Source organism: Antedon mediterranea, chromosome 5 (genome assembly GCF_964355755.1).
Source record: "Antedon mediterranea chromosome 5, ecAntMedi1.1, whole genome shotgun sequence".
Taxonomy (NCBI): domain Eukaryota; kingdom Metazoa; phylum Echinodermata; class Crinoidea; order Comatulida; family Antedonidae; genus Antedon; species Antedon mediterranea.
Genome location: NC_092674.1, coordinates 24,211,300 through 24,499,657, shown reverse-complemented (window position 1 = coordinate 24,499,657; position 288,358 = coordinate 24,211,300). Strand labels below are relative to the sequence as shown.

At 34.2% G+C, this 288,358-nt stretch overlaps 19 protein-coding genes and 2 long non-coding RNA genes across 26 annotated transcripts; 12 read left to right on the top strand and 9 right to left on the bottom strand.

The window, feature by feature from the left end:
- Positions 1–8,579: 8,579 nt before the first annotated feature.
- LOC140050007 (divergent protein kinase domain 2A-like) lies at positions 8,580–30,208 on the bottom strand. The gene is made up of 6 exons (XM_072094988.1): positions 30,082–30,208; positions 24,428–25,058; positions 22,745–22,885; positions 16,960–17,119; positions 12,251–12,388; positions 8,580–11,611 (listed from the first exon to the last, which is right to left on the bottom strand). Exons 2-6 carry the CDS (start codon positions 25,049–25,051, stop codon positions 11,424–11,426), a joined length of 1,251 nt encoding a protein of 416 aa, XP_071951089.1. The 5' UTR covers positions 25,052–25,058; positions 30,082–30,208; the 3' UTR covers positions 8,580–11,423.
- Positions 30,209–30,422: 214 nt separating this feature from the next.
- On the top strand, positions 30,423–37,398 carry LOC140050006 (uncharacterized). Its single transcript, XM_072094987.1, has 11 exons — positions 30,423–30,551; positions 30,918–31,069; positions 31,328–31,449; positions 31,938–32,051; positions 32,478–32,546; positions 33,884–33,952; positions 34,292–34,439; positions 34,976–35,227; positions 35,484–35,663; positions 35,771–36,328; positions 36,620–37,398. Exons 2-11 carry the CDS (start codon positions 30,928–30,930, stop codon positions 36,712–36,714), a joined length of 1,749 nt encoding a protein of 582 aa, XP_071951088.1. The 5' UTR covers positions 30,423–30,551; positions 30,918–30,927; the 3' UTR covers positions 36,715–37,398.
- Positions 37,399–50,683: 13,285 nt separating this feature from the next.
- LOC140049617 (uncharacterized) lies at positions 50,684–53,215 on the top strand. Its single transcript, XR_011845321.1, has 4 exons — positions 50,684–50,787; positions 51,141–51,278; positions 51,654–51,979; positions 52,874–53,215. It is a non-coding gene; the product is annotated as an uncharacterized lncRNA (long non-coding RNA).
- A 4,714-nt stretch (positions 53,216–57,929) lies between these two features.
- LOC140049839 (uncharacterized) lies at positions 57,930–63,519 on the top strand. The gene is made up of 9 exons (XM_072094787.1): positions 57,930–58,026; positions 58,511–58,624; positions 59,107–59,181; positions 60,025–60,093; positions 60,484–60,625; positions 61,039–61,152; positions 61,840–61,992; positions 62,308–62,469; positions 62,990–63,519. Exons 1-9 carry the CDS (start codon positions 57,994–57,996, stop codon positions 63,517–63,519), a joined length of 1,392 nt encoding a protein of 463 aa, XP_071950888.1. The 5' UTR covers positions 57,930–57,993.
- Positions 63,520–64,984: 1,465 nt separating this feature from the next.
- On the top strand, positions 64,985–66,862 carry LOC140050001 (ankyrin repeat domain-containing protein 61-like). The gene has a single exon (XM_072094984.1). The coding sequence runs from the start codon at positions 65,450–65,452 to the stop codon at positions 66,767–66,769; it is 1,320 nt and encodes a 439-aa protein (XP_071951085.1). The 5' UTR covers positions 64,985–65,449; the 3' UTR covers positions 66,770–66,862.
- Positions 66,863–66,884: 22 nt separating this feature from the next.
- On the bottom strand, positions 66,885–70,207 carry LOC140050002 (palmitoyltransferase ZDHHC17-like). The gene is made up of 4 exons (XM_072094985.1): positions 70,127–70,207; positions 69,458–69,689; positions 68,745–68,951; positions 66,885–68,059 (listed from the first exon to the last, which is right to left on the bottom strand). Exons 2-4 carry the CDS (start codon positions 69,668–69,670, stop codon positions 67,916–67,918), a joined length of 564 nt encoding a protein of 187 aa, XP_071951086.1. The 5' UTR covers positions 69,671–69,689; positions 70,127–70,207; the 3' UTR covers positions 66,885–67,915.
- A 431-nt stretch (positions 70,208–70,638) lies between these two features.
- LOC140050000 (uncharacterized) lies at positions 70,639–88,340 on the bottom strand. The gene is made up of 8 exons (XM_072094983.1): positions 88,180–88,340; positions 84,899–84,992; positions 83,312–83,587; positions 81,078–81,216; positions 79,200–79,478; positions 76,832–77,584; positions 76,166–76,593; positions 70,639–75,733 (listed from the first exon to the last, which is right to left on the bottom strand). Exons 1-8 carry the CDS (start codon positions 88,338–88,340, stop codon positions 75,665–75,667), a joined length of 2,199 nt encoding a protein of 732 aa, XP_071951084.1. The 3' UTR covers positions 70,639–75,664.
- Positions 88,341–88,590: 250 nt separating this feature from the next.
- Positions 88,591–99,872, top strand: LOC140049996 (cation channel sperm-associated auxiliary subunit delta-like). Of its 2 annotated transcripts, none has more exons than XM_072094977.1 (20): positions 88,591–88,699; positions 89,305–89,426; positions 89,813–89,888; positions 90,146–90,331; positions 91,900–92,019; positions 92,807–93,053; positions 93,176–93,262; positions 93,687–93,772; positions 94,283–94,459; positions 94,983–95,096; positions 95,680–95,772; positions 95,891–95,931; positions 96,161–96,245; positions 96,470–96,522; positions 96,867–96,917; positions 97,016–97,150; positions 97,853–97,952; positions 98,664–98,750; positions 98,997–99,151; positions 99,404–99,872. In XM_072094977.1, exons 1-20 carry the CDS (start codon positions 88,664–88,666, stop codon positions 99,579–99,581), a joined length of 2,229 nt encoding a protein of 742 aa, XP_071951078.1. In that variant the 5' UTR covers positions 88,591–88,663; the 3' UTR covers positions 99,582–99,872. The 2 variants fall into 2 exon arrangements, with proteins under 2 accessions (XP_071951078.1, XP_071951077.1); XM_072094976.1 differs by having other exon boundaries at positions 88,622–88,699; positions 89,286–89,426.
- Positions 99,873–101,099: 1,227 nt separating this feature from the next.
- On the bottom strand, positions 101,100–102,530 carry LOC140049838 (uncharacterized). The gene has a single exon (XM_072094786.1). The coding sequence runs from the start codon at positions 102,528–102,530 to the stop codon at positions 101,100–101,102; it is 1,431 nt and encodes a 476-aa protein (XP_071950887.1).
- An 85-nt stretch (positions 102,531–102,615) lies between these two features.
- LOC140049837 (uncharacterized) lies at positions 102,616–105,042 on the bottom strand. Its single transcript, XM_072094785.1, has one exon. It carries the CDS (start codon positions 105,040–105,042, stop codon positions 102,616–102,618), a length of 2,427 nt encoding a protein of 808 aa, XP_071950886.1.
- A 9,648-nt stretch (positions 105,043–114,690) lies between these two features.
- On the top strand, positions 114,691–119,800 carry LOC140049007 (uncharacterized). The gene is made up of 7 exons (XM_072093817.1): positions 114,691–114,788; positions 114,996–115,164; positions 115,480–115,665; positions 116,728–116,978; positions 117,591–117,809; positions 118,082–118,262; positions 118,521–119,800. The coding sequence occupies exons 1-7, from the start codon at positions 114,701–114,703 to the stop codon at positions 118,678–118,680; spliced, it is 1,254 nt and encodes a 417-aa protein (XP_071949918.1). The 5' UTR covers positions 114,691–114,700; the 3' UTR covers positions 118,681–119,800.
- A 1,201-nt stretch (positions 119,801–121,001) lies between these two features.
- Positions 121,002–163,771, top strand: LOC140049995 (bone morphogenetic protein 1 homolog). 2 transcript variants are annotated; one of them, XM_072094974.1, is made up of 16 exons: positions 121,002–121,759; positions 140,280–140,462; positions 143,799–143,913; positions 144,214–144,427; positions 144,904–145,090; positions 145,420–145,572; positions 146,320–146,523; positions 147,213–147,380; positions 147,939–148,142; positions 148,550–148,675; positions 148,922–149,044; positions 157,828–157,950; positions 158,747–158,879; positions 159,383–159,636; positions 161,151–161,340; positions 161,882–163,771. In XM_072094974.1, the coding sequence occupies exons 1-16, from the start codon at positions 121,612–121,614 to the stop codon at positions 162,003–162,005; spliced, it is 2,649 nt and encodes an 882-aa protein (XP_071951075.1). In that variant the 5' UTR covers positions 121,002–121,611; the 3' UTR covers positions 162,006–163,771. The 2 variants fall into 2 exon arrangements, with proteins under 2 accessions (XP_071951075.1, XP_071951076.1); XM_072094975.1 differs by having other exon boundaries at positions 121,003–121,759; positions 147,213–147,362.
- On the bottom strand, positions 142,142–188,813 carry LOC140049997 (medium-chain acyl-CoA ligase ACSF2, mitochondrial-like). 4 transcript variants are annotated; one of them, XM_072094980.1, is made up of 20 exons: positions 188,740–188,802; positions 188,067–188,162; positions 187,321–187,497; positions 186,869–186,997; positions 186,016–186,069; positions 185,396–185,508; positions 185,222–185,269; positions 184,268–184,376; positions 183,734–183,826; positions 182,511–182,659; positions 180,792–180,883; positions 180,008–180,081; positions 178,808–178,909; positions 178,272–178,420; positions 177,606–177,660; positions 176,684–176,770; positions 176,086–176,138; positions 175,531–175,588; positions 174,650–174,721; positions 142,142–142,193 (listed from the first exon to the last, which is right to left on the bottom strand). In XM_072094980.1, the coding sequence occupies exons 1-20, from the start codon at positions 188,740–188,742 to the stop codon at positions 142,182–142,184; spliced, it is 1,725 nt and encodes a 574-aa protein (XP_071951081.1). In that variant the 5' UTR covers positions 188,743–188,802; the 3' UTR covers positions 142,142–142,181. The 4 variants fall into 4 exon arrangements, with proteins under 4 accessions (XP_071951081.1, XP_071951079.1, XP_071951082.1 ...); XM_072094978.1 differs by lacking the exon at positions 142,142–142,193 and adding an exon at positions 155,006–155,922; XM_072094979.1 differs by lacking the exon at positions 142,142–142,193 and adding an exon at positions 172,619–173,211.
- Positions 164,856–167,614, bottom strand: LOC140049000 (sialidase-1-like). The gene is made up of 3 exons (XM_072093812.1): positions 166,853–167,614; positions 166,243–166,337; positions 164,856–165,661 (listed from the first exon to the last, which is right to left on the bottom strand). Exons 1-3 carry the CDS (start codon positions 167,481–167,483, stop codon positions 165,260–165,262), a joined length of 1,128 nt encoding a protein of 375 aa, XP_071949913.1. The 5' UTR covers positions 167,484–167,614; the 3' UTR covers positions 164,856–165,259.
- Positions 168,111–172,550, top strand: LOC140049999 (sialidase-1-like). Its single transcript, XM_072094982.1, has 3 exons — positions 168,111–168,800; positions 168,975–169,069; positions 170,131–172,550. Exons 1-3 carry the CDS (start codon positions 168,173–168,175, stop codon positions 170,545–170,547), a joined length of 1,140 nt encoding a protein of 379 aa, XP_071951083.1. The 5' UTR covers positions 168,111–168,172; the 3' UTR covers positions 170,548–172,550.
- Positions 188,814–188,891: 78 nt separating the features above from the next.
- LOC140049988 (transmembrane protein 185A-like) lies at positions 188,892–197,646 on the top strand. Its single transcript, XM_072094964.1, has 7 exons — positions 188,892–189,141; positions 189,594–189,770; positions 193,439–193,646; positions 194,801–194,884; positions 195,316–195,483; positions 195,845–195,968; positions 196,323–197,646. The coding sequence occupies exons 1-7, from the start codon at positions 189,104–189,106 to the stop codon at positions 196,544–196,546; spliced, it is 1,023 nt and encodes a 340-aa protein (XP_071951065.1). The 5' UTR covers positions 188,892–189,103; the 3' UTR covers positions 196,547–197,646.
- Positions 197,647–198,508: 862 nt separating this feature from the next.
- On the bottom strand, positions 198,509–206,698 carry LOC140048997 (diphthamide biosynthesis protein 3-like). Its single transcript, XM_072093806.1, has 3 exons — positions 206,526–206,698; positions 205,989–206,063; positions 198,509–200,589 (listed from the first exon to the last, which is right to left on the bottom strand). The coding sequence occupies exons 1-3, from the start codon at positions 206,631–206,633 to the stop codon at positions 200,524–200,526; spliced, it is 249 nt and encodes an 82-aa protein (XP_071949907.1). The 5' UTR covers positions 206,634–206,698; the 3' UTR covers positions 198,509–200,523.
- Positions 206,699–214,566: 7,868 nt separating this feature from the next.
- LOC140049172 (uncharacterized) lies at positions 214,567–215,824 on the top strand. Its single transcript, XR_011845208.1, has 3 exons — positions 214,567–214,645; positions 215,093–215,152; positions 215,736–215,824. It is a non-coding gene; the product is annotated as an uncharacterized lncRNA (long non-coding RNA).
- A 121-nt stretch (positions 215,825–215,945) lies between these two features.
- LOC140049987 (uncharacterized) lies at positions 215,946–257,566 on the top strand. Its single transcript, XM_072094963.1, has 16 exons — positions 215,946–216,225; positions 225,228–225,343; positions 228,713–228,872; positions 236,270–236,303; positions 241,549–241,696; positions 242,333–243,121; positions 244,135–244,313; positions 245,727–245,829; positions 246,132–246,217; positions 246,379–246,479; positions 246,739–246,809; positions 247,374–247,481; positions 248,561–248,631; positions 250,017–250,137; positions 250,589–250,753; positions 251,802–257,566. Exons 1-16 carry the CDS (start codon positions 216,027–216,029, stop codon positions 255,888–255,890), a joined length of 6,540 nt encoding a protein of 2,179 aa, XP_071951064.1. The 5' UTR covers positions 215,946–216,026; the 3' UTR covers positions 255,891–257,566.
- Positions 257,567–258,543: 977 nt separating this feature from the next.
- On the top strand, positions 258,544–261,291 carry LOC140048989 (short-chain collagen C4-like). The gene is made up of 4 exons (XM_072093796.1): positions 258,544–258,674; positions 259,167–259,245; positions 259,770–259,889; positions 260,019–261,291. Exons 1-4 carry the CDS (start codon positions 258,612–258,614, stop codon positions 260,492–260,494), a joined length of 738 nt encoding a protein of 245 aa, XP_071949897.1. The 5' UTR covers positions 258,544–258,611; the 3' UTR covers positions 260,495–261,291.
- Positions 261,292–261,997: 706 nt separating this feature from the next.
- LOC140048988 (uncharacterized) lies at positions 261,998–280,615 on the bottom strand. Its single transcript, XM_072093795.1, has 4 exons — positions 280,607–280,615; positions 265,546–265,648; positions 264,340–264,474; positions 261,998–262,927 (listed from the first exon to the last, which is right to left on the bottom strand). Exons 1-4 carry the CDS (start codon positions 280,607–280,609, stop codon positions 262,449–262,451), a joined length of 720 nt encoding a protein of 239 aa, XP_071949896.1. The 5' UTR covers positions 280,610–280,615; the 3' UTR covers positions 261,998–262,448.
- Positions 280,616–288,358: the final 7,743 nt, after the last annotated feature.

Here is a 288,358-nt window from a genome sequence, read left to right as displayed (position 1 = left end):
ACACTAGCGTATCACACGCGAGGTCTTAAGGATAAAGGATTACTATATTAAAGACAATCATACTTCAGCCTATTGAGCACCTTGACCTTGGTTTTAATTTTTGATCACTTCGAATATTTTTAAATCTTATTGCATAACACCACTAAGTCGACGCGCGCGTAAACATCTCTGGTATTACCAACATTTGCGCGCGTGTATAAAGTGATATGGCTACGATTATGCGTCTTTTGTGTTTCAAAAAATATGTGTTACAATTTATTTTAGGCCTAAATACATTAATATTCGATTTTCAAAAACCATCAGTTACGCAAATTATATTTTCAAAATCACATCTTGACGGCATACTATATAGGCCTAGCCTATAAATAGGCCTAAGTTATGTATTTTAAATGTGTTGTTGAATGGATGCTAAATGAATAAATGAAATAAATTTAAATAAAATGATTGAGTTTACACTGGCCAACAAATTATAATTGAAATATTTCCAAAATAAAAGAAATTGAATAATTAAAAGTCAGAATATAAGAATTCGTTAACACCTCCATTGAAATGGAATCGTCTTGTGTTACCAAATCACTTTATGTAAACTTTAAGAACTTGGTTTACACAACATAATACAATATACACCAACATTTTTGTCGCAGTTAGATCGTATCCAGGACAACGCGCAATTGTTCTTATAAAAAGAGTGCAAACGCTTTGGGGATGATTGAACTTTCTCGCCTGTCAAGACCTGTAAACCACACTCACTGGCTACTATATAGCATGCAGTAAATAAGAACATCAAAACATAAAACAACCCTTTTCAACATTATTTCTATCGATTGGATCGATGACACAGTGCATCGACATTAATTATACGTGCCACTAAAACGTTGCGGTTTTTTAATGAAAACTATCATTTTTTTTACGCGTCACGCACAACTTTTGATGTTATCGTAGTAATACTTAGATTCGTTGTACTGTATGTTACTGTATATTACAATATAATGTGGAACACCTCTATTAAGGGGACACTTACCTGCAAAACGAACGAGGAGAAGTATTATAACTTTAATGCGTTCCTCTATCTATTTCTGGAAGCATCTTTAAATAAATAATAATAATAATAAATCCACCTAATTACTGGTTAGAAAGAGTCAAATGATAGAAGTTCAGTTAATCTTGTTAGCGCTTTCAGTCGCATTTTTCCCCCACCCCCCCCCCCTTTTTTTGCCTTACACGATAAATATTCAACATTTTATAGCTTCAAATTGTGTTAAAATGTTTTTTAAAGGGTTTATTTCTAATTTTGCAACTGAGATGAGGTGGGTCTATCAGATAAGCTTTTTAAATACCCGTAGGCATAGGCATTAAATACCCGTAGGCATAGGCATTAAATACCCGTAGGCATAGGCATTAAATACCCGTAGTCATAGGCATTAAATACCCGTAGGCATAGGCATTAAATTATGCTAGGCCTACTTGGTTTTCTTTGATACCGTACTTAAAAAGCCATTCTACTGTATTTTGATAAAAAAAATTTTTATGGAATATTCACCTTTAATTCAATTTTTTTTAATTGTGCAATTCATTAGGCATCATATTATGCTATTTAGTTTTTTTTATAACGTACTCAAAACGTCATTTTCTGATGTTAAGTCATTATTGTTGTAATAAATGGTTTTCATTGATATCGTACTTAAAAAGTCATTTTATTGTTGTTAAATCATTATTGTTGAAAATTCACCTTTAATTCATATTTTAAAAATGTGTAATCGATTAAAAGTGTAATAGCGTTTTCGGGCGATGCATTCTCACTAATATTTACAAAGATAGTAATTGCAGAGAAATCAGAATTGTTTTGGTAATTATCAAGGTACTTTGGATTGATATCTACGCATACATCACCTTCTCGTCCACAAGACAAAAATATAATTGTATCGTATTACAAGTCGCTAGACGTAACGCAAGGACGTAACGCAACGCAAGTGAATTGACCAATCACAATTCGCTTGTGATTGCTAACTGTCTATAACTTCGCTTGTCATTGGTTAAAACGCTTGCGTTGCGTTTACGTCCTTGTGTTACGTTCTAGTGGGAAACAAGCTTTAGTAAGGCCATAAGCGCAACGCAAGCGATTTGACCAATGACAAGCGATAGATTTATTCAAACTGTTGCGTGTCATTGGTCGCTTGCGTTGCGTCACGTCACGTCCTTGCGTTGCGTCTCTGTGTGAACCACGCTTTAAACTTTGTTGTCACCATAGGTAAGGCCATAAGCGCAACGCAAGCGATTTGTCCAATGGGAAGAGACAATCTGGATAATCCATCGCTTGTGATTTGTAAAATTACTTGCCGTTTCGCTAATACGTTGTTGCGTTACCTCCTAGTGGGAACCAAGGCATGGTTCAAAACTTAGTTCGTGCAGTAGTCCGCGATGTGTAAATGTTTATTTCTTGTTCAAGTATTCTATGTGTGTATTTATCATCTTAGTAACTAGCGGCAACGAATATTATTTGGTATACAAAAAGTACAACATGCTTACCTAATAATAATGCCTTCGGTTATCTGAAATAGAAATAAATTAACGGATTTAAAGTGCGATTTCCCAAAGCATCAACCTAAACTAGGGCTGGACCTAGAGTAGGCCTAACTAGATGGAAACGTACGGCGATAATAATTGTGAACAGACACTATGCCTGAAGTGTAGGCCTACTTTCTATATTTAAAACAAGGATATCAATGACAAAAATTAAACGGAAACGTGCCCATTGATAAAAAAAAAAATCAATGTTGATGAAATAAGCGTCATATTTTTTGTTTTGACCGAAATTCGCACTTTGAAACCTGGGTTGAGAAAATGAAATGATGAACTAATATGTATTTGTATTTGATCATGAATGGTTTTAGGAGAGGGGCGGTATTAGGGTGCGGCGTTTATTTGGAGAAGGCGATTATTTTTTGGGTGTCATATGGTAATAAATAGATACCCCCTAGATATGAAAAAATACAACACAATGATATCGAAAAGAAATAAAATGTACAGCATCAGAATTCTTGGTCAATTGTAGATCATGTCAATCAATGAATATTCACAAATACAATACTGTATTGTGTATATAGGCCTAATCAATGTGGCGGGGAGTTTATTCGACCAAATAAAGACGCCCGAGAGTTTATTCGAGAGGGCGTTTATTCAAAATAGAAACGTAATAGGCAAGACGTTATTAATCCCAGTATAGCTCGAATTCAAAATCACGGTCAACAAGGGTAACCACCTGCTGAAAAATGACGTCATTTACCATCATGATGTACTTATAACTCGTTTACAAATTCGATATTGTAATGCATGGGGCGTGAGCAGAGCACAGATGAATGAGGTTGTCTAATAAGATTAGGCAATTTAATCACGTCTCGACGACTGTGACCGAGGATGACATCACTCAAGATGATACTGTCAAATAATATTAAAATATTCGTCTACCTTCTGTGTGCTACGGCCAGATTATATTAATCATAAAGTTATTATTCATTATAGAAAGACAGAAACCGAGAGAGATTATTCAAAAAGAGGGCGCATTCAATTAAGTTTCCATAATCATAATGTGATTGTGTTACAGATGAACCGTAGTAAGCTAACACGAGTGGCAGAGTTTCATAGTGGGTTATTTTTTATTTAATTAAGTGGCCGAACGGTTAAGCCTAAAGCTCGGTTCCCACTAGTACGTAACGCAGCGACGTAAAGCTTGGTTCCCACTAGGACATAACGCGAAGACGTAACGCAACGGAAAGTGATTTGCCCAATCACAAGCGGTAGATTATTCGGTCGCGTGTGATTGTTCAACTCGCTTGCCTTGCGTCTACGTCCTTGCGTTGCGTCCTAGTGGAAACTAAGCTTTAGCAATTTAACCAACCACAAGCGATGGATATCCGAAAGTGTGCTTGTGATTGGTCAACTGGCTTCAGTTGCGCTTACGTCCTTGCGTTGCGTCCTAGTGGGAATCAAGCTGTAGGCAGGGGTGCCACAAACTGTGGCAACAAAATCGGAAAAGGTTGAGGTCGAGGGTACAGGTTGTAGGACCTACATATCTAGCTCGTGTGTATTTGGAATAGGGAGTTACCCGGTGTAGCCTACTGCTGGTCAGGTCCACCATCTTTTTCTGACTTATGCAAACTCTTTAACTTCTTGAGATAAACCAATTTAACGTAAAGTTTACAAGTCGTTAAAACAAAGTCAATTACAAATTTGATTGTAAAGGAGCGAACGTTTCGTAATTTTCATTGTCCACATTTCCAATAGCCTATAAAGTTATTGGAGCTATAATTAAGCTATAATTAAGAGCTATAATTAAGAGTTCGAAGTTTTACAGAGTGCAACTAACAGTACAAGCAGAATATGACAAACAAATGTGTTAAAGCGCCACCTGTGTATATAAAATACTGCATAAGCTCCCGATATTGTCACTTTTCTAGTTGTAAACGCGATAAATGCAGCCCTAAATAGCTTATACAATACCGGCTAATTTAAAATACGGCATTAGCTCCCGATATTGTCACTTTTCTATAGTTATAAATGCGATAAATGCAGCCCTCAATAGCTTATACAATAGGCCTACCGGCTAATTTAAAATACTGCATTAGCTCCCGATATTGTCACTTTTCTATAGTTATAAACGCGATAAATGCAGCCCTCAATAGCTTATACAATAGGCCTACCGGCTAATTTAAAATACGGCATTAGCTCCCGATATTGTCACTTTTCTAGTTGTAAACGCGATAAATGCAGCCCTCAATAGCTTATACAATAGCTCCCGATATTGTCACTTTTCTAGTTACAAAAGCGATAAATGCAGCCCTCAATAACTTATACAATACCAGCTAATTTAAAATACTGCTAGCTCCCGATATTGTCACTTTTCTAGTTGTAAACGCGGAAAATACAGCCCTCAATAGCTTATACAATACCGGCTAATTTAAAATACTGCATAGGCTCCCGATATTGTCACTTTTCTAGTTGTAAACGCGATAAATGCAGCCCTCAATAGCTTATACAATAGGCCTACCGGCTAATTTAAAATACTGCTAGCTCCCGATATTGTCACTTTTCTAGTTGTAAACGCGATAAATGCAGCCCTCAATAGCTTATACAATACCGGCTAATTTAAAATACTGCATAAGCTCCCGATATTGTCACTTTTCTAGTTACAAAAGCGATAAATGCAGCCCTCAATAACTTATACAATACCAGCTAATTTAAAATACTGCATAAGCTCCCGATATTGTCACTTTTCTAGTTGTAAACGCGATAAATGCACCCCTCAATAGCTTATACAATACCGGCTAATTTAAAATACTGCATAAGCTTCCGATATTGTCACTTTTCTAGTTGTAAACGCGATAAATGCAGCCCTCAATAGCTTATACAATAGGCCTACCGGCTAATTTAAAATACTGCTAGCTCCCGATATTGTCACTGTTCTAGTTGTAAACGCGATAAATGCAGCCCTCAATAGCTTATACAATACCGGCTAATTTAAAATACTGCATTATCTCCCGATATTGTCACTTTTCTAGTTATAAACGCGATAAATGCAGCCCTCAATAGCTTATACAATACCGGATAATTTAAAATACTGCATAAGCTTCCGATATTGTCACTTTTCTAGTTGTAAACGCGATAAATGCAGCCCTCAATAGCTTATACAATACCGGCTAATTTAAAATACGGCATTAGCTCCCGATATTGTCACTTTTCTAGTTACAAACGCGATAAATGCAGCCCTCAATAGCTTCTACAATAGGCCTACCGGCTAATTTAAAATACTGCTAGCTCCCGATATTGTCACTTTTCTAGTTGTAAACGCGGAAAATGCAGTCCTCAATAGCTTATACAATACCGGCTAATTTAAAATACTGCATAAGCTCCCGATATTGTCACTTTTCTAGTTGTAAACGCGATAAATGCAGCCCTCAATAGCTTATACAATACCGGCTAATTTAAAATACTGCATTATCTCCCGATATTGTCACTTTTCTAGTTGTAAACGCGATAAATGCAGCCCTCAATAGCTTATACAATACCGGCTAATTTAAAATACTGCATTATCTCCCGATATTGTCACTTTTCTAGTTATAGGCCTAAACGTGGAAAATGCAGCCCTCAAATAGCTTATACAATACCAGTACAGTATTAGCATTAGCTCCCGATATTGTCACTTTTCTAGTTGTAAACGCGGAAAATGCAGCCCTCAATAGCTTATACAATAGGCCTACCGGCTAATTTAAAATACTGCATAAGCTCCCGATATTGTCACTTTTCTAGTTGTAAACGCGATAAATGCAGCCCTCAATAGCTTATACAATACCAGCTAATTTAAAATACTGCTAGCTCCCGATATTGTCACTTTTCTAGTTATAAACGTGGAAAATGCAGCCCTCAAATAGCTTATACAATAGGCCTACCGGGTAATTTAAAATACTGCTAGCTCCCGACATTGTCACTTTTCTAGTTGTAAACGTGGAAAATGCAGCCCTCAATAGCTAATTTAATACTCTTCCAATTCTTATATTTATTTGCTCAATTCATTATCTTTCGAAATTGTCATCTTCGAGTTTATTTTGATAATTCCATCATACAAAAAATTAGAACATGATTGTGTCCCGTAATTTCACATATGCTATACTGTATATAGATATACATTATATACTGTACATATTGTATATGGCATATAATAGGCACAACTCAGCACACTATAAGCGTATAATAGGATGGCATACATCAACATTTTCTGATCGTATGTTAACGTACGTGCATGTAAACAAAAATGATAAAAATGATCACCTATAATTCGTCAAAGTGACGAATTAAATTCTAGTTTGATTTAAAATTGTTATACAACAATTATGATTTGGAATAAAGTGAAGTGAAAACTTCAGCTAAGTAATAAAGTAAAGTTATCTAATCATTATAATTGCAATAATAATATTATAGTGTACTGAAAAAACACAACTAGGCCTAAGCATGGAGAAATAATTAAGTAAACATCTAAATTTATGTCCCGACTAATTAAACACGGACACTTCTAAGCACGTCGCTTGTTTGCTCATTTACGATATAAGAATCCATATTATATGAATGCTTTTAATACTGTTTAATATCATATTAATTGGTGCATGAAATAAATAGATGTCTATTTTATGGATTTAAAAGCGTTGGAAGTAGGTCTACAACATAGCAAACACACGCTTAAGTATACAGTAGATCGTGCCAATGCATTTTGTAATGTCGGCAGAAGATTACGTACCTCCATGGATTTTTATTTTTTTATTTCTTTAGAAAATAACTAAAATATTACATTATTAATAACATCACATTATTAAAGGTGTATTGTTTGCCTGAAATGTTTTGTTGTTGAATATGCCATTTTAATGTCACATTATTAGCTACCGTATCTATTGACCAAAAATTGGATCGGAAAAAAAAAATTGATTTACCTTAAAAAACTGTAATTTAAAGGCAAAAATTGTCAAATTGGCTGCCAATGGGATTTTGGTTGAATTTAACTATTTATTTTGTCATTTTATAAGTGAAAACATTATATTTTTCCGTTTTTTTTCCCACAAAAGTGATTTAACTTTATTAACACTACAAAACAACCTCATTTTTCATGTTTTTGGGGGACAATTCATATTATTTATTTAATATTAGTCTTTAATTTATTGGCTATATTATATATATATATATATATAAATCCAAAGGCAAATTACTGAAAAAAATGACAATGCTGTGGGTATCAGTGGCTGGATCTCAATGGAGATACAAAAATAAAAAGCGAAAAGCTAAATCAAAACGATAAAGTAAACAGCCAGAAAAGTTATATGTATATTTATGAAATGTATTATTTAAAATTATATGTGCAAAAATATTTATATTTTCACTAATAATAAGACAAAACTCCGTCTGGAGCCCAGACTACACATGTTATAAATAGGCCCTATTTATAATACTGCAGTCATAATATAAAAAAAAAAAAAACTATTTTCCTAATTAGTATTCCGACAAAACTACTAATTGTTTGATAAATAGTTCATAATATAAAAGAGAAGCTATCTTTAGATGTATTACCGAGAACTTATTTTATATCTTGATAAACTATACACATTTAATATTTCTATATTAAAAAAACATCAGCTAACATAGCCATATGTATAATAACAAAAATATGATAGGAGGGAAATTTTAGTATGGTTACTACTAGCACAAAGAATACTATGATGAGGCATTATTATATCATTATTTGTGAAATGAGTTTATCACTAGTAAACAAAAAATAATAAATTATAAACACCCCGAGTTGTAGCCATATAATGAATAATTTTAAAAAGTTATATATGATACAGAGTGCAATATTGTTTTATTAGTGAACAGACAGTATGGTTACTAGCACACACAGAATAATTATATTAATATATGATAGAAGGTGAGTGAACTACAGTAAGTATGTTAACAGTACACAAAAATAATAATGGAACAAAAACACCCTGAGCTGTCTATAATTATTTATTTATAACTTTGTATTTATTATTAAATTATTATTTTATTATTACTTCATATCTATTATGTAAAATGTGTATTATTTCAACTTACTGGACATTATATCAAATAAAAACAAGCACATTTATTTTACACAAAAATACAGGTATTTAGGTAAATTAATTTGTTATTTAGTTATATAATATGGTACAATTCACTCTATATAGCACGTGTATATGGCAAATTCTGACAACTGTAATGTCAGGGTTAGTATGATACAGGCATTCCATGTGATAGATGTGACACTGTAACACAGAATTTGTACTAATTATAGATACAGTATCGGAAATCGGTGTACTTCCTACAAAATTTGCATCACATAAGCAGTTGTTATTTCTTTAAAAAACCATGTACGAAAATATAGATAACAGTTATACAAAAAAAAGTTTTAAAAAAGTTTTTAAAAAAACAACATTTTAAAATAAAATGCCCAATTTTTATAATACTGTATTGCACGCACACAAACACACTATACAAATTCATTGATAGTATATAAATGAAAAGAAATTGTATGCTGTACTACTTTTAAAATTGTATAAATTGTACACTGTATATTTTATTAGCATTTGCCGAATACCAAATATCTGGTAATTCTGAATAGGATTGTGTTTTTTTCTACATTTTTTACAGGCAGAAGAATTAATGCAAAAGACGGTTAGTAGATACCGTACTGAGTGAGTGTGGCTGAGCGGTGAAGACAGTGGAACCGAAATTCATAGCCATAACATTGGCAAGGGTTCGAGGATCACTCGCTCCATGGTTCTGGTGGTAGAACAAGTCTTCTCGGATAAGGACTATAAACCGTAGGTCCAGTGTACATGTGGCTCATGTGCACTTTAAAGAACCTAGTACAGTGTACATCTTTCGAGACGAGTAGGGGGTTACCCCGGTGTACTAGTTCATTTATATACACACACTGTTGTGGACAGACGTATTGGCGCCGTAGTTGGCTGTGCCGATGTCACAATGGGACCCTTAGTGGAGCAGTAGCTTTGCTCCTTATAGAAGAAGAAGAAGTACTGCAAACGCAACGTAAGCGTGTTGACCAATGACAATCGACAGTTTGAATAATTAATCACTTGCAATTGGTCAACTCACTTACGTTACCTCTACGTCCTTGCATTGCGTCCTAGTGGGAACTAACTAAGCTTAATAAAACCATGCAACATACAGCAACTAATAATGGTAGTGAACCAATAAATAATAATTAAATTGCGCCAAATGGGGTTAAATAAATTAAGGATGGTTGGGTGTTTCAAACAATTTTACTACAATAAGAGTATAAAAAAAACTTAATTCACTTAAACCTAATATTCAAATAAATAATTAAATTGGAAATAATTATGCGGCAAATGGGGTTAAATAAATCAAGGACGGTTGGTGTTTTATTAATTATTGGTGTTTAATTAAATTATTAATTTCAATCAATTTTACTATAATAACACAGTATAAAAAAACACTTAATTCACTATAACCTAATATTCAAATAAATAATTCAATTGAAAATAATTATGGGTAAATAAATTAAGGATAATGGCTGTTTTATTAAACTAATTAATACATAATTACAGTAGTCATAAAAACCAATATGTACATTAACCTATAAATAAAAGTTAAATAAATTATTATTGAAAACAAAATGAGGGTAAATTCATTTGTGTCCTAATTTCCAGCTTTTCTAGTTCTATTTCTAGTTGCCCCATGACCTAGCATGACGGGCTGGCAGGGTTTTATGGCTGTCCAGAAACAACGCCCTTGTAGTTGGTTTTTGTTTTTAGTACTAACTGGGTGGCCGGTGTACCCACACCATGCTCCTAAAGAAAGTTAATGTGGGTACAGGTTTAGTCACTGATGTGTGGACTAGTACACTGAGGCAATTCCTCCTACTTGTCTTGAAAGATGTAAAATGTATTAAATAGTAAAAAAAATGTAACTGTACCTATAAATAATATTAAAGATGTATCCCCCTGAAATATAATTTTTTGTTGAATATGCCATTAAATGTTGCATAATAGTTATCCACTTTGACCAAAAATTGGATTGGAAAAAAAAAATATTTATCTGAAAAAACTGTAATTTAAAGCAAAAAATAGTCAAATTGGCTGCCAGCCAATGGGTTTTTGGTTGAATTTAACCATTTATTTTGTCATTTTATAAGTGAAAATATTTTTTTTTTTCTACGGAAGTAATTAACTTTGTTAAAACTACAAAATTTGATTTTAATAATCTTCATGTGTTATGTTTTTAGGGGACAATAAAGTAAATTATAAATTAATAATAAATAACAAAATCTTTAAAAGGAATAATTTAATTGAATAAATTATGGGTAAATGAGGTTAACTGCAAAGGATGTGTTGAGTGTTCCTTTCCCAGCTCTAAAATGAATTACTAAAATTGTCGCATTTATTCAAATATATTATATAAAAAAGATTCACTTAACGAGCCTAATGCTTTTAAAAGGCACTTAAACAATAAAGAAAAATTGATTTACCGATCACTTGGTTAACTTCAGCAAAACAGTTAATGTATTGCTTAAATAAAGAAAAATAACCCGTTGATTTCTAAGCCTGAGGCCCCAATCTCATTTCGCTTGAACCTGAAAATGCCGCAAGATAGAGCAAGAACAGGCTTGAATAGAGAGAGCTTTTTACATTGTGAATGCCAGTTTTAATCAATATTACTATATTGAACCTCATCAATATTTTTATTGGTTCGCGCAAGAAACGACTTTCACAATGACATAAATATCTGATCATATCACCCTGATCACCTTTGACCCTGTTCTGTCAATTCCTTAACAAGTACTCCAAATGAATATTAGAAACGGCCAAGACTTAAAACAGTTTTCGTTACCGGCCTTGTTCTGCTAATTTCTTTAGAAGTGCCGAGAGGGCAGGGAAAGCTTTAAAACGACCGAGGTGGTTTTTTGGTTTTTGGCACTCAATTATTAGATCCAACAACTGTTGTTTTTCAGGAAGCGTGAAGGGAATGTCGTGTAATAAACCTCCTTTCACAATTGGGAACTGAGTTTCTGGACCTATAAAAAACAAAGAAATTTTCAAATATATACAGGTATCTACATTATTCAACATAAGAATAAAGTTATTTTTTATTTATCAAATATTTTAAGCTTGACAAAAAGGACACTTTGTCATGAAACGAACGAAGGAAAATGATGTATGAAAAAAAATAAATTTTTTTATAAAATAATGGTTAATCCATATTCAGGGGAACCATATCAGACCTATTATTATTTTTGCATTAGAAAAAAGAAATACATTCTTTAAAAGGGACACCTTCTGACCAAACAAATATTTCCCCTTATTTGGGTTAATTAAGGAGTGACCCTTTAATTGGAGTGTCACAAAAGAGGGTTCTACATGCCAATTATAGGATGGGTAAATATATCGTGCTTATAAAATAAATTTAATTTGAGGTTTAGAGAAACAAATATACAACCCTGGCACAAAGTTAGGAGAACCCTGGCACAAAGTTAGGAGAACCCTGGCACAAAGTTAGGAGAACCCTGGCACAAAGTTAGGAGAAACCTGGCACAAAGTTAGGAGAACCCTGGCACAAAGTTAGGAGAACCATGGCACTAGGTTAGGATTGAACCCTGGATCTTGAATTGGCACGTTAACCATGAATCTACAGCTCTACATCATGCAACACAAACCTAAAATGGAATGGCACATAGCATAGTAGTTATGGTCAGTCTGTAACCGTGTGCACAACAGGTCAGCAAAAAATGACAGACATCCTACACAATCATCATGATCGGATTCAAATGGTACGTCCCAGTTTTCTGGTTTATCTAAACAAAGATATAACATTTTAAACATCATTAACAGAAATTAAGTGTTTAATATTGTGTTTAGATTTAGTGTTTTTACATTAACATTCAATTTATGGACATAAGGGTCATAATATAAAGGTGTCCACATTTGGTATGCAGATTGGTTGGCGACAGGGTGATTTAGATTTGTTTGGCTTTTTAGGTGGCTTCCACTAATGCTGCCATTAATCCATAAGTTTGTAGGTCCTAAGATTACTTTCATTACCGCAAATATGGTTATTAATTTAACAAGAAATAACCCTTTATAATGATATGAAAAATTATTAATATACAACTACAGTTTAAAGGCCAATTTACACAGACTAGCAGTAACGGTAAGCGGAAAACCGTGTAGCAAATACCGCCCATCCGCTCCGCGTTGTGTGTAAATGGTAATATAAAATGAATAACATAGATTTTATATTGTTATTACACTCCTCTATAGTATTTAAATCTTAAGGGGACACCTTCAGGGATGTCCTCTGAATAATTTATGGCCAGTGTTACTTCTTGTTCATTTCACATGAATCTGTTTTCTTATTGAAGGTGTACCCTGAATAGGGGTGTCCTAAAGGAGGAGTTTCACTATAGTATAAACTTAAAGAAAACTCTAATATAGTAAAGCTCTGTCCACACTATCAAATTTCATGTGACAAAAATATGTGATGTGTCCATATATATCAATACCATATTTGGGTATATCCCTACCATACTTGGGTATATCACTACCATATTTGGGCACATTTTTTTTTTTCAAACTAGTTTGATATTGTATACAGAGCTTAAGTCCCTAACAAGGAAAGGCAACTTGATATACTTTTATGCTTTCCCTTTATAATAAAGGGAAGTAATTGTACTATTCAGAAATGCCAAATCATTTTGGATTTTGAATAATTTATTGTATATTAGCAGAGTAGTAAATATTACTGTAAATCAGGAATCAATTAACACAGATATTGGCTCCACATAGACTACTGTACATATACTAGCCAGAAGCTATTTATGAATTTACCTTGGTAAATTTACAAGTAAAGTTGTTGTTCACTGCAAATTAATCAATAGACACACTGCATCCGCATAGTGTAAAATAGTATAGTTTGGTTTGAATAGTCATACTTGAAAAGTAGATATGATGAACATGAGGAATGATCCATCCGGGTGCAAAGTATCAATTCTATCCATTGTAGGTTTCAAAGCCATTTATTACAGTATGTTTTTGCAGACTCCAAATTATTTAATTTCACAAGGTAAATACTTCCCCCCCCCCCCCCCCAAAGTCCCATACCGGTCAGATAAAATGTTTATAAAAATAGAACAATTAGATCGAACTTCTGCCACTAAAAATTATCCAATCAAATAGAAGAATCCACTTAGTTTAGACTTGCCCCAAGTCTGTAGTAATTGTCTTACGTTAGTCCACCTGAGTCTGTGTTTCAATTTTTGTCTGAATGACCAAAATTAAATCGAAACACGGTCTAGAGCTGAGATTACACTCAGTTATGTATTGAAGTCAACTCTCCCAATACTGGACTCTCTGAAAACCGGAAACTCTCCCAAAACCAGACTTTTCTTGAGGTCATAAGGTCCAAAATTCATTTTGACCATTAGAATACACTAGGCCAGTCATAAAAGAGTTGACTGTATAAAAATTAATATTTGACACACAACGTTCTCATTGTCTCTGTATAAATAAGATTCTGTAGACTATAGAACCTGTGAAATAGAACAGTTACATTCTCTCATTCTTGTCACTTTGTCACCCAACCGGTGACAAGAAATATGAAGAATGTGATGGATGACAGACAGAAAATCATTAAAATTAATGAAAAATGAATAAATAATAGAAAATTGAATGACATGTAGTAATTAATAAATGAATAAAATGTTAACAGTTGATGAATTGAAGAAAAACAAATAATAAAACGCTTCTGCTTTTGTTTTCTAACTTTTGCAGTATTAGATGTAACAAATTATTGTTATTATTTTGTGTTAAAGGGTGTTTATAGTTATAAATGTTTATAGATTTGCCATAAAAAAATCAAATTAAAACAGCAGACGTATTATTTCAATTCAAATGAGGAAGTACATTGAAATTAAAAAATATTTATTTAATTTGTTTATGGTACAGAAATCAGACATATGGAGAACAAAAAAAGAACTATAAATGATTAATTTTATAGGGGTATCCTATAGTATAACAAGGGGTTGGTCATAAAGTGCTACAGTATTTTACAGTAGACCCCTATTACAGTAAGGGGACACCTTCATGACCAAAGTGTAACATTATTAGGGTGTCTCCTTAATAGGGATTGGCTGTGTTAAAGCACATATTTACAATCAGAATTTTTAACTTTTATACAATCAGAATTTTTAACTTTTATACAATCAGAATTTTTAACTTTTATACAATCAGAATTTTTAACTTTTATACAATCAGAATTGTTAACCTTTATACAATCAGAATTTTTAACTTTTATACAATCAGAATTTTTAACTTTTACACAATCAGATTGTTCAGATAGCAATTGCATTTTTATAACACTTTTGTTAACATTTTATTATACCATATTTTTCTATGTATTTTTCTAAATTTGTTAAATGTCGGTGTTATTGTATCGTTCAAGTTGACAGGGGCTGGTCAAGCACATCACAAGATGACAGTTTTATACTTTTGCTTTTCCGCTACTCCCCTGTTATACTTATATGTTTGTTTTTTTTTGCTATGTAGAAAGATTGAAAATAAATAAATAAATAAATATTGCCTTAATTCGTTTTATAGGCAGGAGTCCCTTAATGGGGGCATACCAAAGAAGGAATGAATAAAAAATGAAAAATTAAAATGTATGTCCTTTGAATCGGAGTGACAATTTGAGATCCTACTAAAAAACCAAACCTTTAGATTGTTGTTTTCATTTACGTATTATGTTTTTTTTTATAAATAATTCAAATATTTTTTGTTAATGGGCATCTTTTAGGAAAAACAAGTAAAGGAATATTTGTAAGGACACAAAAATAACAAACCATCCTGCTCTAAACAGACAAATGTTACAGTATAACAAAATAACAAACCATCCTGCTCTAAACAGACAAATGTACTACAGTATAACAAAATAACAAACCATCCTGCTCTAAACAGACAAATGTACTACAGTATAACAAAATAACAAACCATCCTGCTCTAAACAGACAAATGTACTACAGTATAACAAAATAACAAACCATCCTGCTCTAAACAGACAAATGTACTACAGTATAACAAAATAACAAACCATCCTGCTCTAAACAGACAAATGTGAAAAGCGTACAGTAATTTCGGAAGAAAGAATGAATGAACGAATTATAGTTCGATCAAGACAGAATTGTGTAATTTATTTAGTGCTACGCGATGTAAAAGCAAATCACGCAAGGATCGATCATAAAATATTTGACATTTAGAGTCAGCAACGCTCAGCCATAATGAATCGTAACATCTAAGCATATCAATCAACTTCATCGTCAAAAATCGGAAGAAAAAATCAAATTACAGAAAACAGAACTTCCTTAATGCAAAAATTTAGATGTAATTGTAGAGTAAAAATACACTCTGATGAAATGGATAGCATAATTGAAAAGCATTTCCATTTCCACTTCAAACAGTTGGTTTGTATGACTGAGAGTGCTCAATGAATTTTTAGTTGCATATGTGAAAGAGAATTTTTTTTTTTAATTTCCTTAATTCAAAAAATGGACAAAATAATAACAAAATATTTTAATTACTTAAATTCAACATCAATGAAAATGATAAAAATAGTAATGTTCAATTTATATAGAGCAAAATGCAGAGCGCTGAACAATCAACAGAAAATGAAAAAAGCACAAAATTAATTAATGTTTAAAAGTGCAAATTAAAAAGGTGGGATTTAAGGAGTTGTTGTAAATGTGGCGAGTGAAAGAATTATTTGATTCATTAATTAGATTTAATTAGATTGATCAGATTAAAAGAAGTTATTTTTTAAAGTTTTAATTAGCATTTTTCACATGGAAATCTTGGGATATTTCTACAGTTGGAATTTCTTTAATTATAAAGGTCTATAATTTTCCATTAAGGAAGTAAAATTGTACTGGTATTATTGTGAATTGTAATGTCAGAGTTAAACATTACCAAATCTCACACCATTCTTAGCCTGACTGACAAAACATGCAGTATGAAACATAAGAGTCAATAAACATCAAAGGTGTGCCCTCTGGTTATGAATACAGTAGACTTTATACCTTTTATTAGGGATCATGGTAAAATTAATAATTGCATTTACTGCATGAGTAAACTACATTTGTTTGCTCTTTAAACCTGTTTATGCAATTAGGTAGAAAGCTTGAGATGGAAACCATACACACTGTTTATTGCAGTCAATGCCTCAGAATAAAACATTAAAACAAACTAAAAGTCCATTATTGCAATAGTAACTGCAGAAACTGCAGTAAAATAATTTAAACTTGATCCCTATTAAAACACTACCACTGTTTTCTATATGCCATTGTAAAGCTATGATAAATATTAAGTTAAAAAATACCCTTTCTAATCTGTTGTTTATCCACAACAATGATATTCTCAGCATCTACAATGTACACTGATCCATCCGGCGCCACGGCAAAATTGTCGGAGGACACATCTGTTAAATATAAAACGTAGTCATCTTCGTTGTTTGTCAGACGTTCAAAAAGTTGAGTTAACTGCAAAGAAAATATAATTCATTGAATTTTTTAGGAATTGTTTTTTCTAAGAGCATGTGACACAGTGTGATGGTGGGTTCGAATCATGTGCTCATCACATAGGTCGGTTTCCTCTTCCAATCCTTTTGTATTCAATATCGAAATTATTATCATTTCAAGAAATAAAAAAAAAACACCTCTTTTTTTTCTTCAATTTTAATATCACCTCCTTCTCAGCGTAAGTAATGATTTGATTTTAAAAAGTACAGATGTTTTGAAAAGTTCGATCTTTAAAATAGAATAAATATGAAATTGTCAAAATGAATAATTTTACAGCAACTTTGTACAGTACATCTGTTAAAATAAATATAGGCCACATCTATCACACACGATTGACTTCGTTTGGCATTTGCTATCATCATATCAAGTCAAAGGTAAAAATAAAACAGTATTTATCAGTGTATAAATTGGAACTAGTCAGTGATAATGTCAAAATTATGATTTAACTTGGTGTTTTAAATTAACTTTCCCATTTTACACATTGCTATTAAGAACAAACAAACACATGATATACCCATTGTGGCATTGTTTCCGCTCGGGGCATAATAGATTTCGTCGGCTTGCTTTTAAATGAAAATAGCCTCAAGGATATAGCAATGCATTAATAAACATGTACTGTAAATATTACAATACAATTCATTCATAATAAACTTCTTTGCAACACTCGTGCCATCTGTCTTCCACAGAAAATCATGTTACACGATTATTGGGTTAATTCTTTCATCTAAACAGCTGAGAAACCCAAGAATTGTGTTACTGTTACCTAATATAAAATAAATGTTGTTGAATAAATAGTTCTATGTTTCCTATTTAATTAATCAATATTTTGAGTTTGTTTTCTAACATAAGATGATTGAACTCATCACATTAGGAAGTGCGAAATGTTTTTTCAGAAATTATTGCCTGAAATGAAATTTTTTTTTAATGTATAGTTCTATTTAAAGAAATGCTGCAAGTTTCTTGGTAATTCTCCATTAGGGAGTTGTGGCCCATTTTTAGAAAGCTTTGCTTTGCTTTTTCAAACCAAAATAATGATGCAAAGTACCCATAACCCATAAACAAGAACACTCAGTGGAAAGCGGAGAGTTTTTTTTTCTTGTCAAAGGTTCTTAATATAATTCATAAAAGGTTTGGGTTTATTCAGAGACTATGAGTTGCATTCTAACTTGGTGGGTTGGTGCAGCTCGGTATAAGAAATAACGAGTTCGCATTAAATATTGTAGGTCGTCAAGGTCAAATCTAAAAATTAATTCATGTGGGTACACAGGTAGACCTACAGTACTCTTGTTGCCATTGTCATTGGTTGTTTCAATATTATAAGTTCCTATGAACTACTTTACCTACAGTACAGTAAATACTGATCTCGATACTAAACTAAAATCTCCATCACATCTGTGTAAATAACAAGTCAAGTAGACACACACACATTATATTTAAATAATGCTTGACCCATGTAGTTGGTATTAGATAACAAAACAAATTAACATTGTTAATTGACAAATCTACTGTACTGTACTACTATAGAATCATGGATAAATCAATTATTCAAATGCATCAAGTACTATAATGCCTTCTCAAAAACTTTGTGCCCAAATGCGCTTGTACTTCACAAGTTATGTTTTGTTCCAGTATGTTGCTTTGCTTTAATACAGTATCAGCATTATTGTTAAACTCATTGGACAACAGCGATTCTTTGGGAAAAGTGTATACTTTCTATTATGAATAATACCTGACCTATGACCTACTCAGAGTATTATAAACCCTTTAACGGTGCCTAGCAAACTCCAGAGTTTACACACACCAGGGTGCATGCCATGCAATAACACAGGGCTGGTGTGTGGTAATGGTATATTTGGTAGGCAAGGTGAAAGGGGAAATACAAAGACGAATTAATACAGTTAATTGATACTACTAAGGAATCTTTAAACATGGTATCAAATATTTTGTGCCTTAAATGCGAAAATAATGTTTCAGTGTGGTGCTTTTGGGCTTTATTAAATTGTACTTTCATAATTAATCTTTTGCTCTTCTTTAACATTTCTTCTGTTGATTGTCCCCTGCATTTTGCGCTATTGAACATTATTATAATCTATCTAATAATTCTGCTTTTACATTAGAGGTTTTAATTTGGTGGAGATGTATGATGAACACTTTCACACGCTATGGCACTTTAAATGATCACGGTACTTAGCTGAAAACGCCACGCTTGGAATGGGACATTACCATCCAAGGAGCTTATAAGATTACACTGTATTTAATATGACAATTTTACATAATAATCATAATCTTTTTGTACTTTTTCCTTCATCAAAGGTTATTACAGAACGATAGAGTACAGTAGATTGGATTTACATCAGCTAATATCAGGAATTAAATTGATGTGCAATAAATGCATTATGTTGCAATGTGAAAATTCTGACTTAATTTTATTTTAAAAGCTATAGTTACAAAGAAGTGAAACTGTATGCATTAATGGTATACATATTGTGTAGTCATAAATCTAACTGTGTAATTATAGTAAAATGAAATTAGTTTATTTTTAGAGTATTTCTTTGGAAAAGATGGCAAATTTAGAATATTGAATACAAAGATCTGAAGAAAAAAAATCCAAAAAAGCACTTCTTGGGGAAAAAAGAATGAATGTTTTGTCAAGCACTGATCCAGAGAAAAGATAATTTCTCTTTACACTATGAACACAAGATTTAATTTAAAGATTTAAAGTTAAAGATTATTTTCCTGAAGATACTAATTAGGTGACAGCAAATGTATGTGTTGATTGATCCAACATGCCCTTTGCTATCATAAAATCTTGTTAACTTTGAATGTTTATAAGCAGAAAAATTATTTTTTCTTAAAAATAAACTTTCTTTTAAAATTTGCAGTGTACAGAATCTTTAACATTTGACATTGTTTTGAATTCTATCTTCGTTTTTTTTTGTATTACAATCTTATCAATTTAACAATCCACCTCAGCATTGTTAACATTCATAGTTGTACAGTAAAGCCATCTGAATTTTGTGTGAAACATACAACAATGATTTTCCATCTCAATGTCAGGTTATGTAAGATAACTGCCATCTTCTTGTTCTCTGTCAATGTATCTCTAATATTTTCCATCTCAATGTCAGGTTATGTGAGATAACTGCCATCTTCTTGTTCTCTGTCAATTTATCTCTAATATAAACTCTACATGACACATTCATCACGAATCATTGAAGCAATCAAATAGTTGTCATTTTCCCTTATTAACCTCTGATCAGATCACATTTCATTAAAATCAACATTGATTACAGTTTAAGTAGAGTCACTGAATTGACTACAAGATTATTTCACTGAACCATTTGCAAAAATGCAACTGACTTACAGTAGTTACATTTCTTATAGTAAAATAGGAGAGTTAGTTTGGTAGTTTCTATTAATAGTTTTAAACATGATTGGTTTCCAATCCCAATAAGGCGTGATTGGTTTGGGGCAGGGTGTGTGCCACCATTCTCTCCGAAGGTCCCCATCATGAGCTGCTTAAGTCTGTTCCTATGTTGATTTTGTATATTAGTTATTACCATTGAGTTTTTATACTGATTTTTGTTATGTTTTGTTATTGTTATATATTTGTATTAATATACAGTATCTTCTACAGTATTTTTATATGATTTTATATTAATTTTTTTTTAAATATTATATAATGTTGACATGCAATTTAGCAATTGGGCCACTATTTAGTATTTTTAATATGCAATAAAGTTAATAGTTAAAAATGGTGCCATGGTTGAAAAAGAATCAAGGTGATGACAATTGACAGAACATACAGACTCGGTTTCAGTAATACAGTAGTAGTAGAAAGTTACTGGTTTTCTACATCTGCAGCCCAAAAAAAAATTCTCAGAAACCTTACTTCAAGAGTTCATTGCACTGAAATTGTCAGAGAATTCTCAAGTAAATTTGATCGTACGATGAACGAAATGATTTAAGTATTTCTTAACAAAAAAATGAAATATCAAACAATTTCTGGCTGTAATTCTACACTTGGTCATAATAATTCTAACTATTTGATGTCAACTCCATTAAGAATCAAACGAGATTGATTCCTATAAATATTTCATCTCATTTCGTAAAAGAATCTGAGTGGTAAAAGCAGACTATATATATTTTATGTGCATTGATTTAACAGTGTACATATTTATGCTGGTTCATATTAAAGCTATTCTTGTACCTTACAGTACCCACTTTAAACCTTTACTCCATCTGTTCTTGCAAAAGTTTGAATGAAAAACAAATATAATATCTAGAAAATAGAACTTTCCCAATACAGTACTAAAAGATGCAATTTTTAAAAAATTATAAAATTTAAGAAAATTAATATATTTCTTTATTTTTACGATCAGAAACACAGGCAACACATAAAATAAAATTTGAAATCTAGTAATTAATACTAAATGTATTCTATGATTACCGACACCTTAGGCTGTGCTACTTTACATTCAAATCATCTTTACTTGCCTGCGCCTAGAAGTAGGTTATAGCAAAACAACCGACACGTTGATTTCAATATCTTTTGGTGTACCGCAAACCTAATTTTATACTAAGCTTTCAAATCGCCATGCAAACCTTTATACAATAACATTATTCTTAAAATTACATTTTCTAAATAATTATACATGACGATCACATAAAAGCAAACTCGAACTCGAAGAATCTGTTTCAGCAAGACATAAATTTGACAACTCAGTACGTCTGACTCAAGTTAATCAATAAACACTGATAACATAGACACCGTGGCATCTAAAGTCTAATTAAAATCAAGTGTACTAACAAAACATCACACTGATGTGCTTCATTAGGACTTTTATTTAGTTAAACGTTGAGTCAATATTAATTTGTTTGACAGGAAAATTATTGACATTCTATTGTTAATTATTAATAATATTGGTATTATTATTATTACTGTATATTAGTATGGATCTAAAGATAAAAGAACTGAGAGAGGAAAGATTTTATGGAATTTATACTACTGTACATTGCCAACTCAAATAGAATACACCAAGCTTAATACTGTACAGTATGTTTCCATCTAATATGGCTGCCACAAATTGACCAGGACACAAAGTTCAATCACTTATGGCTTACAATGTTTCAAATTATCTAATGATACCGTACTATGGTCGATAGTCTCTGGGGGCCTCCGTATAGAATGTGGTCTTTTGTCTGAATTTAGTTTGAGGCGCTGGGATTATACTTGAGTAGGATTTAAGAATATAATTAACATGATTTTTTTTTTTAATAACCAAATATCGATTATTACTTCAAGTATTAGTCTGTCTTCGGGCAAGAAACCGCAATTCTTAGCTTGATAGCCAGGACTTTTAAAGGGGGTTCTTTTGTAGAGAAAATAACCCTTTTAAAAGGCACTTTTTGCAATACAAAGGGAAAAAACCGACATGTTAGGCTAGTTTTAAGCATGTATCACTTTGCTGGTCTTCAGTTTGAAATGGGCACTTTGGCAGAAAGGGGGGTTCACTCATACCTACAAACTCCCTAGCTACAGGCTTGTATTCACCTTATTTTTTGGGTCCAAGCTTAGAATCGTACCTGATATGCAATCTTCACACGGTCTTCCCACGGATGGTTATAGAACGAACGCAATGATGGGCCGATATTTTCCTCAACGATGAAGCGTCCGCAGGCACCCTCATATCCCGGAAATGGCCAGCCATCTTTTTTTGGAAACGTCTGGAAATAAAAGTAAAACAAATTTTCTTTTCTCTTTCTCGATGTAAAAAACAGTAAAAACACAAATGAACACACTGCATCTATCCGACGCCAATAGAATTTGAAATTGTGCAAGTCCATAAACCGTTTGTAAGCGTTTATGTTTACAGTTTGTTATATATTTATTTATACTAAGTGTGAAAGTCGTACTTAAGTTTATTTTCTCAATTTGAAATCTATAATAATTTCAATTTACTTTAGCTGAATGGAAACAAATTTCATAACGTCAAAACTAAATATCATCACGAAAATGGTCGATAATAAAATAACAGAGAAATTCATTACGAACACATTGTCTTCTTTTTTCTTTTCTTATAGTTCATATCGGTTCCTTTTGTTCAATGTGTGGAAAATAAATAAATGAAACAAACAAACAAACAAACAAACAAACAACAACTGTAAATTTAAATAAGCAAGAATGCATTGGATATTTATAGAAAAACATTATTTTCAACAAAATTTTTAATTTCTATGCAAAACTAACTGTAAAGATGCAACCATACAGTTAGTATATATTTTTTGTATCAACAGGTTTCAAATCTTATGTTCTTAGGCAAATTTCTAATAAAATATTTTAGAAATTAATAAATTAATCAGAATAAGTTACAGTATCCCAAAACCACCACCACAACCAAAAAAAACCCAAATTTATTTAAATTTTATTTAGGAAAACTCTGACAGTAGTTTATTTCTGACCTATTTTTTTTTTTTTTTTATAGGTTATGATATTAATAATATTGTATGATAATACAATTTTGTGTTCAGCTTGACTTGACTCTACTGTAGACATAAATGATGAGATATGTAACGAGAATTATTTGGATTTCAAATTTAAGTTTACTTAAACCCAAATGTGTCAAGTGTTAAATAAGCAATTACGTTTAAATGGTCTTTAACACATGGGTTGCATGTTCAGTCTCAGAGGTGCATTTTATTAAAACATTAATTGCCTTTTAATGTACAGTATTAGATTGCAAGTTGAAGTCCTAAAAGATGACTTCATTGCCACAGATTAACAAGATAGACAACATACAGAACTTGGTAGTAATTTATTTCATTTTATTTTATTTTATTCAGTTGTCAACCAACAGAGATGAAACCGCCACTAACAGGTTGAATAATGATAATAATGATTCTCTTTAGAAGGTTTTGGAAGAGATCTTGAACAAATTTGGAAATGGTACCTTTCAATGTAACTATGAATCATATATATTGATATAAAACCAAAAGGCAAAATTGGTTCAGTGGCTAAATCTCAAGGGAGGTACAAATAAAAAATAGCAAAATGCAGACCTTTCGGAAAACACTAATTCTTCTTCATGTAATGTAAGTGATATTGAGAAGATTGATAACGATCTCTGATAGAGATCAAAACATATACTGTAGCACAGTTTACAGATTTTATCATCATATATTACTTTATTTTTTAAATATTAGAATATTGTTTTCATCTGATAAATGTGATGATCGTCATGCAGAAATTTATTTCAAAAATATTATTACCTGTAATAAAATAGGTTCTGGGTTAAAGAATAATGTTGTTACAAGATTGAGTTGTTGATGTTGCTTTACGCCACCGATCCACGAGCGTTCATCGTACCGAGACCAAATTCTATCAAGCAAACGCTGCGAAGGACACCTAACAAGATCTGACATTCTCTTGACACCATCAACCATCAGTTTTCCATCTTCCATGGCTTTGATCAAGTCACTTTGGAAAATAACGCGAGACACATCACAACCAGTAGCATCTTTGCCTTGCTCACATATCTTCGCATCTAATTGGTTAAGTTCGTCCGTATGTCCGAGTTTCTTAAAAACGACAGGTTTCTCCTGGTGGCGACCAAAGAACACGTTCTTAACATTAACAACATCCAGCATTCGGAATTTGTAAAATAATTCAAGAGCGAGTTCACCTCGCTGGAAACTTCCACAGAGGCTTGTGCCGTAACAAGCCGGACATTTACGTGCTTCGAGAAAGTCAAAGTCTTTTAATTCGTTCTTTAAGAACACAAAATATATTTTTATGTAGACGATTGAAGAGAAAAATAGCGTAAGAATAATTAATAATTTTCTTTTCTTGAGTATACTTAATGGTCTGTCTAACCTTTGGGTCCAGATTTTCATTATATCACTATCAAAATAGAAAAGAATACAGTTCATAAAAATATCACATATTTATCATAAAATTACAAATGCTGTACAAACTACTGTAACATAAAAATCTTTAACATTTTTTAATACTGACTACTATACTGACTTTATGTTTCTAGGCATACTGTACAATGTTCATACAGTAGTTTTCTAGTTATTATTAAATCAACAATAGCTAATGTTTGCTGGTTTACATATCTGAAAAATTACAATTTACAGTTCTTTACTTTTTAGTCTGATTGCCAAATTAGTGCAAACTCAACTTTTTGTAGAAGAATAAAAAAATGTATATTATTCAACAAATTAAAAATCATCATCATCATCATCATCACATTTAACCTTTGTTCTTACAGTACATCCACAGATCATTCCAACTGTCACTTGTGATTGTACAATATTACATTCTAACAAAATATATTTTAAAGTTTACTTTTTTAGATGCAAAAATATTTAAAAAACTCTAAATATTGTAGGGGTTGTCAAAGATGCTAACATTTCAAATTTGTCAATGCATAATTTCAAGAATATAATTTGCTATACTTGACAGTATTACAATTATTATTCCCTACTGAACAAATACAAGCCTATAAACAATGGCCAATTAAAAATTCATTAATTTTTGCTTTAATTATCCTAATGGTAAATTCAAGGTTTAATTCCATTCATTTGCTGACTGCAGCCTGCTCATAGAAAAGCATCAATTATTGTACAGTACAAAGTACTCAAATAATGTCACAAATATTTTGAGAAATACTGCATTTTTTTTACTAAAATATCTTATCAACATTAGAAAAACATTTTCTACTACATATAATTTAAAATTAAGCTATATGATTTGAGGATTTTTTTAGGCTAACTGTCAGTAGAAACACTGATGAGAAAACTAAGCATTGACAGAACCAGAAATACCACTAAGTATTCATATTTAAAATGAAACAGGCTCAGTTGGCAGATACAAATACAATTAATGTTCACTAGACATTTAAAATCTGAAATAGCAAACAATATTGAATCTTTGAAATAGAAGTTCTTCCATATTTGTTAATACAACAATTGTACACTGGTATAAACACAAAATATGCAGTAAACAAAATCATACCTGTAGTACAGCAATTATATTCCAAAACAATACTGTACCGTAGACACTACAACGTGAGAGAAATTACCACTTGAGAGCATGCGATAAAAACATTTAACACAGCTCATACCTGAGTATAACGATGATACGCAAATTCCCAGAAAGCATAAAACAGAACGTAAAATCACACGATGTACTGTAATAAGTTAGCATGCATGATTGTCATACACACAACTGAATACATTAACTGTGTTGTGTGACAAGCTTAATTTGAAAGAACCTCGGCTTCCAATCAGATTGCATTATAATATTGGGCAGCGATTAATGAACAGAATTGATAGTGTTTCAGCACCGAATAGGCCCCAAGGGATGTTGACAATTTCTCTGTTGTTGTACTGTATATTTACGATCAATTTGTCTGTGTACATAAACTGTAGAACAATACAATAAAGTATTTATGAATGAAATCAAATAGTGTTACATTCTCAATCAAGGTGCAAAATTCCATGTCTTTTGAACAATTTCAATACATGAAAAGTTCAGATAATTATCATACAGTAGTTTATCGGTATACACTATCTGTAAGGTGTGACCAGATCAAAATAATTGTACTGTATGGTGGTAAAATACACCAAATTTTCTTCATTTATTTTGCATAATGTTTTCTTTGACTTTCTAGATATTAAATTTCCATGAATCTCTATATGCATGGAAAATATTTTGTACTAAATAATAACTAATTTTTTACAGGTTTTCATCCTTGAATCTATTAATTAGATCTTTCACAATATAACAGCAGATCATAGGAGTGCTCAACTGCATTATTATATACAATTAATAAACAAATTGGGCTTTTCCTTTCCAAGGGAAGGAAGGGGTAGGAAAAGAGGAAGGGAAGGAAGGGATGAGGAGAAAAAGAATGAAGGAAGAAGTGGGAAGATAGAGAAGAGGAAGGCATGGGAAGATAGAGTAGAGGAAGGCATGGGAAGATAGAGAAGAGGAAGGCATGGACAGATGGAGAAGAGGAAGGATGGGAAGATAGGAATAAAGGCTGGAAAGAGATAGGGCAAGGAATGAAGGGGTGGGAAGAGAGAGGGAATGAAGGATGAGAAGAGAGAGGAGAGGAAGGATGGGAAAATATAGGGAAGGAAGGGTAGAAAGAGAGGTGAGGAAGGGTGGGAAGAGAGAAGGAGGAAGGTGTGTGAAGAAAGAGGGAGGAAGGGATGGGAAGAGAGAGGGAGGAAGGGGCAGGAAGAGAGAGTGTTAAGGATAGGAAGAGAGAAGGGAGGAAGGTGGAAAGAGGGAGGAAATGAAGATTTGGAAGGAGAAAGAGGTGGGAAGAGAGAGGAAAAGTGAGAAAAGATAGGAAAGGAAGGAGTGGGAAAAGAGAGGGAATGAAGGGTGGGAAGAGAAAGGGGGACAGGAGAGAAGGCAGGAAGAGTGAGAAGAGATATGGAAGAAAGAGGTGGGAAAAGAGAGGGAGAGAGGGAATGAAGGGTGGGACGAGAGAAGGGAGGAAGGTATGGGAAGAAAGAGAAGTGAGGAAGGGTGAAAAGAGAGAGAGAATGAAGGGTGGGAAGAGAGGGGAAAAGAGGGAGGGGAGGGAGGGTAGAGAGAGCAGGAAGGATGATAAGAGAGAGGGGCAGAAGGAGTAGGGGAGAGAGGGAGTAAAAGAACGAGTTTGATTTTAATTTATTTGCATCTTATTTTTAAAATACCTGTAATACTGTATGGATAATAAAATAAACAAAATAGCAAAAAGAACATTAAAATGTAAATGAAATAAATAAACCAAAATAAGCTAAAAATATAGGGAAGAGGAGGAAGAGAGGAGGGTTCTAGGACACCTACCCCCTAGACAGTTACCCCCCGGATGTTTACCACCCGGACAACTATCCCCTTAGGACAACTACCCCCCGGACAACTACCCCCCGGACAACTACCCCCCGGACAACTACCCCTTTAGGACAACTACCCCTTTAGGACAGTAACCCCCCGGACAACCACCCCCTTAGGACAACCACCCCCTTAGGACAACTACCCCCCGGTCAACTACCCCCCGGTCAACTACCCCCCGGTCAACTACCCCCCGGTCAACTACCCCCCGGTTTTTAACGGGTGTTTCGAAACAAGAGACCCGAGACCAGAGACCTGACACGAGACCCAATACGAAAAGGGAGACCTATATTTGGGTCTCCCTTTTCGTATATTAGGGTCTCCCTTTTCGTATAGTGTGGTCTCCCTTTTCTTATAGTGGGTCTCCCTTTTCGTATATTTGGGTCTCCCATTTCATATATTTGGGTCTCCTTTTTCGTATATTTGGTCTCCCTTTTCGTATATTTAGGTCTCCCTTTTCGTATAGTGGAGTCTCCCTTTTCGTATAGTGGGGTCTCTCTTTTCGTATATTTAGGTCTCCCTTTTCGTATTGGGTCTCGGGTCTCTGGTCTCTGGTCTCGGGTCTCTAGTTTCGAAACACCCGTTTTTAACCGATTATTCTGTTTAACAGCACGCTAGACCCTAGATGTGCTAGATTTAAAGTACCGTATTTATTGAAAAAAACGGCCTGGGCTGTTTATTGTTTAGGTGGTTTTTAGGTGGACATTTATTGGAAGAAAGTTGTTTATTCAATGGGAGGGAGTATAATCTAATGAAAATAGACGCCGATTATTCCATATGATGTGTCATGGGAGTTACATGGTCACCGTTTATTTGAGGGGAATTTATTTAAAGATCGCCGTTTATTCGGTGAGTGAACATTGAGGTCAAATATCAAAAGTGATATTATTCTTCAAGTGTACAAAAATACAAAATGACAAATTTGAGACAAAAATTAATTCTTTTAAGACCAGTGGTTATCGAAGCATTGTCCTGACGCAAAAATTATTATTATTATTAGCGAACCCAGTTTTTACAGTAAATACAGGGAGTACTATATAATACGTTCGACTATCCTATGATCATGTGTGACAATCTTCAGTTTATACCACCAGGCTATATTTATGTTCAATCTTTTACTTTTGTTTACAATAATGAATAGTAATTCGTCAAAGTAACGAATTAAAATATAGTTATTAATTAATAGTTGCAGAGTCAGGTTGTTGAATGGTCTGGGTGGTTAGGGTGTTCTAAAGGGATAGTTTTCTGGGTGGTAATTGTCCGGGGGGTAATTGTCCGGGGGTAATTGTCCGGGGGGTAATTGTTCCTAGGGGGTAATTGTCCGGGGGGTAGTTGTCCAGGGGGTAGTTGTCCTAAGGGGGTTGTTGTCCTAAGGGGGTAGTTGTCCGGGGGGTATTTGTCCGGGGGTTAGTTGTCCTAAAGGGGTAGTTGTCCTAAGGGGGTAGTGGTCCAGGTGGTGGTTGTCCGGGGGGTAGTTGTCCGGGGGGTAAATGTCCAGGGGGTGAATATCCGGATACGAGAGAGGAGGGAAGGAAGAGAGAAGGGGAGGAAGAGAGGATGGAAGGAAGGGAGGAGGGGAAGAGGGGAGGCAGAGAGAAGGGGAGGAAGAGAGGAGGGGAGGAAGGGAGGAGGGGAGGAAGGGAGGAGGGGAGGAAGGGAGGAGGGGAGGAAGGGAGGAAGAGAGGAGGGGAGGAGGGGAGGAGGGGAGGAAGAGAGAAAGGGAGGAAGAGAGGAAGAGAGAAGGGGAGGAAGAGAGGAGGAGAGGAAGAGAGGAGGGGAGGAGGAGAGGAAGAGAGGAGGAGAGGAAGAGAGGAGGGGAGGAAGAGAGGAGGGGAGGAAGAGAGGAGGGGAGGAAGAGAAGAGGGGAGGAAGAGAAGAGGGGAGGAAGAGAAGGGATTAACATAATCCCGTTCAGAAATATTTTGTTATATTAATTATTAATAATTTAATTAACTAGGCCCAAGTGTACAATTTACAAAACTACAACAGGAGGTATATTTTGTACCTCTCAAACATGATTAACGTTTACCTTTTTAATACCCAACAGTATATACGCGGTGTCTTTGAATCTTAGCCTCTCTGTGTTTACATTTCAGTTCAAAATGAAGCCGAATCCAGCTCGATATAGCCGCTTCCAAAAACAAAACATGACGGGTAACAAGCTGAACACGGCTAGCTTACGTATTTATCATGCTAACAACAAACAGAACTCGGCTATTGGCAAACAGTGAGTAAATATAGAATCTCTATATTTAAACGAAACACAAGAAATACAATTTCTTCATTGTTGGGACATTGTTTACCTATAAAAGGCTAAAATACAATACGTCATCTATGTATTGTTGTGAGATCCCTTGTTGTTTCGGTACCAGCTTATCCACGCTTCGACAAGCAAGTTCACGGAAGTGCATTCGCAGGTCTGTGATGCAGTGTACGTTTGATAGGCCGCTACTTTCTTAGTTTATCGAAGAAATATTCAGAAAACAACAACCAAAACAGGTAGTGTTTTGTATTTATACATAATTTAATCATATCTAAACACAATGTATTTCTTTATATATAGTTTGTTTGGCTAAAACAGCGTACGAAGACATAGTGTCAGCTGGATGTTGGTTGAGTGACAGGTAGCTCAGTTTGAGCACCCATCGTACACCCAGTATAGGACCATATCGCAGAGAACCCAATTACGTCCTCAGCTCATGTGTAGCATAGCCTACATTACTTTTACTTTTCAAATTTCGAATTTTCTTTTTTGCTTGACCTTTTTATTATCGTTAAACAAATACTCCGTATATTTACTGTGTTTATAATTTTAGAAGCAGCTAAATATATTTTATGTATTTATATAGTACACATTCTTTACAGTGAAAATCCTATGATGACGTCGAGTAAAGTCGGAAGAAACTTTCAAAAGTTAATGATTAAGTTCACCAATGCACCAGTTCTTGATGAAGTCCTATTCCTACAGAAAACATTGATAGAATCTGTTGCTAAATTTCAAAAAGCTATAATAGAATGTAAGACTTCATTTATTTCTACAAGGAAGTAATGGCACTTTCACAAGTTTGTTTTTTAGCAGTCTTCCTTTATGTTAAACATAATAAGCCTATCAAATGTCATATTATGTACTGTATACTTTTTTTTATTGTGTTTTTGTGTAAAATTAATGTTCAAACTATTGTCTGCCTATAATAATGCATTTAAAAATTAACTATAAGTATTGCTACTTATTTCTGATAATTTAAAATTAATTGTTTAATATATTTTCTATTTAGCATCAAGAGCAGTAATGCGATGGGGTCAAGCGGAAACTAATTTCACTTTTAGTGACGTTTTAACTAATTGGTTTGATTTGGATAATGCGCTGTGGTTATTGTTACAAGAATTACATGGTGAAGTATGTGTACAATTGTTATATTAAAGAAGATGTTCCTGCCTTTGGAGTGGAGTTGTGGCTTGGTGGTTATGATGCTGGGCTACCAATTCAATAGTCCTGGGTTCAAATCCTGTCACATGTTAGGATTTTTTCTAAGGACAAAATTACAACTCCACTCCCAAAGACTTGTAATAAGACTTTGTTGATGTAGAGCATCTTGTGTATATGTTTGTCTTGTGAACCTATGGGGGTCCCTAATAATCAGCAATTGCTGGATGGATCACCCTCATAAATATATTAAAAAAAATAGGGAGAAACATCCTGAGCGACTGGATCAATCAAATTGTAAATTTTTTTAAACATAGAAAAAAAATTGTGAAAAGCACAAGATTTTAGATGGTTGGCTTGTGAGCTCAAAAAGTGTAATTTACATTATGCTGATGTCAAATTTTGTCATAATTTTCTTGCTTTTTTTTTTAATATAACATTTTTGAAATTTATTTTTCCAGTTTGCAAACTATCGGCAAGTGTTCAAAGGAATAAAAGAAGAAGAAAGAATAATGTGTGAGCTTATGAAAAAGAAGGAATCAAAAGCAAATGAAGTGTATAAATTAAAATTAAAGGTAACATAATAATGCAAAAGAACCTATATTAATGGGACACATTCAGAACCCAGCAAATTGTCGCCTTAATAAAGGTTTTCCTTGAGTAGGGGTTGCGAGCAGTGCATGTTGAAACATAATATATTGGTCATCATTTCACAGGAAAGAGATTACCCAAGTAGGCTACTTTATTGTTTTTAAGAACCTCTTTCTGGACATCTTCGGGTGGACATCTTCAGGTAGACATCTTCGGGTGGACATCTTTGGGACCTAGCATCTCCTAAATAAGGTTGGCCATGTGACTTGCCTCTTGTTCGTTTCACAGGATGTATGTCTCCTGGATAGAGGTTTCCCGAAGTTAAGGTTCTACTTTGTACACTACTGTAACTGACGAACAGATATTCTGCCCTCATCATTACTACTAATTTATTTCTATTATATTTAAAGGTGAATGCACTTAAGAAGGCTAGCAAGAAACCAGAGCGTCTTGATACTTTGGAGTCTGAATTGATGTTGGTAAGTTTGGCTGTCTAATGAAATAATTGACCATTCCTGATATTTGATTCTACCTCAATATTAGTTTGTAAACGAAAAAAGCTACATATAAATAGTCCTGCCATTTTCATGCCAAAGCTTTCATAACTCTAGAATGAACTGTTCCAGCTGACCAATACTCTCGATCACCTTATCTATAATACCCTTTTTACACTATCGACTGAGAGAGGAACACGAGTTGAACTCGGAGGCAATTTCCATTTACACTAGCCAAAAAAACTGCGAGATGAACTCGAGTTGCGCCCATTTACACTACATCTATCACCCCGGTGCTGTCAATCAAATCAGTATTGCAAGCGCACACGTGGAACTTAACTGACTATGGTTTAAAACGTTTAAACACTGGAACATATCGACAAATCTCATATAAAAACATAATAATCCGAATTTACACACAATTTATTTAATTTTGAATGTAGTCCAGTGTTATATTTTCTTTGTGGCTATTAAGGTTATCATTTATTATTTTAAAAATTAGGGCCTAACAATTATTTTTCTTTTTAAAATGACTGCATTTCCGCCTTGTAGACTGTACGTACATTAAATAGGCCTTAAATTGTTAGGTTGGCGTAAAAATAGGGTAGGTACGGTAAGTATTTAAAATAAAAAATGTATTTCTTAATAAGCATAACAATGTATCAATGAAGGAACATTATTATGGTACTTTTTCAGTTCCTAAAAAAGATATCATTTTTCATCCATTGAGACGTCAGTATTATATATTTTCCCTTTTTCTATAATTAGGCCTACATAGAATCGGCCAGGGTAGAGTTACACCAATATCAAATTATTTTAGGCTTTCTGGTAAATGCACACGAACAATTTCAATATTTTCAGCAGAAAAGAAAAGTCACAAATGTGTTTGTGCCTTTAAAAGAAAATAACGAACAGCACATATCGTACAATTATTGTTCTAAGCAAAAAAGGGGTGTATATTTTAAGCAAAAAAACTATTTTGTTTGCATAATATATTGTATTTCTGTGACAAAATATTACATTTTCACGTCAATGACCTTTAACAGCTCGGTTTTGAACCACAAAAACCGTTTACACCTTGTGTCTCTGGTGTAGATTCGACTACACCGGAGAAGGTACACCGGAATACATTCAGCTTCGTTTTACCCCGGGGAGAGCACACCGGGGTGGTTGGATTTTCCCATTTACACCAGTCAATATAAACCACAACACCGGCGTTTAACGGCCCGGTGTACTAACAACTGCGGGGTTACACCGCTGTTACGGTGATAGTGTAAATAGGGTATAAATGGAAAACTCTTAAATTTTTCCCATTATTGCAGGCTGAACAAGAAGATAAAAGAATGGCTGAAGAGCTCAATGCATTTGTAGAGGAGTTTGAAAAGACAAAGGTAGGTTTTACTATCATTGAAATAAACTATTTATTAAATTATTTGGTAAAAAAACACTAGCTGGCCTAACGTAATAAGTTTGCGGTACTCTATGTAAAGTACTGTATGTAAAATTGAGGAAAATACTGTACAGTATAAAAACTATTAGTATAAAGGCAGTACCATCTATTATAATATGTACAGATAGACTATATATATATAATAAACCCTCTCCTATAGTAGACAATTTTAGCTGTAGTTTACTGTATGGTAACATTGGTCTAGGCAAGAGAAAGGAGAGTAAATTGAGCCAAACTCTTGTTAATACTACTGAACAAGTGTAATGTTATTTTTTCTTAGGCGAGAACAATTAAGAATGCTCTAGAAGTGTACAGCAAAGGCTGGTTAACCTTTGCTCAGACCTCTTCGGAAATATTTACAGCTCAGTCTCAAATAGCAGAGGAAATGCCATCAAAGCCAGTCATATTTGAAGATCAAGTCACTGATGGTTAATATTTATACCAATACTTCTAAGAACAACATTTAGTTTAATACCTGATTTAGTACAAAAATCTTACAAATGAATATTTGAAAATTCTAAACATATCTCAGAAGATGAGAATTTAAAGCATGCGCTTCTCAACTGAATCCCATTGAGAAGTAGGAACTTTAATCATGAGTGAGCCAAGACTGAACCCAAAATCTGGCATTGTGAGACAAGAATGGGCTTGTGGTTTACTGTACTAATACTAAGGTCCTGTTTAGTCTGTTGCGAAATATAACTGGTTAATAACGGTGAATAACAGCAACAGGACAAATTTTCAATAACCGGTTAAATGGCAGCCTAAAAATAATGATTTAAAACACCTAATTGATTGGTGTTAGAACACCATTTAACCGGTTATAGCAGGCGGTGCAACTTTTAGCTGAAACCCAAAATATCGGTTTATTTGATTGACAAATGACAGGGGTGTTAAACAGTTTATTCGGCACTATGCAGCAGAAACAGACCGTAAAAGTTTTTTTTTGCATTTTTTTTTTCAGCAAATGAAATGTTGGTTCGTAAAACATTCCATAAACTAAATTTACAAAAGCCTGAACAACAACCAAAGCCAGCAGAGTCAACCAAAAGCAGCAGACCATTCCAAGAACGGGAAACAAAAGCAGAAATTTCACCACAGCCCCGAAAAACATCTGCAGATTTCCTACAACATCACACAGAAGACCACCACAAATCTAGTATATTCAGCTCTTTTGGAACAAAATTGCCAAAGTTCTCTCATAAAACCTCAAAAGGTATGCTTTAATATTAAATATTATCATAAAAAAAATTGATAAACTAAAGCAACAGTAAGCTAACTAAACTTTGCAAAAATAACCCAGATCTGCACACTGTCTCGCAACTGCTGTCAGTAGGCCTAATATAAATTTCCTCAATTTGTAGTTAAATTTGAGGACAATTAATAAATATCTTTACCTCATTTTGGTATATTCATACAAAATTAGCAGCCAATTCAAGAATGATTATTAAAAGAAAGTTTTACTCTGCCAGAGTGTCTTGTGGAAGAGCCTTCAACCAGTATTTCAAGACCGCTTCCTCAAGTTCCACCAGAAGAACTAGATGAAGATGAATTTGACGACGATCCAAGTGATGATGATGAATATACAGTATTGAACAATGACAACCTCGATGAAGAGAATTATGTGGTACCAGAAATTCACAATGGAAATGGTAATAACAGATAAAATAAAATTGTCTTTAATAATAGAGCCTTAAAAAAATAAATGATAAATCTCTTTAAAATAGCCAATTCAGCTCACTATATTTACATTTTACAGGTGGCAGTCAGTATACATTCTTGGTGCAAGACATGGACCAGCCTAGATATCCACCTGGTATTAAAATTCCAACCAAAGCATCACCAATTACAAGTTCACGAATGGAAAAACCAAGATTTTCACCTGCTATGAAACCTCCAACCAAACCACCACCGAGTACAAGTCCACGATTCGACCAGCCAAAATACCCTTCTGGGTTTTTACAAGACATAGGAAAACAGAGATTGTCTACAGATATATCTTACCCATCAGCTGATACAGAGACAGAGTTCGACTTTTCTGATGATACATCGTATCTCGCTGTCATGGCAGATGGACCTGGTGAAGATATGCGAGATAGTGACTTGATATATGAAGATTTAAATCCTTCTCTGCCTCCTCCCAGGCCACCTAAGAAAAGTTCTTTGGAAACAACAATCCCATTAACCGTACCTGATGAATATAGTGGAAGTGCAAACGTCTTTGTGCCTCCACCAGTTCCACAAAAGAAAACCTCGCCTAATCTAGCCAGAAAACTACAATTGTTTAATCCACCAGATGTACCCGACTCTCAGAAAGGTATGAGTATCAGATAATTAGTGATGACTATGGTTGGCTTGTGATGGTTAATGATAGTTGAAATACACATCAATTGAAAGAGTTTAGAAAATTTAAACATGTGAAAGCATTTGATCTTGCTTTTAAAAAGTGATACAAAAGTACAAGATAAACTTAATTTATTTTTGAGAGCTTAAATTACCTCATGTGGGTATGATTTAGTTGGGTCTTTATTTTGTAATGTTGTTTCCTTTTAATATTCATATGAGAATACACAATTATTTTCATTACATTTGTTTTTGCTTTTTGTAGTATCTCCTAAACCACAACCACGGCCACGACCAAGAAGAGCACCACCGACTTTACCACCACCCGTACCACCACCAGAATTGCCACCAAAGCATTAAGGAGTTTCTTCAGCACATTAGTGTTACTGTATATAAACATAGGAATATTTTTGTAGAGAATTTTAAAACGAAAAATGCCATATATAAAATGTCTTTGCCTCGATTTTAGTTTTAAAAGTTGTAATATAAATTAAAAATACAATCATATAACTATAAATATGAAAATAATATTTAGTGTAATATTGTTCATATTATTATTAATGATATCAATTACAATTGCCGATATATATATATTTTGTCTTCGATGTTTTTTTGCATATAATTAATATTTATTGTACTGTAATTAATTAAAAGTCTATACAAAATTTCAAACAGGTTTGAACTTTTTAAGATTTTTTTGAATTTGTTTTATTATTGAATGACAATGTGTCGAATAATATAGGTTTTCGTATCAAACAAAAGATTGGCCCCCTAGAGTCGCAACGCAGGGACATAACAAACAGTTCTAAAGCTTGGTTCCCACTAGAACGTAACGCAAGGACGTAATCGTAACGCAAGGACGTAAACGTAACGCAAGCGTGTTAACCAATGACAAGCAACAGCGACAGACAGAATAATCCATCGTTTGTGATTGGTTGATTCACTTAAGTTGTATTACGTCATTGTGTAGCGTTTATAGTTTTAATTCATCATAAATTGCTGTATTTTTCTAAAGAAGGAAATAAAAATTAATGTTATTTTTAACTGATTGATATAACTTTCAAAGTGTTTGCACTATGTATTTTAATTCTTAGCCTATGTTTCGTCTTATAGAAGATAATAACAAAAAATGATTTACAGGATTGGAACGCATTTTAGATATAACATTTGGTAAAAATGTGTATGAAATAAAAAAAAAAACAGATTTCCTCATCATAACGATTCAAATTAATTAATACATTTTCAGTATATCACCCGGTGGTTTAGAATTGTTCTGTGCCTGTGGTGTTTATATATATATATAAATTGAAAATGTTTGACTAAAATGACGAATGAATTTCTCTTGAAATGGTAAATTACAGAAAAATGGTTAATTTGAACGCCCTACCTACCTACCCCATTGATGAAAAGGTTCTTTTTAAATCGGGTACAAAAACAAAATCACACAAAAAATAAAACAATAAGAAAAATAAAATAAACAGAGTTTTTATTCGTTAGTTGTGCGTAATAAAGCATGTCCATGTAAAGTAAAACAAATGCATACATACTGCTATATTAATGACATCAATTAATAACAATTACCGATACTCGTAATGACTGACACCGCTTCTTTGCGTTTGTTTCTGGTTTTGGTTTTCTGCAATAAGTTTCAATGATTCATTTTGAGATGTTCGAAACTAACGAAAGTTTATATCCAACAGTAATATTTATTTTAATGGCAAACTGGAAATAACCGTACCAAGTCTATGTAAGTAGAGTATCTTTTTAACATTAATTTTTAAAATTTTTGTTTTTGTGAACTTAATAAGGGGGCGGGAGAATAAACAGGTACTTTTGTGGCACATTTAACCGTCTCACAGTATGCATAAGCAAGCTTCAATATTGGCCTTTAAAACACCAAACAAGTTAGGCCTACATTTCTATTGAACGAGGAAGTAAATTCTCAAATAAGTGTATGTATCATAATGAATACATGATTAAGTTAAAGTTTATCTGAAATAGACACGACAAATAATCAATTATTTTATATCTACTTTGATTAAAATAACTTCACACATCAAAAGAATAAATCAAAACAAAGCAAAACATCTGAAAAAAAAAATGTTTCCCCTCTAAAAAGGGCAAAGAATGTCAAAATCTTGAATAGTGACTGCGTAAATATAATCATCCTTATCTAAACTTAACAGCCATGTTTAGAATTATTGTAGACTACTACATTATACAACATTTATAGAAAATATAACAGCAAAGCTCTGTCTACACTATTAAACTTTATGTGACGAAAAAAATATGTGATGTGCCCATATAAACACAATGATGTCATCACTACCATATTTGGGAACATCACACTTTTTTTGACAAACTAATTTTATAGTGTAGGCAAATTTACTAACGACACATTTCCTTTCAGGACATCTCGTTTTCTTAAATTAATTTTTTAATAAATTATTATAATATGATGCTCTAAGCTAAAATAGCCTCATAATGTGTTAACATTAATTTGAACTAATTTCACTTGTAGTTATTGCATAATATTTTAAATATTATTTTGAAAAAATGGCATTCAAAGATCTAATTTTCTCCTTTATATAAATATATTATTTTATCCAAGAGGTTGCAAACACAAGTGTCCACATGTCTTGTTATGTATTGCACCTTTGTCTTGTCTTTATGTTGTCTGTAATGTCACTGCACTAACGGGTGACCGGCTAACGAGCTTCGCTCTTACGGTTATCCATCCATATAAGTTGTTCTTATGTTCATAAATTGAAATGGAAAATAAACTGAAACTGAAGAAACTGAAACTGAAGATGACTGTGTTATGTATAAACAATATATTTATCTGCATTTTAAATTATAGCTATTATTAGAGATACAGGATTTATCAAAGGATTGCTATCACTTGAAACCTTCATTGTGCAAATTGCTGAATAAATAGCAACTAGCAATAATACTGGGGTTTTTTCTTTGAGATTCATTCACTTTTCAGAGTTTAATTTTTAGTTTCAGTTTCGAAATATTGTTTTTTATTTCATATTAATACGTTATTAAGCTTTTTATTTTGTTAAAACAAACTTTTGATTGAATCCATCATTTTTTTAATAAACACAACAGATTACAAACAAATTATCAAAGTTTGAACATTTTTGCTTTCAATTTTGTAATATATTGTGTTTCCAGAAAATAAACTAACATGGCGAATAGGACAATTGGAAGTAGAGATGTCCATAGGTTGAAGAAGATGGCTGGATTACCTATCATAAACGATGTTTTGTTTTACCAAAACACACTTATGGATTCCATAGGACAACTAATAACCAATATCAAAAATTGTAAGAATTAAAAATGTTTGCTTAAAGTTTCTTTCTAAATGTCCTGTACGTATTTTGCAGTTTCGTAAGATTTATGTCATCGGTCAGCGACCCTTATTTAAACTTGTGAAAACCATGCAACCGAGTTAACACAAAAATGGTAACTTAAAAATCATAAAATCATAGAAAAGTTTGTTTTAAAATAATAAATAAACAATCTTATATTATTTATTTAGTATCAAGAGCACTGTTGGAATGGTCACAAGGAGAGAGTAACCAAACATTTCATGGCGTTTTCACCAACTGGTTTAACTTAGACGAAGCAGGCTGCTTCCTACTACAGGATGTACTAAAACAGGTAATGTCAATCGTCTACTCCATAAAAAATACACAGTGAACAATTTTATACTAGAACAATAACGATCGACGATAACTAGTATATATGATATTGATTACATAATACAAATTTGAAAAGTGTTCATACTAATATAGGATAATTATTTATGCTGCCTTTGAAAAAAATAATTATTTTAACACGTTCAATCACATTACGTCATGATGATAGTAATAGCAATAATATCGTGATTATACAATGATTATAATGTTCTTATTGCTTATGACGTCATTTGGATTGTTTTGTTTTATTATCAAAGAGAGCATGGTTATCTTAGTTTTAGGGTGAAAACGTTTAAGAGAAATTATGCTTATTTATCGTCGATCATTATCGTTATCCTATTCCTAGACCTATAATTTCCTTTTGTTTTTTGTAAGAAAAACGTATATTTATCTATCGTCAATCATCGTCCTTTGAGTATGTTTTAGAAGACATGTAAGAAGTATTTAATGTAGTTGATAACTAATAAATTAGTTGTTTTTTTTTCATACGCTAGTGCAACGAATTCAGAAAGACTTTTAAGATCATTAAAATGAAACACGAGTGTATTGATGTGCTGAGAAAGAAAAAGAAAGACAAACAAACGGATATAGCTAGAATTCGAACGAAGGTAAGTATTATAGGCCTACAGCTTCTTCTTCCATAGAAGCGTGGTTCCCACTATAGAGACGCAACGCAACAACGTGACGCAACTCAGGCGAGTTGACCAATCAGAACCGTTATTAGGGCTCTACTGTATCTAAATTGTTTTTTTTTTTTGTAAAAAAAATAAGATTATAATAAACACAGCAGCAAAGTTAACAATAATTTGCTTTCATATAAAGAAGTTTCAAGCCATAACCAAACTATTTACGAATTAATAATTAAAAGACGCAATTTATCTTTTCTAGATTAGCACAATGAAACGAGTCGGTGTCAAATGGTCTGAATTCAATGACAAATTTAAATTTGAGCTACACAAGGTATTATTAAACCATGCTGGTGGAGAACAATAACATTATATTTCATTTCATGGATTATACGGTATACTTTAGCTTTTAGGCCTTAATGTATAATTACTCCGGTCATTGATACTATTTTAATACTTTTACAGGGACTTGAGGAACTGTATGAAATTAACGATCTACTGGAAACAGAAATAGTTCGTTTCGAAAAGGAAAAAGTAAGTATTAAAATATATCAAACTTCCATTCACAAATACCGAAACCAAAACGTATGCAGAGAAAGTGAATGTCTATTGCGGGCGCGGAGACAGAACAAACATGCATGGTCACGCCCTCTATAGTTTCTTCCTTAACCTAATATGAAAAAAATAATGCGTACCGCTACGTTAGCAGTCAGACAGCAAATGGTCTGACAGTGTTCTGAAAATGAAAAAAATAATATTCTTACAATTATTTACTTAGGCTAAAATGGTAAAAGAGGCATTGGTGGCAAACAGCGATTGTTGGTTAAAATGCTCAACTGACAGTCAACTGATATTTAAGGCCCAATCACAAATTGCATTGAATATGAATGACAACCCAGACACATTGACTTTTACAGACGGTAATTTTGTTGTTGTATTCAATTACATTTTATAATTGTTATTGAACTAATGGAAATTAATTTCCGTTTAGCCTAATAAAATGATGATAATAATAATAATAATAATAATAATAATAATAGAATTGGAATAAACATTCAAAACACAATCACTTTTAATTGCAGAAAAATTGAAGAAATCTGATTCTTTCCGGAGTTTACCATCTCTTCCACCAACGATCAGACGTTCGAATTCAATGCAGATAAATACTTCAACATCAGAAACGTCATTGTACAATGTCACTGAATCTAATATCTGCCAAACTACAGGTAGACATAAATATTATTGATCAGTTAGATCAAGGCAATCTAACAATAGAACACTGTTATCGCCTTGCCAAGATATGAAAATTTAACAGTACTTTGATCTTATTATCTTGCTGCGACAAATACCAACAGTACTGTACTATATGTAAATTTCTTTTTCTAAACCTATCGTGTAACAGATAAACCCTTTGATCAGTACGTTCAGTGAATTGAGGATTTGGTATTGTTTTGGGTTTTCATAAAAAAACAAACACAATAAACCCTGCTAAACAATTTTTAAAAGGTAACCTTTTTTAATTTTTTAGATAATTATAATGATGATGAAATCTTTTTTTTTTAGAGGATAACGAACCGACTAATCCCATTTACAAAGATCAGGCGAGTGATCTTGAAAGTAATAGTAATGACGATATTGCAGATGCTGATACCTCAATATATCAATCGATAACTTTGTCTGGCGACAAGTTGGAGAGTGTTAGTGACTATGGAGATGTTGGCCAAAGTAGCTGCAAATATAACGGTGAGTGGCTTCTGGGAAATGTCTTAATCTTCCCGCCTGCGCATAATGATTTAACATCACGTATTTTGGATCTAACCAATCGAAAGCTCCCTATTATTAATCAACGATATTTCGCTAACTTGATGTTTTACACATTTTTCTGTTAACCACTCAATTACACTTGTCATCCAAATCACTTCTACCCCTGCTCCTCTTTCCTTCTATCTTTTCAGTCAATGATAGGTTATCCAAGCCATCTGTCCTGACTATATGACCGATATAATTTACTAAATTTGTATTTACTAATGTTTTCATTCGATGTAAATTGTTTACAGAAAGTCAAGCTGTTGTTAGAAATGTTTTACAGAAGCTGAAGTTGAGTTTAATTTCTCAAGTACGGTCAGAAAGTCCAACACAAGGTAAATCAGAAATCTGAAACGGAACTTCTAATCACATTTGTATCGATTAAAATGAAAATAATCTCTAAGTATAGTTTATACACCCACAATTTTGTTTACAAATCTGCAGCGTGCTGAAGTTTAAGTAGTGTAGACTTATGACTTATGCAACCTTGTTTTCTGAAGTTTCCGAAGTTTGTCAACTGTCCTACACTATAATAGCAAACTTTGGAAACTTTTTTTACAAACTCGGAAGTATGCCAGTGGAGACTTAACTTTTCTCATTTTACAGAAAAATCGAAGAAAACGGATTTTTTCCGGAGTTTACCCGCTATTCCTACTAGCAAATGGGGTTCCCGCTTGTCAAAGATTGCAAAATACGGGAAATCAACTTCAGACACAAAACAAGGCAATACCAATGCATCAAGTATCTATGGAACCACAGGTAATACTACGACAAACGGTAAACATCACATCCATATTAGAAAGTACTAATAACACAATAAATAAACAGTCTGTTACTACAAACTCACCATATATATTTCAGTTAAATATAGTTTAAATCCTGGAAGGGTAATGAACTCTATATAGAGAATAAGACCTTTTTTATCAAGTATATTATTGAGGCTGTATATAACGTTTAAGGAGTTGGGTAGTCCAGTGGTTAGGGCATACAGAGAGAGCTGGGTTCAATTTCTCTACTCAGCTAGCTGTAAATGCGTACCTGGTTAAAAACACTCTAGGGAGGATAAGGCGGCGTACGATGGAAAGGAACTGGCCACCCTACCAATGCCGAGGCTTAGTAAAATGAGCTCCTAACAGCTTATTACCCTATGTTCAGATTTGAATACCTTCACCTTCATATGAAGTGTTTGTTGTATATTATTGAAGTTCCTCTTTACTCGAAAGATGATAGATACATACGAATAATAGATGATGATGACATATATCAAGATATAGCAGAAATGAATGTTCAGTTGGACGTCAGTTCACACGATCCAGTCGACAAAGAATTACCAATTACGTCATCACCTTCTATTGACGTAGACCGTGATCGATATCAAACCATGTCACCGATTTCTTCAAAGGTACGCCAACTTCAAAATGTTGTTACTGAAGCAGATGATTCAGATTATCAAGATATGTCAACAAGCTCAAATCAGATCATCGAAGATGAATATGAAGTTCCTGTAATAATTGAACCCATGTCAGGTAAGCATAATACATTTTTTGGCTATTTTGTTGGAGTGATTTGGCGACTAATTGGTGATAAAAACGGTTGTCTCAAGAACAAGAACGGTATACAAGTACAGTCGCTTGTTTGTTGCTGCTATAGTTATTAAACAGGGCATGTTTTATGTTTATAACCATGTTTCTACAAAACGTAATTTTTTGTAGTTTGTTTTAATTTTTGTAGATTGCAGTTCGGTATACGCCCTTTACGAGAAAGCTTGCAATAGCGTGAAATACCATAACGTTCAAAAAGTGTCGCGACATCTTGGAGAGCATTCTGAAAGTGAACCTTCTCCACCAAGCATCTCCACAAACGTTTTGAATCGTTGTATGTCGGTACCTTCAATACATCCAAACGATGACAACAACACCTCAACGGTTTCGAAACTTCTTGAAGCGCCTTCTGACGGTGAACCTACTCTATCAAAAATCTCAACCAAAATTGAATACTTCAGCTCCTTGCAGCGTCCAAATAACGACCAGAACACCCCAAAAGTTCATGGACCGCCTTCTATCATAGAACCTCCTCTTTCGAAAATCTCCGTCGATGTATTGGATCTTTGTACCTCCGTAGCCTTAATAGACCTACATCATCCAAGCGACCACCACAACATGCCAAACGTATCGAAACTTCTTGGGCCGCCTCAGAAGGCTTCTGGTAGTGAACCTACACTATCTATCTCCACCAATATTAAGGGACCGAAGATCCAAAGTCTACAATTTTCAAAGAGCCAAGAGGACTTAAAATACACAACCTATTCGCAAAAAAAGTGAATGAGATTAAAATGACACCTGTTCAAAATTACAAGTTACTGTAAACTAATGTGATTGTAAGTTGTTTAGTCAATACAATATTATGTTTACTGCGAAAATAAAATTAATGCAATTAGTTAAATGTTATGTTTAAACAATCAAATTGTTGAATTATCTTTGTTACTCTAATTTTTCAGAATGATATTATCAAAATGTATTATACCAATACCAGTAAGAGCAACAAGCACTACACAAAGATTTTCTCATATTTGTATAATTTGTAATATATTTATGTGTGCAAACTGCTTTTTCCTACAATCTTTTCACATCGAACAAGAATCACAGGATTGTTATAAATGAATATTATATTAAAATGCAAAATCTGAGTTATTGCTTTTGTATCTGTGTTTGTGATTGAAAATCGATATATTTATGGCGTCAGAAATACCTCGAGTTACCTGTATCTTTGCTATGGGCAAAATATAAATACCACGCCCTCTGTTGTTCTCTGCAATTTTAGAACAAACAATTTATGAAAAGAAATCCACTCCATTACCGGAACAATGTATGTATTATTGCAATATAAAATTTACAGTGCAAGGAAACCAGCTTTTTCAATCATTGTTCCCACATGCAGGAACAATATTTGAGCAACTTCGCAAACTCTTGCTTGAATCTCGAGTTATCGGTTTCTTCAACATGGGACGAAATATAACATAGCGCGCTATCTGTAGTTGCAAAGTTATTTTTAACCAGACCAGACAATGTAAACGATTAATGGAAACTTTAAGATAGAAAGAGATACAGTATCGCAACAGACGACTTAATGTTTTAATAGACCATTTTATGCTAATTATTATTTTCGATAGTCTCATACCATACCTTTAAAACTAAGACATTATTTCCGTGTGTAAATTTATAATTTTTATAGCAACTTGAGAACAACTCCCTACGGCGTACCCGGTCTTCTTAACTTCAGGGTAAGTGGTGTATTCTCTTTTACATGACAAGTTTTTTTTTTTGGAGGATGGAATAGGGGAAGGCAAGTATTTACAGGTGTCATGGTATCATTAATAGTCCAATTCAGGTGAGTCATAACATTTGTAAGCCTAGATCAGTGTTTTCCTAATATAGAAGTCAATCCAGCAAATTTAGCGAAAACGGAATAAATGATATGCTACAAAGATCTGTGTCTACACTATCAAACTTTATGTGACAAAAACAGTGTAATGTGCCCAAATATGGTAGTGATATGACATCATCGGATCCATATATGGGCACGTCACATTGTTTTTGTTAAATTAAGTTTGATAGTGTAGATAGATCTCTAAAGACAAAAAGTCAAATAATAATTACTGTATTGTACTTTGTCTATCAATTGAGAAAATATAGGGCCTAGACTGTGGTTGCTCTTTGTCTATGTTTTATTGGCTAGGCTTAACCTACTGTACCACTACTTTATTTCATGTACACTATTCTTACTACACTTTTTTGGTCGAGTTAATTTTAATTACAAATAATTGTAAATATAATTAGGAATTCAGGCTACGGCCTGCCATGTATTATATTTTTGATTTTTTAAATAAATACAACTATATGAGTGAACGAACACATAAGTTTGAACTTGGAGGAAGTAAATGCTCAAACAATAAGGTAGTATAATGCAATTAACTTAAGATAAATATTTAGATAAGTATTGAAAAACATTTAAAAAAAACAGTTCGGCTTCATTTATGAGATCTTTTTTCTGAAAAACCAAACATTTTCATTGTCATTTAATATTCATCCTCTCCCCACTGGTCATTTCGAAATGAAGCAGATAAAACCTAAAACGGGTCCGATTGTGTGTTTTTTACTATACGTTTTAACCATGTACACATTGAACAAAGTCTGAAATGTTGTTGTCCTAAGCAAACATTGCCGGTTGACGCAAAAATGATATCTGGTAATATTGTAGTGTTATATATACGGTTCGGTTGACGTAAATGTTGACATCGGTTGACGCAAAATACGACATAGTTCATAGTTCATTTTATTTGTCCATACGGAAATTCATGTGATATACAATTGCTCAAAGGAGCTAATCGTGTGTTCTGTTATACGTTTCGGTTGACGCAACACGTCAACATGATATCTGTTAATAGTGTAGTGTTCTGTTATACGTTTCGGTTGACGCACATGTTGACGTCAACATGACATCTGTTAATATTGTAGTGTTCTGTCATACGTTTCGGTTGACGTAAATGTCGACATCGGTTGACGCGAAATACGACATCTGCTAATCTTGTAGTGTTCTGCTATACGTTTCGGTTGACGCAAATGTTGACATTGGTTGACGCAAATACTACACCTTGTTATTATTGTCGGTAGACGAAAATGTTGACATCTGTATTTTTTGTCGTGTGTTTTTTTGTTTATTTTCAGGAACTCCACAATAATGGCAAATATCGGGAAGAATATTCATAGGATGATGAAGACGACTAGTGTACGTAACATATACGATGTTTTGTTTTATCAACACGCAGTTAAGGATTCCGTAACAACACTATCAAGAAATATTAAAAACTGTAAGAATTGTGTTTATCTCTTTCCAAAGCACATATCATCACTTATATGTATTGAAGTTTCAGTCCTTGACTGTCGTTTTGTAATATATTTTTATATACCGAATAAATAAATAAATAAATAAAAAAAGTTTAACTTTTTGAAAGGTAATGTCAAAATAACCCAGTCAATCAATAGAATGTACAATCTAAACATTTCCAATCCTGATTCATTAATATAATGTGCATCGAAATACAAATAAAATTGCATATTATGATTTTTATTTGATTTGAATTTATTAGAAAAATAAAAATAAAAAATACATACAAAGTGATAACATAAATTACTGACATTACAAATAAATCCATTTATAAAAGGTTTTCCATGATAGCCCAAAAAGCTTACCGGTATTGGCTTGTTTCCATTGCTGGGATCCTTTTGCTGAGAGGTTTCCTATTTATATTATTCTATACATTAGTATCAAGTGCACTGTTGGAATGGTCTAAAAATGAGAGTAACCCGGCTTTTTATGAGGTTTTCTCCAACTGGGTTACCTTGGATGATGCAATGTGCTCCATACTACAGGATATACGAAAACAGGTAATATAAATTGTCTACTTCTGACGTAATGGTAATAAATAACATTTAAATTAGCGATAGGATCTTCGGGAAAACAATCTCCACCCAGCTGACCCGACTCTGCCACAGTGACCGTACCCTAGTATCCAAAATTGTTTTTTTTTTTTGGTGAATAAGACCAAATAAATAATGAAATGAAATCAGACAATGGTCGCTACAGAGTGTTAATCTAAATTCAAACGGGGCACACACAGATAAAGCAGTTATTATATATATTATTGCTGAAAGACAGAAAATATGAGAACTAAACAATGAAACCAAAACAATTATTTAATAGGCCGAATATATTGCTATTGTCCGTCTACAATAGTCAAGAAAACATACACAATCTCATATTTCCTATAGTACAACGGCTTCAGAACGACTTTCAAGATCATTGAACAGAAACATGAACGTATTGATTTGTTGAGGAAGAAACGGAATAGTAAAGAGACGGAACTATCTCGAATACGAACTAAGGTAAAGAAGGAAACAATTGTATTATTATTTTCTTTATTACATTATATATAGCTAAAGATTAAAATATTAGCGAATTCATTCACAGTCCTCCCCAAAGGTGTCAATCCGCGAGAAAAATAATACGCATGATGCTTTGACAGTGGAGTTCTAATACTACTTATACACTACAACAAAATAACTGTAGTTTTTTTGTAGTGAAAATCTTGAAGGGATTTGAACCCGGCTCCATGGATTCGGCCGGATACGAAGCCGATAATCTTAACCACCAAGCTGCATCTCTATTCCTCCCAAGTTTTTTTACTATTTTGATACCTTATATTTTTAATTGTTATAATGATTTGTGATTTATAATAATCATCTTAGAAAACCCAAGATTCTATCCAACGTATTTCTAACATTTAATTATGCCATTTTATAATGTTTACAGATTAACACAGTGAAACTAGTTGGCGGAAAACGGTTTGCGGAATTCAATGACAAACTGCAAGTGGAGTTAAATAAGGTATTTCTTATATATAATATTATTAATTAATAATTTGTTTTCAAACTGTAATAATCAATAGTCATTGGCAAAGTTAAAGATGACTTTTGTTTGGGTATTAAGCACGTTGATCAATCTGAACAACATTGATTTAAGCTCTGTCTACACTATCAAACTTGATGTGACAAAAAAACTCTATGCTTATTTCATTATTACATTATTCAGGGCCTTGAAGACCTTTATGAATTGAATGAAAAACTGACACGAAAAACATTCTGTTTTGAAAAGGAACAGGTGAGTTGTTACTATACAAAAAAAAATATTTATTAAAAATTTGTCATTCACTAAAACTTTTATGTAAGAAGCAAGGCAGCACAGGAAATCACATGACATTGCGAGGAAAAATAGAGAAATAAATAAAAATTTAATTGTTAAATGTTACAAAAAAAACAGCATTAATGTTGATACAAGTAAAGACGAGACATGGGCAACACAACAAAGATGAAAACAAAAACTATCCATGAATAACAAACTCATTAATGCACAGAAGTAAAAGCACTCTGAGAGATGTGGAAGGTAGGAAATCATGCGATAGAAGAGTATTTGAGAGCATCGTAAACAAAAAGAAATGGCACTAGGAGATGATGCGTAGAGTCCGGACAATTTACAAGAATTTCTTAATTGTCACAAATATCTCCTTATATATAACCTCCATTGGCTACCTATTGACTCCCTTATAAAACATAAGATCCTTTTACTAACATTAAAATGCGCGACTACTTAAACAACCTACTTATCTACTTGATCTTCTTCCCTCTTAAACCCCTCTTGCTCGTCTTCGTTCGGCTGATCAAAATATACTGGTTGTTCCTAGAATAAACACCAAATCCTATGGACAAAGGTCTTTTTTTGTTCTCTGCTGCAAAAAACCTAACATACTAATAATTTATTGTCAGATGATTAAAAAAATTCAAATTGCTTCCATAGGCTAAAATGGTCAGAGATGTACTAGTGGCCAACAGCGAGTGTTGGTTAAAATGCTCAACAGACATCCGACTGATATTCAAGGCTCAGTCAAAAATCGCTCTAAATATAAAAGACAGCTCAGAGCCATCATCTTCTTCTACAGATGGTGATTATTCAATTTCTATTATTTAATACTATAGTAGTACCTTTCTCGGTTGGTAATTTATGTTATGTTGCGATGATAACATATTATTTAACTTTATCTATTTAATATTTAAAACACCCCATTATTTGGAATAATTACTATCCAAATCTTGTTTGACATTGGCTCAACAACAACCAAAACTCAATATGTATAATTAATCACGATGTGCAATGTAATATACGTAATTAGTAAGCAAGTAAAATTAACATTACTAATAACTATAATATTCAATGGTATTATTTAAACATTATACAGTATTCCTAATATTGAGTGACTATTATGAAGGCATTCCTTCTGTACGAGTAATGAAGAATCTTTTGGACCTATTACCACTGACAAAATTATGTACCTAATTAGGCCTACATAGTGATAAATGTTTTTTTTTTCACAGAAAATCAGACAATTGTTACAAATACCTTACATCAGTTAAAGTTACGTAATCCAGAAGAACATTCATACAAGTTACGTAATCCAGAAGAACGTTTAGACAAGTTACGTAGTCCAGAAGAACGTTTAGACAAGTTACGTAATCCAGAAGAACGTTCAGACAAGTTACGTAATCCACAAGAACGTTCAGACAAGTTACGTAATCCAGAAGAACATTCAGACAAGTTACGTAATCTAGAAGAACATTCAGACAAGTTACGTAATCCAGAAGTAGGCCTACGTTCAGATAATCCACGTAGTGAAACATCACAAGGTAATTAAAATAAGAATACGAAAAAAAAACGATACGAAAATCGGTAAACTAAATCGATTTCTCGACTAATGTTACTTATGGTTTCATTACATAGTAAAATGTCAAAAACTATTGTTGTTTGTGTTATAATTATCATTTAGAAAATTAATATATTTGTGACGTCACAAAATTCAAATATCATCATGGCTGACATAGTGCGCTCTTTATCGTTACTAAACATTTTCCTCAGTTTCTGGGGTTTACTTCAGTATTCATTGAACGTGTCTCCGTTAAACTTAGGATCTTGTGTTAACATATACCAGTTTCAGTCTTGGTTGAATGAAATAATCTTAAACTCTATTTTGGATTTACAGATAAAGCCAAGAAATCTGATTTTAATTGGCGTTTGCCATCTTTTACGAAAAGTAAAAGTTCCCGGCGAACAAAGACAAACATACCGACCAATGACACGGTAAACAGCGATGGTAATTCATCGAATATTGCCAAAACAGGTGAAACTAAAATATAATAATATAATATATTACATTGACTGGTGGTTAGTTATCATTCATTGTCACTGTGTAATTTCGTATTGATTGTTTCTGTAGTACGCAGATATGTAGTTGAAATAAAATTTAAAAGAAAATATACTCTTAGTTCATCAAATCCTACAATCAGATTCCATTAATAATGTTACTGTTGGTTAAGTTTTACTTGATTATCCTTGTAAAGTGTGGCAAGCAAATTGGGGCAGCTCAATAACAATTTTGAAAGTAATAATAATTTAAAAAAACCTTTATTAATATGAATAGGCCTATTTAAGATGTCAAAATTCAGTTAAATTTGTTTCGATATATTGTGATACATTGATGCTGTTTATGTTTTAGATATTGGCGACCACAGCATTCCACAAGTATCAAGGCATCTTGGAGCAACTTCCGGCGGCGGTGAACCTTCATCAAATATCTATACAAGTGTTTTGCATACTTCCGCGTCTTTCAGACATAATCCAAGCGATAATATCTCAGCAGTTTCAAGACTTCTTCGATCGTCTTCTGACAGAAAGCCTGCTCCATCGAGATATCACACAAACGACGACCATAATATTCGAACATTTTCGGAACTTGTTGGAACCCCTTTTAGAAGTAAACCAACTCCATCGAACATCTCCACATCTCTTTGTCCTTCAAATGACCAGTGACCCGAAAACAGGGTTAGATAATACATTGCTTTAGCATACACAATTAATGAATTCTTTTATCTTTTAAAGATGTATTGTCCCCCTGAAAAAAATAATTCTTAAAACAATTTTTTGGGAATATTCCATTTTAATGTAACATAATGTTATCCACTTTGACCAAAAATCGGATCAAAAAAAAATGTATACCTGAAAAAATGTAGTTTAAAGCAAACAATAACATATTCAAAGTCTGATTTAATTAATCTTCATATTTTATGTTTTTGGGGGACAATACATCTTTAATGAGCTAATTTTGTTCCACTTCCAACTTGTTACTGACTTCCACCATTTCTCTACTCCGTCTTGCACAATATGTTCACCAAAAGCGACGTTTCTTCTTCCATTCTTTACCATATCTTTACACGTCACATTTGGCCTCCTCTTCTACAACTTTTGGATGCCAACCTCTCTTTACTAGTTCATATTTATCTTTTCACAAGTTCGATTCTTCTCATAATAACTTTTACGACTTTTTTCCGCTGAACGATGCGTTCCACGAGCTGCTCATACGTGATGTGTTTCTTTTGGTTTAACACCACACACCTTTAAATTTAAACATACTATTGTCCATCTAAAAATTCCTTCTCAGATGTCCCATATTTCGGTGTCATAGCATCGCCAATCTAGCACACGTTTTGTAGATATTTATGTTGATTCACAGTGTGAATTTTCTGCCACAAAGTATGTCTTGCAAAGCTCGTTGAACTTGCAGCCTAACCGGCCAAACCTGGTCCTCCTTTCCGGCCAAAGTTCCACAACCGCATCCGTATGTATCGCAAAGATAGCCAAAATGGTCAACTTTTCCAATCTCTTCAAATTGCTATTTAAACCACATGTTATAATACATGTATGTGTACTTTTTTACAGAACAATAAACTTCAAGTTCCTTCAAGACCTCGACTGAAAAGGTCAACTTTACCACCACCAGGATTTCCGCAATTTTTATAATAAAATGTGAATTAACTTCAGTGCTGTTGGCTATTAAAACAAAACTTTATACATAAATAATTAGGAATACAATCATATATAATATGGAAACTATATTAATATTATAATATGGGAGCTCAATATTATCACTTCTAAAAATGTGGTTTTTATGACATTAACATCAATTGTAAATTTTAAATTTCTTATAGTACTTTTATACATTTTATAAGAGTAAACTTCCCGAAGAATGTATTTTTAGAAGAACAATGCATGTTAAGATTTAGACTTATATAATAATATAATATGCATGTTAAGATTTAGACTTATATAATAATATAATATGAGTGTTCAGTGATTTGCTGTACGTGATGAGAACATCACATTCATTAATAATCCAGCTTTTAGTAACTTTTTTCATTATATTTTTGGGCTAGATTTGGCAGCATAAATAGAAGAGTCAAATCGTGTTAAAAAGGGCTACAAAGTAAAAAGGTCACAGAAAAATAAAGATACCAAAATTTTGACTGCTGCTGCTGACCTTTTTGGACAAAACTGCATGATTTGTGAACTACTGCATTTAGCATTTAATACAGTAGTACATAAATCACGAAGTTTTGTCCAAAGAGGTCAGCAGCGGTCATGTAGCAAAACCAAAGAAACTAGCAAATCAATATTATTAATAAATAAATAAATAAATACCAGGAGGATATGAATTATGACGTATTACCTCTGACTGACCAGTAAAAAGTTTTAAAAAGTAATTTTAAACATAACTGGTTATTACAGTACTTATAATCATGTACCAAATTTGGCGTTGACGTGCGCAATAATACTAATGTATTATGCTTCCGCCGGTATCAGTTTCCGAGGTCTGTGAAGTTAGTTTCTATACTCCTTTCGACACGTTAATCTATTAGAAACCAAATGAACGATTTCCGTATATCAGTACTATTGTTTTTACAGCAAATTGGAAATAACACGTAACGTATCGTCTGTTTGGGTAAGTAGAATAGCCTTGTTTTGGGCAAATCACTTTTTTTGCTACATTTTTTGGTTACATTAAACGTAGTAAGCCGCAACCCATTTTAACTGCATGTATAAAATAATAGGCTTACAATGTTTAACAATGAAGGAAGTGATGTTTGACTTAGGCTTCCATTATTATGGGAATGTATTTTGTTTATACCGGATAAATACAAAAAAAATACGTGTAAGGTGGAGGAACTCTATAATCTACTTATTAGGTTTAATTTATTATTATTATGCATGAACAATAATTATGCATATTTAATTTAAATCATTACAGTTACAACAGTAACAATAAATAACTTTAGGTTTAGCATATTATGTCATATAGACAAAATACAATAAATGGAAATAATACTGTATAGGCCTAAACGTGGGGATTCTTTATGGGATAATATATGAATCCGGCTGTATTACCTTGAGTTGACAGTCAACAGCGTTTATATCAATGCAAATGCACATGATGTACCAGTGTCGCAAAAAAAAAAAGAAAAAAAAGGGCCCACCCGGGTCGTCGACGAAAACACTATGATTTGCAATACACTCGTTTCTACTCATGTTCATAAACCTATATTATTGTTTAGGATCCCCTCTCCCCGCATTGTCATAAAACACTAGGCCTATTGTAAAGTTAAGAAAATAACTTATGTTCATGACACCTACATTACTGTTTAGGATCCCCTCTCCCCGCATTGTCATAAAACACTATTGTATAGTTAGGAAAATAACTCATGCGCATGACACCTACAGTACTGTTTAGGATCCCTTCACCGCATTGCCATAATGCACTATTGTAAAGTTCGGAAAATTACATATTATTAGATTTGATTATTATGATTTACGAACATCAGTCATTCCAAGAAATTAATGGTTGTTTCAGTTCGAACCGGAAGAAGAAATCACAAACTGTTCCGGTTGTTGTTAGATAAAACGATTCTTATTTGACAGAGAAGTTGATCACGGGATCATTAGCAATATCGCATCGCCAGTGGTGTCGTTTGACAAAAAAAGTGTGATATGCCCAAATATGGTAGAAATGTGCCTATGACATCATCATGTCCATAATAGGCACATCACATTTTTTTCACATAAAGTTTGATAGTGTAGACAAGGCCTTACTGTATCATGTCTACCAACCACGCATACGATAATTCTTACTTTTCTACTATCAGCCAAGCAAAAAAACACCCCCCAAATATTTTTCTTTCACAACCTCTAACACATACCATACTATGCACATTGATTGAATAAATCCAGTATGCATTGCATTGATTTTATTTCTAGTGCTTAAAATTTATAGTAAATTATACGTGGTTGACTTTTGACCCCAATACATTTCTTTTGTTTTTATAGAATAACTAATATATTTACAACATAGTAACAATCTACCGTGGGAGAATTAGTTTACAGTTGCGGTTAAAGCATGAAGAATTCTTTAACTGAAACTATTAAAGTTATACAGTGGAAAAAAGTGGTTGAAAATGCCATTCTAATGCCACATATGTATTATCTTTGAGCAAAAATTGGATGGGAAAACAATTATTTACCTAAAAACTGCAATTTAAAGCAAATAATAATAAAATAGTCTCTCAACACAAGACAACTTTGGTTACCGTTTTGCGTCTTTTATAAGTAAAATCAAGTTTTCCCTTTTTTCTACGGAAATAAATAATTTTATTAAACTGTAATGATTGTATTCAATTCAATTTTCCTGTTTTTACTACTACTACGCCAATTAAATTTGCTGCGTAGGTAGACTTGTATAAATAAATACGGCGTCGAGCAAAAATCTGTCTGGAATTAAATATTTATTGCATTACTTGCGATCATAGTGTAAGGTACGGTCATAGAACTCCAACTTGATGGTTATTTTACTGAACAACATAGGCCTACTATACATCAATGGAACAAGCAGAAGTGTTGTATTTGGGTCGATTAAATGCTGCTCTTCCTTGGTTATACTTCATCGTTGAGTCTGTGGCGAGCGTATGCAATTTAATTTAATTGGTGACGTTGGCACAAAAGTTCTTTTAATTTTACGTACACAAGAAAATACAGACAATTAATTTGTCATTTCATTTTTTCAATTCCTTTTTTACAGCTATACATTAAAATGTATTTATTTAAAAAAGTTTGCAAATTTTTTTTTCAGGAACTAAACTAAAATGGCAAACAAGACAATGGGAAGAAATGTTCACAAGATGATGAAAATAACCGGTCTAAGTATCATATACGATGTTTTCTTTTATCAAAATGCACTCAAGGATTCCATAGGAAACCTATCAAGAAATATAAAAAAATGTAAGAATCTTGAAAAGCACCGATATTATCGTATGATTGGTGGGTGTCACGAAACCTAAGACCACGAAAGCTAAGACCCCCTAAGACCTAAGATCACGAAAGCTAAGACCCAAGACCTAAGATTACAAATATTTATCTTTCGCACCTGCCTTGTATTTTACCTCCCAACATTTATTCTGAATACCACACCTTAGAATTGGCACTTTTATGAAAAAGAATCACATAAAAAGTAACAAATACAATTTTAAATTGATGATTTTACAGACGTTTTTCTCGCACACAAACTGTTTGCAAATTTCGCATGAATTATAGCCTACAGTACAGTAGGCCTACCCCTGTTCAATGTTTTTGTTTCTATGGAACGTCAAAAGAGCAAAAATTATATAGAGGGCTGAAAACTCTGTGGAGTCCATCTACAGTGTGGATGGAACAATGTAAAATTAAAATTGTAATGATAATAGTATAATCATGCAAGTACGAAGAAATAAATACTGGCAAATACATTTTAATTTAAAAATCATGATAATAAGTTTTTTTGTTTCGTTTTCTTTCTGTTTTTATACTTGTACTATTATTGTTGCTATTTTGGCGCTTCATAGAAACAAAAACATTGAGCATGGGGGGAACTCGAGGAGTCACAGGTATAGTAGAGATATTATAATAGTTCACTATAATATCTCTATGAGTATACAAAGAAACATGTCTGTAAAATCATCAATTTAAAGGATTTATTTATTTGTTTTTATGTGTTTCTCCTTCTGAAAGTACTTTTAAATCCTAATTTTAAAGTGTGGTATTCAGGATAGAGTTAGTCAACAAATTTGGAGTCAAAATACAAGAATTTAGAAAGGCAGGTGCGTAAGAAAAACATCCTCTGAACCAACACAATGGAGTAAATATATACTAACAAACAACCCGTCAAGTTTGCTCAACGGGCGAAATAATGTGAGTTTATCTATGTTTTGCAGTAGTATTTAATTATATTTATGGTAATAAATGAAACCTACTGTGTTTAAAATTATGTATGGATAAACAAGTATTGTTTTTAAGCTGTAATATATCTTAGAATTTGTAATCTTAGGTCTTGGGTCTTAGCTTTCGTGATCTTAGGTCTTAGGGGGTCTTAGCTTTCGTGGTTTTAGGTTTCGTGACACCCTATGATTGGTTCCCACTAGAGACGCAACACAAGGACGTAACAGGAATTGACCAATCACAAGCAATTGATTATTCGAACTCTCGCTGGTCATTGGTCAACACGCTTGCGTTGCATTTACGTCGCGTTGCGTCCTAGTGGGAACCAAGCTTAAACGTCATAAAGGGTAGATGTTGAACAGTAGGTTCGGGGAAAAGGAAGAATTGACATTAGGAAAGAATTTGGAACGACGTTAAGGAGAAAAATTCAAGATTTTTCAGTAGGCTAAGTAACTTGACTAATCGCAGGCAGGCGATGGCTCATCGGAATTCTTGCTTGCCATTGTTCAACTTGTTTTTGCGTTGTGGCTAGGGAACCTAGTGTGGAAATTCGTAGCTAAACGCATTTCTTGCTGAATATTTACGATGTAAATTAATAGTCCGATTATTCCTCTTGCTGAATATTTACGGTGTAAATTAATAGTCCGATTATTTATATACATTACTATATAGTATCAAGTGCACTGTTGGAATGGTCTAAAAATGAAAGTAACCCGGCTTTTTATGAGGTTTTCTCCAACTGGGTTAACTTGGATGACGCAATGTGCTCCATACTACAGGACATACTGGAACAGGTATTGTATAACAATTTGCCGGATTAGTCCATTATTATATAGGGATATTATATTTTTTTTTTTGCTCTTTGAACGAGAGAGCGCATGCTTGGTTTATTCAGGTAAGCGAGAAATTAGAAATGGTTTCGTCTATTGATGTAACGGTGGGTCCCATGAATACCACCAAAAGTAGAATATGGTTTAGATTGTTATAATGAAAAAAGTACGAAACGGGAGAACACTCGTTCTCACGGTAGAGCAAAGCACTCTCAAACGCTCAGTCAAATACTGTTATATAGGCCTAAATATAATGTAATAACAGCAGATATGACAATACATTAAAGACAATGAGTCAATAAAAATCATATGATAAAACCGATTTAGATCACATTTCTAATCTCGGAAGTTTTCATCTACACGGAAGAGCATTTAAAATATTACTTATTTTACTGGTGTTAATTTAACTATTGACATCTGAGTGATCACGAATCACTTTTTTGTTTAGTGCAACCAATTTGGAAATGTATTTAAGATCATTGAAAAAAAACATGAAGGTATTGATGTATTGAGGAAGAAAAGGAAGGAAAAACAATCGGAAATATCTAGACTCCGAACTAAGGTAAAAATCGTAAAAAAATTACTAAGAATTTGTAAAAAAGGTTTTTCATAAAACACGCCTCTTTATTGTTTATCCTAGAATAATAATCGAATTTCAATTAAATTTACGGGATTTGATTATAAATGTTCGCCTGTTTTTAAGTACATGGTATCTTTTTATATATTTATATTTGTAATTTTTATATGTATTTTTGTATGTGTACGCCATTTGGAAAATGACTTTCCAACATATTTTATGATGGACCAATAAATATTATATTATCTTATCTATAATATATAGACTATAGACTATATGACACCATTTTTTTCTAAATTTCAAATTATTGATCTATTTGATTTAAATACCATTTTCAAAGTTTCAATCATGTTTTGGGCAACAGCGACATTTATATCATTCTCTTTACATAAAAGATACCAAAAATATTTCAAACAAATAAATGACCGATCAAATATTCAAGTAATGTAATTTCATAAATGTTGCAGATTAACACACTGAAAAGAGTTGTTGGTGGCAAACGGTTGGAATTCAAAGACAAAATGGAAGTTGATTTAAATAAGGTAATTTTTATGTTTTATGCTTATGTTGATTATTACTTCCTGATTTTGAAAAATACGTCTAACTTTATTTTGAAAGAAGAATTATATTTTTAAAATATGAATTATACTTCTAGAGAAAGTTTGTTTTAAATCACAATTTCCAATCCTTCATGAAGAGTTAATTTATGCATTAACTAACCAGTTGCTGATGGGGGTCAAAGGTTCACATTTTTTTATTAACTAAATTAAGAAGACACAAACAGGTTTGCATGTTTTCAAAACAAATTGCAATATGCCATTATTTTTTCATGCCGAAACAAAAATGTCTTACTTTTTCCAGTAAAAAAAGTTATAAACAAAATGGCCGCCATTTCAATACGAAGTAAAAACTGAAGTGTCAACAAGGCCTAATGGATTCCGTGTCTGAATTACATGTGTTTAGACACCAATATTGTGTATTTATCTTATTTAGATCTTATGTTATGCACATTTTATATACAATTAGCGCCATTTTGAAAAATGGCCGCCATTTCAAGACAAGGTTAAAATTAAGTGTCAACAGAGCTTAGAGTGATCAGAAGGGATTAATTAGGATATCTGGCTATGTTGACAGCCTCTAACATTCCACTCCCCCTAACTCATTTTTTTTTCCAGATTTTTTGCCTAGACTAAAATAGATTCACAAACACAGTGTGGAACTTTACAGAGATATTCATTCATATATCAGTAATAATCAAAAATTGAAAATTGCTGCCAAGTGGTTCACCAAAATGGAAAGTGCAAAAGGATTAGATATACAATTAGGCCTAATTAATATTATAGTTGGTCATTATCATTGTTGATTATTATCATTTCTATATCCAGGGACTTGAAGACCTTCATGAACTCAATGATTCACTGATAAAAGAAATAGTCTATTTCGAAAAGGAAAAGGTAAGTTATTACTATAAACACAACAAAGATGTAAGAATAATGTGGCATCGTGAAACAATAAAAAAACCATTATTTCACGAAAGAAAATTAAAATTAAGTTGAAAAACATTAGGTCAACAATGATGATCTGCTTGCAAGTACAGTATAATGTTATACATTACGTAACCATTCCTTATCTAACAAACAGTCAGCAGAGTAACTGTTTGTGTACCGCTAACACATTATGATAACAAGATCATTTTGAATATTATGTTAATTATACAAAATGATAGCTGGTTTATATACTTGAGAACTGTCAATAACTGGAAAATCTGGTAATGTTTTCAAACAACAAACAAACAAACATAAACATTCAAACAATAACTTCTTTGTCTGAATTATTTCACTTAGGCTAAAATGGTAAAAGAAGCATTAGTGGATAACAGTCAATTTTGGTTAAAATGCACGACTGATAGCCAATTGATTTTCAAGGCTCAATCACAAATCGCTTCAAGTATGAAAGAGAGTCCTGAACCATTTTTTTTTACAGACGGTAATAGCTCTATATTTTTTCATACATAGGCCTATGCTATTTTGTTAACATTATTTATGAATCTTGTTATCTGTAGGCCTAATCCGTTTAATAAAATAAACATGCAGAAGATACGACAATATAGGAACATAAACTTCATAAAACGTGAAAGTTTCATAAAGTGAAAAATAATAAAGTGTAACACCTTGATAATATAATAAGATAACTGGCAATTACATAACTAGCACTGTGTCGTTTGTCAGGCGACAGGAACATTATGATAAAACGCCATTGAAGAACGTAGAAGAAAAATGCCCCTTCTTAGCATATTGGCAACAGATATACAAACTCATGAATGTGGAGCCAACTGGTATATGAAGTAATCCACTTACATCGAATATGCCTGTAAAATCATGTCAATGTTTTCTTCTCAGAAAATCAAACAATTGTTAGAAATGTGTTAGAACAGTTGAAGTTAAGCAATACAGAAGTACGTTCAGAAGGTTCCCCAGGTTCCTCACCAGTACTAAGTGGTGATAAGTCACAAGGTAAGTAGCCATTCTGAAATCTTGGCATCTGGACTTGCCCCAAGTCGGTAGTTATTGTCTTTTTTATGCAAGTCCACCGATCGACGTTCGAATTTTTGTCTGAGTACTACGAAATTGTGAGCTCAAGTATCACACACATAAACGCTTTATGTGTCAAAATAAATTTGTTACTATTTCGGTCAGAACGTAGGCTACATGACATCGTCTATAGTAAGTTTATTTGAAACGGTAATGGTAAATTAAACCCCAGATTAAAAAAAAGAAACTAGAGAAACATTAAACGGCTCGTTGTAATACCACAAATTGACAGAATTCAAATGATGTCCAGAAAGGACTGAATTTGAATTGTTTTTTACTTCAAAAGCTCTTTTAATATCTGTTTTTAGGTAAAGGCACTTTGCTAAAAGTGCCATAGAATTATCTTCTGAGTTAAAATCTCTCGATTGGGGTTTTGCCGTTTCACATTACTCTATGTACCTAATGTACTATGGAGAAAAAAAGATGATTTATCTATGTAACAGTTAGGTTTGTTAAATTAATGAGTTGATCAACCTATGTGCATAGGCACACAGACTAATCTGTTCGACAGACATAACATGTTCCCACAGAATAAAAGCCGAATCAATACCTCATTCGTGTATATCGAGTTCGCTCGAGTTACAACAACAAATAATACATTTTTTACAGAAAAATCTAAGAAATCGGATTTGTTCCGGCGTTTACCAGCACTTCCTCCGGCCTGGGGCAGCTACAGACGAACGAAGACTCCCAAGTACGGGAAATCAAACTCAGACACGAATCTTTCCAAAATCACTGAATCAAATACTTGTCAAAACAAAGGTAAAGATAAAGATTATAATGATCGGTAACGTACCTTGTTTCATGATTAATTCTTTATAAATATAATCCGTAAATCCCCAGCAATTTCTTTTTGAGCTATTATGTGATTATTATCAGACCAGTTATTGTAGGCCTACTTTGTTGTAGTAACAATTTAGCATCATTGACATTGTTTTGTTTAGAATACACAGGTGTAAATCCACATACCTGTTGCGCCCTCATGAACAAAAAAAAGTGTTACGGTACGTTTATTTTTCTTTTTGTTTTGTTTCCTGCATACTTTGTCTGTAATATGTAATTTTGTTGTATTTTCAGAGGGTGAAAAAAAATCGACTAATCCAGTTCAAAGAGCTAAAACGATCAGTAATTTTGAATATGATACCAAAGCCACTACAATATTGTCTGATGAAGAAGAAGTAGTGATGGAGAGTGGAAGTGAAGAAGATTACGTTGTTCCAAATTACTACAATGAAAAGGGTAAAGGAAACTTGTTTTAGAACACTCAGAAATCGTACCGGTATTTCCATGCGTGATAGAACGCTTAAAGCTTGGCCGGTCCCCACTAGGACGTTAGCCGCATTGCAAGCGAATTGACTAATCACAGGCGACATTTGGACTTAACCATCGCTTGCAATTGGTCAATCGCTTGGGTTGCGGCTTACGTCCTTGCGTTGCGTCCTAGAGGGAACCAAGCTTAACTTTACTAATAAACGTTTCGCTCCCGTAAATAGCCAACCTGCTAGAGACTCAGTCCACACTGAATCACGTTGACTAATGTGACTCTTTTGACAAAAAAAGTGTGATGTGTTCAAATAATGGTAGTGACATGCCCAAATAATGGTAGTGATACGACATCATCATGTCCATAATAATATGGGCACATCACATTTTTTGTTACATAAAGTTTGGTAGTGTAAAAAGAGCTTTAGCATAAAAGGAAACGCTTCTTGTTTAGGGAACACTGTTTAATCATCATGTTTTCTTTCTCCTACTGTAGCCATTGAGGGTAAAACACCAAGAATATCTCTTGGGAAGCTTAAAAGTATAAAAGTTGCAGTTTCGTCAATAGATGATGCGTACATACAGCTAGAAGATAATGATGCCATATATCACGATATACCACCTACGCCGTCAGACGACGATGATCAGATCCCGCTAGGTGTCTGTCCTCTACGCAGAAAAGTTGATAGAGTCTACCAAGAAATACCAACGACGACGTCATCACCTTTGAGACAATTGCGTCCTGGCGTCGTCAACCGAACTTGTAACCTAACTGCTGGCGATGGATATCAAACCATGTCATCGATTTTTCCAATAGTATGTCCACGTCAGAACTCGGACGATTCAGATTATCAAGATATGTCTAATAGGTCAAGCCAGGTCATCGAAGATACATATTCTATACCTTTAATGAATGAATCAGAGACAGGTAAAAATATGTACTGTGGTAATTTAATCTTAAGTTTGTTCTTCTTTGAAACGTTGTTGCGCTTCATAACCAATGTTCCCGTAATAGGGAGTCCCTGAACACACGTTTGCCATAGTGTTAACACATAGGACAATATTGCTCCTTGTACGAATCACGGACAAAAGAAGGTCTCCTTAATAGGCTTCTTTTGGAGGCAATTGTAGACAGAAACTGCAAAACAGTAAAAGGTGCATGTTTTAAAAGTGGGTCCAAAACCTAACTTTACAATAGCACCTATAAACATAATAGATTATGATATATTATTATTAATTATTCTACTGTACGTTAATTTTGTTTTGACCCCTTTAGTAGACTTCGATTCAGTGTATGCGGTTTGTCTGTCAGAGGATGGTGACGAACAATGCAGTACATTAAGTCAATCCGCACCTTCTGGAAATTACCAAAGAGACGACCATACCACCCCAGAAGGTTTAGGACAATTCGGAGCGCCTTCTGAGCCTATTCTATCACACATCCACCACGTCAATGATAATAGTACCTTAAGTGACCAAGAACCAAAACCCAGAATCAGGAGTGAGGCCATATCAAGTCTTAAGATAAAGCGACCAACGATACGACGAAATCTAAAACTCGCAAATAGCCAAGCAGATTTACATGAATACATTAACTTTTGTACAATAGATGAAGGAGGTCACATTGATCATGACACCACTTGTAAAACACATCCGGGTAGGTGCATAGAATTAAGCTTTGTTCCCACTAGGACGCAATGCAAAGACGTAGACGCAACGTAAACGATTTGACCAATGACAAGCGACAGTTGAATAAATACATTGCTTGTGATTGGTCAAATCCCTTACATTGCGTAACGACGTTGTGTTGCGTCTCTAGTGGGAACCAAGCATTAAGTATGTACGTACGTACATTTAGTTTTGGACAAATAGGATGACTGTCATAAATGAAAAATACTGTTACTGTTGCTTACTGTTATGAAAATACTGATATGCAATTATCAAACTTTATTCCAACACTTCTTAAATTTATTTTCCATTCAAATAAAATACATTCTTGAAGAAGATTCTAAGAATTCTTGGTCATCTCAATGATTCAGTTATTAAAGTTAATTTGTTTGCTTTTTTTTTTCTCCTCATACGTGAAAAATCAGTCGATAAGCCTCCGGTAAAGAAAAAACCAAACTTCTTACAGAGCCGTCCAAAGAAGAAACTAAAAGAAGTGAGGAAAGATGACGGCTAGGCTAGCAGTCAGTAGGAGTACATGTGGACATGTGGGGTTGCGGCATCGGCGCTTGATACTTAGTTTATAATCCCGAGTATTCAATTATGCTGTGTACACAGTAGCAGAGTTCGATGGTTGAATTAGGTCTTTGGACGGTCTGTCCTAAGAAAAGTCTAAGAAAAAGACTTCTCTTGAGTCTGTTAAAACGGATTGGCCTTCTTCCTCAACAATAAATTGTGATTCAGTATTAATATTATATTAATCTAGATAAAGTACTCTTAACTTAATATGAATCTGAATATGAAGTGTCCTCTATTTTGGGGACACTTTCCCATATAAATCGAACGAGAAGCATTATGTTTTAAGACCCAAGAAATCTTTATATTCAGAAGACGTCTCGGTATCCCATCTACTGTATTTGGTTACTTTTTTCATTTCCCTTGTGGTGTTAAGCTCTGTCTGTGTTGTGCCCATATGGACATGATGATGTCATAACTACCGTATTTGGTCATATCACTACCATATCATTATAGTGTAGACAGAGTTATTATTTTCAGAACAATTTCTAGTTTCACGCGATCATAAAAATGCGCGTAAAATCGTATCTATCGCAACGGTTGCCATGGGCGTACTGTTTGGGCTTATTCATTCTAAAGAGTACACGATTTAAAATTAAATGCTACGCGGAGGTGGTCTTTCTGAAAATAATAGGCATTTCTACTCTACCTAGCCTAGGGCCTAGTTTGTTAAAAACCATCTTAAAGTTGCTAATTAATGTACATTATTTAAATAATGGGTAACAAAGGATCACGGCACCGTTCACAACTTCCATCGTTCGAAGAGGACCCATTAAAATTTACAACAAGTTGCATACTTCAGAGACGCTACAAAACTCTACGGAAAAAATTGAAGAAGGCAGAAGAAATAAACTGGACAGAGTTGATTGACAAACGACTTAAAGAACATTGCGAAGGGCCTCTTGCTGGTCTGCCCATACCACGTGGCTTGGATTCAAAGGAACTTCCACTGCATTCTATTTTTTCAATGTTCACTGTAGGAAAATACAACAGAACGCATCTGAGATTTGTAAAATTACTTGTAAAAACTGGATACGATCCTAATATTAAAGATTTACAGGGTCTAACGGCATTGCATCATGCCATCCAAAGGCTTCTTGCGTTTGACATCAACAATGAGTTAAGTAGAAAAGTAGCAGACGCGTACTGGTACGCATATAAGATCGTTGACACGTTATGCAGCCATGGAGCAGACGTCAACTTGCCACATCCGTACACAAAGCACAACGCATTGCACTTGGCGGCTAAAGCTGGACTCTACGAAGCAATAACCACTTTGATTGCGAATGGTTGCAAAGTTGAAGCTCTTGATTACAGAAAACGAACTCCAATTGTTGTAGCCGTTGAAAATTCTTCTGCAATGTGCGTGAAACATTTGCTGAAATACGGTTTTGCTAACGCGGGTGTCGTAACACCAGATGGCCATACACTTTTGCACTGTGCTATGATTGATTCTGGATGGTCAATGTCTATTGTGCAGTTACTCGTTCCATTGTCTGACATTGACATCAACGCGAAAAATAACAGAGGTGACACGGCGTTGCACATTGCAGCGCGACGCCATCTAGATCACTTAATTATCGAACTCATAAAACACGGCGCAGATCCCGATATAAAGAATAACAGAGGTAGAATACCGCTATTCGAATTTCTCGACAACTTATCTATGCTTTCAAATCCCCAAGTCGCCAGAGTAGGAGTTGGTAAAAAATTGAAAAGCTCCCGTTCGTTTCGAGCGTTGGTCGAACACACCGCGAACCCGAGTTGGGCAATTTATGCCGACCGAATAGGAAACGAACCGAATCTTCTCTCGGATGAATACCTGAGTGAACTGATTTTTGTCAAACTTAATCTACATCAACCACCCGATTTAAAACATTTCTGTCGCCTAAAAATAAGGAGTTGCCTGGGAATAGTAAACATTTTGAACGACAAAAAACTCATACATAGTATTGGAATACCTCGTGAACTTGAAAAATACATTTGCTCTGAAAAGTACAAGAGCGTGATGCATACCACAAACGCCTGGAAATAATAATTTTTTTCCCCAAAACTATTTCTAATCATGCTAGACAAATTTCAATCATTTTTTTTACCTTTGGACTGATGAATTATGAATAAAATAAAATTTCTGGAAAGTTACCATAGTTCCGGTTTATTGATTGATTTTTTTCTCTCTCTTTTGTGGCATAAACACCACTTTTATTCACATTAATATCATCTTTCATGTCATCACCATAATATTATATTATTTTCATTATTATCACATTTCGTTAATTTTATCAACTTCATCAGTAACATTTTAAATCTTGTAAATTCACTTTGTATTCTATATTAATTTTTAGTAATCTAATGTTTTACAATATCCACCCTCCATTTATCTAGTAGCTACAAAATGGTATAGTTTGTTGTCAAATCAGGGGCCAGATTTAAAACTTGCTTAGCGATTTGATAAATAATCTTAAGTTATTTGCTTAAGCAAAAATAGATAAATGCCAATCCTGAGACTCATCATTAAATGATCATTATCAGCATTTTATATGCCCGAAATGTTGGGTCATCTTTCCAGCAGCTCCACCTGGTAAATGTGCAATTTCTCTAGATTCTTTTGAAAAATGATGGGGAAAAAACATCCCAATATTAAATACATATTATTGACTACAGGCTGTAGCTTGCTTGCTAACTAAGCAAAAATAATGCTATGCAATTTAGTATGTCTACTCTACGATTCTTTAAATAGCGCCTTCTATGGTTTGATTATTTGAAACGAATTATAGCACCCTCTTCGGCTGTATAATATCTCTATGCATAAGGCTGTCTACACTATATAAAAAAAAATGCGATGTGCCCAAATGGTAGTGTTATGACATCAGCGTCTCAGCATCACATTTTTGTTATCACATAAAGTTTGATTGTGTAGACAGAGCTTAAAACATACATGACTGGCCTGTTTTGAGGAGATGTAGCTTCTCAGACTCTTCTTTATAACTCAACCAATGTGAGTAGACCTTTTCAGAGAAGTTTAAGGAGCCAGATATTTACTCTTTCCAACTTGGGACCACGGCATAACGTATCATACATTACAGTATGTATGTACAGTAATAGATATTCCTGTACATATAGGCAAACCTCTGGCTGAATATATAGGATCATACTTATGTGATGTGTTAGGCCTACAGCTTCACTTTTCTTGGAGAAAGTCTTGAAGGACGGGATCACTTGCATAGTGCCACGCTTGCTTTCCACGTTTATCTGTTACTGCCTTCAGAGATGGTTTAATCTGTAATAGAATTTCACAAATATTTCTGTGGCCTCCTTCTGCTGCCTAGAAAAAAAAAATAAATATGACACAGAGATAAATTACTTATGTTAACTTTATTGTGTAATTGGTGGAATTGGTAGAAAAGTGATATTCAATGGTTCTATTCAACGGTCAGCTCAGTGTCACAAGTTTGATATTTGTGTACCAATAGTAAATAAAAAACACTCTATAGAGTGTGTTGTCTACAATTTCTTTGCTCTGTGTTTTTCATTTGTGTGTCCTAGCTTTTGATTTTCAATTCAGTATTTTGTGTTGACTAAAGTTAAAATAATTAATTGAATAGAAGTCATGTTTTTGCTCTATTCCTCTGGTCAAGGGGGGAATTTAATAAGAGAGGCCCTTGACCAATAATAGGACCAACCAAGGTGCTTTAAACAGTCATAGATTGATTGACACAACAGAGGTTTGCCATAAAAATAATTACTGTATATCCCCGGGTATAATCCCACTTCGGATCTAATCCCACCCCTACTTTAAGTCTGATTCCACAAACAGTCCTCAAGTATAGTCCCAGTATTGACTTTTGGTCTGGATGTCTGCCTCTTCACTAGCCAGTTGTTCAGATGACTTTTTACAATGCTTTCCTGAACCATGGTTTCCTTGGCTTATAGTCTCACCCACCAAAGGCCCAATTTTGTGTTCTAGTAGGGTGGGATTAAACCAGAAGATATACGGTATAACTATTTACTTTGTGAAGAGGAGTTCTTCCGTCTTCATCAATGTTTGAAGGATCCGCTTTAAACTTCAATAATTCCTTAACAACATCTAGATGGCCACGGTATGCAGATCTATGCAGTGATGTCGATCCACCCGCTCTAGTTTTGGCATTTACATCTGCTCCACTGTCCAGTAGCAGAGAGCATACAGTTAGAAACCCAGAACGGCTGGCATAATGCTAATTATCAAATAAAAATAATAAATAAAAGTTTATGTAAATTATCATTTTCCTATACTGTGCAGAACCTTATTTGAGTATAGTTGCTATGGGTTGCTCACATAATGCAGCTGGGCTTCCTAATTTTCCTTAAATTTTGTGTTCCACACGTTTTATATTATTATCATACAGCATTACATTATTAATTTTTATTTACCTCTATTTAAGGGACATTTTAACTCTAAACTTTAGCGAGGAGCAATAGTTGCTATTGTTAACGCCCCTATACAGGGAACACTTTATTGAGTTCCAAATTTGTCCCATTACCAAAAGGTGCTACTGTACAATGAACTGATGAAAAAATTATTTTTGTCAATGGTGATACAAAGCAGGAAATTCGCACCATTGAGATTTTCTTTACTTCAATGTTAGGTTCAGATTTAACTGATTAGCATGGTCATTACCTGAATTTAACCCTACAATAATCTCAGTAGGCCTAGCAAGGTGCCAAAATACATTGTCCTTACCAATGCAGTGTAGCCTGTAGTATCTAGCTCATTGACCGATGTTGTTTTCAGCAACTTTTTAACCCTCTCATATTCACCATTTAGGGCAGCTGACCAAATTCCACGCTCAAAGCTCAATTCATCCAAAGACTGCGAAACTCCAAAACTGTCCTGGCAAGTACATAGACCATCATTATGACTATGATGATGAGGAGGATGATCTGTTGATGACATTGATAACCAGACTGTAAGACTAATTAAAAAGTACACTAATTTAATTAATAAGTTTTTAAATAAACAAAAATAATATTATCAATTTATATTGTTTAAAGTGTAAAGTAGGAACATTTATAGCAGGGAGGTGTCAAACACAACCCTAATTAAAAAAGCCAAATATAGTATCATATGGCTTAGACCTACCCAGACCTAGAAAGCTAGCACTCTACCTCTCTAGAGTACCGGCTAGACTAGATAGAAGCCTGCGCCCTAGTCTCTAGCTAGCCTAGGCCTGCCTAGGCTCACTCAGCAGGCGAGCTAGTCTTTAGCTAGCCTCCACTCCAGTGTAGTAGGGCCTAATTCTAGGTATGCTAGGCTAGGCCTAAAAAACTCTCTCTAAACTAGGGTAACTATCACTCAGATGTATTATTGTAACATTTAATCGATGATTTGTAAATCTAGGCCTAGGCTTACCTTCGTTTCTTCTGGGCCCTCTAAGGCTACTAGGTAGGATCCTAGCCCGGCCTGCAAAGTTGTTGTTATGGTCACGCAACAATGCACACACATCATGTCGATATTTTACTGCATGCGCCCTCTACCCTAGAGTATTTTTCATGAAAAAGTTTTTGATATCTTCAATAATCAAATCAATAAACTTAAAATTATTATATATATATATATATATGTAAAAACGTTCATAATCTAACTCTTGTCTTTAAGAAAAAGTACACCAATTAAATATATAAAGGATCTCTTTTTCATTTTTATATTTTATGTCATGAGCCACCGGGGAAAAAGAAATTTTGGAACAATTTCCAAATTGTGATCGTTTTAATTTATTTTTAAATGGCATGTTCAGAATCACATAATAATAATAATGTGGCCTACACATTTTTCAAAATAATACCTGTACTATAGTACAGGAAAATCTTCGAAAAATAGAAACATGTTGATCCTTTTATTTTTTGAAAAAATGGCATGCGCAGAATCACATAATGTTACCTCAATATATATTTTAAACATTCAATATTTTGACTATAGTAAAGTATAGTATATATATGGCAAAATTTTGCCACTTTTAAATTAGTTGATATAAATGACTACTAGGGCTCTATAAGAGGGTGTTGATAAGATCATATGCGCATATGGCATTATTATCGGATAATACAGTAAAAATTTATATAGAAAAATGTCGACCCTTTTATTTTTTTAACACCATAATATGCTCACATTGTTTTGTAAAAATTATCCATGTGCATTTCAATACATGTTTATAATACAAATACAAATGATGCTGAGTTCTTCACCCACTGTAGTGTAATAATTCAGAGTTTGTACAACAGAATCAAAAGCCCTGCCATCTTATTAATGCTTGGTTCCCAATCAAGACGCAACACTAGGACGTAATGCAATGTAAGTTAGTTGACCAATCACAAGTGATGAATATTCGAAATGTTGCTTGACATTGGTCAACACGCTTGCATTTACGTCCTTGCATTTTGTCCTAGTGGGAATCAAGCTTTAGAAATAGAATATAATTATTGTATAATATGGCAAGCACATAAATTCATTTTTCTTTGTTTCAAATTAAATGTTATGGCAAAAATAAGGTGTATGTTATCAAATTGGACAGTGATTTACAAGCAGACCTACAACGCAAATTTTTTTTTTCTTATTCTCATTACTAGACCTTATTTGTACTAAAAAGCAGCTCAGTGCGAACATAGCTTTAGTTTCGTAACTTAAAGGACTTTTCTTGGTGCAAACTAGTCGTTGGTTACATAACAAAGCCCTTTCCGTACAAGCAGCCCAGTGTGAATGAGGCTTTAGGTCGATAGCAATACAACAATAGTATAAACTCTCCCAAAAAGCTCTACCCAGTTTTCTTATCATATGACCTTATATGGCAGTAAGTGATAAGGATGTACGCAATAAATAAACGTAATCAATCATATTGTTTCAAGATAATTCTTAAAAGTAAAAAATAATAATAATTGTTGCAGTATATTTGATTACAAGCACCGTATTATTAATCATAATTATTGTGAAATAACAAAAAACAAAAACAGAAATCGTGAAATACCCAGAATTTACAATATGGACATTTATATAGATTCTGAAAATCGACACGAAAAATGACATCATTATTCTATGACGTCATTATTCTATGATGTCATTATTATATGACATCATTCCTCATACACATTTTTCTACATATGAAGAGCAATGTGTTTACAGTTATACCATTGACAAAAAGGCTTATATGTATACCAGTTACTGTAGTGATCATCTCAAAATTATTCTACTCCAGCTACTGCAGTAACTATATTTCTAAGTTTAGGAATTTTTTTTTTTTAATAATCATACATACATCTTTCACACAAACTAAAATCATACTTTTATTGCAATTACTGCAGTAGAATATTTTGACATGATTCCTTTATACAAGCAGTGGTGTAACGCAGAGGCCTGAGGCCCCTGGTTTAGGAACCGTAAGTGGCCCTCCAACATTGGAGGCCTCGGGCGTTTTTAGCCTTTTTCGACATATTTTAAGGTCTTTTTTCCTCTGGGCACTGCTCAGCGGCCCTCGTCAAGCTCCGGGGCCTGGGTTTAGCCAGTGAGCGCTTCATAGCCGTTACAACACTGTATACAAGGCAAGACAAAAGCCAAGGGGAAAGTGCTGTTCTCTTTCAAACTGAATAACCCAAAACACCAACACTGAACCGTAGCTATTTTGCCACCTGAACCAAATTTCTAACATAAATCATCCCTCAGTCAAAATACAGTTGAAGTTGATCAATTTTTATATATTACACAATGTACTAATAATAATTCTTATCTACCTGAAATACTGGAATTAAGTTGTACACACATAAATTCATTGATCATTATACCTAAAGTGCTAACTTCAAAAGAAACATATACATTACCAATTATTTATTTACATATAAAAAATACTTTTCACAGTCCCCCATAGTATGTCTTTAAATTTGATTTGTTTGGGTATTTTTGCACATCGCATTTTTCTATACAATCTTGTAAACTATGTTGAATACATTTTGTAATTTAATCTGTGTTGTAACCTACTGTACGTTCACATTGAGGCCACATATTTCAGCACTTTTAGCCTTTGAAGAAAACTTTGGGCTACATTACACCAATGTTATATCCTACCATTGCATTAAAATCTGTGCTCAATGTGAATGCAGCTTCAGTGGAATGATGAAGTGTTGTATTCGCATCAATGAATCGGAAATCTGAGAATCCTTACAAACCAACTAGTGTGGTCAATCATAGAAGCTATCCTAACACTGAGTGAGTTAGGAGTTTGTGAGTATACTCAGATCCTGGTGGTGAAAACAATACACTAGAACCCAGGCCTTGTCTTTTGAAAATTATAGGTGTGCTACAAATTGCACTTCTCAATACATTCAGGGGTGCTGTAGGTGTGCTGTTTGTATTTTGGTGCGTAGAAGTTTGCCAAATTTAAGCACGTTGTAAATCGCACTCCTCAAGGGCAGTTTAGGAGTGTGTTAGGTGAGTGATCGCACTCGCTCGCTTTAAAAGACAAGGCCTGAGAATCCCTTTTTTGGGAACACTTTGACGATCCCGAAGGAGGGATTCTACTGTACTCCTAAAAGCAAGTTTCAAAAACAGTACACCGATTAATTATCAACTAAATACCGTACTATGAAAACTATTCACAATTTTCTCACAACGGAGAAACTTTTGTTTCTGTTTAAAGATCATTTTCCACTAGGTGAATTTATCATGCTAACTCAAAACGTTGGGTTATGCACTTGAAGCGTATTCATATATCCATTTCTTTCTATGCAACTAAAAAATCAAATCCGTGTTTATAGCGAATAAATTCATCTAGTGGAAAACAGGCTTAATATTCAGTAATGATTTTCAGAGAATTTCAGTGACTTTTCGAAATTTAAATATATATGCAATCTTTTATCAGAAATTTGGGATTCTTATAGACTGAATACAAGTTTAAGAATACCCACAGTTTATAAATAAATCAACAGAAATTTTAAATTTCAGTTAACTTTTTGGAATAACTTTTTACACTTAATTTCTAAATATTTCAATAATTTCATTTCTTAACAAAAAAATTAAACATATACGAAATAAAATTGATTTTATATGTAATATATAACTTTCTGATAAATTCTAAAAGAACGTAATAATAATAATATCAATAATATAATATAAACATTATTTGGTCACAAACAAATCTAAATCAACTTGGTATTGCAGGTATAGTAGAACTGCTTTGAGACACCACTATTTAGGGGACACTTGGATTCAGATGGTGTCCCCTTAATAGGTGTTCCACTGATTATATAATTATAACTAGCAGTGAAAATATAATATTCTTGACAATTAAATTTTTTAAGTATCCAAAAAATCTTGAGATTAGATTAGTGTTTGGGCATCAAAATAGACAAATACCAACTGTTGGTTTTCTATGATTTTAACACTTTCTATTGGAATTTGAATTATTTTTTGATTAATATACTATCATATTTTATTTTTCCAAGTTGATTCTTCTATTAACCAGCAATTTAATTACTGTTCAAATTTTTGTAGGGACTATATTGTAAAACATATTCACATTTGATAGTTTAACCAATCCACCGTTTTACTTTAAATTTTCCCTAATTTAAATATTATTGTTTTTTTGTGTAATACAGTTTTTTGTTGTGCTGAAACAAATTTGTCTTCTGTTAATATTGTCTGTACATAAGTTTAGTATTTTCATCCATGTTTTATACCATTAAACATTTTATACAATAAACTGGAACTAGATTTAATACATATTTTAGAGTGCATTATATAAATTATTTACAAACAAACATCAATCACATACTGTGATGTTTTTTCAGACTTGGCAAAGTTGGAAAAGAACGGGCATCTCCTTTTACACACGCTATTTCAAAAACAGTTATTACACCTTCTGGATTTGACTTAAAAAATGTTATAAAACCGTTTGGTTGTGGTATGTATTTAAAATACTGTATACGTTGGGCCATGTGTTTTTGATATAAATTTTATTATAAAATATTTTATAATTAAAGATGAGGATGTTGTCAATTTTGCTGTCAGATTTTTCTTTTCTAAGTAAAAAATTTTTATACTGGGTATAATTATTGAAAACTGCTTTATAATGGATATTTGCTTTTCATTTAATGAAAGTTTAAAATATTTGCACTTGATTTATTTTACTATAGGTAGGTTATTAGTTACAATAATTAAAATAGTATTTATCGGAAAAATACATTGTCGCAGATCCCAAATTCGTGGGTGAAAAATTATACGACCTTGCATCATTAAGTATAACACCATGGGTGTATCAACTCTGATGGCACCGCTATTCATGGCACACTCAAGTTTCTGAAAATTATGAATCTTTTGAGGATTGAGATTGCAATACAGTAGAACCTCTATTAAGGGGACAACCTTGACCCAACAAAATGTCCCTAAGATAGGGGTGTTCCCTGAAAAAGAGTTGGTCATAGTGTTAAAGCATATATAATCTCTTTTTCAATTCACAGGAAATTGTCCCTTTAATAAGTGTCCCCTGAATAGGGTGTCCCCTGAATAGGGTGTCCCCTTAATATGGGTGTCCCAAAGGTTCTACTGTACTCTGACAATCCCATACTAAAAAAAAAAATAAGAAAGTTTTATTTCATTTGAAACTTCCAATGATCAGGGATTAGGGTATCATACAGTAGCCCCCTTTCTAATTTTCATGATGAACCATGCTACGCAGCTGTTGAGTATAAAAGTCATTCGGTGAACACTCATAATGTTTTAATAATGATACGATAGTGTGTTGTGAATGGTCAGTGGGAATCCTCAAGTTTCTGGATAGTAGACCCCATCATTTTGTCAATGCCCTATTTATAGGAGTACACAGTAGTATTCTGTCAGAATATATTGGCAAATTATATTCTGTGCTTTACTTGTTATGGTTCTTTTCTACCTGCGATCAATAACTGGCTACAGGAATGGATTATTTGAACTTCCTTGAGGCTTTGGGGCAGCAGATTGTGCCATAAAAGCACCACCCTAAAAATGAAAAATAAAGAGAAAATGTAATTAGTTAGTTAATTCAAAATGCATAAATATAAATTCAAAAATACCTGCCTGCAATTGTAGAGCCTTTTCTGTGGTTCAGATGAACTGAAAATAGTTTTTAGTAATTTAGTAAATTTAATTTAAACACAAATTTAATCTATTGCAGTAACTATGTTTTGTTTATTATTTAACAAGCGATTATTTCAAGCTTTGTTGTTTTGATAATTAACAAACAATACTACAGTGATGTCTTGGAAATTGCTACATTGACAGTAAATCTTGAAAAATGTTGTTACTGTAGTAACTGCATTAGTATATTAATTTTGACATGATTCTCTGATCAATTACTAAAACAATTGCTGAGGATCGAACTATTTGGCTGGTAGGTAGGTTCTATGGTACATGAAGAACAGTACAACTTACCATGAATGGATTACTTGCTGCTGCTGTGTTTTGTGAATTGTTGTTCCAAGATGGAAATCCTGCTCCGGCTGCTACACCACTTCCTTGTGGAGCGCCAAACGCCTGCTGCTGACCGAACCCTGTAGCCTGTGCTGGTTTACCAAATTGGTTGGCAGCCATTGCTGTCATGCCAGCCGTACCAAAACTCATTGTATGTGGGTTCTGTTGCGGCACCTGGCCAAATGAACCGTTTACTTGTGCGGGCATACCAAACTGAGCAGGTTGCCCAAATTGTCCAAAGCCTTGTTGTGCTCCAGGAGCTGCACCGGCCCCGCCAGCACCATACATGCCATTTGATTGTGACATTTGAGTACCAGGCGCCACTCCTAAAAATGGGTTACTTGCAGTTGTCTGTGTTGGCCCTCCGACACCGGCAAATGGATTATTTACTGATAAAATATATAATAAAGACAAGAAAGTTATTATTAAAAACTGACAAAAAAAGTCATTAAGTCAAGCAACCTAGAATTGAGTGAAATACAGAGACTGACAGAGGATGCGCTATTTAAATATTTCGGCCATTATTACTATTATTGTCATATAAAATTTGACAATAAAAATATTTTTTTACTATTCAACAATCAACAAGAACAGGAAATAAATGAAAACTATTGAGTTCAAACTCACCAGCTGTTTGTCCAAATGCGTTTGGTTTTTGTACTCCAAACTGGTTATTATTTGGCGCTCCACCAAACGCATTGTTTGCGGGTGTAGCTCCAAAATTTGACATCTGTGCAGTACTAAAAGCGTTGTTAGCTTGTGATACTCCAAACGCATTTGACGTTGGTGGTGCTCCAAATGTATTTGACGTTGGTGGCGCTCCAAATGCATTTGACGTTGGTGGTGCTCCAAATGTGTTCCCAGATGGCATACCGAATGCATTAGTCTGTTGCGCCGCGAATGCATTAGGCTGTTGTCCTGCGAAAGCGTTCACGCCTTGATTCCCAAATGACGCTGAACCCTGAGCACCAAAAGCGTTTGATGATGGTGGCGTCCCAAAAGCAGTATTAAAATTGTTTCCTTGTGCAGCGCCACCAAACTTTGACGCCTGTGGACCTGGCAAGCCAACCATAGTTGGTTGACTGCCTTTTGAAGAACCTAATGAAGTACTACTAGATGAACTACCAGTTATGCCCCAGTCGATCGATCCACTCGATGAGGTGGCGCCACCGCCTCCCCAATTGATGTTGGGTTCTGCAGGCTGATTTGAATCTAGTAAATTTGATAATGCTGCATACTTGTCTCCTGCAGGTTGTGATATGTTAAGGTTTTGTAGATTCTGATTGGTCTGGTTGACATTTGATTGTGCGGATGATGTGGGTGGGAATGACGCAAAACCACCTTGGTTGTTGGTCACGCCTTGGCTTTGCTGCATGAAAGCTAGAAAAACAACGCATGTTTAAACATTAGTTTACACACTTCAATCGAGTTACACAAAGCAACTGTGGCGCTTACCTAGATAAACCGACAATAACCTATACTCTCCTAAGGGAGAGCTATGACATGAAAAAAAAATTGCATTCAATATCCCTCTATAATAATGGACTAATCAACCTATCATGCCTTAAAGTGGACATGCCCAAAGGTATGAGTATTCGCATATATATCGTTCCATCGGAATTACATTTTGACTCAACAGCAGTATGATACAGCTATTGAGTCGAAAAGTCATTATGTGCACTCATATCACAAATACCATTTGTATGTAAATAGTACATATGAGTGACACATCGTTAACAAATTGATATTATCAGTATAACTATAGAGAAAGAATAAAGAGAAAACAAATTTTAAAAAGCAGTTGCAGTCAAGACAAAGAAAATCTATAGTAATATTTCAAAATAGACTAAACAGAATTAAATTAGCACAGTATGACCCAGTAGATAAGTAATATGTTCAATTAAAATGGACCTGAAATAGATTTTCTTTTTTTAAATTTTAGAATGATGTTTTGGGGGCTATTAGGTGTTGCTAGAATGTATATTGTTACAAAATATAAATTCGCCATTTTGGGGAAAGCCCCATTTGAAAATCAAAAAAATTCGCGGGTGACGTCACTTTGCGAATATATTCCTATCCCTCCAATGGACAATTTGCAGTTTTTTGGCTATAACTCTTGAAATCTATAGAGTATTTTCTAAAAAATGCTTGTGCTTTTGCAGAAACGTATTTAGATTTTTTTTAGATAAAATTATTACCGTATAAACGGTTATTCATCGAGTAAATGACGTTCTAAAATCTCCAAATCAACCTTTTTTTCTGGCAATACCGACGTTAGCCTGGCAACGTTGTCTGGGATACAGCGCTGTGTGCAATGATCCGTATCCATATTTTCCGTTCATGTATTTTGTATCGTTCGTAATTTATACTGCTAAAATGTGTTAGTTTCTTTAGTTTTTAGTTTAGAATTAAATTAGTAATATGAGATGATAATTTATTTGTCACGAATCAGGCAGTTCAAAAACGAATTTGATTCATATTTTACTTTGGCTTGACAATGAGCAGCAAGTTGTTGATATCGCTTTGGATGAACATGAAACGGAGCCTCGCATGGGTGGGTGGTGGATTGACTCCGCGCGCTGGGGCTCTAAATTCAGGTTTTAGAACAAAGTACATTTTAGGGCACTATATTTCAACAACATTATATATTGAATAAATTAGTATTAGTGTCAAAACTTCGCGTATCTTTCCAGGCCGTCGATCATTCACGGACGTCTATAGGGCGGCATACACGCTCTTAATATCGTCGAGTGTATATGTGACGTCGTGAATATAGATGCCCCCGACGGCCTTCGAAATAGAATATGAGTAATTTTCGCTAATTTACCAAGGTATCTTAAAATTTCGGTTTTTTTCCAAAATACTATACATTTTGTTTTTATTTGTATGGGCTTGTGTTAATTTGATACATTTAAATAACATGTGTGAATTTCTTGAAAATCTAAAGTCCATTTCAGATCCATTTTAACCAATAAAGTCTAAACGAAAAAGTTACCTGCAATCGCAGCATTTTGTTGAACAGGTTGACCGAAACCAGCACTTGTTTGTTGATTTGTAGGTGCACCAAATGGCTGTTGTGCTCCGCCACCAAATGGTTGTTGCGCTCCACCACCAAATGGTTGTTGCGCTCCACCACCAAATGGTTGTTGCGCTCCACCACCAAATGGTTGTTGCGCTCCACCACCAAAAGGCTGTTGTGCTCCACCACCAAATGGTTGTTGCGCTCCACCGAAAGCTGAACCAAAATCAGCAAATCCTCCAGCATTCCCACCAGCTAAAAAAACACAAACATTTTTACTTGACGAGTTTACAATTCACAGAAAAAAAAAATTATTATAGATTTTTTGGTTGTATGTATTTTGTACCTTGAGATTGAGGAACATACTTAAACTTCTCCTACAGAAATATTTTAATACAGTAGCAACGTTTTGATTTATTCATCTTATACAATTTCCAAAAAAAAAAATTATGCATAACATTTCCTATAGTCTATTTTTTATTTCACATAATTTACTTACTGTCACAAATAATGTTACCTAAATGAAAATAAATGTTGTTTGACATACAATCAGTAATGTGTATTAAATATATTAGGCTCTGTCTTAATACACTATCAAACTTTATGTGATCAAGAAATGTAATGTGCCCATATATAGACACAATGTCATCACTACCATATTTAAAGCATTATCACTACCATATTTAAAGCATTATCACTACCATATTTAAAGCATTATCACTACCATATTTAAAGCATTATCACTACCATATTTAAAGCATTATCACTACCATATTTAAAGCATTATCACTACCATATTTGGGCACTCACTCTTTTGTTGTCAAACTAGTTTGATAGTGTAGACAGAGCCTTACAGTATAACATTACATTACACCAGCCCATTTCCTTTTTACTGTGAAACATCCCTAGGCCCAGTGTTTGCTATTGCACAGTAATAGTTTATACTTCCTGAATGAGCCTATATTATGGCTGATGACAACACCACAGCTGGTAGATTTACTTTATATACAATAGCAACATATGGCAATTCTAGTAATAAACGTTTAAGTTAACATTTTTATTGGATTTTATACATGGCTATTTGGTTGACAAAAATAAACAACACTCGACACTGCATGATAGAATATGGTTTGAGAGGGACGGTACAGTACTTACGAGATGCATTGACTACTATATGCATTTGGTTATAATGTACGATATAATAACTTGGATATGCACCGTTCACCACAATTGAATGTAACTAATTAGCAGGATCCATGTGTCAATGTTGCCGTAGCAGCATGCCAAATGCGAAACAATTCCACCTTATTGTTACGCATTTATCAAATGGTGTATTAATGCAATTCAAACCTATTTCCCCTCCAAATTCAGATTAATCAGCAATTGGCTAAACACAATTGTAAAAGACCCATTCCCTACAATTTGTGATGTTTAGGCCTAGCCTGACGTTGTATAGTTGCTGCATTAATTATCTTTCTGTTTTTGCCAGACTCCGTTGATACAAATTTGGAGAAACCCAGTATTTTTGCTGAAAAGTTAGGAGTCTCCCTTTTGTTATGGCCTCACTCGAAAAGTGGGTGAATTACAGAAGAAAAACAAAAATATCAATCTGCGCGCAATGCATGTTGGGATTTATAGCGGGCCGCTAAAATTATTAGAATCGCCTTATTTGCCACATTTTTAACCATTAAAGACAAAAAAAGTTATCTCAATAGGACCATATAGTATTTATTTTTACATTACAATGTAGATTGTGACCTTAAATTACAGTAGATCTAAACAACGTAGAGAATGGGACTTTAAATGAAAATGTCACCTGAGGATGTATGTTAATTTCTATTTAAATAACCTCACCTGCAGGAGCTCCACCAAAGGGATCACCTCCGAGGTCTGCCAGCAGATCTGTCGATGGTTTCACTTCTACCGATGCCTGGGTTTGAGTCGGCGTTGGTAGTGATGCTATACTAGCTAACGGTTTTCTATTTGGTGATGACTATAAAAGGAAAAAAAAAAATATTTATTTAGTTTTTACCAGCAATGTAAAGTTTAAATGACAATTAAACGGTGTAATGCATACATACAGAAAGGTGTACATCATAAAATATTATTTGTAATAACTTCTTACTAGCTCAGTTTTCAATGTAGGCATTATGTATGTCTGTTTTTGGTCATTTCTATCATCAATCACAATTTTGCAACAAATCCAACATAACTATCATTCACGAAATCTCAAGAACTTGGTGAAGCTATGGCAAATATATATTCTTTGTATTTCTTTATTTATTAAATAAAACGATGGGATATTCAACAATCTACTTGAAAATTATCAAATTCAGTAGATCATTAATATCATTTTTAAAACTGGATAACCTCTTCAGTCAAAGACCGTGTTTATGATGAGTGTGATAGTGGCTGAGTGTGAACTAGTACACCAGGGTAACCCTTACTCGTCTCGAAAGATAGTGCACATGAGCCAGATGTGTACACTGGACCTACGGCTTATATAGTCCTTAACCGAGAAGACTCGTTCTACAACAAGAACCATGGAGCAAATTCTTGCCAATATTACTGTCATAACTGCTCCGCCACCCATTCTTATTTTTTGTGTCTCTTATACTTGGAATACAATCGTTTTAATTTATCTGGTTACAGTTATTCAGTTATTACTATTTTCCTGGTGTTAATAAATTATCATTTATACATTCCTAGTAAAGATCTAGTGTCATAAAAATCAATGTTAACAGAAAACATCATGAACATTTCCGGTCTTTGTCATTGATTTTATAGGCTGCTTTTTCTTAAATTTCTATTATAATTATCATAATTACAGTACTTGAGATAGTCCAAAATTAAGGATATTTTCAATGAAATCTCACACAAATAAACACTAAACTCTGTGAATGACGTAATGCGTACAAACTCAAGCTGTTTGCATAATAAATGCAACGCTACTCGACGTAGTATAGTAATTATTATAGTCAATAGGTAGAATAAACTATTGTAACACATCATTAACACATGGAGACATTAGTTGATTAAAAACACAATATCAAATGTAGGGGAAGTATCATATTCAGTTTAGAATCAATATGACAACTTCACAACACTGTTTTAATAAATACTCTAAACTGGCTTTGAGCTTGAAAAACAAGTGAGAAATGTACAAAGAGTCAATTATGGAAAATTCTCTATAGTCTTGTGGATCTAGTAAGAGGAGAGAACAAAGATATTCTGATGAAACTAGATACCCACCACCTCAGGGAAACACTAGACAATAGACTTACAGCAGCCATGAAAAATATAACAATTAGTAGAAATTGTGATAATTGTTTTTTTTTGTACTGTACATAGTACAGTAAATAAAGCATGATCTATCCAGTGGTAGTAGTACAGTAAAGGCCCCATATTTTAACTTTTAAGCAAGCAATAAAGAATTTAAATTTAAAACTGAACCATTTTAAAGAGAATTTTGTGTCACTCCAGTTATATAGGGGCTTCTGTAAACTGTTTTCATTTATGAATTTATTTGGTAACAAAGTGCATAATAACATATTACCCAATGCGTGCAAATTGACACTTATCCCATTAAAGGAGAATTCATTACTTGACTATAGTTATTAATAAATATAGCATATTCAGCAGCCATAAAACATCAAATGTATGTTCATGAAGACAATTAAATATTTTTGTTACATCTCATCATATTGTCAGAGTGGATTTGATTTTGTCGAGAACACATAGAGGCACCACTGTAGCAGAATTGGTACCCTGATTGGAAGGTACAGTACAGTAACAAGCAAAACACATATACAACATACAAACAAGATGATCTACAGTATATATGAAATTCTGTCTACGATATCAAACTAGTTTGACAAAAAAATGTGGTGTGGCTATGAAATATGGACAAGATAGATGACATATCACTACCTTGTTTGGACATATCACTACCTTATCTGGGCATATCACTACCTTATTTGGGATATCACTACCTTTTTCTGTCACACTATAATAGTTATGATAGTGTAGACAGAGCTTGACACAAACTTATATTCTTAATAGATGATCCCTCTATTTAAATACAGTACCTTATTCTGTCTGCCAACTACCAGCTTTGGTGGTTCCGAGATAAGAGATTTCAACGGCTTTGGTTCTGGAAAACTATTAGTCTTTGCCACCGCTTCTTTCTGCTTGCGTTCTCGTTCCTTTTGACTCGCTACAGCTGCTGCTTGACTAGGCTCCACGTACCAGCGTTTACGTTCATATTTCTGAGCCATAAAGTCCTTGACTTTCTGTTCCTCTTTTGATTCCGGTTCAGCTCTTGACTTTGAGTCGTACAAACCTAACCATATTTGACGACATACCTGGATACACCAAAGAGGAAATAATATACAAAATATTGAATGTTTATATGAGTTGAAAAATTGACTGCTCTATTCAACGAGGTGGAATACAAAACATTAATTATTTGTTTTATCACATACTTTTAATCAACTTATCCATCGTAAATCTTGACGAATGCTAGGCCGGGAAGCTAGGCTCTTAAAAATGGCAATGCTCCAACTTTAGACGCAGGGTAGATTAGTTGCAGACAACAAGTTGATTTCCAAACGCAATCAGTAAACAAAGTCACATGGCAAATATTCTCAAAATGTTTATAGAAACTTGAAAGGTGAACGTGCATTAGAACCATTCATTGTCACCATTAATTAAGATATCGCTTTTTCATTAGATACTGTAGGGCTAATTCCAAATTACAAGAATACAGTCAGGTGTGTTATAAAACTATATAATGAATGAATATAAAATATTAAGTTGTTCAAACAATAAATTAATATTTTGCATGGTGAAGAAAGGGCCTGTTTCTGCTGAGCAGAAGAATACGGATTTAAATACAACATTTTGAGTAGTACAGTATTTTCTTCCCAGCATATATATTAAAAATATGCTTTTCTAAAATCTTCAATTGATTTTGGTCTCAATTGTCAAATACCGGTTTTTAAAATCATTTCATGGAGAATGTTTGAAATTGTTGTGGTACAGTATGAAAGAAAGAACAAATTTTAAGAGACAACTTTAAGAAACACCAAAGAATGACATCAAATATACAGTACTGTTTAATAAAAGGAAATGTATTTAATTAATTAAATCACTAATAAGAGGAAAAGGAGCTATTTTATGAGATGAGATGTACTGTATGAGGAAAACAATAATAGTAATAATTAGTAATTAATTAACTTTGGAGTGATTTGTTAAAAGTTCCAATGTTAACCATGAGCTAGTTAACTGACTGGTACTAGGGGTACAGTATTAAAAAAAAATGCAAAAGTCATCAGTATTACAATTAAAATCCTACAATACAAGTATTGACTCGAGTGGTATCATAAAATATGAAGGCATATTTTTTGTTTGAGTGCAATGGTAATTATGAAAAATAATGGGCCTCAATTTTTATACATTAATATTCCAAATTAAGTTAAAAATGCACATCAGTATTACAATTCAATTGAATTGAAATTTTTTTATTATACTTGCCGACCTTTCCAGACTGGTCTCCCAGAGGGCCCAGTTACTGTATGATCAGTTGCTATGATGTACTAGTAACCCCCTACTCACTCACTTTTTTTTTTATTCTGTCTAGCTTACAAAAGTTATAATCATACAGTAGAGTTTACCTCATTTCCATGATTTTGTAGAAATTCAATTTCTTCTGGTGTATAACTTGCCATTGATATTGATTTAACACGATGTGGCGGATTAATTCCTCGTCTGAAAAAGAAAACAAATCAAATTTATCAAACTACATTAAACCATGGAGCATTTCATCCATGATAAAACACTGACACTAAACAGTCTACTCAATGAAACATGTTTAAAACTTTCTATTTACATAACAGAAATGAATGGTTCCCTTAAAAAATATACTATACACTAATGCTTGAATGTACAGTGTGTGCTGTTTCTATTTTGCAATTCAACCTATTCTACAGTAAGGCTTTCCACTCTGCTTGATTTCATTCAACCCAGGGGTCACACTCTTGAAAACATATTAAGTAAAAGTAGAAAAGAATTATTATTATTAAGCAATACTTTTAATGATTTTACCACTGGCAAACTTTTTGGCACCATGATCCTTTTTTAAGATTTTTGTAAACAAATGTGCCATTTAGTTACAAATACAGTACAACATAGTTGAATATGTAATGCGCTTTAAAGCTCAGGTACAGGCATGAATTTTAAATATAATATCTGGTTAATTGTACATAAATTAAATATTTGTAACAGAAATCAAGATGAAAAACCATGAATTTCCCCTAATATGGTCAAATACAGAATTTGGCAAAATTCTGCCAAAAAAACCAGGAAGACTTTTTTTTAGTAGTTAGGTAGTTAACATAATGTAATAACATGTCTGGTGACTCCCTAGAAGGTGAAAAAAGATGGTGGATATACGGTGGATAATTTTTGCTATAGCATGAAAATAAAATTCGGAAGTTGAATAAAAATACCAGAAATGTAAAATTCAAGTTATATTACCTATATTTAGTCATCTGATAACATTTTTTACAACACCGTTTATTTTTCATAGCTTTTTAAAATGTCTCTCTATTTTCAAAATTTGTGTACAAAAGAATAGAGATTTTACTGTGTAATTTGAACTATCTGAACTGATATGAAAGTGCTAATTTTCAAAAAGCTCCTGTAACACAAATAAAATCCCAAAAATTATGAAACATGGGGAAACTATAGATCGATAATTATTGGAATGTATATGATCAATAGAAATTTTTTGCCCGCACCTGGCCTTTAACATTTTTTTGATAAGGCGCTTGAATATAAATTGTTTATGTGCATGTATGTATACAGTACATTGTTCATGAATACCAAAAGAAACATTTTAATATCAATATTATTTGTCCAAGTAAAGTTTATTTTGATTGATACTAATTAAAGGTACAGTACAGTATACAGTAATGTCAAATTAGTCAAACAATTTTACAAGAAATCAAGTCTGGCAAATTAGACTTTGATTTCTCTTGGTCTATCATTTTAATGGGTAGGCCTAACCTACCACTACTACTAGATAAGTGTTTATTTTATGTATAGGTCCAAAACCATTCTTAATACCAGTTGGAGGAGCCAATTCAGTCCGGTAAATCTTACTGGCAAAACCTGCTTCAGGAGAAAACACTGTCAAACATGGCACACTGTACATCTTGATAAAACTTATATATGATTTGTTTAACTAATTGTTATAAAGTGTCCTTTATCTACAAATTGCTGTATTAAATGCCTCACTACTGGCTGATAAAACCATGTTTACTGTATAGTAGAACAGTACTAAATTGTGTATAATCACTTTACTGTATATATTGCATACAGTACTTGTCGTGACAGTCAGTGACTAAACAAACTGACTGCATCATCCCATATACTGTAGTGTACTGTAGAAAACATTAAAACTTAGAGGGATTCTCTGGATCGAAATTGGGTCACATGGTGTCCTATCTGGTGAATAACTTTATTGGTCAATATTTGAATCAGAACAAAATCACTGATGTGTGACCTATTGGATAATCTACCATCATAAAACAAAAATTGAGAATGGAATTAGCTGGTAATATACATATATAAGTTATAATGTAATAATTAAACAATTTCACTATAAGCCTGTCCAAATACAGAAGATCAGGCCTTGTCTTTTAAGGTGAGCGTGTGCGACCACTCACCTAAACACACTCCTAAACTGCCCTTGAGGAGTGCGATTTACAACACGCTTAAATTTTGTAAATTTCTACACAGCAAAATACAAACAGCACACCTACAGCATCCCTGAAAGTAAGAGGAGTGCAATGTGTAGCACACCTATCATTTTAAAAAGACAAGGCCTGGAAGATACTAATCTTACTACACCCTTTGCTATTTAAACAATTTAATTTGTATTTACTGAACCTGCTGTAGATAGTCTGCTTTGTTGTGCTATTGATTTTGTGGTGATGTAGCTAATGCAGTTACTGTATGCCATTAACAACTGTAGGCCATGTTCATTAGGATTAATTAAATTTGGTCAGCATTTTAAATTCAAATTGAATAATGTTGAAGTCAATCTATCCTGATAAAAAAGGTTTTTTTTTTCAAACAATTGGATGAATAGACAACATAAACTAGTCTCTAGACTAGAGTAATGTGGTGCAGCATGTCAGTAAGAATTCTCTATCTATTCTATGCATCTTACTTTGTGTTCAGTGAACTTGAGAACGATTTAATTTAGATATAGGTAATAATATAATTGTACATTCCACAATCACTGATTGCTCATTGACTGAATTAGGTACAGTTGAATGGTGATTTTACTATCCAGTACAGTATCTGTTTTTTAATCATACCTAAATAAATAAAACTCAGTGAGAATGTGATATACAGTAACTGATAATATACTGTAAATAACAATATTGTAATAGGCTACTGTAGGCCTTGTCCTTGGCCTAGTTATATAGTAATTCTGATTGAGGAACCACTTCACAACACAACAAATCACTAAAGCCTAGCCTACCACTAGGCATACAATATAATAGTTGCAATCACACATTCACAACAGACATACTGCACACAAATAAACTATTGATGTTGTATGTAGATTATTATGTCAAACATATAATAATCAACCACTTTCATACGAACGAAAAAAGGTGTGAAAATGAAGTATGATGTAAATTAATTGTCAATATTGTGTAACACTAACACATCATAATATTAGCGTCATTTATTTTCACTATGCCTAGTTATATTATTATTTTTCGAAGAGTAAACTAAACGCAATACACATTAACCACATGGAAGTAGGCGTTGCGAAATGATGGGAGTGGTCGTGACCCCCACTCATCCGTACATTCCGTCTAGAAATATCGTACGGACACATCGCTGATTGGGCTAAGATTTAATACTTGTTACTTACAAGATTCCACTACACGATGTACAAACAAACGATCCTATTTTCATATTTACATATGTTGGCCCCCTCTGATGACAATCAAAACATGTTTTATTGTGCTCCTTGGCCACCATTTCCCGTAGAATTTTGAGGTGTTTATCATCTTGCTTCCGTTTGGACGCCATTTTGATGAAATGTTGTTTGGCCTCGGTCTATGTGAGTTTATTATAACTTCCGAATAGTAACGTTTTTAATATTTTTAGTTATTTCATGTTACAGTAAAATTATATTGTAAAAACTTAAATTAATATTTTTCTGTTAGCATAAGAATGAATCAAAATGAATGGAAAATTAGATTTATAGAAACGTATAATATTGGTAAAGATAGAGCGCCACCTATAAAATAAATTTTTCAAACTTTTTTGCGCGAAAAAAATGCGATTGTAGTTCCAGTTGTTTTGGATTGGGATTATTTTTGTAAGATGTATCTCTGTTATATAATAATAACATGCATATGTTTGAACAGAACAACTATGGTTACTGGGTAAGCAATCTAGTTTGAGATATTCCTGTGATTAAAAAGCATTTATTAGGCTACTGTACACCAGGCCCCTCATGATCTAATAAAACATACACCGTCCGTCGTGCCCCACCAGGCTGCAGCCAGGAATCATCAGGATGCACCTGGCTGGCCTGGTGGTGGTGGCGCGGGCGGACGCGTTAAAACCTACCCTGTTGTGCTTTTGATTGGTTAGACCTAAGAAGTGTATGGGAAATATTAAGTCTATTGTTTCTTGAAAAATCATGAGCTCTCATCAATGAGATTGAGAAACAGATGATTCTTTAAAGACTCCTGGCAAGTCGATCAGTTATTTTTATCAGATATCCTACATAAAATAAACCTAACTAGGCTAGTAGGCCTAGGCCTCTCTAGGCTAGCCTATCTAAAAGTCCTAACATAAAACAACTCGGTGCCGCCAGAAGAGGTTAGACCGACAGGGATAGCCTATGTCCATCGACAATATTATTATTATGCTTCTCTCTAGCATAGACATGTCTATCTCTAGCTAGGCTATATTATCATTAATAATGACACTTTGTTTAATCTAAATAAAAATCTATTTTTCCAGAGATGCTCTTGTTTTCCAGCCATTACCAAGCAAACAAGTTCACCCGTCTTCTATGAATGGATCAGTGATACTGAACTCAAACATGACAATAACATCATTAATCCAGCACCCTTGTGACCTGAAAGTGTCTGTGATACTGAGGTACATTACTGTACCAATATATAGTATATGTATAATAATTCCACCCACTATTTTGGGATAAATTTGGAGAGAAAAGAAAAACTGCATTTTGTTAATGCAATATCTGAGTATAATCTCACCCCTAATTCTTACCACATTACACACATGCTCCCCTGGAACTATAATACTCAGTCATATGTGGTAAATGTAGAGTACACACTTTCCGAATATTAGACATTCTTGAAAACCAGACATATTTGGCCAGCCCAAAGATGTCTGATATTGAGAGAGTTGACTGTATTTACTACAAGTTACAGAGAGGCCTACTTTTATAAATGAAATATTTTAAAAACTAAATGTCGTCATGAGATAAATAATGAAACAAACAATCTGATTTACCTTTTCAGTAACTATCTGTACGTAACAAAGGATGCATTTCAGACACCTGTATTTCCACTTTCTGTTCCAATTAACATACTTCAGGTGAGCCAGATGATCAAGATTTGAATCAGCGATTTTTATCATGTATGAATTGAAGAACTTAGTATATATTAAATTATTGGAGCTTTAAAGCTCTGTCTACACTATCAAAGACAGTGTGTTTTGCGTCTATATATCACTTTTTTTGTCACATGAAGTCGGATAGTAGATAGTAAATAGTATAATATTACAATAAACTAATATATTTTATTTATGTAATATAGCAGAATTAACATCGATATATTAATACATTTTTACAGTCAGATGATAGCTATGTCACATGCGTAGCGTTTATTAAAGATACATTGTTACTGGCTGTTAGTGGTGAGGTTCTGGTGGTGAATTTGCATACTATGAATGCAACCAGGGGTCATGGAATATCAGAATATATTAACTGGATTGTTACCTCCCCTTGCTGCTATACAGAGGACACCTCCTGGTGTGTGGTCAGTAATAATTACATTTTTGATTGATTTTGATTACATTGTTGATTAGCATGCAAAATGTGTTGTAATCAAATCAAAGGTATTTTGAAGTACAATAGGTCCCTCCTTTGAGGAAACCTGATTCAGGTGACACAATTATTAAGGGGACACTTTCTCATGAAACATTAAGTGGGATATAAAGTATATTTTACCACTACAATCAACCTCTTTCCAGGGTACACACTACATTAAGGGGACAATTTGTTGGTTCTTAAAGGTGTCCCCTTAATAGGGGTGCTACTACTAATATAACACAGTACCCTTCCTTTAAGACATCACAATTATTAAGGGGACATTTTGTTGGGTTTTAAAGGTGTCCCCATAATAGGGGTTCAACTATTATCAAAACACATTAGAACCCTTTCTTTAAGACATCACAATTATAAAAGGGACACTTTGTTGGTCCCGAAGGTGTCCCCTTAATAGGGGTGCTACTATTAATATAACACAGTACCCTTCCTTTAAGACATCACAATTATTAAGGGGACATTTTGTTGGGTTTTAAAGGTGTCCCCTTAATAGGGGTGCTACTATTAATATAACACAGTACCCTTCCTTTAAGACATCACAATTATTAAGGGGACATTTTGTTGGATTTTAAAGGTGTCCCCATAATAGGGGTGCTACTATTAATATAACACAGTACCCTTCCTTTAAGACATCACAATTATTAAGGGGACATTTTGTTGGGTTTTAAAGGTGTCCCCATAATAGGGGTGCTACTATTAATATAACACAGTACCCTTCCTTTAAGACATCACAATTATTAAGGGGACATTTTGTTGGGTTTTAAAGGTGTCCCCATAATAGGGGTGCTACTATTAATATAACACAGTACCCTTCCTTTAAGACATCACAATTATTAAGGGGACATTTTGTTGGGTTTTAAAGGTGTCCCCTTAATAGGGGTTCAACTATTATCAAAACACATTAGAACCCTTTCTTTAAGACATCACAATTATAAAAGGGACACTTTGTTGGGTCCCGAAGGTGTCCCCTTAATAGGGGTGCTACTATTAATATAACACAGTACCCTTCCTTTAAGACATCACAATTATTAAGGGGACATTTTGTTGGGTTTTAAAGGTGTCCCCTTAATAGGGGTGCTACTATTAATATAACACAGTACCCTTCTTTTAAGACATCACAATTATTAAGGGGACATTTTGTTGGGTTTTAAAGGTGTCCCCATAATAGGGGTTCAACTATTATCAAAACACATTAGAACCCTTCCTTTAAGACATCACAATTATTAAGGGGACATTTTGTTGGGTTTTAAAGGTGTCCCCATAATAGGGGTGCAACTATTATCAAAACACATTAGAACCCTTTCTTTAAGACATCACAATTATTAAGGGGACATTTTGTTGGGTTTAAAGGTGTCCCCATAATAGGGGTGCAACTATTATCAAAACACATTAGAACCCTTTCTTTAAGACATCACAATTATAAAAGGGACACTTTGTTGGGTCCCGAAGGTGTCCCCTTAATAGGAGTTTAACTGTATGATGTTATTGGTTTTCTTTTAGGGTCAAAATTCTATAGTATTTGCATTTAATTCAGAAATAATCACTGATGATCCCTTGGTCTGGTGGTCCAACGATGGAGGACATTTGTTTCAACAAGTTACAGTTTCACATAATTACCAGGTTTGAAAAAAAAAAGTCAATTTAAATAATATTTCTAGCATTTTATATTTTTATTATTTTATTATTTATTCATTAAATATTAATATCATATTATTAGGTTTTAATATAACCACTGCATCAGTTATACATTTTGCTGTAGTTATTTATTATAATACAATATTACAATAATAAAATAATAACTAGAATTTAATTCGTCACTTTGACGAATTATAGGTGATCATTTTTATCATTTTAATAAAATTAACATTTTTTAAACATGCATGTACGTTAACATACGATCGTTAAAAGTTGATGTACGCCATCCTATGACATGATGCATATACACTTATAGTGCTGAGTTGTGCCTATTATGTGTCATATACAATATGTACAGTATATACTGTATATCTATATACAGTGTAGCATAGGTGAAATTACGGGACTCATATCGTGTTCTAATTATTTGGTATGATGGAATTTTCAAAATAAACTCGAAGATGAATTTCGAAAGATAATGAATTGAATAATAAAATAATAATAATACATTTACAAGCCATATGAAATACATAAGAAAATAAAAGTACATCAATAATCATCATAAGACATCAATTAAAAGGACAAGAAATCGATATATATAAGTCCGGAGAAGAACCACACAGTTTAATTGTGGCTTCGAAAATTTGTAACTGAAATGTTAAAATGTAATAAATACCTGACAAAGGTGATTATGGATAATTTGATTTTTCTATACAAGTAAAATAGTATTTATTGACATCTAGCATTTTACCTACATTTTATTTCCTATCAGGGACCATTTTTAATATCGGGAGTATTCCTACACCCATTGAAACATAAAGCAACCCTACTCATGCAAGTGGACTATTCCTATACTGTGATGAAAAACTTCAACTACTTAGCAAGCCAGGTTCAAGATGGGTCGGAGACTATTCCATTTCCAACCAAAGGGGTGTATATGCCTGCGACTCAACTCAACTACAGATCAGAGAGTTTTATCTTTTTAAATGAATCCACAATTTATTACAGTCCTGTGTCTGGTAAATATTTTTTAATAAATCCAATATGTCTCCAATCAATACAAAGTAAAAGAGACACATTTTAAAAACTGAAATTAAAAATTACCAAACCAATGTTTGAAACATTATTATTTTTTCATAAGGTGCTGCTATGCGTCCAGTAAAATTGAATGGGCTAAAGAATAAGACACACTTAAACCCTGGTGAAGACATTGTAATTATAAATTCAGGTAAGAAACAGATTGAACATTTTATTTATTTAATTTTATTTCAACGATATTTAAAGATATATTGTCCTCCCTTTGGAAGACACTTTGAAACAGTGGCACACTTCTTGAATGAAGGAGCATCCAGAGTAAGTAAAATAAAAGGTGTTAAAAAATGACAATAGGCCTTTTACAAGGAAACTTAAACTAAATTATGTACAAAATATTAAAAAAAACAGGATTTTAAAAAAAAGCACTAAGCATTTTCATTGCGGATTTTTTATGTTATTGTTTAAAGTCTAACTTTCACATTCCATAGGTTGATTTCATGTAATATGCCATGCATTATTTTGTTGCCATTTTAATGATTGAAAGTGCTATTGCATGGTCAGCATTTTAAGTATATAAAATGAAATTGTGAAATGGTAGTCCTATATTTTGTTTTCAGGCTACAAAGACTATTTTCTTTTGGTAACAAATCAGCACAGGGTGTTTCTAGGTAGGGAGGAAGGAATGAAAGCAGAGGTCACAGAGGTTAGCAAAACTGATACCATTTTAATTATAAACATCTAGTTTTATTAATATAAATAAAATGCACAATTTAAATACACATAGTTTCTATCCATAAAAACATACATATATCATAACGGTCTGATACTCAACTAAAAAAACATTAATTATTTGTTCAACAATGGCATTATACAGTATAATATAGGTGTGTACATAAATGAAAACATGGTAATAAGCCATCATTTGGGGTCTTCTCTAGAAGAAATCAAGTTTCTTGTCTCGAGAAAGACCCCAGAAACAATACACATACATTTAAACTAATACAATTTACTACTTAAAATAATAAATAAAAACAAAAACATGTAGAAATACTCTACACATAGAGTATTTATTGTGCAACAAGAGATTTTGTTTCCATATGCCTGTACACTAAAGTACCTGTATGCTATGCCATGTGTGCCAAAATGTACCCCATTTAAACTGAACATAAACTATATAGCACATCAAACCAACCCAGCATTTCTTTTGTTACAGATATTACAAAACGTTTACCATTCTGGTGTAGGCCTTGCATTTGGTGATCACAACAACATTCATCTGTACACCGCTTGGAATCGAGAGAATGCATCCAGTATTCATGCTGTGGAATTTCATAAGAAAACTTATAAAATACATAATCTTGTAGACTTACAGAATTCTGCTCCCTGTAAGGTAAAACGTTTTTGTTACATTGGGCGCGCACTCCCTATTTTTGACAGCTAAAATAAAATTATGAATTACTATTTCATTCTATTTTTGACAGACTATTATTTTCATTTTTTCATTTCATTTATTTCGTCTCACATATTATAACAAAAAATAACAAAGAGAGACAGGATTCCCAAAACCGAACTAAATCAAACCGTCAAGTGGGTCTCCAAATGTTACAAGCGAGTGAGGTGGCCGAGTGGTTAAAACCGTGGGACCGTAATTATGTAGCAATAACATCGGCAAGAGTTTGAGGGTTACGCGCCCCATGGTTCTGGTGATATAACGAGTATTCTCGGATAAGGACTTAAACCGTAGCTCCAGTGTACACATCTAGTTCATGTGCAGTGGTACTTTATTCGAGACGAGTAGGGAATCACCCCGGTGTACTAGTACATCACAGCAAGTGATCATAACTGGGTCCTCTGTGAGACAAGTCTTTGACTGAAGAGGTCACCCAGTATAAATACAATTTTTTAAATTTCAGTATCAAGCTATTTTAAATAATTATGAAGATCACATTTTTTACTTGGATATTGCCATGGAGATGAACCTGTCAATCACAATGTACTCGGAGCCGTGGCAACAAACACATTTCATTGTAAGTTATAATATGAATAATTTTAACCTACACAATTCAATGTTAATAGAGCTTGGCTACATAAGGAATTAACTGGGTAAAGATCTAGGGGTGAATATGGTGGCTAGCCACCTCCCTTAATTCTCCAAATAAACAATGATGCAACCAACCTGTGACCATCGCTTGTGGGAATCAATGCACAGTGTCTATGCTATCAAACTAGTTTGATAAAGAAAAGTGTGATGTGCCCAAATATAGAATAGCGATATGCCCAAATATGGTATCAGGTATCATGTCCACATATGAGCACATCACATTTTGTTGTCACATGATGTTTGATAGTGTAGACAGAGATTCTCTGAAATACAAATAAGCAATAGAGAATACAAAATAATGTTGCAAAACAGAAACACTGCCCTCGGTCGTGTATTTTTAGCATTAAGTAAGTTTAAAGCTCTGTCGCCACTATCAAACTTTCTGTGACCAAAAAAATGTGATATGCCCATATGGACACGATGATGTCATACCACTACATCAAACTTTTTTGACAAACTAGTTTGATAGTGTAGACAGAGCTTAATGATGTGTTTTTTTTACCTTAAAGGTATTTGTTTCTAACCCAGACCTGTTGCAGTTCTCTTCTGAAGTAACACCGATGTGGCACAGTACTACCAGAGGAGTAACAACAAATTCCATGGTATTATAATACATTACATCATGATAAATAGCATAATTAATTTAAGAATGTTTGTCACTTTTTGTAGTACAGGGTATTTCTTCTTTATCCCCTCTTTTCTTTTCTTTCTTTCTTACAGACAACTCTCATTTCTCTCAGAGTTGACAAAGTTTCAGAAAGGTAAATTGATAAATATAGGAAATTTTAAAACAGATTAAACATTTTACTTCAAAATAAAAATGTAAATGTGGGGAATAACCTGTGTCATGCAGCCTTATTATACCTATAAGGTCCCTCCAAGTGCTGCCATCAAATGTCGCTCATTTGTCTGTCCACTTTATCCTGCACACTCTGTTTTTTAAAATAAAAGAAAAAGTTAGTTTGATGTTGTTTTGATCTGTTCTCTCAGCACAGTTGATGGTGTTGAAGGTATGGGCATTTTAAAGATGGGGTCATTGGAGGGCAGCCTCACATGCCTGCAAGACCAGTATAAAGTAAGTACCGTAGTGATACAGAATGGTATCAGAAATACTTTTTCTGGAGAATGTATTACCGGACTTAAAACATTCGTTTAATTTCTCATCTCAATTGAAAAAAAAAAACCTAGAAAGAATCTGAAACGTATACAACCTTGATTATACATACACATATTATAGTATTACTATATTAGACATACAGTACCTTACTTTTTTTCTTTTTATTTAAATATATGGATTAGGAGTCATTAGTAATTGGAGGTTGTCCACCAGGGCGGCAGATCCGTGTAAAAAAGTAAGTTAATTAAAAGCCAATATTTTGTTTGGCTTCCATTTGCTTTTATTTATTTAAATACAAATATATTTTATACAATTCGATATTATTAAAACTAGAAAAATTATTCATGTATGCAATACTGTAGATTACTATATCTACTGTAGATTACTATATCAACTGCGTGGTAATTTTGTAACTAATTCAAAGTAGCTTTGCGTTAGGGAGCTAAAATTTGATTGGTTAGATCTTTTCGCTACTCTGACATACATTGTACTTTTTGCTAAATACATACACTTAAGAAAGTACAGAGTAGGGCAAACATTTATTTATATAAAATAATAAATTATCTTATTAATTTGAAGGCGGGATACTGCATGTGAAAACTGGAGGGGTGCGTCTTATACAATCAGAAAGTAAGTTTATTTAGGTAATTACATTGCAGCTTTAAAAACAGACCCAGAATATTAAATAATTTAACTTACCGAACTTAGTATCTTGTGTAAATTTACAGAGATCTTTATGATCCAACATTTCTACTTGGCCGCACCACCGGTACTCAAGACAGGACACTAACCTATGACCTTGAACAAGTAGGATGTCCATTTTTGGTGCACATAGCCGACCCATTTAAACCAATTATTGAACTGTAAGTATAGATAAATGTCATTAATAGAGTAGACATCTTCTTTGGGGCAGTCTTATTCAGGGGACACATTTCCCGTAGAATGAGGGGAATACCTCTATGTACATTTGTTTGGCCCAGAATGTGTCCCCTTAATAGGGGCTCTTCTGTATATAACTACAATAAAATAAAAAGATGAATAGAGACGAAGGCGCGCACCAACTATCTCACATTTACGATCAGCTTCTGACGACGACTGATCCCCTAGGCTACACAACAAAAACATCTAGTGGCTGGAAAGGAGACCAGTCGGCGTCATAACGCATCATAGCAACTGAAGAAGTTGAGCTGACAGCTAGACGAAACTGTCTTGCCAACGTAAGTTTTATTTGTTTACTATCACTTATATCATTATACGAATCGAAACCAGAAGAAATGTTTTCATTAATCCTAATTAGCATATGCATAATGCGTACTCGTGGTTTGAAATCTTTGTTTACTTTCGCTCGCGACGATTTTCCAGACGAAATGTAATCAAACTAATTTACCTGTTAATTACGTAAACTTGTTGCTTTTGGCTTGAATTTTCGACTTAAAGTGAATAACTTTAATATTACTTTGATATGGCCAATTTAAATTTAGAATATTTTGACCTTCATTTTTGTGTGTTTCAAGGGACAATACATCTTTAAATAAAAAGTTGGTTTTTTTTCCTGTTCTGGACAGGTTTGATGGAGATAAATTTGTTGAAGAGGTGCTGGTAAACTTTGTAGTTTATGACATCAATGGACGTTTCACATTCACTTATACTATGACCATGGCAGAGGTAAACTCATCTGTGTTAAGCTCTGTCTACTTTATGTGACAAAAAATGTGATGTGCCCATATGGACATGATGATGTCATAGCACTACCATATTTGGGCACATCGCACTTTCTAGTTTGATAGCTTTACTTTATACAAAAGCGGACACGTATAACACAGAATCATGACAGCAATACATATAATACACTGTTGTAAATAACAAAGTTGATCCTGTATGCAAGAAAAGCTCCTTGCACGAAAGCTCCTTGCACAAGAGCTTAATTTCTCAACCAACGGATGCTAATATTTGTAAAGAGAAAAGAGAGAATGTGGACAAGTGGATAATGATGTCTGGCAAACAAACTGACAATTGCGGAGGAGAAATTGATTATGGCCTATAGAATACATAAATAAGATGATGGTGCCTTTTCAAAGTCTGATTCCTTAAGGCCAACTCAGACAGCGTCGTACAACATGGCCGCGAGTTGTCCTGGGAGAAAATTAAACATTTTTGAAGTTCTCCCGACAACCTAAAAACCATGCCCGAAGCTATCTCAATATGACTCGTCTCAGACAGCACCGACGAGTCAAGACGTTTTATGATATATTTCTGTCTGAATTGGTCTTTATGACATGATTGTGCTCTGAAACAAATTGTGTTTGATTTGAAAGTAAAACAAAATTAGAAATACTTTTTTAGTAATGTGAATACCAGTAATTTTGTCTTTACCAGGCCCTATGTGTATCACAGGCTCAAGATAGGCTCACCATGTTACAAGCACAGAGTCTGGCTAACCCACACACAGCATGGACTAACAAGGTACACAAGCACACATTATTAGGTTTTAAAAAAGTTAGGAATGTGGTCAGATGTTTTCACTTTGCTAGCATACACAGTGTAGGTTCAACCATCTGATCAGTTAATCTCCCCGACGTAAAACTCCTTCTCAGCAGTGGCATAGCCACAGAGGGGTAGGCACTCCATGATGCATTACGCCTGCTACTCGGTGGTTAAATAATTATGACCTACAAGGGATTTGTCTATAACTTTCTTTCTTGTTTGTAGAACTTTTTAAGTTGTTATGATGATTCTGGTAGTCCTTTGGTGCATTCTGAGAAACCGTATGAGATCATGAACAGCAGTAGCAGTAACAAGATCAAATGGTTACCATACAGTGGATTATACATATTTAATGTTACTGTGGTGGATCCAAACTACAGGTATACGAGTTAATGCCAAGCTTTTCAAATGTGGTCAATTGTTTATTTATTCATTGTAAACTTTATGTAAACGATTTAGTTTGACAAAAAAAAAGTGTGATGTGCCCAAATATGATAGTGGTGACATCATCATGTCCATAAATGGGCACATCACATTTTTTTTTTCACATAAAGTTTGATAGTGTAGACAGAGCTTTAGACCTATAAAAGTGTAATATTGAATAATTGATTATCTTCTTCTTCTGTTTTCAGTTTTTGTACTTTGACTGCCCTGTTTGCTGTTGAAGTGTACGGAGCTCTTCCAGAAGCCCCATTCCCTCAGATGCACATCATGCTTGGAATATGTGGGTTTGGCGTACTGTCTCTCTGGTTCATGTACGGCACTTACAGCATCATGACTAAACCAGAAGAACAGAACAAAACAGAGTAGCTTATCAGACGTTTAGTAAAAATAAACTAAAACTTTAAAATGCTCTTTTTCACTTTTTACTTTCATTTCAAGAACATTTATTAATTTAAAAAATGGAAAAATAAAATAAATAATTGATATAATTTTAAAAACTATTTACAATAGAACCCTTATTATGAACACACTTTCAGGGCCTTACAAAGTGTCCTCTTAGGAAGGATGTTCCTTGAATAGGGACTGGCCATAATGAAACATAAACGGCACAGCATGATGATAAAACCATAATAACAAAACAGAGTTGATTAAAGGCCAATTTACACAGACGAACCGTCAGTAACGGTAAGAGGAAATCTGTGTATTGCTTGTGTTGTGGAATCGGTGAGAAATAATGAGGTGAACACGTTGTTGCAATATGTTGTCTTTATTAGATTTATTATTATTCAACAACTGTGTTGGGTTGTCTATAAGAACAAACAAAATACACTAAGTAGATAGTTCTGTAGTCAACAAATACTTCGAAACATATGATAATAAAGAATAGTACGACTACCCCCTCTATAGTAATAGAAAGATGTAGACACTCGTACGCCGACTCGACTTAAACGAGGAGATAACGTCAAGCGAGGCCTAGATATATGAACTTTAACAACAATAAAAAATATAATTTTTAAAGGTATACACAACTCAAAGACTGCCCCTGCAGACTCCTGTCTAAACATATTAATAAACGATTCTAATTAAAACTCACCCAAAGGGTTTCAAATAACAAATAAAGATGATTACACTGCATGAATATCTCACACGATACCAAATGTATGATTTCGTTCAGCCTGCGTATTGTACGCGCACTGGCACGCAACTCACAAATTGAAAACAAATGACGTCATGACATCCCAGCCCCCTAAAAAGTGACGGATAGTCACAACTAGTAACAAAGTCTACAACTTTAAATGTAACAATGAAAAGTTCATAAATGTCAATTACACTTTAAATCATCAATCACAGTGGTCAAGGAACATCATCTGATCCACATATCACTACATGTCTGAACGTTCGGTGCTCTTCATTAGCATGATCAACTTAGTAACCGGTTTCTTAGCATTGATACCATCTGCAAATTTTATGTCAACAACCCTAACAAGGTCATCTTTCCCTGGATAAACTTTACTGACTTCTGCCATTTTCCAACTACCACGTTTCTTGTTCTCACCAATGACAAGTACTATGTCACCTTCCATTACATTCTCCATTGATTTCTGCCATTTAAGTCTTGGTGAGAGCTTATGGATACACTCCATCCATCGGTGCCAGAAACCATTCACCATAGAGTTACAAATTTCTCTCCGTTTTCTCAAATTTCCATGGAATTCTTCACACGGTACTTCCGGACACTGTAAAGCACCTCTTCCAATCAGGAAATGATTAGGAGTTAATGGCGGGTGATCCAGGGGCGATGATGACTTGGCTGTCAAAGGTCGACTATTGATAAGACCAGATATCTGACAGAACACCGTCTCCCATTCAACAAATGTTAGTCTATCAGCTTTCACCAACTGAAGTTAACTTCTTTAACCATTGGTTCTTTGGTAACTGCTTTAAGGACACAACTCTTGCTGTGACCATCTTAAGTTTTGGCCAACTAGAAAACTTGGTGGGATCAAGTATTCTTTCAAATTCAGGGATAGCCTTTATTTTGAGTGTTAGTGTCTTAGCATTACGGACATGGAATTTCTTTTGTTCTCCATCTTCAGGAGCTACTTGAACATTTGTCAGAGTTTTAGGCCAAGAGATTGGTGGTGATCGTAGGAACCCTGGTCCATCGATGACTTTCTTCATATCGTCAATGTTTCCTCCTCTTGAAACAATATCTATAGTGTTCTGGTCTGATGGTACAAAGGCGATATCTTTGATCGGGTCAAATTCAGAAGTGATCTCACCTACACGGTATGCAACATACGATCGGAAAGATTTAGATTGACCTCTCAGCCAACTGATGGCAGTCATACTGTCTGTCCAAATCTTTGAAAAAACTATGTCAAACCTCAAAGCATTCTTTACAGTGAGCATCAGCCTTGAAAGCAGCAGAATTGCTTGAAGTTCTTTCCTGGGGATGCTTGATTGTTTAAGTGGTGTGAGTCTGGCTCGGGCGCACACAAACGACAAATAAGCTTCAGTTGACTCTTCATGTGACCACCTTAGCCAAACTCCGATACCCATAGCATCTTCTGAAGCATCACTTGCACCATGCAGAGATACTTTTGGTAATGGTCTTTTTCCTCTAAATGGCTCTGGAATAAGACATCTTGGAATTTCTATGTCACTTGCTTTTTCAAGGTCTTTATTGATTTCACTGAGAATAGCACAAAGTTCACCTCTCTGGTTAAGTGGTGTATCCCAATCAATGTTTAGTTGCCACAGTTTTTGTAACAGTGTTTTCGGTCGGACAAGGATACCGGAAAGCATACCGAATACGTCATAGTAAGAAGCGGTTTGTTTCAGAATGCTACGTTTAGTTGGGATTAGACCTTGAATTAGTTTAACCTCTTTGACCTTTAGAGTGTCGTTCACAAGGTCCCACTTTGTTCCCAAAGCTGTTGCAGCAGTGGCGTCTTCTGATTCATCACACATATTCCTAACGTTGGATTGCCATTTCCTGATATTGAAGTTTCCTTTCATCAGAGTCTCAATGAGTTTAGACTTTAAGTTGTCGGCCTCATTAGCATCAGTAACAGATTCATTCAAATCATCCATGTAAAACTGGTCAGTAACAATTCTTTCTAATTGTTTATCACCGGGTGCATGCTCAGATACTATATGCCTCAAAGTCACAATAGCCGCAGTTGGTGATGGCTTGTCACCAAATGTAACAGTCGTCAACTCGTACACTTGAATTGGATGGTTAGGATTCTCTCTGAACACAAATCGATGAAAGCGGGCATCATCAGAACTGATTTTAATAGCCTGGAACATCTTACTAATGTCGGCAATTATACCAACTTCGTTTTCTCGGAATCGTAGGGCAACATCAAAAAGATCTGTATTAACATTTTCTCCTTTATATAAATATATAATCATTAAGAGAATGGCCTTGAAATCTTGCCTTCCCATCATATACCACTCTCACAGGTGTTGTTTTGGATTCTTTGGTTACGGCAAAGTGTGGTAAAAACCACATCTTCCTTCCAGCCTCTCTATCTCTTTTTAGGTCTGCTTCTGTCACTCGACGAGAGACACCTCTTTTCAGTTGATCTCTCATTTGTTCGCAATACACTTCCCATTCTATGCTTCTATTCTCAAATTGCTTTTCTAGGCTCTTCAGTCTCTTCACAGCATACCCATAGTTATCTGGAAGGTCATTTGGTGCCCTTTTCCAAGGCAATCTAATTTCATAAGTTCCATTTGGCAGTTGTTTCACACTCTGATCAATTGCTTCCGTTGCCTTGCGGTTTGTAAGATGTTCGGAGCATTTGCACTTCTTTGGTTCTAAACCCATTGTCTCAATGCCAAGAAAATCTTCCATTGGTCCAACTGCAGACACATTAACATAGTTGAAGAGTGCTGATGTGGTGAGTTGTCCTCCTTGGATAAACCATCCAAAAGGACATTTCACGGCTACAGGTTCATTGATACATTCACCTCGGAGGTACTCTTCCCAAATCATTAAGTGTGTGTTATCGACACCAAGCAGTACATCAATAGTTGGGTATGGAGCAACTTGTAAATCAATTTCATTTAGATGACTGTATTGTTTAAGCTGTTCTTTGTATACTATAGGAGCATCTCCGCAGGGTTCGTCTATTTCTGTGACGGTGAGTGGACAAGACCATGTACCATTTACGTCTTCAATGTAGCAATTCAGCAATCGTAGTTTCTTAGTAATTTTCTTACCACCAACCAGACTCAGATCGTGTTTTTGATAAACATCTTGATTAGTAAGTGGAATGAGTCCCGATCTCAGAAGTGTCGCTTGGCTTCCACCATCCAATAAGATACGCACTGGACGGCGGGTTTTGCCACATCTCAGGTACCCCATAACAGTAGGTAAAGTCACTTGTAATTTACTTTCTCCATTGTGGGTGACCATGCCTGCCTGCTTAACAACTGTGGTTGGATCCGCTGGTTGAAATGGTTGAGCATTGCAATTAAGATTGGGTTGATCCTTTCTTTCATACAAGACAGGACAAACAGCCGGAAAGTGAAGGTTACTTCCACAAGATGGAGTTCCACAAGGTGCGGCAAATTGACAGGAATTCTTATCATATGGAGGTTTACCAGCAGAGCAATTGTTGTGACCACATCTAAAACAGATTCTGTTCTTTTTCATCACTTCATATTTCTCCTTTTGAGACAAACTTCGAAACTTGTTACAACTCTTTAAGAAATGAGTATTCGCAGTTGGATGCAGTGCACACTTGGGATTTCTATTGTAGTCTGACTTGTATCCTTCTGCAGATGACACTACAGCAGCATTTGAAGCCTTCTTTGACGATGAAGATGATTCAGTTTCAGTCATGGGCATAGCTTTCTCAAGTAACAATAATTGGCTGTACAGCCATTTAACCAAGCCAGTAAGAGAATGACCTGTGTCGTTGTCCCTAACGCTTTTATAGTAAGCTATTCTGTGTTCTTCTGGTAACTTCTGTTTTATTTGGCTCAGCATGATTTTGCTGTTCAATTCTCCAGATAAACCAATGGTTTCCGCTCTGGTTTCAAACGTTTGAAGGGTTTGGACAAAACGACTCATGGCTGGAATGTTGATCTTGTCCTTACTTTCATAGGACTTTAAATTCTCTAGATCCTTCAACAGACTATCAACCACTCTGTCTTTGTCTCCGTAGCGTTCATCTAACACTTCCCAAGCTCTAGCCACATCGATACATCCTTTAACCATGCTTCTTTCTTTGCTGTTAATCATAGATTCAGTTAGCTGGTAGAAACATTCAATCTCAGTTAGATTAGTTGCACAATGTGTAAATAATTCTTTAAATCTTTTGTAATCCCGGATGTTGCCATTAAATGTAGGATACTTCATCTTTGCCATGGTAGGCGTTGACCTTGCCATAGCAGGTCGAGGTGTAGGTGAACTGAATGCAGGCGGCGAGGCAACCGTACCAGCAGGCTGCGTTGAGGCTGATGTTTGAAGAGGAGTTGTTGGAGTTGAGAATGGTACATCGACTGTAGATTGTGAGTGGCGCAGGGTAATCTCCCGTTTTGCACATACCAACTTTTGAAGGAAATCCATCTCACATTCTGACATCCATTTCTCTTCCGTTTCAAATTCTCCCTGGTCTTCAATTACATCAATCAGTTCAGAGTGTTTTAACTCAACTTTTCTGAACTGTTCCTCCGCCTTGATAATGTAAGTTTTTAAAACATCTGGTTCGCAATTTTCTTTAAGTAGTGATTCTATCATGGACAGAGTCCTTGTTAACTGACCTTTGCTGTTCCGTCTGGTAAGCTTCAGTTTGTTTAAGTCTGCCATTGTAATTATTTCACTAGTTGTTGAAGCTGTTGTGGAATCGGTGAGAAATAATGAGGTGAACACGTTGTTGCAATATGTTGTCTTTATTAGATTTATTATTATTCAACAACTGTGTTGGGTTGTCTATAAGAACAAACAAAATACACTATGTAGATAGTTCTGTAGTCAACAAATACTTCGAAACATATGATAATAAAGAATAGTACGACTACCCCCTCTATAGTAATAGAAAGATGTAGACACTCGTACGCCGACTCGACTTAAACGAGGAGATAACGTCAAGCGAGGCCTATTTATATGAACTTTAACAACAATAAAAAATATAATTTTTAAAGGTATACACAACTCAAAGACTGCCCCTGCAGACTCCTGTCTTAAACATATTAATAAACGATTCTAATTAAAACTCACCCAAAGGGTTTCAAATAACAAATAAAGATGATTACACTGCATGAATATCTCACACGATACCAAATGTATGATTTCGTTCAGCCTGCGTATTGTACGCGCACTGGCACGCAACTCACAAATTGAAAACAAATGACGTCATGACAGCTTGTCTAATGTAGAATCTGTATTTATCCCAAGTGCTTTTCGGCACATCGACCTCCCGTGTTTGGTGTAGGGATCAAAAGAAATAACATAAATTCTATGTTCGTTTTCCACTTCAATTTCACCTGTTTAAATTGGCCATAAGTAGTTTTAGTAAAACCAAAGAACTTATAACACAAGAATCTCCTGTTCTTCAATTTGCATTCAAAACACAGTATCGGAAGTACAGGGTTAAAAGGTCAAACTGGGCGACGCCATTTCACAACATGGAGAAGCGCCCCCTCCAAACTAGGAAGTCAATTACTCTACCCCCTAGAGTATTAGCAGAACCCCCTATGATTTTGACTTTCTAATTTGATGCGGGCGCCCTACTCCTCAGTCAATTACTCTATCCCCTCTAGAGCATTAGCAGATCCCCTCTATGATTTTGACTTTCTAATTTGAAGCGGGCGCCCTACTCCATGGCTCACAATGGCGGCACCCATATCTTTATTCTATCCCACAATGCCTTTCAAAATTGTTACGCGCTTCGCTTTCACAGAAAAGGTTCCCCTGAATCTATTAACTTCAAACTGAATAGTGGTATCCCAAAAGACGTTTCACTGTAGGCTTTCTTAAGTTTTTTAGCAGCAGAAATGTTCCAGTATGCAAAGCAAAGCTTGAAAGGGAGACATAGACCTACATGTTTCTTTCATATATTTTAAAAATTGAAAATGAATACTGTATAATTATGCAACACTAAGCACATTGATCAGTGTTTGGATCTCTTTTGGTTCTGATGTAAGTTCTGGTGTGACAAAGACATATGCAAGAACTTCTCCAACGATTTAGATTAGATTGGCCAGAAGTGCTGAAGATTAAAGTGGCTAGTGCTGAAATCCAGTTGAAATACATAAACTATATACCACTCTTTGAACACAAAAGGTGTAATAGGCCTACCTACTATACTGCAGTATCCAATATTTAGAAAATGTCCGAGGTGCCTTTAATTCTTCTTGTTGGAAACTGGATGACATCTGACCAATCATAATGTGCCAAGGTTTCCACGACGTCAACGAATGTCTATAGTATATCAAACTTTATTGCGCATCATGATTTCATAATGTACAGGTTGTAAAATAAAGTTTCAAGTTTAATCAAATATTATTGCAACATATTTTCGTTTTGCTGAATCATCTTGTGTCTAAGAATTCAATTTTTTTTGTAAACACTTGGCTAAAAGAAATTACTATACCGTTGAAAAACAACAAATCACAAGTAACAAAAGTTAGAGGTACTAAACTCAGGTCCCCTTCTTTGGAAAATTGGATAGACACTCGATAACTGTATAACAACTATAATACTGTAAAATGTTTGTTTTCTTTATACTGGATTCTTTTCAGTATACAATCTTATACTGAAGAGTAAAGTCGCATCAGTAGGCCTACAAATAATTACATAAACAAACTAGAAAGCCACTCTTGAGAGTGCATACCTCCGCCTACTGAAAAATATATTGGTGTGTGTTTGTGTCTTAATGCTGTGTGTGATTAAGTTAATTTCACTTCAAGCATGTGTATGCGAGTTTGGTGTAATGGTTATGTAACAAGCCTATCAATTAACAATAGCTTTAGTTTACTAACAATAGGACATGAACGGCAAAAACGTTTTGAAAAGAAATATTTTTTTTTTTTTTTAAACTACTTTATCAAAAACCCTGTATATTAAATTAAATTAAATTAAATTTTAGAATTACAAATCACAAATTAAAACTCTTTGTCTCTTGTAGAAAATGAAGTTTTTTTGGACACGAAGTTCTCGAGAAAATGCAATGCCGGCTTTTAAAAATGCTGTCTATCTTTAAGGTCTGAAGATAATACTAAAAAGTGGTCCAGAATTGGGACCGTGGTCCGGATTGCCTCTAAAATTTAATGGAGTGATCCTTGACCACATATCTATATTTTCATTTTGGTAAAGATCTTGCAATAACTTTTTGTGTAAACCTGCTAACAAAAAGACAGACACCCGCGATCGATTATATATACCTCCTTGGTAGAGGTAAACAAGGCCATATACATGGCTGCAGTCGTGTGCTCAAGTTAGTGTTTACCGACCAACCGACCGACATAGTGAGCTGTAGAGTCGCGTTGCACGAGACTAAAAACACAGCACAATATTGTATTTGCTTATTCCAAGATAAAAGGGTAAAACCCTTCAACTAGATAATGTAATAGATTTATTGAGTAATTAGCTTTTATAGCCCGTTGAGTGATATAATAATATACCCATAAAATAAGTTTATTCTTGAAATAAAACAACTCCTAAACATTTGTGAACAATTACTCATAGAAATCACACTCATTGTTTTAAAATTGAGGAGGCCTTAAAAAGGTAGTAATTAATAGTATTTTTATTGGAAAACGTAAAAAACAAAAACCCACGATTTATATTTTCGTAGTGTTATTTTCTACTGACTAGATTCCGAAATAAAGATTGAATGCATGAAATGAATTTACAAAAACTTGCACCGGGTATTCAAATAGTCATGCATTGCATTACTCACGACAGTAACTACAACTGCAAGCGTCAAAATAAAATGAGAATATTAGGCCCTACTTTAAATAAAACAAGTAGTGTTATTTATCAAAATGTATCTCAGTACTCCATACCAACTATATAATAATTATGAGTGTCTTAATCCAATAAAGCATCTATAAAAAACAAAACAAAAATCTAATTTAAGAATAGGCCTTAATAATTACACGTTATGGGTTTGGCCCTCAATGCTGTACGTTTCTGTAATAAATAAAACGTATGGAAAAAACCCATCCCATCAACTTTGCCGACAACCAGTATATATTCCACGAAAGTCGTAAATCATTAATATATCACGTCATTTTTCTTTAATTAAAATTAGCGGTAACATGCACATATGATAGTCTGAAGTGCTCTGATTATTTTAATACTTCGGGATGTTAAAAAATGGCGATATCTCAATTGGATCTTTATCTACAGGCTCTGAATCTATGAAGTGTTCAATGGACAGTGGGAATTCTATGGACAATGGTGAAACTCAATGTTTGTTGGAAAGGGAAGAGACGGCAGGCCTACAAGTAAGTAGGCTTCAATGTATTCAATCTAAATGGGCTAACAATTCCACTCTCAATAAGAACAAATTAACGTTAAAAACACTATTTTGGAGCTAACGTTTTTATTTCGCAATTGTTCATAAATACATGTTCGTTTTCGTAAATACCTACCTGAAATGAAACGGGCCTACCAACCAATCCTTTAAAATTGGTCCATAATATCTCGTACAAACATTCGGTTCAGCAACTTCACTGTATATTATTGTACGCCTGGGAATGACTCGGGGCCTTCTAAGCATATTATGCAAATGACAAATAATGATGATTTCCACTGATAAATGAAATCAGTATACATTATATCAAATACGATTTTCAGTATTATTATTTTAAAACAAAACCTGTACAAAGAACAGAACGTTACAGGGGGAATTCTGATCTTCCTACTTATCATTGCCAACTATTGTATGATAATTAACTAACTGTTAATAATTACAGCATACACATTTAAAAAATCTATACTCTCTGTGTTCTTCCATGCTGGCCACAAACCAAGGAGTTAAAACTCCTTGACCAAATTGACGTTGGTATCGGGATCATGAGGACACGAGGCTTCGAATTGAGCACATTTATATTTTGATCCGTTTTACATACTTATTTTTCCATGGTTTACGAAACGGAAAAGGCGCTAAAAATTGTATAATTGTTGAATGGCGCCGTCTGAATGTAGCTCTAACCTTTCGGGCCTAATTTAAAATTGTTGTATTATACTAGAATGATAAGGCATGGTAGTAGGGTAGGAAGGAGGGGTTACCGTGCACCCCCATGATGTATTTTTTTAATGTACATTTTTGTAATCCTGAATATATGTAATTAACATTTTTTGATGTTCCCAAGACGAAATATTGTCCCATGGGGTTTTTTGGGGGCCATTTTGGTGGCCATCTTGGATTTATCAAAATCATAAATATAGACGGTACTTGACGAAGACTGATCATAGAGGTCTGATTTTGGTCTTAAATTGTTCAGAATATGCACATTTCTATGTACTATAATGAAAAGTTTTTGTTAAAAATGGCCGTAAATGCCACTTTTGACCTTTGACCTTGTTTTTACATAACGGTCATATCTTGGTAACCCCTGGTCATAAAGATTTTATTTTTGTCTTAAATTGTTCAGAATATCCATATTTATATTCGCTTTAATGGAACATATTTTTGAAATTTGAAGGGAAATATCATTTTTGACCTTTGACATTATTGCATAACGATTTTCGCAATAATTTAGGTTATTTTTGTATTCGACCTATATCTTGACAACGAGTGATCATAGAGGTTTGATTTTGGTCTTATATTGTTCAGAATATGCACTTTCCTATGTACTATAATAAAACATTTTCATACAAAATGACCGGAAATACGACTTTTGACCTTCGACCTCGTTTTTACATAAGGGTCATATCTCGGTAACAAATGGTCATAACGATTTTATTTTTGTTTTAAATTGTTCGGAGTATCCATATTTATATTAGCTTTAATGAAACATATTTTTGAAATTTGATGGAAAATATCACTTTTGACCTTTGACATTATTTCCACCCGAGGGTCATATCTCGGTAACCCCTGGTCGTAAAGACTTTATTTTTGTCATAAATTGTTCAGAATATCCATATTTATATAAGATTTAATGAAACATATTTTTGAAATTTGATGGAAAATATCACTTTTGACCTTTGACATTATTTCCACCCGAGGGTCATATCTCGGTAACCCCTGGTCATAAAGACTTTATTTTTTTGTCATAAATTGTTCAGAATATCCATATTTATATAAGATTTAATGAAACATATTTTTGAAAGTTGGCAGGAAATAAAACTTTTGACCTTTTACCTTGTTTCCACCCGAGGGTCATATCTCGGTAACCCCTGGTCATAAAGACTTTATTTTTGTCATAAATTGTTTAGAATATCCATATTTATATAACATTTAATGAAATACAACTTTTGACCTTGTTTTCACGTGAGGGCCATATCTCGGTAACAAATATTTTTTGTCTAAGATTGTTCAAAACATACATATTTCTATCCACTCTAATGAATATTTATTTAAAACAATGATTATAAATGTTACTATCAATTGTCACATTTAACACCTTCCACAGAATTCTCATACAGTAAGAATTTTTTCTGTTTTAAAGTAAAAATAAATTTAAAAGATGTAAATAAAATAACAACATGCTGAGAAAAAGGGAAAATTACAGACTTTATAAAAAACTTTTGAATATACATGCTATCCACTCTAATGAGGATTTATCCTCAAAAACCGACAATAAATGTCATTTTTTACCTTTGACCCCTATTTAAATATAATTTACATATAATGCGAGAATTCTTAACAATTCTCAAATTAGAAAAAAGTATCTGATAAATAATTAAAAAAAAGTGTCTGATAACACGTTTCATTACATAATTATTCATAATTAAAGGTGGCTACTTTTAGGTCTGCAAACAACTTTTATCCAATAGAATGTGTTTATTGTCCAATTGGAAGAGACAATAACAAAATTAATGTCAACATCATCATAATCTTAATTTATTTTGGAAACAGTACTGATAGACGGCTACAAAAATACATTCTAATCAAATTCTATTCTTCATTAAATAATGGAAAATTTAGGGAAAGAAAAGGGGATAATTGTATTTTACAGGTGGATGGTATTCTTGACATAACACTCGATCTGAGGACAGGTACCTTCCACCCATATACACCAAACCAAACAATACGCCATTATATGTACATCGTGAAAGTAATCATCGGCCACCAATTACGCAATATACCACTAGCAATAAATAAACGACTCTCAAACATCTCATCCGATGAAAATTTGTTTAATGCAGCAATACCTCAGTACCAAGAAGCACTTAGAAATAATGGATATGAACATGAGCTACACCTGAACAAGCAAACAAAAAGAAAACCCGAAACAGAAACATCATTTGGTTCACAGCAAGAACGTAAAGACCAATATCGGACCCAAATTTTTATATTTAGTGAATGAGTGTTTCTCACAAGGCCATAATCTCCGAAAGACTTTTAATGTTGGCATTGATTGCTGGTGATATCTACAATATCTAAGCTAGGCTAGTTGGGAGAAGGGGGTCGTTAGTCGAACTTTAGAGGGGTCTGCCAGGGCCAAGGCAGTGTACAGATAGTCTGTAATAGGTCATTTGGTATTTCTTACTATGTGCTAAATCATATAACATTGGCTACTGGTGGTATCTACAATATCTAATCTAGGCCATTTTTGGGAAGGGGGGTCTCTAGTTGAACTTTAGAGGGGTCTGCCAGGGCCAAGGCAGTGTACAGATAGTCTGTAATAGGTCATTTGGTATTTCTTACAATGTGCTAAATCATATAACATTGGCTGCTGGTGGTATCTACAATATCTAATCTAGGCCATTTGTGGGAAGGGGGTTCTCTAGTCGAACTTTAGGGTGTCTGGCACTTGCGGTGCAGCAGACAATTAGTCTGGCGTTACCCATTTAGTATTGTATGAACACAACTTGTTCATTTGGCATTAATTTTGAGTGGTACCTCACTCAGCTATGCTATCACCATTTGTAGGCCCTCCCTCGGGGTGGGGGGAGGGTCTGGTGGGCCTATTGCAGAGGACAAAATGTTTGGTGATATGATATTGGTATATAGGATGCAAATGGGCATCCCATAGTGGTGAAATTAGGTGGTATCTATCTCATCTAATTGGTGCCGATTTGTTAGCACCTTTTGTGTCCCCCGGTATAGACGCAGCAGGGGGTACCCGGCAGACTTCCATTTACATTGACTTCAAGTGACCTCCAATTAACACACTTAAATAGTCAGATATTGGTACCTAGCTCATCTAACCAAATGTATCTGGGCTGCCTGTCTACAGCCATTTACTACAGCCATTCCAACAGTCATTGCTCATGGGGTGCTACCAAAAATATCAGAAAATGTGAGTTTTGAGTAGTGGCTTAAAGGTGCTCAATAATGATGTTTGTTTAATGTTCAAAGATATGTGGTTCCAGAACCTACTGTAGGTCCAGCAATACTGAAAGTCCGGTCTCCCCAACTATGTTTGCGCCTCTGAATGTCCAGTGGCACCTGATGACTAGATCTTAGTTCTCGCTTTCTCTTATTGATTGTCGATCATTCTGAGAGGTATTTGAGAGCGCAACTATTTATGCATCGGAGCACCAGCAGGATCTTAAATTGAACACGCAAATCCACTCCAAATACGATTGCCTCGGTCTTTTCATTAAGCTTGAGGAAGTTTAAGCCCCTCCATGTCCTAATCTCAGCAGTGCATGCTTCTAAACGTTTTACGGCGGTCAGAATCTCAGTCTGACGGGGCTTGACAGAAACATAAATTTGTATATCATGAAGTTGATCAGGAATATGTCCTCTATACATTTGACCTTAGAGGGTTAGATGAAGGCACTTCCTCTTATTTGGAAATGTCCTGATGTAGGGCGTGCCAAACTGTCATTTAATCATTAAAACAAGATATCACACTAGTATGAATGAACTACAAGGGCATGGTGACAGGACAGTCTGGTCATGCAGTCCTATTCTTTCAGCCCATCTTATTGATCTAGTTGAGAAAACGACCATGGAGTTGAAAGAGTATGAAGATGATGAACAAGAAATTGAATTTGAGGTGGACGATGACTGAACATCTATTGCAGTAACTTGATAAATGGGTTTTGAATGAGTAGTTATGTAGACCTACATATACATAGTTTTATTTTGAAAACAGAAACATTCTTACTATATAAGAATTCTGTGAAAATTGAGGTCCTCACTCCTGGATATTCTGAACAATTTATGACAAAAATAAAGTCTTTATTACCAGGGGTTACCGAGATATGACCCTCGGGTGGAAACAAGGTAAAAGGTCAAAAGTTGTATTTCCTGCCAACTTTCAAAAATATGTTTCATTAAATCTTATATAAATATGGATATTCTGAACAATTTATGACAAAAATAAAGTCTTTACGAACAGGGGTTACCGAGATATGACCCTCGGGTGGAAATAATGTCAAAGGTCAAAAGTGATATTTTCCATCAAATTTCAAAAATATGTTTCATTAAATTTTATATAAATATGGATATTCTGAACCATTTATGACAAAAATAAAGTCTTTACGACCAGGGGTTACCGAGATATGACCCTCGGGTGGAAATAATGTCAAAGGTCAAAAGTGATATTTTCCATCAAATTTCAAAAATATGTTTCATTAAAGCTAATATAAATATGGATACTCCGAACAATTTAAAACAAAAATAAAATCGTTATGACCATTGGTCACCGAGATATGACCCTTATGTAAAAACGAGGTCAAAGGTCAAAAGTCGTATTTCCGGTCATTTTGTATGAAAATGTTTTATTATAGTACATAGGAAAGTGCATATTCTGAACAATATAAGACCAAAATCAAACCTCTATGATTACTCGTTGTCAAGATATAGGTCGAATACAAAAATAACCTAAATTATTGCGAAAATCGTTATGCAATAATGTCAAAGGTCAAAAATTATATTTCCCTTCAAATTTCAAAAATATGTTCCATTAAAGCGAATATAAATATGGATATTCTGAACAATTTAAGACAAAAATAAAATCTTTATGACCAGGGGTTACCAAGATATGACCCTTATGTAAAAACAAGGTCAAAGGTCAAAAGTGGCATTTACGGCCATTTTGAACAAAAACTTTTCATTATAGTACATAGAAATGTGCATATTCTGAACTATTTAAGACCAAAATCAGACCTCTATGATCAGTCTTTGTCAAGTACCGTCTATATTTATGATTTTGATAAATCCAAGATGGCCACCAAAATGGCCCCCAAAAAACCCCATGGGACAATATTTCGTCTTGGGAACATCAAAAAATGTTAATTACATATATTCAGGATTACAAAAATGTACATTAAAAAAATACATCATGGGGGTGCACGGTAACCCCTCCTTCCTACTAGACTATGGAACAAGGATGGTATGAGTATAACAATAACCACTATCTATGTGGTAGGATTTGTAGCCGGATCCGGAATGATTGCTTTACCCAAAGTGATATTTGCATCAGGTAGGCCTAATATATTATTAGGATCCGAATCGGTTCCGGTTTTGCTCTGTTCACTTATGTTGGTTCCAGTTACTGATGCAACACGGTTTGTTATATTGCATGTAGGCCTATTACATGTTGGAAAAGGGGTTAACAAATGCAGTGAAGATTGTAAAGGATACAATATTCAGCACTTATAATAAAAACAACAACAATTATTTCTTTCAGGCTGGTACGGAATTATATCTCTGCCGGTGTTGGTATTAACTGGTTATTTCACTGCATTGACACTGTCAAAATGCTGGATGATCATTCACAAGAAGTATCCGGAATACCGACAACAGGTTCGGCATCCATACGTGGTTATTGGTTACGTCACATTCGGCAAAAACGGAGAGCAAGTATTGTTAAATTGTTTTTTAGAATACCAATTATACCTATTTACTATGACGTCGGTCAATAACCTTCTGCCGAGAAGTACGACAATCAGTATAGAGTCACTCGTACTTTACTTACAACATACCGTACAGTATACAATAGCACGTATTTACTGGACTTCCGTAACTCGCATTGGACCCCGAGTACGAATCTTCTACCCAATCATATATCTATGCCCGTTTTATGTATTACGTCATTCGTTAATAATCAAGCATAACGGATTGTAACTATCGCCATCACCTTACTAATAATATACATAATTGTATTTTTTTAGACGAGTGATGCATGTCCTTTGTATAGTAATGTACTTTGCCGTTTCATTGGTAACATTTCTTTTGATATGTGATAATGTTCGGTTGATCACGGTTCAGTGGTTTGACGTCAGCTTCTGCAGTTGGGTTCCCATAGTGGCGTTGATTTTGTTTCCCATAGTACTTCTTAAGACACCAGTTGAAACACAGTATGTATATGCTTTTACTGTACAATATCTCTACATGGAATACAATCTAACGTCTGAGGGATTGTGTTGTAAAAAAAAAAAGACTCATGCTTGCACAATAGGCCTATATAATGTTATATGAACCTCGGGTCCCGCAGAGATCTGATTTTCAATTTTGCTCTACACAGATAAGCTATAGTATGTCACTACATTCGATATCGGTACGAACCTCGCGGTGTCCAAAAGCCCCCCGAGTTGGAAAAGACGCCTCTTTCTAGAGAAAAAGACCCTTGTAAATGAATCAGACCTAGATTAAGCCGAATCAAATCAAAATGGTGCACATGTTACGGATTATTATCTACAGATGCAGTTTTCGTGACAATTAAATAATTGATTTGGGGCTTTCTGTACATAAATATTTAGCATGTACTTATTTTTTATTATGCTTGTATACTATTTGGACGCAACGTAGGAGCGTACTTGCAATGCAAGTGAGTTGACCAATCGCAAGCGACAGCTGTTCGGATGATCCAACGCTTGTGATCGGTCAAATCAAGGCAATACTTGCGTTGCGTTTTACGTTATTGCATGGAGTGGGAACCAAGCTCGTTGTATGTTAGACATACAATCCGTAGACGTACTACCCTGCCGTGTATTTTGAACTATTAATATTACACGCATAGTCATTATAGAGAACCAAACGGTAACATAGGGATTGTGTACTGGAAACAAAATAATGGGAAGGTAGGCCTACTTCGTAAACTTTTTTACAAAGTGCGGCATAGCTAGGTATAGATCAATCGTATATTGTTATTACATAAAAATCATACTTTTAAATTATTGAAACAGTGCTCATATTCGGAATATGATCTCATAATCATGTTATTACATGTTGGTTTTGGGTGGAACAGGTATGGCGTTGGTCACCGTGCCAATGTAAAGGTATTATAGCCCAATTCTACTTCAACTTTACTGTATAGAAACACATATTTAAAAACAAGTCACTGCGGGTCCCGAGGTTCAAAATCATCGCATTGTAAGCCCGTGTATATGAGTTTAACCAAATCGTGTTTTCTACTATAGATTCTGTGCTGTAGTATCTTTCTCAACATCATTAGTCATGTTCAGTTTATTAATGACTCAAATCATCCGAGATGGCCGAACGGTCGATGATAGTTTACGAAAGGAACAACCCGTCGTGACATTTTCTAGCTTAACAATTGCATGGGCCACCATCGGTTTTAGCACTTCTGGTCACGCTTGCTACCCGCTGTATCAAAACTGCATGAGGCAGCCAGCCAAGTTCAACTACAGCTTAACCATCGCCTTTCTTGGTAAGATGAGTAACCTACCCTAATAGTAATTGTTACGGATGGAACAGTGAATGTAAATCCGCTTCACTCAATATAGCTTGTTTCCATTATAGATGTTATAACGCAACGAGGTAGAAGCAACGCAAGTGAGTGGACCATTATTGTGATTGGCCAAGAGTCACTCACGTTGCGCTTTTATTGTGTCGTTGTGTCTCTAGTGAGAACCAAGCATAAGGAAGGGTTAAGCTGGGACTTGACGCGTGCCGTGTCTGACAAATGGTAACTAAACAAAACCGAAAGAAATATTTTTTGTCCAGAAAATTAATAAAATTTGTTTTTTTCCAATATCTTAAAGCACATTATTTTTAACTTTAAACACCTGGCCTCTCTATGGCCCACAGAAAAAATTATTAAAATAATATTGTGTATTTATGAAGCAACGTCTTGATACCTCACACGCATAGTCACCACCCAGTTTCCGTCGTGTTTCGTAAAGTATCTAAGCTCTGTCTACACTACAGTATCACACTTTATGATGTACCCATAATATGAACTTGATGATATATCAATACGATATTCGGGCACATCACACTTAGTGTGATAGTGTAAACAGAGCTTAATGTTATATTTCAGGTATACTTGTTTTGCTGTGTTCACCAGTATATTCTAGCTATTATTTTCTCGGAGGCGCTGTCTACACTCCAGATTCGGACAACTTGCTACTTGTATTATCAGACGGACCAATCAAAAGTATAGCCGGTATAGGGCTTGCAGTTCATTTTATGATGTCATATATATTTACACTGAATCCACTTTGTCAGCAAATTGAAGAGCTAGCTGGTATACCCAAGAGTAAGTTATTTTAAAGGGTAGCTCCGGTTATAAATTTAGAAATAAGATAATTGAGAACATTTTTCGACAGTGGTAACGTAGAACAAACATCGTAAAATAGGCACCTGGGAAAAAGTGTAGTAGACAAGTAACAACTTGAACGAAAACTCGACCAAATGAGAAACAATAAAGACAAACTTTCTAGAGAAAAATTACCTAAAACTAAGTACGTTTGTGACGGTTAGAAAGAAGTCCTGAGAGTTCCCTGGTAAAACATATATTTTTTGTTACAGGATTTTCATGGCAACTTGTGGTTATACGCAGCAGCATTTTGGCGGGACATGTGTTTCTTGCTGAGTCTGTTCCACAATTTGGACCATTGCTGTCTCTTGTTAGTGCTTGCCTGTGGATACCAAGTGCTTTTATAGCGCCCTCTGTTTTCTTCTTATGCCTGAAACATCTTATGAACAAACGGTACGTAGCCCTCACAGCAAGGCAATCTAACAACACGACACTGAGCTCGCCTTGCCAAGATAGGAAGCCGTAATAATCCTTTAATCTTATGAATGGCTGCGACAAATACCAGTACAGAGTACCCTGTACTATGTACATTCTACGCGGCGCGCGGTGTCTGTTAAGGGGTGTGGAACTGATCGTCGCAGCCACAGATAAACCCTTTGATTACAATCTATGAAATAAAATTTGATTTATGTATGATATTTTCGCTTTCAGCAATTACGTCACGGATTCGACAGCATTGCATCTTCTAGTTATTGTACTGGCTGTAATACTTGTCTGCTGTTGTACGTACTCGTCACTCGTTGAGTTAATAACGGCACAATCCACGTTTACGGTTCCATGTTACGTCAACAGTACAGCCGCACATATTTAGGAATTGTTGATATATTTTTTTACTTTAATGTATACAGGAATGTAGTCGCTAGATTTCATTATTATAATATAAACACGGTTTAATTTGTCTCAAATTGTTTCCGAGAAAGATTTGCAAATTGATTGAAATTGAAGTTTTGTTTGGCGGTGGTTTGTTTGACGACACACAGCAAGGTAATTGGAATAAATACATGGTAATAAAGAACTTTAATTTAAAATATGGGTCACACTTTTATGAAATTCTTATATCAGTTTTGGCCTCCTGATAATAATAAATGAATGTTAAATAAAGGTATGGGTTTTGTCTAAAATAATGATATTTGTAATCATTATGGTCTGAGGTGGTACCGATTTCTGAAGTCGGTTATAGCGGAACATTGAAACATTTTCAACTTTTACTTACTTTTGTTTGTCACACGGTATACCGCAAATGTAGGCCTACTTGTGTTTATGTGTCATGCAAAACAATAATATACTTTATTTTATTTTAACAAATAAATACACATAAAGTAAAAACACTTTTTACAATAAGGAAGTTGTATTAATTCACAGCTATAGGCCTACACCCCCGCCTCTCCCAACGCCAACGGACTCTGTTGCTCGTTTGTTTTCTTATTTTGCTCTTAGGCCTATTTCTGTAAATTATTATTCAAATATAAGGATAAGGGCGCTATCATATTAACAGAAAACAATTAACCTTCTAATCCGACTGTATGTCTACTAAACTCATCAGATGGCGTAGGTTTTCCCACGCTATTACATACATCACATTAAACGTGTTTGTTTTAGGGATTTGTCGTGAATATGACCACACGCATTTAGTTATTAATGTTAGTTTACCTCGAGGACACCAGCATGGCAAGCCTATAAACAATGTGTATGTGTTTGCCAATTGGAGGTTATCTAACGTTTTGTATTAAAAACATTTTCATCTTAAATTAGATTTCATTAAATTAATTAAAAACGGAAATAACTGATAAAAACTGAATGTCGAATCAATAATGTTGATTAATAATTTTGAATTTTTATTTATCGTTTCCAATTAATTGACCATGTTTTAGACCGAATAAATCAAATAGTTAGCTAGCGACATAATGCCCTGGTTCACCTCATACTCTACACATTGACAGTCAATCTGATATTCCACCTACATAACGCGTGGCCAACGAGTACAATATTGTGTAGACCAGGGAACCGGTGTAGACCAGGTACCCTGGTGTAGACCAGGTACCCTGGTGTAGACCAGGTACCCTGGTGTAGACCAGGTACCCTGGTGTAGACCAGGGAACCGGTGTAGACCAGGTACCCTGGTGTAGACCAGGTACCCTGGTGTAGACCAGGTACCCTGGTGTAGACCAGGGACCATGGTGTAGACCAGGTACCCTGGTGTACACCATCAGGAACCCTGGTGTAGACCAGGTACCCTGGTGTAGACCAGGGACCATGGTGTAGACCAGGTACCCTGGTGTAGACCAGGGAACCGGTGTAGACCAGGTACCCTGGTGTAGACCAGGGACCATGGTATAGACCAGCTACCCTGGTGTAGACCAGGGACCCTGGTGTAGACCAGGGACCATGGTATAGACCAGGTACCCTGGTGTAGACCAGGGACCATGGTATAGACCAGCTACCCTGGTGTAGACCAGGGACCCTGATGGTCTACACCAGGGTTCCTGGTCTACACCAGGGTTCCTGATGGTGTACACCAGGGTACCTGGTCTACACCAGGGACCATGGTGTAGACCAGGGACCATGGTGTAAACCAAAGTTTATCTATAAATGGTGACAAATTATGAATTTTCTAGAGAGATGGGTTAACAATGTGTCCAAATACAGTGGACCTGAAGTTCCGGGTAATGATGACACAAATTAATGTGGAAACAGTGGTGGACCTTGACAAAACAAATAAACATTATTGTTTGTTTACTCCAAGGGCGTGGTAAGGACCCTGGAACCTCTATTCATCAGGCTGCCATACATTTCACTGTAGGCGAACCTGTGTAGTTTGTTTTGATAATTGAAATTTTTTTTAAATAAGCCTATTAGGTTTGGCAATTTATTTTAATGAGTGCGAACATCGAACGTGAAAGGTAAATTATTATGTATACGTGATGATCGTAAGGCACAGTTCGTAACGCCAAACTGGAATTTTATCCTCCGGCGCTGAAGAAACACATACCGGGGATGGTAATGTAATAGTTTTAGCTTATTATTTGTTTCCTTATATTAATAAGTTAGGCCTGTCTGTTTAAACAGGTTTTAAATGTAGGCCTAAATTTAATTCAAGGAAACAAATAATAAAGCTTAAACTATTGCATTACATTTCCCTGTGTGTTTAAGCCGGGGATAACGTTCTATTTATGCTTGGTTAGCCTAAGTCTAGATCAAATATTAATTTAACGAAAGGCGGTGCCCTATTGAGAACAAAATCAGTGCGTGGAAAATTTACCTGTTTTAAATTAACCAATAAAAGTTAATTCTTAGCCTCAGGGTCTTTGTTTTATTGATTAGATGTGTTATTTTATTTATTAACTGGTTAACATACTAGTTTTAATATACCTAAATTAATTTTCTGTCACAGTATTATTAAATATGACATTTGCTGGGTTGACAAAGTTCATTCCTCCAGCCAGAATACGAAAGATGTATTAATTGCGTTTCCTGCGCAACACCCATTCCGACATATCTTGTTCTCGACGGTAGCACACCGCCAATTAGGTCGGCTAGATTGTGTATAGCTCCACCCAGGGGCCTGAGTATTTGCATACTTCCAGCGAACGAACCGCATTGTGTTGCGTTACTGTTCAGCATGCAGTGAAGCGGCCTATATACTGCGCAGTGGCTGTAAACCTGGCACGGTCTCAAGGAAAAGCCCAACATCAAACCATTCATCATTAGGTTCTCGAGTGCGGCACAGTGCCAAATATTCACAATGCGCACCCCATCTGTTCTGCTTGCGGGTCCTATCGTTTTTTTGTTTTGGTGCTTTACCCGGATCTGCGCAGACATTGGAATTGATAACAGCAGAATCGCTTATGATGAATCGGAACAGGCAACCACTGTGTCTTGTGTTGGTAGAGGTAAGCTTTATTTTTTTTATATTCAATATTCCTATATAATATTCCTATACTATAACATTTATTTATTGAAGCATATTCATCAAGTTAATATAACTAGCTAGGTGTGTATTACTAACTAAGTTATATCTAAGTATAGGTTAGGCCTATCGATTATAGGCCCTTAGAAAATGCCGAAAGAAAGTCGACTGAATTAAAGCAAGGCAATTTAATTGAAGTACAGTATTAGGAATAACTATAAAAATGCAGTCGATAAAAAGGGACAATAAAATAATATTTGTCACGTATAATAGCAAAAATTTCGTAACCACGTATTACAACATGATGAAATAATAGGCTATTACTTATACGGTTTTTGTTGTTTTACATGAAATTACACAATTAAATATATACCGGTACTATTAATTATTATGATTACTTTAATTTCAATCCTGCATGTGACATTCAAGTGAAGAGAAATTGACTTTTAGTGTATTTAAAGATGTATTTTCCCTCTTGAAAAATAATTTTTTTCCTTTTTTGTTGTTGAATATGCCATTTTAATGACACATAATAGATATCCACTTTGACCAAAAATTGGATCTAAAATAATGTATTTACCTGAAAACTGTAATTTTAAGCAAAAAAATGGTCAGTTTGGCTGGATTTTTGGATGAATTTAACCCTGTATTATGTTATTTTATAAGTGAAAACATTACTTTTTCCCCGTTTTTTTCTACGGAAGTGATCAACATTATTAAAACTACAAAATAACCTATTTAAAGTATGACTTAATTAATCTTCATTTTTCATGTTTTGGGGGACAATACATCTTTAAGTATTGATAAAAAATCATTATACTATAAAAGTAAACATGTTTATCTCATCCGTTATATCCTGGATTGCATATAATGTATTCGGGAGTAAAACAATTCCTTAGTTCAAGTATCACGCTGATACCAAGCTAGTTGTAGCATGCATCACCTTTGCCTAATTTTAATTGAATGAATTTTGTACTGTTTCGCATGGGGTGAATTTAAACAACGCTTCTACTGTAATACCAGTAATAATTCGTTGTAGCCTAAACGTGAAAAGGGCAGATACAACGATAAGTACTTTTACTATTAACAATTCGAGCTGTTAAAATACCGGTACATTTTATAAGACTTTAAAAAAAGCTGAATTTTAAAATAATAACACACTGAAGCTAGAATCACCTTTTTACTTAATTACGATTTTGGATTGACAACGACTTTATTAATTTTAGCTTCGCAAAATCACAGGTCACCCGAAGAACAGTATATTTTTTTAAAGCTATGTTTCCATGTAAAACCATTTTTTTTTGTAAGAGGGGCGATAAAACAGTGTGAAAATACAAACATCTTAGTCAGCCAAAGTAAACAAACTGATCCTGATCCCATAGGCCCAAACATAACCCATAAACTAGAATAAAATACGGGCTTTGTATACATTATAACAAAAATAACCATAAACACCTCTTTAAGCTTGGTTCCCACTAGAACGTAACGCAAGGACGTAAACGCAACGCAAGCGTTTTAACCAATGACAAGCGAAGTTATAGACAGTTAGCAATCACAAGCGAATAAGCCATCGCTTGTGATTGGTCAATTCACTTGCGTTGCTTTACGTCCTTGTGTTGCGTCGCTAGTGGGAACCACGCTTTTACAATACATCAACGTTAAACAGAAGCTTGGTGTCTCCACCACCACCATGCTTCGGAAGTAGAAATATACTCAGACGAAAACGTAAATAAATGAATCATATATGGAAGATCTTCGCCGCATACTTGCCCCTTAATAGGCCCTCCTATTTATGTGTACTATATGGGCTGGGCCTACATTTACAGCACGAGTACTCCATGATTACAGTATAGGTTTCACTTATGAAAGCGAGCATTGGAAAAGACATGACTGATCTAGTAATAAATCTATCTTCGTTGGTAGTTGATCTAACCTTTAGTCCGATATGATCTGTAATAAATCTTTCCCTTTTCAACAGGCAATCTACGTAAAATAACATTTGACAATAAATAATAGATATATTTGATCTGTCGGTAGAGTAGGCCACGTATATTAACATATGTAGAGCTAAAAAATAATCTATGATATTTCCCCCACCTCCTTCCTTCCTTGATTGTGGGTTTTAATATGCTTTGGGAATTCAACAACATTTAAACTTTCGGAAATTGTTGTGCAAAAAAACAGATCTTTAAATATAGAATGTTCAGGTTAATAAATAGGAAAGGAAAAATAATAAATTGCCTCTACCGCACTGAAAACTGGGAACGTTTATTACGACATTGAAATAGCCGTAAGCTACAGTAAATTTAGGAAAGATGAATTATGCCCTGTATAAAACACAGCCATAGATCTAGGAAAGTTTAATTACGGTACAACTTTACAATACCGAATAAAAACCATATGAGGTGTACCGTAAATCTAGGAACTTTTATTACGGTAGCTGTACAACAAAACCGAGAAAAAACAAGAAGCTACCGTGAATCTAGACAGTTTTATTACTGTAGCTGAACAATACCGAATGAAAACTATATGAGCTACCGTAATTCTAGGAAGTTTTAATACGGTAGCTGTACAAAATCGAGTAAAAACAAGGATGTACGTATATTTAGGAAAATTTTATTACGGTAGCTGTACAAAAATCTAATAGAAACAACGATCTACCGTCGATCTAGGAAAGTTTTTTATTACGGTACCTGTACATAGACATAGACATAGATATACTGTACTTTATTGTCACATAATAATTATAAAATGTGAGACTCAGCTCCCCGTTACATTCGTAATAAAAACACCATGTAAAAACATCAATACAATTAGATACAAGTCAAATACATTGTAGGCCTATGTACAGTTCATTAAAAGTTATTACAGTAATTATCTTACAAATTGTTTGTTAAAGAGACGAATTGAGGAGGGAATAAAGATCAAAAAGGAACAAGGAGCTACCGTAGACCTAGGAAAGTTTTGTTACGGTAATATCTGTCACAACTAATAAACCAATGAGTTTCTGTATACACAACCGAATAAAAATAAGGAGCACTGTCGTAAATCTATAGTTGTGTAAAGTTGTGTTGTGTATGGAACAGGAAAAAGATAGAATTCTTGTCTGGTTCCATCAAATCTATTAAAATATCATCATCCAAAGACAGCTAATTTATTTGCAATTTGTCAATCGAGCTAGTATGGCCTGATCATGTCGACGAACGAACAGAATGTCATAAGCCAAGGATTGCCAGATAACTTCTTTACGCCACATAAACTAACGAAATTGTTCTACCAGAAACGGGAAGGTTTTTTAAGGAAATTGTTTTAACTAAAAGTGATGAAAGGCCATAGGCCTAACTATGGCCTAACTGATGAATGTAAACAAATATTATTAATAATAGTTTTATATGGCACGTATAACCAAGCACTCAATGAGCTTATTATCTGATAACAATTATTATTTTGGGTGATATCTGTATATCTGCGTATATCTGTAATATTTGTCTAAAAAACCCTAACTTTAATAAATGTACGTTCATTCAGAGTATATTTAAGATTAACTGATGAATGTAAAATGTCATCAATAATAGTTTATTTTTATATAGCGCGTATAGCCTGTGTAGTCTAAAAACCCTAACGTTAATAAATGTACGTTATTTAAAAACTGTATAAAATATGGTAAAATATAGTCTAGTCAGCTAGGCCTATGTACTTTTATCCCTCTATTCATCTAAAAACCCAAGCCTAACTAACGGGCATCATCCATGGTGGCGTGAGAAATGTGCGTTTTCAACACCGTATGACATTCGGCCTAACATTAGTATGAAGTAGGATAAGTTTAACATTACAAAACTGTGTAGGCCTATGTCAATACAGTCTTGTTTAAACAAAATGCTTACACTTCAGTACTTGGTTTTAGACATAACCCGAGGCACACTGATTTTAATCAACATTTAAATTGTCAGAATTGTCTCAGCTTTTGTGGGAACACGTCAAATTACAGCATATTCCATCAGCAAGCGACACATCTGTTTCTATACCGATGTATTCTACAACGTTTCGTTCGTGAGATATGGTGAGATCTGAGAGATCTTAATCAGATATGCTAGCACCCACCCTTTTGAGAGGATCAAGTCATGATAAGTGTTTGTAAATCTAGTAAGGCCATGCCCTTTTCAACCAATACGACCCGAGCATTGCAGGAAAGAGGTGCCAGATTTCGTTGCCCCGGGCTGGAGGCTGTTGGAAAGCCACAGTTAAAGAGTAATTTCCACTGGATAGATTTATTGTAACAAAATTTTGTTGTTTTAAGAGCAAACATCCAATTGAATCAAACAATATGGAAAAACAATCCCAGACAATTTATTTCCCAAGATGCTCTTTGCAGACGAATAATAAATTTAGTTTCGAGCTATTTTGGCAGCTGGAGTTTGTGGCGGAAAGGAAGCATCTCGTTTGGTGGTAGAAGTCTGTAGCCATGAAAATATCACTGGCATAAATCATTCGTTAAGTAAAGTTTTGACGGTTAACAAGCTTATGTTTACATTGACATACAATCAAGTGAATATCCAAGGACTGCATTAAATGTTTAGGTCTGTACTTTTTGCACAATAATCTCACTCCTACTACAGGCCTATTACGTTCATGGTCAAACTTGGGTAAATTTTTTCGAAAGTGTCGACGTGGACATATACATACAGGCGTGTAAAGTAAGAAGGGTATACAGCCATACATTTTCTGCCAGTAATAGGCCTACTATAATGTGCAAACGGATTTTATATGACCCTACCCCACATCATTACTTCATTGTATTTATTATCGTGTATGTTATTGTGTATTGTGGAAATAAATGACATTGAATTTAATTGAAAAGCACTGGACTACTACTGTCTGTTAATTTTAAGTTTAGAAATAAATTTTAAAACGTAAGCCTAACGTATTAATAAACGTAACATACATGACGTAACCACCACCCCTTTAATCAACGAATGTTAACCGAGTGTAATACAACGTCACGCATCAGTCAACTTAATTTAACGTATGAATAATTAAACATATTAATCAAAGCCATTACGTTATGATTTAACGCAACGTATAAATCAGCGTTCCCACTAGCGATGCAACGTAACGCAACGCAGCGACGTTTGACACAAAGTGCTGTATTGCGTAATCATAAGTGGGAACCGACGACGCAACAATGCTGCAAATATCGCAGATTTGATTTCATGCAAGCGGGGGAAAACACAATTTACCGGAAGGGCATTTTCTTACGTTGCGTAGGTTGCGTTACGTTCCGTCGTTTGAATCAATGACGCCGTGTTGTGTGAATGAATATAAAGTACCAAGCTTTAAGCTTGGTTCTCACTTGCGACCCAACGTAACGCAATCTAAGAAAATGCCTATCCATTCATTGTGTTTGCCCTCACCTGCGTGAAATCAAACCTGCGATTTTTACAGCACTATTGCGTTACGCAATGCATCACTTTGCGTCGATACGTCGCTGCGTTGCGTTCCAGTGGGAACCACGCTTTATCTCCACATACTACGGTACACTACAGTATTTGTCTAGTATAGTAATTTTGGTAATAAAGTATCTCATCAGTATCTAGATACAATACTGAGAATCGGGTGTTGTCATAAATCAACGTATTTCGTGTGAATTCAAGAAACGTATAGATCGTACGTATACAATTGAAAATCAAATCAGTGATAAAGATAAACTGGGTTCGTAGGTTGATATCATGCATGGGCGTTTAAAACTCCCACCTAGAACTTTTTGTTTATGATTCGTAATTCATGTAGGCCACATTGCTTATCAAGTTAACTTATATCTACAGACAATACGGTTTTAATAGGCATAGAATACACAATAAATGATGTTTTCACACCCTCAGCTACGAAAGATAATATCGTCTGCGGTAGGTTAACATAACTTTATACATAGAACACCGGGATACAAACCAAAATAAACTTTTCAAATCAAGCTAAATATGGGGCATTTTGTTACACTATTCTCGACCTGCAGTACGGTAGTTGATATCATATCATATAGAGCCTATATTATTATTAGTAGTCTGGGTTCAAACGGAGTTTTAACTTAATATAGTAAAAATATAAATATTTTGGCACATACGTACATTACTTGAGCTTGTAAACTGTATTTTCAGACAAAATTCGAAACGTCGACTGGTGGACTAACATAAAAAAGACAATAAATACAAACTTTGGGCAAGTTTATATTATTAGCTGCTAACACACCGAACTGTCTATATTTCTTATACCAGAAAAGTATTGCTATAAAATCACTTTATACTGTATACGCCACAGAAGTAGAATCCAGTTATTAAAAAAAAGTAAATACACAAACGAAGGTAAATGAATATTGTAGTGTATGGTATTCTTCGTAGTTACATTCTCCCTACACATTCGTGCGTACAGCCACATCCAAGGAATTTAAGGTCCGTACTTTTGCACATCACTATTGTGATTGGTATGGTTATTCCTTCTCGCGGAAACGCGATATATTCGGGGTCATATCTCCCCACACACGTCCGTACGTAGTATGTGTTCTAGACGGAGTTTTGACTTAATATTAGTAAAAATATAATATTTTTGCACATGTGGCGTTTCATGCGTATACTACTTGAGCTTTCAGACAAAAATCGAAACTTCGACTTGTGGACTAACATAACATATAAAAGACAAATACTTGGGGCAAGTCTACTCCGTTCGTAGCATACATACCGTCCTTTAATTTTTCTTGTCTGATATTACCGTCAACTGATGAACGGTTAAAACCGATTATTGTTTGATTTGAAGTTGATACGCAACGGTAAAAATCGGACTACCAGGTCATGGACCAAATATAGAATAGATTAATTGACGTGTGTAAGTCATCAGCTACAAAGCACAATGATATTTTCAGACTACATCGTGATGATTATGGTATAATACATTAAGGCTTAACAGGTCGATTCTATAATTCAATGAGATAAGTCAATCGGCTCTATAGACAATTTTACAAACGATCTACTTGTAGATCCACGGTAAACCCTTCTGTTTTCAGATTGGAACATTCTCTCAAAATAACATCGACTGAAATTAATCGTCAAAAAACATACTTTAAAACAATAGTTAATATATTAAATTAATTTTGTTTAAATTATATAATTATTAGGAATGTCATTGGTTAGGACTGACCTTTTCAATCTACAGTATATTAAGTGGGACTGGTCAAACAACGGTCAATAATTGTCTGACCTTTATACTGCAGTGTAAATTCAATTACGCACTGGAATAAACATATTCCCCAGTCCGAATAAGAATCTTGTTTTTCTTTTCTATATTGGCTTTTACAACTAATTTAATTGGGTGTATGGGGTTTTCTTCAGTCGCTCAAGTCTCGAATCGGAATAAACTGATGCTATGACGACAAACAAGTAACAGCAGCTGTTAGGAATGGAATTTGTAGTAAAATTCCAACAGTTCCATCGGACCCGTACAGCCGGGGGCACGAGTCAAATCAAGTGTAAGCAGTGACGTCATTAGTCAGCCCATCAACTGATCGTCCATCCAAAGAGATACCAGGATGAGAAACGGAAGGGTTCCATAGCTGTGTTTTGTTGATTGTGACATGCCAATGAAATAATTGTAATATGGGTAGTAGTAGGCGGTTTTCGCGCTAGGGCACTCCTAAGTTCAAAATGTTTTCGCCGCCGGTCACTTACACTTCCTGCCTGTCTCTCCTTCTAGCCTCGACCCGGCCAACAAACGAGTCCGCTGTGATAGTAGGCCTGAATAGAAGTAGATAGTAAGAGATATCGTTTAATTCTTTCGTAACCACAGACAGTTTGGTTTGCAAACACTGTCAGACACAGAGAATGAGAGCCGCGATACTGTCCATAGCATGGACGTAAAACTTATTCTGAAAGCCACCAACCAACCCAATTTCATAGTACTCAAAGAAATATTTAGGTAGGCCTATACCTGGAATTATCTTATTTTTTTGACATTCATGCCAGCGGTGGCGCCAGGATCTTTCCGACGCGGGGGCTAAATTCCCCGACGGGGCTATACGAGCGAAGCGAGCATCGCTAGGCTGGGGGCCAGGGGGGCCGCCAAGGGCCCCCGGTGGCAACGCGTTATAGCGTAATTTGAGGCTGTTTTAATCAGATTTAGGGTAGCCAACTTTTTCCATTCTGTATGGTATACAGATAAAATACTGTGCGATAAAACACATAGCACGATATCCGATGCGATGACTGTGTAAATCCATTCTTTCAATTTTAAAAATGAAGTTCAATATGCCTGCGAACGTAAAACTTCCCACGGGCCAAGATGTACATCGTTATATTCGCAGAGGCGTAGGCAGGTTGCTGTCTGGTGGGGTGCGAAAATTGTAAGTGCACGAGACTAACACCCATGGGCTGATCTGTAAGAACATTTTGAAAAATAGAGCTGCTAGGTCCCCGGAAATTGCAATTATACATTGATATATATGAAAAGAAATTACAAGTCTACCAGAGACCCAGCCCACCGAGGTTGAGATAGAGCTAAGAACATTTTAAACAAGTAGAGTTGTTAGGTCCCCTGGAAATTGGATTATAGTATTTTGAAAAAAAAAGAAACAAAATATATACATCTCCAGGACCAGGAGGTTGAGCTGCTAAGAAAATTGTGAAAAATAGAACTGCTAGGTACCTGGAAATTGCACTTGAAATTGCCCATATTGATAAATGAAACAATATTATAAGTCCACAGGACCAGCCCGCCATGGATGGTTGGGTGGAGCTAAGAAAGTTTTGAAAAATAGAGCTGCTAGGTCCCTGCAAAACATTGAATTATGAAACGAAATTATAGGTCTACAGGACCAGCCCACCATGGTTTTGGGTTGGAGCTTAGAACATTTTGAAAAATAGAGTTGCTAAGTCCCGGAAATTTAACATATTATACTTCGAAGCATAAAACAAAATATATACCGGTACGTCTCCAGAACCAGCCCTACCATGGATATGGAGAAAAAAATGAAAAAAAAGAGAGCTCTATGTTCCCGGACAATGCACTAACTGTATTGTACATCGAAATATGAAACGAAATGTATAAGTATCCATGACCAGCTCTATAATTGGGGACGATTGAGCTAAGACAAATTTTGAAAACTAGAGCTGCAGGTCTTCATAAACTACACTTATAACTTAACAAAATTCAGGCCTACAGGCCTAAAAAAGTGACCCTTTTTACCTTTTATTTGGAGGGGAATGCGTCCGCAAGCGTAGACCATTTTCCTTCGGGGAAAATCAGTTTATTTCCCAGATGTGAATCTGAAATTTCGATGTATGATGAGTAGTTCATGACATACAGGACATTGGAAATGTAATAACTTAGCTATAATAAGATGTGGAAAAATGTTTGTTTAGTGATGTAGGCGAGCCTACAGTGAAACGTCTATTTTAGGTACCCCACGGTACAGGGTTAATCGTAAATAAAAAAAACTAACAGTACACATTCTGGTCCCTGGATGGAACATGATATCACGCGTAAACCGCAATGGTCCGGGCCCAATGTTAAACGATTCGTACAAAGGGACACCGCTAGACAAGTGCGTACCTATTGTTTATTAGATCGCCGGCAATAATGCATGCAAGAAAAGTGTAATAGCTCTCCGCCCGACGTACTAAAAAAATGGAACGTCGCGGTTTTCTAGGCGCTGAAGCTACGAAGTGAACGCGAATGATTTTTACTGTATATTATATTCCCCGACGAAAAGTACTCGCATTCCCCGACGGGGGAGGACGGGGGGGGGGGGGGCTAAGCTCCCTAGCCCCTCCCCCCCCCCGCTAGCGCCACCACTGATTCATGCCCTTTAAACATACTGTACTTATTTTGCCATATCCCTACTAGTACTGCATGCTATAGCCCATGACCTAAATTTGCTCATTCACAGTAGGGTATCGACACCAACTTATGAAGCGCGCGCTAGAAACTTCCCTCGAATCGCCGTGAGGAGTAACATCATTCGATCATAAAGAAAATATCGGATCTTGCTGATCGAATCTACTAAAATCATTGTAAACAATTGTAGTTATGGATCAACCGCATTCATTTAATTATATATACGTCGAGTTTATCAGCTAGTGCAATATGCTTCTGTGGTTAAAAATCACCCAAATATTTAGATCTTTTTGTGATTTTATCGTCTGACCACCAATTTGTGGAAGATTGTTGTCTGGAAATGAATTTCCTGAGACAATGATACAGATCTTGGATGTGGCTTGTGTAAAACAATACATTTTATGTGTCAGAAATGTAGGTAATTCGAATTACTAGCAGATAGCAAAACATGCTATTTTACTGATACATACGATTATTATGACAAATTATTACCTATTGACCCAAAATAAATGTTCTTTCCACAATGTTTAACATAAACAATAATAACATTTGTTTCTCATCATTGCATTTGATATCTCAAAAGTGTGTTTTGCGGGAGAGTTTACAAATTTAACCGACTTCCACCACTGTGAACTTTAAGTTTGTTATGAAAAGTTAACAGCTAAAGTGCATCAAAAGTGTGCACTTCTTAAATATAAATAAATGCTAAGCCGCCACGACTAATATTAGTTCAATGTGCCTTGTTAATATATATTGTTTTTTTTTTTTAAATATGATCTGTAAAGCTTGTTTCCCACTAGGACGCAACGTATGCGCAACGTAAGTGAGTTGACCAATCACAAGCGATGGATTATTCGAACTACTATCGATTGTCATTGGTCAAAACGCTTGCGTTGCGTTTACGTCCTTGCGTTGCGTCTTAGTGTGAACCAAGCTTTAGATGCTGAATATTCCCAAAACTGAACCCATCATTCAGTTTTTTTTAATTTTTGCATATGCATATGAAACGCCATGTGTGCCAAAATGTTTACCTTTCTACCAATTATCAAGTTGAAATACAGCCTAGAACCTACACTAGGTCTTGCACAGTAAAAACACGTTTTGATTCTTGATACAAAAAATTACTGTCGCATTTCACTGTGTAATCGTAAAGTCAATTGCACAGCACAGTAATCGTTTTCAAGGTACAGTAGCTCGTCAATTTTTTTAGGAGACATTTATTGACAAAATCCAAAGAACTGAGCTTTGTTGTACTGCTCATTTTGATTGAGGCTGAAGGTCCACACTAAATATGTAACTCCATACAGTTGAAGACAGGTACAGTATTAAATCTGTACATAATTCCACTTAACTAAGGTCAATTGTATGTTGACCGCTTAGCATGCGACGACTAACAATATTATGATAGGGGTTGAAAGAGTAGAGATCTTTGCAGAGTTCAAATATCATCCTCAAACTGTTTCTCTTGTTTTTTTTATTGCCTACTAGGATTTAAAGCGACTGTTGTCACTTGAAAACTCGAACATTTAACGTATCAGATTGTGCAGAGCTTAAAAACCAAAATATCGGTCAAATATCCTGTTGGCATTCACACAATTCACTGAACGAAAGACGCCGTCCTTCGTTCCGAGAAACGAAAAATCGATCAAACTGTAATTCTTAATTCTGCAGTAATTAATGATGTTTAATTAAACAGTTTGTAATTTTACGTACGCTAATTGCGTAACAATTGTTTAAAATATACATATTTTGGCACACATGGCGTTTCATATGTATAATAGACAGTACTTAAAAAAAAACGGAATACACTAATCCGAGAAACAAAGCTATTATATCCAAAACTGTTCGAATTATCATACATAATTATAATGTGTCCTTTTCAAAATCAGAACTTAATATTCATGGCGTAGTGACCTGAAACAGGTTTATTTTTCCATTAGGCCTAATGTCATTCCATAAACACCAATAAACGTCGTATTTAATGGGTACAATTTACGAACTATAGGTAATTAAAAATACAGAAAACTCATTCTCGAAAACAAGGTGGTTTGTAATTGAGAAATTACTAACATTGCCGCTATTTATATTGTTTAATTTTAAGAACATTTGGTAAGCATCTACGCCTTGTGAGAACAGGTTGTTTTTCTAACTAAATAAATTAGTAATTTGGACACGCTTGACTGCAAACGAAGGTCTAGACCTTACAAACACATATTTTGTTGATGCAGTAATTTCGCATTGCCTTATTTTTTTTACGACACTCATTTAAAAAATACAGAGTAATCTAAAAAATATGTGAATGATGTCATTGCAATAACAACATTTAGTTTAAATATTTGCTCTCTTTCTGCCAACAAGCAAACGATGATATTTATTGCGTTTTAAAGGAATCATGTTAAAACTATTCTACTGCAGTTACTGCAGTAACTATGGGCATAAAAATTACGGTACTCTCAGTCTCACCTAGGTCATCAAGGCTACACTTTTTTTGGGAATGGAATAGGTACCAAGTGGATGTGTCCCTTTAAATACAAATTATGAGTCACCTGTTCACACCAATTTGATGGAACACCTCAAATTCCAACAAAGTGAGCGAAGTGTGTTAGCTATAGAAACTATTACACTATAATAATCACTTTCGTCGCTATAATTTTTAGGGGTTACAAGAGCTGTCAATACCGTACCAATTTTTGTTTTGAAAGTAAATGAATATTTGGGGGATATACAAAAGAAATCACCGAAAATATAAAACAGTAATTTAAATCCGCCGTCCTACCTACTACGGTAGTCAGACCACTCATCAACCGCGGGCGACTTTTCATTCCAACATACCTTGTTGTCTGAGAACGATTAGTTTTTAATTCTAAAAAATAGTTCATAATTATGATACACGGTATAACAGAGCAAACATTACCAATTAATTAGTTTTAATACTAAAAGTTAAAACGTTTAACACATGGTAGGTTATGCTCATCGACATTTTTGTTTGTAATTTTTTTTTTTAATGCACATTTCAGTTTTCCATGTTGCATCGACGACGTACGTGACAAAACTACATTGCTTAAATAAAAATAATTTTTAACCAAGTTGATGGCAAACTGAAGCACCAAACCTTTTGGGTTTTAGGCTGTTGTCTTGTTCTAGACTTTAATATTATTATTATTATTATTATTTTATACTTCAGACTATGACTGCATACATGTCACATGTTCTACTGTTTACGCCTAAATATTATGTTTTATTCTAATTCGCAAACACACACTAACTCGTCTGAACCAGCATGTAACCACATACTAAATTCATTAGTTTGGTTTGAATTGACCAAGCTTCACACCAGGTACCACTCCTAGTATATTTTCAAGCCATTACTATCGCAGTGGAAGCCAATTCCTCCACGTTTTGGCCAGCTAACATCAACGGGTAGGCCAACCTTGTTAAAGACCGGGGAAAACGATGATGTAATGTTATGATGTCGACAATTCAGAAAATGTTTCGAATAAGTCGTATACTTTGTTCGACCTTTATTACCTATGAGTCACCGATGGAGGAATAACACTACACAAGCATAGCTTTTCCTATTTTGTTCTAAGGGGTATATCGTTATTTGGCCAAATCGTTTACAGTGTAGGCATACATGTTTTAGGATGAAAACAAATTTATTATGTTTCATAGTAAGAAAACTGTATGTTCATCCATTTCTCCGTTCGTATCGTCCTCCTGTATGAACATGCTGCACATGGTTAATAAAAAGTACATCAGACATAAGACATAGTTAGTACAGCTGTAGTACAGCAGCAATTTCCACAATCGTGGGGCGGGGGCAATCGTCCACAATCATTGGAGGTGTGTGGGGGGGGGGGGGCGGGGGTCGTCCGTCCACAGTGATGACACGTCTACTGTACTACTACAGATTCACTCCTTTGGGACACCCCTATTCAGGGGTTATCCCTAATAAGGGGACACTTCCCATGAAACGAATCAAGGGCAATATATGTTTCAACACTACGGGAAACCGCTATTGAGGGGTGGGACACTCCTATTAAAGGGACACTGCCTTAAAGTAATCGCGTTTAGCACACTTACATCATAATAGTTCTAAAATAAACAACAATTTATTTTATTTATTTATTTTAACACCCAAATCGAAAGAGGGTAACAGGTAATACGGGTTTCTAATGTTACCAACTGAGCTATTCCATCTGAATTACCGATCATTTTTCTGTCCCTTGGTATTCATTGTTTAATAGTTAGACCTATTCATGAAGAAATTAGAGTTCGGCTATAAGCAAACAGTACGTGATTTTCTATATTTTGTCTAAACTGACATCAAACGGCCCGGCACTTTTAGCTTTTGAGCTTTAATCAAGAACTCCATTATATGTTTAATCACGTTATTATTATAGATCAGAGTAGCGGGTCTTCATTTACGTGCTATGTCATGCTACCGCGGGTTTAAATGAATACACATCTTTTTAGTGGTTCAATATTATCATTGTTGTCCTACTACGTTGAAAGACCGGTTCTCGTCCGATCACCGAAGTTAAGCAACGTTGGGTCCAGTTAAACTAGAGCTTGAATGGTAGACCATCTGCTGGGAATACCGCGGGTGCTGTATATGGAGCTGGGGTCCCATTAGGCATTTTGAAATCAGCACTGCTGACTCTTATGGCAGTCCCTGCATCTAGTATCTGTCTCAGACGTATTGGCTCACGCCTCTCTTCTGGTTAAGGTGGGCAGTTGACGAGAAAATCCCCTTGGTCAATGTTGGGACCAGCAAAAGGTGCTTTAAACAGTCCTGGTTTAGTCATCATGGCCATGCCATATTGTAATGATAATGAACATGAATATGTTGATGGTATAATTATGCGTATAATGATGATCGATTGTGATGAATGATAATAGACGATTATGATGAGTATAATAACATTAATCGATTGTGTTGATGTAAGACGATAATCGATTGTGTTGATGTAAGACGACCATCGATTGTGTTGATGTAAGACGATAATCGATTGTGGAGGTGAAAAAATGATTGCATGATGGTCGATTCTGGAAATAAATGATGATAATCGATTGTGTTGATGATCAACGATAACAATCGATTTTAGTGATAAACGATAATAATTGATTAATGATGATATGATTGTGGTGATTAATGATAATCGTTTGTGGTGAATGATGAGAAATTGAAGTGATAATTCTTATGAAATAATGATAGGAGGATTATAAAAAAAAAGTAATAATTATTGATTGCTCGGCGGTACAGTTAAGTGTAAAATTTGGTTGTAAATGTATTAAATTTGGGTGTTTTCACAACAAATGTCTCGAATTTGTCTCCAATTTCGGACTCCCGTCGTACACAATTTTCCAAAATGATTAAATTAGACAAGTTGTGATTTTTATCTAGATCACATCATATTATTATAAGTACATGTTTAGACACTTAATACCATTCCTTTTATTTAGAGCCGATGCTTTTGCAGATATGCTTAAAACCGAGTTTATGCCCCATCGGCAGTTCCGTTTTAGCCCGAGGTAGACGCTGCTATGAAAAAGAATTCCGACAAAAATGACAACTCTGTTTGATTTACTCAAGTAATGAGTTGGAGGAGAATAATGGTTTTGACCGTGATGGTCTATTTTTGTTACATGTTTTGACCTTGTCATTTGAAAATGCCGATTAGATGTTCGGACCATATTGGTCATTTCCTCTGTGCGTAAGCCAAATGGTAGTCTGGGCTCTAGACGGAGTTTTGACTTAATATTATTACAAAGATAACTATTTTGGCACATATGGCGTTTCATACGTATACTACTTAAGCTTGTAAACTCAGACAAAATATCGAAAAGCCTCGAAATAACTACAGACTTGGAGCAAGTCTCAGCCAAATGGTGGAAACATTGCGATGTTCGCGGTTCGAACCAATTATATAACAACGTATGAAACAACAGATGTAGGCCATGCTTTTCGTGACGAATTATTCATTCTATCGACTTTACGCGGGTGATTTACATTACAAAATATTCACGTAACCAAATTGAGAGGACTGGCTTTGTATATTCTATCTTTTAATGATCTCTCGACAATTTAAATTTTTTTAAGTAATTCTATATTCTGTGGTATACCTAATTAAGCTACTATTTCCAAGTACGTTTGGTACTGGATGTAAGGTTAAACATGCATTGGTTAAGTAAATTGAATTAGTATGTAACCTTGTGAACTTTACAAATGTTTTCTAACTCTCCAAGACATTTGACAATAAATTTAAGAAAGTCACTGTAATGCTTTTTAAGAAAACACAAATATTAATTAAATTGAATAGTAATATCAATAAACAAACAGCATATAAATGTCATTACTTGTATATTTAAATTTGATTACAGGAGTTTTTGTTTGTTTTGACAGTTTGCTTGTAACATCGATTGGATAAAACAGAGATATCTTTTTGTAACAACCAAAAAAAAATACAAGTGAACTTACAGAACGTTTTTGGTTGTTACAAAAAGAAATCATTGTTATACCTATTGTAAAACCAGATAACATTTTTCCAACATCGATTAGATAGGTTTAAATAATAATGTTGTTAATGTTATATAAATGCTTATTTCATTTATTTAAATACTTTCATTGAAGTGATTGTGACATGACACGAAAGTCAATGCAACCAACAGTGTATTGTACACAGTATGGTTTAATATGGCGCTCCATAGTTCAATGCTATGCTTTCGCCCCAAGCCTGATCTGTCCTAAATTTATTTTCTTGAGGTCATACTTCGGCTAAACTAGCAACTCGTTTGACAATTGATGGTGTATTAATTAACTTGAATTGCCTGTATGTCATATGTGGAGCAAAGTAGTGAATTATGTCTATACGCCAGCTGAAGCATGTAGGCCTAAGTCTTTAATTATTTTCACGTTGCGTTCCATACAACACCCGAGTCTATTGGCGTTTCATACTAGGCCTACACATATGATATGTGATTTTCATGAAGGAGAGTGTACGAATTGTACGAATACGTAATAGGTTCATAAATAAAGTATGAAATTAATTAAATATATTAAATATGATTCAATTTGTAATAACCTATATACCTATATTTTTTTTAATTTAAAAAAGGCCTCCCACCTTTCCGTCAACATTCGAGATATTCTATCTATCTATATATCTTTCAATCTGCTCTTACATGAATGTAACTGATATTATTACGTCAAGTCAAAGTGCGAGCTGGATTTGTTTTAATTTGCAATGGAACGCCAAGACACGACCCCGGAATGATATTCCATGCAGTAAGTTCACATCACCCAGATGGCGTATGTTTTCTGTTCATTTGGCTACCTAGGAGATTGCAGCTGAATAGTACAAGAGTTTGTTAGCCAACAGTTGTCAGCAACCCTACACAAATCCCAATATTGCAACAATCTCATTCGGAGTATATTTTGTTACATTGTGTTATTTCAGCAAGTTTTATAATGTAGGACGGGTGTCTACAGAAATGGGATAATGTTCACCCGATTATGCAGCTGTCATTAGCTACACCTTAACTGACTATCGCAAGTCACTGAGATACTAACATAGTGTATTGCATATATTTTCATTTTGTAGCAATTTCACTTGGAGTATATTTTGTTACATTGTTTTATTTTAGCCAGTTTTACAATGTTAATGTTGACCCCGATGTCATAAGTAGTTGTCTTTAGTTACATTTTAACTGACCAGTCAGTGAGATATAAGTCTATGTGTATGAAATAATACATGGTATCTCTGTCACTAGTTTCGCATATGCAGAAAAGGTACTTCGAAATCAACAAATTTAGTTTTTCCTTCGCAGTGGGAGAGCCGTTATTAGTTTTTCACGCTGCTGCTCTAGCCCGCTACGTCCCATTAGGACTACTCAATCAGAAGCTAAAGCAAGCAGCAGTTATAGTTCTAAGGACAGACAGTTTTGTGAAAATGGAAACTCCACTATGATTTATTGATTCCAGCTGCTACAGTAGACCCAAAAAAACGTCTGGGAAAGAGTCTATTAGGACATGTCATGCTAAAATTACAAATCCCTAAGCATTTCTGGTATATTCACTGTCAGATATTCATTGAATTATTATCGAAACAGTCCATTAAAGTTTGTGTTTGTAATAGGATACTTCACAATTGAAATATCTAGGGTGATGAAGTGACCCCCAATAAAATTAACTAAAGTGACAGAAATTGAGTATTCACTTCTGTAACAAAAAAATAATATTTATTCACATATAAAAAAAGAAAAGAAACCCAAAAACCATTGTCCGTATTTGTTGCTTTAAATTACATTTTTTTCAGGTAAATTAACTATTATGTGACAATAAAATGACACATTCAAAAACAGTTGAAATAAAAAATATTTTTCAATAAGCGAGCAGGGTTTTTTGTAAGAAATATTTCTTGTTTTAGGATTAAATTCAGCAGATAGAAAATGATGTTCATCATGGATACAGATAATGAATAATTCATGATTTCTACATCGCTTACCTACGGGAAATGGCATACACCGTCTGGGATATTTATTGATTTAAAAAAAACAATTAGGCGTGTGATTTTTTTTCAATGTACATTTAATAGCATCGCATCGTTATTTCTTTGTTATTTTAGATATGTTCCAAGGAGACATCATACCAAATCCTAGTCCTCAGCAAGAAGGTGAATCTTCAAGACAGAGGAGAGGTTTGGACAAGTTTCTCGGAACTAGCCGTCAGCGCAGAGCAGTCACATCATTTAAACACAGATACTGGCCTAACGCTGAAATCCCATACCTCATTAGCCAAATGTTTGATAGTAAGAACAATCATGTTTATTTTCCTGTTTTGGAAGTTTGATTATTTTTAGTCTTTAACCAGAGGTGTTAGTTGACATTTAATTGACCATGAAACGTAACGAGTGTCCATTCAAAAGTATCAGACCCGGTTGATTGAAGTCCCAAAGAAGGTCACACCTTTTCTTCATTTTTTTCGGAAATTACATGTTTATAATTCAATAGGTCATCTTAGAAATAATATAATAATATACAATTCGAAGTAGATCTTCCTGCTTTTATCAGTGGCTAAATTTATAATAATATAATCAACTATATAAAATAGGCCGCGCCTGAATATCTCCCATCAAAACGTGTAAACTGTCACAAGTATTAATACACGTTTGATGTTAGTACCGTAGTCTATTTTGGTTTCGTTTATATTTCATGAGATGTAAAGTTATTGTTATAGGGCCTTATAGGCTATATTTTTAAGTTCAATATAAAACAAAGTAGGGCCTACTTAACTTGAAGAAACAGTCTCAAATTAAAACAAAAGTAGAGAGGCTATTAATAATGCGTGGTTCCCACTAGAGACGCAACACAATGACGTAAGGGATTGACCAATCAAAAGCGATGAATTAATCATTAGTCATTGGTCAACTCGCTTGCGTTGCGTTTACGTCCTTGTTTTGCTTCCTTGAGTGGGAAATGTGTTTTAAACGTGGACTGTACACTTGTTTTTAATTAATTAAGTAGGCCTAAATAGGGCTACGTTTGTTTATCATGCCGTGACCAATAATTGTAGCCACACGTTTTTCTAGTAAGGCTAATAATTGTACTGTTTTACCAGTAATGTGTTTTTGCCCCGCACTTCTTTAGGCAGTTATATTCAAGAGAACGGATCGCATTAGGAAAAAGTTAACATGCGGTAGCTTATAGTCGACTACGGATAAAAAAAATGGGTATTTAGAAACTCGGACTGGGCATGCGCACAACCCCAAAGCCCGTCTGAAAAAAGAGAGACCGTATGAAAACATTTTTCTGAAGTATTGAGATGCATGTAGACGGTAGTTATGAGCGGAGTTTTTTTGTAAGGAAAAATAATTCTTTTGTATACTAGGCCTATAGATTAGAGGTGAGATCTAATTCTGTCATAACAATTTGTAATAACGTAAATTCCGTTCTTACCGATACTAACATGTTCCAAGATTGAAATCATGTGTCCTCGCATACTATATCAGATCTTCTCATGATAGCCAAAAAGAAAATGCTATCGACAACATGGGTTCATTTATACCATCATGTCATGTTCAATTTATATTACGTTTAATCTGAAAGGGAAAAAACATAATTATGCCTATTATTATATTTTTAGATTTAAACCAATTAGAAAATATTTTTTTTCATGAATTTTGATATGAACTGAAAGAAAATGAACCCTCTGGATTTACTGTTATATACAGATTTACGAGTCAATATTTAAACAAAATTTATTACGTATCAATGTTCGTAATGTTTATCCCACAAAGGGTCATTGAATTACTAAATAGTTCATAAACTTACCTTTTAGAAACATAGTCTTACATCAAAATATAGCGGTTTTAGTTTTACCGAGACAAGCGGCGTCATAAACCTTTTTTATATATTAAAAAAAAATGATTTAAGGAGTAGAATTCTAAACGTACCTTTGGTTGGTTCGTTCCCATAGAAGAAAGAGTATAAGGATGTAAACATGAACCACTATAATTGAGTCTACAATTTCAAGACACAAGCTGAAATTAACAGAATACAAAAAAACTAGTGTAAAAATGTCATGTTACTGTATTGTCGTTTTACCAAAAAGGATATCAAAAAAGTAAACTCAATTAAACTGTTTAATAACAACAAGAAAATCTAGAATTTAATTCGTCACTTTGACGAATTATAGGTGATCATTTTTATAATTTTATTGACATTAATATTTTTTAAACATGCACGTATGTTAACATACAATCTGAAAATGTTGATGTATGTCATCCTATTACCTGATGCATATGCCAGCTTATGGTGCTGATTGGTGATGAAATTACTGGAACCACACCATGTTATAATTTTTTGGTATGATGACGTTGCCAAAATAAACTTGAACAATTTCACAAGATAACGAATTGAGCAAAAAAATATAAGATTTGGAAGAAAATTTGGCACGTAGAAGCGCACTACGCGCTCTTTGAAATTTGTATAAATTTGACGAAAGACAGAAAAAAAACTTTTTAACTTCAACTGGCCATTTTATAACGTCAACAGAACCTCGATCCCCGCAATAAGTATTGTTAAGTATTATACAGGACCATTGTTTATGATGATATTAAATGGGCGCGCCAGCTTTGTTTTTCACACGCAAACAAATTTAAGTCTTTTGTTATGTGACATTAATTATTTTGGGAAATGTGACGTCACCAAGTTAACATTTTTAGTTTACGACCAGGTAAAATCATTCAAAACTAAAATATTTTATTTTTAGTTTCGTTATATAAATTCTCTATTTAAAACGTAATATAAATTATTCCACACAATGCCTTGTGAGCATAAGGCAATAATGTATGGTGATAAATTGCGGTATATGATTTCTATCTGCGGTGTCGTTAGGTACTCCAGAGAACCATTAAAACAAAAATGGTGTCTAGACCTTTTTGACAGCGAGCTACAATTACATTATGTCATGCCCTTATTTTTCTCTCACGTTATTTAAATACACAATTAATAATGGGTATAGTGTTTGATCTCCATCTCTCACCTAATTATTATTCATGAGGAGGAAGATGAATATTTAGTAGAGAATATGAATATTCAGTGTGTTGTGACGCTATATACAAAACAAGATAACATGGGCTCTAGTGGATCATGTTATGGTTCTCCTATGTTGTATATATCCCTTCAAATGTTTGAAAATTATTTGAATACTATACAGAGATCCAGATAAACCGTTATACTAATATACTGTATATATCCCAGTTAGCAAATGAGCTCCTGAAGTGATGGTAACCAACTTATAACCAACATAGGGGGCTCTCTACACGTTACTAATCATGTAGGTGTAGAGAACCAACTGGTTTGGAAACACGGTTATAGAAAAACAACAACAGCCATAAGTCGCGTGCTAAAACGCATAGTGATACCGGACCGACAGACAGACCGACAGACCGACATAGTGAACTATAGAGTCGCGTCCACGCGACTAAAAATGATGGGACAGAATTAATACAATCACAACTTAAAAAAACATGTTGTGTCTGAACGGCAACATAAATAATGTCCTAAAATGCATATCTTCATTAAACACCTAAATCTACATCTAAATCACTTACCGATCACATTTTTTTCATTATTATCTCTAGACAAAACAGAAACTTTGATTCGGCAAGCTATATCAACATACGAGACCCACACATGTTTACGTTTTGTACCAAGAACAAATCAAACGGACTACGCATTTTTCTCTGTTGGTGAAGGGTGAGTTTATTTAAAGCTCTGTCTACCCTATCAAACTTTGTGACAAAAAAAAAACGTGATGTTGCCATATATGTACATAATAATTTCATATCAGTACCATATTTGGGCACACCACATCGTTTGTTGTCAAACTAGTTTTATAGTGTACGGTAGCTTCCAGATATTACCCATTCAGGTGCAATAGTGTATACAGTACTGTAAGTAGGACTGCGACACATTTTAAGAGAAGTATGAAACGCCTACAAATTAAAAAAGGAACTGATTGATTTTATGAACTAAATATTATATTTCTCATTATAGATGTTGTTCCAGCGTTGGCAGGACTGGTGGAAAACAGATCGTTTCTATAGGAACAGGATGCGACACAATCGGTACAATTCTTCACGAAATCGGCCATCTTGTTGGATTCTGGCACGAACAAAGTCGACCAGACAGAGATGAACACGTGACAATAAACACTGATAATATGCTATTACACGATACAACGCAGTTTCATAAGCAGTCGGTTTTCCAGGTATGTGAATACGTGACGTCACGGAGAGTCACAAAATGTCGATGCGCGCGCGCTTTCAAACAGTGATGTAATAACACAGCTTTTGTACGCGCGCGTTAACTTCATGTTAGTTTGGTGTTTTGTTTCTGGTTCAGATAATCATGTTCTGAACAGTCTTCGTGTGAGATCATAATGATATTTATCGAAAAAATCACAAACAAGTATCTGTATATGTATGAGAAACTATGTATGTATGGTTGCTAAATTCGACTACAGTATATCACCCCACCCCCAACAAATAAAAACAAACAAAAAACAAAGCAAAAGTTGGCAATATTGTTTATATGTTTACACAAATCGATATACAGTAATGATGAAAAGCTGATTGAAAATCTCGAGTTCTCTGTATCTTCAATATAGGCAGAAATATTAATTAGCACGCCCTCTGCCCTTATTTATTTATTTTTTCCTAATACCAGATTTTTTCTTTGCTTTAGATAAATTCATTTGATCAGGGTTATGATTATGGATCTATAATGCATTACGGAGCTTATTACTTTACTATCAATGGACAAAAGACAATTACCCCTAATGACGAACATGAGGTCATAGGTCAACGAGAACGACTGAGCAAAGGGGATATTCTTCAATTAAACATCATGTACCGATGTACGAAGGTCGGAGGTGAGGCAAGTGAAATACATTTGCCTTTTGCATGATAAAACAAGTTGTGCTTAATCGGAGTTCATTTTCAATTTGATTATGAGGAAAGGGCAAATGGATTATCCGTACTAGACAAATATACAAATTGTCCAGAAAATCACACGTTTTATATCAGTAACAATTTAGTATTGTATTTTTGTCTATTAATTGTATTCTCGATGTTACAGTGTATCTAACAAGATCTATTAACATTGCATGGAAACAAGTAAGATATGTTTTCTTGATTTTAAACTTTCTGTATAGAAATCATATTTTAATTGAGTTATTCTGGATTAAATTGCTCTTTGTAGAATGTGGTGGCACCATTTTTGCGATGGATGGAGAAATACATTCACCGAATTACCCACGCCCGTTCCGAACTGACGCGAATTGCGAATGGGCTGTAGCTGGAGTAAAGCAAAACCTAGCATTAATGCTAGAGTTTACTGACATTTACATTCCAGGTAAGTGCATAATATGAATAAGTCGTAAATCTGTGGTTTGTTTCAAAATGTATCGACCTTTTGTTTGCTCTGCCACAACCATTTTCTGGTGACGATGCATTCTCATGCTTTATTTTCTTTTGAAAACACATGGTGTACCGCAAACCTGTCTTTACTAGTGTTTACTTGCCATGCAAACCTCAACAACATTTATAAAATAAATAAAAAAAAAAATTACATCAAAACAGTGACTTTAAATAAATAAAGTGGAGGAACAACAACAAATATTGAAATTGGACATATTATTTAAACGGATAGAACGCAGTTTACCACATTGCACGTATTTCAATAAGGGGTCGATGTAGTACCAACTAACAGCCTAGTGATATACACAAACGGATAATAAATAAAACCAATAGGGTTGAAGTCTTTTGTTTGTGCACGGCATAACTTTCCAGATTTATACAAAATAAAGCAACCTATATCAGTAAACAAATTCGCTAGTCTGTCGGGTTGTGGCAGCTCGACTTCTAAAACATAAATATGTCACAATTGGCACTCCAAAACGAATTATTTGAATATCGACAAAAAATGTCCTGGCGAAAAGGGATCTCAATGGAAATAAGCTAATACATTTTTGGGCTATCCTGGAAAAAGATGATTTTCATAATAAATTCGAATCAAATCAAATAAAAAAAAGTAATGCACTATAATAAAATAAGGCGGCCATATTAATAATAATTTTATAAATCATCTATCATCGTGTAGGTATAAATGCAGACGGGTCGTGTTCCAATGACAGCTACATAGAGGTTCGAGATGGTTTTGGTAAACTTGCTCCTTTGATTGGCCGATATTGTGGCTACGTGCTTCCAGCTTCCATCAAGACTCACTCTGGAAAACTGTGGATTAAACTGCACGTAGTAAACCAGACTTCTGCATTTAGATTTCACGCCAATTTCAATAGTGTTTGTGAGTGTACTTTTATTATTATTAAAATGCAAAATGTTTACAATTTAGTAGGCCTACTAATAACCACAAGGAAATGTTTAACCCGGAGTTACCCTTTAATAAACATAATTATAATACAATTCTCTTTTACGGGGCGCCGCTTAGAACATTGCTTAAGTATTTTCAGTACAGAATTGGCTATTGTCAGCCTTACACGTACAATATTGATATGACGTAATCGTCCATATATGGGCACATCACATTTTTTGTCACATAAAGTTTGATACTGTAGACAAAGAGCTTTACATGTACAGTACTGGTGTCAGATATAATTTTTTTAAAGAAAAATCGTCTTAAAACATTAATGAATTAGAAAAATAGAATATAGTAGGCCTACTTGCTTTGTATGATTTTCAAGTTTTCATTCTGAATTTTAAAAATAGTGTAAATAGATATATACTTACAGAACATGCCTATTGAAATTCAAGAAAGTCGGTTTATTAATAACTTCTCAAATAACAAAAAAAGAAAAATGTGTATTCTTTCTATTCTTTGAAATGGGCCGACATATCAACATGCGCCCTCTGTGGCAATATTTTGCCAAGTACTTCACTCAGTTTCTGAGTGGTTTCATTTAGTTTGTTGTTTACCGAAAACGGATCATTGTGAACAATACATATACTCATCATATTTAAAATGTTATTTTACAGCATTTCAGTATAAATACACGGAATTCAAGGGTGATCTAAAGACGCCGCATTACCCGCTTACTTTTCCTAGGAATTCTAAAATCGTCTGGCAAATTTCCATTCTAGAAGGATTTTTTGTTAATCTGAGGATAATTGAACTGTTGGTTCCTGGTAGGTTTGATGTAATAGGTATGGGACTTACGGTATTCAGTGTGCCGTAGACTAGTATTAGATTATAGATATCATTTTCACCTAACATCATCTAAATAATCTTATTCGGTCATTATTTGAAGTTCATAAAATGACTACATACTGGTATCAATCTTTGCAAAAACAAATCATCGCTTTTAAGTCAATGATTTTGCTTAAGCCAGTTTTCAAAATAACCCAAGCATAATAATTGTTGTAGTTTATAGTATTTTGTTTCTCATCTTACATTTATTATAATAAAACGATAAAATCTCTTTAAGCAATAATAATGGCTTCTTGAAAAAATACAGTTGTTTGATGTCGTTTATTTCTTTGTCAAAATTAATAAAATTAAAATAATAACATATTAACTTCATTCTTGTTGTGGAAGTAACAATTCTTGAAAGAAATCACCAATTGATGTTTGGGAACACTATTAGTGCACAATCTGGAAATATCAGATCCGCGAAATAAAGTTAATAGTTTTGGTTCTGTAAAAGTTGACTGTATTATATTATTACAGACCTAATTCTATTTATTTTTCCTCCCTGATTGAAGAAAGTGAAACAGGTTGTAGAAGCGACTATCTACTAATATTTGATGGAGAAACCAACACATCTCCTCTTATAACCAAGCTTTGTCGATCACAAAACAACGTTGGGGTGGTTTCCTCAGGAAATAACTTACGCCTTGAGATGCACTCGGATAACCACGTAGACAACGGCGTCCCTTCTATTTTCTACGCTCAGTACGAAGCTCGAGGTAAGATAGTCAAGTAGTCCACCTTGTTGAATGTTCTGGTAAAAAATAACTTTGCAAGGTAGATCATTAAATCCATTTTGCGAAGGCAATCATTCTTTTTTAAAGCTATGTGTCTACAATATCAAACTTTGTGTGACAACAAAATCTGATGTGCCTATATATGGACACGATGACGTCTTATCACTACCATTTGGGCACATCACACTTTGTCAAACTAGTTCGGTAGTATTGACAGAACTATTTTACAAAAAAGTGCCCAAAATATGGTGGTAATGTGCCCAAATATGGTAGTGATATGACATCATCATTTCCATATATGGGCACATTATATTTTTCTGTCACACGAAGTTTGATAGTGTAGATATGGCTTAACGTTCGTATCGTTCATTTTGCATTTTATTTTTCAGATATGAATGAATGTAGAATTAACAATGGCGGTTGTCATCATGCGTGTATGAACTTGTACGGTAGCTACGCATGCGGCTGTCGATGGGGATATCGGTTTACAGACAACAGTAGCGTTAACTGTACAGGTACTATTTCATTTTAAAAAACACATTATAATGGCAAAGAAAAAGATAGACATAGACATACAAAAATACAAATCCAATCAATCCAAACAGAATTTATAGCAGTAAAAATGCTGTCTTCAAACTTAAGAAAATTACTTCAGTTGTTGTTGCTACTGTAATGTTGTAGTCTTGCGTCAGGGAGTTGAGTTATAAAATTAAATTAGTAATAGACATCTGACCAATTAGTTGTTATTGCCATTTTCTCAGATGTGGACGAGTGTAGCCACGATGATCATGGATGTCCGTACCTGTGTGTCAATACCGAAGGGTCTTACTACTGTGACTGTCCAGAAGGATTTTATAAGGCACCTGATGGAATACAATGTATTGGTATGTAGTTTGAAATCCTAAACTCCTTTTTGTTGACAGGGTAACTTAAAACTCCATTAATGGACAACGTCACTGTTAGGTAGATTTTGCGCGGAACCTTAGCTAGCAAAAAACAACAACACGTAGCCCATTCTTTGAAAAAAAAACCACATCTTTGAATAATTTATCAAATTGTAAATACTGATTGTCGAATATACAAGAAAAGTCCTGTCACAGGGCGTCCTTATTTTCAATTGTTTTGTCTTTTATCTACGTCATGTTGCATCGGAGTTATATTGCAATACATTGATGAATTAGTTTTGACGGTTTTCTTTGCTTAAACTTCCGTACACAACTTCTGAGTACTTCTGCCAACATGTGGATTCAGGCTAGCGTGGACAGTAGCAATTGCAATTCTCAAAGCCATATCTTGGCTATTATCTTCATTTAAAGACTGCAGTAAGGTGTTCACGGTCGAATCATTCGCTAAGCTCGTATCAAAAGTATCTCTCGCTCCAGATTTTTCAAACTTTCTCTTCAACACGATAAGTTGCTGAAACACGTCTGGTGTCATGCCAAGTTGTCTGCATAAGTTTCCTATAGAGGTCAATTCGTTACCCGAAATCTGATCGTGAATTGAGTTTATGACAATAGCCGGTACTTTGTTTAAATTATCGTCATTTGTAATGTCCTCGATGTAAACTTGTTTCATTAAAATATCAAGAAAAGCATTAATGTAACTTAATTGCATTCCACTTGTAGTAATATCTACCTCTTTCGATCTACTCCCGGTAACCACTCTGCGCTTAGTGTTCACATAGGAGCTAATCTCGGGTGTTGATGGCAATCTTCCGTAAAGCAGTTTTAATGTTTTGTTTTCTTTTTCACCGTTAAAAGTACATTTATCTGCTTCCATTGTCATGACATCATTAGTGGAATATGAATGTTTAGCTTCAAACTGCTGTAAGTAGTTTTTGTTCCTTTCAATTAAACTAAGTTCATTTTCTGAAGATGGAGCATTGCTAGGCCTCCTTTGCTTCGCAGCTGAGGTGTTAATCAACAGTTCATCTCTTGATATAGTGCCAGTAGTACTGGTAGGCCTGGGATATTCGCTCCTTTCTCCTCGTATCTGCTGCAATTGGATATCACTTTTTACAGTAGGAAGTTTACCGATATTCTTTATCTTTGTTTCCGGAACAATGGCTTCGAAATGCTTTTCTATTGTAATAAATTACCATTCCCTAACATATAGAGTAACATAGTATTTACATGAACATTCTAGAATAAGATGTTTTGATTTAATAAACCATGTATAATTAATAAGAACAATCAAGAACATTCCAGAAGTGCTATTAATAGAAACTGTAATCATGTAATAATGAGAAGTATAAAGAATGATCTAGAAGGATAGGAGCATCTTGTATATAAAGGGTTGTAAACTATTGTAAGGTTGTTGGATCAGAGGTTGGAATAGAGGTTGGATGTTATATTGTAAAGTCATTGTGAAGCTGTTGTTTAAAGTGCTTACTGGATTGTTGAAAGTTGAAGTTGATTGAAATTAAAGCTTTGTTTTTGAGTTATTTTACAACTTTGTGGATTTTGTGTGTATACTTTTATGTCACAAGGGAGTTCCTAAAGTATTTTCAACCGCTCGGAAACATACGTGAGAGGAGTTCGTGACATAATTTGGTGGCAGCGGTGTTCAGCCTAATTTGGTGGCAGCGGTTATTTCGATCTACTGTTCGACTTAACTGTGTATTTATCTACTGTTGTGATATTTTGTGGTAGCAGTTTGATCTACTGTATTTTGCCATAGATTGGTGGCTGTTTTAGGATCAAGTGTACTTTATTGATATTTTGAGGAAGCGGTACTTACGATACTGTGATATTTTACGGAAGCCGTGGTGCTACGTTTTGTTTAATCGTAAGTACACAAACATTGTTTAAAGAACAGTAGATTATTTTATTTGGAACAGTAGACTTGTGAACGTCTCGGTAACTACGATTAACTAGTAACAAGACCCTAATCCAGATTTAAAATATGGCTGATAAACAATCAACAACAAGATCCGGTAGAGAATACAGCGGCGGCGATGAATCTGATTCTGAGGTAGAATCGGTTCAGTCAATACAACCTGAACAACAGGCAGAAGAGTCTGGACCAACCAGTGGACATAACCCTACAGGGGCTGACTCATCTTCAAAAGATGTTTTGTTGTTGATGCAGCAGCAAATGCAGCAGCAAATGCAGCAGCAAATGCAGCAGCAAATGCAGCAGCAAATGCAACAACAGAATCTTATGATGCAGCAGATGATGGAACAACAAGAACGTTTACGCAAAGAAGATATGGAAAAACAAGAACGTTTACGCAAAGAAGATATGGAAAGACAAGAACGTTTACGTAGGGAAGATATGGAGAAACAGCAAGCGTTAGTAATGGCGTTAATGGATAAGCAAAAGGACAGTGAGGAGAAACGATTAAAAGACATGATGAGATTGAAAGAAGTTCAGATTGCAAAACTTTCTGATAGTGATGATATTGAAAATTATCTCACTACGTTTGAACGAATTGCTAACACCTATGAGTGGCGAAAAGAACACTGGGTAGTAAAACTAATACCTCATTTGACAGGCAAAGCAAGAGCGGCCTATGCATCACTACCAGTGACAGAAAGTAACCAGTACGACATAGTGAAGAAAGCAATATTACAAAGGTATGACATAACTGAAGAGACATATAGGCAAAGGTTTAGGTCAATTAAAAAGAAAAGTGAAGAAAGTTATAGAGAAATGTATGTTAGGTTAAAAGATTTATTTACTAAGTGGGCTAGGCCTGCTGATAAAAGCAAAGATGATTTAGCTGAAATTGTTATTTTAGAGCAATTAATAGATATTATGCCCACAGGGGTACAAATTTGGGTTAAAGAACATAAACCAGATTCTGGATTAAATGCTGCAGAATTAGCAGATAATTATTTTCAAGCTAGAAAAGGTATCGATTTTGAGAAAAAGTTTCAAAATAGAAAACACGAAAATAGAAACAACCAGGAGAAAACAGTGAAAGGCACTCCTGAAGTTGACAGTAAGGGTAATAATAATCCCCCTGATAACTTTCATAAATCACAATCTGACGCTAGACAACCTCTCGTTTGTAGACGGTGCAAAAAAGTAGGCCACATAGAACGATTTTGTCGAAGTAAGGATGGCTTTTTGTCGACAAAGACAGATACTGTTTCAAAACCATGTACACCTTACATTTGTAGAGGCCTAGTTGAAGGATGTGATTGTGAAATTTTGATAGACTCTGGATGTGATATGACACTTGTTCATTCTGATTTAGTAGCGGCTAAGAAAATTAATCGCGCGGAGCAAGCTAAAATTACATGCAGGTGCGTCCATGACCATGTCCAAGCCTATCCTACTGCATTCGTCAATATTAAGATTAATAACGAAGACCATAATTTGTTGGTTGGCGTTTGCAGCGATTTACCAAGAGATGTAATTCTTGGTAGGGACTTTCCTAAATTTGGAGACTTATTAGGGAAGAGGGATAAGAATCATGATAGGCATAGTTTTGTTGCCACTAGAGATCATGCTAGAAAAGAAAAACTAAGAGAGGAAAACGAATTAAAGTCGGAAAAAGCTTCTGGGGTTATTTCACATCAGTTAGATGATGTGGTTAATTTTCAAGAAGAATTTGGACATTTAGATGGCCAACTACTCAGTAACAACCCTCCCAAGGAAAAAGTTCATAAAACCAGAAGTGAGAAACGAAAAGTTAGGAAAGAGTTTGCAAAAACAAAGGAAGCTCAATCTAGCCAAGATAGTGAATTAGACATTTTAGATATTGGCAGAGATAAAATTAAGGATTATCAGGTTAAGGATAGAACTTTAATTTCACTTCGAGAACAGATGTTAGTACAGAAGGATGATGACACTATAAAGATAGTCTGTAAGGATGGAATTTTATTTAGGCAGGTTTTCACTAAACACCAGACAGAACCAATAGAGCAATTAGTAGTTCCATACCCTTGCCGTAATAGTGTATTGAAAGTCTCACATGATATTCCTTTGGCAGGTCATTTAGGTAGGAAAAAGACATTAGATAGGATAAAGCAAAGATTCTTTTGGCCTGGTATTAGAAAGGATGTGACTGAATATTGCAAGATTTGTCAGAAAACTTCAAAGTATAGAACTAAATTTAAGGACTTTATGATTCCTATGTCAGTAATTAGTGAACCATTCGGACAAATTTACATGAATGTTGTTTGTTCATTATTAGTAATTATTAATAATTATGTTCCATGTTATTATGGCGTATTTAAGTTTTATAGACTAGGAGTGGGTTAAATTTTGCCACGTCCGTGTATACTAGCCCCTCAAAACTCCAAGAAAGAGTTTTGAGCTCAGAAAGAGGGGGGAGTGTAATAAATTACCATTCCCTAACATATAGAGTAACATAGTATTTACATGAACATTCTAGAATAAGATGTTTTGATTTAATAAACCATGTATAATTAATAAGAACAATCAAGAACATTCCAGAAGTGCTATTAATAGAAACTGTAATCATGTAATAATGAGAAGTATAAAGAATGATCTAGAAGGATAGGAGCATCTTGTATATAAAGGGTTGTAAACTATTGTAAGGTTGTTGGATCAGAGGTTGGAATAGAGGTTGGATGTTATATTGTAAAGTCATTGTGAAGCTGTTGTTTAAAGTGCTTACTGGATTGTTGAAAGTTGAAGTTGATTGAAATTAAAGCTTTGTTTTTGAGTTATTTTACAACTTTGTGGATTTTGTGTGTATACTTTTATGTCACAAGGGAGTTCCTAAAGTATTTTCAACCGCTCGGAAACATACGTGAGAGGAGTTCGTGACATCTATTAACAGACAATCGATATGCAGTTTTGAAAATGATATTTTAAGATCTGATAACCGATTTTCTACTGAAGAAAATCTCTGAAATACCTTCTGAAGACGTTGATCGCATGACACACATTCATCTCGTAATCCTATCACCCTCTGGTCTACCATATCCAATCGTTGGTTAAAACGTCCATACCTCTCTTTAATCGTTTCCTCATCCGAAATCCGAAATTCATTTTCAGAATCCATTTTTGTCAGAGTTTTATTTCCTATCGTCATTGACATTGAATCAGCTATCATTTTGTAACGCTTTAAATTACTTTGCGCGACTTGTGAATTTCTGTTTAGAACATCCGAACGCACGCGTTTTCGTACGCTCTTCACGTCCGAGAATCTGCTAAAAAATGACGTATCGACTTTAATGTCTTTGTTTACCTTCCTTAAAATGTATGCTTCTTGAAGATGCATATCCACCATATTGAGTGAACTGTGTGTGCATACACTGCAGATGTAACGACTAAAAGGATATATTTCAAAGACGTCTTGTTGATAAACTCTGTATTTATCGCATTATTAGATCGAATTAATCATGCAAAAGCCTGCCTTGGTTACACAAAGCAATCGACCGCCGCGTGTAATCGTTCGTTTCCTCCGCCTCTTGCTAATACATAACTGAACAATGGACACACACGTGGCCTATGTTTCACGATCCTTTCACAAAAACAAAGAATCTTTGAGCTATTAATATTAATTCACGAAGTCAATACGAATAAAATTCACCATGTATAAAATGAACACAAGCAGTAACGATAATAACCTTGTACTACATGCTATCCGTAATACTGTACTAACGGAAAAAATACAAATCTTCCACCTGCATTCATACAGAACACAGAAACAAGATTTTCAATATTAATCAAAATCGTAGGCAACAAGAAACTCGATTTTTATCACCACTTCTCAGCCAATTAAACCATGAGCACATTGAACATGAATAAGATACGTGTAATAAAAGGTCAAACAGTAACACACACAAAAAAACAAACATTGCAAATACTAAACTCAAAGTATTGTAATGGAAATACAGAAATTGATTTTATAGCTAGACATCTCGAAAACGAACTCGTTTCATTCAATAAAGCATTGAATTAAAACAAACAGAAAATGCAGTCTCACAATGAAATCAGTTTAGAACTATTCATCTGATCATAAATGGCAACAATTTACAATTACTGTATACTATTTCTATAGAACAAATAATACATTAAAAACACTGCAAACTGGTTGCAATAAAAGGATTTTAAAAAATTGATCTACTAAACATATTGTTTGGCAGGGATTTCTTATTATTAAATACTCCGGCAATACTATTTAATCAGATAAATTGTACAGTAGGTCTACAGTAGTGTATCATGCATCTCAATACAATGGGACAATAAAAGTTGCCCAGCGATGATTCTGAAAAGTATGGAATGGTAAAGATGACAAAACCTGAATGTCCTTAAATAACGTTTACTTAGCAATAGTAGTATACCATGCATCTCAAAACAAAAGGGCATTAAAAGATGCCCAGCCATGTTTCTGAAAAGTATGGAATGTTAAACAAAACCTGAATGTCCTCAAATAACGATAACTCACGTTTATTATAAATCAACTAGTTTTAATAATATCATTTTTTATTTGTAGGCCTATACAATTTTTAAAACATAAATGATATGTCGTTTTAGTCGATTGAACGCCGAAGGTTATGAGGCCACGGTCTGTTGGATTCTTCTGCTTTTTCTTTGTCAATTTCTTCCTGTAGACGTTTCAACCTTGTTTGAAGCTGTTGAGCGTTTTGTATCATACGTAATAAGGACCCATCTAGCGCATATAAACGCCGTCTTCTTGCTCTTTGGTACGCCTGGCTTTTCTTAAGCTCCTTTTGAAACGTTTCATTGTCGTCGATCAGAGCAAGTAATCTCTTTTCAGATGAAATACGTCTTTCTTCTGTGATTTGTTGATCTGTCTTAGACATCCTCGGGCTATCTATAGAAACATGTACATTTTAAGCATGTATACCTCCATGGATATCTCCATGGCTTTAAGGATGACTAATAGTGCAAAGCATTTAATGTAAGGTTAGGATATGTTTCTTGCTTTGCTTTTCAGCATTAACATATATTTCAGCATATAGATGGCTGCAGTCGCGTGCTTAGTGTTTACCGACCCACCGACCAACCTACCAACTGACCGAAATTACTGAACATGTTTAAAAATGTTGAAATGTTTAAAAACAGTTATATTTTTTTAATTTACACGTGCGTAGCCTGTCACTTTTGACGTGCTCGTATAAAGTAATTTCGAGTTGAAAAGTAAGTCAAGAAAACAGAAATCGGGCAAAAAGAGTGCTCAATAACATTTAACGCGCAGTGCGCACGCAAAAATCTGCGCACTCATGGCAATTTTGTAAACGCTTAAAATTGCCTGAAACATACTCTTATTTCATCGAAAATAAATTTTGAAAATTTTAAGCGTACGTACGCATGCGTTACATGCGCTACGCACGTAATTGTATTGCCATATGATGATTTATGCCCTGAAATTTATGAGTATTTTATTTAATTGTGATTCATGGTTGTGAAGATATGATTACAAACGTGATTTCGTTAAATCGTGCGTAGACCGCGTAATTTTTTATTGCGCACCGTGAAAACATAACCACATCGATTCCTGGCCATAAGGAATATACTGTGAAAAATTGACTTTGCTAGATTAAACTGATATCAAGATAAGGTCAGAAAGCGATAAAACGCATAGTGATACCAGACCGACAGACAGACCGACCGACCGACCGACCGACATAGTGAACTATAGAGTTCACGCGACTAAAAAAACGGATAATAGTCACTTCTTGTAAATATGGTAGTGATATGCTTAAATATGGTAGTGATATGCTTAAATATGGTAGTGATATAACATTATCATGTCCATATTATGGGCAAACCACTTTTTTCTGTCACAAAGTTTGATAGTGTAGGCATAGGCCTAGACAGAGCTTAATAATACATTGCATTGCAACTTATAAAACGTATTTGGCTTGCTGTTTCTGCATTTATGTATAGGTCTGGTATATCATACTTTAAAGTAGGACTATAGTAAGATTGTAAGTCATGTGGCTAAAAAATGACAAAGAACAATCGAATTTAAACCTACCGTGTTAGTGAATAAGAGTGATATATGTTGAATCAAAGATCCATCGCGCTGCCGCCGCAACACACATGCCATTTTTATAGTAAACGTTATGAAGTTTGTGTTTCCTAAGAAACGGAGACGGTGTGCGTGTGGCGTTCTTGGAGAACGCTGAACTACGCGTAGGTCCGTATACTAAAAAAACTTTGCATGAGGCACAGATGAGATGGTAGTAAGCCACCACCTTAACGATATTTGATGATCGATGGTGATAACAAAGGAAATAACTAAGTTAATAAAGAACTGATATCTATTATTGTGAGTAAAAATAAAATATCGAAGACATAATTTACGACGAAGAAAAGATGACATCACAATGGTAACAAACCTGGTATAGAAATGGTGGTGGGGGTATAGTGATGTTGAAAACAAAAATCGGAGGATCACAGTGGTTTTTATGGTGGTGACAATGACAATTAGGCTGGTCATAATATTTATAATAAGGTCATATAATATTAAGCTTTGTCTACACTATCAAACTAATTTAACTAAAAAAGTATGATGTGCTCAAATATGGTGGTGATATACCCAAATATGGTAGTGATATGACAACATCATCATGTCCATATTATGGTCACATCACATTTTTTTGTCACATAAAAAATGATACAGTAGTGTAGACAGAGCTTTAGTCAGATATATGAAAGCACACAAGGTAATTTTGAAAAACACTCTTCTTAATGACGATTTATTACTTTTCAGACGAAAACGAATGCGACAAGGGCAGTCCTCTGTGTGAACATCGGTGCTCCAACACACCCGGTGGTTACGAGTGCTCGTGTGATTTGGGGTACATTCTACACGAAAATAACTACAATTGTATAGGTAGGTTTGTTGGGTATTACATAGCGTAAGTAAGACCGTAGCGAGAGATTAAAAACAGACGAGGCAAAAATACTTATATATATTTATTGATATAAAATATGACGATCTGTGCTGGGGAATCGGGGGTGGGTGGTGGAAATTGAAAATTTCAAACGAGGCGAGCGTCTCTTCTGCCTCATGCTGGCTACGGCCCTGGTAAGGCATTTTTTTGTCCGGTTTTCAGTTGTTTATATCAATGGTCTTTCGGATTATGTTGTTTCGACTAGTTCTCTATATTTTGTTTAAAAGTAGACTCGAAGAGGCTTGGGTTGTGAACCGTACCACCCATTACAATTCACACCGTTTGAACAATGACATGCTAACTTTGAGGGGCTTATAAGCAATATGCTTCGCCTTCCCTTTTGTCCAAAAAAGTGACGGCTACGAGGGACAAGTAAGAAAATAAACATACTAAACGTTGATACTTTACGAGCTGCGTTTGTGAAGTTACGAAAAATGACGCTGCCCCTTGTTCAATTCACGAAATAGTAGTCTCCCCAAGAAGTAGTAGGAAGAGTTCTGTAGTAACAGACAAACTGTAGTTGGAATAACCAAACATAAAGCTCTGTCTACACCATCTTTATGTGATGTGCCAATATATGGACATGATAATGTCATATCACTATCATTATTTGGGTATATATCATTTTTTATTGTCAAACTAGTTTGGTAGTGTAGACAGAGCTCTAGACCAGAATTAGCCCTTAACTACCGTACTGTATATTTATAACCGAATACTATTGCATTCTCATTACAGAGGTTGAGAATTGTAGGAATAAATATGAAGATTACGAGGGCTACTTTTTTACACCTATAATACCGAATAACAACAATTCATTAGATTGCTTGTGGCATATCAATGTAGAACAGGATCTTAGAATATCCTTAGGGTAAGTGGTATCTTAATATTCGTAATATTTGAGAGGTGTACAATGAATGTGTGTACACATATGTATGAATAGAATAGAAAAATGGGAAGACACTTTGGATGTGCTCACTTTATCAGTATTGCTGTCCGTCTCTCTTCCTAGATGAAAATCAAATCTTATATACACTTAGAATTATTCTGTCTGAACAGAATGAACTCTATCTTACACATAATGAACCCTGTCTACAGAATCTATTCTGTCTACACAATTTAAATCTGTCTACACAGAATGTATTCTGTCGACACGGAAAGATTTCTGTTAATAGGGAATGAATTATGTCGACACGGAATGATTTCTGTTGATACGGAATGAATTCTGTCGACACGGAATTAGTTCACCCATGTCTACACATAACTATGTCGTCACAGAATGAATTCTGTATAATAAATTCCGGTGACACAGAATAGATACAGAATCAATTCAGTTGGTACATAATAAATTATGTCTACAACGTTTTCTTCTAGAATTGAATTTGAACGTTGGGAAAACGACGATAGATGCTTAAATTATATAACCATAGGGCAGGGTCAAGGTCCTGGTAGTGGCGCCCTCACTACAATATGTAGTATAGAGGACTGGCCTGAAGAAGTTGATACTATATCAAACAGTATATGGGTACAGTACCATTCAGAATGGCCTCACACTAACAGCTTTCTGGTGAACTATTTCACGGAGTTACGTGGGAACCATCAACAAGAATGTGGAGGAACAATAAATGGTAAGAACGAACCCTAAATGAACAAGTAAATTCGATACAATTACGTCAGAGTTTGGAAGACATCTAAAAAGCAACAAAAAACATCTGGAAAAACGGAAGAGGTGGGAAAGCCCCCTTAAAATGGACCTGAAATGGATTTTCGATTTTTTTCATTTTAGAATGATGTTTTGGGGGCTATTAGGTGTTGCTAGAATGTATATTGTTACAAAATATAAATTGGCCCTTTTGGGGAAAGCCCCATTTGAAAATCAAAAAAATTCGCGGGTGACGTCACTTTGCGAATATATTCCTATCCCTCCAATGGAAAATTTGCAGTTTTTTGGCTATAACTCTTGAAATCTATGGAGTATTTTCTAAAAAATGCTTGTGCATTTGCAGAAACGTATTTAGAATTTTTTTAGATAAAATTATTACCGCATAAACGGTTATTCATCGAGTAAATGACGATTTAAAATCTTAAAATCAACGGTTTTTTTCTGGCAATACCGAAGTTGGCCTGGCAACGTTGTCCGGGATACAGCTCCGTGCGCAATGATGCGTATCCATATTTTCCGTTCGTGTATTTTGTATATCGTTCGTAATTTATACTGCTAAAATGTGTTAGTTTCTTTAGTTTTTAGTTTTGCAGAATTAAATTAGTAATATGAGATGATAATTTATTTGTCACGAATCAGGCAGTTCAAAAACGAATGTTATTCATATTTTACTTTGGCTTGACAATGAGCGCAGCAAGTTGTTGATATCGCTTTGGTCCTTGGATGCACATGAAACGGAGCCTCGCCGCATGATGTGGGTGGTGGATCGACTCCGCGCGCTGGATTGGGGGCCTAGAGGCCTAGTAAAGGTTTGGGAGGTAGGCCTTCTAAATTCGTGTTTTAGAACAAACGAAGTACATTTTAGGGACCTATATTTCAACAACATTAGATATTGAATAAATTAGTATTAGTGTCAACGCTTCGCGTATCTTTCCAGGCCGTCGATCATTCACTGACTATCGGGCGGCATACACGCTCTCGATATCATCGTGTGTATGTGACGTCGTGAATATAGAGGCTTCCGACGGCCGTTGAAATAGAATATTGCAATGGCGTGAGTAATTTTCGCTAATTTACCATGGTATCTTAAAATTTCGTTTTTACTCAAAATACTATACGTTTTGTTTTTATTTGTATGGGTTTGTGTTAATTTGATACATTTAAATAAGATGTGTGAATTTCTTGAAAATCGAAATTCCATTTCAGGTCCATTTTAACCAATTTAACCTAACGACCGTAGTTCTATTTGAAGATTTATGATTTTTCTTGGTCAAAGCAAATTCCGTGATATAGTATCTCGTGTGTTTCGCAAGTGTCGCCTTTATTATATACACTAATTTCTTCTAGTTTTTCATAATACAAGCACCACATGTGATGCTGTATCACGGGATTTGCCTGATACTGGACACATTCTATACGTGGAGATATACAGCACTGAATATATCATATATAACACGTTACTATTTATTTCTTTTATAGAAACTACTACATTGGAAACGCCTGGATATCCAGATTTTTATCCAAATAAGGTGGATTGTATTTGGAAAATAACCGGAAACAAAGTTTCGATGTTGTTTGAAAATTTTGATATTGAGAAGCAAGAAGATTGTCAGTTTGACTTTGTTGACATAATGGACGGTGACGTTGAACACCCAGCGAGAGTAGGGAGGTAAGATAGGATTTGGTACTGCGCGGCGTTTACATGACTAACTACGGGGCGCCGTTCGGGACATTTTGTCAAAAAAATACAATTATGTGACATATTGATTCTATTCGGTCATCCCGAACGGCCCCACTCGTACTAACTACCTCGAGTAGAGCAGATCCCTCCTTTGAATCACCTCAATGAGAACATATCTATCACTACTACCACGAATACAATAACCTGGCCCTTCTTTGGACACCCATATTAAGAGACACCTCTATTAGTATTACCCGTGAAACTAACGAGCCGGGGAAGTTTCAACCTTCGGACAACCTCTGTTTAGGGTCAACCTCTAGTCAGGGTCAAGCCTATTCAGGGGACACTTCTATTAAGGAAGAAATTTGTTGGGTCACCAGACGGTGTCTCCCTATACGGTTGTATTATGAATTTGAGCACAATGCATTTGATTTATCAAAAACTGATTGTCAAAAGAAAAATTGGTTATTGAAAAAGTTTGCTTGAGCGATAAAACATTTACACATGTTCCTAACTTGTATTATTATAGGTTCTGTGGAAGCAGGTCACCACCTACACTGCTACGGTCGATAACGGGCGAATTTTGGATTAAATTTCAATCTGATGCGACTGTACAAGGAAAGGGATTCAGAGCTATCGTCAATGTAGAATAATTTATAGTAGCACTGCGCATGTCCGATAAAGTCAACGAAGAAGTTAGAGTAGACGCACTGCAAACATTAATTTTAATAACAATTATAATAATACGGATTTAAATTAATTGTAAACAAAATATAAACAAATTTCATAATAGTATTTTATAACAGGGGTTTTGTTTTATGAATATTAATTTAATTAATGTGTAATCAATAAATGGTACATGAGCATTGTTTCATTAACTGAAAAGCATCCCTCGAAACATATTCTGATTTGCGTTTTTTTTTATAGAATGAATTGCCTTTAAAAAATCCGCCACAGGCCACTGTTGACGGCAAAAAGTTGAGGGGTCAAATTATGACATTGTAGGTACGCATGCGTGAATATATCTTTGGGGACTGATATTGGACACTTCATGTGTGGATGGAGTGCATTTAAGTAATACAGTCTAACCAACATATCAGTTTTGTAATAATTATTAAATGTACGTATGTCCATTTCAAACATATACTAGTATTATACTGTACTCATATTCGCAATGGGATATTAGCAGCACGTAGTAAAATTAGTAGATTTTATTCATTTGTTTTCACGCGCCATTATATTTTCAAAACTGCTACTGTATTTACATATTTGAATTGAATATTGTTTTTGTTTTTAAAATATTTCATCTACCTCCAGTGTTATTATACAGGTAATGTTATTATGATATTCTTTCAATACGTGGCAACGTGGACCAAAATTCTTACGTAATATGACAAATTTAGCATTAACCTTTAACCATTGACCTCAGCAGCTGACCTTTAACCTTATAGTGAACTATTTGATGTCCCTTAGCAATTATTTAGTGCGGTTTAATTTACAAGAAAATAAGCTACGGCAAGAACAGTGTAACGATCAATACCACCCATTTACCCCCATTTTAATATATCGGTCCACTAGTCCACTAAACCATTATGTAACAATTAGATAACTACACTCCATGTCTAAACGAAGTTCAAAAGTTATATTAAACTTAGTAAGTTTTCACGTTTGCTACTGTTTGAATAAAGAAGGAAGAAATGTGCTTACTTTACCACTTTCTTAATTGTTTATTACAAAAACAGAATAATTTAGGTGTAGGCCTAGCACTTACGAAGAGCGATAATCTTTATTTAAGTTGTTAAGACATACAGATGGTTGAATTGTTGGGTATTTCATTGTTTTTGTTAATAAAATGTCCAAGTAATAAATTTTGAGTCTCACTTTTATTTACATCTACAAACAACGTAGGCATATTGGGAATACTTTATACAAAAGCATTAGAACATATGATTGTGGCTGGATTGTGCAAACTACGTTTAAACTAAACAATTTGGAGAGGGACAGACATCGTCAAAACAACAACCACCTGGACAAGGAGTAAAGCAACTAACTAAACGCACAATTCCAATGGAATCCCAGGTAAAAGTCGAAGGCCAGGAAAGAGATGAAAATGAAATCACTGGACAGATTAATAATTTAGACCCCTTTGTTTGGGACAGAGGACACCTTCAAGTGTAGCTGAAGGTTGGTGGTTAACGTGCTTGCCTTTCAATCCCAAGCTCCGGGGTTCCTGACATAGAGCCAGAGTTGTAATTCCCTAAGCCTCATTTGAGACTTAGTTTATAAGCACGATACATGATAAACTAGTTTATCCATCCTGTAATTGGTGAGTTTGTGCTCGCTGTTGGATGCGTATGAAGTAACAAGACAATAATACATGGCTGCAGTCGCGTGCTCAAGTTTATCGACCGACCAACCAACCAACCGACCGACATAGTGAGCTGTAGAGCCGCGACTGAAAAAAGAATTTAAAAAAAACTATCTTGTGAAAAGAACAAGAGGCAACACTTAAAGGCGTTCCTTTGTGGTTTTACTGTACTTGTATTGGAAACTCCATTGAATTTGATACATATTACAGGACATGTGGACATACTGTAAACTCAAACTAAATGACGAATTTTATTGTGGTGATTGAAGCTTCAATTAAAAATAGTCCAAAGCAAAAGATTAAATAGTGTACTATTTTAAAGCCAGTGTGTATATACGAAAAAGTGACAACCGTTTTCTACGGTGGCTGATTTCCGCCAAAGAAAATTTTTTTTAAATAATAATACGGCGTTATAACGCCATAAATATACAATCTGTTCACACGTACATGCGCATGCGTAGTACATCAACAAACCTCTCGGCGCATTCACAGATTTTAGAAAGTCACGTGGTACATTACTGGCCATCTTTGTGTCCAACTATGCCTATGTTGTGTATGGAGTCGAGTCATGTGCTTAAAAAATGAATAACATTCACAAGGTTTTAAATATCAAAACTATCGATTTGTTTAAAGGTTTTTGTTAAGATAACGCAATCTTAAAGTTACTGCGAAGATGATTTTAAACAACAAAATGTAAAAACAATGCATTACTATATCGCTGTACAAAATAAACGCGTAGAGCCAGCCAGAGCTGTTAAATTAAATGGATTAAAGCAATTTTATTATTGTTTTAACAAAAACCTTTAAACAAATTGATTCAATCCATTCAAAGTCGCAACTCTTTATGGCTCTGGATTTGTTGATGTACTACGCATGTGCATGTACGTGTGAACGGATTGTATAATTAGGGCGTTATAACGCCCTAATACGGCGTTATAACGCCCTAATACGGCGTTATAACGCCCTAATTAGTATTATTATAAAAAAAAAAAATTTCTTTGGCGGAAATTAGCCACCGTAGTTTTCACATACTTCGTTATCTTATCTCTTCTGTATAATACTAAAATACCAAAACTTTAATAAGTTAAAAACGAGAAAAGAAATAAACAAGAAACGAAACAAATTAAAACAGAGATAGATAATATTTGAATTGTATTTTATTTCAAAAGTATGAATTCCAATTACTCAATATTGTATGTATGCATTTGACATAATCGAATATCATTTTGAAATATAAAGACGAAAACAAAAAATAGCACACTCAATTTTAAACGAAACGTTTATGACAAAATACATGAATAATTTATATTTTATTTTCTCTTACAATATTAAATTATATCAATGGCAAACATGATAAAACATAAGTAATTTAATCGTAAGGAAAGTAACAAGAATTTACTAGTGGAGCATCTGAGGACGTAAAATGGTCCCTGAGTTCATTACAAGTTAACCGTATGAGGGGAACATGCGCCGCGTGTCTGACCTGAAATATCACTAATCATTTCATTAAAAACTTATTGATTGATTGATTAATAAACTTTATTTTATTTGGATCTTAACAAATTGTACCAACTTATAGTCGTTTTTCTCAAAAGCTAGACCAATATGATCATCATCAATTGCTGTAAGACACGAATATTCACTACTACCAGGGAATATCGGCAACTGGTTAGGCCATGTCTCTCCCATATCACCACTCCACTTTAGGGTCATATTAACACGCCCAGCCGTGGAAGATGGGTTAGAAAAAAATAGGGTGGTTCCCTGTAGAAGAATTGAACCACAGACGCTAGGCTCAATGAGATCTGCAACCAGTGTGGTTGATGTGACTGGGAAGGTTATTCCACCGTCAAAACTCATGCCTTGAATTCTACAGCGACAGTGATAGAAATGTGTATTGCGAGCGTTCACTAGTAATGTACCGTTAGGATATTCAATGATCTGTAAAAAGAGAATTGAAAATTGTGTAACAAAATAATATTAGGCCTATGTGAAACAAATTCGAGATTAGCGTTCTCGAACAAATCTGTTAAACAACCTTGTGTTGAAAATGGTTTTGACGCATAAAGGCGCGGCCAACTCAGACAGCGTCGTACGACAAGACCCGAAGAAATGTCTTGACTCGTTAGTGCTGTTCGAGATGAATCCCGACGAGATGAGTCGTCTTGAGATACCGTCGGGCATAGTTGTTAAGCCGTCGGGAGAACTTTAAATATGTTTAATGTTCCTCCCGACGAGGCGACTCGTCGGGCTTCGTCGTACGACCCTGTCTGAGTTGGCCTTAACCATAGAACCCATACCCATAGAATTCGGACAACAACATTCAAAATAGAACTTCAAAAACAAATCTCAAAGGTTGTTTTTTATTTTTTTTTTTTTACATTCTATACTATAAATAATATATATAAAGAATTGAAAAACTTGTTTTTTCATATACACTGAAGAGCAACCATGAGTGGATAGATAAAGTATAATTGAATATAGATTTACAAATCAAATATAAATTTAGCAGTTCAACTTACCTGTGCTTCTCCTGGTGCAAAATCTCCAGTTTTTTTATCACCTCCAAATGGCATTCCGACAAGACCGCCGCCAATATGCCATGTATCGCCATGATCTGGAAAAGAACAAGAATTATTCATAAATCATGAACAACCAATATCAATTCACAAGTACTATTACACTAAGATTCTAGTGGTTAAAATTCGATTGTTAGAATTATGAACAGAAAGGTAGAATATTTATAATTTTATTTCCCAATGGTAGGCACTGTAGTAAATCACCTTTCTGTATTCTGTATTCGTTGTGCGACAGCACAATTTATTTAATATATACGATCAAGAAAAATATAAAGTAAAAATGTCAGTTGCAAATAAAACCGTAAATTGAAATTGGTCTTTTCTACAGTGTTGCCCACAAAACCAACGCCTCAATATCTCATCCATGGGATGAACTATGACATAAAGCTACTGTACACATTGACATTATAAATTATAAAGGCCTCCACACTTAACATTTTTCTTTCGCTTTCATATTGTTTTTTTTTTCAATAGGTCCTATAATACAAACTTCTAGAAACGTTAATACTTTACGAAATATTTAATTTATTTAGTAATGAAAGATATAACTTACCATCACTATAAAAGCAAGCGACCGACTTCAATGCAAATGGTGTTCTGTGACCGCATGCTATCAATCGACCTTTGTTTGGTGCGAACTTCTTCTGTATTCCGTATCCTGGGCCTGGTGACAAATCGTAACCAAGAATCGCTGGATTTTGTAAGCCAAGATCTACCGGTTCACTCCAGGTATAACCCCAATCTTTGCTCTTCACAACAAAGTTGGTGGCTACGTTCTGTCTCTTCGGGCATCGATTGTGTGCACAGTAAACATACAGAATTATTATATACCCCTTTTCTTCATCTACCATAACTGTGCCTAAATTCAGGCCATCGTTCGCTTCGTAATCATCGACGATGAATACGGTCGGACCCCAGGATACACCCTTGTCCTTTGATCGTTTCATGGCAATGAATTTAGCCCCGACGTCCGTACTGGGAATGTCATATTTTCGGGCTTCAGTGAAGATAACCAGATCGCCGTTTGGTAGGTTGGTGATCACTGGTATCCGATACAAATAAACTTCGCCGGTTGAATTGCTTTCCCATATTACTTGCGACTTTATAATCGATGGATTAATTGCAATTACAATTAAACTACACGTATATAACACAAACGTTATTATTAGGTGATATCTAGGCATATTGTTGGCTATTTGTTAGTGACAATAGATTATTGCGATCCCCGTCGTCACATGCCTTTAACAACGCTGTTTTGCTAGATTGTATACGGCCTATGTTCTTGTACCTAGTCGCCTAATGGTACGCAAATTACGCCCGATAAGAAAAGCTTTTATGGTACACCAAATCGAAGGGCACTCGGGAGGAACATCCTGCACCAATCCCGCCCAATTACCACATAAAGGAAATAAAATATGAAGTTAAACTTCTAAAATAAAAATACATATCATTAAAGGCTCTACTTGCGCGCCATAGTGGATGAGCTTTCACTGTATCCAAAACAACCACCTATTCATACGTAAACAATAAAGTCAGGTGACTACAAACCCTGTTCAATCATGTGACTAATTGTGGTAAGTTCCATTTACTATGAGGTATTAACATTTTATTAAAAACATATTTTATTCATGTTAACATATTTAGTGATAGATTACATACTTAGGTATCATTATTTAGTTTTCCTTTTAGTAGATAGTCTGTTAGATAAGATGAATATATGATTAATTAGATCAAATTATAATTATATATATTTTTTAATTCCACCCTCTCTATCTAAATGAAGAGGAAGTTACAGAGTGGTGGTCGCCGCCGCCGCTACACGACACATAGAAAAATAAACATTCCTTACTTACTGTCAATTTAAGCCTACATCATGGAGAGTATGTCTACGTTTTTTAGTATACTATCAGCATTATTGATTACTGCATGTAATGGCTTAAACGTTGAAGTGGTTCTTGACCAGGTTTTGTTTGAGGGAGGCGATGAAGGCGAGGTTTATGCCTACCGTATACCAGTAGCAACGCTAACTGATGAGGGGAAAGTCGTTGTTTACGCCGAGGGTCGCAAGTACTCCAGATCCGATTCCAACTCTAAATTTGTCGCTGGAAGAAGCTCTGTAAACGGAGGCTACAGTTGGTCGGTAACAGAATTTGTAACGAGTAACTTTAAGTCCAATGATGGAATCAACCTTGGGGCTGTTTTGTATAATTCTGAGCAATCAGAAGTGTTGCTGTTTTACACGGAATGCGCGCATAGAACGTGTGCTAGCCGTGTGACTTCCAATTTTATGATCAAATCAGTGGACGGTGGTCTGTCTTGGGAAGAGCCCGTAGACATCGGAAAAATTGACGGCATAAATAGCAATTTATACAATTATTCGTGGTCTGCTGGGCCAGGGTATGGCATACAAAAGAAACTACAGCCCAACAAAGGTCGTCTTATTGTGTGTGGCCACACAATCAGACATATCTACTATGCGATGGAGTGCATAACCAGTGATGGTATGTACTAAAAGTCTAAGATATATCTATGATGTATACATTTTCATGCAATTTAAAATGTTTGTTTATACATATTGTAATCTCACTAGATGTTTTGTTTGAGTCAGAAAGCTGTATAATGGGTATTAAATATACACAAACATAGTCTAATTTATCTACTGTTTTTTTACAAAGATCAAGGAAAAACCTGGAAACTTGGAGCCTCTCAGGTAGCACTTCCCAAGTATGGACCTATGTATTCACGTGCATTTTGGCCAACAGAAGTACAGGTTTGTGAAAATGCCATCCATCAACTGGTGGTGCCATTGGCTTGTAAAGCTCTGTCTACACTATCAAACTAGTTTGACAAACAAAGTGTGATATGCCCAAACATGGTAGTGATGTATGCTCAAATATGGTAGTGATATGATATTATCATGTCCATATATGGGCACATCACATTTATTTTTGTCACATACAGTTTGATAGCGTTGACAGAGCTTTAAAGATCAACTCACACTCATACAGAAACAGCAATGAGTTCGAGGAGCTAGATCTCCTTAAAGCTCGGGTACAGGCATGAATTTTAAATATAATATCTGGTTAATTGTACATAAATCAAATATTTGTAACAGAAATCAGGACAAAAAAACATGAATTTCCCTTAATATGGTCAAACACAAAATTTGGCAAAATTCTGCCATAAAAACCAGGAAGACTTTTTTTCAGTAGTTAGGTAGTTTAACCTAGAAGGTGAAAAAAGATGGTGGGTATACGGTGGATAATTTTGGCTATAGCATGAAAATAAAAATCTAAAGTTGAATGAAAATACCAGAAATGTAAAATTCAAGTTATATTACCTATATTTAGTCATCTGATAAATCTTTTTACCACACGTTTATTTTTCATAGCTTTTTAAAATGCCTCTCTATTTACAAAATTTGTGTACAAAAGAATAGAGATTTTACTGTGTAATTTAAACTATCCCCCCACTGATAAGAAAGTGCTTATTTTAAACAAGCTCGTGTAACACAAATAAAATCCCAAAAATTATGAAACATAGGGGAAACTATAGATCGATAATTATTGGAATGTATGATCAATAGAAATTTTTTGCCCGCACCTGGCCTTTAAAGTAGAAACAGTAAAATAAGCCTATTAAAAGCTCTGTCTACAGTTAGTAGTTTCATAGTGTAGACAGTGCTTAAGTGAAATTTCATCAAAGAAATTGTTTAAATGAATGAATGGTACAAGGTAGAAATTAATTTTAAAAATACTAAGAATACATATAATATTGTCTCCTATTTTAATACAGTACAATTTTTTTTTGATACCCATTTTTCTTTTTCAGATCTCGGAACTAAAAAATGGCTCTATATTGTTCAATGTCCGGAATGAGCGGAAATACTTTTGTGCCTGCCGCATTATAATGCTGAGTAACGACGGGGGCGATACAATCGACTTCAATAGCGTTCGTTTCGATACCACATTAATTGATCCCACTGACGCAGGTGGAATTCTCAAACACGGTGACCTCATGTTTTTCAGCAATGCAGCCAATGCTGGAGCGAGAGAGAACATTACCTTGAGATGGAGTGCGAATGAAGGCCAATCATGGGATGGAGCCGTCAATATTTACCCGGGACCAGCAGCATATTCAACGTTGACGAGCGTCGATGAGAACCATATTGGCGTATTGTATGAAAGGAGTATGAAGGGAAATAGTGATGCTGGTAGCATCTGGTTCACATTGGTTAAAATTCACTAAATATTGTTTTCACTATTCAAATTTACATATATTTTTTATAGTTTCTGTGGGTCTGTAAAGTATACAATATACACATGATTTTTCAAACAAGAAATGTATAATACCGTAGTTCCCCGGGTATAATCCCACCCCCCTTGTACGTGAAATTTGCCCGAATTTGGGAGGTGGGACTATACCCGGGGATTTCCCGGTGCATGAACTGAAAATGACAACATTTAGGCTATCTAAAGCTATATTCCGATGTAGGCCTAGACGTTAGACTGCCAGGTCATCTAGGCCTAGGCAGCCTAATTGGTCTATGCCTACTGTATAGATTTTCTCCCAGATTTCTACTTAAAAAATACCCTAAAATGTGATCTGGGCCTGGCTTCCTAAATAATATCGACATATTCTCATACGAGTTCTCCGTCTTTCCTCCCGATTCCCCACGCTCGAGCTATGTGCAAATGGCATGTTGTTGCATGTGACACGAACTACAGTACTGCTCCTGTCGGTATAGAGGGCGGTGTTTATTTTATGGTAATCAAGCATGCAGTAGTGTAAACAAGGCATGCATGTACACGGCGAGCGAGTGTGCGGCGAATGCATGATGTGCAGAACGCGAAGATCGGGGCGATGATATTAAGGTTGTATTCAACTTTACGATGGCCAATGTTTGATGAGTTTTAAGTCAGCCGAATTCAGAGAAATGACTCTATTTTTTGGTGAGAATTTCTTTAAAAAAAATCGGCCTAGCTAGCTAGGCCTACCTCTGTCCTAATGATAAATTATACACTGGGACTTTGCCCGAGGATATGCTTGCGTGCGAAGGTAATCGTAAAGTCGGGGGTGGGATTATACTCGAGGTGGGATTATACCCGAGGAACTACGGTAGTTGTTTTTGTAAAATTATCAAAGTCTACATAATATTAGGTAAAAACTCTTGCCAGGAATAAGAGATAATGTTTAGATCAGGTAAAACATAGCATCATAATTACCATATTAGTAAATATGCACTTTTTCTATATGGTATGATCAGTGAAAGAGAGTTGTATGCAATTACATAAACAATAATTTGGTTTTGGTTTCATAACTCATAAATTAAATTACATAGGATTTAATTGTCCAATAAGATTTTGAAATTGAGATTATTGATTAGTGAGTGAGTGGCCGAGTGGTTAAGACAGTGGAACCGTAATTACGTAGCCATAACATCGGCAGGGGTTCGAGGCTAACTCACTCCATGGTTCTGGTGGTAGAACGAGTCTTCTTGGATAAGGACTATAAAACGTAGGTCCAGTGTACACATCTAGCTCGTGTGCACTTTAAAGAACCTAGTACATCTTTCGAGACGAGTAGGGGGTTACCCCGGTGTATTAGTACATCACAGCCACTGATCACCAACTGGGCCCTCTGGGAGACCAGTCTTTGACTGAAGAGGTTACCCAGTACAGTATAAATATAAATTTCAATAAATATAAATTTCAAAAAATTTTAAACTGAAAACTCTTGCCAGGAATAAGAGATACTTTTTATGTCAGGTAGTACATAGCATCATAATTACCATTAGTTAATATGCACTTTTTTTTCTTCTTTCTTTGCGATTACAATTACATTTATAATAATTTGGTTTTGGTTTCATAACTCATATTAACAATTAAATTGCAGGATTCAATTGTCATATAAGACTTGAAATAGAGGAAGGGAACTTGGAAGCACAAAGTGTTGTATTGCATTGATGGGTTTGGGGGGGGGGGGGTTACTACTATACGTAGTAAGAAGATATAAGAGATGATTTTGAATAATACTGTATACTATACTATATGTTCTGTTAAGTAATGATGTGGGGCTCTTGGTTAGTGGTGGTTGGGGGAGATGGTTGATCCTGAATTAATACGGGGAACGAACAAGTTTCTATGACAATTTAATGATAATGTAAGATTATTTGAGCAACCCTCTAACAGAGCGGTGGTGGTTACGTGTTATCTGTCGATCTATGTACAGTATTTTTGTTATATTGTTTTTTTATATATATATTCAATAAATATAAGCAATGCATTTTGTTTTCAGTTGATTATTATTTGTGATACAGTATTAGTGAGTTGTCAAATCCAGATTTGCCAGAGCTGCGGCGAAAATAGGTTGAACTAGATTTGAATTTGTCTACCAAATTTAAGCCACACATAGATATGTGGTCACAGACAACTCCATTAAATTTTGGAGGCAATCTGGACCAGGATCTCAATTCTGGACCATTTGTTTATAATTTTACTAATTTTAGGCCGTATGTCAAATCTACAATCACGATTCTTAATACCATTTCCTCTTTTTTACTCCCTGCTAATTGTTTTTTTAAAACCATATAGCCGCTAATGTAGAACAATCCTATGACTACTGGTTTATACTAAAAGACTAAAACAAACACAAACAATAACATCTCGTTTTTAAAATCATATTAATATTTACAACCAGATATTCACATAATTTTTATTTATAATTATTAATTATGATTAGTTTGTCTTTTTTAGTGTTCAAATACCTAAATAAAGAATTTATATTAAAATTATGATTTATAGTTTAATTTAAATATTAACTAATAATTCTAAATAAATATTAATTTATCTATGAAGTTTCAGGTGAGGATATTCGATTAATTGCCATCTCTTTTAGTTTTCTGCGATCAATCTAAAAAAATGAAAAAATATATACTGTATCTATTGTGCTTTAAATGAGTTTACTGTGTGGTGATTTTGTATTGGAATTTAAAGTGGTTTTCTTTTTCTTTCTACATATGGCAATGGGCTCAAGAAAGAAAAACCTTGAGCTGGGCGTCAACGGTTAAAGTTGGTATTTATACCATTTTTTCAATTCACAACTGTCAAAACGAAAGTAAACACGTGATGCACTGCCTAAAGTCTTTCCACACAAAACAGCAAATTCGTGTACCTGGTTGTTTGAGGGTAAATTCAATTTTCTAGTCATTATCTTGTTTTAATTTGTAATTCGAATATTTACAAATATTTTATGCAATACATTAGAATATTTAGGGCTCAACAAAGAGTCCCCTGAATAGTAGTAGTTGCGTTGAAATATATACAGTATATGGGCCGGCGCTCTCATTAGTTTCATGAGGAAGTGTCCGGACCCCTTAAGCCCGGCGCACACTAGAGCTTTCGGCTGAGCCAACTGCCACGAGTAACACTTGCCTCACAGTGTGCGCCGGGGATTTCGTGAGGAATTGGCACGCGTGCCGCTGAGGAAAATATCTATTGTGTTTAATATTTTTTGGCACGCGTGCCATTTTCCTCAAGTGTGCGCCGAACGTGAGCTTCCTGCTCACTAAAAAATTCCACTGCGCATGACATGTTCTGATTTATTATGATATTTCAGCGCGTGCCGTATAGCGTAGTAAGTAATTATCCAATCAGAAAATCGCGTACTCAAGGCGTTTAGTGTGCGTCCGATAGAACGCGAACATAGTTTGCGGCAAATTTTTTAGTGAGCCAAGTGTTACTCGTGCCAGTTGGCTCAGCCGAAAGCTCTAGTGTGCGCCGGGCTTTAATACTACTAGTACGAGATTTTTCAAAGTTCCCTCCACAAAATTGGTAAATTGGAAAAGAAAAATTAAGGAAAGGAAAAATGTAAACGTTTGGATTAAAAGTTTCCTTGTGGAAGAAGGCAGCGGATCATCCTTCGAATTGAGCGAGTGAGCATCGGCAAGGGTTCAAGGCTCACTCGCTCCATGGTTCTGGTGGTAAAGTCGAGTCGAGGCTTTTCGGATAAGGACTATAAACCGTAGCTCCAGTGTACACATCTAGCTCATGCGCACTTTAAAGAACCTAGTACATCTTTTGAGACGTTTAAGGGGTTACCCCACGGTGTACTAGTACACTCACAGCCACTGATCATAACTGGGTCTTCTGGGAGAATCTTTGACTGAAGAGGTTACCCAGTATAAATAAGTTAAGTTAAGTTAAGTTAAGGCTCCATTTCTTTTCAGGAATATAGGGTCTAGCAATCAAGTAAGGTACATTTGTTACTATTTCAATACCTTGCATTGCTAGTAACTGTAGTTGCTGGTTTTATTAATAACTTAATAAAAAGATTTCATATGAAAACTAACCTTTCCTGTGACGCCACAAGGAAACTCGTCTTCAAATACCAGGATGTGTTTTGGTTTTGCAAAGATTGGTATCTGCAAAAATAATTGAAAGATTTTTCTTTTTTCAATTGTTCGTATTTAGACCAATAGTACAGAAAATAGTAAATTGCAATGACGTCACCAAACATTTTAAAAGGATATAGTTTGCAAACAAAAGCGGATGTGTTTTATTTGGTAAAAATAAAAAATGATGTAAAAACCAAATACAAAAAAAGGAATAAGGAAATGTTTCCAACTCTTTTAAATGTAGCATAGGTAAATATATCAACATTTTTAGTAACTTAAATAAGGAGCAGAACTTTGTAAAGGCTAAGATGATAACAATTGATGATAATAGATAAATATGCATTTTTCATACATAAAGCAAAAGAAATAAAAACAGGTTTCATCCTAGAAATATAAGATAACCATCTATGCTTCTTAAAAATAATATTTTCACATGTCCAATCAAATGACATTATGATTAGTTTGAGCAATAATATCGTGACAATACGATTTTAATGTTTTTATTGAACATATTAATTTTATCAAATGACAGCATAAATGATATGCTATATAGTTCTAGAACGAAAACTTTTCCAATTTCTTTTGTTTTATGTAAGAAAATGTATGTTTATCTATTTATCGGCCTTTAAACCTATAAACCTGACAATTTTGTACATTAACAAAATATGTTTCATTTATTAAACAGCATTGACGTTCTAAACTTTTCTGATTTCGTTGCAGGTTTCACTCTCAACTTCAGGTTTTTTTCATAAACACAGCTCTCACAAAATTGCAAATATTCCAAATTTTCAAGATTTCATACATTTCTTGATTAAATAAAAAGAAAACCTCATTACCTTATCCAAACAGAACTTTTCTAGATCTTCTTTATAGCTATTAACAACTGACTTAAGTCTGAAAAACACCCAGAAATAGAAAATAAATTAATTTCATACTTAATACTGTACAGTATGTGGGGGAGTTATTTTCTGAAGGATCACCATTTTGTCAAATTCTTTTGTCAAAGTAAATATTCAAGCTCATAGACAGAGGTGGCAGGGGGGGGGGGGGTGTTTGTGTCCTTTTTTATCACAGACCAGCAGAATTAATGGTAAATAGGCCTAAATGTGAATGGACTCTCCTGTAAAAACCCCGGCTACAGGCTTGATATTCACCATACTAATTAGTTACTTTTACCCTGTCATGTGTAGCAGGGTCCCAGAATAAGTGTGGTCATTTTATTGCATTGGGAATGTTATATTTTTAATATTTAATATTTTTATTGTTTGTACTACCTTTCTAAATGTTTTTTATATTTTCATTTTGCATGAGTGAAACGCTTTTGTTAAACTTCAATCTTTTGATTGCAATAAAGTTCTATTCGTATTCGTATATTAGTAGAATGCAATCACCTTATACATGCACACACGTCTTCTCCAGTTAATTTGTTTGGTACACCAATAACCTAAATAATAAAAGGAATAAGTGATGCATAACCACAAAATACAAATGTTTTCATAAAAATGCTTTATTTAGACTCAAGGTCAATATCAGTACTAAACACAAGCCCAATAATACAGAAACAATGGCCTGACCAAAACTTATATCCTTTTCACATCTGCAGAAAGTAACAACTTTCAACAAGTTGTAACCAGGTTTACATAATGTGAAGACAATTTTGTGGAAATCTCGTTTTTGTTTTTTACTTCCGAGATATCCCGAGTTGTTACTGCACATGCATAATTGCCATGATATTAAACTGACCAATTATATTAATCAAATAGCGCTCAATTATACCCTCTCCCGAGATTTCTCAAGGTTCGCGTATGCGTGTATGAACTTAAAACGTGTAATAAATCAAGATCAAACTATGTTACAATTATAATTTATTCAGATGTGAAAAGGGTATTAGAGTGGATTTAGTATAGTTAGGCTGTGGATTAATTCATGATAATGTAGGAGAGGAAGCCTATTGACATACTGTAGTACAGTAACACAATATTTGCTCACCTGAACTTGCTTGACTGCTGGATGTTTAAAGATAACAGATTCAACTTCCGTTGGATAAACATTCAAGTTGTTACTAAATATAGTGTCCTGTAACAGTACGAGATTATCATTAAATCGTATACAGTATTGCTTGCATGGCAACCGAAGTAAAATAGTTAGTCATTCTTGAATAGGAAATATTTAGTTTAGAATGATTGTCTCAAATGCTTAACATAAGCAACAAAACAGGACAAGTACATGCAAAATGAGGCATGATTACATAATAAGTATGTAATCCTGCCTCATTTTGGTTTATATAAATTAAAACAGTCAAGATGCATAATATTACATAAAAATACGAGAATAAGATTTGTTACATTTGCAATATTTTTGATATATTGATGAATTATATTGAGGACGGTCGTGAAGTGGTTCCCCGAATGATCGTAAAATCAAAACGGTACTGGATATGATCAACTAGCTTTCTTGTAACCAACTAGCCATTGATTCATAGAAGTACTGATGTAGCAGCCTATCTGTACAACGACTATAGAATGTGACCGAGACATGACTTACCACAACTTTTAGGTGACAGAAGATTTAACCAAATTTGTAAGTGGATATCATAACATACAAATAAATTAACAGTAATATGTCTTAGTATAAACAGTTAATTTAAATATAAGGAAGAAAATCAAGGAGATTATGGAGCGGCAAAATAGTCATGACATTCAAGAAAAATGTGATTCTGTCAGAGGATGTCAAATGTAATATATTACAATTACAATATTATATTACACCTCTAAGCAGGAAAAATGTATCAAAATGTAGTTTAAATTTGCAATGGTTTCATTTCGCACTGACTTTCTTCACTGTTAACATACGGTTTCTATGTTTCCATTTTAATAACATATTGACCATAGTTTCTTTGTACGCCACATACCTTAACTCTACCAATAATAGTTATGTACCCATCTTTGTCTAACTTGCCAATATCTCTGAAATTAAAGTTAAATTAGTTTGTAATAATGTTTATCTAGTAATATTATTACATGATCAACACAATAAATGGGGAAATCCCAAAAGAGTGTACTTATGAATACTAAATGGGGAAATCCCAAAAGAGTGTACTTATGAATACATTCTGAAGCTCTGTTTACACTATCAAATTTTATGTGACAAAAAAATGCGATTTGCCCATGGACACGCGTCGATGATGTCATATCACTACCATATTTGGGAATATCACTACCATATTTGGGTACATCACACTTTTTTTTAAAAACTAGTTTGATAGTGTAGACAGAGCTTAACAATTGGCAAAACATATCTGCTTATTTTAATGGTAAACATTAATTAATGAAAGCTTATTTAGGCGAGCCTCAAACTCTTACCGATGTTATTACGGTTCCACTGTCTTAACCGCTCGGCCATTCACTCACTCATATATGGTTTCAGATTGAAAGTGAGGGAGGTTTAAGTACAGTATACCATTTTGTGTTTACTACATGTATTTTCAATGTTTAAAAAAAATGATCTGAGGTACTAACATTACGAGCTTTACATAAATAATTCTATACACTGTTTCAATTCAATTTAATTTTCTTACCCAGTTTTTATCCATCCATGTTTATTTTTTACTTGTTTAGTTGTCTCAGAATCTCCGTAATAGCCGCAAAACGATACTGGATTACGAACCCAAACCTCTCCCCTTTCACCAATCTTTACTGCATACTCATCTCTATCTACAATCTGAACCTTTTATAAAACATAAATATATTTGATTAATTAAAGATATTATAAATTTAATTGACTCAAAAGAAAAGTGTTCAATGCTTGAATAATAATTTTGTTTATTTCAACTTCACACCTCCACAGCTTTTATTGACCTAACAAAATTACGCGAGTTGCAACCCTGGCACTAGGTCCGTTGGTAATGTTGATGATGAAAAGGATGAAGATGGTGTTGACAATGAGTTCAATGGTTTCTACGACAAGGGGAATGATGATGTTATCATCCCGCTGGATCCGCACCTGGGATGTTCATGATTATTCAAATTGACATTAATAATGTTTATGATGATAATGGGAAAGAGGGGTAGTGCAGGGTGGTGTAATAATTGGTGATGCGGATTTAATATTTACCTCAACATAGGGTAGTGGCTGGCCAACTGTTGAAGCTGTTTCAATGAGGTTTTTGTGGCGCAGCATACTTATCATAGCTGTTTCTGTTGACCCATACGTAATCTTTGGGAAAAAAAGAATAGTGTTTTTTAAAGAGTCTGGCATGGTTCTTTTTACTCTCCGTTTACTTTCACATTTTGATTTTGCTAAATTACCCAACTGTAATTACCGAGGGCATGTGGTACAGTGTGTTGGATGTTGGAGAAATGTTCAATACATTAATCAAGCAATAGAACCCCTATTAAGGGACACCTTCAAGGCCCAACAAAGTTTTCCCATAATACAGTTAGGTTGTACCCTGAATAAGGTTGGCCATAGTGGTAAAACATATATATTGCCTTTTGTTCGTTTCACAGGAAAGTGTCCCCTTAATAGGAGTGTCCCCTTAATAGGAATGTTCCCTTAATAGAAGTGTTCCCTTAATATGAGTGTTCCCTATAATAGGAGTGTCCCCTTAATAGGAGTGTCCCCTTAATAGAAGTGTCCTCTTAATAGGAGTGTTCCCTTAATATGAGTTATCCCTTAATATGAGTTATCCCTATAATAGGAGTGTCCCATTTAATAGGAGTGTCCCCTTAATAGGAATGTTCCCTTAATAGAAGTGTTCTCTTAATATGAGTTATCCCTTAATATGAGTTATCCCTATAATAGGAGTGTCCCATTTAATAGGAGTGTCCCATTTAATAGGAGTGTCCCCTTAATAGGAATGTTCCCTTAATAGAAGTGTTCTCTTAATATGAGTGTTCCCTTAATATGAGTGTTCCCTTAATAATAGGAATGTCCCCTTAATAGAAGTGTTCCCTTAATATGAGTTTTCCCTATAATAGGAGTGTCCCCTTAATAGGAGTCTCCTTAATAGGAGTGTCTTCTTAATAGGAGTGTACCCTTAATAGGAGTTTCCCCTTAATAGGAGTCTCCTTAATAGGAGTGTCTTCTTAATAGGAGTGTACCCTTAATAGGAGTTTCCCCTTAATAGGAGTCTCCTTAATAGGAGTGTCTTCTTAATAGGAATGTGCCCTTAATAGGAGTTTCTCCTTAATATGAGTTTCTCCTTAATATGAGTTTCTCCTTAATATGAGTTTCCCCTTAATAGGAGTGTCACCCTAATAGGTTTATCCCAGAGGAGGGGTAATCATTAAAAAGAATGGTAAGTTTACTTACAACAACATTCATGTTGTATGTTTTCTTTACATGACAAATAACTTCTGGTGGGATGGGGGATCCACCGATCATACCTACAAGAAAAACAACACTAAACTAGAATGTTCATTTTTGAACAACATCAAGCTAAAAGGTGTTATTTTCCTTAATAAAAAAGATTTTTCGATTTCAGGATCAGGCAAAAGAGGTGACAAGACGTAACAATTTAAATTTCTGACATTGAAATGCTTACAAAAATCGAAGAAATCATTTATATAATTTCTGAATTGTTACTGGAAATTAAATAAAAGTAACCCATGCTCCGTACGTTTTCTATCTTAATACGTGGTTTTATACTAATTTGCACATGGGAGGAGTAAGTATAATAAAAGTGCATGCTTCCCTGATAAAAGTACTCTGACAAAATTATTTTTAAAAAAACAAATTGTTTCAAGAATAACATTTGCAACTATTTAGGGCCATTTATAAAAGTTCAGAAATGTTACATGGACCGAAAATCATTTAATTGAGTTTTATTCTTTCAGCCTGGAACTGTGGCAATACTACTTTTTCTGTTTTAAGCTTCATTTATATAATTTTTCACAGTACTACTGCAGCTTTGTTTACTCTTTATATGTTTATGAAATGATTCAAAAAGCTTGGTTTAAACATATGCACTGTTTATTTTGGTGAATACCTCATAAAAACTACACTTGAAACAAACTGAAACATACATTATTACATAAACAAAGGTGGTTACTGAAGTAACTGCAGTAAATTAAATTCTGATTTAAAGTTCCCTTACCAGACTTTAAACTGGTTAGATCATACTTTTTAGTGAGAGGACTGTAGGCCAACTCAAAGAGAGCATTCCGTAAAAAAAGAACATTGGTACACCTGAAAATAATGAATAAAATTAAAATATATGAATAAAAGAAAAGTTTTATAGCCTATTATATATAAAACAGCTAAATAAATTCTTGTCATTTGATTGGACGATTGTGGGTCACATGGGTGCAATAGTATGCACTATTAAATGATCATTTAATAGTAATTTTTATTGTGTACGAAAAAAAAAATCATTTTGCGTTTGGAAAATATTTGTTTATACTATTGCTTTTGAAATACAACAGCGCCACCTATGTTGTACTTTCGTCGGGGGGAAGATTGAATGTTATGACTGGTTTCACAATGGAAGTACATTTTTTGAGAAATGTACTACTATTTAGATCAAAAAGGCATTTAAATTAGCTTTAGATCGTTTGTAGGATTTGATTAATTAATGGGAACATCTCTACCAGACGTAGAATCGTAAAAAAACATTTTATTGTCGTATGAAAAAACATAATTAGCCTACATGAGATCCAGTTGCCTGTTCATACAGTACTTGGTATTGCTGCTTTTCAGCCTAGCTAGTTGTAGGCCTAGCTACTGTAGGCCTGTTAGTATTAGTATTAGGCTAGGCCAAGGCATTTTAGCTTTGCTAGGTCTAGGATTGTTTGGTCATTTATTTATTTATTTATTATTATTTATTATTATAATAATTAACAATACAGTACTGTAGGTGTGTTTATAGAATCCATATACATATAATAATATTATTAAAAACCAAATGTTACTGTTTTAATCAATGTGAATCAAATGTACATGAGCCTTTTGTTTGATTCAATTGACAGGAATCTATTTAGATGTTATATAAAACAAAATAATGTTTGGTTTTTTTTCTTTTTCATTTATATGGAGCTTTTTACAAATCCTAAATAAAAAATGCAAGAAACACAAGATACACAACATCAAATAAAAATAAAAGATACACAAAAGAAAAGGTAATCAGGCCTGCCATGGATACTGACGTCATCGGGCGAGTCACTTCATCCCACACTGTATCACATCTTTCACAGAATGAAATTATTTGCTCCATTGCATAAATATAAACAACCAAAATAAAACATTGATGTAAATATAACCAGTAAATAAAACCAGAAATAGAACCAGTAAATAGAACCAGTAAATATAACCAATTAATAGAACAGTAAACAGAAATATTAAATAATTAAATATATTACTTATCTGGAGGACCAAACTTAAAGCCTTGGCTTAATGCGTCCTCCTCACACAATTGTATTTATTAATTTATGTTTCTGTTCATATTGTATTATATGAAACAATAAACTTGAAACTTGAAATATTAAACAGAACCTGTAAAATAGAACCAGAAAATAGACCCAGTAAATAGACCCAGTAAAGAAGAAGAACCAGAACATAGAACTACAGTAGTATTGGACCATTAAATAGGACCATTTATTTAAATAGACCATAACCATGCAGTAGAACTAATACTGAACGGCATGTGATATGAAATAAACCAATAAAATTTCAAGGTTTTGTTTATTAACTGTATACAAATGAACTATGATGAATGTATTATTAATATGTTTCCAAGCCTCAAAATAGATATAGTAAATTGGTTATATTATATATATATATACTGGATATATTGGTTATATACTAAACCATGATGCACTTTTTATCTTGAGCTGCCTGTAAAAATACTTCAAATGAATATGTAGGAAATGGATAGACGGATGTTGCCCCAAGAACAAGAGGAGCTACCTGACTCATACGGTACCCTGCAATGTATCCCACAGGGCATAGACAAGCAATGCGGTTTACCTTAAAAAAACGAAAAATAATTGCTGTTGTAGCTTAATGTTGTAGGAACAAAAAGGTTTCCAAAAAAGGTAGAGTAATTGTCTATAAGGCTCTGTCTACACTATCAAACAAGTTTGACAAAAAAGTGTGATGTACCCAAATATGGTAGTGATATGACATCATCATGTCCATATATGAGCACATCACATTTTTTGTTCGTATAAAGTTTGATAGTGTAGTAGTAGTGTGTAGTAATAATTGTTTCATTTTGCTCACATTAACACTTTGACTGCCAAACACGGAGATCTTCGTGTTTGGAAACACAACACTTGACTGCCAAACACAGAGATCTCCGTGTTTCGCGTTTGTTTTAACGAAATCCGGTAGATAGGTTAATTATTGGTATATACTATAAATATGGACACTATATTCGGTCTGGACCGTACATATTTTACTATTTTAAAGTAACTAATCTGGTAACAAACGACTGTCAAAACGGTAGCAGTCGAAACATTAACATACCCCCGCGCATCACAGTATCGCTTAGAACAATGGCTTGCCGCGTCGTGTATCGACCTCGCTAGCTAGGCCGCCGAAGCATTACAAAGGTTTTTGTAGATTGGCATGTTTGTTTGTTCTGAATCAAAAATAATGGTGTCATTTTGTCATCGCGAATATCTTGACTTTCTTGCGCGAAACTATGAAAAACTAAAAAAATGGGTTATTTTTACAGCATTTTACTATTACGATTTACATATTGTGATTTGAAAATCGTTCTTCGTACCATTGTAAAGCTAAAATCGTTATGATTAGTCTAAATTACATCAGATCACATACATAGTTTCAATCAGCTTTAATAAAAACATCAAAATTGGCTAAAAACGCTGGCGGTGGCAGTTTCTAAATGGAAAAACCTCCGGCAGTCAAAGTGTTAACAAATAAATTTATTATATGAATAAGGAATGTTTATGAGTGCAATGGTAACAATAATTTCATGAGGTGAAAATAGAACATTTCATCTTTCATTGAATGAAATTATTTGCTCCATTGCACAAATATAATATAATATACAGTATATAATATTTATCATCTAACCTCATTATGGTTGAAGTCATCACATTTAAAATTCGTTTCATTTAGTGCTTTGAACTGAGTAGTATAACTTAATTTAGGCATTCCAGTTGTACCCTTAAAAAAGATTAAATATATTATTAATGAATAATTCATATTTCAACAGCGTTAAATGTTAATTTGTATTATTTCAGTTACCCATTAGTGCCTATTTTAAAACACCTATTGAAATGCTATAGAGAAGTATACTGCAGTCTTGTTTTTTTAAAGGGGGTGTGGGGGTAGGGTTGGGTTAGGACTATAATATTGAATTTCTATTTACACACTGTACCATTTATTTAATTCTGAATGTTTTAATATATATATTACTTATATTCATATTTTCAATATAGTTTTAACATGATAATAGTATTGGTTTTATACCTATGCCCATTCCCATCCTCCTCACAACTGACATAACATATGTATCACGATGCCTGCTGTCTGTATTAAATAAATTTCCCATATCTAAAAATTTGTTACCAGAAAGCATAATAAAAAGGTAACAAAAATACTCACAGAGGTCATGTAGATATGACTGGTATCATCAATGGTAACATGTTTACTAGCTTTCGACACTTCGCTATCGTATCCTGAGATAGCTATATCTTCAAAATTCAAAGTACCACTAAAATAGAAACAGAGTACATTGATTTGTTAAAGACACCTTCCCTACAATTTGTGACGTTTTGTAAAAATAATACATATATATTACCATTCCTTGTACGTTTTATAGTAAATTATGATAAAAAGTGAGAAACAATGCACTACTTAAGTAGCTCGCGGCAACTGACCTCTTGTGGACGGTCTTTAGGCCTAGCCTAGCTAGGCTTTGCTTTGTAGGCCTAGCTGGTAAACATCGGTAACGTAAGAACATCGTACGCTAGCTATATACCTAGCCTGATGTTGTATAGTTGCTGCATTAATTGTCTTCCTATTTTTGCCAGACTCCGTTGATACAAATTAGGGAAAACCCGGTATTTTCGCTGAAAAGTTAGGAGTCTTCCATTTGTTTTGGCCTCACGATCGATCAAAAAGTGGGCGAATTACAGAAGAAAAACAGAAATATCAATCCGCGCGCATTGCATTTTGGGATTTATAGCGGGCCGCTATAATTATTAGAATCAACTTATTTTTGACATTTTTAATCATTTAAAAGCAAAAAAAGTTATCGCAATAGGACCATATAGTATTATTTTTACATTAAATATAGTTTGTGATCTTAAAATAGATAAAAAAAACGTAGGGAAGGTGTCTTTAATAAAGCCTTGTCTACACTATCAAATGTGACTATGTGACAAAAAAATGTCATGTGCCCATATAGTATAGACATGATGATGTCATATCACTACTTTATTTGGGCATATCACTACTTTATTTGGGCATATCACTACCTTATTTGGGCATATCACTACCATATTTGGGCACATCACACTACTGTAGTTGGATAGTGTAGAGCTTAATAGTACAAACCTTTGATGGTTGGCACCAACTCCTACAACCATCCGCAATGTTGGAATACTATATATAAACGAGAAATAAAACAAAAGTTATATTTAACAGTAAACTATTTTTATTCACCGAAAAAAGGGTTCTACTGTGTTAACAAATTAAGAAAGTAAATATTTGTTTAAAAAGTGTACTTACTTTGTGGATTTAAGTTCACCAGGAGTGCTGGAGTTTAACTCTGGTATTATTTTACAAGCCTGTGCATATAATGTTTCTGGACTTCTGGCTAAGATGAGCAGTTTAGCAGATGTCTATAAAATAAAACATTCACATATAAGACTACTTAATAAATAAAAAAATCAATGCAAATTTGTCTGTTTTCACGGAAAAACGTCCCTTGAAAATGGTGTCCCTATCACAGTAAAATCAGAATGCAAATCGAGATAAGAAGCTACTTATTAAAATTGAGTTTTTGCAGGAGCACGTAAAAGTTAACTTTAATGCTATTTTTCAACATGCAATGCGCAAGGTCCACCCAACAAATCTATCATTGATATATTGGAGTTGGAAGCAGAGGAACTGGCTGTCACAATGGCAGATAGGAAGTGTTGCAGGAATCTAATATAATAATATATGTTCGGGTATGTGTGAACGACACATGCGCTGCGTTCTACACTTCCCGTCAAGGAAAATAAAAAAATGTTTGTTGCACAACTGTTGACTGAACTACGGTGTTATGCAAATTAGAAAGTTGATGTCATCCATTAAAGTTAATGTCTAAATGCTTCTGTGAAAACTCCCCAATATTACCAACTGACCTTAACTAAAACAAGTTTCAATGATTCAATAGGGTGTCCATACTGTAAACACACCTGTAAGAAAAGTATTATATAATAATAAACACACCTGCAAGACAATATATTTTATGTGATTTGATCAATATTAGGTATCAGCACATTCACACACAAATTTAAATATTTTGTAGGTCTTGGTGTCTGTTCGCATTATTGTAGTATTCAAATAGGAACAATTGGTTCCATCATCACTATGAAAAGTGTGATGTGCCCAAAATTTAGTAGTGATATGCTTAAATATGATAGTTATAATAACATCATCATGTCCATATAGGGGCACATCACATTTTTTTGTCACATAAACTTTGATAGTGTAGACAGAGCTTGAAAGATATTGACTAGTTATGAGAGAAGGGAATATAGTGGGCTCTGGGGCAGTATTCTGCCAACAGCGCCAGCCAATATTTTTATTTTAATATTATTCATACATCATACATATATTAATTAATTATTATAGCTAGACCAGGCTTCGTTCATAATTTCATTAGATGTCACAATGATCATTCTTAGTTCAATAATACGAAACAACCTACTGTTTGTTTATCGTACTCGCGCTGAACCGTAAACGCATTCAAATGGTCAATATTTCTAAAAAGGCTAAACACTAAAGCTCTGTCTACACTATCAAACTAGTTTGACAAAAAAGTGTGATGTGCCCAAATACGGTAGTGATATACCCATATATGGTAGTAATATGACATCCTCATGTCCATATATGGGCACATCACATTTTTTTGTCACATAAAGTTTGATAGTTTAGACAGATCTTGTGTAGGCTTAGACAATTTGTGAACCTGCCATCAATCATTAAACTTACTGTAACAATTCCCAAAGCTCTTGTAGCACCGAAAACCAGAGGCCACTCCATGTGATTAGCACCCACAATGGCAACACAATCACCTCTACAAAGACCATAGTGCAAGAGCCCAGCAGCTAGCTTTACAACCTGAAAAAATGACAGTTGTACTGTAAAATAAAATGAATGCTTATGATTGGTTTTTCCCCTTTAAATGGGAGTGAACAATGATTTTGCATGGTCAGTGGACCATGGACAGTTTTTACTTTAAGACATGTATAAAACATACAATTAAATTAATCAAATATCATATTATATATTATGTTAGCATGTACTTGATAACATTGTATATCATAAAACCCTACCGGGCAATACAGGGCAATGACAGGCCTACTCGGGCGAAAATTAGCATGACCCAGAAAAACAGCACAATGAATAAAAAGTTTTAATTCTGCAGTGATTATATAAAGCACCTTTGTCTTGTACTCAGCAAATGTAAGTGTTTCATTGTCAGTGACAAAGACATGCATTTCTCTGTCAGGATGCTCTTTGACCCTGTCTTCCAGTAACTTGTGCATAGTCAGGCCAATGAAGGGCTTGATGCCTGGTTGATGAAAGTAGCTCTTCGTCTGTCCATTTGCCATTTTATGCTGTAAAAATTGCAAAATGATGATAAAAATAAATTACAGGCATTAATAATGTACTATAAATTAATTAATCTTAAAATGATAAAGAGAAAGAGAAAAAGCGGCCCCAGAACCGATTCAAAATCGGAAACCCTCTGCTAGCTAGTTACAGGCTAGGCTGTACTTGAGCTATAAGAAACTCAGCTCAGAAAGCCTTTCTATCTAGTTCACTAGCTAGCTAAAAATAACTAGCTCGTCCAAAGATGATTTTCGTGCTAGAGAACAGATAAAAATAACAGCATTTTCAGAGAATTTCAGGACATCATGTATGTTAATTTAAAAATCGTGAACGGAATGTTGAATTTATTGTTTAATAAGTGAAATATAATATGAAATGGCATCTTATTTTCATCCTTTTTGGCCGCCGGTTATGAAACGCCAAAAAGAACAAAATATATGTTGTCCATTTCAGCCGCCGGAATCGTCAATGTTGTTAATGTATGGCGCGCCTTAAAAAATGGTGTATCCATGTGCCTATGGCCTGAATAGACGTGCGTATTCAAACAGCAAGCAAACAACAAAAACGATCATACTTTTTGATTTGCATGGAGTTGCGATATCAATATTTTACTATCATTCGCCGGCTTCTTCCTGACCGAGCCCTTCAACCACTCCCCCCACAACAACCACTGTGAAATAAAGTAAGTCGTGTAGAAATACTTTAGTTAAAACTACTACTATTACTAAACTAATCCCTCCTCTATAGATAAGTCATAAATCGGCTGTGTGATTTACACACATCTATTCAGGCGATAGGCACATCACTTGTATACACCCTTTTTGACAATTAAGGCGTGCCATACGTTATTAACAATATTGACGATTCTGGCGGCCGAAATGAACAATACATATTTTGTCTTTTTAGGCGTTCCATAACAGGCGGCCGAAATGACCGGCGGCCGAAATGATCAGACACCGTTAGGCCTAGGCTAGTAGGCTTACTAGAGTAGAGGCCCTAGCTAGGCCTAGGCCGGGCCAGGCCTAGGCCTAGGCTAGAGGCCTAGCTAGCCTAGCCCTTCTGCTTACTTATCAATAACTAGGCCTAGGCCTAGCAGCTAAGGCCTACTACTACTAGTAGGCTAGGGTAGGCTAGCTAGTAGTTAGTAGAGTAGGCCTAGCCTAGGCTAGGTAGTGTAGTAAATTATGCGGATCGATTCAGTGGCATGCAAAATAAAATAATATAAAGCCTAAAAAGCCTTCCCTCACCATCAACAACCACCAGCAAGTTTTATAATTTATTTATAAAAAAGGTGACAGTCACTATCTTTGATTAAGTATAAACAAAGTTTAAAGGCAAAGCCCGCCCGCAGAGTCCATTTGCAAAAAAACGTGGTGTGTGATTGGTTGTCAAAAAACAATTCATGCATGCGATTTTTTTTTGTAAATATCAACAAAAGGAGAGATAAAAGTTCTGACAAACCACTTTTTAAGGTGTCGGCACACAGCAATAAAGGTGCTCATGGATACCCTTATCATATTAATACATTCAGCAAAGTGTTTATAACGACAGTTAATGGTCTTTTGGCGTACATTTTATGTTTCCTTTACCGTAGGCTGAAGCCCCTGAAAAATGAATCTCAAAAACCTGTTTCAAGACTTTAATCCTGGGTGAGCTAACGTTGTATTTCGCTTCTTTTCGTAGCTTAGAGAGGCCTACCTAGCCCTAGCTTTTAGTTTTCAATTTTAATCATTTTTTCAAAACTAAAAGTAGTAAGCAATCTAGGCATAGCTAATTATACCTTACTACTACTAGTACTACTTTATGCATATATATCCAGGGTTAAACAACAATTTACTTAACTATAACCTACTTCATTTATTTGTGTCTTTTAATTTATCAAATCATTTCATATTTAATTTGTATTATTTATTAACATTGATGTTGACAATAAAGAAATTTAAATTTTTGTTTTTCGTTGGAATACCAACATAGCATGGTTGGTTCACTATATAGTAGTTGGATGGATATATGGCACACTTTTCCAAATAATTTTTCTTTTCAATTAGGTCTAGCCTAGGAAGGAGGCCCATATTCAAAAAGTTGATTTTTCTCTTTGCAGGAATTTTGTTATATATTTATCACTGTTATTGTTCACCATATTATTTGCGCTGAAGGGAGACGGCTATATTACCTGCAGTTGGTGGTTAGTGTTTCTTCCGTTGTGGATCTGGAAATGTTTAGTTTTTTCCGGTGCCACAATTGCTGGCCTTGTATGGTGGAGACATCCGGAATATCGGTACGTAACTTCAGTAACATTGAGTAATGCAACTAACTGTATGTATGATGCTATGAACACTTTTTTAGTTTTAAGTAATTTTTACTGTGGGTACCCGAGTCTAGGACACACTCATCTTCCCCTCTTCTTCTTCTTCCATCTGGACACTATTGTCTATTGAGCCAACTTTCAAGTCCTACTAGTTCCTTACACGTCGTCTGACGGCTCTGAAACATGGCATGCATATACTGTACTAGGGTAATTAATAGGTGAACAAGTTATAGAAAGAAAATGTTCGTACTTCAACCGGATGCAGAATTATGACGTCATGAACATGGTACCAATCGAAAAAAGTGCGATTTATAAAGTACAACTCCTTATTCGTTGTAGTATTGAGCTGGGATTTGGCATGGGTATACTACAGGGACAGTCCTCAAAGCTATAGAGCCGCATTATTTAATTTTAAACCGGATGCAGCCATATGATGTCTCGAAGATGGTATCTTGGTGCCAAACGATTTTCGTCGTAATATAGCCGTGTTTGGTGACATTTCAAAGGTCTTGACTTGGAGAATAAGAATATATACAGTAAAACCTATTTATGATATTGTGACGTCATTTCTGCTCCCTGGAATAGCAAAAAAATCATAATTTCATAATTTACCGTAATTATGCCATTTGTGGTTATGTGACATAACTTTTCGGAATATAGCCGTATTTGGTAGCAAGGTTATTGATGTGTATGTGAAGTTACATCCCGTCTTTTGCTGTACCCCGAGTATCGCACATTTGTGCTTGTTAGTGTTAGTGGTTGGTATTTCAACCATTTCATTTTTTAAAAAATTATACAGTTTCCTCAAGCCAAAAATGTTAATAAATGTTTATATTCATTATTTAGACATTTTTTACTGATAGTCTTTCCAAGTTTAGGTTTCATATGACTGGCATTTTGTTTCAGATGCAAATGTCAAGTTTCATTCATAATTATTTTATTTTCATTACTTGCTCGATGATGTTGGGTCATTGAAAAACGTTAAGTTTGATTATGTTTGTATGGATATTGTGCCATCATTGCATATTGGATTTAAAAAATAACTAATAACAAGGTACTTTTATACATAAATGGTTTTTTTTTCTAGTTTATTTATTTAATTTTTTAAATGTTTTTATTTTTATTTAATGTACAGCATAAAAACTAGTCGATTAGAATAATAAATCACTGAGCCGGATAATATTAATGACGTTTTGCAGAAATCCGGAAATTCCCAAAGAGCTAGTTTTCTGGTAAGACTACAAATAGATTAAAATAAAAACAGCTCTACAGACCTAGACAGGGTAAGCAGCTATGATCTGCAAAAATACATTTAAAAAATGAGGTACCCACATAATAAGAAAAAAAAAGAATATTGAAAAGAGTGCAATTATATAAGAAGGCTGTATATACAGTCTGTAAATAAATAATTTGTGTGTTTCACTCCTTTGTTCATTGACCGTATAAAAATGTTTATATTATATCAATATTAAAATTAAAGTAAAGCCCCCTCTTTAGGAAACCTTATTCAGGTGACAATACGGGGGAACTTTCTCATTAAATGAACGCAGGGAAAATATATTATAGTCAATCCCTATTCAGAGGGAACTTTCTCATTAAATGAACGCAGGGGAAATATAATACTTCGGCCAATTCCTATTCAGGGGGAACTTTCTCATTAAATGAACGCAGAGGGAAATATATAATAGTATGTTCAATCCCTATTCAGAGGGAACTTTCTCATTAAATGAAGGCAGGGGAAATATAATACTTCGGCCAATTCCTATTCAGGGGGAACTTTCTCATTAAATGAACGCAGGGGGAAATATATAATACTATGTTCAATCCCTATTCAGAGGGAACTTTCTCATTAAATGAAGGCAGGGGAAATATAATACTTCGGCCAATTCCTATTCAGAGGGAACTTTCTCATTAAATGAACGCAGGGGAAAAATAATACTTCGGCCAATTCCTATTCAGGGGGAACTTTCTCATTAAATGAACGCAGGGGGAAATATATAATACTATGTTCAATCCCTATTCAGAGGGAACTTTCTCATTAAATGAACGCAGGGGAAATATAATACTTGGGCCAATTCCTATTCAGGGGTAACTTTATCATTAAATGAACGCAGGGGGAAATATATAATACTATGTTCAATCCCTATTCAGAGGGAACTTTCTCATTAAATGAACGCAGGGGAAATATAATACTTCGGCCAATTCCTATTCAGGGGGAACTTTCTCATTAAATGAACGCAGGGGGAAATATATAATACTATGTTCAATCCCTATTCAGAGGGAACTTTCTCATTAAATGAACGCAGGGGAAATATAATACTTCGGCCAATTCCTATTCAGGGGTAACTTTATCATTAAATGAACGCAGGGGGAAATATATAATACTGTGGCCAATCCCTATTCAGGGGAAAAACTTGATGGTGTACCAACGATGTCCCCTTAATAGAGGTTCTACTGTGTTATTATTTTCATGAAGTTAGTAGTAACTTTATTTTTTTTTCATCATTCAAGTTTACTTTCTTTCTAAATTTGATTCCAGGATAGAACGGACAGTGAAACTTAATTAACCTTATTATTTTCAACTTTCCATTAACTGGGAATTCCCAGTTTCTGGCAACTAATCCATATTGACCTTGACACAATTATTAACTTACTAAAATATGACTTATGACTCTACTTTATAGTATTAATAATGTATAATAACATAATAATTGTAATAATTATTATTTTATCAAATTAAATAAAGTGTAATTTAATAATAATATTAACTGCAATGCAAAATCGCGATACACATTTGAGAAATGTTGACCTTTGACCACTTGCAAAGCAAACACACAAATAAAACATAAAACAATTCAACTGAAGTGGGAATTTCCAATTTTCTGCATACACATTGGACTGAATTGATTGTTGGCCCCTGGGAACAGATGTTCTTAAAAGCCACTTGTAGGATTCAATGGGGTAGGAAATTTCATATCAGATCATTTGTCTAATTTTTAGTATCTACAAATGTTCATGTATTTAGGAAATTGTATAAAAAACATCTATTAGAAAATTATATAATATATGATAAAGTAATTAGTAATCCCATTCTTATGCATTTGATTTCATTTCAGAAAGTAATTTGTAAACCCATTCTTTTATAAATCAAAAATAAAAATGTAATTGTTTGCTTAGTTTAAATGTATTTATTGGAAAACTTCTATAAATTATAATTTTGAGCTGATTTACATTTATTAATGAATTTTATATTTAAATGGGTTTTTTTCTTTTATAAGCATCTGCTTCAAGAATTTTCCCCTTTTCTTTGTTTAAATCAATTTTGTGATCAAAAAAGTGATTATAAATGTTAATTTTGTCGTTTATTTATCTACTTTATTTACAAAGAAAATAAAAGAAGTTGTCATTGTCATTGTCATTATGATATAATATAATAAAACCGATTATTTAAAAACTCTATTTAACCAGAAACACATTGTCTGTAAAGTAAATTACTTTTTGGTTAAATTTAAGAGTTTTTTATTATTAAAATAATTTTTTTTTAGCAATAATGAATAACTTTATTAAAATGACATTGTTATTATTAACATGTTTATAAGACACTACATCATTAAAATGCACTCTATTTATAATTACAGAATAGAAGGAGAAGGCTACGTGGACATGAAAGCAATCATTATCAGCGTCGCGCTTCACTCGCTCCTATTTATTTTTGAAGTTCTTGCCTGTGACAACCTTGAGAGTCATCATAATGTCTGGCTGGTGGTCTTTATGCCGTTGTTCATGACGGCACCTATATCAATAGCAGCTTGTGTCTGGGGTTTTAAACATGATAGGGGTCTTGAGGTATGCAGAAAAAAAAATGAAAAGTATATTGCATGTATATACCTGCCAACTCTCACGCATAATGCGAGAGTTTCATGCATGAGGACCGATTTGTTATGCCTCACGCATACATAGCTATTTCTCAATCTCACGCATCCATTACAAATATTCACAAAAACATTATTTTGAAATTAACTTGCCTGTTTTGGGAGGTAAAATAGCCTAGTACTTCACATTTAATTAATTTCAGCATAAAGAGCCTATGCCTATGATTATTTGTATTTTATGTTTGAGGTAGTACAGGAAAACCAAACTCAATTCAGCGAAAAAATAAACATAGAGGGCGTTTTTCATGAATATTTTGAGTTATTATAACATAGAAGGTGCTACATACAATTTTAATTTAAATTCCCATGCATTGGCCACTGATAAAATTTGGTATACTATATAAATGTTAAAATAACATCTAACCAATTAATTAACTCCCTAACGCAAAGCTACTTTGCAGTACAGGTAGTTATTTAAAACAGTTATTGTGTTGGGACAGTACCTGTTGCCTTCTTGGGTGTGAATCTAACCCTAGCCATCAGTGCAAGATCAGTGGTCTATGTGTATGAACGCCAGGCTAGTGATCTGGAGGTTGTGGGTCCGAGTCCCACCAGAGACTCTGACTAAATATGTACAAAGTGCAATCACATCAGATTAGGGCAAACATCTGACCAATCATAAAATGTGTGTACAACTTATTATTTTTTTAAAAATGAACAAATTGTCAACTTGAATTCAGTTTTAATAGCCTACAATTCCCAGTTTCATACATTAAAACATTTAGACTCCTAATATTTCTGAAGAAAGAAATTTCCCAAAAAAGTTAATCAATGTTGCCCTCTCTTTTACCCACACTTATCCACCATAATTACCGATAATTTGTCTATGAAACCAACTTACCAGGGTAAAGTCAGTCTGAACGGACCCAGATATGCCAGAACTAAAAAGTGGCCATGTTCTTTTTTTATTTTTGGGGTTTTTTTTTTTGTTTTTTTTTTAATAATACACAGGTTTTGTATTTCTGTATTTTAAACCAAATTATTTGCTTTCTTATTTTATCATTCATTGATATCAAGAGAACAAACAAACTGTAATATTTATATATAATTTTGTGTCTTGTTTTTCAGTTTGAGACCATTTGTTCAATAAATATACTTCAGTTTGTGTTTATTTCATTAAAACTTGATATGTTCATCACTTGGAGTTGGGCAGTAAGTCAATGGATTTATAATTACAGAAAAATTAATATAAAATATTATAACAAATATTTGTTTACAAAGGATGTATTATTGTACAGTATATTCTAAAATATTAATTTAGGCCAAATAAAAAGTGTTAGTTTAACTTTAAGACTATTATTTGATTATTTTTACATTTTTTTTATGGTGCTCAATAACAAAAACAACAATTCTACAATTTATTGTAAATAAACATCGTAACTTTTAATTTGAAAGATTGAACATTGAAGTTGTGGTACATAATCAAATTACTTACAAAAAATAAAAAAATAATAAATATAGTAAATATACTGTAAAAAAAAGTAAAATATGAAGCTCCAATATTTGATTAAGTTGGGGACAGGAACTAGAGGTAATAAGTTCTGCTTTTGTTTTTTGCTTTAAATTGTTTTTGCTTTATTTAGATTGTTTTTATACCGATGTGGATCTTAATGGGTCTTCTGTGTATGGTAGATGTTATATGGTCCATACTTATCTTTAGGGCTACTGAGACAATGCCAGAGCAGAGACGGGCCCACATGATGGCTGCGTTTGCCCGAGCTACTCTAGTAGTACCTCTACTTACTTTTGAAGTGAGTATTTATCAAATATATTTATTTAGGTTAACATAATTTACAATTTTGAGGTTACTGCTGGCTTGAGACTTCCCTATTACAACACAGCCCCCAACCCCATGTCCCTAACCCCGCCACCACCCTTGAAAATCATTGTTGTCCCGGCGTTAAATGACCACGGCCAAAACATGCCTGGTTTGATACTCCCAAAAAAGATTGATTTTTATGTTGTGGTATGATAAACATCATAATTTGGATAATTTTAAAACAAAACTTAAGATTGGTGAAAAGAGCAAAATTGTAGGTGAGAGCGTGCAAGTTTGATTGACTGTTATTGATTGAATACATTTTGTTTTTGTTTTTTTTTTCACTTTTGCAGATTCTTTTTGTAAATTGGTTAGAAGGTGTTAATGATTACCCCTTACCAGCAATCTTTTCGCCACTCTATTTATCTCTTGTTGTATTATTACCTACATCGTTTGGTCAGCGAGGAAACAACCAATGTAAGTATATAAATAAATAGATTCTTGTCATTTGATTGGCAGATTGTGGGTCACATGGCCTACAATAGTACATACTATTTAAGGATCGTGCAATCATACTTTTTGTCTCATACAAAAAAAATCAAAATCAGCGTGAAATCCAATATTAACAGCAAGTTATCCTGAATATACTTTACTGAACATGCCTATTGAATTTCAAGAAAATCGGTTCATTGATAACTTCACAAATAAAATCTGTATTATTTTATGGGCTGAAATATCAAGTAGTGAGCTCTCTCTCTCTTCCCGAATTTTCACTTTGCTATGTACTTCACTCAGTTTCTGAGTCCTTTCACTTTCAATTTTATTTTTCAGGGTGGTTTGGGATTCGCAAGGATTTCTGCTCATTTTTATTAGAGGTATGCCCATGCTTGCAAGAATACGGAAACATAACATATACTTTACATCCAGTGGATATCCCACCAGAGACGGAGCAGATCCCTGTGCGTACGCTTCCAACACCAGCACCAACTCCGATAATTATCAATACATCCTCTGGAAAACATGTTATGCCTGCAACTATTGATATGCCAGATTAACGCATTTTGAAAATAGAATTTTTTGTCGATCATTAAATTCTGGATTTTTTTCATGGAAATTGAAGTGTTACATAATCAGGAAACTGACTCGAAGAGCAAGATGTATGGATAGATCATGTGCCCGAGGCTGGACAACGTTGAGGCTATGGCACGCAGCTCATGCAAATATTTCACTCCCAAACATGAAAGAATACTGTAAGCAATTGGACATACAGACAACCCATAAAAATCTAATATTGAAGTGTAATAATTGGGAAATTCAAACGAATAAAAAATGTATTAAATGTATTCATCGTGTTAAAGTACTTACCAAGGTATTATCAATATTCTATAGTAATAAATAATTAGTAAACACAGATGTACCTCATAAAGATAAAGCTGGAGTTGCTTGGTTTGTAGTTTGTTATGCCTCTTTTATAGCAATATCACACTGAAAAATTGAATGTTCAATGGAGGCTATCAGCACAGTCAACCGTCAAATGTAATTTTATAGTTTTATATAAGGATGGTCAATATTTGGTTGAAGGCACAATCAAAACTGCTTGTCTAATGCCTTTTATTTTATCAGCAATGTCGGCTGTGCACCTTCGTCCTGTTGTCTATCGGCAGATATCTAAAATGTAGACGTAGGGTTGACGGTCGGAATAGTCACTTCCAATGAATTAAGCTGTCTACACTATCAAACTAGTTTGACAAAAAAATGTGTGATGTACCCAAATATGGTAGTGAAATGACATCACATTTGTTGTCACATAAAGTTTGATAGTGTAGACTGAGCTTTAGTAATGTGGACATAAAGATGGTCTAAATGTTAGGATGGAGGTGTACATATTCAAGAGATTTACCTGTAGTGATTACAATGCTCTCCTGAGTTGGTTGGTGGTAGACTACAGGTAGACTTCATGATGTACAAACTGTTGGTTTATAAAAATACTACATAATTAGATCAGTGTAATAAATAATGTATTTGCATACTGATGATAATAAAAATGAAAATTAAAGAATGTTTTTAATTTCTCTATAAAAAGTAAATTAGCAAAATTGATCCAACGTTGTGTATTAAGTTCTGTCCACACAATCAAACTAGTTTCACAAAAAAAACGTTACATTTTGTTGATAGTGTTGACAGATCTTAGACAGATCTTTATGCCTCTGAAAGACTTTCAGCAGATGCGCTGCTGCCACGCAAGGATATAGAAGTGCACTAGGATAATACTTTAGCAGCCAATACAGTATACAGTACGATTTTGTTTAAACATTTCCCTGTCACTTATCCTCTTATTTTCTGGTATGATGTCATCAATTATATCTGTGAAATAACTATAAATCAGTAAAAATTACTGAAAAATGTACTGTGGATATCAGTGGCTGGATCTCAATGGATATATACAAAATAAAATAAGCAAAAAGCTAAATCAAAACGATAAAGTAAAACAGCTAGAAAAATTGTCAGAGCTTTTGGCCAACACTAGCCCTTCATCGGTGCAAGTGACAGTATTAAGAATATTAAGCAGACAAGCGCTGCCGGAGTGGACTGGAATAAAAGAAATAAAAACAAAGAAGAAACAGGCTGGAGAATAGAGGGTGGAGAGAGTAAGAGTAGAAAACCATGAAGATGTTTGTAAAGTTGTTTTACTTTTCTGCTTGTTTTTGTATTTTTATGAATGTTTTTTTATTTTTTCTTGTGTGGATATTTTCTGATATATTTATTGAAATGCTAAATTGTATCTTTATGTGCTACTTGTTAAGAGGATTCACGGGCTCGTCATAGGAATTTAGTGCCCTTTTGTGTTTACGGCCACTTACTGTAGTTGTTTGTTTGTTGTTGTTTTGATTGGCAATAAAGAATGAGAATAAACATGGTATTGACAACTGCAAAACAACTCAAATGGTTAATATTGAAACTTAAATTTAGGTTGTCAATGGAATACTTTTGACCGATCTGAAATAATTATACAAATATTGACAGGAATTATAAGCTTTTTTAATACTCATTGTACTAAACAAATTTCACACATTATCATTCATTTTATGTTTTATTATAATATAATGTAATATATAAAATCTTATTGACACTTTATACAACCCTGTACATTAGTTTATGAGTTTGCACATGCTAATAAACAAAGGGTACTATATTTTTCTATATTGTAATCCAACTTAAAACCACAATCATGTTTCATAGAGCTGTAAAATATCATTAATACAATTTTAAAATAGTAAACAATTTTTAATTACAAATGATTTGATGAATAAAATTAAAGTAACCAATGGCTATATTCAATGATGGGCTGCAACTCCATTGAAATTTAAGATACTGTATTTTCAAATTCAGTTTATTATTTGTGTTCATGTGTAAAGATCCTTATTTGTAATATTAAAACTACCTAAACCACACTAACTCAAAATTGTATAATTGAGCAATTAAAACCTCCACAATGAAGGACCTCTAACCTACTAATATAATTTCCAAAAACTTGAATACATAATCATATTACACTAAAAATGTACTCCTTGATGATTGGTTGTGTCACAGGACTGTCCTTTTGCAAGTATGTTGGAATAAACAATAGACCCACTGCAGTAAAGTATGATTAAAAATAATACAATTAGTAGTCTGTAATTGTAGTTTTTCGTCAGGGAGTTGAGTAATTAGATGTTTTGCCCTACTCTGACGTAATTTGTACTTTATACTAAGTACATTTTAGCTACAATTACAATCCTTTTGGGGTAGTACCCGCTGCTAACTTGGGCTCGAATCTAACCACTAGCCATCAGCGCAAGCTCGGTGGTCAAGAGGTATGAACGCCAGGCTAGTGATCTGGAGGTCGTGGGTTCGAGTCCCACCTGAAAACTACATGCAAATTTTTTCGCAAGTATTCTTAAAATGTACTTAGTATAAAGTACAAATTACGTCAGAGTAGGGCAAAACATCTAATTAGTAGTAGTCTGTAATCTAGGATCTAAACTACGATTAATCTGAATTTTGGTTGTAATAAAACTGGCACACAGTGTGTCACACCTATATTTCAGCTGCAATGTCAGACTATGGACAAGACATCCATTACAGTAGGGCACTCTTATTAAAGAAATACTAGAGAAAAGGGTATGTTTCTGCTGCATAGCGCAGCCGAATAAACTGTTTATTTCAAAATATATTGATACTTTAAATGATGATTTATCATTTAATGGCCTTTTGAACCTTAGCTTCAAAATAGACTATTGCAACTACTACAAAGGATTTATTCTTTTAATATGTCATCATAAAACATATGGAATATTTACATAATGACACCTGTCCCAATTGAGTGTATTATTTATTTACATATTGACACTTTGACATTGACAATTTAGGAAAATCACACCTGTCAAAAGGTAAATCAGAGGTCAGAGTTTAAAGATGAATTTAATAAATTAGGGCCCGTTTCTACTTAGCAATACGGATTTAAATATCGTATTTTGAAAGAACAGTATTTTCGTTCCACAAGAAACGCGTTGACTAAAAATTTTATAAACCGGTTTTGAACATGCTACAATAAATAATAAATACATTTATAATTAGTTGTAAAATGTTTGTAGCATTTTGTGTTATAGCTCTGTACATAATTGATGCCCTCTCAAGGGTTCTCTATCAACCCTTCCAATGATTGGACAATCCAGCATTCATGGCTCTTATGGTCGTCTTCCAATGATCAGACAATCCAGCATTCATGACTCTTCTGGTCATCTTCCAATGATCAGACAATCCAGCATTCATGGCTCTTATGGTCGTCTTCCAATGATCAGACAATCCAGCATTCATGACTCTTCTGGCCATCTTCCAATTGCTGGCATACAACATCTGCATCAACCTTCATCATTACAGTCTAATTTCCAATGGTCAGTCTCCAGCTGGTCAATCTCCAAGACATAAGCACACAATCGTAAATCTTTGGGTGACCTCCTTTATCTAATTTCTAGCAGACTTCTTTGCTTCGTTATGCCACTGCCATCCCTTTAGATCCAGATGAAGTCTCAACAACTTCACCCTCAAGAAAATCATCCTGAAAAACAAAAACATTGTGATTGAATACCCTTTATGTTGATTTTTTGATTTGAAATATTGGCAGGACTCTAAAGTCTAGTACTGATAATCGCAGGAATTTCTCAATATTTCAATCGATCTCCTGTCTATAATATAATAATATCCTGGATTTATAAAGCGCCTAATGTTGTAAAACCTATAAACGATGTACATATTATTAATTGGTAGTGGAGCTGTAGCTTGGTGGTTAACATGCTTGCCTTCCAAACCCAAGGTCCAGGGTTCAATCCTCCTAGTGCCAGGGTTGTACTGCAACTCTTTTAACTCCACTCCCTAAAGCGTGGTTCCCACTAGCGACGCAACACAAGGACGTAACACAACGCAAGTGAATTGACCAATCACAAGCGATGGCTTATTCGCTTCTTGTGATTGCTAACTGTCTATAACTTCGCTTGTCATTGGTTAAAACGCTTGCGTTGCGTTTACGTCCTTGCGTTACGTTCTAGTGGGAACCAAGCTTTAGCCTTAAATAAGACGATAAATTATAAAATTACCCCTGTCATTTTTTGATCAAATTCAGATGGAAACATACTCCCATAATGCAGCTACTGTACTAATCAGCGCAAGTTGTGTATTGACCTTACCAGGTACCCATTTACTTAGCAAGTAATGCAGTGAGTGTTGGATTTGAACCCATGATCTCACAATCCAACGTCCACATGCCCTTACTACCGCTAAAGATTCAATATTTCCAGTGACTGTTTTGGATAAAACAAAGCATCCCAAACACATGATTTATACTCTAGCCCTACTACTAGTTTACTTTTTAGTTTTAACTAAAGGCGATGCATTGGTGATGCAATTTCCACAATGTACAGTACATCATCATATGCCACACTTTGGAAAGTGCCTGGCATCTATTGTTTACTACAGTGTTATAATAGATGTTAGCTTTATATACTGTACTGTCATTCAAAAACACCAAGTCAAAAGTATCAGAGCTTTACAAATTAGAGTAAGATAGAATTTCATATTTATCAATTTCAATGTCACAATCACCTGTCCCCTTATGTGACAATACAACTAAAATTCTCTATCACTCATAAATTATTACTCTATACAACTGCTGTATGACAATTAACAATTATTTTTCAATTAACTATGAACAATTGCATTTAACAGCTAACAGTCTATCAGGAACATTATGATATTAATTGCTCCAGCTAATGGTACAGTAAGTTTCTATATTCTTTTCTTTAAATTAATACTTTATGTTTTAATTCAGAATAATTAGATGCATATTATCATTGTAAACCTACATTCAATTGCTAAAGATTTTTCCTAATACAGTAAGTCTGGTAAAATTATTAAATATTTTCTCTATAAATTATAGCATGAATAGCATAAATTATAGCCCCTCCCCCAACCCCACATTTTAATGGCCATAATTTTTTTAATGAAATTTCCTTAAGAATTGGTCAAGATGACCAATACTTCATCATATCATCATCATATGAGGATTACACTCAGGGTGCTTCTAGAACTTGAATTTCTGGGGACATGGGTGGAAAACTGGGTAATTACGGTAATCATTTCTTAACAATACTGTGGTAATAGCTGTAAATTAGCTGTGGATCCAATTGTACAGTACCATAACGTTTTTTTTTTAAATTTCTAACTCATTTTAAATATTTCATACAAAGCCAAGCTGTAAAATTTATAATGAGCTTGCACATTTGCCGTTTTTCTAGCATTTGGTAAACAATGGAAAACATGCAGAATTGAATTTTCTTGCATTCCTAAACAAAAAAACCATCATAATAGTTGAAACAAACTATTGAATGCATAACTTCATTTTTGGTTATTTAAAAAAAAAATTATTTTCCACACACAAAATAAAGACCAAAATAAGTACAAAATTAACAGCATGGTTAAAATAAATTTTCAAAAACATTTAATAAGGGATTCAGCATTTGGTATTTCATAAGGAGAAAAAAAAGGGGTTGAGGACCAAAATGTAACGTCGTTGCACGAGGTACACTTTGTTGCACGCAACTTTGTTTACTCTAGTCAAGGTCCTAACGATCAGAAAGATATAACACTTCCAAACATTTGACACGAAAATGTTTACACTAAGTTTTCAACAAGAAATTTAAAAGGCCAAAGTTCTTTGAAATATTTACAGTATTAATAGGAGTAAACCCCCATGATAGCAAAACAAAACGAAAACACAATAAATAAGTGTATCTACCCACAGGAGCAGCTTAATTCAACGTTTATAGTACTATGCTACATTAATTATGAATGCTGTAAAGCCGTCTGCTACTTAACTGCTCTTTGTTGCCAGAGTATCTGCTTAATTAACCCAATACACTCAAACCTCTGTTACAAACAAATAGCGAAGATGTACAACCGTAAGAAACAAAGATTATAAAAACAAACAGCATGAAATCTACCCCTCGCTTTTGTCTTGAGATGCGTGTGATGAACAGATAAATTTGGAAATCGCTATCATTAATTTGGAAGTTTGTGGTGAATCAAAGTATTCAACGTTGACAGTTGAATATTTTCTGCGGTAAGGTAGGTAGGATGCACTTTTTTTTTTAGTGTTATATATAGTATTATTGGTAAGCTGTCAGTGTTATTAAATTAATTGACATTGACAATCAGTAATCAATTTAAATACGCATTTTAAAGTAGTAAATAATGAAGAGATAATTTTATTTTAAAATCTGGTCATATTTTATATAATTCGTTGTACATTTCGTCTTGGTCACATTAGGAAATGTAATACTATGTTTGTTTGTGCGGGGATGGGGGGGGGGATATGTTGGGCATGGTTATGTGTTCGCTCAAAACTAAAAAAAATAGAATTATTTTCCTGCTACAGTGACAGTGCTTGCCGTTTGCTTTCAAAAAAGAATTACTCTCTCCTTGCAAGTGTTGAGCAATGATGAACAGAGTCATCAAAGTCTTTCAGTCACCCAGCCTACAGTAAATGTTATTTTAAGTCCATCCAATCGGCCTAATTTCTCCCTCTGGATAGCTAAACAAGTAAAATGTTTTTTTCACACTTACTTTTAGAGTATAATTTAACAAACTTAATTTTAACTGACTAAAATCTGATTTTTTTACAATAATTTACAGTAAATATAGTAGTTGTGAATATTAAATACAGAGTAGAAAACATATTTCATCCAACACCAGAGAAATTTAACAGAACCAAAATCAATGTATCCATTTTATTAGCATAGGCATACCCAGCACAAGATACCCACATCTTCTCGGGATTACGCCTTCCTCCATAGCCTTTTTTTTTTTAATTCTCTTTTCTTTTGTCTATCCAACAATCATCATAATCTTAATTATTTTACCTTACCATTTCTGTATACTATTTTGTATTGTATTGCTATGGAGGAAAATAAATGTCATTTGAAAGGAAAATGTTGCATATGGTAAAGTAAATGGAATTCTGAATACTACAGTATGACTACAGTAAATACCATGGCGACATTATTAGGCTCTGCAATATTTTTGTGGGGTTTGTATCCCAGGGAAAAATTTCATTTTAAAATTTTGTTTAGGAATATTGCTAATCAAACTGATTTCTGAGTCAAGAAACATAGTTTTCTATCGTATTTTTTGCTACACAATTGTAGAAATCAGGGAATAATTTCGCCAGTGTAGCATAGCAAAAAGCTATACAAAACAACCTTATTGCTACACATTTCTAAAATTGTGTATCAAAAAATACAATACAAAACTATGTTTCTTGACTCCAAAATCAGTTTGATTAGCATTATTGCTAAACAAAATTTTAAAATGAAATTTTTCCCTGGAAATGTGTAGCAAGAAGGTTGTTTTGTATAGCTTTTTGCTACGCTACACTGGCGAAATTATTCCCTGTATCCATGTTTGTTTGTCAGCAGGATAATGTTATAAACTAATACTAATAGATGGATCTTTAAAGACCCCTTCCCTGCAATTTTGAACGTTTTTTGGAAAATAATACATATATATCACTTTAAAAACATTAAACCATGTCGTTTCTTGTCTTAAATGTACGTTTTATGGTAAATTATGATAAAAAAGTGAGAAACAATGCACTACCTAAGTAGCTCGCGGCGATCGACCTCTCGTGGACGGTCTTAGGCCTAGCCTAGCTAGGCTTAGTTTTGTAGGCCTAGCTGGTAAACATCGGTAACGTACGAACATCGTACGCTAGCTATATACCTAGCCTGACGTTGTATAGTTGCTGCATTAATTGTCTTTCTGTTTTTGCCAGACTCCGTTGATACAAATTGGGGAAAACCCGGTATTTTCGCTGAAAAGTTAGGAGTCTTCCATTTGTTTTGGCCTCACGATCGATCGAAAAGTGGGCGAATTACAGGTGAAAAACAAAAATATCAATCCGCGCGCAATGCATTTTGGGATTTATAGCGGGCCGCTATAATTATTAGAATCGACTTATTTTTCACATTTTTAACCGTTTAAAGACGAAAAAAGTTATCGCAATAGGACCATATAGTATTATTTTTACATTAAATATAGTTTGTGATCTTAAATTAGATCTAAAAAACGTAGGGAATGGGCCTTTAACACATTCAAACCACAGTTATACATAGTCACAGGATACTCCATTAAATTGACATTGACGCAGTGTGTTGGACATTAGATTACTACTGATCGCGAGTTTGAATCACATCGCATTGCTTTTGTCCTTAGGCAAGAAACTTTATTTTACGTTTTGCCTCTCTCAACCCAAGGGATACCTGGTGCGGTACTGGGCTGCATTATGGGTGTATGTTTCCATCCAAAAATAACCAGGGTATTAATGTGAAGCACTTAGAGGCTATGCATGGAGAGTATTATGCACTTGTCAATTGTATGACCCACTATACGACCCCCGGGAGAGGTGCGTCATTTACAAATAATTACTGACGCAGGGGTGCGTCAAAAAACCTAGATGGTACGTCACATCAATGAACAAGGTGTGTCAATGTCCGTCACTTTACCACCCACCATATCATAAACAACATGGTCACAGTGCGTCAAAATGGGTGCGTCATGGTCACCTAAAGGTAAGTCACCTTTTTGACGCACGCGTGCGTCATGGTATTCAAAAGTATGACGCACATCGGACAAATGACGCACCTCTCCCGGGGGTCGTATAGTGGGTCATACAATTGACAAGTGCATTATCCATGGAGTATTATTCATAGAGTATTATTATACCAATTCTTAATGAAGAAGCACAGAAGAAAACAAACATAATATTAATAGTAAACTCTGTGTTGGCCTACACTTTAGTTCGGTTTTTTTTTTAAATGGGGCTTAATTAATTAAAATCAATTTTTTTTTGTAATCTGATTGCTGTTGTGTATGTTTTGTTTGATTAGTTATACTTATAATACTTACAACATCATAAATAACTTTAATGATGAGAGAGCAACTTGGACACGTAGCGACATCTTCCCCATTCATCAAGTCCTCCTGAAAGATCAAAGCGTTAAAATAGACAGAAAAATATTTTTTTAATTTCTGAAGTGAATAATTCACTAAACCTGCTAACTAAAACGTACAAATAGGCTTAGTTTAGGCTACATAACATTTTTTTTTTTTTTTAGGTATTTATTATTATTAATAGTTAGGCCCTATACCACAATAAATAAAAAAATAAAACAAGCTACAACAACCCATAATTATTACCTGTCTGTAGTAGCAGCATTCCTAATCATACAACCCAGGCAGTCCTAGCTAGCTAGGTCTGGCTAGTGGTAGGCCTAGTAGTAGAGAGTAGGCCCTAGCCCTAGTAGTGGAGGGTAGGTAAGTGAGGGGACTCTAGGCCTACTAGACTCTAATGAGCCTAACAAATCGGCCTAGCTAGGCCTATATATAATAATATACTGCCGCTTAGCCTTAGCATATTCTAGAAGAAAATTCAGATAAAACTACCTTATATATCTCAAATCTGTCTCCACATGGACATGGAAAATGATAGAGTTCATTTTCTTCGTCATATTCAAAATCTTCTATTTCGATTTCGTCGTGAAAAACAGACATTTTACTGCTGTTTCTCAACACAACGTTTCAACAATGATGAAATGCCATACGATCAACACGCATCACTACCCACCACTCTCATGACGACACACGTGGTCCAAGTTTAAATTACGTAATCAACAGCTATGGGAGGCCTAAATTGTATTTATAATACTTTTTGAAGAAATAAAAAGAAGTGCTCTGATATTGATAATGATCGATAAAGAGTCTCGTTGTCAAACGGTTGTGTAATACACTAATTTACAATATATATTTATAGTATGGTTTGTTTACATTTATTGTTATGTTAGGCATATCACATGGTAAATGAAAGGATATTTCAAGTAGGCCTACAATAAAGTCTTTTTCAATTATTTAATTGTCATAAAAAACATATTGTATTATTTCAAAACTGCTATAAAGTTTGCGACAATCTGAGGAAATGGCGCCACAAAGATAGTGATGTATACATAAGTATTTATTTCTGGCTTAGAGATGATATAGGAGTATTACTGGTGTTTCGAGTGGAGGCCGATTCTTTCCCCTTCACACCTCAGATAGACACATTTCGACGTTGTAAACTTTAAGTGGGCCAAAGGGCCATTGAGAGTGAACGTAGTTATAATATCATAAAGTTCAATACATACTTATCGAGATCCAAAGTACATACTATGACAGTATCTTGTTAAAAGTGATTACGCTTATAAAAATAATTTAATGTAAGGCTCTTAATTGTCACAGGACTTTCGCCAGATGCAGGAGTTATATTTAGGCTTATGGCTGAACTTTTCCTTTAAGGTAAGCTATTGAGTTTAACAGTTCTTGGAGCAGAGGGATTAGTTGGGTAGCCATTTCTAATAATGTTGCCTATAAATCTCAGGGATAAACATCGCACGATCTCAAATCAGGTCCACTTGTGTTAACACCACCGATAACCGTATTGGCGATAACAGTGCCTCAGTAACCTCAGCGATAGATACCCTTGCATAAATGGCTGCATTTTCGGGAGGGGAGGGGGTGATTTTAGGGGATGTTAGGCAATCATTTTTCTATCAATTAATTCGATCTACTTATAATTCTTAGGCAATAATCTGTAATCTTGACTTTATGATCTGTTGAGTTTTTTGTTTTTTTTAAGTGATAACAAAGAACTTATAGTTCTTTGGTGATAACAGTTAAGTTATAGCATGTTTGTATTGTATTCCCTTAACCCTTGGCATAAAACAGGAATATTAAGTGTAAAAATAATAATATTTAGGCGAAAGAGGCTCGTCTTTTGCGCTACCTCAGTTCTATCCGTGTAGAGGGATTCCACTTCAAACGGTCCCACTTGGTCGACACCAAGGACGAAAGCGCACACCGCGCAAGGAGCAATCACGAACTTCAAACTGCATTGCGCGGCTTACATCGTTGCATTGCGTTGCTTTGTCCAAGAGAACCAAGTATTTATTAACGATTTATAAATCAACAAAAAATCACACAACATCGAATCGTCTACCGGAAACAGCTAACCAATGTTGATATTATAATCAATGTTTCTATCATTGTTCAAAGATTCAATACGGTGACCTACGATGGGGTTATTTACACTTTTATTTTTAACCTGATGATAAAAATTATTGTAAATAGAAAGAACTACGTGATATTATAAACGTTCCACCACAGTGCCTCTTCAGATGTGACGTGAAGAGGGACTGCTTACTACACTCTCAACAATATAAATGTTGGCGCAGGAGAATAATTCTGTTCAGGCCTAAGCCTACTGCTTACTCCTGGGAAGATTGTGCTTGATATAACATGCCGAATAAAATTATTATTTATGCTATATATAACCATGGAGATTGTTGACTAAACTAATTCCTCAACGCTTACAAAAAAACAAAAACAAAGTTTATACCCGGATCAACCCTTTAAGTCTGTTTTTTTTTTCTTACGTAAGACCGTTTTAACACTGAACTACTCGGTGCGCAGATTGAACACCTCCTTATAGCTCTATTGGTGTTATATTTATTCTTAAGTTCCGAAAAAAAGTAGATGAATCAGAAAATTTGAATATATATGCGAGGAAACTATTTTGGCTGCAAATAAATTCCTCTAGTAGAAAAACGGGATAAAAACATTACACAACGATTTCAATACATTAGGCCTAGGCCTAATGTTTTGTTTCAAGTGATTGTTGGTTTTGTTTTATTTGTTTATTTTGTTAAATATTCTTACGTAGTCTACTATACAATCTTAATTTCGTTTCAGCATTTGTTCTTGTTTTGTTCTTTTAATTTGTTCGTGTAATGTATATTATCAGAGGTACGTTTATCCATATTATGCCTACCATTCCCTCGAAAATAAAAAGGCCAAAATGACAGCACACTTACAAAAAGGAAAAAATTAAACCACTTAAAAATGATATATTGAAGCAATCTCGAATTCAATTAGGATACAAATTAAAGCCAAGACTAAATGCTTAATTTGTTAAACAATAATGAATCATATTAAAGAGATTAAGCACATGCCCAATAACGAGGAGCGTACGGTGTCCTGCAATAATAAGTTCATTCAGTTTGCCGTCTGTGATGATTATGTATACGTGTAATGCTATATTATTCCGTTACTAATTGCTGACTACGACCACCAACATCGAAAAGTAATAACTTATTATTGATTCTTTATCTTCTATGGACCGCCTAATTAAATTGCTAATGCAGTATATTGTACGATAGGTAGGCCTATAAGGAACATGGAACTCTAAAGCATCGTAAACTACATTCTGATATAGGCCAGTATCAAAGGAGATGAAGAGACAATTAAATTACAGAAACCAATGGAGGATATAAGGATTTGTAAAAGGGGAGGGGCAAGCTTTGGTTGGGGAAGAGGGAGGGGTTCACTCTCCTTGGTCGGTGATACAGTTTTGAGCTCCATGTTTTAAAAGTATATAGAATTTGATCCCAATATTTTTGCCGAATCGGTCTGCCAAAATTGATAGAGAGGCAATGATTGACGATTCAAATTAGTATGATCACAATTTCATTCTTCACTGGAAAACTAAATAAATGTAATATTTAGCCTATAGGCTAAAGTTGTTCAATTCATAATTCATCCTCCCGTCATCATTTCACAGCTAAAATTTTCCCCCTTAACGGTTTGAGTGAAATTGACTTGTTTTTTGTGTCCGTAAAAATCAATAATAATGTTTATAGATTAATAAGGGGTGTTCACACGGTAAAATGGCAGCTTTCACAACTTGAACTAGATTGACATGACATCAAGTAACTGTATTGTTTCTATTCAGCTGTTGATACATAAGTATCTCGGATGGATCTATATTTTTAAAGGCGTTGTTAAAAATGAGTTAGGCCTAGACGTCCATTATTAGACGAAACGTGAATACTGCCGGCGGGCGGCATAGGCTGTGATTCATCGGTGCGTGCCAGCTTTATTTTGATTGATAAATTGCCTTTAAATGAAGTCCCACCGGAAACAAACGAATCTGTTAATCAATTAATGAATATTAGATTTGTTTTAATTAACGAGGACGTTAGAAAGTGAACACCTTTGCAACACCTGTATTTTGGCAATAGTGTTGATGTTTATATATAGATTTCTTTCTCTGTTGAAAATTGTTTAGCGTACGGACAGGACAATTATTAATTGCGTGTTATGTGACCAACAAGGCAAAAAACATACTAATTCATTTTCTACCTGAAGAAAGCAGCAGATACATTTGAAATACAAATAGACAATAGTATTAAACTTCTCTTTTGGAACACCACTATTCCGAAACTTTCCTGTCAACCGAAAGGAAGGTAAATACTATATACGTTCATGATCGATTTAAAGTGACCCATTAAATGAACACTTGAGTTTTGTTCTAATGAGTTTTCTGTTCTATTATTTATTAATTTATTCATTGGGTGGGAAGAACCAGCCGTCGTCATTGGGGAACTCTTGAGCTTTTCGTCTGTTTGCACGCGACTCTCCAGCTCACTATGTCGGTCGGTCGGTCGGTCGGTAAACACTAACTCAAATTTGTGCACGCGACTGCAGCCATGTATATGGCCTTATTGGTTTAATAGTGGATAAGTTACCCCACAAAAAACACAGTATTGTACGCACAAAATATGTGTGTGAATAATATCATAATAATGTACGTCTAAGCAACAACATTATGATAAACGTATCTAAAACTATACACAACATTTATGATGAATTAACAATTTTCATTTCTATTCATCATTTTACTTTTACGTCGGCCAACGTATGGCCAATTATTCAAAATAAGATGTATAAAATAATATATATATTAAGGTAATGATGTTTCAAATTAGCCTTAAATTTGTTTATACCCTGACCTCGAATAAATATTACAATAATTGCATCTATATTACTCTTATATTCCATGGGGTATCCTTTAAATTACAAGTAATTATGGTTATGCATTTTTACACCCTTAATCACAATAAAGATACGGTTCAAATTATTCATATGGTAGCTCCTTAATCTACAACTCAACGTAGGTTATGATTGGCTAAGATGATCCCCATCATCAAAAGTCGTCAGCCCACCCCAGGTCTCTACAAATAACTAGCAGACTTAGTAATCAAGATTAATTGGCCTAGACCTAATATTAATGAAGATATACACGCATGCGCTTCCGTAGTTGTTTTATCAGCCGATCTAGTATGAGAGATATAACAATTGTTGTGTTGAAGAATCAGGAATAGTCAGTTTATTGAGGGGTCTATAGCTTTCTTTTTTAGAGGTATGTATGACATGCATTTTATAATATATTACATTATTGATAATGGTTAGATTTTAGGAAACATAAAGGGATATACTGTGATGTTAACATTATATAAGTTTGTTTATGGATTTATAACTTATGACATAGTAGATAACTACACTGGAATAATAAAATCGTTATTTACAAACTTTTATTTTTTAGGTTGTATAAGAATCCGTATTTGTTTAGACTACGGTGTATTTTGTATTTTTTAAATTTGTTTGTCACTTTGTATAATGCCTAAACTCTGGATTGATTATTTTTACTTTTTCTAGTTTGTAACAAATCATTTTTGTCTTGTTTTTTAAGAGCATGTTAGGCCTATATTAAATGCAATGGGTCTATACCGGACCACCAAAGAGACTTCGATATATATTCCACCGTCTTTAAGCAAACGAAATGCACTGACAAGCAGTAAAAGCATCGCTAATTTTATAATAATAGTCGTCGATGTTCTCCTCATGAAAAAAAAAACCAAAACCTCAGTAGCCGTTTATTTTGTCTTTTTTATAAGCGATGTTATTATATTTGTTGGTTTCCGCAAATGTCTGAGGACAATACGGTATATCTTTAAGCTCAATGGCATGACTCTATATGAATGACGCGATTGATGACCAAACAGATCCAGAGTATGGGATCAAACGTGCGTGAGAATACATATGCCGATATTTATTATGTCATGCTTTTTTTCATTTTTTCTCGTACTAACAATGACACGCAGATATCGTATAGGAACAAAGGACACTATCCAGGCCTAATTGAATGTTGTATGGATTGGTATAAACATTAGTAACATTACCTGTATACACAACCTTCTTAATAAACAATTAATTGCAAATCACGTAAAAGGCCTGCAGATCTTTCTTGTCAATTCCGAACTAATGAATTACATCGACATATGTTCGCCGAGTGCAGGCTTTATTCCCGCTTCTATTTTTTCTTTGCACATTGATTACATCATGGTTAAGTAAAGTAAACATTGTGGGCCTATAGGATGAGATGTACGTGTCTATAAGACTATAACAGCATATAAATTCCATTTAATTAAGACTCTAATTGTTCTTAAAAGCAGCTGAAAAAGGAAATAGGCCAGTTGAAAGTCTTAATTTTACGTTCAATACGGACTTACGTTCAGTGATCGGAATAAATCTTAAATTAGTTTGTTTATTAATTGTTTAACTAAGTAGGCCTACGGTACGATTTGCGGACGCTGCGTCACTCGCGACGAAATTGATTATCCATCCATGATCAAATTTAAACTTATAAGTAAAAACAATCTAAAGATAAAAATTAAAAAATTTAAGAATGTATACAATTTATGGTTGGCTTAGTAAAGACAGTATATCTCTAAAACAGAATTGTCACATTTGGTTCTACAGGCCTATATGTGGATGGCAGTTTCACTTCCCGTCCGGTTCTAACTTGATAGAATGAGAATGTGTTTGTCTAATCCTCCAATCATCGTGTTGATAACACGTCACTCACTAGTACTACACTAATGTATGAATGAATAAAAGAGTGCGGTGCTTGCACAACATTTATTGTCAAATATATAAAAGTATTTAAAACTCATTGTTTGTACACAGACAAGGCTCTTAAGATAAAAAACATTTAAAAAAACACTATGATGAAAAAACATCAAAAGTTTCAAAGGCATACAGTACAGGCAAAAAAGAAAATCCTATAATAATCCTATGTAATTTATATATAGAAACCATGGTTTAGCTTCTACGTGGACATGTAAATTATTCCAATATTTATACAATACAAGAAAATATTTTTAAAAAATGGGAGATGTTTAAAATCAAAATAGACTTATACTATTGAAATGAAGAAGTTCATTACTACATTGCAAGAATATCATGTTTCTTTGGTGAGGACATTGACGGAGGAGTCATTACGATTCGGAAACGTAATAGTGGTGAGAACTCATTAACTTAGGCCATGCGAGGTATTCCATATCATGTTCGATTGTATCATGCTATTGGAGCAGAGTTCAATTTGACGTGCTCTAGTTCGAGTAGTATGCTTGCTAAAAAAAGTCAGAATAACATTGAGAGTTGATGAATGATTATCAAGTCATGACAAAATGTCAAATTTATTCTATGTGAAAAGGAGGACCATTTTATAACATAACATGAGGATTGAGACCTCGAATTTCACTGTAAAAAATCAATCTGTCAGTGTCATATTGTAATCATCATCCTCACCATCATCATCACCATCATCATCATCATTATCACCATCATCATCATCATTATCACCATCATCATCATTATCACCATCATCATCATCATTATCACCATCATCATCATTATCACCATCATCATCATCATCGTTATCATCATCATCATCATTATTATTGCCTACTTATTTTAAGCTACCCTTACAATGTCATATAAAAATGTTCTATGTCAAAAAACAAACATCTTTGTCAATTAGTTGAATTTACTCGCAGACGTCTAGACAAACACGGGCTTTAAAATTAATTTAAGAGAGAAATTTGTTAAATTTAGACTACCTATAAAGTTGCTTTGTAAAATGCAAGCATAGCAGTATTAACACTGGTTATTAGGGGGAGCCAACCAAACCATGTGTCCCCTTAATGAGAGAGTTTTTAAAACAGGGCTGGCTGTATTAAATAATTTCCCCTCATTCACTGGAAAGAGTCTACTTTTACAAGTGGGTGTCAAAGGAGAGGTTCGCCTGTATTTCGCAAAATGCCTAAAATAAAATTAACATTTAATAATTGTTCGGGACAAGACTGTCGTCAGACTGTCCTATAACTTTCACATTTAAACGACGCCCTCAACACTTTTTACACGTCTTATTTCCTAAATGTTAGCTTTTCAGTTGGTCCACATGTGTATAATATTTTAATAATATCATTTTTCGTTAGATATTAACCACTTCTACCATGATTATTAGCACCGTTGGCAAATATTCTTAATTGCAAAACGCGCGTGCTAAAAATGATATTCCACGTAATATTGCACGCTGTGCATCAAGAAATTCCAAAGATGCGTGTTTAGTACGCGTAACTTTGCACTTGACCCACCGCGTTGTTGTGTGTAACAATTGATATCATAAGCTTGTTATATGTTTACCTCCATCGTCAATACGTGTTGTATCAAGTTTTGTTATAGTTGCGTAAAGCTGTGAAATTGCCCGAGGGACAGGAAGAAAGTTCTTAATGAAATGTGTGATTGGACTGGAAGCCTTGAACCAATACTATTAGGCATATGACTTACAAGTATCAATGTTTTTATTGTGAACACCTTTCTTTTTTAAATTGAATTATTCGAATTCAATAGCGATTGTAATACTGTGTAACTTGACATGTATCAGCCAGAAGCATATTTGATTGTGTTGATAAGAAAGGGTCCCCAACACCAACAGTGTAATGTAAGCTGGAAAAAACGTCGTTACTCTTTCTGTCCATGGGGGTATACGAAGTTGTAAATTGACTCAATTCGTAATATTACCAAAACCAAAGAAATGATAACTCTTTGTACTGTAATTTTTGTTTTGAATTTTAAGCCTTGTTAATCATTTTAACATTAAATAATATTAACCGTATTCTACCATTGCCCTATATTATAGCGTTTAGGCAATTCAATCATTTTTTTAATTGTCTTAATTAAGGCCTATGCTAGGAAAAATATATTTCCATTTTAGGAATCTTGAATCTCCATTTCAGAGTTCGTAGGCTACAGTTGTAGACCTGTCACCTACCCTACTTCACAATTATTTAACAAAGGTGAATAAAATCATATTGAATGTGCGTTTTCTCTTTTAAATAACCTTATATAATATATAAAATAGGCATCCCATACTAATTCTTCAATTTGGTTGTTCGAAACATTGTTCACAATTAATAATAATATTTTATTATATAAATAATTATTTATACCATATTTCGCTATGATAATAGAATTTCAACAAAATTATAATCTCTGCAATATATTAGGAGGCTACCAATTTCAGAGAAATTCTTAAATATTGTCTTTTTAAACAGCTCAGTACTTTTCTTTCAGAAATTCGAATGATTACTATTAGTATTTAAAATAAATGAAGAACAAATGTTGGCATAAACTTCTATTTTTAGTTTTACTGGTAGAATTTCACCTGAATTTTTAGTTCCAGCATATACATGATGTCGACTACCAATTAAAGACAAATGCTCAAATAATGTCCATAAACAGCTTTAGTTTGCTTTCATTTAAACCCTTGATCATCCGTATATGGACAATAAAAGTATCCTAAATTAGAATGTAAGGTTGAGGGGACGTAGCTACCTAATTAACAAAATACAAATGATTCTTTTATTCTTTTTGAATTAGATTAATTACGTACAATTGTGAGGATTAATGGAATCCCTGCTTCTCATAAGTTCAAAATCAGACGTCAGTGACGAATGCATACAGCAGCGGCATACGTCAGTTGCCGCGCGTAAGAATTGGCGGAGGCTGCTACAGAAAGTTAAAAACGATCCCTCAAATGCTAACACTGCTGCCACCTTGCAGGACTCCAGTGATCCAGAAACGTGTATTCGACTGATCCGTGACGGACCTTCTATTCATAAGTACACTTCACTGAGACACAGACTGACAAATGAATGTAGCAAGCAATGGATGTTACGTTTCTTGGAGCTAGGGGGATTGGAATTATTATATTTGACACAAAAAAGGGTTAGTCAAGAAAATCGAGTAGATTTTGCTAACTTGTTTGCACAGTTGGAAATAGTTGCCTGTATAAAAGCCGTTATGAACTCAGAAACAGGATTGGAGTATATTATAGAAGATCCGGAGTACACACGCAAGCTAGCAACAGGTAAGTTTTGGGACGATTACATTTCTAGGGACCAATTATTGGGGTCCTGCTTATAACTACTGATTGCGTTGTGTATCCTGTTTTAGAATGTTTTCATTGACACACGAAATTACCAGATCAGTTGTAGGCCTACAATACCGTACATGTTAAGTATAGTATTCCTCCTATTTTGACACGCGTCACTTTTTACGTGTAGAGAGCTGCTGAGCCAACTGAGCACGTGCGCATTTATCGAGCGCCAGTGCACGGTCTTCAGCCCTCGTGGTTAAGTTCTGCGTTTTATGTCGATAGATTTAATTCTATCTGCCGACCAATATATTTCGTCCTACTGCATAGATCTCCGTATCTTAGAAGCAGAATTGCTGTATCCACAGTGGTAAGGGATATAACTTAGGTTTTGTCTTGTATAGAGTAACGTCGTGTTTGTTATTACAAAGATTTGTCATCGCAACGACAATGTTTAATTTTGGATTTTAATATCCAGTATTCGTATTGTTAGTGACATTGGTAGGCCCTTCAGTGTTTGCTTCCGTGTTTCAACACAAACACTACGGCAAAATGAAGGTCCTACACCCATCTGTACCGATATCTTTTCTTAACAGCTGCCTTAGAGATAGCTAATCATGCATGATATGGCAATATGACATTGATAACAATAATAACCAAACAATATTTGTAACGTAAAATCCACAATGTGGACATTGGACACACACACGTATGTACGGTATACGTGACGTAATACAACTTTCCTGTACGCACATTAGTCATACGCACATTATGCCACTTAGTTTATTTTTACCTCCATGATTAGTTGTAACCGTCAAAGGTGATCTAATGACAAACTCATACTGAAACACCCAAACTAATGCATGAATTGAAACTTGAAAATTAAAATTGAAAAAATACCGGCGCAGTAGATTACAATCATATTACCATGGCAGGGTATAACGAAACGCACGCGAGAGATGGTACATATATAGATATAGTCAGATACGAATACTTTACTTTACTGGAGGTGAGATTATTTTTGTTTAAGGCTAATATTCCTATCAAACTGAGTTTATCTTGTGTGTGGGCAGACAAATAATTGCCTTTTGATAGTCCGTAAAATAAATGTATATTGTTCACGTATTTCATTTCCCTGTCAAAATTTCCCGGTAACAGATACATAATTTATTTAAAAATCTACAAATGCAGTTACAGTCACGCTCTATCTATCAAATACATTGCTATTTATCACATTTACCACAGTGTTTCCCTGTTATTTCCCAAGACCCACTCGTGTCATTTACTCATTTATTCATTCATTCAAATGCATAATTAACAGTCTTAAACACATCGAGTTAGTGTAAAGATATAATAAAAGGTCTTTTATAATCCATTTAAATTGTTTAAATAAACACAATATACGGCACTGTTTGTAATTCAATGTAAAATTGTATTGTAAACATCAAACACGTCGCTGATGATATCACTCAGGCTTCTGCTTTCGATCCCTAATAATTTAAGCGGTCCGTAAAGTTCAGCCTACATTCTCGTGTACTTCCACTGACAATGCATTAAAAGCCTTCATTTGTTAATCTGAACCCTGAATAAACAATACAACAAAGACGTTTATTCTTTTGATCACACGAATGCTCAAGTTAATATCATTATATCCCGTCAAATCGCAGTAATTCCCCCACGTGTCCCATACCAGCTGCGGTCTTCGTGTGGACAGACAGTACGGAGAACGTCGCCATGCGTGTAGTATTCGTGCGCCACGCGAGGATCAGCACCTTTAGATAATAATGTAGTTTGTGAAAAATGTTTTGTTGAATCTTCTGATCATAAAATGCTCTTAATATTATTATATCCACGCCGACATCAAATCAGTAATTCCTATATGTCTAACATACAGTCCTCGTCTGGGGCACGTTAAAAAGAAAAAAGGAAAGAAAATAAGTACCGACCACCGCAATGATTGAGTCTGTAATGTAAAGTCCTATTTCAGTGACCAAAGTGTAGGCACTACCATTTGCAGAATAATTTGAAGTAGCCTATAGGCTGGGAATGGCTCGTAATCAATCCAGGAAGGTTCCCGAAAATTCCCTTCGTCTGTGATTATGTCATACTGTAGGCCTACCGGTACTTTCCTGAAAAGACACCACCGTCATTTACTAATTTTAATTAATGAAAGAAATTCTTACTTAAGAAAAAAAAAACTGGCAGAAAACAAACATGTGCTAATTGAATAGAGTAAACACGGTACATTAGGCCTACATGCTCCATTTTTATCATGTGTATTGTGTGCCGTGCACACAATGTAATTTTCTTTTGATGGTAGGATAAATGAATGTTTTGAATCTTGTAATACAAGGGAATTCACCTTTCTCTAAGTTTTAAATTCGTATATGAAACAAAAAGAAACAGTATTACTGGTTTACTTTTGTTTTGATGCGAATGAAAGGACTTGAATAAATATAGAGTAAATATGAATACAATGTATGCGCATGTGCATTCGTCTGTGAAACCTACATGGCGCCAAATCACAGTGGACACAATTGGCCCAATGTACACATGCGTGAGAAGACAATACCTGTACTGGAATCCTATAGTGTGAGATGTCATCTTAAACTATGGATCACATAAACAATAACAGTATTATTCTCTTAAGCTTTGTCTACACTATCAAACTAGTTTGGGCAAAAAAAGTGTGATGTGCCCAAATATGGAATGGTAGTGATATGACATCATCATGTTCATAATATAATATGGGCAAACATAAGGGTTAAAAGCTGCCCATATTATATATAATAGACTTATGAAATAATTTACCAAATTCATAAAATAATATGATTTAGGCCTACTCGGTAACTCATCTCAACTTCTATAGTATGGCCTATGCGAATTGTGATGAAAGATAATACCATATACGTGAAGGAGACGCGCAGTACCGACATATACACGCAATCTCTTGTATAATACGTATGAAACGCCATTTTGCTAAAATATTTATCTTTATACTAATTTCGTTCTAGAACCTAGAATAGTAACACTATTAAACGATAAGGTTGCTGTATATAAGCCACTATTCTAATTATCTGATATTTTTATTTTTTTAATGAGCTGCATTTATGCAGAGCGAATACAAAATATACAGTTAATTTTTGTAGAGTTTAAAAAGATCTTCGCAATAAAGTCCAATTTACACAGATGAGCGCTAACGGTAGGAAAACCGCGCAGCTTGTCCCACGTAGAATCTGTATTTATCCTGAGCGGAAACCGCCCGTCCGCTCCGCGTAAAAAAAAATGGTCATAAGGAATAAAACAGATTCTATATGGATTTACCGTACCGCTCGTCTGTGTAACTTGGTCTTTATATGGTAAAAGTGATAGAAAAACCAGCGATCACTAAATGACGTTTCTGTTCATACTATTCTTTTCAATATATTTAAATCGTTAGTATTTATTAATTGACAACAACAATATCTTCTGCGGTTTCTCGTAACGAATTCAATAACGCGTCAAACCAATCCAGGAATTCAACCTCTGCCGACGAACAATAGACTTGAGATACTTGGACATAATTGTGGTGTGGTGGTTTCCAATGGAACACCACTGGGATTATTATTGTAAACGACTTACCGGTATTACAATATTGCAGCGGCTTAAAATTGTGTTATATATAGTATTAATCACGATTGAAAGAGATAACAAGCTATTCTTTCTACACTATCAAACTTGATGTGACAACAAAAAATTGATGTGCCCATATATGGACATGGTGATGTCATATCACTACCATATTTAAACATATCATTACCATAATTATTTGGGCACATCAAACTAGTTTGATAATTGTAGACAGAGCACACTCAATGGGACACTCCACCGCATCTATAAACCTCCCTTTAAGGGTGCCCAGATGTAAGTTAAAGGTTCGTGTCTCGTGCTATCGTGTTGATAATTCATGATTTATGATTCATCCCTGATATTTTACAATGGGGTTCTTCTCGTAGTGAAGTGGGTTATTCCTCTTGAGATCACGCCCTATGATTGTTTTTAAGGTGGTGTTGAATATTACAATATTGGTGCTGCAGCCGCGTAGGCAGGCGTAAATTTAATTCGTGTCTGCTATCACTCCAACTCTGTATATTCATTGATTCATCGTCCGGTTAATCTTAAATTCAAACATATTCTCGTCTATTCCATATTTTGCTGACAAATATTGTTATCATTCCAGTGTATTAATTATTACCGAGAATATGATAAACAACTTTGTTTACCGCGTAAAATTGTCAACACTTTAGTGCGAAGCTTTTTATTGAGCATATGTGCAATATGTATTTTGGACCAACGACGGCCGAGGAGTATCCTGCTTCTACAAGCAATTTACACTTAAACCCATCCTTTCACATGCTACAGTCCGAAATACCATCAGGTATATCGTTCTGGTGGATGTCTAAAGGCCAATTTACACAGACGAGCGGTAACGGGAAATATAGAAACTATGTTTGTTATTCCTTATGATCGTTTACACTAGGCGCGGAGCGGACGGGCGGTTTCCGCTGCTGAGGATAGATACATACTGTATATTCTACGTGGGACATGTACAAGTTATGCGGTTTTTCGCTTACCGTTACCGCTCGTCTGTTTAAATTAGCGTTTACGAAAAGATCGACCCAATATTGTTGTTAAAAAATCACTAGTAATATGCATTTGTTTTCAGTTGACTTTCCTTAAGGGACCAATATGGATGTCAATTCTGGATTGTCGTATAAGTCCCATTATTCATTAAGACATTTAATACAATTGTATCCCCAGTAGACTTTAAACCATTCATAGATATAAACAATGTTTACTGCAATTGCCTTATTTGTTGCTCTGTCACTTTGAAACTCTTGGGAATTTACAACAATTCTTTAAGAGAAGAGTTTAGGTCGCCAGAAATACTCCAGCTCTCAACCACCAACACACTCAATTCTGCAGCTTTCACTAAACAGGTTCTAACTGACTAAAATTAGTTATAACTATTTTGTAGTTTCTATCTGCAAGGTATAACGTGAATATACCGTATGTATAACATGTCTAACTCTTCTGGTTCATTGGGTATTATTATTACTAGAAAAATAAAATGTAATACACAAACTGATATAATACCTCATTTGCAAATACTGTATACGGTAACCTACTACGTATTAAGTATTTATAGCTCAACTGGTTTATAGCTGACTTGCGATAGTCAGTTAGAATCTATCTAGTGACAGCTGCAGAATTGGGTGGATGGAACCCCGGAGGCAACCCTTAGGTACGAAACGTGCGTGGATATTGTCCGGAAAGGACAATGAAGAAGACATCAGTAGGCCTAACTAATTCTCAATCCAGCGTATTTGTTTGTTGACAGGCTAGGTAAAAGATCATGGCATGCTAACGTCGAATGGTTTTACTGGGTCCCGTCTGCAAAATAACATTAATGTATACCGGTATTTAACCAATGACTCATGTTAATGCTACTAGGTAAAGACCTTTTTACACTGTTGGACTTTGTACATTTCTATTTTTAGATGTGTAATTTGATCGTTGTGTCACATGAAGAATATTATTTATTCGTTATACAGCTGTAACCTAGTACTCAATCTTTTTCAATTGCATTAGACGGTAACGTTACTTCTTACAACAGCTATCAACACGATGTTCACGTATGAAATATTACTTAAATGAAGGCACTGTGTAAACGGTCATTTATCTCATACGTTTTGAAAAAGCCTTTAGTACACAAATATTTTGAGGGCCACATTATAACGACGATAAATTGCTACAATTTGTCTGCACTTGTTGTATTGTTATATTTTATGCTGATAGGCCTAAAAAATGAAAGACCACATTGTTATTATAGAAACCTACTTGACTTCAAATTCATTATCGTTCGACTAATTATTTTAAAAACTTTTTTTATTCGATAACTTACATGGTTTCCCAATTGCACACACATTGCTTTCAATCAGCCGAAATGAATCGTTTTGATCCTTCAATTGGTCGTGAACTCATTGTCAAATTCACCCTTAAAATTAAGCCTAGTTTAAAGCGGCAGGCAACGTTGCAAGCACATCGGTCAGCCATGTGCGAAATCGTCTGCCCAGCTGGCACGACCGACTCTTTCTATCTGCTAAGACCTGTGATAAAACGCGTAAAATGCATTTAGTGATCGGATACAACATATGAAAAGCGATACTATTGAAAATGTTCGAGAGGCGTACATTGTTGCGCTGGGCACAAAGACCAGAAGAATGGTTTAACTCTATTCATGCATTCATGCAGTTTTGTTGAGGTAATATAATTCAATAAATTAAACCATGTACCAGACACAACAAATGTGAACTTTGGTCTCTAAAGGTTTTGGGAAAATTTTATATAACTATTAAATGGTGTATTGTACCTATTATAGTTTACACGCATTAAAGGTGATCCGCATCATATCTGAGTTAGGCCTTTACAACCGAAAAGTGCTGGTCTGTCCAGTTAACTCCGTATCGTTAACTCCGATATAACTTTGATGTACCTCCGAACTTAAACATGAAAAATAAAACTGTGGTAAGTTTCAGAAGTACACCCTTTAAAGGGATTCACTCTTCCCTGCTTTAATAATGATGCTTCCATTTAATTAATTAATTTTATTAATCATCTTTAAAGAGAATCACCCGTGCAGGTCTTAAAGCTCCGGTACAGGCATGAATTTTAAATATAATATTTGGTTAATTGTACATAAATCAAATATTTGTAACAGAAATCGAGACGAAAAAACATGAATTTCTCTTAATATGGTCAAATACAAAATTTGGCAAAATTCTTCAATAAAAACCAGTAAGACTTTTTTTCAGTAGTTAGATAGTTAACCTAATGTAATAACATGTCTGGTGACTCCCTAGACGGTGAAAAAAGACGGTGGATATACGGTGGATAATTTTTGCTGTAGCATGAAAATAAAAATCTGAAGTTGAATAAAAATATCAGAAATGTAATATTCAAGTTATATTACCATCATTTAGTCATTTTTTACCACACCATTTATTTTTCATAGCTTTTTAAAATGCCTCTCTATTTCAAAATTTGTGTACAAAAGAATAGAGATTTTACTGTGTAATTTGAACTATCCCCCCACTGATATGAAAGTGCTTATTTTCAACAAGCTCGTGTAACACAAATAAAATCCCAAAAATTATGAAACATAGGGAAAACTATAGATTGATTATTATTGGAATGTATGATCAATAGAAATTTTTTGCCCGCACCTGGCCTTTAAAATAGAACTGATATAAAGTGTCCTGTTCATTAAATTAAAATGCATATGAAACAATGTTGAAAAACATTGCCACTGTGTGAACTTGCTATTGTTTCTAGCTTTCACACCAGTTCCACCCTATTCCACTTATATTTCCAGTTTCCTGGACTTTCTGCATTATCCCTCCTGAGGACAATGAAAACATATTGATCGAAACGTCGAGAAACTCAACAGTTCTCTTTAGAACTAATACGTTGTGTACCGCAACATTTTATTTCGCCATGCAAACCTTGAGAAAACTTGAGAAAACTAACTAAGACAAAAGCAAAATATAAAGTATGCCAGAACTTTTATGATAAAATCCTATCGACATCGAATCATGCATTAGGCCCAAACTTCTGATTGGCTCTAGAGTCCAACAAGTTAGTTTGTGTAAAATGGTTTCCACCTAGGAAGAACCAAGTAAGCTACGTACAAAACGCAAATAATTTGACCAATCATTTCCAAGCGACGGTTCTAAATAGAAAACATGTACATAGATTGGGTAAAGCCCTGTCTACATCAAATTTTATGTGACAAGAAATGTGATGTATGATATAAGGACATGATGGTTTATCGCTACCATATCTGAGCATATCACTACATATTTGGGTAGGCCTAGGCCTACATCACAATTTTTTTTGTCAACCTAGTTTAAAAGTGTAGACAGCGCTTAAGAGTTTAAGACAAATTATAAACAGTGGTGAAAATGTATTCCTCCGTGGCCTAAATCCCCTTATTTAACTCTCTCACATTGAACATAGTTGAACCCATGACGACTTCCAAAGGGTTACTGTAAAGCCTAAGGGGGAAGGAAGTAAGGCATCGATATACGGCCCTGAAGAGATTAGGTTCGAATACTGGTTACTGAATAATTTAATTTTATTATAAATAATATTATAAATAGTATTATTGTAAGAGTTTTGTGTTAAATTCTACAGTACGTTGGCGTCGTGGGGCTTTGTATACAGTACGGCTATACTAGTGATTCACTCATCTCAATCTATAACCATGACCTCGACATACCGACAATTATACAATATATAGATAGTACTATTTTCTTTTTGTATTACAGATTTCGCCTACAGCTGTATACTCCGGGCGTATAAATCTTCAATAGGGTTTATTAATTTCATTCATTTGCAAAAAGGATATAGTTATGACTTGTGCGTTTATAAAACAATCGTCAGAGTTAGGCAAGCGTAAAATCACGCGATGTGCGCTTCTTCTCATAACTCAGTATGGTATTATACTCCATTTTTTTTAAATTAAAAACAAAAAAACACAATTGCAGGCCTTATATCTATCTTGTTTTATAGTCGCAGACCTATAATCATTTCTGGCCCAACATTTGTGTGTGTTATTCACGTTACGTTTTAGGCATTTGGTTATCATGATTGGTGTAGTCTCGAGTTGTGTGCGTGGGCACTTCCAACCGTCACCGTCCCACCAACCCATTCTTTACAAATATGTGTACCATATTTCCAATGTACTTGATTAAAGTCTATCTCATTCTATAATATTTGAACTAAAAAATCATTATAGACGGTTCCAACTACAATTGTGACCGATTCTCACGGTATCACACTAGTATTACAGCATCCCATATGTGATAAATGTTGCTGTTATAAGACCAGATACTGTAGGATGGTTAAAGTTGTTTCATTATAAAAACTTATGCACCATTATTTTTTATTTACAGCTTTGAATGCGGATAACGTTAGCGTTAAAAAACAGGTTTTTGAGTTGCTGTCGGCTCTCTGCCTTTACTCCCAAGATGGGTATAGTCGTGCCATTGACGCCATCGAACACTATAAGGTAAGTCGAGTAGGCATATTAATGCGGAGCTAGCATAATCGCTACATACTAAATATAGGTTCACTTGGCACTGCCTATTTCATACATTTGTACTTTTGTATGTAGCCTACGGTACTCACTGAAATAAAATAGTATAATTAAATGAATACGGTAACTGTGTCTCAGATCATCGAGTTTTGGAATATTCCATTATATCGTCGTCGTTAATGGTAATTGTAGAGCAAAAGGCAAATTTACACAGACAAGCGGTAACGGTAAGCAGAAAACCGCGTCTAGCTGGCCCCACGTAGAATCTGTAACGTAAAAAAGAGCAGAACGATATCTAATTGATTTTAAACGAGGGGTAGTTTTTGTAAATAAGTATGTAAATCTTTAAAATCTTTCTTTTATTTGGTTGGTGAGTTATTGTCAATAATGAGAACAAATTAAATTCGAGGTAAAACTCAAGTAACCCTCGACAGTTGGTCCATTGTCAGTATTCATTATACGGTTTATCGAAGTATTTCGAGTAGTATTAAAGGTTGACTAAAAAAAAACAATGTTTAGAAGTGTCTTTGAATAAAACAGCACCATGACGTCACAATACAGAGTTTCCGCGATTAATTAAATGAAAAAGAAACATAATTAAATAATTGTTTAAAGATGAGTTAAAGATAATGCAGCCTTCTGTTTTGATTTATCGAGAAAGAACGAACAAGAAAAAAAGTAGGTCTACGCCAGAGAATGACAACGGCCGCGAATGACATGACGTAATAGTACGACGCTATCATAAGAATTTTCATTCAATTTAATTATGAAACTGTTTTCCTGGATTTTTTAAGAACCGCTCATAATTATCTGATAAATATCAAATTCAAAGCTTGAACACAGAATAATAATGCGTTGTAAGCGTACATATTATAATTGTGAAGACAATCTGCTTTCTTAATTGAAGGTACATTTTTTCAATTAAATGAATAGTATGTGAATATTTTACTGTATATACATTATAAGCAGATCTATATCAAGTAGTATAAGGCATATAGTGCTAATTGTAGACACTATCTTCACACTGTGACATGGTGCGCAACAGGACGCTTAACGTCTTTACAGGCGTTTGGGTCGGGGCCACCGATCTCCAGGTGTCAACGGACGTATACCGTCAGATATGCAGCCAGTGCGGCTGAGAGTAGTGGCAGGTGTAGTTAAACAGTGGCTTTCGTCGGGCATGGGGTTAAGTAGGTGCAGTCTGTGAAATAATAAAATGCTATCTAGGACTATTCAATTTCATACAGCCACATGCTATATCATAACTTATCATTTATCTATGTTGGTTAAAACAAAGAAATCGTCAGAAGAATCAGGATGACAAATGAACGTTTAATGTTTAAATGGGTTTGGTTTGATGAATGATGTGGTCTAGGCAAGGGTAAAATATCGTATTATAACATACCCAGTCTCAGTGAACAATCAATCACAACTGACTTTGAATAACATGTTATTAATCTCATATAGGCCTAGGCCTAATATTTTAAGCTGTACTGTGGTGGTACGCTATAGCCGTTACAGACATGAAAGTACAACAACCCTCCTCAAAAGCCAAATTATTTGAATCATCCTTTTCATTCATTCGGGTTTTCCTATTAAAAATAATATAAAAGGTGTGTGTTGGCCATTCAATTTGAAAAGCGCAACCTATACAATACCTCAATGTCCTTGATCTAATATACAAAATGACAACTAAACTTACACTTTTGGCACGCGATTGATAACGATTTATGATTTATACTTATACGATTTCATAATTGTATAAGTTTTCTTTTAAAATTAAACGTTAGGCCCTCAATTAAGAGCAGGGGGAATAAGCGCCCCGGTGAAAGCCAAAACGAATGAAATTTTTCTCCATTTTTGACAGAATATTAAATAATATTTAAAGTCGTTAGCACACGCACCCTATAGTTTCAACAATCACACGGAACTTCTCTTGAACTAAGTAGGCCCTACTGTACTGCATATTGCTTTACTCTACTTTTAAGGCTAACTTTTCTTGTAAAGACCATAACGAGAATCGGGATAAGCAGGAGTTGTTATTAGTTGTTAAATGTTACATACAAAACCCCTATTAAAGCATTACTTTATCAAGGGTAACTTAGGAACCCAAAAGTTCCCCCAAATACGGGTAAACCAAGGCAACCAACCAACTAGATATTAGGGACAAACTATTTTGATTTCAATGGTCTAGGTCTATGTCCTTTATTTGGATTTATAATACATATACATTATACATATTATGTATGTTGTGTACGTTTGGATAGCTTCTCCATTAAACAGTTTCTATTGGAAGGGTTGGCCAGATTTTATACGATCAACTGGTTTATTTCGGCCGAATGGTTTGACCTACCGGACCTGACCTATCAATGACACAAAACGGCTGATTTGTTTGAAGAGGAGTTATTGGCGGATTTAGGAAGACACTTAAAAGATCATGGCTTTATTGAATCAAACAAGGGGTAGCTTTCCTAACGATCATGACGCTATTTGGTTTGATAGTGTAGGGTTTATCTCTGTCAAACGCCATTGAAAATGGTGAACTTCTCGGACTGAATAGATTAGTCAGGTCGTTATGAACAAATGTGACTTTGAAACCCTAGAAGGTAGAAAATGAAACATGCTTAATATCATGTTAAACAAGGGCCGTTTTTAGCGGTCAAAGTTTCTAGTACAGTAGGCCTCAGATATATATATAAAAATGCCTATTGTAAAGTGAACGTATTATTAGGTTTTTGAAAAACAGTTGAAACTCTGACGTTTGAAAACAGGCCTACACGTGACTCTGAAAACGGTAGCCCTATGCATATAAACAAGGACGACTACCGGGCACAACCCTCAAACACCAAAGAAAAGAAGCAAGGTCCAGGAGTGGGGTGGATTTCCTAGCGGTTGCGGATTTGACAGGATGATATTTTAACGTGAACATAGACGTCTTGTGTCTCACTGACGGCATAAGATAAAATAAAATGTCATACCGCCCTCAACGTATGCAAAAGTTTTCACTGTATCGAAAGTCACATTTTTCATAGTAAACTTTTTTAATAGGTACGGTATATTAAATATTAGTTTTGTTAAATTAAAATTCAATAAAATAATACCTATACTGTATACCTATTTTATTTATTTCGTTTCTTTGAGTAGGGTATTATAGCCCTCACAGTAATAAAGCTGTAAAAGTAATTAATGTACTGTGGCCTATTTGTTTACATATGTTAACAAAATAACAGAAAAGTATGGTCCGCATTTTAATTATGTTCAGTTATGAACATTATGTTTTGTTCAAGAGACAATAATTACCATATTTTAATTTATTAACTTTATATTTGATTTCGTTGACAGGATTCTAACGAATGCCGTTATCGGTTCGGTTTCATCGTCGACGAATTAAACGTAGCAGAATCATCATCGTATAAAACAACTATCTTAGCATTTATCAATTGTATTCTGATTCAAACAGACAATATTGACCAGAGAGTTCGACTGAGAAACGAATTTATAGGTAAGTGCATTTTGACCTACAAGACCATGAAGCTTTTGAGTATCATAGACAGTCATTCTGCGCATACTAATTATGTTTCTACTGAGCGTGCGCAGAATAACTCTAAGACCTGACAACGCCGCGGCGTAGTCGGGTGTATGTGTAAATTAAATAGGGGAGGGTGGGGAGAGAAGTATAGACTACCGGAGAAGACATTGCCGAGACTGGAGGACAGTTTTATATGACCATGGTTTAAAAAATTTCTCTTATAAGTTGGCAATTTGGATTTTAAAACGTATCTACCAAAAGAGATGTTCCATTAATGGGGTTAGTTGGCTCTTCCAATGTTAAACAAATTATGTCTCTATTATACTAGTAACAAATGAATACAATAGGCTACAATAAAACACACACAGTAGTTTGGTACGCCAAGTGCGCATATAAAATAATCCAAAAGATTAGTTCAACCGTACTGTAAATACAAGGAAAGGATTTAAAGATTGACATTAGATTTCAATACAGGACTGAACAATTTGAATGAATAACGGAAATGGTAAATTAAAATGGACGTTGTCAATCAAAACAAATTTGATGGTCTTGGTTAAAATATAAACAAATGTGAGGCGCCCTCTATAATAAACATTTTCTGATACGTCCATGGAGATGAATGAAAACACCACAAATTAAGATACAGAACAACAATTAGTGAGTGGTTTCGTTGTTATTGTTATATGTTCTGTCATTAGCAATTAACAGCGTCATAATTACTGTGTTGTTATTATTTAGACGGTGGTCTTGTTTACAAAACTCATCACTGACAATGTATGAGCACCGATGATTGACACACACGATGGTTATTACTCGCTCAATAACTTTCCTGAAAATTAACTATAAAAATCACAACAAAATACCGACCAACAAAATAAATAGCTCCCAGACCACAATTTTAATTCGATGCTTGTTTTTCAGTCAGGCATAGACAATAAACCTGACAGATTTCATCTGTATTCACATATCAATTGCCATTGACCGCATTGGATATTTGAAACATACCCCAATGTACATGGTTACAGATTCGCGATGGGGTGGCCAGGCGGGTGATACACGAGTTTCAACCGCAATGAGATCACTGATCGTCGCCGGGGTTGTGGCAATTTTTCCGGCAACCCAGCAAGCCTACATCATTGTGGAAAGAATAGTAGGCCTACTTCCAAGAATAGATATGCACATAATAGATACATAATTACCAGACTAGACGTCGTTTTTCGAAACTATTTTCAGACACCAAAATCATGACTAATACATTATAGAATCTAAAAAGTACAAACAAAAAGTACTATGTCGAGACAACATTTAAGATTCTAAGTGCTCTTTTCAAACTAAAGTACAAGAGGAAGTGATGGTATTATTGGCCTAAAGTTCATAACGATTTTTGTCCCATTTTTAACCTCATGGGCTTGGAAACAAGACGATCAATGGTTGTGTTTATGAACATTTATAGTATCTGGATATGCCAGAGGTCTCTCCTGACAAGTCTAAATCAAAATTCTGCAGACTGCTTGTTGTGTCATACCACATGGAGAAATAAGTTAGTTAGTTAGTTAGTTAAGTAAGTTATTTATTTCTCCGCGGTTATAAATTCTCTTTTCATCTATACATGATAATCTTCTATCTAAAGCTCTAGGCTACATCCCAATAAAAACAATTAATGACAATGTATGTCTTTATTTTACAGTGAAATACAATATGTATATCCTAATCAATCTTAATCTAAAAACCTAATCGAAAAGCAAACATATAAACTGTCCTTTTTTTTTTTTGATGAAAAAAAATGTTGAACAATACATTGTGGAAAATGAAAAACGCCAATAACATTCCACTGGATTTAATGACAGTCATGAACTTAATGTGACCGAGGCTACTATTAGCTACTGGCGCTAGTAAATCTGGTATTTCATCTATTTTCTTTTAATCTGTTTGGTTCCAGTTAAGTTCATATGCTTAGAATATTTGAGGTGACATCCAATTTTGACACAATTGAATTGTATATGCAAGGCAGTTTGCTTTGATGACATAAAACCTAATACCGTATTGTATAGGCAGATAGAAGATGTATTTTAGCTCCGAGCATTCCTCTGAACAAACACACAGCCTAAAACCCTCGGGAAATGCACTAGGCCAGAGAATGTTATTATTTATAGAGACCCATGCCTACAGATTGTTAGCCAACGGGTGTGACATAAACGAAAACCAGACCTAAATTCAGGTATGACCGCTAGGAAATCTCACGGATTTGCCCCAGGAGCACGCACTGCGGTCAGTTTGTCCCTGGTTGGTAACACTTGTTATAGGACAAATGGACATTAGTGTCCAGTATTCGGACAAGAAGTATAGGTCACTGACCCTTCTTGTCGAACTCAATCAAAAACAATTTTCTTAATTACAAGGGACTTACTAACGGATTCAAACAAGAAAAGTAATACGGTGGTCAAATCTTAGAATTTTAAAAGCACGAAGTAAAATCCTATCCATCACGCACGTTCTGCTGATTTAAAACGTTTACGTTACGTCAATTAATACGCTCTGTTTTCTTAAGTTAAACATCAATTACGCTTTTGTCAATTACGTTCTGCTGTTTACAGGTTGAATTTAAAATACTATATAATCATTGAATGGTGGTATTACCATGGAGCTATAGCTCCGTGGTATTACAATCATTATGATGTTGAGGATCATATTTTAAATTCAAAAAGTATTAATTTAACATTTACTGGAGGCCCTACATGTTTATCAAAAGATTGAGAAGCAGAAGCAGTGATTACAACACTTTTGCAAAAAAAACTTTTGATAAAGAGATTACCAAATCTCGTTAGTTTGACGTACCAACGTTTTTTAACAAAAGTTCAATGTTCACAAAACCAGTTAACCGAATAATATCTGGTAAAAGTACGTTTTTATATAATATTATGATCAATTACTTGTTGATTGTTTACAGTCTTGTAAGGTGAGAAAGGTGATGTATTCGCCATAGAATTGATAGATATTGGTGACACTACCTGTACAATACAGACACAAAAGATATGCACTATATGACTGAAGAAATCTGTGAAGTTGTTCGCACGTAAATGATTTAAACTTGCATAACTGACTTCAGAGATAATATCACGAGTTTAAAGACACCGCACGATTATCTAGCCCCGTAAATCTAACCACGCCAATTCGCGTCAATGCGCTAATGGAACGAAACGCCTTTGAAATCGAAGTTATTATACGCAAATCAATTGAAAACTTTTGTACGGTTTTGAAAATTGTTCAAGTTGGAAATGTCCGGTTGAAATCGGTAAACTACCGCATCGATTGGTAATGAAAACAATTAAGAAATTAATCAAACTGCCGTGGAATGTTTTCTTGTATTAGACTATTTATGTTGACGTTTCTGAATTAAATTTTGCGCAATTTTGCACACGTTCCATTTTCGATACATTTTCTTTCCATTGTTGATTTGGCTCGATATTACAAATTCAGGATCGACTTGCTATGAAAACAGAGTCATTGAACTACAAAGTTAGCTGGGTACCACAGTGAGTGTTTATACGTAGAATAATAATAATAATAATATAATCATAATACGAGACAAAGTTATTGTTAGGACTGCTGACATTATATCCTCGTTAACTGTTTATGCACTTTTTTTTTCATTGCTTGCTTATAACAAATTTTAACTTGTCAAAAAGAGATATTTTAAACATAGAGTTAAAACTTATAATTTTCCAAATATGGCGTGTCCAATTAGTTGGGTTTCGGCAGTATTGATCAATTTACTTTTAATTTAGTGTTGTTTTAATGATTTCGGTACTTTTATAGGTTGGTTTAGTTATTAATTTTTTTTAAAGTGTTTGAGAATTGGATTTTAATTTAAAATGAGATCCCTTAAAACAAAACCGTATAGTGTACTACGCTTTCTTCTATATTTATGCCATAAATAAAATCAGTATATCACAAAACATTTAAAAATAGATCAGAAAGGTCAACAAATTATCGCTGTTTAGCCATGTTTAAGAAAGTGTCAACAAGAAGCGATTTCCACTTTTCACACTCTCTATCTCCTTGTAGTTTGCTTTGCCATAATTGACAATGAGCTGCGGTCTAATTAACAATGAATTATGGAACTTAACGACACAAACATATTGACGACAATGATTGATGACAATGTTGATAGGCTGCTGTCACCAGTCGTCCATTCACGCTGACTTTGACCTTATAAGGCGACCCCATTTTGACTTTCGCGTTCAAAGCATTTCGCAGAAACTGAACTAGGCCAGACGGTAAATGAGATTTCAATAATAGGACTCTATACTATAGTTTTTGCTACAAACCAAAACACTGCAAGATATATTTAATGTATAATGTTAGTTAGGTATTTAAAGGTACGAACAATTGCATTTGGCTCAACAAAACAATAAAGTTTTGACCTTATAAGGCGACCCCATTTTGACTTACGCGTTCAAAGCATTTCGCAGAAACTGAACTAGGCCAGACGGTAAATGAGATTTCAATAATAGGACTCTATACTATAGTTTTTGCTACAAACCAAAACACTGCAAGATATATTTAATGTATAATGTTAGTTAGGTATTTAAAGGTACGAACAATTGCATTTGGCTCAACAAAACAATAAAGTTTTGACCTTATAAGGCGACCCCATTTTGACTTACGCGTTCAAAGCATTTCGCAGAAACTGAACTAGGCCAGACGGTAAATGAGATTTCAATAATAGGACTCTATACTATAGTTTTTGCTACAAACCAAAACACTGCAAGATATATTTAATGTATAATGTTAGTTAGGTATTTAAAGGTACGAACAATTGCATTTGGCTCAACAAAACAATAAAGTTTTGACCTTATAAGGCGACCCCATTTTGACTTACGCGTTCAAAGCATTTCGCAGAAACTGAACTAGGCCAGACGGTAAATGAGATTTCAATAATAGGACTCTATACTATAGTTTTTGCTACAAACCAAAACACTGCAAGATATATTTAATGTATAATGTTAGTTAGGTATTTAAAGGTACGAACAATTGCATTTGGCTCAACAAAACAATAAAGTTTATCAATCATTCACTTGGTAGACCTAGACTAGAGGTCAATTTCAAGTTTAAAAAAAAATTAAATCAACAGATAGAAGTTTGCCTGGAAATCAAAAAAATCTAAAAACATTATACTGGTTTAGTCTGGGGTGAATTACGTTCAAATAAAAGGATAGTACATCCCAACGTAATACTAACCATTCACAACAATCAGTGTCAAATAGGTCTAAATTAACACATTCCGAACAATTATCAAAATTTCAACGATGTGCTATATTCACTGACCTTACAGACACCCAAGAGGTCATTGCTTGTTGTCGTTCAAATGTTAAGAAATCCATGAAATTATTTCTTTTACCGGCTTATTTCTTGCAACAACTGTTGCGAATTTGTAAATATTCTCACCTATTTAATAAAAACAAGTGGCCATCAAAAAGAACAAACAATCAAAGCGGTTTGTCTGGAAGTACATGATTATTGTTTCACTCTTGAGGGGATAGAGACAGGGCTACTTCTTGACAAATTAATAAATCTGTGCCGTGAACAATAGTTATTTCCACTAAGCGAATTAAACTTTATTGTTTATTGCAAAATGATTGGACAATGAGTGTATTTACATAACTATTATCCAATTGTAACGTAGTAATAATATATTTAACGGGTCTAAACAAAAGTATTGAAATATTAGCCTTTGTTTACAACAATAAACGAATATAATAACACAATTTACGAGGGAATTTATGGGTTATGTTTAGGTCAACCATGTTTGCTTATTAAGTTATTACTAAGTCTTTGTTAAAGGTAAACGTATCATATTAGTAAAAGTATAGCTCTGATGTGAACACCATAGGGTAGTTGAAGTATCGCTAGGCCATGACACCACACTTCGGACATGCATAAGACAGCTTCAGGTACGATGAATTTGCTTTTCTTTCCGTGAGTTTTCCCATTTTAAATATAAACTATAGGCTACGGTAAGGTCAAAACAGACAGGAAAATAACAATGTTTTTCGCTTACAACCGAAGTACGTTATCGACTAGTGTGCCTATATAAATCTGAGGCGAATCCAGAATAGGGAAAGGGGTGTCTCCGACATATGCCTAAATTCGCCAAACGAAGACGCCAGTATTTCATTCACAAAACAGGTCTATCCTCAGTCAATAAATATTTCTATACGTTTATTTTTTCTACTATAGTACATAGGCCTTCAAGTTCATGTTCTCACGTTGTTGTAGAACAGGTGTTTTTTAAAGAAAATGTTTATTAATCTAACTCTGATTTACGACTAAAAAGACATAAGCCTAATATCACAGTCATTCGGAGATAAAGTTGGCAATCCGTCAATTTGACGATAGTACTAAACAGTCTAAGACTGTGTTCACACATGATTTTCTATAGGCGATATAATATTTATGTCCCTAGGTCTATTTACTATCAAGCTCAAGAAATACAAATAGGCCTATGCTAATGAATATGGTGTGTAGGTCTTTATCAATTGGAAAAAACAACAATGCTTTTGACGAAACACAACAAAGCAAAACAATAACTTGGACACTGACGAAACAAAATACAATGAAAGCGTACAGCGAGGGTGGAAAACATTATTTTGACAGTTATTTAGGTCACAGTGTTTTTTGTAATAATAGGCATGCCAGATATAAATCCTGATTTTATGCAATGTATAATAAATATAGGTGCTAAGATAATGTTACCGGTACGGTTTTAACAAGTTCGTAATTTTTAAAAAGAATCTAAACAAAACAATAAAATACAGGGCAATATTGAACAACATTCCAATATTAATAAGTCTATTATTTTTGTAATGGTTTCGTTTCTTATACCCAGAAATATGCAATCTTAAAGATCTTCACAGAATTGCTTTCTTTAACCTGTAAAAACACCGTTGCTTGTTACCAAACTGCAGCAAATTAATAACTGAACCGTTATAGTCATTTGGGTATTACCGTCATTAAGTTTATCCGCCCTTATTTCGTATCGTATTGCTCGCCAGCCCAAACTCCCGCAGAGCACCGATCACCAATTAGGCTCTGGCTCCAAAACACACCGAACAACCAGGGAATAAAAACACAAAGATAAGACCATAACGAGACAGACTACGACGGGAAGAAGGCGTAGTAGCCAGTGAGCTGGCCTGCTGCTGATGGTCGTTAAACAGAGATATAAATATTGGACAGTGGTGATCTTTGATGCGGCGTTCACATGGTGCATTTGTGTTGAGAGTTTAAAAATATTTATTTTGTGATATGAAGAGATTTTTCCTTGGTTGTTAATATGACTCTTATTCTTCTTCATCCCGATTTTGCAGGTTTAAAACTTCTGGACGTTCTTAGTAAACTTCGGTAAGTTGCTTTTTTTTATTATTAATTGCACAATATATAAATTTAGTTATTATATTTGTTGATGGATTTAATAGTCAAACGCATAACATCATCAATATTAAATACAATAATTAAATGACACGTTGGGCTTGTAGGATGTTTACTTCTCACGAGAGACCACCTCAATTCAAGAATATTATTTTTGGCGTTGATTAACGTGTATGAGGGGCGGGGAAGGAGATAGAGAGAGGATGGGTAATTTTTAATCATCCTTATCATAGTACCGAAGGATGAATTATTCTCAAAGTAATTTTAGTATATTTATAACAGTTAATCTCTCTAAATAGTTATGTCAGATAATAAAAATAATAATAATAATAATGTATTGGTTAAGTCATGGAGGTATAAAATTTGTTATACCTCCATGGTTAAGTCTTTTGGAACAGAAGAACACAGCTATATATATTATATGTTTGACAACATATAAATAAAATTAATATTAATAACTAAATACAGTACAAGAGTAGAAATAAAAGGTAAAAACTAAATACAAAGATAGGTCAATTACCTTAAATGTATGATTGGGTCTAACGTTGGAAGCACGGAGAAATAATAAGTCATGGCTAAATTATATACCGTTTATTGCAGATTTGGCGTCCCATACGACTAGGCAAACATTGTTTATTGTAACCATTAGACCATACAATTGATTTGCTATTTCTAATCAGTTCAATTAGCAAAGTAGGATGTGTGATAATTATACCGTATGTAATTAGTTAGGTATATCGATCAACAGTAATGGAAGAATCCTAAATTAACTGATAATGAAATACTACTAACATTTTGGTTAAAAAAACAAGGAAGATTGAAATTAATTTATCTCTTACCTGGTTAAAAAAGTAGGACTTAAGAAGAATTAAATTTTATATTATTCAGAATGTTCTTTCAAAAATTGCCACAATTCACTTTAAAAGCGATAATTTTTCCTTAAAAATCATGTAAAAATGTGTTTGTTGTAATGTCTCATAATAGTACGTTAATGATCAGTTTGACCAACAATTGGAACGAAAACACACAAATATAAATAAATCATAATTTAAATAAAAAATAGTCCACCAGATTGAAGGTCATTGTCTCTCAGGCAATGGGGGTTTTGATTAAATTTAACCGTTTGTTTTGTCTTTTTAAAGTGAAATCATGTTTCTGTTGTGCTGAAGTGAATAACTTTATTAAAACTTTAAAAATGCCGTATTCAAAGGTTCGTTTTAATTCAATCTTTCAACATTGTCATATATTATTTAACTTTAAATCAAGTTTGCCAACACACACAATACGAATGTATTTATAGCTATTGAAAGTCTGGAATTTAAAAAAGGTCGTAATATTTTTACGTGTGGGAACTTGTTTCATAAGATCGTATTCCACTTTACGATTCCAATTGAGTATTTTTGATATAATGAACCCATATCCGACTACAAATATATTGCATTATCCAAATATATTCGTGGGAAATGTTCGCGCAGTCGGAGACTAAGAACCCACTGCGCACATGCTGCGCACATGAGTTTCCGTACTGTTATGTAATCGCACTTGACCGGCCGTGTGACCGTGCGTTCAACACTGTGACCTCAATTCTGAGACCCAAATACGACGAATTTAATTTAACAATTGAAATAGGCCTATAACAATAGATCCATTTGTTTTATAATTGTTTTAAGCTAGGCCTATTTAAAGATGTATGGCATGTGTTAATTACTGTAATTCCTTCGATCAGAGACACGCCGCGTTTTAACCCATTTTGGAGGAGTTTAGCATAATTCTTCCCCCTCTGCTCTGATTAGGCCTAATTATGCTATGTAGGCTATTTGATTTAACAATTATTAAGAATGGAAATGGGAAATTCGACCACAAATTGTTATCAGTCTATATCATCTGTGTATTGCCCTTTTACTTATTACAATATTTTAAAACAAAGTTTCTTTAAATATAATACTGTAGTATTTTAATACAAATTATTTAAATTGGCCTAAATTACAATGAATAGAAAAAGCAACACTACACAATAAACATTTTTCAAACATGTTTCGAATTATTGTTTATAAAAATAGACTTTACTTTGTGTACACTACGTGACATTATGAAAAAATATTCTCACCTTGAAGAATATTATTTGGAAATTATCATAATTGGTGTAAACCCCACAGCTGCAGCCAAGGATTAGGGTGGATGTATTTCTCAGGGATCAGTTGGCTTGCAGCCCCGAAGGAAACAACTCATTACGCACGAGGACCTCCCACCCGGAGAGCCCGAGCGCGATACGTTCGTTAGTAACAAGGCCTAGAACTCATTAACGACAGTTGTGATGAGAAATTTGCGGTCGTCACATTCAAGTCAATTTGGCGTCGTCGTCAGTTGCGGAGCAATGGGGACATGATATTCAGTGACAAGAGATGATATTTTGTATACACAAATCAAAATACCATAACAGAAATTAAGACCGCCATGTTGGATTAATTATTTTATGTGGAATATACCTGAACAATGATTGTTAAGTTCTTGATTTGGCTTAATAAATAATCTTTATAATCCACATTGTAGGCCTACTTGAGGCGGTTAGCATAGGATCGCCTGGTTCATTCATACACCCAGTCGAAAGTTTGTTTTAGGACCTTCCACTCGGCTAAAATTTCACCCAGACTGCACCTTCTGTTAATGAACTTTTTAGTGACACAATGGAGGGATAAGGATCATTGGCAGCCAGACTTCTACAGTAGATATTGCTCAAGCGATATGGGTGGCACCATGGAGGAAAAAATAATTTTTTTCTTCCATGGTGGCACATAGCCTGCGTTTTGAATGGACAATATTGTAACTTGTTTCTCAATACAACATAACGTGAACGCAACGCAACAATTTGACCAATCCAACGTTGGCGTTGTCGTGATTGGTCAAAACACTCGCATGCGCCGCGTAAGTATCTTGCGTTGCGTTCATAATGGAAATCAAATAATGTAATATATATGTCTAGTTTGTATGCCTCTAAATAATAGATATATGCTTTGCCTATAGTGCATTCAAACTTTGATTGATTGATCGATCGATTGACTGACATATTATACTCTTCTTCGTGGTCCCTTTCCGACTTGCACTCACTTTTCTTTCCACATTGTCCTATGTCCTATTATTCCGTCCGTACGAATAAAAATATTATTACAGTCGAAAGTGTTTCTATGATAGTCATGGACGATAACAAAATAGCAAACATAATCAATAAAGTATAGCATGTCGTTTTATATTAAATTTGAACGGAAGTATGAAATTAACTTATTTGTTGATTTCTGAACTTGTTAATGAATTCCACCAGGCCGATTAGACGTCGATAATTTTCTCCATGTTTGTTGTTTTTAGGTATGTTTCACGTGTTAAATAGGTTATCACTTTCGTGGTCCTTGGCCCTGTGACAGCTAGCATACGTCCAAGTTTGGAACGTTATTCGCCCTAGGCTTTTCTTTGGTCTTGGTTTCTTGTAGGAATTTTTCGTCACAGTAAAAATATTTAGTGGTGGGTTTGTTATTGCTGGGATAACCATGCAATACAATGCTACAGTAAATATTTTCATTTCAGAAAATCAGTAAAACACAATCCAACAAAGAATGAATATTTTAGATGTCATTTACCAAAGTATGGAAGGCCGATATTTTATTCTATGTTTTACGCAGTGCGCCACCAACGCTTATTTATAACAAACTACGGAGTTGAAAAGAGACATTTTAAACAAAGTTTCTACAATTTATCTACTATAAATCGAATGTTTAAACAAATACATTCCATTTAATTATTATGGTTTTTTTTCTTGTTGTTTGAATTTAAATTGATTATATGGTCAATATTTTTTGAACAAGTTTTCTTAGGAATAATGTTTTTTTTTGTAACGTAGGCCTGTATGGGTGCCTGTATCTGTTACACACTTTTAAAATCAGTAGGCCTACTGTAGTACAGTAGTTACTTTATTATGTACGTCTGATAATATGTACATTTTAATATTCTTTTTACTTGTAAATGTTGATGAAATTCAGTTCTTGACTGCAATATCAAGTTGTTTTTATATATAGGCCTACCAGAATAAAATAAAATAAATAAATAACGTTTACAAAAATATAATAAACAAATACAATATATTTGCTATAGCATGTTGACACCAATTAATCAATCAATAATATTACGTGGTGCACCGTTACTTCTTATGGTTATCAAAAAAGTTAGAGATTCACAAAAGAACGGATTCTTATTTTAATTAGGCACTTTTTGGTCCTAATGATTTAAGCTTGAACCAACAGTTCCACTCCCCTAAACCTGAACAAAGAAACATCACTGCTCATAGGTACTTAGAAAATATGGTATTGTATAAATTACTTGTTTGAGAGTTCACACCTATTTACGCTGCTATGAAAAGGCGATGCAAATGAATTCACTTTACCCTAGGTGTTTCACAGTTAATTCTAAGCCTAACTGGGTCTGTTGTGTACACGCCAATGGAAGCTATATTTGCCGTAAACATTAATGCTATAGATGACTGAACGAATGCTACCTATAGCTAACCACTTTGTATAAGATTTATGTATGGTTAAATTGTTAATGTGACTATGACGTATTTTTGCCTTACGTCGACGACTAGTTGTTATTTAGACTACATTCTTAGTGTGGACGAGAAGGAATTGAATTGTAGTTGGTAAGTCTACCATCTTGGCATGGTACATTTCTAAAAATATCAACTATTTGTATAACATGTATTTATGAGGTTTATTGTAGGTAAATTTGTATATACTTTTGTAGTTTACTTTTTGTATATCTTATTAAAAAGGTACCATGCTGGGTATCAAATAAAAAAGCACAGACAAAGGTACAGTAATATTGCCACAATATATGGAGTGAGTGCAGAATCTGTTTATGCTTTAGCCTTATTCTCACTCCTGCTTATTTTTCATTATTGGTGACGCGCCAATCTGGGTACAGGATATAGGCAACATTTTAAAATAAATTTGTCCCAAATTAACTCCCTATCTGTATTTGTTCTGGATATAACGCATGCCCTATGCAGCACTATCAATGTTGATTTCTGTATTCTATGGTGTAGACCTACCGTAGGCCTACGTTGGCTAAAAAAAAAAAATATAAAACTTGTCACTACCACACCCTTTAATATTGATGAAAATGACCCATTAGGCCTACATTTTTAATTGATTCATCGATTCTGTTGTTCTTTTAGGCGAGAGGACTCGGACGAAACAGATTTACTAAACGTTCAGTTAGATGTGTTTGACGACAATAAAGTAGCTGATGAAGACCAATTAAGTGGTACGTCAGGGGTTGATCTAAACAGCCACCTCGATGTCTACCATGCGGTCTTCGGCCAGGTCAGTTTTTTTTTAAATCGTCTACTTGTCGTTATATCTTATATTTTCACACAATTATACGAATCTAATTGTTTGTGTACCCTGTTGTAACCTACAGTAACCCCTGGTCGGAGATATATATTTTCTCCATGCCAGCCACATTGCTTTTCAACAATAAATTGTAATGCTCTAGGCCCCTAACTATCCCTAACATTATGTAAGTGAGACAATGGTAAGGGAGTCACGGGAATGAATGTGATTGGACGTATCTATGTCGTCTTAAATTCAGATAATACAAACCCGGAATTTTACAAACCATAATTGCATGGTTTAAGTTTTGTCAATTTTAACTATCACTAGTAGTGATACCTCGACCCGATTGTCGAAATCTTCATCATGTTTAACTACTGAATAAGTATACAGGGCTTTGCGTTTCGCACGAATAATACAACGTGGGTTGTAGGCCTAATCAGGGTACCATTGACAAAGTGAAAAGACTGTAATAACAATAGGCCTACTCTAACAGATTAAAAGACTTTCTATTCGACTCGAAAGGCAGTATGGTGCCATGTGAGTGTGTGTGTGTGAATGATAAGGCAATATTGCATGAGAATCGATTATCGAATTGAATAGTATCGATTATTTATTATGTTTTAGGTTTCTGACACGCCACAATCGACAGTATTTTTAACAATTCTACAGCATCTACTTAGAATAGAACCAAAGGACAATATAAGTGGCGTCATTTGGACTACAATTGAAAAATTAGTGCACCGGGCCACGTTACTTGACAGACGTGAACATGCTGAAAAACTTGTTACACAGGGCGAACACGACCTTCGTAAGGCAGTCCGTGATTTGAAATCTCCCGCGTCCAGCACGCATTGTGAAGAGTGTCGTCATCGGCGCGGGAGACATGGTAGTGGAAATAGAAACGGAAATAATAAATTAAATGTCTTGGACGATGTGGAAGGACATTCAAACAATGACACACATGAATCAAAAAGTGCAATAAACACAGACGAACTCAATACATTAGAACTGAAATCCAGTGATGACGTCACGAACTCAAATTCATCGGGTAACAACCTACCTCAAAATATCAATGCAAACAATTCAAAGCCAGATGTGCCTACAGTTGAGGGCGTTGTCCCTAGTTCTTTACCGGTGCCACCCCCACCTCCAGGGGGACCACCACCTCCCCCGGGGGCGCCGCCACCTCCGCCCCCACCTCCAGGGTGTCCCGGTATGCCACCGCCACCACCACCATTTCCAGGGTCAGGTATTCCACCTCCACCATCGATGAACGGCGTCAATAGTTTAATTCCAGTTGCAACTGCCATACCACAAACAAAACCTAAAGCGAAGATGAAAACTTTGAATTGGAGTAAAGTTCCACCACAGAGAGCAGCTTCAACCGACAACATATGGAATCGAGTAAATAAGGTAACTGTTTTTTTCTCTTTTGGGGGTGGGGGAAATGGGGGTGTAAATTCAAACTATTTACTCGAATGGGTTGCAAGTTACAGCGCTTAATGTCTTCTATGTGACGTGTAGGCCTAATATCAGTCTAGTAATACCAATTCAGCATTCCGTAAATTTTCTCTGATGCTTGATATATTTTGTTTCCATTTCAAGGGTGCGGTAACCCTTCTAATTTAGCCCAGTGGGCCGGGTTAACTGACAGTCAGGGCCCTCTACATTAATTAATATAATAATGATTTTACAGATAATGGTCCTAAAACGTGTTACGGTATTTTGTCGAATATACGGTGTATTAACGGCTAAACCAATACCTGATCACCAAATTTGGCCACATGTAATAATTATATAACCATCACAGACGGTTATTTGTACTTTCTAATTTAATATTTCTGAGCTGTAGTCGTAAATATCTGATCGTTCTGTGGAACGTGCCCACTGTCAAGACACAATTGTACTCATGTGTTAAGACTTAGTGTATAAGACAAATAGCAACATACAATCTCTTCCCTTCGGCATTAAATATTATAAATATAGGCTTCCTGTTACAAACCTTTTTAATATAAATAATTGATCGGACATTTTTATTCATAAAATTCTCGTACGCGCGTGCGTATTACCACGGAAACAACATGCTTTGAGAATCCCAGGACGATTTCATTTCCGGATAAATATATGTTAATTGTAAACGGCAGTCAACCTTGGTAATTATTAGTCCTATTGGTCGCACGTTTTACTCCATGGTCGTCACAACTATAAACTATTTATTCAGTTTAAATAGCTGTCGACAAATCATTACCAATTTTCCAGGAGTTGGCCCAAGTAAGTCTACCCAGATTGGCGCGTCACGATTGGTTTAATTTGTTTTGGAAATATCGGTAGCGTGATCGGTACTTCCTACAGGCATTGTTGACATCATAAATGAATCGAGAATTGCTACTATATTGTAGCCTAACTATTCATTTTTAATTACTTAGTTATCAAATGGCATCAACGCAAATTGGGAGGACGTAGAGGCTTTATTTTGTCAGAAAAGTGTTACGGGAGAAAAAGGAAAAGAAGTTCAGGAGAAGAAAAAGAAGGAATCAGCCGAAATAAATCTTCTGGATGGACGAAAAAGCTTAAACGTCAACATTTTCTTAAAGCAGTTTCGAAGGTAAGAAAAATACATATCTTTAAAAATGGTTTAAAGCCTCGTCATATAGTCATGTTTTAAATAAAATCACACATTTGCGGCACCCTATTCAGAAAACAACATTATCCAGAGGACACTCTAGGACTCCAGCACCTTTCCGTGAAACCAAAGGAGGCTAGGCCTATATATGTTTTAACACTCTATCACAGCCAACCCGCATCCAGGGTACACGACAAGTGAGAGCAATACTCGTTTTAATACTGCAGACCAAGACATATTCAGGGGACAACCCTATAAAATAAAGAGGACACTCGCCTTTAAGTTATAAATTATACCCACGTGTATAGATATACCCATAAGACCCTTATTATGAAAACTTGTTTGAAGCCATGGAAATAATATTAATTATGATATAAATTAACTATTAATAATGATTGTTATGAAAACTATAATAGGCCTACACTTGTGATGAATCAAGATGTTTGCTAATGATGGAAGAACGTATATTAATAATGTCAAGTCTCATTAAGATTACAATTTTAATGTGCTAATTTTGTAATTTTTTAACCTTGATTATGCTATTGTAGGATTACTTTCAACTCGCTAGGGAGTAAACTGTTGTCACGTTGTGCAACTTTTGTTACTTTCTCGTTAAAAAAAAGCCAAACCATGTTACCATAAACGTCCCTATTATTCATCTCTCCCGCACCCGTTATTTAGTGCTTTATCTCCACATTACAATATTTGAGTACCATCGGCAAATTCCGAAATATAATATTCCATGATATAAAATATCACATGTGTTTCACATAATTATGCTGTATCATGGAATTCGACTATGATATTGGGTAAATTTATTAGTCTGGAAGTATATCACAACATCTATATTTATCCGATAATGAAAAAATAATATTTAATAATATTAATATATACACACTAAATATAAACGCACATCTTGAGTTAGACACAACATGATTTTGCTGTCATGTTTAAATGCATTTGTGTGTTTTATAATTTTGTTGTAATTTCCAAAACAATTTGTAGGCCTATACAATACAGTTAGGCCTACATTAAAAGGTAAAGGTAAAGGTATTTATATTTGTCCTCAAGCTTAACTGGAAACTGAGGAAATTCGGATTAGGCCCTCCATGGACCCACGGCAGCCAGGAGCACACCGGGAGACGATCCCCTACCCTACTCTTTTCGAATAGTGTACCAAGTTCTTTAACGTGCACTGTTAAGTACACGGGAACAACGGCTTTACATCCCATCCATTCATTATTTGAACGTGACAATAATCTTGAATAAACACGAAATACAATATTTACAATAGTTTGTTTTGATAATCGGCCTAAATACGGTTATGAAACATATATAAGGCTACCTGCCACCATGCCACCGGATTTAATTTAATTTGCTTCTTGATTTTTCCAGTACCAATGAGAAGTTGATCCAAATCATCCATGAAGGAAAAAGTGCAGAATTTGGAACAGAAAAACTGAAGGGTTTATTAAAAGTGTTACCAGATTCAGATGAGGTAAGATAATCACTGTAACCACCACCATCATTATCATAATCAGTTTATCATCATCATAATATCATCACCAGGTATCATTGATATTTTAGGACACATCATTTTATGATGCCAAAATATATCCTTGTATATAGCCATTAATTTCTTTCATTTATTTCGGTATATTGTTACTGTCAGTTTTTTGTGACTGTTTTGAAAAGTTTGTGCGACGCTTGTTTATGAGATAGAAAACTAACCGCCGGAAATAACTGCTCTGCTCTGAGCGGATAAATTAATTTTATATTATTATTATTATTTTTATTTAGATTGAGAATCTTACATCATTTGACGGTGATCGTGAAAAGTTAGGTCAGGCTGAGAAATTTTATCTGATGCTACTTGGTATACCTTCGTAAGTACAGGTTTCACTTCACCCACTGGATAACGATTTTGAAAACGAGGAAACAATCCTTCTCAACTCACTCAAATGTGCATTTATTAGTATATTGATGGTAACGTCGACCTTAGCGAATGATGTAGGCCTATATACTAATTTGAAACTGTTTTGTTTAGATATAAACTTCGAATTGAATGCATGCTGTTAAAAGCAGAATTCGAGGCGAACATCGAGTACCTTCATCCGTCTTTAGACACTGTAATTGAAGCTTCATTAGGTAAGTTTAGGCCTATTGGATGGAACATTGCTGCGCCTACGTCGTTGCGCTGCGTCTGTCTTTATGGACACGTGCAAGTGTTTGAAGCAAAATTGGACAAGTATTGGTCACATACCATTCTGAGCTACGAGGCATAACTGATTGTGGGATACAAGAGGCAAATTAGCCTATGTTATATATACCCACACCCAATAAGTTTCAAGTTACACTATTATGTAAATTGATTATTAATTTCAATTTTCTTCTCTCCTCTATTTAGCACTTCTGAAGTGTAAGTCATTAAAGGAAATACTCTATCTTATACTGTTAACGGGCAACTTCCTTAATTCGGTAAGTTAACTTTGTGACGTCAGTACTATCATAGTACATCCTTCTATCTAGCATCTTTGCTTGCGCTTAGAGCAAATGTTTTGTTAAACCTAAAAGTACTTAAAAGCCATGGTTCCAAATACACCGACACACGAAACATGGGTTTTCTGCTGAGTTATTAATAATAATAGTATTAATTTTTAAGGAATACAGGTAAAGAAATTTCGAATTAAATATAATGTTAATAATACTAATAATATTCTATTTATATCGTGTTAATGCATATCGTCTTCATCAGACCTCGGGTAACTTTATTTGTACATATAGGCCTATTTCTATTTCCTTGGATTAGGTAATGGATTAGCCCGAGCTTGCATACCGTACTAATACACACATTAACGAAACCGAAACTTTGAACTTAACGTTGGACTAATGAATACATCACGCATCGAAATATTTATACAGGAATAAATAAATAAATATCATGATACGTTTTAGCATTAAATAAAGGATCAGGAAATACATGAAGGTATGCTGTTGATATTCGCTTCTTTGAAAGTAGTATAATATTTGTGTTTTTTACAGGGAGGCTATGCTGGAAATGCGTATGGTTTTAAAATGTCATCATTGTTGAAACTGGTAGAGACTCGAGCGAACAAACCGCGGATGAATTTGCTTCATCACGTTGTTACGGTAAGCACTATTTTTCTTCATAAACGAACACATTTTTTAAAAATAGAAAATGCACTATTTTATTATGTAGGCTATTCAAGTATTATTTTGGTACTATATGTCCACGTGTCAATTGATTGCACAAAACGAGTCGGTTTAAATTGAAGCTCGGAGCTACCCTTTAACTGTATAAACGAACAACAAAAATAATCATTAGTTAAAATGTTTTTAACATTAAGACGTAATCTAGAAGCTTCGCCGGTCGTTTACATCGTCCACCTGGTATTAATTTACATTATTTACTGAATCAGGACCCACACAAAAACTATTTTAGAGGCTGTAAATTCTTTGGTTGCATGCTTAAATTCATTGTTAAGCACATTGATGTAATTTATCCGTCCAACATTACACGACGCCAGCGTTACTCAACGTTATCGGATTACTAAACATGCATTCGAAAGTGTATTATATTATACAAGTTTTAAATATTTGTGTTCCAAATGAAGTATAATTAACTCTTCAGAACTTAAATTATGCATGTAAACGAGGCAGGCTTTTACCAATAAAATTCTTTGCTTTTAAATTGTACTGTAGGCCTACATTAGCAAAATACTGTCACTTATGTAATGTGAACTAGGCTACTGCAGACCGCGGGTATCGTGGCTAAAATAAACGTACTGCAATATGCCTACGTTATGCACATTAACTTGTATTGTATAGGTGTCGTACGCTTTGGGCTTGGTTCCCACACTAGAGACGCTAGTCAATTACGTAGACGCAACGAAAGTGTCAAATCACTTACGTTTTCGTTACGTCTTGTGTTACGTTTCTGGTGGAAGCCAAGAATTAGGCCCAACAAATCACTGCTAATATAAAAATCCTCGCACTGTTATATACTGGTACGCACTACTGGTACGCACTGGTGGTAAATATTTATTGAAGGTGTCATAAAAGACATGAATTACCTGTAGTTAATGATGTTAACCTTGATGTAGAATGTAATTTCTTCACCTCGCTTATGTCATCAAAGCTGCCAAATCACCACCTGTAAATGCAATGTATAAATTTAGTAAGCTTTTTATTCACATTTTTTTTATTAGCTTGCTGAACAGAAGGAAAAGAAATTGCTCAACTTTCCGAATGAAATGAAGAATTTAGAGGAAGCCTCCAGGTATGTTATCGTCGTTATTTTATCAAAAAAAAATACTTTTTCAAACCTAACAAAGGTCTCATTTGTTACATCATTTGCAAAACATACACCGACAACCATGCCTGATGAATTTCAGGACAATCGAGGGAAAGATTATACAAAAGCTCGAGTTATCTCTATCTTTAGTATGGACCGAAATATTAAATAGCATGTCCTCTATTGATTTCTCTGCATTTTATTTGTATTTCGGTTAGTTTCTAAGGTTATCAAAACCTGCTGCGTTTGTTATTATATCAAAATAATTCAACAAATGTTGTGTTCTTAAACGTTTCTTAGGGGAAAAAATGTGCCGATGTGTATGTATTTAGGCATGCGCAGATGTTATTAGGACCGTTTTTTCTTATGAGACAAATAATAATATACAGCATAAAGTCTTTACAACTTCAAGGATACATCAATAAAGATAATGGTTCCAAATTATAGTGTTCTACATCCACTTTCTTTTTTATTTACCGCTCCATTAGGCCTGATCAATAAATAGTAACACACTTTGAAAAGTAAGCGATAACAGAATCAATAAACACGTTTAAAAATAAAATCAACTCCGATAAAAAATCTCCAGCAAAATATACCAAATTTGACGCTTTAATAAAATGTGTAAAAGAAAATAAGCACCTTATAAATGTTAAAACAGAAAAACAAATGAAAATGAATTATAGGCCTATTATAAAGATTTTGCATGAAATAAAGAACATGTTTTATAGTGATTTTGTTTTGTTTTAAAAATGTTGAGGTCATAATTGACAAAACAAACAGGATATCCAGTTATAATAAAATATATTTTTAAAATTACCTACCTAATGAGTTTCATATTCAAATATTTTTATTAAAAATTATTACCGTAGTTCAAGGTAATTATGCCAATTATTACTAATTTAATAATAACTGTAATTAACATTTTGGTTCGCTACCTTACTTTACCGAGATTACAAGGTCAATTTACACGTACATATTTCAAACATTTCAACTTATATCTCCTTACAACTTACTGATGATTGCTAATTATATTAATTGCTTGATGTACTTGATATGTATCATATAATCAATTAGTGGCTTTGTACAGCTACTAAACAACACAACAAGTGCCAAGTTTCGAACCATGACTACAGTCACCTTGACAAAAATGTTTACTGAACTTCCTTCATCTTGCCTTCTATAAATCCAACCTGATAATATTTCAAAAACATTCGCTTTTGGTCACGGAAGGCACACAACGATACTTTTGGTTAATATTTTGTATACGTTGCAACGTTAATACTAAATCCGCAGCGGCGCCATCGAAATTTTTAAAAAGCAATGACGAAAAAGAGAAAGTTAAACAAATGCAGTACAATTTTATTTTGTAGGCTTTCAATCGACCAGCTTAGCAGTGAAGTTGTAGCCTTACAAGAAAAGGTGAAATTGATAGGCGAGCAGTTGGACGAAGGTGCGCGAGAAGTAAAGGAACAAATGGTGGAGTTTTTACTGGTAAGCAAAAGTATTCTAAACTTCTGCCAAGAAAGTCTACCGAAATATAATTATCATCTCACTAAGTTATGCTTCCAAAAAAACTAACCAATGCTACAAAAAAAGGAGACGGAAAGATGATATTGTTATAAATATCGGAAGAGAACGGTTTAGTCCAGATAGGCCTACTCCATCAACATTAAATGAAACATTAACATTTCACCATTTTGTTTTTCAATTTCAAATTTTTGTGGGTCTATATTTCTGTAAAGTGTACATTTGAGTTAAATTTTTAAAAAATGAATTTTGGCGTGCCATACCTATACTTACGCGACCTTCATGAACAATAATTAAAACGCCCACTGGTGGCGCTCGTTTTAAATGAATACCAGAGCCATATAGACAATAACTTGGGCTAGCATGATACCAGTTCTCGTCGTGTACAAATAATGTTTTCAATTACTTTTTTTAGAATGCAAAAGAAGATCTGAAAGAACTACAAGAGATGTTAGAAGATGTAGAGAAGCTAAGGATTAAACTAGCCGAGTACCTTTGCGAGGATACTACAACTTTTAAACTTGAAGACTGTTTCGGTGTATTTAAAGTTTTCTGTGACAAATTTAAAAAAGCTATTGAGGTGAGTGAGTTTCATGGACCTAACTAAAGCTCTGACTCTGTGTGATGTGCTCAAATATGGTAGTGATATGCTTAAATATGCCAGTGATAAGACATCGTGTTCATGGGCACATCATATTTTTTGTCATACACTTTGGTAGTGTATTTGGTTAAAAACTACGGTATAATCTCTCATTTGGAAAATACCTCATTCAGGGGAGTGGCAATATATTATGTTTTAACTATGACCAACTTTTTACCTCCTTATTGTTGTGTTCTTAATAAGGGTAGTAGTTTTTCCGCAGGGTGCACTAAAGCGTGGTTCCCACTAGCGACGCAACGCAAGGACGTAACGCAACGCAAATGAATTGACCAATCACAAGCGATGGCTTATTCGCTTGTGATTGTTAACTGTCTATAACATCTCTTGTCATTAGTTAAAACGCTTGCGTTGCGTTTACGTCCTTGCGTTACGTTCTAGTGGGAACCAAGCTTAAACAATAAATGTAAACTAAAATCGGGTCGTTTATTAGACAGGTGGAATATATGAGAACTGATCCAATAATTTACCTTGAATTGTTGACACAGATTAATAAACATTTTTTTCTTGTGAACTATATAAATATGTTAATAACATGATTACAGCTTAAATATAAGATAAACTTAAACTGATTCACACACGCAACAAAATTCTTCATCAGCATGCACTAACTAGGCTGTCAGACGGTTGGCTGTGTAACTGAGTAACGTGACTGGTTTCTTTTTTAAACTAGATTTTAATTAGAGACATTCAAATAATATAATACTTTCAGGATTTTTCCTCTTTATACTTACAATCTCATTTTTTACTTTAAAAAAGAAACAGAATGAAATGTTATTTCGGATTGATTTATTGAATGACATGAAGGAATGTGCCGCTAGGGTTGTCCTTGATCATATTATGATGAATTAAATTATATAAATACTGATACCAGGATCACATTTCAACTTTTTGATTGTTTAGCATAGCACTCATGTACTTATTTAAAACATTTTTTAATTCATTTGTTCTCTCTTTATTTATCTTTTAGGAAAATGAACAACGCCGGATCCAGGAAAAACGTGTTCAACTTCGTAAACAACAACGCGAAGAACAAGAAAAAAATAAACGCAAAGACAAAAAGAAAATTCGACAAACAAAAAGTCTTCCAACTGGCAAAGAATCTGGCGCCATTGTAGATCGCTTATTAGGACATATTCGAGAGGGTTTCCACAAACGAAGCATCGGATCCTCTCAAGCTGACGAATCCGATACCAGTGATTTTGGAAGTGAACCATCGTCACCGATAACAATTGCTTCGACAGCGGAAGACGCTGCACAACAAGGAAACTTTGTACGGGCGTCTTCAATCCGACGCTCATGGCAAAAGTTTGAAAAAAACTTAAATGCCATTTCTGAAAATGGATCAGACACAGATGGTAGACACTCAACAGATCCGATTGATACTACTGATCAAGATAATATCAGTAGTGGTTCGAGCGGTATTTTTTCTGACACAGCCAGTAACGTTGGCTCTGTGAGTGGTCATGAAGATACTGCGCCAATGAATGGAAACAAAAGAACTAGATCTTCTAGCAGTGCCTCTGCAGAAGAATCTCTTATTGATCTGTTGATGCAAGGGAATGAAGAAGAGTCGGCAATCGGAAACTTTAGACGAGATGGTAGTTTTAGACGCAGCATAAAACGAACAAAGAAAACTCAAGCACAAATTCAAGCGACTGACAGTCGGGAAAGAACGGGTAAATTACAGGATAAGAAAACTGAGGAGAACAATGAGAAAAACAAATTGAACGAGGAGAATAATACGAAAAACGATAATGAGAAGACTCAGATAAAGTTAAGAGATCCGCCTGCGCGAAGACGGTACAAAGTAGAAGGTGTTGAAAACGACTTAGCTCTTAGAGTCATGGGCAGACGACAACGCCTTAAGGAGTTATTAGGAGATGACATCTCAACTGACAATGCTGGTGTAACGCTTCGAGAGCAGAGACCTAAAATATCACGACCATGGAGTAATATTGAAAGTGTAGATGTTGTTAAAATACTCGGAGAACGTAATGAAAAACTGTCGAACGAAAGTAGTTCCGCCGATACGCCTATCTCTACCGATGGTGCAAATAATAGTGCAGTATTCGACGAAATAGAATGCGACAATGAAAGGAAAATAACTATCAGTGGAATAAGTGGAGAGAGTGATACTGATGCTTTATTGAAAGAAGATACACCAGATGACGTAAATAGTGGTCAACCGACATCTCCACGCCGATCAAGATTTCTTCGACGAACGCGAAGCGCCGTAGTTCCATCTGAAGTAGAAAGCGCACTGCGTGACGTCACTGTTGAAGACGTCAGCACCAAATGTGTGGTACAAAAGAGTGAACATTGTGATGAAACTTCCAATGTTCAAAAAGATACTCTTCGTCAACAGATTGAAAATATTGACATTGAAAAGGCTTTAGATGTCGTAGAGTCCTCTGTAAATAAGCACGAGCAACACACTTTGTCAAATAAGGAAAATGCGAAACAAAGTAGTTACAGACCTCGATACCGCAGACTTAGAGATTCCGACCGTAACATAAAACAAACAAAATCAAAAGAAGAAATTGTTTCCGTAAATAGTATCGATATCTCGATATCTGTAGATGATGATAATATGAAAGAAGGGCATGAATCCAATGAACACGATATTGAGCAACTCAACAAACCCATTGAAAAAGATAGGAAAACAACAGATAATGAAACGCATTCGGAACTTGAATCACCTACGCTGTCAAATAGGCGAGCTAAAGGCCTGCAAGCGTTACGCGCCAAAAGCATATATTCAGACGATGACAATGAATTAGATATTTCTTCTTTACTCAGTAAAAATAACAATACTACTATACAAAATGACGAATATGAAGGAATAACGAAACATGAAAATACAGGGGATCAAAACAAAGAAATTAATTACGGGAATGACCAAGAGAAAGAACAAGATGTCGTTTACCAAATCGCTGACGAAGATGTTTATATTGTTCACCCACGTAGGACAACGCAACAAAATAGAATATCGGCTCCACGAAAAGTAAACAGTACTACATTTGAGAAACTGGACAATGAGGATATTGAAGATTTAAAACGAACATATTCATTTAAACAACCGTCAAGGAGGCAAGTAAGCGATGAAAATGAAAATCATATAAGCATTTCACAGGAGACCAAAACAACAGCGAAACCAGATAAAAAACAATCAAGACTACGTGTTCCAACTTCTAGAAAAAACACTCCTCCATCTCCAAAAAAGGAAATTGCCAAACCTAGTCCCGTTCGTCATGTGCGAAGTAGATCTGTCGACAGTACAACGTCAACTGTAAGCATATCGTCGACAAGTAGCAGACAGTCGTCCATGTCGGCTAATAAAAAATCAAAACCTTCACAAGTTGCAACCAATAAAACCACAAACAAAAAAGAAAATGATTCACTTTTACAAACTAATTCCACATCTAGACTTCCACGCACAGGCAGCTTCAGACGCTCACAATCCGGAAGAGTGAGTTCCCCATCACCAGATATAAAATCAACTAAACCAGGTGATCAAACCCGCGGAAGTGGACGAGGTAGCCAACTAAGGAGAACTCCATCCACTCGAGGTTCTACTACAAAACAAACTACATCAAAAGCACAGGTAGACAGACGGTCCAAACTGGATCTTGATATTGAAGGTGTATCAGGTAAACAATCTCCAGTAAACAAGACGGCATCTTCATTAAAATCACCCGTAGGTGCCCCAAAGCGTACACAGAAGGCAATACCATCTCCTCGGACAGATACTCAGCCTACGAAAAGCAGTCTTTCACATAGACCAAAACAAACCAATACAAAATTGAATAAACCTTCAAATATCCGTCCACGTGGAGCGCCTCAAGGAAGTTCTGGATCATCAAGTCGACCAAAACCCGTTCAGACTGTACACTCACAACAAAAGCCGCCAAAGCCAGAGGCACAGCCACGAACGAGACCTATTCAAACTCGTACACGAACACAAAGTATGGAATCAAAGAAAAGTAACAGCAGTTATGGAAATACCTCTGACGTGTCAGGTCATTTAACAGCATCACCTTCTTCTTCAATGACTCGTCCACAAAGTGCTACCTATTCTAATCCCCCATCACCAGTTCGCTCTGTACAATCCTACACAAGTATACCGCAATCACCAGCAACTGTTAGAACCATATCAACTACAAGTACAGGCCGGCCACCAAAATCGCCATCTCCACGATCAAAAGTAACAATAAGGATGGGAACCGCAAGCCTTGGTATGAATAGTCCGCGAACTCCCACATCTGCCTCTCATACTGTCCCTCCACCGTTCTCAAAAGTTGCGACCCCGCAAATGGGAAAACGTGTAATTCCAATCACAGGGAGTCCAATGTCGATGAGCCCAACGTCACCGACAACTATGTTACCAGCATCACATCTTCCAGCACCTGGATTTATTTTACCACCTCACAGAGGTCCGAAAGTGCCTGACACACGCGATTCATTTGATAGCCTTGATTCTGAACGATCCCTAGATAGCTCTTGCGACGACTACAGTATCAGAACAGATAGATCATTTTCCTATCTGCGCAGCAACTCAGATCCAGACTTACTGAAGAGCACAATGCAGTCAATACAAAGCTCATCATGTGCTTCAATCCAGACGTCTCCAGAATCACAATTCCAGAGAAACAACACCACGTATTCTTTACCACCAGCTGCAAGAAAATCCGGCGTGCCAGAAAGTGTTAAGAAGATCTCAAAACCAGGCAAACTCAGTAAATTTATGAGTAAGTTTGGCAGACGATCTTCTGCAACTAAGACCCCAAATTCATCTTCTTTCGACGACTTGTGGTCAAGGGAATCGGAACAGAACCACGTTGTTTATTGTGAAGTTGGTGAACCTCTTTCTCACGTTCCGGTTTCCAAACTACAAGCTCCGGCTATTGCAAGACCAATAAGTCAAGAGAAAATTCAAAATAAAAATACATCTAAATCACAATTTCGCTTCGGATTTCCTGCTGGAAAGACTGAAAGGCTAAGTGGTCGTAAGTTACAATCGCACGTACAAAAAGCAAATGTTGTCAAAAGAAACTAGGCGATTAATTTATATATTCAATTGGTAACTGCTGCAATACAATATAAGTTATATTATTATATAATTACAAGTTGCCATGTAGTGTCATACTTATCAATGTAATTACCGTTATGTTATACTTTTATGGGAAAACCGTAATATTGCATGATTTATTTATTAATAATTATTATTAATTTAGTATTAAGTTAATTTTACATATACGTTTTTAATGAACTTCAACAATCCTTTTTATAGCTTTACTATTAAATATGTTAGGGCTAAACTACGATCTAATTGTCGTTGTTGAACATTGGTTCCTCGTTTGGCTAAATCATGGAGAGAATAATCAAAACTTTCTGATTGGCCAATATATTATGCTTGTTATTTATTCAATGATTTTAACTTTACGTATTACCATATTATCAAAGTGTCTTGACTGTCCTGACATATTCTGATTACGTAGTAGATTTTACAATTTAATTTTAAGTTGAACTTATTATGTTATCTTCGAAATGTTAACGACGAGTTGTTTCTTTGATAGGAGTATGTTTGGAATTTTAAATACAAAACTTCAATAGGCCTATAAACGCTAAAAGAGTCACATTATGCACGATGTGTGGCCTATTATTATATTGACTAAGTTAACGTAACGTAATTATTGGGAGAAGGTATTGTTGTGCTACAACAACATTACGACTCGGTAAAAATTGGTTCCCACTAGGACGTAACGCAAATAAGTTGACTAATGACAAGCGACACTTTCAATAATCCATCGCTCGTGATTGGTCAAATTACTTGCGATGCGTCCAAGTCCAAGCTTATATTAAATTAATGGTAACAGTGACGTAATGACTTAATTTGACATTTTTGGTTTTTATGAGGAAAAATTACTGTAAAATTGGAAATAAACAAGTCTTGATTATACTGTATGCTGCTATTTTATAACGAACAGAAAAATAACTAATAAATGAGCGGGTATTTATTGTACTTTGTAAATTATTGCTGCCGTTTTATACTTAACATTTTGTTGAAAATAATGTATATTGTGTATAGTTTAAAAATATAATATTGGTAAATCGATATGTGATGGTTTAGTGAATAATAAGTACAATTAAGTAGGCAATCAACAAGAGTGATTAGTCTTCCCGTTTTGGTCTTCCATTTGGAAAGTATTAACAGTATGAAGTTAATATATAAAAAAAATAATATAATAAATGCGCACTGTATTTTTCTAAAGCTTTTTGCAACAATTATTGACGAATGACTGAGTACTGTTAATAAAATATTATTTACTATTTGTACATTATTATAAATACTATAAATATATAAATTAATAAGGTATTGCATGGTAGGTTTTGGAGTAGAACATATCGACTTTCCTCAGAATGTATAATCTAACCTTTAAAAATATACCGTTGGTGTTGTTTGTAAATGTATATTATTGTGTAATGTTTATGTCTCTTGGGCTATAAAAATTGTATACTTTTTATGCTAATAGGTTAATCTGCATATTACCGTATTATAGCCCTCTCTTAAAGCAGCTCTATTCAATATTTAAAGTAAAGAGTTATTTTGACATGAATATATGAAAGGATTTTTTTTTCAATGCCAATATTCAGTGAAGATGATGTACAATTTTATTTAAAGTATACTGTATATTATGATAATGATTAATAAACGTTGCTTATGTTTTGTTACTTATACTTTGTTGTCGATTATTTTTTAATTAATAGTTGCAGAAGTTAAATGGAGTGAACTACTAACTCAACGAACTACCAAATGAACGAAAACACTACACCATATTTCCACTCCATCATCTTTCTTTCAATGCATTTGACCATGCTCAAAATCGTTCCGACGCCCCTGACTTGAAAAATTGAATAAAATCAAAAAGGAAAGTGTAAGACGAAGAGGAATATGCACTCTTCCAGAACGTTGGCACGTTGGGCAAAATAGTAAATCACTAATGTAGAATAGAACACTATTGATGATGACTGTTTTGTATTTGTTGAATGGAGATGTATTGTCCCCCTGAAAAAAAATTCTTACAATTTTTGTTGTTGAATATGCCATTTTAATGTCTCAGCTATCAGAAAACAACATATATTTACCTGAAAAACTGTAATTTAAAGCAAAGAAATTGTCAAAAGGTGAACAAATTATTTGTTCTTCTACGGAAGTAATTCACTTTATTAAAACTACAAAATAACCTATTCAAAGTCTGATATAATTTATCTTTACTTTTCATGTTTTTGGGGGATAATGCATATTTAAGTTGAAAGATTGACTTCTCTATTTTAACGAGGCGGAGCCGTCCGTACAACCGAGTAAAATAGTGTCCAGTGGCAGTCTCTATCTTTCAACATAACAAAAATGACGTCACAACTACCAGGAGTTCACATTAGCGCGCAATACTCAATCAACCTAGAATGTTCCGTTTACGTAGCTACTTGATTAAACGTTAGTACCGCCTGTTCACATTGCCTGACTTGCAGTCTGGCCTTGATGATTTAAGATGGAAGTGGCGGATAACTTCAGAATATTATAGATACACACTATACTATTTCGCGAACTCATAAAGTAAACTAGGTCTGAGGTGTGCCATCGGGATATCACTTTTAATAACATAATCTATGTCCTATCCTGCTTCCTAACACTCCCAATCCGATTTGTAATTCGGTTTATAAGCAGATAATTAATCAATAAACGTTAGTTGATAATTTGATCTTAAAAGTGATCAATATGTTGGTTTTGACTTACAAAGTAATCTTTGCTTTGTGCATACTTCATGTTACCCAGTGCATGGTAAGTAGCAATCATTATTTTACAATATTTCTCCTTACTTATGTCAAAATGGATGGATGCTGATCACACGTGTTAAAAAAAAAGTAAATAATGAATATTTAAGTATGATGATAATCGCTATCGTTAAGATGATGGTATCATGTATAATGTTCACTCACACATTTATTCAGCAATATATTATTTAAATATTTACATAGAATATTGCAGAGATCTTACAGATGATGCGCCGATGATGATGATGATCATGATCATGAAGATCATGATCATGATGATTATGATGATCATTATGATTTGACGCATTAGCAGCCTTTCGTTTTCACAACGCGCCATGCGACTGCAAAGCTTTTGGATCTAAGATTTAAGCTCTTAACGAAGACTTTTCGACTATAGACAGCTTTAAATTGCGGCGCGTCGCGGTACGTCATGAACTCTAATCGTCCCCATATTCTGTTATAAGAACAACATTGTCATTATTTTAACGATTATTTAAAGGAAGAAGAAAAACAGTTTAAAGACAGTGAGGGAAAGAACATTTGGAATTTCTTTTTTGGTGGCGGTGGATACGGTGATGGTATGATTGGTTTCTGCACTATTTCTATATTCTTATAGCTGCACCAAACAACGAAGCGGGTTATTCACACACGGCCTACAATGATACCTAAAAAATTAGAAAGTTACTTCCACAGTGGCGAGTATAAGGTCTAGGAGGTACAACAATTAAATAATGATTCCTGTGGTGGAGGCAGGCGTGGGATGCGAAGCATGCTATTCTACTAAATCCATCACTTAACTAATGGACAGAAGGGTATATAGTACGTTAATGATTAATGCTATTAAACTACCCATACGACTATTCAATAATTTTTTTCTACTTTTAAACTTCTATTCAAATATTAAAGCCGATTTTCCACTAGGCGAATTTGTTCGCGCGAATCGAAAGCGTCAGCTTATAGGCATGCGTGGAAAAAGATTTGGAAGATGTAAACACGAAGACGCATGCGTATAAGCTGAAGCTTTCGATTCGCGCAAACAAATTCGCCAAATGAAAAATCGGCTTTAGAGGCAATAATCAATTGTAAAAACTTCTTTTTGTAGATAACCAAAATAATGGTTGCCCGGAAGTACCGGTGACTTGTGAAACGAGGAAATCGACTGTTGTCTACACACGCTGGGGTCGCCAAGATTGCAATCCAAACGTGCACATCGTTTATACTGGTGAGAAAATGATGTTTAAAATCTTAATCAATGCTTTATTTTATTGTTTAACCTCGGCTCGTTTTCGTTTGTGATACAAAAAGGGGCCTTCAAACAACTATTTTATATCCAGATTTTATTATTTTTCAGGATATATTGCCGGAGGTCATTATACGCAAGCTGGGGGTCTTTCAAACGCACTCTGTTTGCCACATGAGCCAGAATACAACGACGCACTGGTTGTTGCTGGGGGTTCTAGGTCTAATATATACGGTGCTGAGTACGAAACCAGCACCTATGCTCCATGGGGCACCATCCACGACAAAGATGCCCTTTGCGCCGTGTGCCTTGCCGAAGGCCGATCAACAAGTCTGATGATCCCAGCTAAACGTACGTGCCCTGAAGGTTGGAAAAAGGAATACGAAGGTTTATTAATGGGTGGCCACCAGGCTCACGCAGGTGCGCAGCAATCTCTTTGCATTGATGGAGATCCCCAAAGCAGACATGGTTCCGTGGCAAACGACAATGGTTTGTTGCTCTATCCCGTCGTAGGAATTTGTGGATCATTGCCATGTCCACCGTATGTCAATACCCAAGAGCTAGCCTGCGTTGTATGTACACGTTAAACAACTCAACGTTTTTTCATTTCCTCTTTTTTTCATTATCCAGCGAAAAACTTACTACTATATAACTAAAACTTTCTTTTTAGAAAGTATTTAATAAAATGTATTTTCAGTTCATCATTATCTGTTACTTAAGGTAGCTCCGGGTATGGAATTTCTAGTTTATTATAAAATATAAACATTTGCCAAAACATTGATAGTAACCCCGCTTATATTTCGTCTGTAAGCCGAACGAGCATCGTGAAATAACACCTAACCTAAATAATGTGGTGCTTATAGGACTTTCCTATAATTGTATAAGATATGGATGTTAGTGTAAACCGGAGTCACCCTTTAACCATAACAACTAATAGTCTAACGTAAATCATCATTTTTACAAGAATTATTTGTATTGATAGATTCAATAATACTATTATTCACAACTACCAGATTTGAGAAAAATTGAATATTGTATTTGATTTGATTTTTCGGTTTCAACATAAGATTACACGACAAAATGAATACAAACAACTTACAAGCAAATGCATTAAATAAGAAATCAAGGATAGCCCATAAAGTCGAAAAAAAATCAACTTAATTCCAATTTTTTTAACAAGTTTTTTAGTATAGGCTAGGCAATTTTAGTCCTTCATCCTAAAAACGCGAAAAACAAAATGGCTACCATTTCAGATTTATTTTGACGTATAGCTTGACTTTTAATTGAAATAGCAGGTTAAAAATGGTGTCTACACCTATGTTTCTGATACCAAATTCCAAATATATTGTTATTAAAGTTGTATGCAACAATAAAATACATTTAGTGAAGAAATATATTATTGTTTAGTTTATTTTCTTTTTACTGCTAACGTCACCACTTTTAGAGATCAATTCAAATGCGACATCAAAATATTAAGCTACGACGACGACGACGACGTCAACGATGATGGCGATGTCATTTTCTCTGTCAATGTTTTCTCAGTCAATAGACATAATAACATGACATAACATGAGTGTGAAAATAAGCAGCATAAAGAGAGTAATAATTTATTTACAAACATAAGTCAAGAAATAATTGATATTTTTAGAACTAAAACTAAGAAATGCAAGACCCAACAAGAAGAAAGAGAGGATGTTACGGTAGGGTTACATGTGCCGATATTTAAACATTATAGATGAAAGAAATAAATGTTGAATCTGAATCTGCTCGGCCAATCATATGCATGTACTTAGGGGAGCAGGTATGCCAAAACCTATTTTTCTTAGTCAAAACTAGACGCAACGCAAAAACGTAGATGCAAATCAAGCGCGTTGACCAATGACAAGCGAAAGTTCGAATAATCCATCGCTTGTGATTGGTCAAATCACTTACGTTGCGTTATGTTATATTGCGTCTCCAATGAGAACCAATCATTAACCTCGATTTTAATCACGTGTCTCAAAGCATGATTGAAGTTTTAAAAAATGAAAAAAAAAACACTCACAAGCATATGTTTTTATTTCATTTGATTTATTGTAATGTTTGTTGGATAATGTTACATGTTTAGGCACCTAATAGTCTTGTGAACTTCGGCTAAACATTCTTACTAAAAATTAGCCCTTTTAATTGATTTTGGAGAAACGTTATTATAGTAAGAAGTAGAAAAGATAATAAGATATTATTGGTCCATCAAAAATGTTGGAATTCATTCAAACGGCGTACGCACAAAAATACATAAAAGTTACAAATGAGATTAGATATATTCAGATGATGAGATTCAGAGTAGGCATAATTATTATCAATAATAATATGTATTATAATATTTTTGCTTTTATTAGAATGAGAATTACCACTGTGTATCGTATTGCATAACACAATCAAGAAATATACAACTTATATTGAATAGATTACAAGTATCAATTAAAGTAGAATGTAATGGATAGGCCTAAAAGGAAAGTTAAATACATGAAATGTAATGTTTATACCAAAGTGCCAGTGTTTTTACCGTGTACATACAACGCACGCCAACTCGCGGTTAGCAATATATGGAGTGCATGGTAATGAACCGCAAATTCCTATGACTGGAAAAAACAGCATACCGTCTAGGTCTGCCATGGAGCCTGGTCTACCCTCAGGATTTATATCGACGCAAATCGATTCATGTCCCCCTGCGTGACTGTGGTGACCCCCCATTAATAAACCTTCGTACTCCTTGGTCCAGCCTTCGGGGCACGTACGCTTAGCTGGGATCATCAGATTTGTTGATCGGCCTTTTGTAAGACACACAGCGCAAATCATATCCTTGTCATGAGAGCTGGACCACGGGCTGTACGTGTTGGTTTGGTACTCCGCACCGTATAAGTTAGACCTCTCACCGCCACCATCAGTTGTAAGTTCTTCGTTGTATTCGGGTGCATCTGGTAAACAGAGGGGGTTATTGATACCCCCAAAATGTGAAAAATGACCTCCGCCGACGTATCCTAATTAATCAAATAAGAAAGATCAGTGAAAAAAATGAATTTGTTGATTTAGACCATTATAGCTACAACGTACAAAATAAATGTAAACGCACACAGCGGTGTAAGCAAACCGAAACGATTTCCTTTCAAGAGGCACTAATAAAATAAATTGTCTTTCCTTTGACACTTATACTTGTCCCCTAAAGGGTGTCACGAAACCTAAGACCACGAAAGCTAAGACCCCCTAAGACCTAAGATCACGAAAGCTAAGACCCAACACTAAGATTACAAATATTTATCTTTCGCACCTGCCTTGTATTTTAACTCCAAACATTTATTCTGAATACCACACCTTAGAATTGGCACTTTCATGAAAAAGAATCACATAAAAAGTAACAAATACATTTTTAAATTGATGATTTTACAGACGTTTTTCTTGCACCCAAAATGACTAGCCTACAGTACAGGGTGGACCCAGAGTACAGTAGGCCTACCCCATGTTCAATGTTTTTGTTTCTATGGAACGTCAAAAGAGCAAACATTATATAGAGGGCTGAAAACTCTGTGGAGTCCATCTACAGTGTGGATGGAACAATGTAAAATTAAAATTGTAATGATAATAGTATAATCATGCAAGTACGAAGAAATAAATACTGGCAAATAAATTTTAATTTAATTTAATTTTTGTTTTGTTTTCTTTCTGTGTTTATACTTGTACTATTATTGTTGCTCTTTTGGCGCTCCATAGAAACAAAAACATTGAGCATGGAGCTCGAGGAGTTACATTACAGTATACAAAGAAACACATCTGTAAAATCATCAATTTAAAGGATTTATTTATTTGTTATTATGTGTTTCTCCTTCTGAAAGTACTTATAAGTCCTAATTTTAAAGTGTGGTGTTCAGGATAAAGTTAGTCAACAAATTTGGAGTCAAAATACAAGAAAGGCAGGTGCGTAAGAAAAACATCCTCTGAACCAACACAATGGAGTAAATATATACCAACAAACAACCCGTCAAGTTTGTTTGTTGTAAAGAAAAAATATACATTACTCAACGGGCGAAAATAATGTGAGTTTATCTATGTTTTGCGGTAGTATTAAATTATATTTATGGTAATAAATTAAACCTACTGTGTTTAAAATTATGTATGGATAAACAAGTATTGTTTTTAAGCTGCAGTATATCTTAGTATTTGTAATCTTAGGTGTTGGGTCTTAGCTTTCGTGATCTTAGGTCTTAGGGGGTCTGAGCTTTCGTGTTCTTAGGTTTCGTGACACCCGTCCCCTAAATAGGGGTTGGCCGTAGTGTTGAAACACACTCTTCTTATTGTTTCACGGGAAAGTGTCCGCTTAATAGGATGTCACATGTTTTACTCTATTACTCAATTCACAAAGTCTGTCATTAATATATAATGTAAAATCGTATCCTACCTCTATATACTTCGGTGGATTGGGGATTGCATTCTTGACTACCCCAGTGTGTGTATATAGCGCTAGTTTTTCCTGTTTTACAAGTCATTGGTTTTTCTGGACAACCAGCGCGACGATAGTTCTCTGGTTGAGTGCCTAAAAAGTTACGTATACATTATGAATAATGTTAATAGTGCTATTCTTCATTAATACACTTTTACCAAAGCCTATATCATTTGTTTCAACTATTTATAATGAACACGAAGCTTAAGACACTAAAAATATGACTAACTAATAACAAAACGGTAACATATTTATATCACGTAACATTTCATATTCCTAAATATAGTTGGTTTAGTTTGTTTTATTGCCGGTCCGCCAGATAGTCTGATGACTTCCCCGCCAAATATGAACAACTATATTATTGAATTCAGTGTTTATTAGAAATCGACAAGTGGTGGCGCTCAAACGTTCAACCGTGTTTTCATTTTACAGTAGAACACAGTGGTGGCGCTCTCACAAACATTTCAATGCTTATCTTACAGTGGTACTCGAGTGTTTATATTATCATTATTTATGTATTGGCTACTAAATGTTAAACCGGTGACTCATACTATCTTGATTGATCCAAATATAATATAAATAGAATATAACAAAAAAAGAAAACTAAGTGGTACTCAAACAACAGCTCATTTATCAGTGGCGCTCGAGTGGTGGCGCTCTAACGATTCACTCTTCATTCCAATCAGAGAGATGTAATAAGCCGAAGGCTATAATATCATTGATTCTAATTTAAGTCAACTTGAAGATGTATTTTGTACTCAAAACCATGAAAAATAAAGATGTATAAAATCAAAATTTAAATAGGTAATTTTGTACTTTAATAAATTTATTCAAAGTAATGATTTCGCTTATAAAAGTGAAATAATCAGAAAATCTTTAAATTACGTTTTTTATCTGAAATTATATATATTTTATCCAATTTTTAAAGTAAAGTGAATTACTATTATGTGAAATGGTTTATTCAACAGAACAATATATATTATTATTAATAAATAAAGAGAAAGAATAAAAATTCATTTTCTTTTTTTGGACTACAGAAACTACACTACTACCACTACTACTACTAACAAACCGATTATGTTTTCGCTGTAAGTTCGATTGCAGATTGCCAATTAGAATCATTCTTAATTAAGTTCATAAAAAGTATCAAAATAACCGTCTTACCAACATCATACTCGCCACCAAAAAAAAAATTCCAGATATTGTTGCCCTCTTGATCTTTATACTGTATTGTTTCTTCCTGTATATTTGTTTCTTCTCCTTCTCCCTATAATAAGTTTTGGAAAATAATAGAAACATTTTTAGAATTTTCTATTTTTTGGTGGATAACAGCAATCGGTAGATTTCATAGAAGGTATAAAATTGTAATTAAGTACTCATGTAGCCTACGAACTCCTTTGTAACTTTGTGTTGTGACGTCGAGTCTAGTACTCATGTCAGAAAGCAAACGGCAACGACACTAAACAAGTTCTCAAATTTGGCAGTCGACGTACCAGTCGACATAGTAGACGTCTAAATCGAAAAGTCCCTATTTTTCTATACTCTGCCGTAATTTTCTACATTATACAAAAGGGTATGACAACATATCTGTAATATAGGCAATAAACAGAATCTTTGATTCATTTAACGATAGACCTAGCTTTTAAAAAAAATTGACTTACCGCCACCAGGCTCAGAGGAATAATAAGCAAAACAACGAGTACTTTATGTGCAAAAGCCATCATGTTGATCACTAATCAACCAATAGTCAACTAACATTTAATGGTTAACTGTCGGACTTATAAACTGACTTGGGTGTGAGAAAGCAGGAAAACAGATTAAATATTATATAACAACAAATTCAACAATCTTACGGCACACCCAATATATTTAGGCGCGTCAGTATTCAGGGACATTACGAATCGAAGGCAAATCTTGGTGGTATACGACCTTTCTCTAATCACGTAACCGGTTTTTTTTTTCTCGAAAACTAAAATAGTGTGGCAGGTTACAGACATTAGTAGAACCTTTGAAACTTTAATATAGGAGTCCCCTGAATAGGTTGACGGGCCATATAGTGTTCATAGTTCTCCTTATTCGTTTCACAAGCAAGTGTCCCTTAAAGGACAACTGTACCGAGGACCATATTTTAAAAACGTATTAGGGGTATACATATGATTTCAGAACCATCGCGAAATCGAGGATATCGCCGCACGCGCTCGCCGTACAGCCGTCGCCGTAAATTGCTGTGACGTCACAGGTGCATCGCATAATCTACTTAATGAGTTTTCGCTGTTGTTACCATACAATAGAATAGGTACCGTCACTTCAATTGCTTATTTAACCTTTTAAATTACTTAAATTTGCCAAAATGTTTTCCTGGTATTTTGAAGAAACACTTCAATATCCAGATAGACAAAACAAACAATAAAACAATTCAACTTTTATATTTTTTACGATTTATTTAAAAAGTGTGTTTACTAGAAATGTTCGCGCTTTGCGAGAGTTGTCTATGGGACCCGAAGAGTAGCTAGTAGAAACATGACGTATGACGTTCTGGAATCATTCAACCATATCGGACTCAAAACTTTTTCTCTGCTAGCTAGCGATTTTTGGGCCGTGTGCGAGCTTGCTCCTCCTCGTGTGTGTGACGGTGGTGTGATCAACATTGTGTAGAGTAGTAGTAGAGAGAGGGAACTGAAAATGCCGGCGTGTATTGTTTCAAATTGTCGGGAATACGAAAAAGCCCGATTAGATGGAATACCCTTTCATACCTTTCCAAATGATAAGGCGTTGGCCAGAAGATGGTTAACTGTTATTAGAAACGCTAATTTGAATCCCGGCTGTAAGCCGTCGACATACAGAACTTTGCGAGTTTGTGGAAAGCACTTCATGAAGTCAGATTACCTACCTGACCCAAAACACGATCTAGCTCCGCATCTTTACAAGCCAAAACACCGCCTGAAACCTGACGCAGTACCAAGTATATTTGCATTTAACAAACCTAGTAGTACAACTATGAGAAGTGCATTTAAAAAAAGACAGGAGGCTGGTAATCAAGAATCGGTAAGAACAATGATGAATTTACCACCAGAACAATAATATTAATAATTAGGCCTAATATATCAAAGTAAATTATAGGCCTAATAAGTTTTTTTTTCTTTTTATGTTTAGGCTAAGCCTAAAAAAAAATTAAAAATTCACTGGGCCTACTACTCTGTACATTATTAAAATATTACATTTATGATATAGGCCTAGGGATTTTAGGCTATGCCTAGCCTATAAATCCAAACAAGAAAAAATATAGCCTAGGCCTATGCTAGATAGTATTACTACTACTACTAGCTAGAGATAGGCCCTTTCTTAGTGCATTATTTTTTTTAAATGAAAAATGCTATAATGATGATTACTACTAACTAGGCCTACTAACTACTAGCCATCATTTGGTGATTGAGAACAACAACAATTAACACTAACTATAGTTTAAAAAAACAATTCTATTTTTTGTTACTGTGTAGAAATGGTATTAAAGAAAAATAAATATATTTAGTTTTTCACAGGCTCAGAATCATCACATACATCACATGATGTCCAAGAAAAAAAATCAGTACATGGCAATGATGAGGTATGATTATTTATGGTTTATCTATCTTCACCAACTTGTGAATGCGTAGTGTATGTAATATCAAATTCTGTAAACTATATAATATTATAATTTTACAGGACTTAAATGTAAGCTTTTCATCATCACATGGAAATGAGTTGATGGGATGGATACCAGAAGAGGACAGTTCTTCTTCCTCTGAAGAAGAAATAGAAGTAGTAGATGATAATGTTACAGGAAAAGTGATAGTCAATGTTGATAGTGTGCTTGAAATGTTTAAGCGATGCCAAGAATGCGGTCAGAAGATAATATCAACAAATGTGTTATACAGGGGAGCAAAAATAATTGTACATTGGCAATGTACTGAATATCACTTTGGCAAATGGGAAAGCTGTCCAGATGTTCGTGGAATGGCAGAAATCAATTTACTTACAGCCTCTGCTATTTTGTACAGTGGAAACACATATCAAGCAATTAATAATTTTGCTAAAATTCTTGATATGCATTTTTTATCATCATCAAGTTTTTATCAAATTCAAAAATGTTATTTGTTGCCAGTCATAAATGAAGCATATAAGGAACAACAAGATGTGATGATTGCCGAACTCATTTTAAGAAGTTTGGATAATGAGACTATCTCAATTTTGGGGGACGCCCGGTCAGACTCGCCAGGGTATTCCGCAAAATATTCTACGTACTCTTTTATTGAAGAGAAAAGTGACAAAATTGTTGATGCTCGGCTGATACAAGTGACGGAATGTTCCAGCTCAGTAGCAATGGAAAAGGAAGGTTTCATCAGAAGTTTAGAGTTTTTGTTGGGTCATGGCATCAACATCAAAACAATCACAACTGACAGATCACCATCAATCAGAAAAGTTATGAAGGACGAATACTGGGAGATATCACATCAGCTTGATTGCTGGCATGTTTGTAAAGGTATGATTGATACAGTAAAATAATTTTCTAACAAACTAAAACCAAATTAAATCCTTCATTTTTTTTACTCTCATCAGTATATAAATAAGCACCATATACATATTGTACAAATGAGCATTATATGAGTTTGCTCTAATCTATCTCATCTCGCACAGTGTAATTTCAATTGACACTTCTTCTAGTCTACTAGTGTAGCACCAGCGAGTACAGTATATACTGTAATCATGTTTGTAAAGTTCATAAATTGTTTTACTAATACTATATTGTATATTTTATCAAATATTTCAGGCATTAAAAAGAAAGTCTTGGCAAGTGGTAAAAAGAAGGGAAATGAGCACCTATTATTGTGGACCAAGAGCATAACAAACCATTTGTGGTTCTGTTGTGCAACTTGTAAAGGTGATATCCAGGTATGACCACTAGTGAATTTTTTTTTCAATCGACAGGGGTGAAGAGGAAAAGCAAAAGTAATGAAACTCTCATAATAATAACAACTTTATTTAAAACGGATGCAACACTTGAATCACCATATTGGTGTTTTTCACAAGGCCGTTACTTACTACAAAACTATTTATACTATTACACAAGTTATCAATTACAAAAAAAAAAAAAAAAAAAAAAAAAAAAAAAGATTTCATGAAAAAATATAGAGTTTCAAGTATATTTTATCTTTGGTCATTTATCATTTTTTTAAATATATGTATATTAGGAGCTGTAATTGCATTTGAGTTTATAGCATTTAAACTATTCCATAGCTTTGCGCCAGAATACGAGAAACTTTTCTTTTTATACTCAGTTTTTGCCTTATGTAAACTTAGAATATCTTTTGATCTAGTATTATATGTTTGTTTGCGTTCATAGAATCTGTTTCTTAAGTAGGATGGTGTCAAGTTATTCATTATTTTATACATTGTGACTGCTTCGTTGTAATATTGTTTTTCTTCTAAATTAGGCCAATTTAAATCTTTGAGCGCCTGTGAGCTAGAGTCATACCTAGATGTATGTGTAATTATTTTAGCCGCTCTATTTTGGAGTACTTGGAGTTTATATTTGAGGGTTTGGTTACAACGACCCCATACTACATTGCAGTAGTCAAAATGGTGGGCTATGATAGATTTGTACATTAATGATTGAATATTTTGAGGGAAAATATTGCTGCATTTTTTTAGATAGTACAGACCTGATATTACTTTATTTTTCACCTGATCTATTTGTTTATGCCATTTTAAATTTTCATCGATAATAACACCTAAATGTTTACAGTTATTTACCTTTTCAAGTTTTGTACCGTCTATATTAATATTAATATCCATGTTAATCAATTTATTTAATTTTTGATGAGTTCCTAAAATCATATATTCAGTCTTTTTAATGTTTAGACTTAATTTGTTACTTGCTAACCATAGTTGTACATGTTTTAGATCAGTATTTACTTTGCTTATTATATCGTGTATGTCTTTAGATGCATAATATAACGCAGTGTCATCTGCGTACATGCTTACATTTACATGAGAAACTGAGTTAGGTAGATCATTAATATACATGATAAATAGAAGGGGCCCTAATATTGATCCCTGAGGGATTCCACAAACACTATTAGACTTTACCGAATCAACATTGTTAATATTAGTAATATGTGTACGATTTGTTAAATAATTTTCAAACCATTTGATAACATGATTAGCAAAATTAAAATTGTGTAGTTTTTTTATTAGTATCTGGTGATTAACAGTGTCGAAAGCTTTTTTGAGATCAAGCATTATTAGTCCTATGTATTTACCATTTTCAATACTGTCAATCCAATCTTCAGTTATATTTATTAATGCCGATGATGTCGAGTAATTTGGCCTAAATCCAGATTGTTGATTGTATAATTTAGGGTTGATTTGTGGATAGAGTTGGTCAAAGACAGCGCGTTCAATAATTTTTGATAAAATTGGTAGTACAGAAATTGGCCTGTAGTTAGATGGTTCACTTCGGTCGCCATTTTTAAAAATTGGGCATATTCGTGCATTTTTCCATTTACTTGGGAAGTCGCTGGTTCGTAGAGATAAATTAATTAAAAATGTAATGGGTTGTACAATTGAGTTGATTGCTAATTTTATTAGTTTAGCAGGAATTTCATCAGTTCCTGTAGCCTTTTTGTCAGATAATGATAAAATTTGTTTATATACATATTCCTCGTCAACAAGTGTGAAATTGATTTTGTCTTCACCTTGATTTGGGTATTCATAATTTACATGGTTATTTTCAAATTGAGGAATTTGTTTAGCTAGGTTAGGTCCTATGTTTGCAAAAAACTCATTTAAAGTATTAGCTATCTTGTAAGAATCTGTTTCAAGGCCATTTATTGTATTTATACTACTTATAACACTTTTTTTATTCTTAGATGGTACAATATATCTTATGTTTTTCCAGATTATTTTGGAATCTTTTGTATTTAATTGTTCAGAGAAATAATTTTTTTTTTGATCTCCTGATATTGTAATTTACTTTGTTTTTTAATTCACGGTATTCGTTCCATAATTGAGGACAATTTTCTTTACTCGCTCTTTTTTTCATTGAGTCACGTTTTCGCATTTGTAATATTACATTTTTTGTGAGCCATGGACTATCTTTATTTCGAACCCGTTTTTTCTTTAAAGGTACATGTTTATTAACAATTTGTAAAAACTTGTCTTCAAAAAACTGCAGAGCGTCATTCACATTTGTATATGAAGTTATTTCATGCCAATTTACATTTAACATATCAATTTGTAGTTTTTCCTCATCAAGGTTATTATAGTTCCTTTTTGTTTTATATTTATGGTTATGTTTTGGTTTTTCTTCTTTACCAATGACAGCGTAAATAGCTGAATGATCACTAATTCCTGTGTTAAGTACACCCGAGGAAGAAATTCGGTTTGGAAAGGATGTATAAAAATGATCAATCAGAGTTTTACTTTGGTTTGTTATCCTTGTCGGTTCAGTTATAATTTGTGTTAGAAAATGGTTATTAGTTATATCCATTAATTTTTGTGATGTGCTTAACAAGCCCTGTCAATATACTGTAAACAAAACAAAAATATATATTTATGTACATCATCATATTGATAATTGATATATAAAATACTCAAAATTAAAAAATCAGTTCTGCTTTATACTGTGTTTATTATTAATAAGTACTATATAATTAATACAGAAATAAAAATAAAGTTGTGTCCAATAAAAAATATTGCAGTACTATATAAACTGCTCTTATACTAGTATAAAAGAAAAAAGAGCACCATCATCATCATTCTCTAAATTGAGCTTTACACTATTTTTTTACTAATGTTTAGGTACTCAAAAACAGGTGGAAATCAATTTTAAATCACGTGGTAAATGTTCACAGATGGGAGGAAGATGGGATTGAGAATACCTGTGCACACAGTGCCCTAACAGAAGAAGAAGCAGAAAGCAAGATATGGCTAGAATATGATTCGCCAGCCTATGATGCTTTGAAAAAAATTGTACTGGATAAAAGATTAGATAATGATCTTGGTCAACTTGGAGAATTTAAGCATACTGGTGGGTGTGAAATGTTTTTTGTGTAGACAATAAGAATTAAACGTTAGTGTAAAACCCATTTTACTTACTCACTGCTCAATTCTTCAATTCAGGTACCTTAGAGTCCTATCATGCCTCGTACACCAAGTTTGCCCCAAAACGAATTCACTTTCATTATGGTTCTATGCAAGGCAGGACTCAGCTAGCAGTTATAGATCATAATGCTAATGTTGGCAGGAAACAGGCACAAACAATTGCAGGTAATACTTATAATGCATGTAATAAAATAATAAGACACTTTAAGTTAATATACAACATTTTATTATATTCTCTGTTCACCCATGTCTAAACTGTCTAGTCCAGCTACATAATAGGCCTATTAAAAATGATTTGTTTTTCTGAATTTAATTGTAGGTGATCTTCGATACAAAATGGTTTGCCCAAAACGGGGCGATGGATCATGGTCTGCCAAAAAAATTTATGAAGCTAAAAAATATGATTACGTTGTTGATCTGGTTGAGAAGACGCTACAGAGACGAATGGACCCAGGTATAAGGTACAGATATACAGAATCTGCAGTGCCTCTTCCAGAATTACCAAAAAACATCTCAAAGCAGGAACAACCTTCTAAAGATTTATTAATAAATGAATATTGTCAAAGAACCGAGCAAATTATGGATAATCAGTAGATGATTATGATGGTGATGATTTAAATACTGTTGTTATACAAAGTTTATTTTTCAGTTTAATCGAACAAATTATGCATCATCAGTAGCAGGCCAAGAAAAACCTTTGTATGTTCCATCAGGTGAAGGAAACTTTTCTCTAATTTTCTTGACCAAACAAGCTGGCAATACCATTCTGTTCTTGTAGCCTAGTTTTTCACCTTGTAGAATCCATTGTAGTACAACTCTGTAAGCTACAAGGCGGTATTGTCTGATAATTTAAAAAAATGAATGACTTTAGCTAAGTCTGTTAAAAATAAAAAGTGCCATGTTTTCTATATTTTGTTTTACTCACTGCTTGTTGATATCTAGTATTCTATATAGTAAATGGTTATTAGAGTGACTTTTGAAAACATGGTCATGCAAAACAGATTTAGTGGTCAAATGTATTTTTAAAAACAAAACATATTCTTGTGCTTATAGAGTAGTTCTCTTGAGTTTAACACAATGGAACTAGCGGCAAAATGAATGTATTATGTAGAAAGAATAAAAAAAATAAATAAAGGAAGAAAGATATCTTGAATAAAAAACCAAAAGCCTTACTCATTATTTAGTTGGCCATGTAGGCCCCTTGGTTTCGGAAATTGTTTCCAGTTGTGTCGATGACTTCGAAAAAATGTTGTCAAAACACTTGTATTTAAGTGTGCTTCAAGATCACAATGAGATGTAATGCACCGTAATAATAAATCGTCATCTTTTTCCATTGGAGTTGTAGTAGGCCTCTCTCTCTCTAACAAAGACATGTTTGTTGAACTTCATTGCAACATACACATTCGTCTTCCGTTGCCATTGGTGTACAAAAACCACATGTACACCAAAAACTGTCATTCAGTCTACTTACTAAAGCTGTTGGCAGGGGTGCAACTGCACTATTATTCTTCTCCTTTCTTCTGCGCTCTATCTCGGTTGGTGAGTATTGTGGTTCAAATAAATATGGTCTTGGAACAGAATAAAAAATATCGTCGTCACTTCCATACTCTTCTTCTTCTGTTTCATGCACTTCAGCCATGTTTTATCGTTATATGTGTCTATGATGAAATTAAATGAGAGTATTAAATTGGGCTATATTAAATACCGATTTGATATGCACTGCCTAGTAGGCCCTGGGTCTACCTAGTAGTATTCAATCCATCTGCCTAACCCTTCCTCTAGCTGGGCACAATATGATTATGAGTGAGGATTTCGAGTAAAATATTATTAATATTATTATAATAAGTTCATGAATTTGTAGGCGTTCATAAACGGCGGCCATGCCCCACCCATGCCATGGCCAAAGGCCCAAAATAATCAGACCCACTCTAAGCTAGTAGTAGAGTACTACTAGGCCTAGGCTGGTACTAGGTAGGCATAGTACTATACTAGGCTCTTGCGCATATCAATTAGTAGCCTATTTATTATAGGCCTAGCCAAGTAGTAGAATAGGCTTACCCAGACTCCTACTAGGACTAGGCTAGGCATATATATAAAAGAAAACAGCGGCAGCAGAGCCAGAGGGGACCTAGGCCTAGGTTAGGCCTAGTTTTGTTTTCCAAAATTGAAATTACGAGACCCTGACACAAAAACAAACATAATCTAATTTTTTTTTTAAACTTACGTGATAAGCCCACGATCAATGCTAAAAAACTTGTCTGGAAAAATTACAACTATCTCACACACGTCACACAGTTTACCACATCACCACACGTCACATACACACCACCACCACACCACACAGCAGCAGCAGAGAAAAAGTTTTGAGTCCGATATGGTTGAATGATTCCAGAACGTCATACGTCATGTTTCTACTAGCTACTCTTCGGGTCCCATAGACAAGTCTCGCAAAGCGCGAACATTTCTAGTAAACACACTTTTTAAATAAATCGTAAAAAATATAAAAGTTGAATTGTTTTATTGTTTGTTTTGTCTATCTGGATATTGAAGTGTTTCTTCAAAATACCAGGAAAACATTTTGGCAAATTTAAGTAATTTAAAAGGTTAAATAAGCAATTGAAGTGACGGTACCTATTCTATTGTATGGTAACAACAGCGAAAACTCATTAAGTAGATTATGCGATGCACCTGTGACGTCACAGCAATTTACGGCGACGGCTGTACGGCGAGCGCGTGCGGCGATATCCTCGATTTCGCGATGGTTCTGAAATCATATGTATACCCCTAATACGTTTTTAAAATATGGTCCTCGGTACAGTTGTCCTTTAAGATATTAGGGTTTTAACCAAGTTAATGCAGTATCCAAAAGGATAGAGTACTTAAATTGACAGACTACACATTTTATTGTTATTATTAGTGTAATTATTTTCAAACTTTCATAAATTGAAATGGACAAGGTATAGAATTTGAAAAAAATAAAATAGAATTTTTTTTTCAACTAAAAAGTGACATTGTTCCATTTGTAAACATGTTTCTGCTCAAAATTAATTTCCTATCAACAACACCAACTTTTGTCAACACAATCAGATATTCTAGGCCACTCATATATAACAATTTACCACAACACCGCCTCCCGTCCACCTCCATCCCCTCAAATTCTTGTTCTGCCACCCGCTGCTCAATCTGCAAGATTCTCTTGGTATCGATATGTTCGACATCTTCTTGGTCGTTGTTTCATGTTCCATGACTTTCTAGATTAACTTATTCTTTCGTCATTTGAATTGTTGTATTCGTTATAAATATTCCCAACAGCTGTACATTTATCTGCTCATCATTTATACTTTATTTTCTCAACTTTTATCTACTGGTATAATCTAAATTGTTATATTGTTCTTGTTTATATTTTTAGTCGCGTGGAAGCGACTCTATAGTTCACTATGTCGGTCGGTTGGTCGGTCTGTCTGTCGGTCTGTCTGTCTGTCGGTCCGGTATCACTATGCGTTTTATCGCTTTCTGACCTTATCTTGATATCAGTTTAATCTAGCTAGGTCAATTTTTCACAGTATATTCCTTATGGCCAGGAATCAATGTGGTTATGTTTTCACGGTGCGCAATAAAAAATTACGCGGTCTACGCACGATTTAACGAAATCACGTTTGTAATCATATCTTCACAACCATGAATCACAATTAAATAAAATTTGGTACTCATAAATTTCAGGGCATAAATCATCATATGGCAATACAATTACGTGCGTAGCGCATGTAACGCATGCGTACGCGCGCTTAAAATTTTCAAAATTTATTTTCTATGAAATAAGAGTACATTTCAGGCAATTTTAAGCGTTTACAAAATTGCCATGACTGCGCGTTAAATGTTATTGCGCACTCTTTTTGCCCGATTTCTGTTTTCTTGACTTACTTTTCAACTCGAAATTACGTTATACGAGCACGTCGAAAGTGACAGGCTACGCACGTGTAAATTAAAAAAATATAAATGTTTTTAAACATTTCAACATTTCTAAACATGTTCAGTAATTTCGGTCAGTATAGTTCACTATGTCGGTCGGTCGGTTTGTCTGTCTGTCTGTCTGTCTGTCTGTCGGTCTGTCTGTCGGTCTGTCGGTCTGTCTGTTGGTCCGGTATCACTATGCATTGTAGCACGCGACTTAATGGCTGTTGGCCTTGTTTATATTATTAATTATTAATTTGTCAAGACAAAAGATTTTCATCTTCATGGAATTCTGCCTTCGTCCGTTACTTTTTTTCAATAATCTCAATCTGTAATTACTGATTTTTATTTCCTTATTGTCTTTTGGACGAATGTATTTTGAACTGAATATTTAATGGTTCCTCATATGATATAAACTATAATAATTTTAAGATAGTTAATTGAATCAATCACACTAAGACAATTATCAAACAGAGATTAAAGTAGGTCCTGGGGGTTGTATTTGGCTGGTATAAAAGGGCTAGAATGCTTCTTCCTGAGTTGTAGGCCTACACGATGATACTGAAAAGTGTACCAAATCAGTTGGCGCCCTCAATACTGTATTTGGCGCCCTCTTTACTCTATTATATACGTATCTGTTTAGTTTATTATTGCCAACTATTATTATTGATAACTACCAACAGGCTCTCAACGCAGGAGAAACCTATGCATATGCCTACGTTTTGCAAAAAAAAAGAATCAAAAATTAATGTTTTAATCACTGGCTACCAAAACAAAAAAAATGTATGGGGAAGAGAGCGTATAATAATATTGAAAAAGTATTAAAGACAAATGGTAACAACAGTTAAATTAATGCAAGAAACAATGTGCTACATCTTTCTAAATACAATTAATGGTTAATTGTAAATAAAAATAAAATAAAAACAAAGATCAGGTGTCAAATGTCCAACAGTGATTTCAATTGAAAGTGAATGAATGAATAGATCTAAAGCCATTTCCGCTTATGCACACATTTATGGTTAAAAACTCAATACTATGATAATAATATATTTCAATGTGTTGTTAATGGTAAAAAACCGATTGGGACCTTAGGGACCTTAAGAAAAGTCTTGGGGAAATTGATAGTGTACATTAGTAAAAACTGGGTTTTTTATGTGATTTTAATGACATTATTTATTACCATGTTTTTTCTTTATATTTAAATTAACATCTTTTTAAAATTGTAAATGAAAGCATATGGTTTTATATTGAAATCAATCATCTCTTTATGTAAATATTTTAACTACTTTTAACACTGTAACAATCGTAGTAATATACAATAGAAAGAGAAATATTCATACAAATAATTAATTGTTACAAATGTACCTTAACTTTTATATATAATATATATATACATATAAAACAGAGAATTATAATAAAAGTGGGAAGACCCCACACAAGACAAAAAAAATGGATTTTTTTTACAAATGACACCATAGAACAATGTGAATATTGGGAACGTATAGTTTATTGTTGTGACAGTGGGGATCAAGTTAGTGGCCAGGCATCTCAAACATAAATATGCTTAAGATCCAATTAAGCCAAATCCTTATGTAATACAAAACGCGCACATAGATGATTGAATTCGTACAGTACATATTTCGTTTCACAATAAACTAATGTGAGTGTCACATTCAGGAAATGTGCAATTTTAAAACGGCGGAGTAGAAGAGACCTCTCTTGTATGTGGATATCGCTAAGTAAGTGTAAATCATATACTAAAACCATAGGTTTATTAACAGCAGTGTAATCTTAATTTTATTGTTATGATATTATATTTTATTTTAAGGAGGGGGGGGGGGGGCAGGAAGGAAGAGAAGAGGAAGAAGAAGGCGTGGGGGTGGTGGTGGATGGATTTTAAAAGAAAAAGTGGAACTGCATTATAGTTTTGGAACGTATCAATCGCAATGTTGTAACTTCTCATTCATTTTTGCATTTGACTGGTAAGACATGCGATGACATGGATTAGGCTGTGGATGTGACATCCTTAGTGATTTTAGAATGTATTGGATAAAACTCGATGTTTCGATTGAAAGGGTGCAGAAACCTATCTGTAGGTTTATTATTGCGAAAACTATATGATAACTACCAACAGGCACTTGGAGAATTAAATTTAGAGAACCTTTTTAAACGCAAGAGAAACCTGTGCATAAGTTTTGCAAAAAAATAAGCAAAAATGAATGTTTTAATCACTGGCTACGAAAATGAAAAAAAAATGTTTCATCAATGCAACTTAGAAATAAAAGAAATACAAAATCCCTATCGCAAAAACTGAAAGATTTAAAAATAGTCCTATAGTAGTAAGTAAACAACTGAATTGGGTTCACCAATTAGAACCTTTTTTTTATTGACATATTATATTTATATACATTTTACCCTTGAGATATCTTAATTAATTGTGTAATTTCTGATTCTCTTTTATGTGTAAAGAATACATCAATTCAGCTGCCTTTGTATGTCATTGTTTTTTAATAAAGATACCGAGATATACAATTAATTGGTAAAAACGTTAACTGAAGAAGGAAAGTTTTTACTTTCAACATTGTACAGTAGGCGTATTTTGAAAACCATTTATAAACACAATCCTGTTCTGTTTTCAATGACATTCTATATTATTTTTGTTGATTTGTTTTTTTTGTTGTGTCCCTGGGGTACTGACACACCTAATAAAAGTCGTAATCCACCATACATGAGGTGTGCCGGCAGATTTTCATTTAAATTATTATATAATATTTAATCGGGTTTCCCGTTTTCTCGCACTCCTTATTCGGTTATAAGTCCTGAAATTTAGTAATTAAATATCAGTTGACTATTGCTTAATAAGTGATCAACATGATGGTATCTCATAAAGTAATCGCTGTTTTGCTTATTCTTCCTATCCTGGTTACGGTAAGTCGATTTCTAAGATAAAATTAGGGTTAGAATAAATATTACAAATTAGCTTTTGATATTAAAAATGTCCTTTGTATCAAGACTCTTAGTAATTTTTTTGCTTATATGCGCTTTCACCACAGATACAATTTATGCTAATATAGTCTTTTGTTATATGTTATCATACAAAAGTGATTATTTAGTGTTTTTATTGTTTGTCATTCTTTAAAATTAGGGACAAGACATACAATATAAAGACAAAGATGAAAGCAACATCTGGAATTTCTTTTTTGGCGGTGAATATGATGGAGGTAAGCTATAGATTTTGCTACGAACATGCATTATTAGTTTTGAATATGCATTATTAGTTTTGAATATGCATTCTTAGTTTTGAATATGCATTATTAGTTTTTAATATGAATTATTAGATTTAAATATACATTATTAGATTTAAATATACATTATTAGATTTGAATATGCATTATTAGTTTTGAATATGCACTATTAGTTTTGAATATACATTCTTAGTTTTAAATATACATTCTTAGTTTTAGATATGCATTATTAGTTTTGAGAATGCATTCTTAGTTTTGAATATGCATTATTAGTTTTGAATATGCATTATTAGTTTTGAATATACATTATTAGTTTTGAATATGCATTATTAGTTTTGAATATTCATTATTAGTTTTGAATATGCATTATTAGTTTTGATCATGCATTATTAGTTTTGAATATGCCCTATTAATTTTGAATATGCATTATTAGTTTTGAGAATGCATTCTTAGTTTTGAATATGCATTATTAGTTTTGAATATGCATTATTACTTTTGAATATGCATTATTAGTTTTGAATATACATTATTAGTTTTGAATATGCATTATTAGTTTTGAATATGCATTATTAGTTTTGAATATTCATTATTAGTTTTGAATATGCATTATTAGTTTTGATCATGCATTATTAGTTTTGAATATGCCCTATTAATTTTGAATATGCATTATTAGTTTTGAATATGCATAATTTGTTTTGAATATGCATTATTAGTTTTGAATATGCATTATCAGTTTTAATTATTCATTGTTAGTTTTGAATACCGGTATGCATTATTACTTTAAATATGCATTATTACATTTGGATACGGTGTAGTATATGATATTCAAGAGCTTAGCCTATTTCATTTTTTATTGCATATTGTTCAAAACAGACCAACAAAAATACCATTTTAAATATTTCTTTAACTTTAATTTAAGATTTAATAACTCCAGAAAATGCGATGAACCACCGAACTGGTTGCCCGGCTGTTTCTTGTGGCACAAGAAAATCCAGAGTTGTCTACACACATTGGGGTAGTACAGAATGCGGACCAGAGTCAACAGAGCTCGTGTATACTGGTGAGTTTTTTTCTCTAAATAATACTGAAATAAGAAATAACACTGGCAAAATAAACGGTCAGTGTTGTCGAGGATTAAAAATAAACTTAAACGTAAAAATTACGAATTTGAGTTCATTTCGACTTAAAAAATAAATAGGGCATTTTAAAATGAAAATAATTCTTCAGAATGCACAATTATCCCCATTTAAAAAAAAAATATTCTGGAAGCCATTGCGTTGTAGATATGAATTAATGTACACATTTGGCGTACAAAATGTTGTGACATCATCAAATGGCCACTTGAATTTAAAAATAAGGGTTTTTCATTAGATTCATTAGATTATCACATTCAACAGAGCGCATCTTGTTTATTTGGACTCGATATTTCCTCAAATTTGTGCTTTCTCATGATTTGCCATCACTTTCATTTTTATGATGTCATCACGCGTAAAAACATGAGTAACATAGTCCGTGTAATTTCACCTACACCGTATATTTGAATATCTTAAATCTTAAAAATAAAAGCTGGGTGACCTTGATGTTTATAATTTATTATGAATGCTGATGAAATATAGATATGAAATCATATCAAAATTAAGCCTATCGGATGTTGTAACGTTATCATATGGCTAGTTGAATTTTAAAAAGGTTTTTTTTTTCACCTCTTTCGTCAAAGTTTTACGAATTTCAACTACTACTATTTTTTTCACTTAATTCATTATCTTCCAAAATTGTCATCTTCAAGTTTATTTTGAAAACGTCATCATACCCAAAAATTAGAACATGATGTGGGTCTCGTATATATAAATATACAGTATACTGTACATAGTCTATATGACACGTCACATAATAGGCACAACTCAGCAGTATAAGCTTAACTTGCATCAGGTTATAGGATGCATGGGCATACATCAACTTTTTGCGATACTATTTTAACATAGGCCTAGCTACGTGCATGTTTAACAAAAATTAAATGTCAGTAAAATTATAAAAATCATCACCTATAATTTGTCAAAGTGACGATTTAAATTCTAGTTTCTATTTTGTATATGCTATAGGATACATTGGCGGTGGTCATTTTTCACATCATGGAGGTATTACAAACCCCCTATGTTTACCGGATGAACCCGAATACAATGAAGAACTGACAACTAATGGCGGTGAAAGGTCGAACATATACGGCGCTGAATTGCAAACCAACACTTACAGCCCGTGGTCTCACTCTCACGACACAGATCCCCTCTGCGCTGTGTGTATTGCAAAAGGCCGATCAACAAATCTGATGATCCCAGCTAAGCGTACGTGCCCTGAAGGCTGGATAAAGGAGTACGAAGGCCTATTAATGGGAGGACACCATGGTCACGCAGGGGGACATAAGTCTCTTTGCATCAATATAAAACCCCAAAGTAGACATGGTTCCTCTGCAAACGAAGATGGTATGTTGTTCTTCGCTGTCATAGGCATTTGCGGGTCACTTCCATGTCCTCCATATGACAAAAATCGCGAGTTGTCATGCGTTGTTTGTACATGGTAAATACTAGTAAAAATCATGAATTAATTTTCTTTATTACCGAATTATATTGTACTGATTGGCATTTCAATTGTTTAAAAAGTATCTATATGCAAATGGCACCACTATTTTTGTAAAAGCTGTTTGTTTTATCAAAGGTAAACATTCTGGTGGCGCTACAATAAGAAAAATATAAATTCCTGTAATAAGAGCTATAGCATTTTTTTTCTTAAACAACTAGTCTACTTGATTTAATAACTTTAACATGTTTTAAATTGGATTGTATGGACGAAGTAGAAGTGGATGTAATCTCCACGAAATGTCAATATTCTTCAAATCAATAAAGATTTATACTGTATCTACTACAGTACCTACCTGTATCTCATTTCATTAAAGTTCTTTTGTCAATACCCACATAGAAACAAGTACGACTACATATAGACCTAAATACCTATAATTGTATAGAATCTACACTATTTAAACGTATTAACTCAGGGGCAAGCGTACTATTATATCCTTGAACAAGTTGACAAATGTAAATTTCTTGTCTATTTTGATGAATGTCTTTCGTTTAGCTATCACATTAATGTAACTGCATTAAAAATATCAAAAGTTATTTGAATTACGAAAAAACAAACTTTAACATAATCTGCCATACAATATTTTATACAATATCTCCTTCATTACGTACGCCATTGAAATCTGGGGATCTGCGTGTACTACTTATCTTGATAAAATTTGTAAACTTCAAAAGAAATCTATATGCGTATAATTTTCAAAGCCCATCAACTTTATTTCTCAAAACCTAAAAACCAATCTAATTCGCTAAACGTGTTTAAGCTTTATGCTAAAGCAATTGCTGAGTTTATGTTTAAGTTTCTCAATAGAACTCTCTCATCCACTTTTATCTAAATAGTTCTCTTCATCATTATAATACTAGATTTACATTTGACTTCCAATCTTCCAAGAAAAAAACCACAAAAGCACAACAATCGATCACTTACAGAGGACTAACAAATATGGAATAGTCTCCCAAAGCATCTAAAAGATTTCAAACCATTATTCATCTTTAAAAAATCAAAAATATATTATAATATAAACATTAAACTACAAACGATCTAAATCCTCACCCTACTAACATATCTTCAAATAATAAGAATTCACAATATAATACATTCCCATAGTAAAAAAAAACTACTATTTATTTATTGTTTTTTATTACATTATCATTACTACTCCAATCCTGCTTCATTGTAGCTTAAGTTAAAGGGCTGAATTCCTGAAGGCATTTAATTTATATTTTGGCTGCCTTTTTGTCTTCTTCAAATATCTTATTGTTAATATCATGTTACCGACTGACTGTATATATTTAATGCATTATTGGTCCTCTTTAACATTTATTCATCTTATATACTATTATTTCTCGATATTTGAATAAATGAGCTGAATTTATATCGGTATATGCAACATAACGTACGGTACATATTGTAATACATAGATAATAGATATCTATAGTTGATTTTATTTCTTTATATTTTATTAATTTTGGCAATTACAATTACAAACACGGACAACATCAAATGGCTTGATTGCGCCAAGAAATGCCAAAAGAGGCCAAAAGCTTCTTTCGTCCAAAAAATCTAAAAATTGTAAAAAATGTTGTTAACGAAAGAGCGACACGAAGCATTGTTCTACATAATTATAAAAGTTATGCAGACTTGTCCATGTTTACGTTAATATAATTGCAAATGCAAAATAATTTAAATAATAAACAAAACAACAGCAAACAGAAATTGATAAATATTTAATAAACAATCGTTAGGTATGTTAATATAATGTTTGCGGTACACAATGTATATTTAGTTGGACGTTTTGATCAATATACTTCGATTAATTCTTTAGTTAGTTAGTTTAGTATTGTCTAGAACCATCTGTGTTGAAACTTTGTATATTAACTTTAATATTAGTTTACTTTAAATATAATATGAACATAGGTAACCATGTGATATTAATTACCATTATTATTTGTTCATTTGTTATTATTTAATTATACACAATTGTAAAGAGATCTTATATTTGAAATGGTATAGTTTCTATATAATTAATTGATTGATTTTATTTATTTTATCAAGATCACCAGTAATGTAAAATCAGATTATTAATAACAATGCGAAAACAATATAAGAACGACACATCTGTTATTTTTTTATCGAAATAGTTCTATTCATCATTATGATACTAGATTTAAAATCTGACTTCCAATCTTCCAAGAAAGAAAGCACAACACCACAGCAATCGATCACTTACAGAGGACTAACAACATGGAATAGTCTCCCAAAACACCTAAAGATTCAACATATTCATATATATAACACTAGACTGCAAAACGATCTAAATCCTCACCCCATTAACATACCTTCGAATTATAAGAATTCATCTGTTTTCCAAACAAAAATGAACAGATTATCAGGAAAGTTTTCCTGGAGCAATTAGTGCTCCAGATGTTAAATATTGAAAAAGCAATAATACCAGGTATCCAAGTCATTATTATGTGAGATTTTGTGTATGTTTGTTCCATCGACACCTCTTTTAAAAATGCAATGTGAGGGAAAAACATTTGATCATACATTCTAATAATTATCGATCTATTGTTTTGAGCATTTTTATTATTCTACATGAATTTGATGAAAATAAGCATTTTCTTATCAGTTGAGGATAGTTCAAATTACACAGTAAAATCCATATTCTTTTGTACATAAACGTTGTAAATAGAGAGGCATTTTGAAACAATTAGGAAAAATAAACGGTATCCACTAATACCCACCACCTTTTTTCAAATTTGATTTTACTTTCTAGGGAGTCACCAAATATGGTATACATTGGTTAAACTACCCAACTACTGAAAAAAGAAAGTCTGGCTTTCATAGCAGACTTTTGCCAAATTGTGTATTTGGCCATTTTAATTACAATTCATGTTTTTTCGTTGTGATGTCTGTAATACATATTATATTTAAAATTCATGCCTGTGCCCAAGCTTTGATTATTGGTTTCCACTGGAGATGCAACACAGGGACGTAGGCTTACGTAAGCGTGACGTAAGTGATTTGACTAATCACAAAAGATGGATTATTTGAACTGTCGCTTGTCATTGGTAAATTCGTTTTAAATTCGTCTACGCCTTTTCGTTTCATCTCTCTCTAGTGGAAACCAAGGTTAAAAATGTAAAAGCAAATTGTTTAGCAGGGCTTTGTTTAAGCACGGAGGAAAGATGTACTATCCCCAAAAAACATGAAAATGAAGATTAGTTTCACTTCCGTATGAAAAGACCAAATAAACGGTTAAATCATTGTTACTACAGTATTTGTTTGCTTTAAACTACAGTTTTTCAAGTAAATAAAAATTGTTGTCAAAGTAAATAACTAAGATGGCATACTTAAAAAAACATTAAACAAAATATTTTTTTATGGGGACAACGTATCTTTAAGTATAGTTATCCTTACGGTTTGGGGGAAAATACATCTTTTATAAATAAAAAAATACGATACATCAGCGGCGATCTACATCGTCGTCATACATACATTTCCAGAAATAATGTAACCTTGTTTTTTTATGGAAATGTTTATCCATATCTACGATAGCAATCTAAATGTGTTATCTGTGTTTACTTTATGGTGGAAAATAATACATACTTAGTTAATAACAACTGTAAATAAAGTAATAATTAATTCTTTAGTTGCATTGTCTATAACCATCTGTGTTCAAACTTTATATATTAACCTTTAATATTACTATATTTCACATATAATATGAACAACAGGTAACTATGTGATATTAATTATTGTTATTATTTGTTCGTGTTATCATATTTAAATACACGTGGCAAAACAATCGTAAACAATTTATGTTGACAAGATCAACAATGATATTAATATGCATACATTCAATTAACATTTATAATTTTTTTTTTTTTTTTTTTATTTCATTTCATCACATACATAATACAAAATTAATATATAAAGGCAACGTAACTATTAAAACGATATAATACTCTCAAAAATAAGAGAGTAATGAAATTAAAGAAAAAAAATAATGTATCGCAAAAATACACTTAATAATAATCATTTTGCTAATAATATGGTTGCCTTGTATTTTTGGTAAATGTGAAATAAATGATTATAATTAAGTAATTGTTTTTTGATTTTGCAACTAAATATGTACCACTTTGTAATTAAAATTAAAATGTTTTCATCACTGTGTGTTTTTCCAAAACCAAAACATATACTTTCTTTGGTGATAATTAAGTTATTGTTGATATTTCGATACATATATTGTTTTACATTTTCCCAAATTTTCTTTACCAGATCACATTCAAAGAACATATGTAGCAGTGTTTCCTGCTTTTCCTTGCAAAAACTACACATTGGTAAATCGACCTTTGACATCTTAAAGAGCATTGTATTTGTATAAATTATACGATGAATAAATTTAAATTGAACATTTTTTAGCTTAGTGTCATTTGTACAGGCGTGTAAATTTGAGAAAAGGTTTTTCCAATTAAGTTTGTTGTCAAACTCCTTTTCCCATTTGGATTCAATTCCAATTGGCTCTTCAACATTTTTTAATATAATGTGTTTATAGATATAATGACAATTTCTCGTTTTCACAGAAATGAATATCTGTAATTTGGATTCAACTTCATTAGTTGTGTTTATACCTTGTTCAATTAATTTCTGTTTCCAGAGCTTTGGAATTGAATTTATAATCTGGTGATATAATAAGAAGTCTGGTTTAAAATTATATTTTTGGTTAAATTCGTCTAGTTCTAATATTTTCCCTTCTTTGTTCACGATATCTTTTACATAGTTTACATTTTTAACCAACCAATTTTTTTCAACTTTAAATTCTCTTTTATCAAAACATGAGTTGTTCCATAAAGATTGATTTAAGATGTCCTCTATCGTATACGGTTCTACAAAATTGTATTCACTCCACGCAGAGAGTATATCTTTATGGAACCTTTCAAATTGTTTTAATATTTTTGAAGATTTAGAAAAGTTGGTTTCGAAAACAATATTTCCTCCAACCTCTTTAATCTTACTTTTTAAAAACACTTTCCACTTGGATTGATTTCCATCAAGATATCTTTTCACCCAACATGATTTGAGAGATGTACAGTAACTCTTAATATGGGGAATTTTTAACCCTCCTTCGTCAAAATTGTTAAGCATGACTTTTCTTTTGACTTTATCGGGTTTTCCGTTCCATATAAATTTAAAAATTTTACTTTGAATATCTTGAAGGAAACAATCGGGTGGGTCTGGTAAATTTGAGAAAACATACGTGAATATCGGGAGAAACAGTGACTTAATAATAGTTGCTTTTCCAAACAAAGTAAGTGAGCGTTGTTTCCACATATTTAATACTTGTTCAGCATTTTTAGCCTTATCTGGAAAATTGAGTCTGAAAATATCATTAAAATTACAAGAAATATTAACACCCAAGTATTTTACTGGGCCTTTGGTCCATGAAATACTTTTCTCAGATGGCGTTTTATAGTCGCAGTTTTAACGATCCTATTCTCATAATGTTACTTTTTTCATAATTAATTCTGAGTCCAGAATATATAGAAAATTCATCCAGTATATCTATAATCGGTTTAATTGAGTTTTGGTCTTTGAGAAAAAACACAGTGTCATCTGCAAATTGGCTAATTCTTATGTCTACATTATTGTACTCTATACCTTTAAATGTGTCTGATTGACGTACCATGTTACCTAGTGTTTCTGCACAAATTATAAAAAGATATGGGGATAAGGGACATCCTTGACGCAGGCCTCGTTTTAAATTGAAGAATTTTGATGTTACCCCGTTATTTATAACGCAACTAACAATGTCTTTATATAATATTTTTATCCAATTTATCCTATTTTTACCAAAGCCAAATCTCTTAAGACACATATCAAGGAAGTCCCATTTCACCTTATCGAAAGCCTTTTCGAAATATACAAAAAATAGTAAGTTTGGCTTGTTGTGCATTTCTGCATATTCTATTACATCATAATTGTTGTCAAAGTAAATAACTAAGATG

Excerpts from the sequence above, each read along its gene's own strand:
- LOC140049995 (XM_072094974.1), top strand. The coding sequence starts at position 121,612 with ATGCGCACCCCATCTGTTCTGCTTGCGGGTCCTATCGTTTTTTTGTTT. Across the intron at positions 145,573-146,319 it reads TACTGACATTTACATTCCAG|GTATAAATGCAGACGGGTCG; the intron begins GTAAGTGCATAA and ends ATCATCGTGTAG. Across the intron at positions 148,143-148,549 it reads CGCTCAGTACGAAGCTCGAG|ATATGAATGAATGTAGAATT; the intron begins GTAAGATAGTCA and ends TTTATTTTTCAG.
- LOC140049000 (XM_072093812.1), bottom strand. The coding sequence starts at position 167,483 with ATGCCTAGATATCACCTAATAATAACGTTTGTGTTATATACGTGTAGT. Across the intron at positions 166,338-166,852 it reads CGCTTGCTTTTATAGTGATG|ATCATGGCGATACATGGCAT; the intron begins GTAAGTTATATC and ends GTTCTTTTCCAG. Across the intron at positions 165,662-166,242 it reads TTGCACCAGGAGAAGCACAG|ATCATTGAATATCCTAACGG; the intron begins GTAAGTTGAACT and ends CTCTTTTTACAG.
- LOC140049999 (XM_072094982.1), top strand. The coding sequence starts at position 168,173 with ATGGAGAGTATGTCTACGTTTTTTAGTATACTATCAGCATTATTGATT. Across the intron at positions 168,801-168,974 it reads GGAGTGCATAACCAGTGATG|ATCAAGGAAAAACCTGGAAA; the intron begins GTATGTACTAAA and ends TTTTTTACAAAG. Across the intron at positions 169,070-170,130 it reads TTTGGCCAACAGAAGTACAG|ATCTCGGAACTAAAAAATGG; the intron begins GTTTGTGAAAAT and ends TTTCTTTTTCAG.
- LOC140050000 (XM_072094983.1), bottom strand. The coding sequence starts at position 88,340 with ATGGCGTCCAAACGGAAGCAAGATGATAAACACCTCAAAATTCTACGG. Across the intron at positions 81,217-83,311 it reads TAGTTGGCAGACAGAATAAG|TCATCACCAAATAGAAAACC; the intron begins GTACTGTATTTA and ends TTCCTTTTATAG. Across the intron at positions 76,594-76,831 it reads CGCATTTGGACAAACAGCTG|TAAATAATCCATTTGCCGGT; the intron begins GTGAGTTTGAAC and ends ATATTTTATCAG.
- LOC140050007 (XM_072094988.1), bottom strand. The coding sequence starts at position 25,051 with ATGAAAATCTGGACCCAAAGGTTAGACAGACCATTAAGTATACTCAAG. Across the intron at positions 22,886-24,427 it reads CAGAACCTATTTTATTACAG|ACGTTTCCAAAAAAAGATGG; the intron begins GTAATAATATTT and ends TTTTATTTCCAG. Across the intron at positions 12,389-16,959 it reads TAAACAACAGATTAGAAAGG|ATAAACCAGAAAACTGGGAC; the intron begins GTATTTTTTAAC and ends ATCTTTGTTTAG.
- LOC140050001 (XM_072094984.1), top strand. The coding sequence starts at position 65,450 with ATGGGTAACAAAGGATCACGGCACCGTTCACAACTTCCATCGTTCGAA.
- LOC140049997 (XM_072094978.1), bottom strand. Across the intron at positions 176,139-176,683 it reads CAGCAGTCAAGCAAGTTCAG|GTTATTGGTGTACCAAACAA; the intron begins GTGAGCAAATAT and ends TTTATTATTTAG. Across the intron at positions 155,923-174,649 it reads CTTGTGGCGTCACAGGAAAG|ATAGCCCGAGGATGTCTAAG; the intron begins GTTAGTTTTCAT and ends ATGTTTCTATAG.
- LOC140049837 (XM_072094785.1), bottom strand. The coding sequence starts at position 105,042 with ATGGCAGACTTAAACAAACTGAAGCTTACCAGACGGAACAGCAAAGGT.
- LOC140050006 (XM_072094987.1), top strand. The coding sequence starts at position 30,928 with ATGATGACGTCGAGTAAAGTCGGAAGAAACTTTCAAAAGTTAATGATT. Across the intron at positions 32,052-32,477 it reads TGTATAAATTAAAATTAAAG|GTGAATGCACTTAAGAAGGC; the intron begins GTAACATAATAA and ends TTATATTTAAAG. Across the intron at positions 35,664-35,770 it reads AGAAATTCACAATGGAAATG|GTGGCAGTCAGTATACATTC; the intron begins GTAATAACAGAT and ends TACATTTTACAG.
- LOC140049996 (XM_072094976.1), top strand. The coding sequence starts at position 88,638 with ATGTATCTCTGTTATATAATAATAACATGCATATGTTTGAACAGAACA. Across the intron at positions 95,932-96,160 it reads GTTGACAAAGTTTCAGAAAG|CACAGTTGATGGTGTTGAAG; the intron begins GTAAATTGATAA and ends CTGTTCTCTCAG. Across the intron at positions 99,152-99,403 it reads GTGGTGGATCCAAACTACAG|TTTTTGTACTTTGACTGCCC; the intron begins GTATACGAGTTA and ends TTCTGTTTTCAG.
- LOC140049988 (XM_072094964.1), top strand. The coding sequence starts at position 189,104 with ATGAATCTCAAAAACCTGTTTCAAGACTTTAATCCTGG. Across the intron at positions 189,771-193,438 it reads TGGAGACATCCGGAATATCG|AATAGAAGGAGAAGGCTACG; the intron begins GTACGTAACTTC and ends TTATAATTACAG. Across the intron at positions 195,969-196,322 it reads TCAGCGAGGAAACAACCAAT|GGTGGTTTGGGATTCGCAAG; the intron begins GTAAGTATATAA and ends TTTATTTTTCAG.
- LOC140048989 (XM_072093796.1), top strand. The coding sequence starts at position 258,612 with ATGTTGGTTTTGACTTACAAAGTAATCTTTGCTTTGTGCATACTTCAT. Across the intron at positions 258,675-259,166 it reads TTCATGTTACCCAGTGCATG|GAAGAAGAAAAACAGTTTAA; the intron begins GTAAGTAGCAAT and ends GATTATTTAAAG. Across the intron at positions 259,246-259,769 it reads TGGCGGTGGATACGGTGATG|ATAACCAAAATAATGGTTGC; the intron begins GTATGATTGGTT and ends TTCTTTTTGTAG.
- LOC140050002 (XM_072094985.1), bottom strand. The coding sequence starts at position 69,670 with ATGTCATCAACAGATCATCCTCCTCATCATCATAGTCATAATGATGGT. Across the intron at positions 68,952-69,457 it reads CTACAGGCTACACTGCATTG|CATTATGCCAGCCGTTCTGG; the intron begins GTAAGGACAATG and ends TTTGATAATTAG. Across the intron at positions 68,060-68,744 it reads GAAGAACTCCTCTTCACAAA|GCAGCAGAAGGAGGCCACAG; the intron begins GTAAATAGTTAT and ends TTTTTTTTCTAG.
- LOC140048997 (XM_072093806.1), bottom strand. The coding sequence starts at position 206,633 with ATGTCTGTTTTTCACGACGAAATCGAAATAGAAGATTTTGAATATGAC. Across the intron at positions 206,064-206,525 it reads ACAGATTTGAGATATATAAG|GAGGACTTGATGAATGGGGA; the intron begins GTAGTTTTATCT and ends TTGATCTTTCAG. Across the intron at positions 200,590-205,988 it reads TTAAAGTTATTTATGATGTT|GATGATTTTCTTGAGGGTGA; the intron begins GTAAGTATTATA and ends TTTGTTTTTCAG.
- LOC140049007 (XM_072093817.1), top strand. The coding sequence starts at position 114,701 with ATGAGTATAACAATAACCACTATCTATGTGGTAGGATTTGTAGCCGGA. Across the intron at positions 114,789-114,995 it reads CAAAGTGATATTTGCATCAG|GCTGGTACGGAATTATATCT; the intron begins GTAGGCCTAATA and ends TATTTCTTTCAG. Across the intron at positions 116,979-117,590 it reads CTTAACCATCGCCTTTCTTG|GTATACTTGTTTTGCTGTGT; the intron begins GTAAGATGAGTA and ends GTTATATTTCAG.
- LOC140049838 (XM_072094786.1), bottom strand. The coding sequence starts at position 102,530 with ATGTTCCAGGCTATTAAAATCAGTTCTGATGATGCCCGCTTTCATCGA.
- LOC140048988 (XM_072093795.1), bottom strand. Across the intron at positions 264,475-265,545 it reads TGGTGGCGAGTATGATGTTG|GCACTCAACCAGAGAACTAT; the intron begins GTAAGACGGTTA and ends GTAACTTTTTAG. Across the intron at positions 262,928-264,339 it reads ATCCACCGAAGTATATAGAG|GATACGTCGGCGGAGGTCAT; the intron begins GTAGGATACGAT and ends TTGATTAATTAG.
- LOC140049839 (XM_072094787.1), top strand. The coding sequence starts at position 57,994 with ATGTGCTCCATACTACAGGACATACTGGAACAG. Across the intron at positions 60,094-60,483 it reads TCTATTTCGAAAAGGAAAAG|GCTAAAATGGTAAAAGAAGC; the intron begins GTAAGTTATTAC and ends TATTTCACTTAG. Across the intron at positions 62,470-62,989 it reads AAATTACTACAATGAAAAGG|CCATTGAGGGTAAAACACCA; the intron begins GTAAAGGAAACT and ends CTCCTACTGTAG.
- LOC140049987 (XM_072094963.1), top strand. The coding sequence starts at position 216,027 with ATGTTACGTTTCTTGGAGCTAGGGGGATTGGAATTATTATATTTGACA. Across the intron at positions 243,122-244,134 it reads TATGGAATCGAGTAAATAAG|TTATCAAATGGCATCAACGC; the intron begins GTAACTGTTTTT and ends TTAATTACTTAG. Across the intron at positions 250,138-250,588 it reads AAATGGTGGAGTTTTTACTG|AATGCAAAAGAAGATCTGAA; the intron begins GTAAGCAAAAGT and ends TACTTTTTTTAG.